Below are 287,727 nucleotides of genomic sequence, written 5' to 3'. Positions count from 1 at the left end.
GGGTGAGTGGGGAGTGCGGAGGGAGGTATTTGTCTCAGGTGCGAAATGTAAGGGGATCAAATGTGCAGATCAATATTACTTGAACGCAGTATGTTTTAAATATTAAAGTAAATGGGGGAAAAATATGGTCCGGGAAGATGGCTCGGCCAATGAAGCACTGGTCTTGCAAGAGTTGAGGGCTGAGTCCCTGGAAGACGAGAGAAAATGCCAGAAGCTGTGCTCGTCTCTAATTCCAGTGCTGAGGACTCGGCGATAAGTGGGTATCTGGGCTTGCTGGCCAGTCTAGGCTAATTGTTGAGCTACAGGTCAAGGAGAGAGCCTATCTTAAAGGAAGTGGATGACATCCCAGGAGCACACCCACACTGGTACACACATGCGCACACACAAGTATATATACACACATTCAAAATAACTATAATAACAAAATATAACTACAATTATATAAGCTAATATAACTATACATAACGAATCCGCCACAAAAATTCTCCAACTTAAAAAGACACACTGTTACTACTTGTATCAAGCTATCCCATTTGTGACTGGAACGCCTCTCAGCTCTTCCTTAACCCTGTAATATACAAAATAAATTCAAGACTACCCAGTACAGGCCAAGGACAGAGCCAGATTAAAAAAAAAAAAACCTGACTCACTAAACAAATACAGAAACATAGTTTTAACGGTCAAAACTACTAAGATTACAGCCACCAGAACAAGATTAACAATTCCCCTGCCCCACCTCACGCTAAAAACCACAAGGACAGACAAAATGAGAGTCACCCTCTACAAACCAACCAATGTCCAAAAAGGTTATTGGTCACACCAATTAAAATAAGCCAGACTACCCTGGTGCCTATATCTGGCTCTTACAAAGGTATAAAAAGCGTGTTCTCTCCTTGTTCTGAGTCTCTCCTCTGGCCTGCGTGCTGACAGGGGGTTCCCTAACATGTGGGATAAGTAATAAAATCCTCATGCGATTTGCAATGATGGTGGTCTCTGTGGTCTTTGTGAGAGAGGGTCTTTTGACAAGCTACAACAGCCCTCCCTGTCCATTTGCTTCACGATGCAGGAGTCGACTCCGATGAGAACCTGCACAAGAGTTCATATTTTCCTTTGCCTCACTCAGACGCCAATGTCCCCTGCCATGTCAGAGAAATCACCGAGGAAGGAGAGTCCTAAGTGACGGTGAGAGGTCAGCGAGAGGATTTTGACCCAGGAGAAGCCAGAAACACATCTAGGGCTGAAATGAGCAAGGGCAGAAACAGCACAGAAGGAAGCTCCAACTTGGCTCAGGGTGAGCAGAATTTGTTTCTACCCAAGGAAGTCACAAAAGGCTCCAGGGACAAAGAGCCCATTCTCCTGTTCCTTCGCATCACTCTGTTCCCCATTCAATAAGTTCCTAGCTAATTAAGTGGAAAGGCAGAGCTCAAATCCATAGCAACACACACACACACACACACACACACACACACACACACACACACACACACGGAAAGAGCCTGGTGCTCTCTCCAAACAGCAGGGTGCACTAATGAATATTCAAAGTCCCAACCATTAGCAATGACTAAGAATCCCAAAGTCTAATAAGTTATTTTAGTGACACACTTCTGTCATTTTTCCCTCATCCTCTTTTGCATTCGTGTTCAGCTCTCCAGTCTAGCAGTTATATAGCAGACTAAAAGAGAGGCTGGCAACGCTTGCTTCCGTCTGCCTGACCCAACTGAACCAAGGAGCCGCCTTCCGGGTTGCAGGCGCTAATCTTCACTGGCTACCCGTGTCCCTTGCGCAGTCCCACTCTGCTAACTTCCAGTCTCCCAGGATAGGGACCCGACCCGAACTCCTCTGTGGATGCTGTGAACGACAGCACAGTAAGGGATGGCGCTGGTGAATCATCAGGTGTGGAAAATGCATTCCAGAGAGAGAAGACTTTAGCAAGTGGAAACCTGCAGGCCCTGGCATCTAGACAGAAAGCTATGCTCCTCTAAACAGCGGAAGTACAGCAATGGTTAACTACGGCCCTACCCAGGCCCAGGAAAGAGGCTCTGACTACACAGGAAATCAGTTACTGCAGCTGAACGGAAGTAGGTGTGTTCACAGCGGGGGAGGAAGAGCTAGCCTCTGATACAACCTATGAAGCCTCGATACTGTTTATCTTGATTGTTGAGGTTTTCAGCAAACAGTTAAGTCTTTTACCCAGAGATAAAAACCTCCTTTGGGTTCCCCTTAAAGGCACAGGCAGCCAGCCCGTGGTCACCTGTGTAAAGTCAATAGATATAGATTATTTGCATTTTCTTCCCACTTGCCTCAGAAGTGGCCCATTCAAACTTAATACCTACTTGGGCTCGAGAGATGGCTCAGCAGTTAAGAGCACACACAGCTCTTGCAGGTCCCTTGTCTGGTTCCCAGCATCCTCCTTGAGTGGCTGACAACCACTCCTAACTCCAGCTCCAAGGAATCTGATGCCCTCTTCTGGCTTCCATGGGCATCTGATGTTGCATGAACATACCCACAAGCATACACATAATCGCTCAACCGAAACAGCAAGCACTTCAGCTGAAGGATCTTCCTACCCCTACTTTACTGTTTGGGACAAGCACTGGCTATGACACCCAGGCTGGCCTCGAACACTTGATACCCTGGATGCTGGGATGACAAGCATGAATACCGATTTGTTTGATTTTTTACTGGCTATTCATCGCTATTATCTCTTTCTTTACTCAACACTGGATGATTTATACACAAGCAAGAGATTCTAGGATCAACACTTCAGATTGTCCTCTGACCTTTACACACACACACACACACACACACACACACACACCAATCAATCAGTCAGCCATTCAGTTAATATCCTAGGGGCAAGACACACACCTGGAATCCCAGCAGTCTGAAAGTAGAGACAGGAGACTGAGAGTTGCATACTAGCCTAAAGTATATAGCAAGATCCTGTCTTAAAAATTAATATAAAGTAAAAATTAATCATTGTATATACACACACACATATACACACACATACATACCACGTGGTACACCATAAATACATATGGAGCTTTTAATTTGCCTATGAAGAAGTGAATGAAATGTGAAGGAGTGATGTCATATGTCCTTTGCCCAAATGGGAGACCATATTCATTTTTATGAGACCTTAGCTTCCTTAATTATCTGCCTCACAGAATGGTCTCTGAGACCTACAACATATGTAAAATCCAGCAACTGCTAGGAACCAAAGCTGTGGCTGCCCCTGGTAGCCAGGGAGAGAGGAGTCATCCTTTGGTCTCTAAACCTTTGCTTCTGCACGTGTGGCCACGTAACAGCCGTGCCCACAGCAAACACAGCTGCTTTCAATCCTGTCCCGGGTTGCTTTATTAACTAAATAGACTGCTTGATTTTTAAAAATCAACACTAAGAGGCTCATCAATTACCCAGGAGAAGAACCATGACAGAACCTGATACCTTTTATGTATTCATTAAAATGTTGAATGTAAGAGCTGGAGAGATGGCTCAGCAGTTAAAAGCACTTGCCGCTCTTGGCAGAAGACCCTGGTTCTGTTTCCACCCTCTAACCTCAGGATTGTGAGCAGGAGCGTCTTAGGTTCAAAACCAGCCCAAGACTTGGGAGACTGAGTCAGGGGGATTGCTAAAGTTCAAGTACAGCCTAGGTTATAGAATAAGACCCTGTTTCAAAATTTTAAAACAACAACAACAACAACAAAGCTGGACTAGGGATGCATCTCAGTTGGCAGGGTATTTACTTAGCAAGCACCAAGATCTAGCACCACCTATACTAGGTCTGTTGGCTCCTGTCAGAAGTTCAGGGGCAGCCTGGGCTACATAGGGAGTTCAAGTCCAGCCTGGGCTAAAGGGACTCAGTCTCAAAAAGTAAGGGTAAGCCTTACTTTGTTGTGGTGCACCTTTAATCCTGTCACTCGGGAGGCAGAAGCAGAGGCAGGTGGATCTCCGTGAGTTTGAGGCTAGCCTGGTCTATAAAACAAGTCTACAACAGCCAGGGTTACACAGAGAAACCCTGTATCAAAAACAACAACAAGAAGTAAGAGTAGCAAAGAACGTTTAGATATTGTTGGGTAAGTCATAATAGTCTTCTTACAACATAAAGGAAATATACAACCCTGCAAGAATCCCTATCAATACAACAATACGAGATGAAATATTTTTAAAAAATACCACAGATATTGAAAATACTACTTGGGAAACACAGACCTAAAAAACATTCACTGGGCATATTAGATATGTTTTGATCACACAGTATAAACTAACTAACTCTGAGCCTCTTCAGCTTACAGAGAGCTGTGTCCTGACGATACACAGGAGCCTGGTCTCCAGACTAACTGGGAGCTAGCTGGCCATCGACTGGTTACCCATCATCGAAATGGAGTATCTGACCACAAAGTTCTAGCCAGGAAAATGCCAATTCCAAAGACTGCACCGCTGTGAAGTAGGGAAAGCCCAAGTCGCTGCCTGACATGACAGATTGTACACTGTGTACACTGTCCTTTGGCCTTGATTTCAATTAGAAAAAAAAAAAAAAAAAAAACAATCTGTACCTATTGCACGTCTAAGCCCGACCAGAACCTCATGTGACCAAGACAAAAGGCCAGACTTCCTGAGAGATGGATGCCCAACAGGGTGCACCAGAATTTTGCAGAGCAGTTCAACAGTTTAATTAAAACAAAGTGCTTGATCGAAATCCCAAATGCTTTCACAGAGCAAGCCTGGAGAAATCTATCCACGGAGGGTGGGCCTCTGCCAGGACTGCAATACAATTCCATTCCTGCAGCCCAGAGTCTCCCCTCCCCTGGAGTACTCGGAAAGAGCAGCCAGCAGCTGCTAAGGCCCCAGGAAGACTATTCTGTGTGGCAGGCCGGGGATGAAGCTTCTTGGTGACCTGGTCTTCTAAGTGGACCTAATAACATTTTAAAGGGATGTGGAAAGCAGGATGCTTGTAAGACAAGCCTGAATTCAAGACCAGCCAGGCCAGCCAGGGCCACACAGTAACACCGCGACTTTTTGGTTTTTTGTTTTAAGATTTATCTTATGTATATGAGGACACTGTAGCTGTCTTCAGACACACCAAAAGAGGGCATCGGATTCCATTACAGATGGTTGTGAGCCACCATGTGCTGGGAATTGAACTCAGGACCTCTGGAAGAGCAGTCAGTGCTCTTAACTACTGAGCCATCTCTCCAGCCCAAGACCTTGACTTAAAACAGAGCAGGGAGAGAGGACTGAGAAAGTGACTCAATGGGTAAGAGGACCTGAGTTCAAATCCCCAGCACCTATGTAAAAGCAGATCATGGCAACCTGTCCTGGAATCCAGTGCTAGAGCTCAAGGTTGGGATGGGAGGTGAGGTTGGGATGGGAGGTGAGGTTGGGATGGGAGGTGAGGATGGGATGGGACGTGGTTGGATCCTGGAGACTTGCTGAGCAGCCAGTCTGGCTGAAACAGTGAGAGTTCAATGATGTACTTGCTGTGCAGTGGTGAGAGTTCAATGAGAGACTATGTCTCAAAATTATAATAACTCAGGGAAAGCGAGAGAAGATACCTGATGTCCTGCTCTGGCCTCACCATTGACACTACACACACACACACACACACACACACACACACACACACACACACAGGTCCATGAGTGAGTTTGAACCATTACTATGTATGTGTCTAGACACATTTGTGTCACAAAGTGACCATACTCAAAAATAGCAACTGAATGAGTCTAACAAGCACCTCCCCGCCCCACCCCCCCATACCCCGGAGAGCAGTACCAGACACTGAACCCACAGACATTGACAGGAGCCTAGGGAGAAATCAAAATGCAGCTGGGATGGGGGGACACCCCTGAAACTCACCAGCTGGGAGGTGAAAACAGGGGATCAGTGGTTCCAGGCCTGCCTAGGCTACGTAGAAACTTCAAAGTCAGCCTGGGCTACACAGAAGGTCAGCCTGGGCTACATACTACCTGATTTCAAAGCGTAGGTGAGGGGAAGGAAGGAGAAGAATAAAGAAAGAGGAGATAAAGAAATAAATCAAGAACAAAAATGAAACCTAGTTTGTTTTTTTTAAAGATGTATTTATTATTATATGTAAGTACACTGTAGCTGTCTTCAGACACACTAGAAGAGGGTGTCAGATCTCATTATAGGTGGTTGTGAGCCACCATGTGGTTGCTGGGATTTGAACTCAGGACCTTTGGAAGAGCAGTCAGTGCTCTTAACAGCCGAGCCATCTCTCCAGCCCCGAAACCTAGTTTTTAAAGTACACTTTATTTATTGTGTATGTAGGCCCTAGGGATTGACAGCCTGTCGTGTCAGGCTTGCCAGCAAGTGCCCATCCATACCCACTGAGCCATCTTGTAACCCTAAATGCCTTTGGAGGCTGGGGGATTAAAAGAGGATTTCTCTGTGTAGCCCTGGTTATCCTAGCACTTATTCCATTTACCAGGCTATCCTCAAACTCAAGAGATCCCCCTGCCTCTGCTTCCTGAGTGCTGCACACCACTGTACAGCAAGTACATCATTTTATACAACTAATTTATACTGGTAGGGTCAGGAGTGGAGGTATGTACCTACAATCCCAGCATGACGTAGGCAAACTCAGAAGGACAGGGAGAATAGACTAGCTTTAGCTCTATACTGAATTATGGTCCAGCCTGAGCTACATGAGATCCTACTCAAACACCCATGGGAATTAAAAAAAAAAAAAGAAAGAAAATAAAAGAAAAAGATCAAGATGGGAGAGGTTGTTCAGTTATTTACAATCATAGGAAATAATGTTCTTAAAGCCTGTAATGAAGTTTCTAGAACAAGCTCACAAAAATATCAGCTTGTATTCTAGAAAATACACTAGAGACCTTCCTTTCTCAGGAACACCCTGCTGGCTTCCTGAGTACAGCAGATAGACACTTTCCGGGGAGGGCTAATCCTCCTCTGGGTGGGTGTGGTGATGCTTGCTAAAACCCAAGCTAAAACCCATCCAGGCTGAGGGAAAGAGACCTATGTGCCTGGCAGTGGTGGCGCACGCCTTTGATCCCAGCACTTGGGAGGCAAAGACAGGTGAATTTCTGAGCCTGGTCTACAGAGTGCTTTCCAGAACAGCCAGGGTTATATAGAGAAACCCTGTCTGGAGAGAGAGAGAGAGAGAGAGAGAGAGCGAGAGAGAGAGAGAGAGAGAGAGAGAGAGAGAGAGCTATGTAATAACACCTGAAATAAACAGTCGTTAGCAAGGAAGCCAGGAACTGAATACCAAGGAAGAAGAGTTTGTTACTACGGTGGTGATACTTACTTAGGACACTGTCCTCACTGACACAGGTGTGAGGCTGCATCTGCATGCTTGCAAGTCTATGGTATGCAGTGCTGAGGAACCCATGGGTTTTAGTCCAGGGGACAGGGATGCATCCGTTTCTGAGGGCTGAGATGCAGCTCGGCAGCAGCCTGCCTGCTTAGCATGCCCCACACCCTGGGTTGGACACTCGTGTTTTACAAATTACCCTGTAACTAAACAGAAGCACGTGAGGTCTATTTTAAGAGGATTCTTTCCGTATTCTCGGCCTGCTGCTCCGGGCCCGAGTCTTCATTAGTATCTCTCGCCAAAACCACAATTTGAAAACTGCAAGCTCACTGCTGCAAACTTACTGGATGATCAAGGAATATTTTCTAGAGCCAAATCACCATGCAAGCGAGGACCCTGTCATGAATAAGGGTCAGCAGAGGCTGATGGGATAGAAAAGGATGGGGGGATGGGCACAGGGGGGACACAGATAGAAAAGCTGGAGATATGATTCCACAGAACCCTGACAGAAATCTCCATGGAGCCAGACATGGTGGCACACACCTGTGAAGCACCTGAAAGGTTAAGATGGGAGACTCAGTTGAAGATCAGCCTTGGTTACAGAGGGTTCAAGTCGACCCTGAGCCATAAGAGACCTCAAAAACTTACAACCCTCCCCAGCCCCCCACAAAACCAACCCAACAAAACATCATTAAAGGGATAGCATAAAACAGAAGTACAAAATGAACTTCTTCCAACAGTAAATCTTGTCTCACAATGCACTAGACAGAGTTAATGATCCAGAAAGAAAAAGTCACCACTGATGAAATTCCTTGCATACTGAAGTCTTTTATAAGCTTGACTGCTGTGCCTCTGAAGGGTGGCTCTTTTTTGGATGGATAAAATGAAGGGCAGAAGGGCAGTGAGAGGGCTCTGGGGGTAAAGGCACTTGCTACCAAGCCCAAGGGACTGAGTTTGATCCTGGGGCCCCAAATGCTGGAAGATAACTGACCCCTGAAAATTGTCCTCTGATCGTCACATGTTAGAACTTGTGCGTGTGCACGCACATAGACATACATACTATGTATGCACACACAGGCACACATACGCACATACACACATGCATACATGCACACACATGTGTACACACACACCAAAAAATGTAAATTTAAAAACGACTTGTTGAGGGCTAAGGACAGAGTTCAGTGGGTAGAGTGCATGAAGCTGGAATTCCTCCCCCGCATCCCTCCCCCAGCACCAAATAAGCCAGACCATCTGGTAACGACTGGAGTTCAAAGTCATCCTTGACTATGTAAAGTTAGACCCAAGCCTGGGCTATGAGAGCTACTGTCACAAAGCACCAAACCAACAACTGACAATCAGTTTCTGTACTTGTGGGTTTTTTGACAATGATACTGATTGATAAACAAACATTTATTTATCAAACCCAAGAAAATGACAAAGAAAAAGGGGCTGGAGAGATGGCTCAGCAGTTAAGAGCATTGACTGCTCGTCCAGAGGTCCTGAGTTCAATTCCCAGCAACAACATGTTGGCTCACAACCATCTGTAATGGGATCTGACACCCTCTTCTGCTGTGTCAAGACAGCTAGAGTGTACTTACATATAATAATAAATAAATCTTTTAATACATACATATGTGTGTGTGTGTGTGTATATATATATATATATATATATATATATATATATATATATATATATATCAGCTATGATCCACTCCGAGACTGTGTAAGACATGGTCTCACTAGCTGTATGCACTGCATATCCCTGGATCCTCTAACACAGACGGACACACTATCTAAAGGGAATGCTGACTGTCCCAGACACTGTGTCACAGGGAGGGAAACTATCCAAAGCCTGGATGAACAAGTGTCATATCAGACGCCCAAGCATCCGTCAGGCGCTCTTGATTACGAAGACGGGTGAATTGATTTCCTCCCGTCCGCCTTGCTCACACAAACGAAGGAATCAATCCTCCCTCCCTCGTCTTCAAGACAAGCCTTTGATTCTGCCATTAACATTTTCCACAAAGCCTCAATCAAATCAGATTATATATTTGCCTGGAATTTTGCTGCCGAGTGTTAAATATGATTTATTTTTAGCTGTGTGGGTGATGGGATTTGTGTTAACAGGCCCCGGTGAGAATAATCAGTTCGCAGCCAAGCCTGAGGTGCAGCCCATATTCGCATGGAAGGAAGACTGGGGAAGATGGCAGACAGCTTCACATCCCCTTGGAAGGAGTAATACTAAAGAAGTGTGTGGCTGCACAGCAGAGAAATAAAGCAAACAGTCTCGAAAAGCTGGACCTCGAGGATTTATATCAATCAGCAAGCCCCAGTCCAGGGCAAGCCATGTTGTCTCTTTTGGGGTAAGGGATGGGATGACATCCCCAAATACACAGGATTCAAGGCCCTTCGGTTTGCTACAAGCTTGGAACTCATAACCTGTGGGAAAAAATAAATTTAGAAGAGAAAGAATGTGAGTAGAGGCATAGGCGGTATACAGTAGGTTTATATACACTCAGTAGGTTTAGAGCGAGAACCAGCTAGTCAGTAGACTGCTTACCTAATACGCGAGGTGCCCTGGATTCCAGCCCCAGCATGAGTCACCTGGCAAACCAAATGTAGCTGCTAACACTAACACCTGTAACCCCAGCAAGGTGGAAGCAGGAAAAATACAAGTTCAAAGTTATCCTCTGCTGCACAGGCAGTTTGAGGGTCACTCTGGGATGCACGAGACACATCTCAGAATTTTTTTTTCCTGGTTTTTCGAGACAGGGTTTCTCTGTGTAGCCCTGGCTGTCCTGGAACTCACTCTGTAGACCAGGCTGGCCTCAAACTCAGAAATTCGCCTGCCTCTGCCTCCCAAGTGCTGGGATTAAAGGCGTGCGCCACCACCGCCCGGCTCAGAAATTTTTTTTTTTTTAAAGATTTATTTATTATATGTAAGTATACTGTAGCTGTCTTCAGACACTCCAGAAGAGGGAGTCAGATCTTGTTAAGGATGGTTGTGAGCCACCATGTGGTTGCTGGGATTTGAACTCCTGACCTTCGGAAGAGCAGTCGGGTGCTCTTACCCACTGAGCCATCTCACCAGCCCCAGAAATATTTTTAAGAGAGAGAAATGGTTGAGGAGGTAAAGAGACTCACCACTGAGCCTGATGACCGGAACCCACATGGTGGGAGAGAACTGACATATGGAAGTTGTCTGACCTCTGACCTCCGCACATGAGCTGAGGCTCCAGAGTGGAGAAGAGGAGAACTCAATTCACTATCAGGGAATTCATCTCAACACCGATTTATGAAGAAATATGTGCCACTTCTGTGCAAATCAGGTAGGTCTGTTTGTTTTATGACAGGGTCCCAAGTAGCCTAGGCTAATCTCATACTCGCTGTGTTATAGTTTGGGGTTAAATTCTTGACCATCCTGTGTCCACTTCCCAAATGTTGAGGTTACAGGCCTGCATCACTACGCCTGGATCAAATTAAGTTTTAGGAAGGCATTGTCCTATGTAGAACCGGGGACTTCTTTTCCCTATGCAAATAGGATATATATTCAAATGCTCTTGTCACCCCAATGTGCAATTTTCATAAAGGCGGACGAGATTTCTGGTAGTTTGGGTAGGCATCATTTAGCTATATGGAGTGCAACTTATAGTCTAGAGCTTCCAATGTAGACAGGACAGCCTCAGACTCACAGGGACCCCCACCCCCACCCCGCCGCTGTCTCCAAAGCGCTGGGATTAAAGAAAGGCGTAGTGATCCATGTGTTCTTGTGACATGTGTCAACCATGATACAACCCTGGGAAGACGGACTCAACCAGGCGCTACCTGCAATGGGTTGGCCTGTGGACAAACCTATGGGAGAGATTGTCCAGGTGCAGGAGGATAGGGGTGGGAGCCGGGGTGGGGGTGGGGAAATGGAGCTGAGCACCAGCGAGGCAGCATGCACTTCTCTATGCTCTCGGCTGGGGATGTGCTAGGAGCCGTTCTTTGTAGCTCCTGCCCTGACTTCTCCACAATAGTGAGCTATAATCTGTATTTATAAAAACACATCCTTTCTCCTCTAAATTGCTTTCTGTCCAGGTAGTTTATCACAACAGAAATAAAACTAGAAAAGCCACCTTATGGGAGGCAATCAGACAGACAGAGAGCTCACAGGGCTACAAGAAATCCACTCAAAGCTCTTCTATGTGATATTAAAACCCAAAGGAGGACCAGGATACCCCAGAGGAGCGCAGCATCTGCCCACATGGCTACCCCGTCCTAGCTGAATGACAGGGAATCTGAGCCCGTTTTGAAAGAGCCAAAGAAACTCTCTTCCTTCTTTTAGCAACTGTCATTGTCCCTGTCCATCAAACCACTGAATGGTAAACCCACGCAGACATGCCTGGGTGCTCACACACTCTCACTCAAAACACAGGTAAACCTGGTGGGTTAGAGGTATTAGCAATCACAGTTCACCTTTCTACAAGAAACCTAAGTCCTGTACCTGCTGGGTCACCTCCCCAGGATCAAGGTCACACCTGGAGACACAGAGGAAGGGGATGCTCTTAATCTAAGGGATCAAATCTACAGATTCAGCCAATCAAGGGGGGGGGGCAGGGAGATGGCTTAGCTGATAAACCAGACACTCCATGTAAAAGGCCAGAAGAGGGGCTGGAGAGATGGCTCAGCAGTTAAGAGCACTGACCGGTCTTATGAAAGTCCTGAGTTCAAATCCCACAGCCACATGGTGACTCACAACCATCTGTAATGACATCTGACTCCCTCTACTAGTGTGTCTGAAGACAGCTACAGTGGACTTACATATAAATAATAAATAAATCTTTAAAAAAAAAAAAAAAAGAGGCCAAAAGAGGCAGTGCACCAAGGATCCTAGCACCCCAGTTGCTAGAAGGGAGGGGGAAATAGGAGACCCATGTTGGCCTGGAGTGTGCAAAGCTGCATTAACAAACAAGATATCTCAACAAGGCAGGAGAGCGGGCTGTCAGAGATAGGCTGCTCTTCCAAAGGTCTCGAGTTCAAACCACATGGTGGTTAACAACCACCCGTTGAGTCTGAGAGAGCTACAGTGTACTTATTTATAAAAATAATAAATCTTTGGGCCTGATGGAGCAGAGGTTCTAAAAATTCAATCCCCAACAATCACATGAAGGCTTACAATCATCTGTACAGCTACAGTGTACTCATACACATAAAATTAAATAAGTAAATAATTTTTTTAAAAGGCAGGAGAGAGCCCACTCACTCCCCACTCCTGAGCTGCCTCTGACCTCAGAGTACTGTGTACTGTGGCGCACACACAAAACTTAATAATAATAAATAGTGTCAAGGCTAAAGAAATGATGGAGCAGGGAAAATGGTCTTCATATAAGCAGGACCAGAATTAGGATGTAACACATCTGCCTGAACAGATTAAGGGAGCCGCGCTCACAGGTCTGGACAGGTGCTTACCGAGGACCTGGGTTTGGTTCCCAGCACCTATAGAAGGCAGCTCACAACAACCTGTAATTCCAGTTCCAGAGGATCTAACGCCCTCCAGCCTCTAAGGGCATCAGCATGTAACTCATGCAGGCACACACACACACACACACACACACACACACACACACACACGGAAATAATAAACAGGGCGCTGGAGAGGTGACTCAGCATTTGACGCTTTTGCAGAGGACCTGGGTTCAGTTCCCAGCGTCTACGTGATGCCTCACAATCTATCTGTATGTAACTCAAGGTCCTGAAGATCCACTCGACTCTGGCCTCTGCAGGCACTGGGTATACAAACAGTCACTCACACACACACACACACACACACACACACACACACACACACTCACTCTCTCTCACACAGAGAAAAAATTTTTAATTAAATTTTTAAATTTTTATTCAAAAAAAAAAATCACTCAGTCTGTCTCCATCGTCCTCCAATGCTATCTATGCACTGGCAATTACACAATGCCCAAGTACATGACCTGTTCTTGCTGGGACAAGCTTGGGACGTGGTATTTGGTTTTCTCTCTGCCGATCCCTTTATACTTTGGTAGTGGATGTTGGCACATGTTTTCTTCAGATGACTTGGTTGAAGCCTTCCTGGTGACACTCAGGATTGAGTCATACTTCCTGCAAGTTACACCAGCTCACCTTGCCTGAGTTCTGCGGGTTCACAGATCCTTGGCTCATCTCACACTGTGAGTCTTAACCTGAGGTCATTTCCTGTTGGCCTTGTGTATCGCCTACTTGTACAATTGGACTCTAGCTATTATTTCTGGAAGACTTCTAATTTGTCTTGGCCCGATCAGACTCTACACCCATTAAGGAATGATCTGCTGGCTCACTCACCGCTGTATTCCCAGAACCTGATCAATATTCATGAGGGGGATGGATATTCCATTTCAAGGCACAGCAAAATTAAGGTAAATTCCCTAATACCATAAGGTGGGGCTTTATGTATTTCCTATAAAGCAATTTGTAGTCTGGGCAGGAGTATCCATCTGGTGGTACAACTTGGCTTTTCCCCAAAAACCACATAGGGGAAAAAAAAAAGAGACTGACATTATCTGGGCATAGTAGAACATGATTTTAACCCAAGCACTGGGGAGGCAGACACAGGTAGATCTCTGAGAGTTGAGGCCAGCCTGGTCTCTACATTGTAAGTTCCAGGACAGCCAGAGCGACATAGTGAGTGAGACCTTGTCTTTTTTTTTTTTTTTTTTTTTTTTTTTGGTTTTGTGAGACAGGGTTCCTCTGAATAGCCCTGGCTGTCCTAGAACTCACTTTGTAGACTAGGCTGGCCTTGAACTCAGAAATCCGCCTGCCTCTGCCTCCCAAGTGCTGGGATCAAAGATGTGTGCCACCACGCCCGGTCGAGACCTTGTCTTAGAAAGGGAAATTACCATTCTCTCTCCCTGAGTCCCTAGCATTAGGGCAGCCTCCTGTCCATGGGCCACGGGAGGGAAGAAATCAGAGACATGGTGGGTGAGAAAATAAACAGAACTTGCTCTACTTGGTCTCTTCTCCTGGGACCCTTCAAGAAGGAGGCTTGCTCTCAGTGTACCTGGGTAGGAGGAAGACAAGCCAGGGTGTACAGATGTCTCCTCAAGTGTTAGCTTCCCTCAGGAGGGCCAGTAGGACCCTCTTGAGTCCCCAGAATAGATTTGCATCCAATATCTCCCCATTAACACTGTAGATGGTGTGTTAGTCATGGCTGGTGAAGGCCTTAGCGGCTTCGAAATGAATTAGGAACCATATCAAGCATTTGATTCTCCTGCTGTATATGGAAGGATAAGGAAAGGACTGCTGATTGGATCCGAGAAAATGCTGGAAATAAGCCTGGCTGCCAAGACACTAAGTGCTTCTTTGATGAGGTATACTTAAAGCCAGCAAATAAGACACAAATATGAGTGGAGAGAGATGTCTAAGTAGTTAAAAGCACTGGCTGCTCTTACAGAAGACCAGAGTTCAAGTCCCTCTTATGATCTCCTAAGGCACCAGGCATGCAGATAGTAGACATGTAGAAGATATGTACACATGTAGTACACATAGTACACCTCTGACCACCACGTGTATTGTAAGAGTCAATTGTTCCTGCACACACAGACACACACAGGGACAGACAGACAGGCAGGCAGGCAGGCAAGCAGGCAGATGTAAAATTGAAAACTGGACTGCCTAGTTTCTATGCACCCGTGAGGATCTGGCCATGTGTAGCCTTTTGCTTAAGGCTATATTTAGTCCTGATACCAGGTGGGAGATTCGCTGCTGTGAATCTTCAAATCACGTTACCCATAAAGTCTGACATAAAAAGACTCACTAAGCACATCTTTAATCCCAGCACTTGGGAGGCAGAGGCAGGCAGATCTCAGAGTTCAAGGCCAGCCTGGTCTACGGAGTTCCAAGACAGCCAGGGCTACACACACCCATACAAAAAAGTCTCAAAACAGCAACAAAGACTCTTGCTAACCACTGACTGAGAAAACACATTCCCCTGCATGGAATGTTCCCTTCCTTTTAGCTGAAACACATTACTATTTTGGTCACCTTCAGAGAATCAAAGGCAGCCTAGAGTTAGAAGGAAAGAACTGGAAGCCACGGGTTTTCCATCTCTGCGTGTCAGATGGCCAGGTGTGAGTGGTTCCAGACCCAAAGGTTTTGTTTCAGTGATTTGATAGAGGGTTTATTTTAGTGAGGGGGGGAAGACAGCATCCCTCCCTTAGGACTTTCCAGATACAAGATTTAAAGCCTAGAGTTCAAAGAATGCCAAGCAGCCTTCTAGTGACTAGCTGGCACTCCTGTCTGTGGTGCAAACTCCACTTAAAGCAAAGACAGGAGGAGCCATGTGATTGCCACAGCCATTTGAGATGATGGTTGCAGAATAAGAAACATGCAGGCCAGGATGTGCACCGCATCTGTGCTGCCCCATCCCAGAAACAGGGAACCCCTAGGTCCTGTGCCAGGAAGATGGACTGATGGTGCTCAGGGACAGGCTGCTCCTCCACCCCATCAACTGTGTTCCCATTACCATCAGTTTCCCCAACTTCCTTGCTATGCTTTTGTTACCCCCACCCCACCCACCCGCCTGCCCACCCATAAGCATGCTTTTACAGTGGAGGACGGCTGTAGTTTCTTACTGTCAATTCCAGTCCTATGAAGCATTTTATTTATTTTTTTTTAAGCTTTATTTATCTATTGTATGAGTGCATTGTCGCTGTCTTCAGACACACCAGGAGAGGGTATTGAATCCCATTATAGATGGTTGTGAGCCACCATCGTAGTTGCTGGGAATTGAACTTAGGACCTCTAGGAAGAGCAGTCAGTGCTCTTAACCACTGAGCCATCTCTCCAGTCCAACTTATTCATTCCTATTTTATGTGCTTTGGTGTTTTGCCTGCATGTCTGTCTGTCTGTCTGTCTGTCTGTCTGTGTGAGGATGTTGAATCCCCTAGAACATAAATTACAGACAGCTTTGAGTTGCCATGTGAATGTTGGGAATTGAACCCTGGTCCTCCCAGAGAGCAGCTGAGCCATCTCTCCAGCCCCTGAATTTTTCTCTCCCTAAGGACAGAGTCTCATGTGTTCGAGGTTGGCCTCAAAGTCACTATTAGCCAAGGCTAGCCTCAAACGCCTGCCCTTCTCCAGTTCTGAGGCTATGGGCATATATCAATATGTTGGTTAGTTTTAGTTTGGTTTTTGTTCTGGCACAGGCCAGGGTCGTCTGAGAAGAAATTTCAGTTGAAAAAAAATGTCTCCATCAAATTAGTCTGTAGACAGGTCTGTGGGGGCGTTTTCTGGATTAATGTTTGATGTGGAAGGGGCCAATGCACTGTTGGTATTGCCACCCATGGGCGAGTGATCCTGGGTTGTATGAGAATCAGGCTGAGCAAGCCATGACTAACAAAGGCAGTAAGCAGCAGCCTTGCTCCATGGCCTCTGCTCCAGTCCCTGGCCCCAGTTCCTCCTACCTTGAGTTCCTGCCCTGACTTCCCTTCAAGATGGACAAGTAGGCACGCACCTTAATCCCAGCACTCGGGAGACAGAGGCAAGCAGATCTCCGAGAGTTCAAGGCCACCCTCAGGTACAGACCCTGTCTTTAAAAACAAACAAACTTAAAAAAGCAAACTGGGGTAACCAACATGCCCGATGGCTGCAGTGCTGAAATCAACCCCAGGTGTTGTGCTTAAAGGCAGGGTTTCTCCCAGCTGTCAGACATCCCCAGCCCTCTCGCCTCTCTGGCAACCTTGCTTAACAGTGGCTGGTTACTGTGTAATGCGGGAGACCTCTGAGAACAACCCAAGGCACTTGCAGCATCCAGTCTCTCAGTCTCTGTCCAGGGCACTCCTCCACATCAGGGCTTTATCAAGCAAAATTCCCAAGATAGCCCTTTCCTTGGTTGTTGCCTTTTTCCCTCCCTTTTCTGCCTCTTCCCCAAGGCTTCTTAAACGATAGGGAAAATCTGCTTACCTACCCCAAAGAATAAAAAACTGCAATTCTCCCAAGATAGGAACTTTTTGCATAAAACAGTGAAACTCGATTTCCCTGCATCACAATTTTTAGGTCAGTCCTTACTCAGCAGACTTAGAATTTTCTGCTTAGATACAGAAATGTCTTCCCCCATGACAGGCAGAGCAATGCCACTGTGAACAGGCAGACAGACAAGGGAGAAATCGAGTCTTCAGTGGAAACAGGCATTGAGGGATTCATGCAGTTGACTAGGCAAATCAATCTACCTCAGATAATCAAGGTAGCACTAATCTATCACCTGATCATTATCTGGTAATAAGGAAGTCTTGTCTCTGGGAGCCACAAGACCCAAATCATCAACTGAGAAGACTCATATTGCACATACACTGCTCATACTCATGCTTCCCATACGCTGCTTCGGGCAATCGGAGGTCCCTTGTCTAAGGAAGATGTGTTGGTGTTTTTTTACTGCAGAGGTGTGTTACCACTTGAGGGTGATGGGTGGTGGGGTGGCTTAAGTGAGAAAATGCTTGCCTTGCAAGCATAAGGTCCTGAGTTTGGCACCCCCACCCCCAAAAAAGCTGGACATGATGGCTTGTGCTTATTACCCCAGGGCTGAGGAAGCAGACACAAGAGGATCCGAGGGGCTTGCTGGACAGACAGCCTAGTTAGTATAAGTAGTGAGCCTAAGGTCCCAGTCAGCAAGCCTGCCTCAGAAACGAGGCTGGGGCAGCAGAGATGGCTCAGCAGTTAAGAGCACCTGCTGCTCTTTCAAAGGACCTGGATGTGATTCTCAGGACCAATAAGGTGGTTTGCAATATGCCAACACCCCCTCCCTGGATCCAGGGAAACCTGACTCTACTGGCCTCTATGGACACTGCACACATGCAAGGCGTGCACACACACATACACACACACACACACTAAATATGCAAAGACAAGGCTTTATGTAAGCACAAAGAAACATACACACACACTCGCAACAAACACAAAAAGATGTGCTATAGTCAGAATCATTGACGAAGAAGGAACTTTTAAAAGTGTACATCAAATACGCTGGCATTGGGCCACTGGTGGTGGGCATTGATTAGCGGCAAAGCACAGGGACCTGCAACTCTCAGTTCTTTCCCTAGCATGAGAAGAAGCAAGGGGGTGGGGGATGGAGGGGACAGTAAGTGTTCAAATACAAAACAAATCCACAGCAGAGGGAATCCAGAAATTCATGGAGCTGGGAAAGTAGCTTCGGGGCACAGTCCTTAGCCACCACATGCAAGGCCCTGGATTCCCTCTTCTGCATCAAGGCAGAGTGGAGCAGATGTTCATCCAGGGCTATAAACACCATACATTTGCCACACAGAGGGCTTTGAGAGACCCAGGAAGGAGTCATGCTCAGGGAAGACATGTTGTCCTGGCTTCCTTTGCACTGTCCTCAAAAGCCAGGCAGGTTCCGGAGAGGTGACGAGGATGTCCTTTCTAGGGTATAGACTGGTGCTGCCAGTCACTTGCCAATGGGGGTGATGCAGGTGTCTAGTTGAACCCGGGACTGATACAGGATAAACTGAATGTCTCAGGACGCATCAGCATCCTTTTACCTGGGAACCACGACAGCAAGATGGCCTCTGGGCCCAGCTGCTCAAAACTACTTTGTTTCTCCTAGATTTATGTATACTTCCGTAAAAGCATTATATCTTTATACAAAAAGCAAATTATGCAAAACCTCATAAAATGGAATTCTATGCCAAGTCATCTGTTGCTAGAGTAAAATGGCAGAGCCTGAAAAACTTATAAAGGCCGCAAGTTGATTCGGTGCATGTTCCAGAAGCCAGAAAGTCCGAGAACAGGGTGCCTGATTCTGCTTATCTACCAGGAATCGGAGAATTGGCAATCCTCCTGCCTCAGCCTCAGTGCTAAGATTACAGCCAGGGCTATACAGAGAAACCCTGTCTCGAAAAACCAAAAAAAAAAAAAAAAACAAAACAAAACAAAAAAAAAACAAAACAAAAAAGATTACAGATGCAAACCATCACACCCACCTCACTTAATCCTAGTTACCTTCAAAATAATTAATGCCGGGCATTGTTGGCGCATGCCTTTAATCCCAGCACTTGGAAGGCAGAGGCAGGTGGATTTCTGAGTTCAAGACCAGCCTGGTCTACAGAGTGAGTTCCAGGACAGCCAGGGCTATACAGAGAAACCCTGTCTCAAAAAACCAAAAAAAAAAAAAAAAAAAAAAGCATTAATATGTAGATTTGAAGATTAAGTTGCCCAAAGAATGAGCAGAGGTCCTGAATTCAAATTCCCCAAAACCACATGATGGCTCACAACCATCAGTACAGCTACAGTGTACTCATATACATAAAAAATAGATATAAATATTTAAAAACAAACTAACAAACAAAAAACCTCGTAGTGCCATGAATTCCAATGCACACTTCCCGGCATGCAGAGGTACATGCAAACAAAAGCATCTTTATACATAAGTAAATACTCTTGAAAAAAATTTGTAAGGTGAAGGGCTAGAGGGATGGCTTTGAGAGCTAAGAGCACTTACTGCTCTTCTAGGGGACCCAGGTTCAGTCCTCAGTAACTATATGGCAGCTCACAGCCATCTGCAGCTCAGTTCCACTCCATCTTTGGAGGTGGACATCAGGGCTTACAGGCATATGTGCAGGTAACACACACACAAAGTAAATAAATCTTTTTAAAAACAGGTGAAGAGAGAGTAAGAAGACTGGATTTCAGCCTCTGTCCTTCCCCCATGCCCACTTCATTTACACTCATGTACACACACACACACACACACACACACACACACCTTTAGTTCCAGCACTCCGGAGGCAGAGGCAATTGGATCTCTGAGTTTGAGGCCAGCCTGGTCTACAGAGCAAGTTTCAGGTCAGCCTGGGCTTCACAGAGAAACCTTGTCTCAGCATGTAAAAACAGAATATTCGCAGTGCATTTTCCAGTATATAACAAACATCATCTCTTCAAATTTGTTTTCCAGGTAAATCAGGTGTGATGGTTTGTATATGCTTGGCCCAGGGACTGGCACTATTAGAGGGTATGGCCCTGCTGGAATAGGTGTGTCACTGTGGTTGTGGGCTTTAAGACCCTCATCCTAACTGCTTGGAAGTCAGTATTCTGCTAGCAGCTTTCAGATGAAGATGTAGAACTCTCAGCTCCTCTTCTACCATGCCTGCCTGGATGCTGCCATGCTCCTGCTTCGATGATAATGGACTGAACCTCTGAACCTGTAAGCCAGCCCCAATTACTCATTGTCCTTATAAGACTTGCCTTGGTCACGGTGTCTGTTCACAGCAGTAAACCCTAACTAAGACATAGGGTTTGTGTGTTCGTTTAAATCAATACTTTCGTTCTGAAAGACGTGCCTATTGCTGCATACTTATTGTGTCTAGCTTTATCACTCTTGACCAAATCCTTCCAGAAGAGAGTACAGCATGATCCTCAGAAAATACACTGGAGCTTCAGACACCCTGAGTCAGAAGGAGTTTCTGGGTTCAAGAAGACAGAACAATTTAGATCTCATTTATTAAGGACGCTGTGGAACCATTACATAAGCAGCCGTGTGATTGTAATAGCCGACGTTTCATTAGCTCTGATTGTCTTTTGAGAGAAGCAAACAATAAAATACAGAGATATTAAAAGTTAACTGTGTCATGTGTTGGTAACTGTAATTGGTTGTGACTTGGGCAGAAGCACTAAGTACCAGGAAAGAAGACAAGAGTCTGGGGCTAGCCGGACTTTTAAAGGTCACACAAAAGAACTTTTGACATGCATTGTAAGATGCTGTGTTGGAGGAGTGGGGTCTGAAAGTCTGGTTTACATTAAGATGGGACAGAATGAAAACAGGCCAAGAGAGCAGGAAGGGAGGGGCCCCACCCACCTGCCCACCAGGAGCTAGTCTGTGTCTTCTTAGTTGACCTTGGCCTGGCCTAGGCTTATGGAGTTTTCTCCATAAGCCTCCCTCTCATGAAGAGCAATAGATTTGCCCCACCCAGAGAACATCTCCATCTCCTCCCAGGTTCTGGGCATTAGGTACTGAACCCATCGTCTGCCACGCCTACCCTGTGCTAGCACAGAATGAGATCACTAAACACAACAGGGTTACACATCACTGGGATTCATCTTGGCATCACACCACGTAGGTACCAAGGAAGGGATGCAACCCCACGCCTCCACACTGGGTTGCTGTTCTGCTGCACTGTAATATACTTGCCTCCGGCCCTAGAGAAGTTGGAAGGTGGCTGATAGGATGTTGACTTAATTAGCACATAGGTTCATCTCCCCCGGCCTCCCTTGTTCAAAACTCCAGTGGATGCCTGAAAGGGCAGTAAATGCCCCGTCCTCTATATCTGGTCTATATATTTCTCATATTTTGAGACCATTATTGAGAAAAATGAAGAGTTCCTTGAACACTGGGTTGCAATCTGATCACTGAGGAGCTACTAAGTGACTGACAGGCAAACAGCATAAACAATGAGAATGAATACCTTGTACACAGGGATGGATATCACGCATCCCAAGAAGAAGAATGAGAGGTCATGAGATTTCATTGCTCTAAGAATAATAGCAGTTTAACACTTATGAACTGTCTATTTCTAGACCTTTCCGTATAATATTTTCAGACTATGTTCAGCCTCAAGGAAATAAAGTCACACAGACAGCAAACCTTTGATTAAGAGGGACTGCTATATGGTTAGCAAAACTCTCCACTGTATCAGCCAGCCAAAAACATGGTTATGCTACATGCTAATATCTATACACTTAAGGAGATATTGATCACATACTGGAGTCTCCAGCGACTTGCCTTTTGTTTGTTTAACATAATACTTGCTAACAGCAACATACCAGAAGCCTAAAATGCAAATTTCAGATGCAAATACCACATCCTTTTAGTAATGACTTTCTTCCCCATCCAGACACAAAAAAACAAACAGAATCCTCAAGTTTCCCCAAATGTAATTTTCATACATTGCCCACAGCAGCATAAATATTATAATCACTAAAGGAACCATGTTTGTACATTCCACTCCTAGGCATATGCCATAGAGAGCGACTCTCACACACAAGAAGCCAGAGACAATCGGAATGTGTTCCTGACAACCAGGTTCCCGACAGCAAGTTCTGTGAATCACTCAAGGCATAGAAAACAAAGAGGTATATAAGGCAGATTCCTATGAAGGGTGTTAAAGAACAAAAAAAAGAAAAGATAAAAAATTTGTGATCATTTGCATCAATCACTAGATACCATGCTCTGTGACTGGCTAAGGAGCAGGCTCAGTTGGTAGTGAGCTTACCATGTGAGTACAGAGTACAAAATGTGTGCTCAGAACCTGACACCTGGAGGCTGAAGAGCCAGCTTAATTGTTATGAGCCTATACTGCACTTCCAGAGGACCTGAGTTCAGTTTCCCAGCATCCATGTGGGCAGCTCCCAACTCCAGCTTCAGGGGATTCGATGTCCTTCTTCAGTCCTCACCTTGCATTGGCGTTCAAGTACAAACGCACACACAAAGACACACACACGTGCACATAAATAAAAACCTTCAACAGATAGTCTAGCACCCAACACACACACCACACACACCACACACAAACACACACACACCACACACTCACTCACATACATACACTTTCAACACTTTTTTTTTTAATGTAAGCCAATTAAAAGCCAGACAAAGGATTAGAAGTTTCCTCAAAGATGATTAAAAAAAAAATGCCAATAGGCACGAGAAAAGATGTCCAACATTGTAAGCCATTAGGGAAATGCAAATTCAAACCACTTCACACCCTCCAGGGTGGTTAGAAGAAAAAAGAAAATGAGGAGCATTGGCAAATTGGAGTCCTCACACTCTGCCAGAGGGAAGGTACAGTGGGAAACAGTTGGCAGCTCTTCAACCCACTTGAGCATAGGAATTTCACATGACCCTGCAGCAACCCCACCCTGGGGAATAGCGCTAAAAGAATTGAAAACAAATGTCAGGACAGCCAGGACTACACAGAGAAACACTGTCTCAAAACAAACAAACAAACAAACAACAGAGAGAACTAAATGAAAACAAAACAAAACAAAAAAATAATGTCTGGTTGGATGTTCTCACCACCAGGGGTCATTACCAGAGAAGAACCCAGGAGTCCATCAACTGGTAGGCACAATGCCAATACAATAAAAATAAAACAAACAAAAGCTACAAAGAGGAATGGAGAAGTGTTTCGTGCTGCAATGTTGACTCTGACGATCAATATGCTAAGCAAAAACAGATGCAATAGTTTGGCTCCTTACTGCTGTGATAAAACGCTGGCCAAAAGCAACTCGGGGAGGAAAGGGCTAATTTGGCTTAGAAGTTATTCTCCATCATCTTGGAAGCCAAGGCAGGAACTCAAGACAGGAGCTTACATCAGGAAAGCCAGAGGAACTCTGCTTACTAGCTTGCTGCCCAGGGCTTGCCCATGTACCTTCTTACACACCCATCTGACTAGGGAATGGTACCACCCACAGTGGGCTGGGCCTTCCCACAGCCATCATCAATCTAGAAAATATCCCACAGGCCAGTTTGATAGAGGTAATTTCTCAACTGGGCACCCCCTTCCCAGGTGTGTCTGGTAGACAATGACAGCTATGCCAAAAGCCAAACACAAAAGGCCGCATATTTATTGTATGATTAGAAAGTAGACTTGAACCGGGCGTGGTGGCGCACTCCTTTATTCCCAGCACTCGGGAGGCAGAGACAGGCGGATTTCTGAGTTTGAGGCCAGCCTGGTCTACAAAGTGAGTTCCAGGACAGCCAGGGCTAAACAGAGAAACCCTGTCTCGAAAAACCAAGAAAGAAAGAAAGAAAGGAAAGAAAGAAAGAAAGAAAGAAAGAAAGAAAGGAAGGAAGGAAGGAAGGAAGGAAGGAAGGAAGGAAGGAAGGAAGGAAGGAAGGAAAGGAAGGAAGAAAGAAACAAAGAAAGAAACAAAGAAAGAAACAAAGAAAGAAACAAAGAAAGAAAGAAAGTAGACTTGAGCCTTGGCGTGATTCTGTCCTGTGCGTCTGTTCTGTGGAACGGGAGGCAGTTGTTTTCCATCCAGCTTCTCCCACACCGAAGTGCGCCCCTCCACCTCATGGAAGACTCGATGGATATGGCATGAGTCCTCTTAGGCCTCAGAACTACCTTTTCGGCTGTGAACTAAAGGCTGACAAAGACTATCACTTTAAAGTGGATGGTGATGAAAATGAGCACCAGCTGTCATTAAGAACGGTCAGTTTAGGAGCAGGGGCAAAAGATGAGTTACACATCACAGAGGCAGAAGCAATGAACTATGAAGACAGTCCAATTAAAGTCACACTGGCAACTTTGAAAATTTCTGTACAGCCAACAGTTTCCCTTGGGGGCTTCAAAATTACACCACCTGTGGTCTTAGGGTTGAAGTGTGGTTCAGGGCCTGTGCACATTAGTGGACAGCACCTAGTAGCTGTAGGGGAAGATGCAGAGTCTGAAGATGAAGATGAGGAGGACGTAAAACTCTTAGGCATGTCTGGAAAGCGATCTGCTCCTTGAGGTGGTAACATGATTGCACAGAAAAAAGTAAAACTTGATGAAGATGATGAGGACGATGCTGAGGATGAGGAGGAGGAGGAGGATTTTGATGAAGAGGAAACTGAAGAGAGGTCCCAGTGAAGAAATCTGTACGAGATACCCCAGCCAAAAATGCACCAAAATCAAACCAAAATGGAAAAGACTTAAAACCATCAACACCAAGATCAAAGGGTCAAGAGTCCTTCAAAAAACAGGAAAAGACTCCTAAAACACCAAAAGGACCTAGTTCTGTGGAAGACAGTAAGGCACAAATGCAAGCAAGTCTAGAAAAAGGCGGTTCTCTTCCCAAAGTGGAAGCCAAGTTCATTAATTATGTGAAGAATTGTTTCCGGATGACTGACCAGGAGGCTATTCAAGATCTCTGGCAGTGGAGGAAGTCTCTTTAAGAAAAGGGTTTAAACAGTTTGAAATATTCTGTCTTCATTTCTGTAATAGTTGATATCTGGCTGTCCTTTTTATAATGCAAAGTGAGAACTTTCCCTACTGTGTTTGATAAATGTTGTCCAGGTTCAATTGCCAAGAATGTGTTGTCTAAAATGCCTGTTTAGTTTTCAAGGATGGAACTCCACCCTTTACTTGGTTTTAAGTATGTATGGAATGTTATGATAGGACATAGTAATAGTAGTGGTCAGATGTGGAAATGGTAGGGAGACAAATATACATGTGAAATAAACTCAGTATTTTAATAAAGTAAAAAGAAAGAAAGAAAGAAAGAAAGAAAGAAAGAAAGAAAGAAAGAAAGTAGACTTGAGGTTGCCTGAGGCTGGGGAGTGACTACCAACTGGCACAGGGGTTTATTTTGGAAACTTAACTGTTTCTCGTAGTCAACTGAGGGTGGCCCAACCTTGGGAATATACAAAAACTTCTAAGCCTTGTAACCGGCTAAAGAGTGAAACTTCAAAAACAAAACAAAAAACAAAAAAGGTGTTGAGCATCATGGCACACACCTTTAATCCCAGCACTTGAGTGGATCACCACTGGGGCTACTGAGTAAAAAGTCCTCCAAAATAAACAAGTGAAACTCAAGCTGGGGAAAATAGCTCATACCCAGAGTCATGGTGCTGGGGAGACAGCAGCAATAGAATCAAGCAATTCTGCAACTACATACTGAGTTTCATGGCAGCCAGGCAAAGGAAGGGAGGAAGGAGAAGAGTGGAGGGCAGAAGGGGGCAGGGAGAGAGAGGAGAGGGAGGGAAGGAAGAGAGGGATAGAGGGAGGGAGAGAAGGAAGGAAGAAGGAGAGAGAGGGAAGGAAGGAAAGAAGAGAGGGATGGAGGGTGAGATAAAAGGAAGGAAAGAGAGGGGGAGAGGCAGAGAAGAAAAAAAGACAGTGAAATCCTCTGTAGTATGAAAATTATAGCTCAGGGAAACAACACACAGCCACAAGCAGATGGGGGCTTGGGATGCGGATAAGCTAAAGAAGATGGCTCCCTGATCTTGGGCCTCTCCACTCCTGAAACTGGGCAATGTGAACAGAACCCCAAATCCAATGTGTAAAGAAGCCCAAACAATATATATCCCTGCCCCTAGCACTATAAACCAGAAGATCCAGAAGCCAATCTTATCTAAGCAACCACCTAGGACGAAGCTCTGTAGAAGCTGGGGGTGGAAGTGGGGGTATTCAGGAGGTAGAAATAAGGTAGCGATGGGCTGAGGATGTGGCTCAGGCGTTAGAAGGTTGCTGAGAATGAGTGTGAGGCTGGGTTTCACCCCAGCACCGCAGGGAGGAGGGGCAAGGCCATAGCAGCCAGCACAATCTTCCAGAGTTCTTACCTAAACCCTGAGTGGTCTCCAGCCCCAGAGAGTCCTGCACTGTCACTCAGCAAAGGAGTCCAGTTCCAGTAACCACTTGCAAAGGTTCAAAAATATTGAAAACAGGTTTCATCTAATAGTGACTATTTCTGAGATAGGATCTCTGGTAGCCCAGGCTGTCCCTGTATTCAACGTGTAACTGCGGAGGAGATTAAACTCCTGATCCTCCTGAATTCTAGAACGTCAGGTGTATGCCACTGTGCCCAGCTGCCTGTGGTGCTGGGGACTGAACCCAGGGCTGTGGGCACACTAGGCACGCTATGTTCCTAGCCCTCACTGCTCTTTTATAGGACCTTTTTAAGGATTATGGATATGCGGGACTATATAACATGCTTAGTGATTTGGGGTTTTGAGACAAGGTTTCACTCTGTAGACCAGGCTGGCCTCAAACTCAGAGATCCACCTGCCTCTGCCTCTTGAACGCTGGGATTAAAAGTGTATGCCACCACATTCAGCTGCTGGGTGAATTGTAAAGGACTTTTTTCTCACTTTAAGTCATGTGTTTTTACTATTATTGATTGTTGTTATTTTATCATTATTATTGCAAGTGTGTTATTATTAATTATTATTATTATTATTATTACAGAGGTGTATGATGTGTGAGTGGAAATTGAGTCTCTCCTTCCAACATGTAAGCTCTGGGGGATAGAACCTAGGTTGTCAGCTGCTGAACCACCTTTCTGGCTCTAAATTATATATATATAAAGATTTATTTACTTATTATACATAAGTACACTGTAGCTGTCTTCAGACACACCAGAAGAGAGCATCAGATCTCATTACAGATGGTTGTGAGCCACTATGTTGTTGCTGGGATTTGAACTCAGGACCTCTGGAAGAGCAGTCAGTGCTCTTAACCGCTGAGCCATCTCTCCAGCCCCTAAATCATATATTTTCAAAGCCTTGACTTAAGTGATCTCTTAAGTGGTCATAGCTTCTCACCTAGACTCTACTGCATCTGAATATTCATGTAATTACATACCAAAAGTACCTTTCTGCAAGATACAACCTAGATAGAGACACTTTCCAAAAACAAAGTTTCCCTCGGGATTTAAAATAGCTGGAAGGTAATCTAAAATTGGATCTAAGCTTCCTCTCTTACCAGAGAATGGCAAACGAAGGCGGTATTGACTCCCAACTAAGGTCAAAAATTTTGATTTTCATAATTCCTGGGCTATCTGTTCCAGAAATGTGTCGTTCCAGTAAGCACTTCAGAATCTTTATTTCTACAATAATCCTAGTCACTAAGTAATAAGCCCATGTCCACTTCCCTTTGGCTGTGGGAAACACAGATGGTTCTGGAGGAAGCAAGTGACCTGACCTTTGACCCCCCTCAGCCTCCCTGACACAGAGGACGTGACTATCCTCGGAACATCAATTAGCTACACATGCAAATGAAGATAACAGGCACCACCCTCAAAGGAGAACCCTAGGGAAGAAATGAGACACTTGGCTGAGAATGGGAAGTCCCAGTCCATTACTGCAAAAAGGTCAAGGCCAGAACCCAAAGCAACTAGTCACATCCACAGTCAAGAACAGAGAGGATAGATGGATGGATGGATGGATGGATGGATGGATGGATGGATGGATGGATGAGTGGGTAGATGGGTGGGTGGGTAGGTGGATGGATGGATGGATGGATGACACGCACATACTGCTCAGCTCACTTTCTTCCCTTAAAAAAAAAAGATTTATTGCTGAGTAGTGGCAGTGTTGCCTTTAATACCAGCAGAGGCAGGAGTATAGCTGTAAATTCAAGAACAGCCTAGCCTACAGAGCTAGTTCCAGAACAGCCAAGGCTACACAGAGAAACCCTATCTCAAAAAAATAGATATAAAAATAAAAAAGATGTATTTGTTTTTATTTATTTATGTGTGTGTATATATATGTATACACATAGGGATGTTGTATACACCTAGGGATGATGCAGGCTTATTAATGTAATTGATGGTTCCGTCTCTATAGCCAGTCCTCACTGGCTTCTGCAACAACAGCGAGCGGTAGTGACTGATATTTTAGGACTGTGTGTGTATATGTATATATACACACACACACATATATGTTTTCTTTTTGAGACAGGGTCTCTCTATGTAGCCTTGACTGTCCTGGAACTCATTTATGTAGACCAGGCTGGCCTCAAATATCAGATATCTGCCTGCCTCTGCCACCACACCAGGTTCTATTTTTATCTTTTAGTTATTTATATTTGTGTGTGTTTGTGTGTGGGTTGATACACTTGAATGCAAGTGCCCACAAAAGCCAGAAAAGGGATGCTGGCCCTCCCTAGCACTTGAGTCACAGTTAGAAGCCACCCTACCTAGGTCCTCTGCAGTGCATACACTTAACCGGGCCATATTCCCTGCCCTGCTGTCCTCTTTTACACGGTCCAGGACCCAAACCTAGGAAAATGTGCCACTCCCTTTTAGGCTGTGTCTTCCCATATTAATTGACACAATTACAGAATCCTACCACAGACATGCCCATAACCCAGCCTGATCCAACTCCTCACTGAGACCCTTCCTAGGGGACTTCAGACTGCACCAAGATGACCAGTCAAAAGCCCAATACAACTGTATTTGGTACTTTTCTGTGGCTGTGATCAAACATCAGAAAGAAGCGTTTATTTGGCTGGGCTTATTGGTCCAGAGGGATAAGAGTCCATCTTCATCATGGATGGGAAGTACAGCAGGAGGCCTCTGGAACAGCTGAGAACTCGCATATCAAACCACAGGGGAAGCAGAGAGCAAACTGGGAATGATGGCGTATGGTTTGAAACCGCAACACCCACCCCGTGACATATGTCCTTCAGCAAGGCCACACCTCCTAACTGCCCCAACAGGACCACTACTTGGGGACCACATCTTCCAACGTCTGGGCCTACATCTCACTGAAACCATGATTAACAATGATGAACACCATGAATCGGTCGTGTTAGAGTGGACAGTGGCTGTTGGGCCTCCTGTGTTTTCCCTTTGCAAAACCAAAAGCAAAGTAAATGTCCACATACCCAAATGTATCATTTCAATTAAATGTCTGTACACTTGGAAATAAGTTGGCTTCAAATCTTGCTCAACTTTCTCCTCTGCATGCTAAATCATAATCGTCTCTAAACTGTCTCGCAAAAAAATATCTAGTTAAGAAACTCATTTCAAAAATTAAAACTAATGAAGAGGGAGGGATGATGCAGGCTTATTAATGTAATTGATGGTTCCGTCTCTATAGCCAGTCCTCACTGGCTTCTGCAACAACAGCGAGCGGTAGTGACTGATATTTTAGGACTGAGGTTTCTGTAAAGTTAGTGGACTGAAGAAAGGCAGATGTTCTTGTTCCTCACCCCCACCAACAAGCTTAGAGGAGTGGGAAATGTAACCAACCAGTAAGGGAGGCAAAAAGCAGAAATGACTGGATGCATTAGAAATCAATGCCGTCTTTCGTGTATCACATGAAAGTTTTGGAGTCCCGGGGTTATGGCTGGTGTTGAGTGGGTGTTTACAGCCAATAGTTCTCTGTCATACACATGACAGAGGACCCTTGGCTTTGCTGGGATATCCCTTAGCTTTCTCACTGTTGTGATAAAATAGCTGACATAAAGGACTTACAGTTTCAGGGGTTCTTGCATGGTTTGTAGGCCCCCAGGCCTTCCGTTTCAGGTTTTTTTTTTTTTTTTTGCATGGTTTGTTGGCTCCCGGAACTATGGTTTCAGGGGTTCTTGCACTGTTTGCTGACCCCCAGACAGTGAGAATATGAGATGGAGGAGGTTAACCGCCTCCTGCTAGTCAGAAATCAAGATGAGAAAAGGGGACTAGGGACCAGGTATGATCTTTAAAGACATCCCCCCAGTGACTTACTTCCTCCAGCAAGGCCCTACCTAAATAAAGTTTCCAGAACTTTTTACAAGAGCAGATGAAGAACATTCTGTTTTGCAAGCATAGCAAAGGCCTACATATGTAGATGGCTGCGTCTTCAGGTGCAGTTAGTGTGGTGATGCCTCTCTGACAGTGATGCTGAGGCAGAGCGTAGCACAAGCTGCTGATGGCACTTCCTGGGCTGGACACCCATCCTACAGGACCTCCCTTGAACAAGGGTCAGAAAACCCTTGGCCACAGACCCATGGGTCAAATCGAATCTTCCACCAGCTGTTGTCAGTCTATGAGTCACAAATGAACTCAACTTTTTTTTTTAAAGCTTGGATGGGGGGAGAGGGGAGGGAAGAGGCTGAAGGTGTCACTCATAGACAGAAGGCTTGCCTGATATCCATGAAGCCCTGGGTTCCATTTCCAGCACCACATAAACCTGGTATGGTGGCTCACACCTGGAAGCTGAGCAACCCGGAAGCAGAGGTGGGGAGATCGGAAGATGATTCCAGATATGTGTGTGGCGTTTGAGGGCAGCATAAGCTACCGGAGACCCTACCTCAGGAAAAGGAAATTAGTAAAAGGGATCACATAGACTGGCATGTAAAAATTCAAGTGTCAAACCAATGTCACCTTTCATTCATGTATAGTCTGTGTCTGTTCCATGCCACAAAGTTGATTGTAGAAAACAGAGATACTTCATAGCCTACAAGTCTAATATGATTCTAGACCTTTACAGGAAAAGCTGGCTGATTTCTGTCAGAGTGTCCTGTTCAAGATATTTCTTCTTGTTATTATCCTTTCTTTTTTTAAAGATTTATTTATTTTTATTAGTATGAGTACACTGAAGCTATCTTCAGACACACACTAGAAGAGGGCATCCCATCCCATTACAGATGGCTGTGAGCCACTAATGTGGTTGCTGGGAATTGAACTCAGGATCTCTGGAAAAGCAAGCAATTAGTGCTCTTAACCACTGAGCCATATCGCAAGCCAGCCCTTGTTCTTATTCCTGACTTTTTGTAACTTGTTCGGTTTGTTTTTGAGAAGGTGGCTCACTCTGTTGCGAGGATGGCCTAGAACTTACGATGTAGCCCAGATGGACTTTGAACTTGACACTACTTTCTCCCTTAGCCTATAGGCCTAAAAAGACAAATAATCTCTCTTTCTCCATCTACAACCGAGCTATGGCCACAGACGCATCTTTAAAAAAAAAAAAAAAAAAAGTGAAGATAAGAGTATTACTATGTAGACTAGGCTAGTCTCAAACTAATAACCAGGTCTTTGCCTCTGAGTGTCAGGATTTTAGCCATGTGCCACCACACATTCAATATTTTTTTACACAAGATATTATTTTTAAAAACGTTTTTTGACAGGGTTTCACTATGTTGCCCTGGATGGTATGGAACTCAATATATAGACTAGACTGGCATCAGACTTACAGTAATTCTCCTGCCTCTGCCTCCCTGGTACTGAGATTAAGGACATGCACCATCATGAACGTTTGAAGGTGCCACAGATGAATGGTATCTTCCTCTATTGGCTATCTTGAGACAAGGCTGCTCACTAAACCCACACCTCACTATTAGGCTAGACTGACTGGCCAGCAAGCTCTCAAGCTCCTCTTGCCTCCAGTCCCCGACCCCAATGCTAAGCTTACAGGCATGCGTGGCCATGCCTGCCTGGCTTTCTCCATAGTTGAGGAGGGAATTGAACTTAGGTCCTCAATCTTGCACAGCAAGCTCTCTTACTCCCTTACCTACTGAGCCATTTCCCTGGACCCTTCAATAGTTTTTGAAGGGTGATTACCCAGAAGGACCAGAGGAACTGGGAGGGAGAGGAGACTGTTTAGTAAGTTGTCTCTGTCTCTGTCTCTGTCTCCTGCTGTGAATCAGATGTTAAGCTCTCAACTACTGCCCAAGTGCCATGCCTGACTGGCTGCTGCCACACTCCCAACCATGAGAGCCGTGGCCTCATCCTCTGGACATGTGAGCCCCTACAAGTTCTTCCTTTCTTTTATAATCCCTTTGGTTATGGTGTCTCCTTACAGCAATAGAAAAGTAACCAAGGCAGTCATTCTCACCTAAGTAGTGAGTTCTAGGCCAGCCTGAGCTACATAAGACACTATCTAAAGGAGGAAAGGGGGTGGGGTGGGGGCTGGAGAATTGACTCAATGGGTAAGAACACTTGTTCTTGCAGAGGACCTGGCTGGATTCCCAGAACCCACATGGTGGCTCACAACCATCTGTATCTCCTGTCCCAGGGAATCCAGTGACCTCTTCTGACCTCCGTGAGCACCAGGCATGCATGTAGTGCACACATATACATGCAAACAAAACACTCGTATACAAAAATAATAAAATTAATAAATCTAAAACGGATCTGTAAAGGCAAGAGAAAAGGAGGCTATGGCTCTGTGGTAAGACTCAAAGTCCAGGCCCAGGAAGGGGGGGCAGCAAATGATTGTAATTGGCAAGTGAATTTATAATGAACAATGTCTACCATAGTCAGTAAGAACCAAAGGCGGAGCAATGGTGGTGCACACCTTTAATCCCAGCACTTGGGAGGCAGAGGCAGGCAGATTTCTGAGTTTGAGGCCAGCCTGGTCTACAAAGTGAGTTCCAGGACAGCCAGGGTTATGCACAGAAAGCCTGTGTCAAAAAAGAAAGAAAGAAAGAAAGAAAGAAAGAAAGAAAGAAAGAAAGAAAGAAAGGAAGGAAGGAAGGAAGGAAGGAAGGAAGGAAGGAAGGAAGGAAGGAAGGAAGGGAGGGAGGAAGGAAGGAAAAAGAACCAAAGAACTTACAGAGAAATTAGTGTGTGTGTATATATATATAACTAATGTGTATATTATTACATACACACATACATATACGTATATATAACTTGTATTTTACTGTATAGTTGTGATATATTGTGTGTATACATACATGTATATTATATGTGTGAGAGTGTGTGTGTATACACACACACACACACACACACACACACACACACATATATATATATATATATATATATATATATATATATATAGAGAGAGAGAGAGAGAGAGAGAGAGGCATGCTAAAAGAGGTCTTCTCTGTAAATAAAGGATACATCAGCTATAACAAGAATCCTATTAGGACCAGCAAGGTTATTTTTAGGAGGAGGACTCTGGTTACACAAAATAAGGAAAGGGCACCTCCTGCTAAATAAAGCAAGCTGAACTCTTTCCTCACATAACTGCTGGAAATAGGCATAGCAGGGCTTAAAGAAGAGGAAAAGTCTATAAATAAAAATAGAAAGGGGGAAAGATTACCACCCAAAACAAGGAAAACAGACTAAGCTCAGCATGTGCACACGGGGACACATAGGCAGGCATGGGCAGGAACACACAAACAGGCACTAGAGCACGCAGCTACAGAGTACCTGCCGGGCGTGCAGGAGGCTCTGCCTTGTGTGATGCGCTTCCATGGAACTCCTTAGCCAAGAAGTTTAACGAGCTACTTCACAAGGCCCAGCCACCTGTTACATTGTTATTTTGGCCCATCTATTTTCAAAGGCAACCTTGACACCAAAGCCAGAGACACACCACCATAGCAACAAAGGCAGCAGGGTGCTGGAGGATGAATTTTAAAGGAGTGACTTATAGCCCCTGCAGGGCTAGAAATAAACAAATCCTTAGTGTCCGTTTCTGTGACACTGTGACACACATTACCACCCGGCACACTAGGACTCAGGTCTCCCACCCACCACTTGGACATCAGATGCTCCAATATGTCAACCGCTGCACCACAGGATCCCCCAGGAGAAATTTTAACTAATATATTTGTGTGTGTACACGTGTATAGTATGTGTGGTATATGTTTGTGTGTACATATGCACATGTGTGTCCGTGTGTGTGTCCGTGTGTGTGTGTAAGCCAAAAGTTGACACCAGATGTTTTTCTTGCTTACTTTTTGCAGCTGTTTCTCACCGGAGCTCACAGGGTTAGCCATTCTAGCTGCCAGGAAGTCCCGGTGATCCTAACTCCATCTCCTCAGTGCTAACTAGCGCTATCAAACTTAGGGACCACACTCTGTACCCCAAGTCAGGCCTAACCAGCCATCTAAAGAGCCAAAGAAACACGAAAAGCAGCAAAAGGGGGTGGGTGGATGGGTATCCTATGTGCTCAAGTTAGAAAGAGGCTGGCTCTTTTCCTTGGCTAACATGGATTAGTGGCAGGGACTGAGGTGGGGTGCAGCCTGTAATGTCCAAGTTCCAGAATACTGGGATTACAAGTGACGGCTGCCAGGGCTGAAGACATGGCAGGGGTTCGGTTCCCAGCACCCACATGATGGCTCACAATCCATAACTTCAGGTCCAGAAAATCTGATGCCCTCTTCTGACTTCTGAAAGTGCCAGGCACAGGGTATCATACACACAGGCAACACTCTCATAGACATAAAATAAAATGGGTAGCGGGGAGGGCTACACCAACGTCCAGAATTTTCCTTGAGTGTTAGGGATGCAAACTCAAGTCCTCGTGGTTTTACGGCAAGCTCCTTTACCTGAGCCATCTTCTAAAACAAGACAGTTTCCAAGGTGAGTCATATACTCCAAAGAGGAAACAGAGTCTAGTAAGGCATTTAAAAGCGGGAGACTGGCATTTCACAATGCCTTCGTCACTGGCTGTCCCCCACAACGGAACGATGGCTTTCCTCCCTTACGTTTGATCAGCTCTCCTTCAAGTGACCAGTGCCTTAGACAGGCAGAAAAGAAGGGAGCTTTTTGTCTTTGTTTAGTTGTATTGCTTTGGGACAGTGAAGAGGAACCCTGACATGCAGGATCACACACACACACACTAGACAAGGTCTTGCTGAGTTAAATCTGAGAGTCTAGACTCAGGTAAGTGGAGCCTTTGTAAATGAAATCAGAGATGGCACAAGTCGAAGACTCAGGTCTACTAGTCAGTCACCTGTCTACTTTGCACTTTGAGGTTGGGTTTCAGACCCCGGACAAGCAGCTGAGTTGCATATTTAACATACCAAAGTGGACCTGGCCTCCAGGTTCTCCCAGCATCCCTCAGCTCTGACCTGTTACAGGACATGGCTGGCATACCCCTCTCCCAGGTCTTCCCTAAATAATCCAGACATTTTGGTCTCTCTCTGCCTCTCTCTTCTCTTATTTCCCTTTGCACTGCAATTTCACTGACCACCCCCCCCTCCTGTGTAGCTGGTGAACTCCCATGAGAGCTGCCCCCAATAAACCTGCCATTTTACTTTAATTTGACTTGAATTGGCTCATTTCACCTGCGGAGATAACTTCTTGCCTAGTACAACCTAAACTGAAAGTCCCTGCTAAGGAGAGCTTAGCTGGCTCAGGGTGTTTAGTGGAAGAAGACAACAAGAACAGAAGAAACCAAACTTTTAGGAATAATGATGAGTCTCTTCTGGGGTGATTCTTTCTGTGGGAGGAGGCAATTAGCAGGACTCTCAGTGTCAGCATTGCAAGGTGTGGCTGATTAGCCATCCAAAAAGCGCCAACAAAAGCAGAAAGCAAGAGATTACCCTGCTGGAGATGAGCCGCACCCACAGGCCTGTCTCCGGCAGGGCTTCCAGTCTGTAGCTGGGGTGGACAAGTCCTACCCCTACCCGGATCCCAAGAAACACCCAGGGCAGATCTGAGCCTAGCTTGGAGCAACACAGCTCCTGCCCCAAAGCTGCAGTTGATGAGCCCAGGAGAGCACCCCCTCCACCCCACTCCGCCCTGCTGTATCTTTTTACTTTGTACTCAGTTTAAAAGGAAAGGCCTAGAAGGCCCTTGGGGTAAACTCTTCCTCGGCCCACGTCTCCAGCGGAGACTGTAGGCCAGGACAACCCTGAGGAGAAAGCCACTCTACAGATGAAAAATAGATGAATATGTGAAGCATATTCACCGATTTGGCTGCTTTTGATCTCAGAACCTTGCAAGGACCTCTTATCTTTAAAAAATAAAATGGCTGGGTCAGAGAGATGACTCGGCAGTCAAGAACAGTTGCAGCTCTTGCAGGGAAGCTAGGTTCAGTTCCCAGCACCTGCTTATAGATGTCTGTAACTCCAGTTCGAGAGCTAGCAACATCTCCACTGAATTGAATGCCAGCCTGGGCTATAGAGAGAGTTCAGGGTTAACCCGGGCAACATATAGAGATCCTGTCTCATATGCCCACCAAAAAAATAAAATAAAATAAAATAAAAACTAAAATAAATGAATAAAAATAAACACTGATTCTGACAGACAGAATCAACACCAAGAGGGAGAGATGGGGGCAGGGGGAGAAAAGAGGAGGGAGGGGAGAGACACAAACTCCAGAGGGAGTGTGAGAAAGAGGCCGAACCACTGTAAGTAATGGCTAATTTTAAATACACTCACCCATCTCAGAAGTGTTTTTCTTGAGGACCCAAAGGGGGATTACTCCATTTAGACAACTAATAGCCTAATTATTATTTTTTTAAACAGAAAAAGCAACTAGCAAGCTCTTTTTCAGCCAGATCTTGGCGAGAAAACACATCTACGTACAACCATATCTACAGACCGTAAGTCATCCTGTCCAAAACCGTAAAGACACTGGGCTATGTCCAAATTTCCGTCACACACAATCCAAAAGAGATGAACAACTGAATCGTGACTCTGTGCACTTTCACTTGGACACTGTGCCTTTATAAGAGAGGGAAAACAACCTAACCAAAAACAATAGGCTTTCAAGCCAGGTGTGCTAGGTCACCCCTGTAACCCCAGCACTCAGGGGCTCGGAGACTGGAGGACTGCAGGAAGAGTGAGGCCAGCCTGGGTGACAAAGTTCTAGACCAAGGTGGGCTACAGAGCAAGAAACCAAACCAAACCAAAACAAACCAAACAAACAAACAAATAACCCACTGGTGGGTGGTAGAAGCGGCTCAGCAGTTCAGAGCACTTGTGATTCTTACAGAGGACCCAGGTTCAATGTCTAGGACCCAGATGGAGGCCCACAACGGTCTGTAACTTCATTGCCAGCTGATCCAATGCCCTCTTCTGACCTCCATAGGTAGCAGCCACCAAAGCGGTGCACAAACACATATTCAGGCAAAATACTCGTATCCATAAGAAACCCTGTCTCGAAAACAAAAACAAAAACAAAAAGCTCAGGGGGGGAATAAAAAAGGATTTGCCCCCATCTTCAATAGACTGGGGCTAAGTCTCCAGCTTGCAAGGTGTAACTCACGCCCCAGTAACCAAAAGCAACTCAAGTTGCCAAGCTTTCTGCCCGTGGGAGGGTTAGATAACCACTTCCTTATCTCTCACCCATGTCATTAAGCTAAAGGGCTATTTTCGAAGCGTGCTTTGAGTACTGAGAAAACCACACTCAGCAAATGGGGATCGTGAAAGAAGGTGGTGTGCATGTCTGTGGTCATTTCAGAACAGGGCAAACTCAGCAAAACCTTCCTGAAAGAGAACCACCGACCCCAGCGAATCACACGTTCCAGGAGACATGCCCAGTGGGAGCTGGCTCAAGCACAAGGTTCTCATCTGGCAACTGCAGTCTTCAGGAAAACCAGCGGTCCAAGCAATAAAACAACAGTGGCCACCAGATGGACGAAAGGACAACTCCATGTGTGTGACCCATACATATCACCTGTAGTCCTGGCTACTTGGGAGGCTAGGGAGGACAGCTCATAAGCCCTGGAGCTCAAGAGCAGCCTGAACACACGCTGGTGTACACCTTTAATCCCAGGAGGCAGGGATGGGCAGATCTCAATGAGTTTGAGGTCAGCAGGGTCTACACGGCAAATTCCAGACCAGCCAAGGTCCGCACAGACAAAACCAGCCCGAATAGCAAAGTTAGGCTCTGTGTCACAAAAATAAAGAAGGGGAGGAGCCGGAAGAGGGTTGGCAAAATGGCTGGGCTGCTTGGTGAGTAAGCGCCCCTACCACCAAGCACGGCAACCTAAATCCAATCGTGGGGACCCACAAGCTGGAAGAGGAGAACCAGGTCCTGCAAGTTGTCCTCTGATCCTCAAACACATACATACAATAAAGTAACTACAGTAAGATGTAATGAAAATTGTAATATCTAATGAGGGGCTCCGGGTGTGGCTCAGTGGTGGGTACAAGTCTCTGGATTCAACCCTCAATACCGACAAAATAGATGATGCTGGTGCTGATGCTGAAGATGGTGATGGAGAAGATAGTAAAGCTGGGAAAGGGAAACACCCTGTTTTCTCCATGGAGTGTCACTGGATATGTCCCTCACACTCCAGGGCAGGCCCCACGCCCACGCCCAGGACTAGTTGCCCACACAAAAGAGATTCCACTTTTTTTTGTAGTGGTGTGGTTTTTTTTTTTTGGTTTTTTGTTTTTTGTTTTTTTTTTTTGGTTTTTTAAATATTTATTTATTTATTATATGTAAGTACACTGCAGCTGTCTTCAGACACACCAGTCAGATCTCCTTAAGGATGGTTGTGAGCCACCATGTGGTTGCTGGGACTTGAACTCAGGACCTTCAGAAGAGCAGTCGGGTGCTCTTACCCGCTGAGCCATCTCACCAGCCCCTTTTTTTTGGTTTTCGAGACAGGGTTTCTCTGTGTAGCCTTGGCTGTCCTGGAACTCACTCTGTAGACCAGGCTGGCCTCGAACTCAGAAATCCGCCTGCCTCTGCCTACCGAGTGCTGGGATTAAAGGCGTGCACCACCACGCCCGGCGTAGTGGTGTGTTTTATCTTACTGGGTTTTTTGTTTTTTGTTTTTTTTATTGTTGCTGGTGTTGGTTTTGATTTTCTCTTTCGTTTTCTCTTGTTTTTTTGTTTTGAAAGAGAGAAAGGGAGAGGAAACTTGAAGTTGGGTGGGTGGGGAGGTGAGGAGGAGCCGGGAGGAACTGGGGGAGGGAAAGGAGCATGATGGAGATACCGTTTGAAGGAAGATATCAAATCAAATAAAAACCTAGCGAGCTTCGATGGGTGGAGAGTGAACCAAGAGCCCGATCTGTAGACATCATTAAGAATGACAAGAAGGAAAATGTTACAATGTTCATGTATTAATAAGCCATTATACTGACTTGAATTACTTTTTTTCTCCTGGGTTAAACATTTATAAAATTCTAAGAAAATAAGGTAACATTTTAACCGTACTTCCTCACTGAGAAAAGGAGTCCAATTAAAGTCTGTTTCTACCTTGTACAGGAATAAAGCACTACCTCTAATCAAATATTCTGCCCGCCACTTTAGCAGTAACAACTCCGCTTGTCTGAAATGTGTCAAAAATTCATGGGATTTTTTTTTTGTCTTAGTTAAGTGTTTTAAAGCCAATACAATTTTTTTTTTCCTATGTGAGGATCATATAGCAGTTTCTCTGAATTGAAACAGTAGCGTTTTGGCAAAGGTCACTAACTGGGGGGCTGGAGAGATGGCTCCACAGTCAAGAACACATACTTCTCTTCCCATGGAGCCAAAATAAACTTTTCTGCCTTTTAAGATGGTTGCCTCAAGCATTTTGTTATAGTGGCACATGATTGCTGTCCACCCATGCCACTAAAAACAATCAAGATAGCTAAGCACGGTGGTACATGACTCCAGTCTGGATGGGAGAGGCAGGGAGAGCTCTGTAGGTTTGAGGCCAGTCTGTTGTAGTGCATTCCAGACAAACTCAAAAAAAAAAAAAAAAAAAAGGTTAAAAAGAAAACGTCCAGGGATACTTGGTTTGGCTATCAGCACTACTGAAATAAATTTCTTTCTTTCTTTCTTTTTTTTTTTTTTTGGTTTTTCGAGACAGGGTTTCTCTGTGTAGTCCTGGCTGTCCTGGCACTCACTTTGTAGACCAGGCTGGCCTCGAACTCAGAAATCCGCCTGCCTCTGCCTCCCGAGTGCTGGGATTAAAGGCGTGCGCCACCACGCCCGGCTTGAAATAAATTTCTTAACATAAAATGAGGTACACAATCCTTAGCTGTAAGTGTAAACCCTGGGTATTTGTGGGGGGACGGGTGTAAGCACTCGGGTATGTGAGGATGCGTGTACCCATGAATCACCCGAGCAGAGAGAGGCCTGAGGAAGATGTCAGGTGTCCTGCTCCATCAATCTTCATCTCTTTCATTCATTCCATTCATTCCCCTGAGACAGAGTCTCTCACTGAACCTGGATTTGTGCTGGAGGCCAGCAAGCCCGGGAATCCTCCCGCCTCCACCACTGCCTCCCCCCCCCCCATACCCCAATACACACAGTGGCATGCCCCAGGTATTTGTTTGTTGATTTTGCTTTGAGACAGGGTTTCTTTCTCTGTGTAGCCCTGGCTCTCCTGGAAATCACTCTGTAGACCTCAGGACTCAGAAATTCAAATCCACTTGCCTCTGCCTCCCAAGTGCTGGGATTAAAGGCGTGTGCCACGCCACCACTGCCTGGCGGTTGTAAACTGTTTTAGGAGGCAATGCTAAGAACTATGAGTCAAGGCTGGAGCTGGAGCTCGGTGGTAGTGTGTACATCAGCCATATCTATATAGATCCAGCCTTGTACACATGAGGTTGTAGGTTCAATCCCCGGTACTGGAAGAGGGGTGGCACATGCCTGAAACTTGCTGAACGTCACCTCTGGGGCGGTAAACACGAACTTCCGAGCGATACATTGTGATCCCCTCTGAGCCCTCAGACCTCCCAGTCTGCTTGCTTGCAGGTGAAGGGTCTGACGTTTCCAGAAGCCTGGCGTGGCCTGTCTCTTCCCAGCACTATTTTCAGCAGCAGCTAATTTCCATCAAGACACAGGTGCTCCGGAGTTCCCAGCCCCGCAGATGATACCTCTGAAAGCCAAAGGCTTCTGCTGCCATTAAAAGGAATGATTCCCAGGAGCGTAGGGGTGGTTCTCTTACAAAAGAACAAATGACAAAAGTTCTTTTCAAAAAGAGTACGATTCATTATTAAAGTTGTTCAGGAGGAAAAGCTTAAAGCTCATGTTAAGTGGCTCTGTCTCCCCCTTTATGGGACCAAATCTTGCTCTGTAGTCCAGGCGGGCCTTGAAAAAAAAAAAAACATCAAAATTCTTTTTTTAAATTGCTTTTATTTTATGTACACTGATGTATGTCTGTGAGGGTGTCGATCTTGGAGTTAGACACAGTTGCGAGCTGCCATGTGGGTGCTGGGAATCGAACCCAGGTCCTCTGGAAGAACAGTCAGTGCTCTCAACTGCTGAGCCATCTCTCCGGTCCCAAAATACTTGTGGGTGGTGGTGGAGGTTTGTTTTTGTTTTTTGAGACACGGTTTCACTGTGTAGCGCTGGCTGTCCTGGAGTTCTCTCTCTGTAGACCTGGCTGGCCTGGAACTCAGAGATCCTCTTGCCCCATCTGGCTGTCTGGTTTGGGAAGTGGGGGTTGGAAGAGATCAGAACAAGGGCCCCGAGTATATCTGTAAATCACTCAGTTTCCAACAGAGTCTCCCGTGCTGCCTCTGTGAAGCATCTACCCCACAAACATACAGACAGAACTATTGTCAGGTCAGCAACAAAGAACATACTCGATCAGAGAGCTAGCTGAGAGCAGGTGAACCTGTGAGAATGGTGGGAGAGGGGCCCATATGGAGCTCCCTGAGGAGTTTCGGGTTGTTGCTGAGGGAAGAGAGTCACAGTCATCCCGGGCGGGCGCAGCCACTGGTAATGTGCCCTACTTAGTTCAGGTAAATAACCCTCCATCCTTGCTCCTGCAGGCATTAGGAAAAAGGCTTAGAAGTCGGGGGGGGGGGGGGGGGGAGGAGGAGGAGGGGACTTGCTGGCAAGAGGCTCAATGGGATGGGGAAGGAGAATAATAGTGGGCGGAGCGAACTCAAAATACACTACAGGTGTGTAGGAGATTGCAGAAGATAAAAAAAAAACTATTTAAGTAAACTACAAGCAAGCCACACCCCACCAAGCCCTCCTGCCACAGGCTAGTTCCTTCCTGGGAGTTGACAGCCAGGAGACAGAGCTTACACAATGTATATGTCAGACAGGAAAACGGAGATGGCGGAGATAAACAGAGGGTGTGCAGCCCCAGGCTCTCTAGGGACTGTACAGTCCTACATGAGACTTTCTAGGAAGCTTGGGTACAAGACTCAATCACGGGCTATATTACAATCTATAAACTGTCTGTGTGGGTCGTACAAAGTTACAAACCCTTTGCCAGAGACAAAGAGATAGTGAGACTTTGCCATCCTAAGCATCCATTAACGGCCAGGTGCAGAGGTGGAGTCCCTGCACCAGGGTGGCTCAAACTGGAGGACAGAAATGTCAAGGTCAGCCTGGAAATACATAGCACACATTCCCAAGTTCCAGTCTCAAAAAAATTAACGAGGGGGGTGAGGACTGGAACTGAGTGTAGCCCTCTGTGGTGGAGAGCTTGCCCCAGCAGAGGAGAAAGGAAAAGTCTTTATAATTTTTAATTATATAATTATTAATGTAATTACAGTTTAATTATAAATTTAAACTGGAAAATTCAGGAGAGATGCCAGGAAATATAAAGAATCCAGAATATAAGACCCAGTGATGGACCTGGTCCAGCGCTTAGAAGGCAGAGGCAGGAGGATCTCAGTGAGTTGAAGGCCACCCTGGTCTACATAGTGAGCCCTAGGTTAGCCAGCCAGATATCCATCCTGTCTCAAAAACTGAAAAATAAATAAAGACCCAGTGAAGGTTTAAACTATTTAATTGTAGTAAAACTTAAGTTAAAGCTGGACAGTGGTGGCGCATGCCTTTAATCCCAGCACTTGGGAGGCAGAGGCAGGTGGATTTCTGAGTTGGAGGCCAACCTGGTCTACAGGGTGAGTTCCAGGACAGCCAGGGCTATAGAGAGAAACCCTGTCTTGAAAACAAAACAAAAAACAACCAAAACAACAACAACAACAAAAAACCAACTTAAGTTAAAAGTGATTTTCCACTCTTCCGTTGATTCATTTCTTTTAAATAAGCATGAAGATAGCCTGGCAGTAGCGCCACACATGCCTTGGGAAGCAGAAGCAGGAGGAGCTCTGAGTTTGAGGACAGTCTGGTCTACAAAGAGTTCTAGAAGAACCAGGGCTACTCTGAGAAACCCTGTCTTGAGGGGGAAAAGCAAACAAATTAAAACCAAAGCATCAAGATTAGTGCTTTTCCCAGTGCAAAAATACAAAGACTTAGAAACTTCAGAACGAGGCCTTCCTATAACACAATCCTAGAATACAATCCTATCCCACATTCCTATAATACAATCAGAGCAGAATGGTATCTGTGTGAGTGTGTGTATTTGTCTCTGTGTGCATGGTGGGTGTGAATGTGTATGTCTCTGTATGTATGTGCGTGAAGTGTGGGCCTGTGTGCTTCTCATTTGTGTCTGTGTATGAACATATGTGTGAACATGTATGTAAAAACTATGTTATTCACCTGAAGTAATTTCCATCTCCGAGGCTTACTAGTGCTGGGAGCTTCTAGTCTTCGTACAATCTAACCTAGGCCTAGTACATTTTCAGCTTCTGAGTCTGTTGAATAAGCTCACCGTTTCTTGTTCGTTCTGAACCCTGGATGGCTGGTCACCCGAGCTCTTCTGGCTCAAAACTCTTCACCCTAGCTGATTCGATCTGGCTTCTCTTGGCGTCTCCTGAACTGCTCTGCTTGGCCTCATACTAACTTTGGCAATCTGTTCTAATCTTCTGGCTCCTTCTCTCTCTCTCTCTGGCTTGTTCTGCCTTCACTTGTGCCTAGCTTGTTCTCTCTTCAACCTGTCTCCATAAAACCATCCTGGTAAAAGCTGCTTCCTTCTCTTTTCTCTGCCTGTATAGCTCCTTTTCCTCTTCCTCTTCCTCTCTCTTCTCATGAGAGTCGGACACATCCCATTCTGTGAAATCTTTCCCTGGCTTATCACTTTGTCTGCCACTCAATTAGACATCACTTTCAAACCTGGGTGCTTCCTTCTACAAACTAATTTCACCTTTATTGTTTGGGATTAAAGGTGTGCACTAAGGGTGTGTCTATCAGCAAGGCTGAGTCACACCATAATGGGAAGCAATTTTTCAGTAAATAACACAATCTCAGGGTCCACAGTGAGATAGATAAAATGTCCTGCAACATATGTCTGTGTGCCTCCAAATATGCGTCTGTGTGTTTGAGTGAGTATGCCTCTGTGTCTATTAGCATTACATGCCTGTATAAGTGAATGTGTGTATGGGTCTCTGTGTATGTATGTGTGTCTATGTGTGTCTGAAAGAGAGAGACAGAGAAATAGAGAGAATGAATGTGGGGCCAGGGAGCAGTCTTTGGAGATTAGCTACTTAGGTTAAGTGCTTAAATAACATTATTATAGGGTGTCATCAAATTACATTTGTTTGGGCACTCTTAGGCAGGGTGATTCAGCCCGGCGATAGCAACACCACCCTAAGATGGTCAGATAGAATGCTTGGGGGATCAAAGGAGCTGATGATTTTGCTGTGCTTGGGAACAACTGGAATTCTAAACAGTCATGCTTCAGCTGAACTTAAAAGGGGGAGGGAATAATAAAGAAAAGAAAAACAGGGCTGAGGACATAAGTTCGAATCTCCAGCACCCGTGTAAAGCGCCAACCCAGCGGATCTGCCTGCCACCTCAGAACCACCTGCATGGATGGAGATGAGTGGGTTTTGCTGGCTATCAGACTAGCTCCAGATTGAGTGTGAGACTGTCTCAAGGGAATAAGGGAGAGAGTGATGAAGGACACCAATGTCCTCCTCTACTCTACCCCCCACACACACACACACACACACACACCCGGCCGTGATGATTCAGCCTGCCATCCCAACACTTAGGAGGCTAAAGCAAGAGGATAGTGGGTTCAAGGCCAATCTAGGGAAACCCAATCCATCAATCAATAGTTAAGAGAATTGGAGTGAGTCATGAGATGATGATCTAATGAGAACGTACGCTGGCTACCCGTTTAGAGGTAGGCCTCTCCACTCCCGCTCGTCTTAAGAGGCATTTCTAAGGGCAGGCTCTTGTATTGGGTGCTAAGAAATGACAGTGAGTCACTTTAACACTCGCTGTTAAGGAGCCTTGGTAAGCTCTGACTTCATCTTTCTAAGTCAACAAAATGCATTGCATGATGCTGCTGTTCAGGCAGCCAGCCAGGAAGTGGTGGGTGACCCCAGACTCCTTCCTTTATCATTATCATGTATATAGCCCACAGCCAAGACAGAACATTCTGGCCTTCCGCCCTCCCCATGTGTTCTTAGTGATGTGCCTAGTCTAGCCCGAGGGGATTCTGCCGTCCTAGAGAGAAGATGAAGGGCCCAGACATTACTGCCACCAAAAATTGGCTTTCTTAGTGAGCCCAACTTCTGAGCAGCATGGCTGGGTTCACTACACCTGACATTCTTGGCAAAGGAGTCATATCAAAGAAAGTCCCAGGGTTCCAAGTGCTGTTACTTTCAACCCTCACAAGGGTCTCCAGTCCCTCCGAGGGACTGACTGGGGTGGTCCCTGTGAAGTAGAACCTCAAAGATCTGCAGTGTCCTGCAGCCCTGTGGCCAGCTCTGGGTCCACTTCTCAGCAATAAATGTATTTCTCTCCCTAGCTCTGACCTAAGTCACAGCCACTTGGTTCAAACCTGGCACATACACTTTTTTCCCACACTGTGTCAGAAGAGGACATGATTCTCTGGAAAGCTGTCTAGACCTGAGACAGCTATAGCCACTTCCTGGAGGGCGGGAGTTATAACTCATAATTCCCAGTTCAGACCTTTCTGCTGGTGCCGTTCTCCGAAGTTGGTGCTCAAATACCTCTATGTACCTTCTTAACGTTTTTCCCACCCTCTGGGTGTGTCTGTATTGTGTGCACGCGTGTGTAAATGCTGGTGCACACCAGCCACCACAGATCTTAGGACACCAGAGGGCACACCCCACCTTCTATCCTGTTTGAACCAGGGAGCTTCTATTGATTTTCTGTGGCATAGACCAAATAAGCTGCCTCCAGAAAGCCTCCTGGCTGCCTCCAGACACTTGTTCTGTGTCCAGCTTTTATTCATTCATTCATTCATTCATTCATTCAAAATAGAGTTTCTCTGTGTAGCCCTGGCTGTCCTGGAACTCACTCTAGACCAGGCTGGCCTTGAACTTACAGAGATCTACCTGCCTCTGCCTCCTAATTGCTGGGATTTAAAGTGTGAGCCACAGGCCTGTCCAGCTTGAGCTTCAAATTCAGGTCCTCATGCTTGTGCACAAAGTGCTTTTACCCATTGAGTCATGCCCTGAGTCTGTCTGTCTGTCTGTCTCTGTCTCTCTCTCTCTCTCTCTTTTCGAGACAGGGTTTCTCTGTATATCCCTGGCTGTCTTGGAACTCACTCTGTAGACCAGGCTAGCCTTGAACTCAGAAATCAGCCTGCCTCTGCCTCCCAAGTGCTGGGATCAGAGGCGTGCGCAGCCACCACGCCCAGCTGAGACCGTCTCTAGAACCATTATTTTAAAAGCTTTACTGATTTGTATTTTCCATGGCAATCCAATTGTTCCTCCGCTGTTTCTGTCGCAGGATCCTGTTCACGTTAAGCAAGAACTCCATGCTTAACCTACATCCCCAGTTCTGGTTTCTAAATGCTAGCGAACTCCTCCAGTATGTCCTGTTTCCCAAATGGGAGTGGTTGTGTCTGCCTTGCTTGCAGCACAGTTCCCAAGCACTGGGCACCCAGCAGGAGGCCAAGAATGTATCTGTGAAATGAATACTTTCATTTAAGGTCCAAATACCGACCTGCAACTTTGCATAACTAAATTTAATTAGCACGCAGCTCTTTCTCTCCTCCAAAGGGGTCTTTCAATCAAGTCCATTGCCATGCTAGGCAGAATGGCCCCACTCCGTATTGTATGATCCTCTGCCCTTGAATACCGTGGGCCCGGATCAAGCAGCGGGTTTCTTTGCAAAGAGTCCCAGAAGTCAGAGATAAAAACACCGAGAGATTAAAACTTGAAGCAGACACTCACCATTGATTTGAAAGAACCAACTGCCATGTGGAAAATGTGTGACATGGCAGGAGATGGAAAGTGGCCTCTAGGGGTGGGTCTTTATTCGAAAGCCATGCAGAAAGTAGGGACCTTAATCCCCCAACTTCAAAGGACTTTATTTTGTCACAACCACCCGAGCATTCCAGAAAGAAGGGAGCCAAGACATCTTGAGCTTCAACCTCCCAAGACCCTGAGCATTGAACCAACCAAGTCACACCCTGACTTGTATTTAGACACATTTTTGTACTTCGACGCTTAGACTTGTATTTGAACGTATTTGATAACCTTCCCCAGCTGTCTGCCAGGATTCTTATTTAGTTTGTACATGTTCCTGTAAGATTTGCTTTATATATGTGAGTACACTGTCAACGTCTTCAGATGTACCAGAAGAGGGCATTGGATCCCATTACAGATGGTTGTGAGCCAACATGTGGTTGCTGGGATTTGAACTCAGGACCTCAGGAAGAACAGTCAGTGCTCTTAACCACTGAGCCATCTCTCAAGCCCCAACCCAGGTGTCTTAAGCTATTGAATTTCTGATAATTCTTTTTGGGAAAAAAAAATGGGGCAGGGACACAATTTGAGACAGGTTCACTATATAACTCTGGCTGTCCTGAAATTCACTATGTAGACCAGGCTGTCCTGAAACTAACGGACATCTATCTGCCTGCCTCTGTGGATGCTGGGACATGTGCCACTACACCCTGCTATTTTTTTTCTAACTTTTGAAGATTATTTTTCGAGGTAGAGGGGCACACGCCTTTATCCCAGTACTTGAGAGGCAGAGGAAGGTAGATCTGTGAGTTAGAAGCTAGCTGTCTCTACAAAGTGATTCTAGGCCAGCCAGGCCAAAAAGGGTAATCCTGTCTCTAATATTGTTTGGTGGTGTTAGGGTTTGTTTGTTTGTTTGTCGGTTGTTGTTTTGTTTTTCTTCATAGATATGTGTCTGTGTGAGTGTATGTGTCCTGTGTGTGCTCAAGGGCCCGAAGTGGGCTCCAATCTTCTATGATAGGAGTTACACATATTGGTGTCTCTCCTCCACTCCCATGTGGGGTGCTAGGTGTTGGTCTCAGGACCTCTGAAATCAGTGACACCACACCTAGGTGACAACACGACCAGCACACCTGTTGCCAAGGCAACAGCTACCATATTCCCAGAAACCACTTGGCTCACCTCCCACCTTTACTTGTGGCTACGTCACCATCCATATATAAAAGGAAGACCCCTCTGAATTCTCCCCCCAGCCCCCCCGCTTCTCTTTTCCCTACCACCTTGCCCTTCTCCCTTAATAAACCTCAAGTGGAACTGTTTGGCCTGGTGTGGTCTTTCTGGTGCCACCCAAAGATCACAACAGTAGGAACAGAACCCCAGTCATTCTTTTTTTAAGAATAGCAAGTGCGCTGGGCGTGGTGAGCCATCTCTCCAGGCTCAAGCTTCTTTTAATATAAAAAGTACTTTGCACTCTAGGCAAATACCCTCCCTACCTCACCGTATCCCCAGCCTGAGAGGGCTGGCTTATATCTTCGATGGGATGACCAGGAACCAAAGGGTTGGCCGCAGGCCCATCCTAAGGCTCATTTTCACTGAGCTCTGTTACAAATGCCAGCCGTGCTGGGGCCCTCTTTGTGAGAGCTATATTTTCCATAATTTAAAAATTTTCAAACGACTTTCTATTTTCCAGATGACCAACTCTGCAGCTCATAGTATGAATGACACACTTGAGTTTCCTCTGCATAAGAACCTACAAAAAAAAATTAAAAAATAAAAAATCTCCACTGGGAATCCCACAAAATTCCCAGTTTCCAAGAGGGAGTCTAGGAGGCCCTGGAGATGTAATATAAAATTTCCCTTTTCATCTCCCATGGGCTGGAATTCGTTACACCCACAGCCTGCTGGGCTTCTCATGTCAGTTAGGTGAGGTCCGGAACTCACCCTTTTTTATCAAGAGAGGGGCAAAGCTATTATCGATTTTTCAAAGGTTTTAGAGTTGCCTAAACTATCCAGACCTCTAGCTAACAGAAAACAGGACCTCCAGGCCTGCCAGGCAGGGAACCTGGCCTTCTCTCGTCCAACTGAGGAGGCTGGAGAGATACTCAAGGGAAGAGCAAGAGCTTTAGTTCCCAGCATCTCCCCGAAAGCTCACAACCAGCTGGAAATGCCAGTCCTAGGAGACCTGGCAACCTCTGCTGGCGTGGTCAGTGCCGTCATATGTCACACATAGGTTCAGGCAGGAAAACATTTACACAAATAAAATAAAAATAACTTTTTTTTAAAGAGCCTTAGGCCGGGTGGTGATGGCTCACGCCTTTAATCCCAGCACTTGGGAGGCAGAGGCAGGCAGATTTCTGAGTTTGAGGCCAGCCTGGTCTACAAAGTGAGTTCCAGAGAAACACTGTCTCGAAAAACCAAACCAAAGAAGAGCCTTAGAGCTGAGGACAAAAATACCTGGTCTAGCAGCTCAAGTCCTTGAGTTTGAGACCCCAACAACAATCTCCAACTACCAGCTTACTATCTTTCTATTCATTGTGAAAGTGAATAATTAGGGCTGACTGCTCTTCCAAAGGTCTGGAGTTCAAATTCCAGCAACCGCATGGTGGCTCACAACCGCCCATAATGAGATCTGACACCCTCTTCTGGTGTGTCTGAGGACAGCTACAGTGTACTTATGTATAATAATAAATCTTTGGGCAGAGCAAACGGGGACTGAGGAGCAGGGCCAACTGAAGCGAGCAGGGTTAACCCGAGTGAGCAGAGATCTTAAAAGTTCAATCCCCAACAACCACATGAAGAAAAAAAAAAAGAAAAAAGAAAGAAAGTGAACAATTAAACTACCACATCCAACTAGCTTTTGTTAAGAAAAGTATGCTTCACCCCGCCCGGCCCGCTCCCCCTCCAAGGCCAGGAATCTGCTCCACATGACAGGTGTCCCCTTAAATGACTGGGGAAGGGCAGCGTCCTTTCCCGCACAGAGTCAACTTCCTGGCCCCAGCCAGAAGGCCTGCGTCTGTTCCTTGTCTAGTTCATTAGTGGTGAAAGCTTGCAGTCATCCATTAACAGTCCATGGCACTCAGGAGCAAGGCTCTCTGCACGCTAGAGAGCAGGGTAGCTTCGTGAACACCGTTCACCGCCTGTGAGCGATCCTGGCACAGGGAGCTACTGAGATCAGGAAGATCAAACTCATGGTCCTGGCCTTGGCTCCTCTCAACTAGGAACAGTCAAAAAATTAAAAAGGAGTCTTTAGCCTTCATAGTCAAGGGCTCCTTCCACTTTATACAATACACAGCTATTAAGACGTCTTCCTAGACTTTTAATCTCAGCACTCAGGAGGCACAGGCAGGTGGGTCTCTGTGAGTTCCATGGTGGCCTAGTCCACAGAGCAAGTTCCAGGACAGCCAAGGCTACAAAGAGAAACCCTGTCTCAAAAAAACCAAACCAAACAACAGCAAAAAAAAAAACCTTCTTTCCTTCAAGGTCTGCAGGTGCTTGCAGAAACACTCCATCAGTTTCCAGTGGAGAGGGAGGAGAGATGGGAAAATGATCCCCGCCCTAGCATCTTCATCCCCACCCTTCCAGAGTGGCCTACCCAGCTCCCGTGATTCTCAGAAACATGGGCAGGGGAACTCTCCTGGGGCCAGAGGCTCCTGGGTAGAGTGCTGGCTCTCCACCAGAGCAGAGCACGCAATGACATCCTGTGTCCTCGGCTGTCACTCTTCCTTTTCTTCAATCCTTGAGGAGGAGGCAATGTTTCTGTTTTTCTTCATCCTGCAGCAAATCCCTGGAGACTGCAAATAAATCCCTACCTGAACGCACATTAATATGAGGGCAGTCCAAAATTTTTGTTTTTTAAAGATAAGTTTTGTTTTTTAAATAAAAACTAAAATTCCTACCTTGCATTCTCTTTCGGATGGGCTTTAGTCTCTTTATTAATTCATTTATTTATTTAGACAGAGTCTAAGTAGCCCAGGCTGGCTTTAAACTTATATATATTTATTTATATGTACAGAGGGTTTTGCTTTTGCTTTGCATGCCTGTGTGTCTGCTGCCCTCGGAGATGAGAGGAAGGCACTGGAGTCCCTGGAACTGGAATCATGGATGGTAATAAAAAAACAACAGGGATGCTGGAAACCGAACCCAAGTCCTCTGCAAGAACAAGTGTTCTTCACTAAAGAGCCTTGAACTCTTAATTCTCCAGTCTCAGCCTGCCTGGTACAGGGTTATAGGTATGGGTCATCACACCCAGGTAATAATGTTTGTTTGTTTGTTTGTTTGTTTGTTTGTTTGTGTTAGGTGCTAGAGACTTATCCCTGGGCTTCGTAAATATTAAGTGGACATTCATTCACCCTAGACACTCCCAGTAGGCTCTAACAGGGACTATACTTCAGTGTCCCCTGGGTAGATACAAGGTCTAAGTCTCCAAGCTACCTTCAACTAGGGGAGACCCAGTACACACACTGTACACCTACACGAGGCTTAGGGATAATAACATCTGCTACCAACAGAGATCACAGAGAAACTGTAGCCCTCACAGCACCCATGAAACAGGGTTCACACCAGACATCAGAAGCCCTGTTCCAGCCCAGCCTCTACGCTAGCTATTGGGCAAGAAAAAGAATGTGCCCTCTACAGGCCTGGAGCCCTCTAGAAAACAAGACATCAAGACTACAGACACGCCTTTAATCCCAGCACTCGGGAGGCAGAGGCAGGCGGATTTCTGAGTTCGAGGCCAGCCTGGTCTACAAAGTGAGTTCCAGGACAGCCAGAGCTACACAGAGAAACCCTGTCTCGAAAAAAAAACCACACAAAAAAAAATTATTAAAAATTAAAAAAAAAAAAGACTACAGACAATTTAACTAGCTCTTCCAAGTCTAAAATTCTAGAATCCAGATGCCCCCCCCCGGCTCCCCCCACCCCCACCCCACCCCACCCCTGCTTTAACAACTTCCCCACAGGCTTTCACTTGACTCAAAGATGATGACTGTATTTAACACCAGTGATGTTTTCTATCTGTTTTGTTAGCTTGTCATTGTTCTTAATTAAAGTTAATCCATGAAGGGCTAAGGAAAGTCTCATACAACGCTACTTTGCCACCAAGCCAGGTGATCTGAACTCTATCCTCAGGACCCACTTGCAATAAGGAGAAACCCTACTCCTATAAGTTATCTGGACCTCCACATACATGGCAAACACACACACACAAATAAATGCAATTTTCTTTGATCATAGAAGGCCTGAGAGAGTTCTGCCAGCAATGTGGTGATTGGGCTGAGTTCCAGCCCCAGAGCCTTGTGGGGAAAAAACAGAGGAGGAAGAAGAGGAGGAGGAGGAGGAGGAAGAAGAGGAGGTGGAAAAAAGTATGGTGACTCCCCAGCACAGAGGAAGAAACAGGCAGATCTCTGGGGCTCACCAGTCAACCAGCCTAGCTGACTTGGCAAATAGTCCCAGGCCTGTGTAAGGCCTCATGTCGGGGGGGCGGGGGGGGGGGATGTGATCTGAGAAAGGACACCCAAGGTTGTTCTCTGGCTTTGGCTTCAACATATACACCAGCATATATAATCTCAACTAATCCATGGAATGTTACTTTTTAAATTCCTTATTCAGAAACTCTCAATCCCCGCCTCTCCTCTCGCACTGTGTGTGTGTGTGTGTGTGTGTGTGTTGCAAACCCGGGGCTTCAATCTTGCTCTGCAAGCTTTCTTCCACTGAAGCACCTACAAGCATACCATTAACACCCTGCTCTAGAGAGAAGCTCCACTTTATTTGCTCCGTCTCTCGGAGCTGTTCTCTTTCCTGGAACTGGGGAACATTTTATGTGTTAAAATAAGACTGGAGAGAGAGAGAGTAGAAGTCAATGCTATCTGTAACAATTCAAGGGACCCTGGGTTTTTTATTTCGATGACAGTGCTGATTATATCTGCTTTCAAGAAATGATTTTCCTTTTCCTGGATCAAACACTGTGGAGCTCAGGGAAAGGAAAAACAAACAAAAGCATTACCAGCACGCTCCTCCTGGCTTGGCTATTAACTAGTTGCGCAGCCTGGAATACAGCATTTAACCTTGTTTTGTGGGGGAGGGGAGCGCAACCAAAAAAGTTTCATGGCTGACTTCAAACTTACTTTATAGCTGAGGATGACCTTAAAGTTTCCAAAATCTCTCCAGCCTCCAATTCCCAAGAGCTGGGATTATTAGCATTTATCAGTGGAACAGCCATTACACCCATCCCCAGAGACTAGAGGCCAGAGGCCATGTAGAGTCAGGGGAGAAGGAAAAGGGACAGAGACCAGACACCGACTCTCCAAATCTCGGGCATTTACTTCCTTGGCAAAACCCAGTGAGTGCTACTAATTAGCGTCCAAAGTTAATCAGAAGCAAGCCCCAGAAGGTCCACACAGGTTACACCAAGTCCAAAGGGAGCCAGAAGCTGAAGTCAAAGTTGAGCTACCAGAGACCACTTAATGTGCAGGAACCACCTTCTGCTACCGAACACTTCAGTTACTCCCCAGCACTGAGTATTAAGGCCAGCTAGCAGGGCACCACCGTGGGATGGGAGAAGCTCTGGGGTAAGCTACAGTTTAAAAATTCAGATAGAATTTTTTTCTATCTGAGACCTCCAATCTAAACTGACAAAACAGAGAACAATTTCACAATAAGACCTCAGGCTGGGGATGTAGCTCAGAGGCAGAAGGTTGTTTCCCCTGCTCAAGGCCACGTTCAACCCCCAGAACCTCAAGTAGCATATAATAAAACAAAGTAAAAATAAAAGTTAAGGGCTGGTGAGATGGCTCAGTGGGTAAGAGCACCCGACTGCTCTTCCGAAGGTCCAGAGTTCAAATCCCAGCAACCACATGGTGGCTCACAACCATCTGTAACAAGATCTGGCGCCACTCTTCTGGAGTGTCTGAAGACATCTACAGTGTACTTACATATAATAAATAAATAAATCTTAAAAAAAAATAAAAATAAAATAAAACTTAAACATCAGAATATGACCTCATAGAAATGGAATCATACTTACTTTAGTCTAAACAGGTTTCACGTTCAGGATTTATAATTATCCTATAGGTAGAGCCTGGCTTCCTTGGCTGACTAAGAAAGGTCATTCTAGACAGGGGTGGCAGTGTACGCCTTTAAACCCAGCACGTGAGAGGCAGCAGAGTCAGGTGGATCTCTGAGTTTGAGGCTGGTCAAGGCTATAGAGAAATCCTGTAGAAAGAAAGAGAAAGAGAGAAAGAGGAAGAGAGAAAGAGAGAAAGAAAGAGGGAGGGAAGGAAAAGAGAAAAGAAAGGAAAAACCATCCGCCTAAACCATTCAAATGCACTTACTACCCTGAATACTTAAAACAAAGTCGGGGGAAATGCTCTGCCCGGTGCTTAATAAAGTATCTGAAGGAAACCAAGCAGGATAAAGAACAGATGCTAGCAGGGAAGAAAGAACGGCTGAGCCAGGTGACACATACTTAAGTCCAGCAGACAGATCTCCGTGAGTTTGAAGCCAGTCCGGGCTACATAGTGAGTTCTAGGACAGTCAGGACTACATAGAGAGAACCTGCCTCAATATTTGACTGAGTCCCATCGGTGCCCTAGGATGGCACAGTCCTATCTATTAACCACAGTCAAAGCAGGAAATGGAGTGGAAGCATAAGGACACCTCCAGGTTGCCCTGGTCCTGCTCAGCAGTCCCAGAGGTGGGGAGACAGCATGTCCACAAAGCACCAGGGAGGGGTGTGTGTGCACGTCCAATCCCATTCATTTGCCTTTCTTCATTCTCCACAAAACTGTATGCTGCTTCCCCATTGATAAGGTTAACTAACAGGCACCTAACTACCATTTAAGACCTAGTTCAAAATGCTGCCACCCCAGATGCTGCCAACACGGTGCGCGTTGATAAGCCTGGGGGTGAAGAGAGGGGCATGGCTAAGCTATCCCTCTCGGTCTTTGGCAGCCAGTGTAGAGTGTCAAGTGTTTTGTAAACTTCAGGCTACTTTGATCCTGCCTTGGATTGTCCTAGGGTCTCACCTTAACACTGGCGCCAGATGCAGAAGGAAGATTGCCACCACCACCACCCTGGGAGGTGGGGGGCAGGGAGCCAGCCATAGTCTGAGTAACACAAAAGCACAAGGCCCCTTTCACAAAGTAGTGAGTAGATCACAGGTCTGATAGATTAAATGCACCGGGTTTTAAATACAAATACGTCGCGGATCGCTGATTTCATTTGTTGCCACATCAAACCACAGGAGTCTTTCCCAAATTGCCTTGATTGGCTTCATGTTCTGGCTGTGTGTCCCTGGACAGTCGCAAAGCACTTATGAAATATCCAAAGAGGTGGGGAGAAAGGGGAACGAAAAGGAAGCCCGGGCCGGAGTGACCCTCACTGAGTCACTGTTTCCTCAATGGCGGAGCTCGCTGATGGGGAGAACGGGGGGCGGAGGAGGAATCGGAAGAATGCAAGCTGACCTGCGCGTGGAGGCCGAGCCCTTGAGCGGGGAGCCCCCCACCCTGCAGCCCCGATACTCAGAGCCAGGAGGGCCGGGCCCGACGGCCTGGAGCGCCCTCCGGTGGCCGCGCCGCAGGCCCCACCACTGGGGCTCTTCCTAAGACCACGCTCCCTACCGCGGAAGGAACGAGACACGCAGAAAGTTTCCGAGCCAGGCGGTCAGCAGAGGACAATCCAGATCGAGGAGGGAGCCTGGATGCTCGGCTGGGCAGGAGCCAGCGCCTAGACCGGAGGCGACAAGAAGTCGGGTTCTAAACGGACCCTCTCCAGGCCTCCCACATGCCCCCAAGGCGGGACTCTGGTCTGCAGATCCCACCCGCGCGTAATTTGTCCCTGCAAGCCCACCTTGTAAAGAGGACATGGGGACAGTGGCTACCACCACGGCCGGTTACCCCGATACTCCGGCTGCAGAGCATGCTTGGGCTCTTGTACTCTGTGCATTTGCTTAATTGGAGGGAGGGGGCGCAACAGCTCCCTGTGACGCATTGTGGTCCCCAGTAATCTGATTCTAGATGTCCCCGACGAGCTCACCTGGACTCCCCCGCCCCACCCCCACGCCGCCTTTCCTCTGCTGGGGTGAGGAGTGGGAACAGCGAATCCCCTGCCTCCTCCCCCTCCAGGCTCCAGGTTTGGGCGCCAGGGTTTCCCCGCCGCACGCAGTGGACCCGCCGGCCGAGTGGTGGCGGCTGGGGACCCGGGAGCGGGCGAGGCCGGGCGCTGTGCCTACCTCGTCCACGGTGAGCGGCATGCAGATTCGGTACTCCTTGAGCAGCATGTTCCTGCCGGCCTCAGACCTCGGGAAAGAAGGGGGCGTCCCAACAGATGAGCAAGGCTGGAGCCCAGAGGAGGGCAAAGACGCTGGGAACCGGCAAGCGAAGCAGCCCCGGTGGTGCGCTCAGCTCCTAACTGCCTCCGGTCCGCCCCGGAGCATGTCAAGCTTCGGGTCCCGGTGTCTGTGACTCCCCCGCCTCCTTCCTCGCAGAGATCAGCCCTCTCGGTATTGCAAAGTCAGGCACTGAGGGAGGGAGACCCGCGGGAGACAGCTCGGATCAGCAGCCCCGGGCTGGTAGGCGCGGCCACCAGATCAGGACATGCCCGGCGGCGGGCAAGAGAGGCAAAAAAGGAGGAGGAAAAGGGGTTTCCACAAATTCAAACAAACGCACGAAAGTCTCCTCTGGATCCTCCTCCGAAAGCAGAGCTAAACCTGGCGAGCCCCCTTTTTCTCCTACCCGTCTACCGTGGGTTAATGTCACCAGGAACACATTGCCGCGGGAGCAGGCGATGCTGACTTTCCAAACAAAGGCTCGATGGGCTCCTCTCCCCGGGCGGTAAACAAGATTTCCTGCTCTTTTTTAGGGCCAGTCCCCGAGTGTCTCCGGAGCTCAGCTGAGAGAGAAAAGGGAAGCCACAGCCGCCAAGGCTCTGCCCTGCTCTGGGCCCCGGGTGTCTTCAACCTAGGTGGTTGGCTGCCAGCGGCTTGCGCGCGTCCCCTCCCCCGAGTGCCTCGGCTCTGAGAGCGCCGTGCGTGCCCGTGAGTTTGCAGCCACCTCGCCGCGACTGGAGAGTCCGCGCCGAGCTGCAGTGTGCCTGGGGCAGGGAGGTGGGTGCGGGAGGAGCGAGAGCGACGAGGCTGACATCAGCAGCGGCCGCGGCGGGGAGGGTAGCCCCATCCGGCCAATGGGGAAATGGCAAAGAATGTGGAGGATTTAAACAAAACAGCATGTCTCTCCCCGTCTGCTGCCAGACGCCAGGGCTGTCCCAGAACCTAGAACAGCTAACGCCGAGGAGAATCGCAAAGAGGCTATCCTGGACTCTTACAACGTTGGATCTGTTTTCAAATGTAACCTGGGTGCCATAGGGCTCTCTACTTAGTCGCTTTGGAAACCGTTTCCAAAGTGCACTAGTGCCCCTTGACTTTGGGGCTGGGGGCGTGTTTACAAATGCTCACAGCGAACATTTTTTTCTCTCTGATGGAGTAAGCAAGGCCAGAGCAAGAGAAGTGATGTTTTTAGAGTGTGTTTTTCTAACATGCTCTCAAGGCGGAATTCTGCAGCAATGTTGGTGAAAACAGAGTAAAAATGCGTGCGCGCTCGCAACCACACACACAGAGAGAGAGAGAAAGAGAGACAGACAGAGACAGAGAGAGAGAGAGAGAGAGAGAGAGAGAGAGAGAGAAGCATTGCCTGTTACCTCTTTCTCCCTGGCTCTCTGCAATCCCACTGCAGGCTTCCCAGAGCAGAAAGAATAGGTTTTCGTGTCAGCACTCCTAAGTTCAAAAAGTCACAGTGAAATGTCAATAAAAATGCCCGGGGTGTTGGTATTTCATCCATATTAAACAGATCTCTCATTTTAACCACAAGAAGCACATTCTTTAGTTACTCAGGAAGCGGCATGTAACTGCTGAAGTCTGGTTTTCATTTGTCTGGCATTCGGTTGGGTTTTTTTTTTTTTTTAAGCTTGTTTTCCTAAAAATGGAGAAAAAAAAAATGCATCCACTGCCTATAGGAGGATAATGTGTAAACATCACTGGCTCTCAAACACAGATGCATATGTTCACACATACGTGTGTGTGTGTGTGTGTGTGTGCATTTGTGAGTTCTGGAGACCCACATCCACCCATAGAGCTTGCATTGGGCAATGCAGACTCTGCAGGCCTCAATGGTATAGTACGTTAAAATGATGCTCAATAAGTCAGTAATCAACACAATGAGGGTGGGCTCTGGCTAACGTTGTCCCGATGACCCAAGTTTAGAGCACAGGGAACATGATCCAGCCTGCTAGGAAAATGACACCCTAAACATAGCTTATATTCTGGTTGAAAGAAAGGAAGAAAGAAAGAAAGAAAGAAAGAAAGAAAGAAAGAAAGAAAGAAAGAAAGAAAGAGACAAAGAAAGAAAACTATTTTCTAGATAAATGCTTCCCAAAGTTGGCTCCGAAATATTTACAGCAGCTAATTAAAGCTAAACCAAACACCCTGAGAAATTTTGTTTTGTTTTGTTTTTGAGACAGGGTTTCTCTGTGTAGCCCTGGTTGTCCTAGAACTCACTTGAAGTCCAAACTGGCCTTGAACTCAGAGACCTACCTACCTACCTGCCTTTGCCTCCCAAGTGCTGGAATTAAAGGTGTAGGCTACCACCGTCCTTCGTCCTTCAAGGTAGATTTATTAAATTTGACTTGATACTGTTGAATTGGAAGCTTGTGAGACAAAAAGAACCCAAACTGATTTTTTTTTTCTTTTTTTCCTTTTAGCAGAATGGCACTTAAATCACCTTCACAGTGGCTTCCTACTGTGTATTTCCAATTATCTCTAGACTGCTAATACTATCTAATGTAATGTGCATGGCATGTGGATAGTTGTTCTACTGCATTGTTCAGAGAATAAGGACATCTGCCATGTGTTCAGGACAGTACTGCTTTCTGAATATGTTCTGATCCGTGGGACAGTGGATGCACTGACAGGGAACCCACAGACACTGCTGGCTGACTGTACTTTTCTTCCACCTCACATTACAAGGTGACTTTCCCCAGTAGATTCTTTTCCTTTCTACTCGGCTTCCTTATTTCCCAGTCTCACTAATAGTGTGCAAGCACAGCTTTAACCATAGCAACTTGAAAGCCTTTGGGTGACAACAGGAGGCTCCAGGCTCTAAGACCTTCTCTCCCACTTTAGTTCACACCAATGGCCTCAGAAAACCTTCACTTCTCAGCTTTGATCCTTCTGCTCATCCCATTATTGCCTTCTTGGAGAATCCTTCATGCTATCCACGGCCTCATGACATTACTTTAAAGCCAAGCATTGACTATCCATCCCATCTGTTATGGAAAGTAACACCGATAGCAATATGCTGAATTGGTTAGGATATAATACTAGAGGTGTCTGTGTTAACATTAATACTACAGGGAACATATGGGAACATGTAGAGCAGATGGAATGAGGAAGAGAGGAGGTATAAAAAACGATCTGGGCGGGAATTAGGGGCGGCTAGTATTCATTACTATGGTTCTTGGTCTGGGGTTAGGGAGAGTTCATTCATAACTCATTTAGTCTTGGGGAAGAGGCTGCCATCTACTGGTCAAAGTGATTGCTTGCAAGTGTTTCAAGTCCTGCTTTCAGGAGCCACAAGTGAACGACAAGAATTTTACCTCCCTCCCTTCCTTCCTTCCTCCCTCCTTCTTTCCTTCCTTTCATTTGTTTTTCTATTGTTTATTTGTTTTGGTGGCTTTTTTTTTTTTTTTGGACACAAAGAGTTTCTGGAGTCTGGAGAGATGGCTCAGAGGTTAAGAGCACTGTCTGCTCTTCCAGAGGTCATAAGTTCAATTCTCATCAACCACATCTCCTCTCTGTAATGAGATCTGGTGCCCTCTTCTGGCCTGCAGGCATACATGCTGTATACAAATAATCTTTAAAAATCAAGAGAGAGGCCGTTTAATCCCAGCCCTTGGGAGGCAGAGGCAGGTGGATTTCTGAGTTTGAGGCCAGCCTGGTCTACAGAGTGAGTTCTAGGACAGCCAGAGCTATACAGAGAAACAAAAAAACAACAACAACAAAAAATCAAGAAAGAGTTTCTGTGTAGCTCTGGCTGTGCACGTGCCACCAGCCATACCCTTGTTTCTTTTAAGCCAATGAAGGTCGATGCTATCACGATAATGGTTGATAAGAGGTTCCATTAACGATGGAAAATCTGCAGTTATCTGTCATCCAATGTAAAAATGAGGGTGGAGCACAGAGAAAGCAAAGGTGTCACAGGACGGATGGCACGTATTTACATGAGTCACTGAAGGGTAAGAGCAGAATTCTTGGTCTCACTGATTAAATGCATCCATCTTCCACCATCCAGCATTTGGCTGTGTTGAGGAGGGAGCGACAGGGAATCAGTGTAAGATTCATCGATCCTATGCAAATGTCTAGTTACTCCGATCTCGGTATAGACAGCTTGTCCAAAAGGGTTATATTGGGTGGGAGGGGGGCTGGAAAGCTCTCATCCTACTCAAAGACCTGGGCTCATCTAGCTCTGCAGTGGAAAGGAGAAAGGGTTGAAAGAGGATGATTTAAAAAGAAAATATAGCCCTTAGGAGCTGGAGAGATGGCTCCATGGCTGGGCACATTTGCTCTTGTAGAGAGTACCAGTTCTGCTCTTAGCGCCCACATCGAGTGGCTCCCAACTGCCTGTATCTCCAGTTTGGGGCCTCTAACATCCTCTTCTAGCCTCCGAAGGCCACCAATACATGTGGAAAATTCACATTTAGGCACACCTATAATAACTTTAGGGCTGGAAAGATGGCTCAGTGGTTAAGAGCACTGACTGCTTGCTTTTCCAGAGGTCCTGAGTTCAATTCCCAGCACCCACATGGTGGCTCATGACCATCTGTAATGGGATCTGATGTCCTCTTCTGGTGTGTCTTGATGACAGTGACAATGTATTCATATAAATAAAATAAATAAATCTTTTTTTAAGATTTATTTATTAATTATATGTAAGTACACTCTGTCTTCAAACTCTCCAGAAGAGGGCATCAGATCTCATTACGGATGTTTGTGAGCCACCATGTGGGTGCTGGGAATTGAACTCAGGACCTTTGGAAGAGCAGTCGGTGCTCTTAACCGCTGAGCTATCTCTCTAGCCCTAAATAAATCTTTTTTAAAAATATTTATTTATTAGTATATCTAAGTACACCAGAAGAGGGCGTCAGATCTCATTACAGATGGTTGTGAGCCACCATGTGGTTGCTGGGTTTTGAACTCAGGACATTCAAAAGAGCAATCAGTGCTCTTAACTGCTGAGCCATCTCTCCAGCCCAAAATAAATAAATCTTTTAAAAAAGATTTTTATTTATTTATTATATATAAGTACACTGTAGCTGTCCTCAGACACACCAGAAGAGGGTGTCAGATCTCATTACAGATGGTTGTGAGCCACCATGTGGTTGCTGATATTTGAACTCATGACCTCTGGAAGAGCAGTCAGTACTCTTAACTGCTGAGCCATCTCTCCAGCCCCAATAAATAAATCTTTAAACAACAATAATAATAATAGCAATAATAATTTTTTTAAAAAATTCTTTCCTTGAGTAATGGTGCACACCTTTAATCCCAGCACTCAGGAGGCAGAAGCAGGTAGATCGGGAGGCCTTTGTCTATATAGTGAGGTCCAGGTCAGCATGAGATATACATTGAAACCCTGTCTTTCTAAAGGAAGAAAAAGGATAATGCCTATTGCCATTCCTGTTCTATTTTATATTACCAAAGTATATAAAGGGCCTTAATAAAGGCCCCTCTTTGCCTATTCTGACCTCACCCTTTATCACTTAGCTAAGGTGGTATCTGCCAGGCCAGCTCATGCTGAAGAGTGCATGAAAGACCTATCTCTTCACAGAGAGAGTATTCCCATCTACTGTGTGTAGCTGCCTGTCTGGAGTGGGAGGAGATGCGTGTAGACACATGCTCACACACGAGGAGACCAGTAGCCTTCATCCACCTAGCATTTTGAGGCACTCTCTCACTGGGACCTATTGCCCATCAGCGAGGCCATTTTAGACTAAGCTGGCCAACCAGAGAGCTCCAAAGATCTGCTGGTCTCTACTGAGATTACAAACCCGAGCTACCACGCCAGCACATGGGTTCTGAGGATCAAACTCAGGCCCTCAAGCTTTCTCAGCAAACACTTTGCTAAATTTGCTGTCTCCCAGCTCCTTTCTGATTTATTTATTCATTCCCCCCCCCCTTCAGTGCTGAGGACTGAACCCTGGGCCTTACAAGGCAAGTGCTTTATCACTGACCTAGGACCCCATCCCAAACATTCAACTATTTTTAAGATAAGGAGCTTAAAAAAAAAAGAAAAAAAAAGATTTATTTTTATTTTATGTGTATGAGCATCGCCTGCAAGTAGGTTTGTGTGTACCATGTGTGTGCCTGATGCCCATGAAGGCCAGGAGAGGGTGTCCTATCCTCTGGAACTTGAGTTACAGATTGTAAGCTCCCATGTGAATGCAGGGAACCAAACTTGGGCTCTTTGCAAGAGCAGTCAGTGTTCTTTTTGTGGTTTCTTAGGACAGGGTCTCTCTGTGTAGCTTTGACTGTCTTGGAACTCACTCTATGGACCAGGCTGGCCTCGAACTTAGAGATCCACCTGCCTCTGCCTCCCAGTGTTGGGATTAAAGGCGTGTGCTACCACGCCCGGCTATTAAAATTTTTTTTTATCTGTATGAGAATTTGACCTTCATTTATGTCTATGTATCACATGGGTACCTGGTGACCAACCCAAGGAATCTAGAAGAGGGTATCAGTTCCCCTGAGCCCGAAGCAACAGAAGATTGTGAGCTACCATGTGGGTGCTGGGAATTGACCCAGGTCATCTGGAAGAGCAGCCAGTGCTTTTAACTGTAGAGCCATCTTTTTATCTCCTTACCGGGGGTTTTGATATAAATTATTGTTATTGTTAAAAAAAATAATGTTTAAATTTTAAAAAATTAAATGGGGGCTGGAGAGATGGCTCAGCGGTTAAGAGCGCAGACTGCTCTTCTAAAGGTTGTTGAGTTCAAATCCCAGCACCCACATGGTGGCTCACAGCCATCTGTAATGAGATCCGATGCCCTCTTCTGATGTGTCTGAAGACAGCTACAGTGTACTTACATCTAATAAATAAATAAATAAATCTTTTTAAAAAATTAAATGACTGTGATAAACCCAACACTGGCCTCCAAAGATATCAAGTTCCAGCTCTGAGAACCTGAAAATGTTGCCTTATACGGGATCTTTGGAGATGTGACCAAATTAAGGATTTTGAAATGAAGTAGTCATCTTAGATGCGACCTAAAAAGTGTATGCAATAGAGAGAGCTAGCTATTTCTTTCTTTCTTTCTTTTTTCTTTTTTTCTTTTTTTCTTTTCTTTTCTTTCTTTCTTTCTTTTTTTTTTTTTTTTTTTTCTTTTCGAGGCAGGGTTTCTCTGTTTCTCTGTGTAGCCCTAGCTGTCCTGGAACTCACTCTGTAGACCAGCCTGGCCTCGAACTCAGAAATTCACCTGCCTCTGCCTCCCAAGTGCTGGGATTAAAGGCATGCCCCACCACACCCGGCTCATTGCTATTTCATAACTGTAAATCTGCTACTGTTATGAATTGTAATGTAAATGATATGCAGGATATCTGACATGCCACCCCCAAAGAGGTCATGACCCACTAGTTAAGAACTACTGAGCTAGAAAGAGATTGTATACCCACAAAAAGGAGAAGAGAGGCTGGGGAGAAAGCCCAATCTCTTTTCTCTGGTACCCAGTTTCCCTCTTGCTCTCTATAGCAGATACACAGATTCATGTGTGTGTGTATGTTTGTATACACACACATTACTTTTTAAAAACCCAACAGTTTCTCTAATTGCCTTAAAAGTAGGCAATCTACAGAAACAAGTATTTTACACAGGTACATTTCTAAAAAGATTTATTTATTTTTATTTATATGAGTGCACTGTTGCTGTCTTCAGACACACCAGAAGAGGGCATAGGATCCTGTTACAGACGGTTGTGAGCCACCATGTGGTTGATGGGAATTAAACTCAAGACCTCTGGAAGAGCAGTCAGTGCTCTTAATTGCTAAGCCATCTCTCCAGCCCTGTTTTGTAGTTTTTAGACAGGGTCTCACTATGTAGCTTTGGCTGGCCTGTAACTTACTACATAGACCAGGATGGCCTCAAATTCACAGAAATCTACCTACTTCTGCCTCTCGAGTGAGGACTGGGGTTAAATAGACATGGATCACCAAGCCTGGCTCTCTTAAAGGTTTTTGTTTTTTGTTTTGTTTTGTTTTTTTATGATTTCTATGCTATGTCATAGCAATTCAGAGGGTATAGATGATCAAACTTATACAGGCCTTTAAAATAGCAATTTTCGGGGCTGGTGAGATGGCTCAGTGGGTAAGAGCACCCGACTGCTCTTCCGAAGGTCCAGAGTTCAACTCCCAGCAACCACATGGTGGCTCACAACCATCCGTAATGAGATCTGGCGCCCTCTTCTGGAGTGTCTGAAGACAGCTACAGTGTACTTACATATAATAAATAAATAAATCTTTAAAAAAAAATAAAAATAAAATAGCAATTTTCAGGCCATGGTGATGGCTTAGCTGGTAGAGGTGCCTGCTGCCAATCCTGAAGACCTGAGTTCAATCTCCAGTCTCTCTCTCTCTCACATGGTGAAAGGCAAGACTGATTCCTAGACCCTGTCCCCTGACCTCCACATGCGTGCAGAAATGATAATGGTAAAGAATTGCTATTTTCTCAGAGACGCGATCTGAGTTGTCTTGTTATCGGCACGGCAGATTGTGTGAAAACATAAAAACACTGATTGTTATATTACTGAGCTGCGCTGTCTGCCACACACACACCCTTTATTTTTTTAGGAGCAATTAAAAAATCAATCTCATAGATAATGCAGAGAAAACCTTATAACTTTTTTTTCTTAAGGGTCAGTTTTAGCCTCCTCATATAAAAATGGGAACACCGAGGACCAAGAAAAAGCAAGTGGCTCACCGACGGTTCTGGTAAATGGGTTTTCGAAGTAGAAGAGGTTAAAAAAAAAAAAAAAAAATACGTGAGATGTTCTGCTGTGTCACATTCGCTTCTCTCAGACAAGGGCTTGGGCGAGGAGACTGGAGTCCCCCAAAAGCCCCGCCCTCACAAACCCCGCCCATTCTTGGGCCTGCCCCTGCGCCATACGCCCCACCTCCAGGGCTGTCTGCAGCACTGCCTGACTGGCGACCAGTGCAGAGGGCCTCACGGGGTCCTTCCCGCGGGTTTCCGACGCACTGCCTGAGTGGATGAGCGGGCGACTTCCGGTGCGAGTGACGAGTGGTGGCCGAAACTGGGGTACAGCAGGGGACTCTTAGGCAGGGACCATGGCGGACGGTGGCTCGGAGCGGGCCGATGGGCGCATTGTGAAGATGGAAGTGGACTACAGCGCCACGGTGGACCAGCGCCTGCCTGAGTGCGAGAAGCTGGCCAAGGTGAGGGGAGGACGGCCGGCTGTTGGCGGGCGCCAGGGGCTGAGTCACGGCGTGGAGCCTGTCTAGGCCTCAGGGGTACTGCGGGCTGGAGCGCGCATCCTTGGTGTCTTCCTAGCCGGGGTTGGACCTGCTTGAGTGGGAGACCCCGGGTCTATCTTCCCGGGAGTCGCCGCAACCCGAAGCTCCCCAAGCCCTAGATAAATAAATGGTCATCTCTTTCCCATCGAGCTTGACGTCTGGACTTAGTGCTTGCTCTTTCTTGGGACGCTAAGGAAGGTTTGGTTTAGTCCGTTCTCAGCTGCAGGCTGCATCAGAGAGTTTGGTTCTAATATTACTGTGGCCCGATCAGCTAATGCCCTTTAAGTGTATGTAAGTCATGGCAGTGACTGGTCTTTGGTCAGTAGGACCAGGAAAGTGATAATACGCACGCAATGAATGCGGGACCCTTTGCATCTTGGTGAGCTATCCAAGTGAACGTGTTATTGGAACACGGAAGGAAGCTGATTGTTCCTACGGGAGAGAAGCTGACATTAGTAGCTTAGATTTAAGTAGGCTGAAGTAAAGTTGAGATGGTTACTTCTAGAGAGGACAGTATAGGCAAGACAAATTTAAAAGTGCGGAGCCTGAGATGGCAGATAATGAACAATGGGGGTTTGTGGTGCTAGGGATCAAACTCAGGGTCGCGCACACTCTAAGCAAATGCTCTACCATTGAACTAGAGAACACCATCCATCAAGCCTTTACTATGGAATAAGAGCATACATACCTTGACCCAAACATTTCCACACTCTATGCCATGTGTCTGGCAACTTTTTAATATCATTTTGTACTTAAAGAAGCCAAGGCTGAAAGCATTTTGCCCGAGGAGGTTATAGTTAGTAATAGCCAAGGATTCAAAACTAGATTTGCTCATTGCCTAGCCAATGTTGTTGGTTATTGATAATGATTGCACTCAGACCTCTTTAAATCCCTACAGTTCAGTCTCAGAAGTCACCTAGGATACATTCACTAAGGATTGATTGTTTAGTCTTACGAGAACAAGTACAGAGGGTAGAATATTCACAACTATCAGCTGAGTGACACTGCTGATTTGAATGGGAAACCAGGAGTATAAAATTTTTTTAAATTATTTTATGTGTACCTTTAGGTAATGCCATCTCCTGACCATCCCCTTTGAAATGAATACAAGTGTGGTGCTCACAGCAGGTAGAAACATCATTTGCCTTAGAAAGTACAACTACACCAGCAGAGGTAGCGCATACTTGTAATCTCAGCATGTGGGAGGTTCAGGCAGGAAGAGGATTGTAGACAAAGTGATGTCCAAGAAAAGGCCAGGCCTGTTCTGTATGGCACAGTTCCACTCAAGGGCCAGATGCTTTCCTGAGCGGATGATGAGGAATGGATGTTTCAAAACAAAGACTGTTTGGGCCTTTAAAGTGGTTAAAAATGGAGACATTTGGGTTGTGGGGGCTTTGTGTGTTGCTTTTGAAGACTGTATGCTTGTGAAGCTAAGCAAGGGATGTGTATGTGTGAGTTTATTACACTTGTTTATGGGTCAGAAAAGAAGACTGGGAAGCAGGTGGGATTCTTTTCCCCCTGAAACACAGGACAATAGTTTTTGTTTGTTTGGTTGGTTGGTTTTGGTTTTGGTTTTTTGGTTTTTTGAGACAGGGTTTCTCTGTGTAACTCTGACTGTCCTGGAACTCACTTTGTAGACCAGGCTGGCCTCAAACTCAGAAATCCAACTGCCTCTGCCTCCCGAGTACTGGGATTAAAGGCGTGCACCACCGCCGCCTGGCTAGGACAATAGTTTTAATTTTCAGATTTTCTCATAATCCTGGTTAATTTTTTAGATTTCTTTAATTAGTTTTGCTTTATTTATTTTTAAAAACACCTGGGCTAACTCTGGGGGAGGGTGAGCAGTGCTAGAAATTGAACTTAGGATATGGTGGGCCAGCACTCTACTGAGCTATAACCTCCAGTGCTTTTAATGTTTCTAACATGGCTTTCCCTCCCCAGCCCTTTCCAGACTGGAGATTAGGCAAGTGCTCTTGCCGCTGAGTCCTTAACATTACAATTCTACTTTAGAGAATTGTATGAACATTTTAATGTACACTGTTTTATTTTTATTTTGAGCTCATTAGTAACGATGAAGAAAGTTTTGTTCTTTTCTTCGTTTGTGAGAAGACTTAAAGTTCAATGGTTTATCCTTGGGTAATCATGCTCAGGTTCCTAGCAACAAGAAATCAGTTTTTGCTATATCTCATTTCCTGTTTAAAGGGTCATCTGCACTTAATTTCCCTTCGGACGTTGTTTGTTTCAAATGTGAAAGAAAATTTGAAGGTAAAATTGTCGGTGCAGACACTTAATATGCATGTGTCAGGTGTAGGGCTCAGCAGTTAGGAGCTTTTGCTGCTCTTCAGAATTCCTGAAATCAGTTTCCAGTACTCTGGTCAGTGGCTCATTCTGGCCTTCAGAACATTTATGGTAACTTTGTATTAGTTCCTCCTTGGGGTTGTTTGTTGACAGATTAACAGATTGCATCTCTTAGTGGTTAATAGAGGCAGACTTAGAGATCCTGAAGATGCCTGGCACTTATGGACATTGAACAGATTCTGTAGACATTACCTCATCTGTAGAGATTTTCCAAGTGAGGAAAATGAGTCACACAAGTTACATTTTCTGGCACTCTGGTTTTAGATGGCTGTTACCATCTTACTCCCTTTGAGTTGAAAGGCTGCCTGGAGGAGGTGGCATTTTGGGAGCTGTGAAGAGACAGGAAGGAAGATGATGCATAGTCATTGGGTTAAACGTAGAAAAGTGGGAGGGAGAAGTGAGATGGTTTAGAACTACTTGTATTTAATGAAGATGATGATGGTAATGTCCCTCAGACGGAACTAACATAATAACTTGTCACATCCTCTTTATTGTGACAGCCAAGACTAGTAAGCCAGTTAAGATCATCTGAATAGTTTTTTTTTTTTTTTTTGGTTGAATGGATGGATGGTATTTTTATTGAAAGATTTCTGTAAAGAGCTAAACATTAAAATATTTGGAAAAATGAGCACAGAATCACATTTTTTTTAATTAGGTATTTTCCTCAATTACATTTCCAATGCTATCCAAAAAGTCCCCAATACACTCCCCCCCCCCCCCATTCCCCTACCCACCCACCCCCACCCCTTGGCCCTGGCATTCCCCTGTACTGGGGCATATAAAGTTGGCAAGTCCAATGGGCCTCTCTTTCCAGTGATGGCCAACTAGGCCATCTTTTGATACAAATGCAGCTAGAGTCAAGAGCTCTGGGGTACTGGTTAGTTCATAATAATGTTCCACCTATGGGGTTGCAGTTCCCTTTAGCTCCTTGGGTACTTTCTCTAGCTCCTCCATTGGGGGCCCTGTGATCCATCCAATAGCTGAAATCTGAATAGTTTAACATATGTTGTGTTCAAGTTGGTATGAGGGAAGCTACAAGTAAACAAGGGTTCAGGCCTAAGGAACTCACAGACCACTTGGTAGACCACTATTATATAAGGTATGAAAATTTACCTTCAAGCTAGATGTGGTGGTTTGAATAAGACTGGCCCCCATTGCTGGGCAGTGGGAGGCAGAGGCAGGGGGATTTCTGAGTTCGAGGCCAGCCTGGTCTATAGAGTGAGTTTCAGGACAGCCAAAGTTATACAGAGAAACCCTCGCCTGCCTCTGCCTCCCAAGTGCTGGGATCAACGGTGTGCGCCACCACGGGCCAGCGAGGTTTGAGGTTTTAAAAAGCCCACTCCAAACCCAGAGTGTCAGTGTCTGACTGTGTGTCTTTCTCTGCCTCACCCCTGCCTGTGGATCCGGATGTAGCTCTCACTACTGCTCCAGCACCTGCCTGCCTGTGCACCGCCTGCTCCCCACCATTATTATAATGTACCAAACCTCTGAAGCTGTAAGCAAGTCCTAGTTAAATGCTTTCTCTTAGGAGAGTTGCCTTGGTCATGGTGTCTTTTCATAGCAGTAGAACATGGATTAAGACATAAAGCATGAGACATCTCTCATCTGTGAGCTTGGCATACAGTAAACCACACCAGGATGGCCATTGTAGGTCTGAGGACAGCCTGGGTGTCAGAGTGAGACCCTGTCTCAAAAGAACAAAGGTACCTGTAGAAGCAATAGTATGTGTTTGGCTAATGAAGCTTCACATTGAGCTATCAAGATAAACAGCAGTTTCAGAGTTTACATTTTACTGAGTTACAAAGTAAATATTAGAGTATAGTTCAGGGTCATGGCAAAGTAGAGCCTGTATTAAATGAGGTGCTGAGTGACAGTTTCAGTTCAGAGAGCACTAGCCAAGAGCTCCTTTCTAAGAAGATGGCTTTGGATGTGGTGTGATCCTGCAGTACATGGACTTGAGCACTGTGACTCCCTTCCGTGTAGGGTGCAGTTCCTTAGTGTCTGCTTCTGAGTTAGTGTGCCGTGATGCCTCTACACTCCACCTGACCACAGAGACAGCAACCAAGGCAGCTGCTAGCTTAGTGAGTAAAGGGTGGTTAACATCTATCTATCTATCTATCTATCTATCTATCTATCTATCTATCTATCTACCTATCTACCTTTCTTTCTTTCTTTCTCCCCTATTCCTTTCATATACTAACTATTTTCTATAGAGATTACTTTGCCCAGAGTACGGTCATTCTCAGGGAGCGATCATGCTGCAATGGTGGGGTTGGAGGACTGCGATGGGAGGAGCCTGGACTCTGGTTCTGCTGGTGCTTCTGTGGCTGATCAAGTCCCTTAAACTGTCAGCTGGAGTCTGTAGAATGGGGTGACAGTCAAATTTGCAGCAGACTTCCTAACACTGTTTTTTTGTCTTTTGTGATTTACTAGCCTTCTAGATTTGTCCATTGTTCTCCTGGAGGTGAGCATTCAGCTAATGCTATGCATGGATCTACAGGGCTAGCCTCAGACTTGCAGACCTCTCTACGATGTGCCCTTCTCTGCTCTCACCTCTCCTACTCACCTGCTCTCATCGCCCAGCAGGGTGTATTTAGTTTGCAGCAGCCGCTCCTTAAAAACATGATTTTCTGGCTAGCTTGTGGGTGTTTTCTTCAAATCATTTCTTCTTCTATTTGTACTTTTCAGAGCCCTACCAGTTAGGAGTTCTGGATAGAACAAGATAAACAGGTATCACCACTCTGAGTTGATAAATTAGAATCTAAAACAAAGACTCAGTGTTTTCTCAGAGGGAACCTCACTGTAGTTACAGGTTGAGTTTTTCTGAGGTTGTTGGGGCAGGCTGTGGTGGCACACACGGTTAATCCCAGCACTTGGGAGGAGGAGGAGGCAGTTGGATCTTTAAGTTGGAGACCAGTCTGGCCTTCTAGGACAGCCAGGGCTACACTGAGAAACCCTATCTCAAAACAAACAAACAAAAAATTTGTAGATCTGGGGGTGTAGCTCGGTAGAGTGCATGACTCCCATGCAGAGGCTCTTGGTTCTACCCCTAGTATCGTACAAACCAGATGTGGTCATAGACACCCGTGACTATGGAAGCAAGCAAGTAGAAATTCCAAGTCATACTTGGCTACAGCCTGGACTCCATGAGACCTGCTGGTGAATGAATGAATGAGTGAGTGAGTGACTGAGTGAATGAATGAATGAACAAATGAATGAAAAAGAAAGAAGTGAGGGGAGGGGACAAAAAAAGAAAAACTTGTAGACTGCTGGAAATGAGGCACAGTGGTAGAGCACTCACACACAGGAGAAAAGAAGCGCAGCATGTGTGGGTCCTTAGGAGGAAAGGCCTAACCTAAAGACTGCCTCGGAGGAGCAAGCTTTTCACAGATGGAGAGTTACAGACAAGAGCAGTAATGGCGGACATGTTTCCTATAGAGCGGATATGGCTTTAACTTTCCCAGACGCTTCAGTCAGTGCTGGGTCTGTTGGTGATACTTATGTTCATTGTTTCTCTCGTTTCAGGAAGGGCGGCTTCAAGAAGTCATCGAAACCCTTCTCTCTCTAGAAAAGCAGACCCGGACTGTAAGTACTGGGTGAGCGGTGCAGACTGCACTCGCAGTGGTTGATGCAGTGGTTGATTGGTGCGGCCCGTTCACTTACATGCATTTTCATCTTTGCAGGCCTCTGACATGGTGTCCACGTCCCGCATCTTGGTTGCAGTAGTGAAAATGTGCTATGAGGCCAAAGAATGGGACTTACTTAATGAAAATATTATGCTTCTGTCAAAACGGCGGAGTCAGTTAAAACAAGTGAGTTCCTGATTGCTTTAGAAACACAAAAAACTGGGACTAGACAGGTGGCTCAGTGGGTAAAGGTTCCTGCTGCCAAGCCTGACAGCCTGAGTTCACAAGGTAGAAGGAGGCGCTGACTCCTGCAAGGTATCTTCTGACCTCCTCATGTGGGCTAAGGCACGCAAGCTCACACACTTAATAGATAACTACAGATTACAATGTTTCAGCTGTATGTTCGCATTTAAATAAGGACCTTCCGGAACCTAAGCTCTGAAAGTCATTGAAAATTTGTTTAACTTCAAATTTTCTAATTGTGTTCTAGAGGTGATTTGAAATTCTACTGGAATATATCTATGGGATTCCCCTCCCCCAGGCTGGGTATACTGAGCATTCCTTAATCCCAGCATTAGGTAGGGATGCAAAGGCAGGTGGCTGTCTGGGAATATGTGGCTAGCCTGGTATCCATAGAGAGTTCCAGACCAGCCAGAACTCCACAGAGAGATCCTTTCTCAAAACAAACAAAACTATTTAGTTTCTTTCTGATTGAAGAATGAATTTCACTTATGAGTGGTTTATCATATTTTGTTAGGCAGTTGCGAAAATGGTTCAGCAGTGCTGTACTTACGTGGAGGAGATCACAGACTTGCCAGTCAAGCTGCGATTGATTGATACTCTGCGGATGGTTACAGAAGGAAAGGTGAGTTTTCTGCAGGCATGACTTCTTACTGCAGGCTGTGAGGGTCAAGTGCTTCTGTATTGCATGTACATATATTGTGGTTTTTGTTAGTTTGTTTGACCGACTGGATGTCTATGCAGCCCCAAATGACCTCAGACTCACTGTGTAGACCATGCTGGCCTCAAACCCCAAGAGATCTGCCTGCCTTTCCTCCCAGGTTCTGAAATGAAAGGTATGTGCCACTATACCCAGCATGCACCACCACACCTGGCTCAGAATTAAGTGATTTTAATCCTAAAATGGATGTGATAGAGCTTTTTGAGAGAAAGAGATGGGAGCCTGGAACCACTTGGTAGGGATTTTGCCTTGGTTCTCTTGGTTAACTTACTGGGTTATATGACTTTTGTAAAAATTTATCTACTTAGGTTTTTGGTTTTTTTTTTTTTTTTTTTTTTTTTTTTGGTTTTTCGAGACAGGGTTTCTCTGTATAGCCCTGGCTGTCCTGGCACTCACTTTGTAGACCAGGCTGGCCTCAAACTCAGAAATCCGCCTGCCTCTGCCTCCCGAGTACTGGGATTAAAGGCATGCGCCAGCACTCCCGGCTTTAGGTATTTTTTTAAATGTAGGAGTGATCTGTCTGTATATATACCCGCATGTGAGAATAGAGCATCAGATCCCTTTATAGATGTTCATGAGCCACAACATGGTTGCTGGGAATTGAACTTAGGACCTTTGAAAGGGCAGCCAATGTTCTTAACAACTGAGCAATCTCACTAGCCCAGTCATGTGACTTATTAAAATGAGTCAAAAATCTATATGGCCCAAGACATTGTAGATATGAGGAAATTTATAGATAGATAGATAGATAGATAGATAGATACATGGATGGATGGATGGATGGATATTTTGGTGGACTTGCAACATGGCCCAGTGGGTTATTAGATGTTTCCTCCCAAGCCAGACAGCTTTCCATTGATCGCTGGGACTCACAGGTTCTCTGATTTTAATTCCATGTGTACTTTGTTAGCATTCATGCATGAATACACATGCAAAAAAATGTGTGTGAATAAAGAAAAAGATAATGAAGTATTTCAAAAGTTGATGTTACTGGAAATTCAAGTTTGGGGCTGGGTGAGGAAGGGTTACTGCATAGCATGAATGTTTATTTCTCAGACTCTTTAGAGGTTAAACTTAGATTTTTGGTGTTTGATTTATTAAAAATTAATCTGGGGCTGGTGAGATGGCTCAGCAGTTAAGAGCACTGACTGCTCTTCCAGAGGTCCTGAGTTCAAATCCCACAACCACATGGTGGCTCACAACCATCCTTAATGAGATTTAAAGACAGCTACAGTGTACTTACATATAATAAATCTTATAAATAAATATAAAAAACATATAAATAAAATCTTTAAAAAAAATCTACTAGGCCAGGCGTGGTGGTACATGCCTTTAATCCCAGCACTTGGGAGGCAGAGGCAGGAGGATTTCTGAGTTTGAGTCCAGCCTGGTCTACAAAGTGAATTCCAGGCCAGCCAGGGCTATACAGAGAAACCCTGTCTCGAAAAAAACAAACAAAACAAAAAAAAGAGAGAGAGAGAGAGAGAAGAGGCTAGTAAATTGTTAGTAAGATGAAATTGGAGAGAAGGGTTAAAAATAGAATAGATAGTCTTTTGTGGCTCATGCTAGCTTCATACTGCAGGCCCTGCTTCAGCCAGCTTCCTGAGTACTAGAGATGCAAGCATGCTCCTTACCTGGCCTCAGATAGTTTTTAAAATTGTATTTAATATAAATTGGGCTGGTGTGTGTCTTAGTGACCATGGACATGCTTAGAGACGATGCAGATCTGAGTTCAGGCCACAGCATCCAGAACAAAAGATGAATCTGGTTTTGAACCTTAGAAGTAGAGATTTTGAGCCCTGCATATCCTTGTTGCAAATCTTTTAAAGCCACTTTCTGTTTTCTGTGCCATTAATAAAGCTTGTAGTCCTGTTACTTGGGTCTTTTTGCTGTGTTGTGGGTTGTAGTGGGTTTTGCGGGGCAGGGGTTTACGTTATTTTACTTTATTTATATATGTTGGGAGTTGATATCCACAGGGCCCAGAAATGAGCATTGAATCCCTGGAGCTGAGATTGCAGGAATTTGTGAGCCACCAGATGTGGGTGCTAGGATCCAAGTTGCAGTCCTGGTACAGCAGTGGACTGAGCTGGTGAGCTGTGTCTCCAGCCCTGGAGAATGTGTTTAAAAGATACTTGTTGCCGGGCGTGGTGGCGCACGCCTTTAATCCCAGCACTCGGGAGGCAGAGGCAGGCGGATTTCTGAGTTCGAGGCCAGCCTGGTCTACAAAGTGAGCTCCAGGACAGACAGAGCTATAAAGAGAAACCCTGTCTCGAAAAAACCAAAAAAAAAAAAAAAAAGATACTTGTTTTTGCATTCTCGTTCTAAGTGTGAAGTGAGAGATGTCTCACAGTGTGTGTGTGTGTGTGTGTGTGTGATGAATTGTGCCGTATGATGAAGCTGTTAGACCTAATAGTGTAACTCTGCCCTTTAAATGTTAACACGTTTCTGCAAGTGTTTTAATACCATCACTTTTTCTTTATAGATTTATGTTGAAATTGAGCGTGCTCGGCTGACTAAAACCTTAGCAACTATTAAAGAGCAAAATGGCGATGTGAAAGAGGCTGCCTCCATCCTTCAAGAGTTACAGGTAAGATGTTTAGGGACAACTGAATGCTGACTTGTTAGTATTCCCCGTGGAAGTAGATTATTTTGACACCTCACTGCTTGTACTTGCTACGTTAACAGGAGGGAGCATGTACACAGCACGGTGTGTTCTTGGAGCCCGGAAAACTGACTTAGCCTGCTAAACAAAGTTTGGAGAAATACTAGCATCAAAAGATTGACCTTAGTTTTTGTAGAATTATTTTTTGAACATTTGTGTTCTGTTTAGATTTTGAGGTTTTTTTGTTTTTTTTAGTTCTTTGGTTGGTTGGTTTTGGTTTTTTGAGACAAGGTTTCTCTGTATAACCCTGGCTGACCTGGAATTCATACAGATCCACCTGCCTCTGCCTCCCGAGTACTGAGATTAAGACATGCACCACCACACCTGGCCTCTGTTTAGAATTCAAATAAGTAAATGCATTATTTGCTGCTTTTAAATTATTGGCTTTATTCTTAGTGAATCGTTGATTAAAGGTAAATTTCTAGACCAAAATGGTTTGACAAAGAAAAATTGCCAGAGTTGGGACTCTAAGAACTCAGTAATAATTGTTTCCCTTGTCTGCAGAACCCTGGGTTTAATGCTGTAGTCACCAGGACACTCTAAAAGCACAAACTTACAGAATGGATCTGTGTGTTTTCCCTTTACATAGCTAAGCATTCTGAGAAAAGCCAGGGATGTCACCGGGAAATAGTACATTTTCTGTGCTCAAAGTGTCAAGTCATGATAGTGACCTCACAGTGCCTGGACCCCATCAGAGGCTGGCCACTAGGCTAACTAAATAGGTTACTCTGACATTCCGTCAAGTTCCTTTTCGACTTGGGTTAAGGAAGGAAAGAAATGACTTTATTCAGAGGGTCTAGTGCCCTGCATTGTCTTCATTCTCTGATTGTTTGTTTGTTTGTTTGTTTGTTGTTTTGTGTTTTTCGAGACAGGGTTTCTCTGTGTAGCCCTGGCTGTCCTGGAACTCACTCTGTAGACCAGGCTGGCCTTGAACTTAGAAATCTGCTTGCCTCTGCCTCCCAAGTGCTGGGATTAAAAGCATGCACCACCACGCCTGACCTTTTTTTTTTTTTTTTTTTTTTTAAGATTTATTTATTATTATATGTAAGTACACTGTATCTGTCTTTAGACACACCAGAAGAGGGCATCAGATCTCTTTAGGATCTGCCTGCCTCTGCCTCCCGAGTGCTGAGATTAAAGGCATGCACCACCACGCCCGGCTTAGTCATTCCTTATTCCTGCACAAACATCATGAACAAGAAACAAGTTGGGGAGAAAGGGTTTATTCAGCTTACATTTTCCACATTGCTGTTCATCACCAAAGGAAATCAGGATTGGAACTCACACAGGGCAGGAAGCAGGACCTGACGCAGAGGCCATGGAGGGATGTTACTTACTGGCTTGCTCGGTTTGCTTGCTTATAGAACCCAAGACTACCAACCCCAGGAATGGCACCACCTACAATGGGCCCTCCCCCCTTGATCACTAATTGAAAAAATGCCTTATGGTTTGGTCTCATGGAGGCATTTCCTCACCTGAAGCTCCTTTCTCTGTGATAACTCCAGCTTGTGTCAAGTTGACACACAAAACCAGCCAGTATAACATGTATATATACGTGTTTAGATGTGTGCGTGTGTGAGTGTGGCTTTGGATTTTTGAGACAGGGTTTTTCTCTGTAGCCCTGACTGTCCTGGAATTCACTCCATAGGCTGTCCTCAAAATCAGGGAGCTCTACCTGCCCCTGTCTCTCAAGTGCTAAGACACACACATGTAAAATAGATAAACACACATGTGTGTGACTCATATGCATATGCCCTCATGTGTAAGAGAAAGGTGTGTCTCTACACACAGGGGCCCATGGAGACTAGATGAGGGTATTGAATCTCCTGGAGCTGGGGTTTGAAGGGGTTGTGAGGCGCCTGACACGGTGCTGGGTACAGAAGAACTGGGTTCTGTGGAAGAGCAGCAAGCACTTGTATTGCTGACCGACATCTTTAGCCCCATAACTTACTTTTTGTATACTCGCCAACACTATACAAATACAAAGAATTAATACTGTGATCTGACTGACTGTTTCAGTATCCGTTGAGTAATTTAAGCTTACGTGAGGAATTGCTCTGCTAGGTGGAAACCTATGGGTCCATGGAGAAGAAGGAGCGAGTGGAATTCATTCTGGAGCAGATGAGACTCTGCCTAGCTGTGAAGGATTATATTCGCACACAGATCATTAGCAAGAAAATTAATACCAAATTCTTCCAAGAAGAAAACACAGAGGTGAGCATGTCTCTGCACAGCCTGGTCACAGTCGGGGGGGGGGGGGGGGTTGGCTGGAAACCTCAAGCCCAACTTACTTTGTGAACCTTTTTCAGAACTTGAAGTTGAAGTACTATAACTTAATGATTCAGCTGGATCAGCACGAGGGGTCCTATCTGTCCATCTGCAAGCACTACAGAGCCATCTATGACACTCCCTGCATTCAGGCAGAAAGTGACAAGTGGCAGCAGGTAAGGAGACATGTGGTGACAGAAGGCTAGGGCAGCCTCAGGGCAGGGTGCAGCTCAGTCTAGAACCCTCACCTGGCTGGCACTGGGCCCTCAGTATGATTCCTAGCATGAGGAAGAAAAGGGGGAAGATGACTTGGCATTTTTGCCTGTTTTTATATCACTGTAACTGCCATAATGATGCACTCCATGGTGCTGCTTTCTGTTCATTCTGCCTGGCTAAATGGGACTATTTTGCAAGACAAAAATCTGATTAACATGCTGAGTAGGTTACAGATATCAATAACTTTGGGAACTTATTCTATTTTTGTTTAAAAGGCTCTTTTTTCCCATTGTTGTTTTGTTTTGAGTCAGTCTCATATATCCCAGGCTAGCCTCAAATTCTGTATTCAAAGCTAGCCTTCAACTCCAGGTGGTTTTACTTTTCTCCCACTCCTGGAACTAAAAGTATATGCCACCAGAGCTGCTATCAAAACTGCTTTAAGGACTGGACAGATGGCTCAGTGTTTAAGAGCACTGACTGCTCTTCTAGAGGTCCTGAGTTCAATTACCAGCAACCATGTGGTAGCTCAAAACTATCTGTAATGGAGTCCAGTCCCCTCTTCTGGTGTGTCTGAAGACAGATACAGTATATTCACATACTATCAACCAACCTATCATCAATCAATCTTTTTTTTTTTTTTTTAAAGAGTATTTATTTTATATATAAGTACACTGCAGCTGTCTTCAGACACTCCAGAAGAGGGCGCCAGATCTCGTTACAGATGGTTGTGAGCCACCATGTGGTTGCTGGGATTTAAACTCTGGACCTTCGGAAGAGCAGTCGGGTGCTCTTACCCACTGAGCCATCTCACCAGCCCCAATCAATCTTAAAAACAAAACAAAAACAAAAAATTTGCTTTAAAAGATGAGAGGATCACAGCAAGTTTGGGCCAACCCATTGTGCACAGTGAGTTCTGTGCCAGCCACAGCTACATATTGAGGCCCTGCTTTAAAAAGTAAAGAAGAAAGGACACGTGTGGCTATGTGCAGTTTAAGCTCACTAACAGCAAGGATTGTCCTTGATATATTTGCCCCCCAAAATTGTTTGCTTGCTTGTTTGTTTATGGGTTTGGATTTTGTTTTTTTTTTTCTGTGTATTCCTGTCCTGGAACTCAGTCTGTAGACCAGGTTGACCTCAAATTCAGAGATCCACCTGCCTCTGCCTCCTGAGTGCTAGGATTAAGGAAAACAAAGTCTAAAACTTGCTATGTAGAGCAGGCTGACCTAAAACTCATAGGTTCCCCTGCCTCTGCCTTCAAGTACTAGGATTAAGGCACATGCCTGCCCCCTTCTATGACTATTTGAGTTAAAATAAAACATACAACTATTTCACTCTTTTACTTTTTACTTAGTCCATTGTATTTCCAGTTACAAATGTGCTACTGTTTACAACTTCCTTAGGCTCTGAAAAGTGTTGTTCTCTATGTTATCCTGGCTCCTTTTGACAACGAGCAGTCAGATTTGGTTCACCGGATAAGTAGTGACAAGAAGCTGGAAGAAATTCCCAAATACAAGTAAGTGCACCTGTCTGTCACAGTGGAAATCCACTCCAGATCGCTCCTTTCACCTGTGCCCGTGCCTACTTCCTGATTGGAGTGGAGAAGAAGTCACTGTGACAAAGTCGAGTTAGTGCTGCCACAGACATTGACATAGTGCGTTAGAGCTTGCCTGATGCTCAGCTCCTCCTGAGAACACTGGGAGTTCTGTCAGATGTTGCTTAGCAAAAGCCGCCAATAATAATAATCTGTTGTCAGCGGGTTTATCACCAGTGCCCGGACACCATGTTCTTCTTCAGGAGCCTGTCCATCTGAAGTGTGTCAACCTTCACAACAAACACGTTTCTTCCCAAGTGACTGACTTTTGTTTTAATAGTTGTTTTTCTTCCTGTTTGACGCTTATAGCTGTTTCAGACTGGCAGGGACAGTAAGGAGAACATTTTTGATAGAGGGGAATCTCTTCAAATTGTAGGAAATGACAGTAATTGACCAGAGTCAAGCTTGTTATGCTCTACTAAGTAAGAGTGGCAAGAGTTTGATTTGTTTGTTTGCTTGATTTTAATTTGTTGTTGATTAAGCTGAGACTCTCTGACGTGAAATGCTTGACATGAGATGTTTTTCACATTTTGAAATCTTTGCATGTACACAGTAACCATGTTGTGTTGGGCTGGGGCCCAAGCCTGAAGTTGATGCGTGTTTCATCTATACCTTATAGTCAGAAGATAATCTCACGCAATATTGTTACTTTCAGATGAGCCATCAGGAGGTAGAGGTGTGGTTCTCTCCCCATGTTCTAGTTCTGAACCATGATGCTTCCAGTGAGAACTCATTGCCTTACACTCGGTCACAAGTTTAACATTCAAACCCATGAAGTCCTGTGGACTTTTCCACTGTGGCATCATGTCGCACAGGCCACAAGCTGCATAGTGAGCAAAGGTGCATAAGCCTGGCAGCCTCGGCCACTCAGAACCCACGAGGTGGGACGAGAACCAACTCTCACAAATTGTCTGTGCACCCACACACATGCACGCACGCACACGTCAGTTTCCGGTTAGGAAGCACTTTGTATCTGGGGCTTGGGGTTGGCCACAGTGACCTTGCTGGGTGGATCTCGGACACTAGTTGCATTCACAGGGCTCTGCTGAAGCTTTTTACCACCATGGAGCTGATGCGCTGGTCCACTCTTGTTGAGGACTATGGGGTGGAGCTGCGAAAAGGCTCCCCGGAGACCCCAGCAACTGACGTTTTCAGCTCTACAGAAGAAGGGGAAAAGAGGTGGAAAGACTTGAAGAACAGAGTCGTGGAGCACGTAAGAACCGGGCAGTCTGCTGGCTCACACTGTACCTCTCAGATTGTCTCTTAAAACTAAGAGTGGGTGATTTGAGCATAAGCTACTTCCCTTTTCTGGTGAAGGGGGCATGGGGACAAGCTCGCTCTCGTTATGAAGCTCTGAAAAGCCTGCAATTCACTATGTGGGCCAGGCTGGCCCTGCACTGCCTCTGCTGCCTCTGCCCCCAGGTACTGGGATTACAAGGGCAAGCCACAGCTGAAAACCGTTTTGTTGTCAATAATTTTATATGTTTGCCTGCGTGGGTACTAAGTGCATGCAGTGCCTGTGAAGGCCAGAGAGGGCATCAGACCCTGTACTTTTAATTCATTCGTTCTGTCTGTTTTTCTCTCTCTCTCTCTCTCTCACACACACACACACACACAGACACACCTACCTTCGTGCACTTGGGCACTTTCTCAATAAATAAATGAATGAGACTGTCTCAATAAATAAAGAAATGACCAGTCAATAAAATACTAAGTTCAAAAGGGACTGGATTAAAGAGGTTGCTTAGTGGTTAAGAGCACTGGCTGCTCTTCCAGAAGACCCAGGTTCAGTTCATAACACCTATGTGGCAGCTCACTAATGTCTGTCAGTAACTCCAGTTTCAGGGGATCTGACACCCTCGCACAAACAAAACACCACTGAACATGAAAATAAAATACTAAGTTCACAAATAACTGCAAAAGCCAGTCTTTATACCTCAGGGGTTAGTTTTTCTTTTGAGATTTAAACCCAGCTTCTTTCTAATGGAGCTACAGAGAAGCACAGTCCTGCATCTGTGGTGCATATGTGAATGCTACAGAACTGACAGCTGTTTTGTGTGTCCCCTGACAGAACATCAGAATTATGGCCAAGTACTACACTCGGATAACAATGAAAAGGATGGCACAACTTCTGGATCTCTCTGTGGATGTAAGTTTTGAGTGTGCTGTCATGGTATGTCATGTTGTGTGTCAGTGGCCTTGTGAAAAGGGTGTGAGAAAATTGTTTCACTAACTGTCGGTTTGTGTGCTCAGACAGAAGGTCTCACGTCAGACTGGCTTCCTCTAACTTCCTGTATTCTCTCTCCATCTTCCCACTTCTATCTCCCAAGTGCTCCCCTTGGCTTTTATTATTTAAATTTAAAATTTAGATAATTTAAAAAGTCCCAAGCTATCTTGAATATTCCCCCAAGCCAAAATTAGTAAGTTTATAGTTACATTAATATTGTTTGTGCTAACTAGACCTTCACTGAACGTTCTGAGGGTCTAATTCCCAGTAACCCCAAGACTACATTTGCATTGATTGGTTTAAGTTCATAGTGTATATGATAAAAATGTTGGAAGAACCATAGAAACATGCTGTGTCTCTGTGTGTTGTCAGTGACAGTACACAAAGATGTGGGAGGTAGCACTGCCTGTAATCCTAGGGAACAGGGGGATCTTATATTGAATGCCCCCGTCCCATAGTTAGTTTAAAGCCAATCTAGTATACATGAGACCCTGCTCTCTTTTCTTTCTTTCTTTCTTTTTTTTTTTTTTTTTCTCCAGACAGTTTCTCTGTGTAGCCCTAGCTGTCCTGAAATTCACTCTGTAGACCAGGCTGGCCTTGAACTCAGAAATCTGCCTGCCTCTGTCTCCCAAGTGGTGTAATTAAAGGTATGCGCCACCACTGCCCAGCTGGGACCCTGCTTTCAGAAAACAGGTCCTGAGTTCAAATCCCAGCAACCACATGGTGGCTCACAACCATCCGTAATGAGATCTAATGCCCTCTTCTGTTGTGTCTGAAGGCAGCTATAATGTACTTATATATAATAATAAATAAATCTTTGGGCCAGAGGTCCTGAGTTCAATTCCCAGCAACCACATGATGGCTTACAACGATTGCTACAGCTACAGTGTACTCATATACTTACTTAACTAATTAATTAATTAATTGATTAATTTTTAAACGATTTCTTTAAAAAAAATGAATGTAGGAGTTGATAGCCATTTCTGTCATGGCAAGAAACTGCTGTAACAGTTCATCTGAAAGAATCACCACACATCCGAGTTGAATGGCTTCCCTCTTGATTAGCTGGTTAGTTCTTGTAGAAGAGGACACACCAGAGTAGCATGATTTATCTGTGGCCTTGTAGTTGCCTAGTGACAAAGCATGTGTTCCCTACCCAGCATTTCTGGAAACAGCCATACCATAATGCCTTTAAGAGGTAACTGGGTTAGGAATTCTGCTCAGTGGCAAGTGCATGCCTAGCCTGTGCAGCTAGAGTTAGACCCCCAGCACTGCAGAGAAGAAAGGAGGGAGGAGTATAAAAATGAGGGAGCAGTTCATGCCGCTAGCCCTGTTTCTCAGTGCCACCAGGGGTCTAAATCTATAGGGTTACACTTAGACTCAGACCTGGTTATGGAGACACGCAGATGTTGTGTTGGTTGGTTTCCTTGTTAACTCTGCATTTACAGTCGGTGCAGAAAGGAACCATGTTCCCGTTGTCTGAATATGTAGCCCAGGGTCCCACCAAGTCCTGGTCTTGCCTGCACCTCCTCTGTGCTGGGAGCTGTCACAGCACTTGACAGGAGACGCATTAGTTGATCATCCAGTGTTGTATCTTCATCATCATGGTCAGCGGTTGGCAAGGAGTTGTCAGTGCTTCAGCTTGTGTATTCATGGGTAGAGAATTTTAGAATGTTTAGTTATCCATCTTAATCCAATCTGTCTGTCTCTCACAGGAGTCAGAGGCTTTCCTCTCGAATCTAGTCGTGAACAAGACCATCTTTGCTAAAGTAGACAGGTTGGCTGGAGTCATCAACTTCCAGAGACCCAAGGATCCGAATAACTTATTAAATGACTGGTCCCAGAAACTGAACTCGCTCATGTCCCTGGTTAACAAAACGACACACCTCATAGCCAAAGAGGAGATGATACATAATCTACAATGAGGCTCTGGGTGCTTTTAGAAGACACAAAATTGGAGGTCATTAAAAAACAAAGACTGTTTTCATGGTGTATATGTTGTTTTTTTCTTACTCTCGACCTTTTTTTCTAAAATTTTAAGATAGTAAATGTGTTTAAGCCCCCTCTGCCTTTCCTGCTCTCTGATTTCATGATAACTGCAAAACATTTTTTCAGTCTGAAGACAGAAAGGTTTGTGTCTCGGCTTCCCTTGAGTGTGTTCATACTATTTGTTTTTATTCACCTGACAGCCATGTGACAGTAGTAAAACAGGACATGTGTAGCTCCTGAAGTTGCCAGGGTGGCGATTAACAAGTGTTTATAAATGATTGTGTCATAAAGCTATTGATGACTTACAGAATAAAACAACAAAAAAAAACATAGACCATGCAAGGATCTTGTGCGTGGAGTTTGCTTTGTGTTTTGACACTGACAGGAAGGCTCTGGCCTGAATGCATTTGGAATGCTCTCATGGAATATGAGCGTTCTTTCTCTCACATTGCACTGTGCAGTGGAGGACAGTTGGGATTGAGCACTGGGCTTTGTACAACGCTAAGCAAGCCCTAAACCAGCTCAGCTACACCTGCAACCCCATAAGCAAACTTCAGTTACAGTAGTTTGATGATGTTGGGCCCCTTGCTCTTCTCTGACGTCCTGTTTGTTTTGAGGTGGTCTTCCGTAGCCTCGGCTGACCTGAAGTTTGCTGTGTTGTGGAGCCTCCCCTTTCCAGAAGCTAGGCTTCAGGTGTGCACTCCCAAGCCCAGTTTAGCTGGTAGTTAACTAAGTCAGATGATGTTGTTACAAGCTGCTTTCTGTTAAATTCTGTTACAGGAGTCACGACTGATGGTTGGTATTGTGGTTTGGCTTTGGGGGCTGTTCACCACTTCTCCCACATCCTTTGTATAAACTTATGCCTGACACCTAAGGTTTTTTGTTTATGGGAAGTCCAGCCTAGAGCTTCAGATATGAGAGCTTGTCCATGAACTATAAACCTGGCCTTACATTTTTACTTTTTGTTTTTTGGCAGGGTTTCACTAAGTTGCTCAGGCTAGCTTTGAGCTCACCCTAACCCAGTAGGCCTTGAACTTGGAATACTGCATAAACTGGCAGAGTATCTAGGATGACAGACCTGTGTCACTTGGCATGGCTCCTCAAGTGTCACTCATATAGGGCTCCTTCCAGGCTTCAGGTCTAGTTATGCCCATAACAGGCCAAGTTCATTATCTCTATAGGATCTCCAGTTCCACAACCTGGTTCTAGGTAAACTAATTACTTTTTATTACTTTAAAAATGACTGAAAGGGACTGGAGTGATGTCTCTGTGGTTAAGAGCGCTGACTGCTCTTCCAGAGGTCCTGAGTTCAAATCCCAGCAACCACATGGTGACTCACAATCATCTGTAATGGGGATCTGACGCCCTCTTTTGGTGTGGCTGAAGACAGCCACAGTGTACTCATATGCATGAAATAAATAATTTTTTTAAAAAAATGACTGAAAAGCTTAAGGCCATCTTCATAGTAAATGTCATGGTTTAGTTTTTCTATTTCATAGCATTGAAACAGGTGCTTTTATGTCAGCCTCTGAGATAATCAGTATAAGCAAGTTTTGTAAGATGGTGGGTGGTTTGTTTGTTATTTCTGAGAAAATAGATTGAAATGTTAAAAAATTAAAGGTCTTTTATTTTAAGTGAAGGAGGTATGGTATGTGTTCTTTGAAAAAATACCACAGAGGTCCCACAATTGTCCCAAATTGTGGGATCATGAAATAGGACAATTTGGTGGCCTTTAAGTGGGATATGAGAATAGGTATTCATGAATGGGGAAGAGTGTTTGGTTTAGCCAGGCGTGGTGGTGCATGCCTTTAGTCCCAGCACTGGTGAGGCAGAGACAGGCAGGCAGGCTGGCCTCTTGAGTTTGAGGCCAACCCCGCCATTTGCACCTAACCTTTGTTTTATTTTTCTTTAAAACATATATTTCATTTGTTTATTGTATTTTACATATATAAATGTTTTGACTACATGTATGTATGTGGACCACTTGCATGCCTGGTGTTCACAGAGGCTAGAGGATGGCAGGTGTTCTGGATCTGTAGTTACAGCTCTATGTGAGCCAACGTGTGGATGCTGGGAACCAATCCCAGGTCCTCTGCAAGGGCAACAAGTTCCCTTAACTGCTGAGCCATCGATTGTTTGTTTGTTTAGACCCTTGGTCCTGTGAAGGCTTGATGCCCCCATCCATATAGGGGAATGCCAGGACCAGGAAGCTGGAGTGGGTGGGTTGGTGAGCAGTGGGAGAAGGACTGGCATGGGGTTTTCAGAAGGGAAACCAGGAAAGGGGATAACATTTGAAATGTAAATAAAGGAAATACTTTTTTTTTTTTAAATGGAGGGGAAAAAAAAAAACCGATCTTCAGCCTGATGGATGCTTGTCTGCTCACCAGCTTCAGTCCTGAAGTTGACAGCCTGCAGTTTCAGGTCCTTTAAGTCGCCGGGATCCACCATTGGAAAATATTTCTCAGGCCTCCCAAGTCTTTGCTAATCTGCCTCTGGCTAAGCCCTCTCGGGTTTTTACCATCTCTGTAATTTTGTCTTTGCGGACATGACTCAATGGTAGAGCACTTGCCTAGCATGCACAAAGCCTGTCCTCAGTCCCCAACAACACAAATTCCAGTGTGACCTCTTTGCAGGAGGTCACATGGTTGAAATAGAAAGGCTAACACCTCTGCCGCTTCTTTTACTTGGTGCTATGATTTATGTTCACCACCCCCACCCCCACCCCAGCCTTTTAATTATTCATTTGTCGTTAATTTTTTGGTTGTTTTTTTTCCCCACTTTGGTTTGGTTTTTTTTGGGGGGGTGGGGGGGAGGGTTGAGACAGGGTTTCTCTGAGTAGCCCTGGCTGTCCTGGAACTCACTTTGTAGACCAGTCTGGCCTCTGCCTCCCTAGAGCTGGGATCAAAGGTGTGTGCCATCACTGGCCTGCAGACAGCTTCAGGTTTTACCACGTCCTGGGGCCAGTGGGTTGGCTAAGGGTGTTTGCTGGACACTCGTGTGGCAGTGACAGGCCAACCTCATTCAGCACTTGCTTTCCTTCTCGCTGGAGACTTACTGCTATATAACCAGACCTACTGGCTGGTGAACTTGTGGGGATTCAGGTCTGTCTTTGCTGGAAGAACAACTAGGATCCAGATGCATTTTGGACACTGAACTCAGGTCCTCAGGCTTGTGAGGCCAGTTGTTTATCCACTGAGCCATCTCAGTGGATTGAAATTCTTTTCTTTTAGGTGTGTGTGGGTGTTTGCTGAGGTTGTGTGTTTGGTGCCAAGGAGGCCAGAACAGGGTGTCAAATCCCCTGTAACTGGATCTGCAGATGGTTGTGAGTCCTAGGAATTGAACTCAGGCCCTGTGGGAGAGCTGCTAGTGTCATAATAGCTAAGATAGCTCTCCAGTCTTCCCAGCATTCACCTGCAAGAGCTATCTATAGTGTATGTGCAGAGACCAAAAGATAATTTGTGGAAGAGAGTTCTCATGTTATCCTCTGACCTCCTCGTACACACCATGCATGGTATGAGCGCTGGCACACATACACATGAAATAAATCTTTTAACGAAGCTATGACGAATCTGTGTCAACATAACATGTTGGAGTTGTGTGGATTTTGAAGTAGTGGGAACATAGCCTGCACAATTGTTTGCAGAGGTAGCTGGTTGGCTGGAGATGCAGCTTGGCACACTGGAAACCCATCACATCCTATGAGGGAACAACTGCATGAGGCTGTTGGCCCAGTGTGGCACTGGGCCTACAGTGGACTGTTGTCCACTGCCAGGTTTTCAAGCTTGTAACTGCTTCGGAGACATGTTTGCATTCTTCAAGAATCTATAAAACTGTCCTTAACTTGGAGCCTAGTATTAATTATAATGAAAGAATGATTTTTTCCCCCCAAGGTTACAAATTTTGTTAGTTTTCTCTTTCTCCCCTAACAAGGTTGGAGACACACAAGAAGTGTTGGTACACTCTATGAGCCCAGCAGTGGGAAGAAAGGTTTGACAACAGGACCACAATTTCAGAAGCCCCCATCTCGTGCTGGGATTGTGGCTCAGTTCGGTTGCCAGCATTTGAGAAGTGGAAGCAGAAGGTCGAAGACATAAGAGTCTGTGGTTGTAGGGAGTTGGAGACCAGCTGAACTACAGGAGCCCTTGTCTCACAAAACAGTTGGCATCTATGTTAATTCATTTTAAAACTTATATTCATTTATTTATTATGAAGGTCAGAGGACCACTTGTCTGAGTATATTCCAATTGCCAAGTGTATCTCAGATCCAACCCAGGTCCTCAGGCTTGGCAGCAAGCATCTTTACCAGCTGAGCCATCTTGCCCAAACCCCCCCCCCCCCCCCCCCCGGGACTGTGTAGCCTTTACCATTGGTGGGAATCCCAGTGCTGAGTCACCTGACCTGCTCATCCCCGCCCCCCTTAACCCTTCCTGCCCATGCCTCTCTGCCATCCTTTTCCATCCTCACTTGCAATTTCTTTTTCTTTTTCAAAAAAACAACAACAAAAAAGAGCTGTTTGCCCTCTCCTTGCTCTCTTGGTCTCTTGCCTTCTTGCTCCCACTCTGTCCCCTCACCCCTCCCCCCCCTCCATTCCCTTCCTCCCCTCTCTCTCCACTGCTCAGGGCCAGCTCTACTCTACTTCTCTACTCAGTCTCTCTTTGTCTTTCTCTGCCTCTACTACCCTCTTAACTCCCCTCCTCATGCCCTGAATACACTTGTGGCTGGTCCCTCAGGGGGAAGGGATGCCTTGGCATAGGCCTGCAGAGGCACCCCCTGACCCCCATACCTCATCACACCTCCATAGAACACATCTCCCCCTCTATCTTTTTTGTTTGTTTGTTGGTTGGTTGGTTTTTTTCGAGACAGGGTTTCTCTGTGTAGCCAGGGCTGACCTGGAATGCACTCTGTAGACCAGGCTGGCCTCAAACTCAGAAATCTGCCTACCTCTGCCTCCTGAGTGCTGGGATTAAGGCCTGCTCCACCACGCCCGGCTCTTCCCCTCTATCTTTTTATAAACACATCACCTATTACACTGCACTGGGGATCTAAATAAGGGTCAAGCCTTATTTATTCAAGCAAGGTTCCAACCTTAGCCTGGATTTGTTTGTTTTGCTCCTTGTTTTGTTTTTGTTTTCTTATGTTTTGGGGCTTTTGTTTTTCCATTAGGTCTTGCTATGTAGACCATGTCAGTTCTGTACTTGGAGCTGAAGCAATCTTCCTGCCTCTGCCTTCTTGGTGCAAAGATTACAAGGGTGCCCTGGCACCATTCCCAAGCCTGAATAACCTCTTTAAAAGCCTTACCTCGGGGTGGAGAGATGGCTCAGTGGTTAAGAGCGCTGACTGCTCTTCTGAAGGTCCCGAGTTCAAATCCCAGCAACCACATGGTGGCTCACAACCATCTGTAACGAAATCTGATGCCCTCTTCTGGAGTATCTGAGGACAGCTACAGTGTACTTACATATAATAAATAAATCTTAAAAAAACAAAACAAACAAACAAACAAAAAACAACCTTACCTCAAATAATGTTAGGTGCTAAGGTTCTGGGGTTAGGACTGCAAAAAATGTTTCCTAAGGTGATATAACACACATATCTACTCCAGATAGGGAGCCCACAACAGACCACAGTACAGATACCACTGAAGTCCAGCTTGGTGAACCAATACGTTTTATTGGGATTATACACAGGACCAAAAGTGACTTGGACAAATGCATGAGGAAAGCTCACTCCAGCATGGTTACAGCTCACAAAAGCTGGGCACCAGGAGCACACTGCACAGCACAACCTATAGGCAGTTCCACAGGCTAGTGAGTGTCCTTTCCAACGGCCACAGGTCCAGACTTCTTCCAGGCAGCTAGCCTGAACACACGAATCTTCTTTACAGCTCTGCTCAGTCTGAGTGTGACTCAACTATCAGGCTTACCCTGGCAGGGAGGGACTAGTGAATCTGGTCAGTTTCAGGGACTTCCTGAAACTATTTTTTTGAGTTGTTTACCTTAAAAGACCTCCCGGGCAAGATGAAATGTTTCAATTCCAAAGGAAACTGTTACACATCATGGGCTCTGTTCTCTCCACTGTTTTCTTGTTTTTTGTTTTTTTTTTTTTTTTTTCGAGACAGGGTTTCTCTGTGTAGCCCTGGCTGACCTGGAACTCACTTTGTAGACCAGGCTGGCCTCGAACTCAGAAATCCACCTGCCTCTGCCTCCCGAGTGCTAGGATTAAAGGCGTGCAACTGAAACCATGGTTTTCAAATTGGCCATCAGATGATGGGGGAGGGGAGGGAGGTCAGGGCGGTACACTCCAGGAAGCAAAGAGATGTCAGGGTAGGGATGGAGCATCTGTGTAGTGCAAGTGATGTGAGGGGTGGGTGGTATGAGTCCCACCAAGCTTCCTGTACCTGTGACCTCCTGTGAGAGAGCTGGACTAGGGGCTCTTTTGGGTGCAGTATGGGAGAGGGAACTACAGGAAGTAACTACGTGCTCCCTCAAGTGGAGCCTACTTCCTCTGCTTGATGAGGATGGAGCCATCTGGGGCTGGGAAACTGCTCTAGGGCAAATTTACTGGCCCCAGGGATTGAGGCCAGGGGAGTTACTATGGGACATGTGTGTTTGCAAGCTTGAGTATATGTGTGTGTGCCCACCCAGTGAGAAAGAGAGAAAAAGAGAGCGCTCTGGTGCATAAAATATTTGAAATATATAGAGAGGAGCCTCTGGGGGAAGGGCAGCCCAGCCCTGGGCTGCAAATTCAGGATTGGGGGCAGGGGGTGCCAGGTGGAACTGAGGACTGCTGGGAGGACCTGGACACCAGGTCGGCTTCGATATGTAAAATATACACCTCAGTCCCTTGTCTGAAACCAAACAGTGAAGAGCATACATACTCTGCTCTTGCAGAGAAGACCCACTCAATGCCTCTGGCTTCCAGGGGTACCAGCACTCACGTGCACATACCAGCACACGCACACACATACACATAAATAAAACCAAATAAATCTTAAAAAAAAAAAAAAGAAGTTAAAGGTTATCCTTGGTGACAAAGGGGAATTTGGAGCCAGCCTGGGCTACATGAGACACTACTTCACTCAGTCACTCAAGGCCCTAACTCTAAGGCAGTGGGGAGCCAGGATCCTCCCTGTCCTTCTCTGTTCTCCTTTTGCTGTTGTTCCACCTCAAAAAGTCACAGCAGTAGGGCAACATCCTCCTTGTTGGTCAGAGATACCATCTCTTCAATCAGCTAACTCCCAAGTTCCCTTCTGAAGCGGTCGGTGGCTCTTTAGTGGTGGCCAATTCCGACCTTCCCTCCCTCAGCTTCAGACTTCCCTAGATCTCCTCCCTGAAGTGGCCAGAACACAATGCTTGCTCCGCCCCCGGGCTCAGGCTGGCCCTCCCAAGCCCCCGGGAGAGCTTACGAGGAAGCCCACCTAGGCATGGGGGGTTTCTTGTGGCATTTATGTGAGAAAGTGCAAAACTTTGAGAGCCCTAAGCCTACAGAAATCCTGTAATTTTTCTCTCAGTCCAGTAAGCAGATTCCTGCGGAATCCAGACTCTGCTGTATCGCCCCTAGCTCATCCCTTTCTCAAGATGAGCTCAGTTTTTCCTCTGGAGGAGAAGCCAAAGGTTCCTGAAGGACTGCCTCGGTCTGTCTATGTCATTATTTGCTGCAAGGCTGGTGTTAGGCACGTGGTCCCAGCATGGCTAAGGAGCCAGCCGGGAGGCTTAAGCAACCCAGAGCAGAGCCCCGCCCAGGCCCTAGGGGGGTTGAGACCCAGAGGTCCTGTGACAAACGCATATCAAAGGCTTTCATCAGGTGAGGGGATGGAGGGCAGGGAGCAGAAGCCAGAGGCTGGCTCTTTGTGCTTTGAACTTTTCTTGGGAAAAGAACATCTGCTACTGCGTTGCTTGCGAAACAGGCAAGGTGAGAGGGGAATCGGAGTAGCTTTGAGGAAACTCTGAGGCAGAGAGACACAGGGGGTGGACCTTCCAGAAGCTTCTCCGACCCACAGGCTGCGGGCTGAAACCAACAGATATTTCGGAATCACGTTCCCCATCGGTTTTTATTTCTCCCCCACGGCCCCCACCTTTCCCCAGGCAGGACCGATGCAGGGTGGGGTGATGTCTGCTGTTACAGAAGGTGTTTATGGCGATCACTGAACAGTCCCTGGCACTGGGGAAATTAAAAAATACAGACACAAGAGATGAGTTGTTATTTTTTTTTTAAGTCCTGTTTTCCCAAATACTGATAATATTATACTACATTAACTTCCATTCTTGATCAGTCCGTGCTTTTTAAAAAGTGGGAGGGAGCCAGGCGTGGTGGCGCATGCCTTTAATCCCAGCACTTGGGAGGCAGAGACAGGCGGATTTCTGAGTTTGAGGCCAGCCTGGTCTACAAAGTGAGTTCCAGGTCAGCCAGGGCTACACAGAGAAACCCTGTCTCAAAAAAAAAAAAAAAAAAAAAAAAAGTGGTAGGGAAGCATAGCGGTGGAGTGCATGCGTAGCCTATACAAGACCCTGAGTTCACACTACTCTCCCCCTCACCTCCCAAAAAGGGAAAAATTTTAAAACATTGATTGATTGATGGATTGATTGTGTGTTTTCACCTCAGTGTGTGTGTGTAAGTCAGAGGACAGCATTTGGGAACCTGCTCTCTCCCTCCGTCATAAAGGTCCCAGGAACTAAGGTTTTCGACTTGGCTGCAAAGCCATCTCACAAGACCAAAATAAGATTTATTTTATTTTAGCATGAGTGGTCTCCAGGCATGTACACCTGTGCACCAGCAGAGGGCACGAGATCCCAGTATAGATGGCTGTGAGCCACCATGTGATTGCTGGTTATCAACTTCTGGAAGAACAGACAGTGCTTTTTTTTTTTTTTTTTGGTTTTGGTTTTTCGAGACAGGTTTTCTCTGTGTAGCCCTGGCTGTCCTGGAACTCACTTTGTAGACCAGGCTGGCCTCGAACTCGGAAATCTGCCTGCCTCTGCCTCCTGAGTGCTGGGATTAAAGGGTGCGCCACCACGCCCGCAGTGCTCTTAACCGCAGAGCCATTTCTCCATACCCAAGAGTTTTTCTTACATAGAAATTATATAGGTAAAGTTTGTGTGTTGACTTTTCCATTTATTGCATCATGAAGCGGGGGTGTGTGTGGAGATGTAGCTCAGTGGGTACTTGCCTAAATGCCCAAGGCCCTCGTTTCAGACCCCCACACCCAACCCCCACCATCTACACAAGAGAGGTTTGTGGCACAGGCAATTCTAGCACTCAGGAAGTAGGGTTAGAAAGATTAGAAGTTCAAGGTCATCCTGGGCTACAGATTGAGTTTGAGGTTAGCCTGGGTTACATTAAAGCCTGTCTCAAACAAACCAGCAAACCAGCAAACCAGCTGGTAGGATGTGTAAGGTGCTTCCTGCCAGGCCTGATGACCTGAGTTTATTCCCCAGGAACTACATGGAAGAAAAAAAGTTGTCCTCTGACCTCCATTTGCCAGACCCCACCCTCAGTCAATCAGTGTAATAAAAATCAACTGAACAAAATGGATGTCATGAGCATTTTTCCATTGGCGATATTCCCTGTAAGAGAACTCTGGCTCCAGGCACAGTCATCGGGCAGCCCATGCCTCTCCTGCCATGCTGAGAGATACAGGCTGCTCGCTGCCCAGGCCAAGCCCTGCCTGGAGCTTCCCCCAGCCCGCTGCTGCCTTGCTTCCAGGTTCAGGCAGAGTTGCCCATGCCAAGCTTCCTCCCATGGGCCCTTGTGAAGCTTTCCACAGCTTCAGCATCAACGGCACTTTTGTCTGCTCCACTTGGGGGAAGAGGACGGGATAATCTGTTTTTTGTGTCCTTGATGGATCTAGCCCAAGTTCCATGGATCTATGGACTTGCTCAGTTTCCCTAGATGGCCTCGAGCCAAGAGCAGCTCAGAAGCCAAAGAAACCCAAATCCTTGCCTTGGCAGCCAAGACGTTTCCTGTTACTGTGTGTGTGTGTGTGTGTGTGTGTGTGTGCGCGCGCCCGCGCGCGCATGTAAGAGACATCTCACTGTTTTCCTTCAGCTGTCATGAAATGAGGAGCTAGCCCTTTCTAGCACACAGACTGAGAGGTAAAGAGCGGCTGTGAGTGCAGATAGCCTTTGAGCCTGGACCCGATCATCAGCTGCCCAGAAAGGGTCTGATGACAGGAATGGGATCCCAAGAGACTACTGAACAGTCCTTGTGCAGAGTCTCTTGTGGTGGAAGTCTTGGACCCTGGGCTGGCATTACTTTAAGTAGTGTGAGGTTTGAGAGAATTTATGGTGCTTTGCACAGGTAAAACGACGATCACTGTGAGTTTAAGGTCAGCCTGGTGTATATAGGGAGTTCCAGGCTAGGTTTGACTTTGTTGAGGAAGAAAAAGAAGAGAGAGGGAGAGACAGAGAGAAGGGACGGGAGGCTGGGGGAGGAGGAGAAGGGTGAGGAGGAGGAGGAGGAGGAAGAGAAGAAGAGGAAGAAGAAGAAGAGAGGAGGAGGAAGAAGAAAACAAACAACAAATGCAGAGGACTGTGGGACTCTGGACTCCCTCTGGCTTTCTATATAAGATATGACCATTGGTTTTCACATTGTTTGTGTTATTTTGTGACAAGTTCTTTCCACGTGGCCCCAGCTGTCCTGGAACTCCCTACTAGAACAGGCTGTCCTTGAAATCACTGAGATATGGCTGCCTCTGCCTCCCAACCTCTGTTCCTGTTCTGGAACTTACTGTGTAGACCAGGCTGACCTTGAACTGACAAAGATGAGGAGGCAGCCTCTGGGATTAAGAGCATGGCTGGCTCACCAAGTGTCTTATAATTTAGGCATGAGTTCCTCTTGTTTATCCCCACCTTGGAAGTTAATTTCTCTAGAGCAGTTTGAGATTCATGGCAAACTTGACAGTGGGGCATGAAGATGTCCCATTTGCCTCCTATCCTGGTAGACAAACACCTGTGAACAGCATGTTGCCCAAAGTGGAATACTGGTTACAAGTGAGGCTCCCACGTGGATACCTCAGGGTCCCACAGACCCCAGTGCACAGGAATGTTCAGTCTTTGTGGCATTCACTCCATGGGTTTGAATGGCTGGATAACCACTTCAACCCTGATGTCAAACAGTGTTCTTTTCTGACCTAAGAATCCTTTGACCTTGTCTTATTTGTCTAGGCCTTGCTATTTTGCTGAGAAAGCCTGCCTGGCCAACTCTTCCTTGGACCCTGGACTTGTATCGTTCTTTTCTCATAGGCTAAGGTGGAAATCCAGTCACCACACGTGCTAGGGAGAGAAGTCCAGAAAGAGACAAAGCAAGCTAAGCTAATGGTTCACACACTTGGTCTGCGGGATTTCTCATTAATGGTCTTCTCTCTCTCTCTCTCTCTCTCTCTCTCTCTCTCTCTCTCTCTCTCCTTCCTTCTTTCTTTTTCTCTCTTCCTCTTTTTTTCTTTCTTCCTTCTTTTTTAAAAAAAAATTATTTATTATTATATCTAAGCACAATGTAGCTGTCTTCAAACACACCAGAAGAGGGCGTCAGATCTCATTACAGATGGTTGTGAGTCACCATGTGGTGCTGGGAATTGAACTCAGGACCTTTGTAAGAGGAGTCTGTGCTCTTACCTACTGAGCCATCTCCCCAGCCCCATCTTTCTTTTCCTTCCTTCCTTCCTTCCTTCCTTCCTTCCTTCCTTCCTTCCTTCCTTCCTTCCTTCCTCCCTCCCTCCCTCCCTCCCTCCCTCCCTCCCTCTCTCTCTCTCTTTCTTTCTTTCTTTCTTTTTTTTTTTGTTTTTTTTTTTTTGGTTTTTGAGACAGGGTTTCTCTGTGTAGCCCTGGCTGTCCTGGAACTCACTCTGTAGACAAGGCTGGCCTCGAACTCAGAAATCCGCCTGCCTCTGCCTCCCCGAGTGCTGGGATTAAAGGCGTGTGCCACCACGCCCGGCCTCTTTCTTATTAAACAACTGCATTTATTTGTTTCCTTATTTATTATGTATTTGTATGTATTTCTGAGCCATGGCATGCATGTTGGGGTGAGAAGACAATTTTTGGGTATTGTTAGGGATTGAATTTGCCTTTAGGCTTGCAAGACAAGAAAGCAATCCAGGACCTGCTAAGCCCAGCCCAGAAATAGAAACAAATCTTTAAAAAAGAAAATAAAAAAAAGTGGGCTGTCAGCATTCTGTAATGGATGGGGGAGGAGCTTGGGAGGCCACACCCTCCCTGATAGCTATTGGTCGTTAATGGTTATAGGCGGGAAGTCTATTCCCTGGTGGGCTTGCCATTGGTTAATTGATTGTCTGTGCTCAAGGAAATAACTACTGCCACCTATGCTTGTGCAGGTGACTCTAAGTGAAAGCAGCAGGCCACACAACAACAACAACAACCAGACATACATAGAACAACAACCACCGTAAAAGCTGGGTATGATAGCATATGCCTGTTATCTCAGCACCTGGGAAGCAGAGGCTCAGCCAAGCTGAGCTATGTGAGATCCATGTCAATTAAAGATCATTTTGTGGTGGCGTATGTCTTTTATCCAAGCACTGGGGTAGCAGAGGCAGGTGGATCTCTGAGTTTGAGGCCAGCCTGGTCTACAGAGTGAGTTCCAGGATAGCCAGGGCTACAAAGAGAAACCCTGTCTCAAAAAACAACAACAACAAATCAAACAAACAAAATATGATTTTTTTTTTTTTTTTTTTTTTTTTTTTTTTTTTTTTTTGGTTTTTCGAGACAGGGTTTCTCTTTATAGCTCTGGCTGTCCTGGAGCTCACTTTGTAGACCAGGCTGGCCTCGAACTCAGAAATCCGCCTGCCTCTGCCTCCCGAGTGCTGGGATTAAAGGCGTGCGCCACCACGCCCGGCTGATTTTTTTTTTTTTTTTGGAAAAAAAAATGCAATTAGGAGGGGATCTGTCAGGAAGGAGAAGGGGTTCAGTGGAAGGGGGGGAGATAAAAGAAGGGGCTGGGACATTGGATGTGTGCTCTAACCACCAAGCCTTGGTATGCAAAAGACCCTAGCTCACTTTCTAACACACACATCAGACAGTTCATAACAAGAAAAAAAACAAAAGAGTCAGGCATGGTGGCACGTGCTTTAATCCTAGCATTTGGGAGACAGGAAGGTGGATCTCTATGAGTTCAATACCAGCCTGGTCTACATACTGAATTCCAGGACAGCCAGGCTACATAGAGAGACCCTGCTTCAAAAAAAAAAAAAAAAAAAAAAAAAAGCAAAAGAAGAAAATGGAGACTTTTTGGGTGTGGCTGCGTTGTGACCAGGGACAAGTGCGGGAGAGATGAAGTCACAAGCAAGGCCTCTGCATAAGGTAAGGAGGCAATCCTCCTGCAAAGTCTCAGCTCCCCTGAAAACTGCAAGGTCACCAACAAGGTGACAACGGTTTTCCCCCCAGGACAGGAGTGGCGCCCAAGGCTTGAGCCTTTTCTTTTCTCCGCAGGAGCCTCCAGGGGGAAATTCTAATTCTTTCAATTGTCTGACAGCCACAGGAGGAATACACCATTTCTTTAGAAGGTCTCCATTTCTGCTACTCAGGCCTGTTACAGTTTCCCGCGACCTTGAGCTTGCTCCACACCCCCACCCCACCCCCATCCCCAGTTTTGGGGTATTTGTTCTGAATATTCTTCCCATCCCTTTAGATTAGATAAATCCTTACTATTCTTCTAGAGCCTGCCTCTGGCCGCAGGATAGAGAGAGCTGTGAAACGCTTTTGCAGCAACTCTCCTCAGTCTCTTTGCCCTTACATTGATTTTTTTTTCTTAAAAACTTATTTATCTTATGTTTATGAATACACTGTAGCTGTCTTCAGACACACCAGAAGAGGTCGTCAGATCCGATTACAGATGGTTGTGAGCCACAATATGGCTGCTGGGATTTGAACTTAGGACCTCTGGAAGAGCACTCAGTGCTCTTAACCACTGAGCCATGTCTTCATCTGAGCCATCTCTTCTTGCCCTTACATTGTTTTGTTTTTTTTTGTTTGTTTGTTTGGTTGGTTGGTTTTTGTTTGTTTGTTTTTGTTTTGTTTTGTTTTGTTTTGTTTTTTCTTCTTTTGGGTTTTTGAGACAAGGTTTCTCTGTACAGCCTAGGCTGTCCTGGAACTTACTCTGTAGACCAGGCTGGCCTCGAACTCAGAAATCCACCTGCCTCTGCCTCCCAAGTGCTGGGATTAAAGGCGTGCGCCACCACTGCCCGGTGCCCTTACATTGTTAAGCAGCTGCTCTTGCTAACCATTCCATCCAGGAAACAGCCTATGAATCAATGGTTCTCAACGTGTGGGTCACAACCCCCCCCCCACGATCATCAGAAAACATAGTTCTCCCCTTAAAATTCGTTAACAGTGGCAAAATTATAGTTATGTAGTAGCAATGAAAAAATTTGATGGCTGGGGGTTACCACAACATGAAGAACTGTATGAAAGGGTCACAGAGGTAGGAAGGTTGAGAGCCACTGGCGTAAAAATCTTAAGATGGTGCCCCAGTTTCTAGAAATTAGCAAACTTCACTTCCCGGGGCTTTCCCAGCCTGGGTGGGGCATGCAGGCTGGAAGGAACATCAAAATTGTCATTAGCTTTGTTGAGCTGGACTTTCACTCCACACCAACTGAAAGGGTGGGCAAGTTCCCAGCTGGGGGTATACCTCAGTGCTAGCAAACTGTTCGAGCTGGGGGTGGGGGGAACTTCTGTAGCAATCTGGACTTTTCAGAGAACACTGCAGGTCAAGGTAAGGCTGTGAGGGAGGTAGACCTTCCAGTTTACAGCAAGCAGAGTCAAAGCCATGCGGATAACAAGAATATATGCCTCTCTGTTGTCCAGACAGGACAGTTTGCAAAGAAAACGAACTGAGGCAAAGTACATTTGATCCTAACATTCTAGGGCAAATACGCCCAACCCCTAGGAATGCCCCTGTACCTTGAGACATCTCCCTATCTTGGAAACATGAGCAACCACCTTTGACTTCAGAGTCTTGGGAAATCTGCGGGACACAGAGAGGATGAAAATAGAGGGTTGCCTATGTCTGTGCGGTAAGGGTGGTCACTGGGGAAGGAGTTGACAAGGGAGGAAGTTTAAGGGTTGGGGGAGACCTGGGCATGGTGTTGCAGGCCTTTAATCTCAGCACTTGGGAGGCAGAGGCTGGCAGATATCTGAGTTCGAGGACAGCCTGGTCTACAAAGTGAGTTCCAGGACAGCCAGGGCTATATAGAGAAACCCTGTCTCAAAAATAAATAAATAAATAAATAAATAAATAAATAAATAAATAAGCAAGCACAAATTGATGTGCATGTAGAAAAGGTAGAACCCGAAATCTCTGTTGGAACGTAAAAGTTGTGTAATCACCGCAGAGAATAGTTGGGCAATTTCTCTAATTGTTAAAGATAAATTGCCACACTATCCAGCCCTTCCACTCCCAGAGAACTGAATCTGCGTGTTCATAGCAGCCTTGTGGAGGCTGTTCACACCACCACAGCCAGAGAGGAACAGCCAGCCATCAACTGGAAGTGGACAAACACGTGTCACTCCTCTACAAGGGTGCACTGTTCCGTGAGGGGTGCTACAACATAGGTGGACCATAGTGACTGGAGTCTTGGGTGGGGGTGCCTATCATGTGAGAGGTTCTGGGCTAGCCCTGCCATCATCACAGACCAACAAATGAAATGTTAGGCTCAGAGAAAGGAGCTGCTCACTGAAGACACACATTCTAGGATTTGTTCAGGAAGGGGAGCAGAGACAGAAAGCAAGCAAGGGTGCAGGATAGACCACAGAGGTGGCTGGCCGCCCAGTCTTCCCAAGGCCTTGGGTTGATCCAAGCACACTGGAAGATTAGTGGTTGTCAGGTGACACAGAAAGAATGGAAGTGACTTTAAACAGGCACGAGGTTTCTTTTGAATATACTAGTATCAGTAGTGCTTTATATTTACTATATTTATGTGAGTATGTGTATATGCACATATGTGTATGTGTGAGTTTGAGCATGTGAGTGTCAGAGAGAGAGAGAGAGAAAGAGAGAGAGAGAAGGCACACATATTCCACAGCACATGGGTGCTACATTACACATGTGGAGGGGTCAGAGGACAACTTGTGGGAGTCAGGAGTCAGTTCTCGCATACCCAGTGGGCCACAGGAATTGAACTCAGGTCGTCGACAGCAAGCACCCTTATCCACAGAACTATCTCACTTCCCTACCATTTTTTTCTGTTTTTTTTGTTTGTTTGTTTTTGTTTTTGTTTTTTTTTAAAGATTTATTTATTTATTATATGTAAGTACACTATAGCTGTCTTCAGACACTCCAGAAGAGGGCGCCAGATCTTGTTGCGGATGGTTGTGAGCCACCATGTGGTTGCTGGGATTTGAACTCTGGACCTTTGGAAGAGCAGTCGGGTGCTCTTACCCACTGAGCCATCTCACCAGCCCTTGTTTTTGTTTTTTAAACACGAGATCTTAATTGCTAGGTCAGGATGACTTGAAATTCCCTATGACGCCGCAGGCTGGTATTAGACTCACGTCATTAGGTTTGCTTGCAAGTACCTTTACCCACTGGGCCATCTCACTGGCCCGAATTGAGTACTTTAAAGGGCTGGATATGAATTCAGTATAACACTCAGTGTGTCTTCTTTATCTGTCTTTGGAAAAGGAGGTCTGATTAGCTAAAAAACATTTGTCTCTGAGATAAAGTAAGTGAAACTGTTTGCAACTTAAAGACTGGGGACATTAGAGATTGCTGAGCTTTGCAGAAGCATACAGAAAGCTTTTAAGTTTGAGGCCTCAAAAGGTGGACTTGGAGTTGATCTGTAACTGCTTCTATAGTAAACAGGATACCTGCCAGTATTCTGATGGATGATGCATACAAAAATACACACACACACACACACACACACACACACACACACACGCCATGTGCCACCACGCCTTTAATCCCAGCACTCGGGAGGCAGAGGCAGACAGATTTCTGAGTTCGAGGCCAGCCTGGTCTACAAAGTGAGTTCCAGGACAGCCAGGGCTATACAGAGCAACCTTGTCTCGAAAAACCAAAAAAAAACCAAAAAACAAAAAAACAAAAAAAAACCACACACTTACACACCTATATATATGTGTATATATGAGGAGTTGTATTTTCACAGAGCCAGGGGCTGATTCTCATCACCTGCCCTGTTGGAAACAGTCTCTCTTGCTGTTTACTGCTGTACACCAGGCTAGCTGGCCCTCAGGTCCCATCCCTCAGCAGGGTATCTTGTGATTACAAGACCTTGCATTAATGCCTCTAGCTTTCTAGGGCTCCGGGAATCCAAGTCAGGGCCTTAGGCTTCCATGGTACACACTTGATCTATTGAACCCTCTCCTTGGTCGATCACTGTTTAATACCTTTTCATTTCCTTGCTTGTTTTGGAGAGAGAGTCTCACTATGTAGCCCTGTCAGGTCTGGAACTCGCAGACATCCACTTGCCTCTGCATCTGATTGGTGGGATTAAAGCAGTGGTTATCAACCTTCCTAAGGTTTTGACTCTAATAAAACAGTTCCTCTCTCTCTCTCTCTCTCTTTCCTTCTCTCTCTTTTTAAACATTTACTTATTTACTATATGTAAGTACACTGTAGCTGTCTTCAGACACCCTAGAAGAGGGCATCAGATCTCATTACGGATGGCTGTGAGCCACCATGCGTTTGCATGGATTTGAACTCAGGACCTTCAGAAGAGCAGTCAGTGCTCTTAACCACTGAGCCATCCATCACTCCACCTCCAATAATACAGTTTCTTATGTTGAAGTGATTCTCAACCATACAATTGTTTCCTTAGTACTTCATAACTGTAACTTTGCTACTGTTATGACTCATAATGCAAATATCTGACACACAGGATATCTGATATGTGATCCTAAAGGGGTAGTGGACCCATAGGTTGAGAACCACTTGATTAAAGCGTTAACCCACTAAGCCCGGCTATGTTTATGTGTCCTTAGTTCCTCCTCCTTTAGGTTTATTTATTGTATTTTATGTGGGTGAATATTCTACCTGCATGTATGTATTGTGTACCTGGTCTCTGTGGAGGTCAGAAAGGGCACCAGATCCCCTGGATCTGGAATCACAAGTGGTTGTGAGCTGCCACATGGGAGTAGGAATCCAAATACTCGGGTTCTCTGCAATGTGTTTTCTTTTTTTCTTTTTTTATTTCAAGACAGGGTTTCTCTGTATAACCCTGGCTGTCCTGGAACTCACTTTGTAGACCAGGCTGGCCTCGAACTCAGAAATCCGCCTGCCTCTGCCTCCCGAGTGCTGGGATGAAAGGCGTGCGCCACCACGCCTGGTTTGTGGTTACATTTTTATTTCCCTTTCTTTTCATCATGCCAGGAATTGAACCCAGGGCCTCAGGCTTGCTGGGCTAGCATCCTAACCAAATTGCATCCCTAACCATTTAATTTTACAGAGAGAAAAACAGCAACTTTGCAGCAGGAAAATAAAAAGCGAGCAGACACCTTCGTGACCATGATCAAAGTTCCCACGGGACAAACTGACAGAGGCTGCCTCCTCCTAGGATGCCTGGAGATTGGCTTGGTGTTCCTTAGGGAGTACCCCTGTCCCCAACGCACAGACCCAAGGTAATCAGGACAGAAGTATCAGCTGTTCCTAATGGAAACAAAAGAAACAGAAATCTCAAGGCTGGGAATGGGAGGAATAGAAGCCTTCTAGATGGGGGGTGGGGGGGAGGGGTGGGGAGGCGACACAGGAGGAGAGGGAGGGGCAACATAGGAGAGCCTGGAGTCTGAGTGAGAGACCTCACCTACATGCACAAGCCTGGGGTCTGATCTTCAGAAACACAAACAGGACAGCTGAACGGACGACCAATCACAGCAAAGGATATTGATGCTAAGACAGCAACCGGCAAATTCTGAAACCCACCTATGAGTGAGTGAACTGGAATGAACAGGATTCATTTCCTGATTTTAAGACTTCATTGTGATGAGGGCTTTGGGGGTCTTCGGCAGTAGAGGCAGGTGGATTGTCGTGAGTTCTAGGTCAACTTGGAATACATGGTGAATGCCAGGCTGGACAGGGATACATAGCTGAAACCCTGTCTTTAAAAAAAAAAATTAAAGTCCTCAGAATTTCCTACCTTAGCCAGGCATGGTGGCTCTCTCATTACCACAGCCACTCAGGAAGATGGGATTAATCGTAAGAATAGCCTGTTCTACCCAGTTAGTTCCACGCCAGCAAGGCTGCACAGTGGGACCCGGTATTGAGAAACAAGCAGCCGGGCGTGGTGGCACACGCCTTTAATCCCAGCACTCGGGAGGCAGAGGCAGGCGGATTTCTGAGTTTGAGGCCAGCCTGGTCTACAAAGTGAGTTCCAGGACAGCCCGGGCTATACAGAGAAACCCTGTCTCGAAAAACCAAAAAAAAAAAAAAAAAAAAAAAAAAAGAGAAACAAGCAAAGAAATGGAAAACAAAAAAATTCCTACTTTATTTCTGTCTTCCCTACCAAACCATCCTGGGTCTTATGGATTTGGGTTAGGTAAATTTTATATGTATTTGAAATGATTTTTATAAATTCCATATTTGAGAATGTATATCTGGCTGCAGAGGTGTTTTGTCTCCCTCTTTAATTAGCTGCATGCATTTCACAAATAATAATGTAATAGCTTGATCGCTTGATCTTTTTTCTTTCTTTTTCTTTTCCTTCCTTCCTTCCTTCCTTTTTTTTTTTTTAAGATAAGCTCTAATGTAGCCTAGGCAGCCTCACACATGGCTTTGTAAGTAAACTCATCCTCTGCCTCCAGGTTTCAGTGCTGGTGTCCTAAGCATGGGCCACCTCATCTAGTTACACCTGCTTTTATGAGGGGGGACTGGAAGCCAGGCTTTCAGCAAGCCAGATGAGCACTCCTGCCACTCACTTGCACCCCTCCCTGCCCCCACACTACCTTTTGTAACAACTCTCTGTTCTAGGGCATTTTATTTCCTACTCCAAACCTGTGGCCTGAATTCTAGCTGAAAAACAGGAAGAGAATGGATATTGAGGTGCTTAACAAACTTGGGTTGTAATGCCAATTAAATTAGGGTAATCTGTGTGTATGGTCTTCCTGTCTGTCTACAGATGTGTGTGTGTGTGTGTGTGTGTGTGTGTGTGTGTGTGTAGGCCAGAAGTCAGGTGTCATTGCCCAGATGTGTGTGTGTGTGTGTGTGTGTGTAGGCCAGAAGTCAGGTGTCATTGCCCAGTGTCGTCTTCAATCAATTTCTACCTTTTCTGTTTTTAAACATTTGTTTCCTTTTTTATGGGGTAGGGCCTTACAATTCCGTGCAACCTAGAGGTCAGGGAGCAAGTTAATGGAATTAGTTCTCTTCTTCCCCCTGGGATAGAACTTAAATTGTCGGCTCTGGCTCCAGGTGCCCTTACCCACTGAGTCATCTTGATAGTCCCACCTTACTGTTATTTTTATTTTATTTCTGTAAGTGTTTTGCTAGCACCCTGTATATTTGTGCACCCTGTGTGTACCTGGTGCTGGTGGAAACCAGAAAAGGCATCAGCTCTTCTGGGACTGGAGTTGCAGGTGGTTGTGAACTGTCCTGTAGATACTGCAAATGGAACCTGGGTCCTTTCGTCTTTTTTTTTTTTCCCCCAGACAGGGTTTCTCTGTGTAGTCCTGGCTATCCTGGAATTCTCTCTCTGTAGACCAGGCTGGCCTCAAACTTGCAGAACTCCATCTCCTTCTGCCTACTGAGTGTTGCGATCAAACGTGTTGGCTACCATTCCCTGGTTTCTGGGTCTAATTTTTGAGACTTTCTCTCACTGAACCTGGAGCTTGCGCTCTGGTCTGAGTGACTGACTAGTAAGCGCCTGGGTTCTGCTTGACTCTACCTCTGAATACCCCAAAGGTTACGGGCATCAGCTTCCACCCACAGCTTATCTCCTGGGTGCCAGGGATCAAGTCTCCAGGCTTGCACAGTTGGGCTGTCCCAGAGCCCTTTCATTGGGACAGTCTCAGTTGTGACCTAAGTGACAGTATGGGGACCATCTGATGGCATAAAGGATGTTAAGTCTGGGGCTGGAGAGCCTGGGAGACGAGAGATGTATTCAGGGGGCTTGGTGAGGTGGTTCAGTGGTTAAGAGCACTGACTGCTCTTCCAAGGTCCTGAGTTCAAATCCCAGCAACACATGGTGGCTCACAACCATCTGTAACAAGATCTGATGCCCTCTTCTGGTGTGTCTGAAGACAACTACAGTGTATTTACATGTAATAAATAAATAAATCTTAAAAAAAAAAAAGAGGTGTGTTCAGCGAGGAGGAGGAAATGGGGCTCTGGAAAGTAGGAATGAGAGATAAGAATCTTGGGTAAAGGTTGGTGATACATACCTGTCTTAGTTAGGGTTTTACTGCTGTGAACAGACACCATGACCAAGGCAAGTCTTATAAAAAACAACATTTAATTGGGGCTGGCTTACAGGTTCAGAGGTTCAGTCCATTATCATCAAGGTGGGAGCATGGCAGTATCCAGGCAGGCATGGCACAGGAGGAGCTGAGAGTTCTATGTCTTCATCCAAAGGCTGCTAGTGGAAGACTGACTTCCAGGCAACTAGGGTGAGGATCTTATATCCACACCTACAGTGACACACCCATTCCAACCAGGTCACACCTATTCCATCAAGGCCACACCTTCAGATGGTGCCACTCCCTGATCCAAGGATATACAAACCATCACATTCCACTCCCTGGTCCCCATAGACTTGTTCAAAAACATGAGTCTATGGGGGCCATACTTAAACATAGCATAATGCAAAATGCATTTAGTGCAACTTTCAAAGTCCTCATAGTCTATAGCAGTTGCAACAATGTTAAAAGTCCAAAGTTCAAGGTCTCTTCTGAGATTCATTCAACTTAATTAACTGTAATCCCCAAAGCAAGGCAGGAAACCAGCTGGGCAAACTCCAACTCTGCATCTCCATGGCTGATGTCAAAGTGGTTCAGATCTCCACTCCTTTTTCATCTTTTTTGACTGCAACAAACTGCTTCCTCCTGGGCTGGTTCCACTCCCTGTTAGCAGCTTTCCTCAGCATGTATCCCATGGTTCTGGCATCTTTAACATCTTTGAGTCTCCAAGGCAATTTCAATGTTACAGCTTCTTCTTTCAGTGTCTGGGATTCCACTTGATCTTTTGGACTCCTCCTAAGGGCTGGCATCACTTTTCCATCTCTGTCCTCTGTAGCACTCTATGCTCAGGTTGATCCACTCCATTATGGCTGCTGTTCTTGGTGATCATCCCATGGTACTGACATCTCCAATACACTGGGGTGTTCCACTCCAACTAGGCTTCACCAATAGCCTCTCATAGGCTCTCTTCAGGGTGCCAAGCCTCAAATCCTTTGCATGACGCCTTCAATCCTGGGCCATCAACTATAGCTGAGGCTTCACCTTCTCCAATGGGCTTCCCTGGCCTTTCACAGTGCTAAGCCTCAGCTTCTCTCCATGATCCCTTCATTCATTCACAAGCAGTACCACCTGAGTGACTCGTACACATTATCAAGTCCAGCAGCAGCATGAGGTACAACCGTGGGTATCTCTGGAACACAGCTTCTTTGTGCTCCCAGAAAACAATTTCCAGAAGATTTCACCTCAACGATGCTGGTCTCTTCTTAATCACCGCTAATTCCTTAGCTCCAGCTAACCAGCATCAATTTTCCCAGTAGTTCCTTCCATTCTTAACTCTAGAGCCAGAGGCACATGGCTGAAGCTGCCGAGTTCTGCTGCTTACAGGAACTAGAACATGATCCCCTTGTATTATTACATTATCACTAGCTTTATGTTTTCTAAATCCTTCACTGCCTAAGCTTGGCTATCCTGGTTCTTGCTCTGTAGATTGACCTTGAATGTAGAAATCAGCATGCTTGTCTCATGGGATTAAAGGTGTGTACCACCATGCCTGGATCTAATTTAGCTGGGTAGGATCTTGCCCCAAGGTCCCACTCCCTTAATCTTTATCTCCTAGAACACAAGATTTTGCTCCATTTCACTTCCTGGTACTCCTTTAATACTCAAACCATATATTTTATATTTTTCCTTTCTAAGCTTGCTATGCTTGTTCAAACTTCTCTTCATAAGACTTAACCAGAGAACAAAGTCTCTGCTGGGCTTTTTTGAAACTTCTTTTGTCAATGCAATTAATCCAAGTCTCTTCACCTTAGCCTCAGGCAAACTTTTCAGACAAGGGCAAAAAGTAGCCACATTCTTCACCAAAATACCAGAAAACCAGTCTTTATGCCACATTCTGAAATTCTTCTCCTTTGAAATCTCTTGGGCCAGGTCAACACAGTTCAAATTACTCACAGCAACAAAGTCTTCCATATTCCTACTAGGATGACCCATAAAGCCCCATTTAAAGCATTCCACTGCTTTCCAAATCCAAAGTCCCAAAATCCACATTCTTTCAAATAAAAGCATGGTCAGGCCTATCACAGCAATACCCCACTTCTGGTACCAACTTCTGTCTTAGTTAGGGTTTTACTGCTGTGAACAGACACCATGACCAAGGCAAGTCTTATAAAAAACAACATTTAATTGGGGCTGGCTTACAGGTTCAGAGGTTCAGTCCATTATCATCAAGGTGGGAGCATGGCAGTATCCAGGCAGGCATGGCACAGGAGGAGCTGAGAGTTCTATGTCTTCATCCAAAGGCTGCTAGTGGAAGACTGACTTCCAGGCAACTAGGGTGAGGATCTTATATCCACACCTACAGTGACACACCCATTCCAACCAGGTCACACCTATTCCATCAAGGCCACACCTTCAGATGGTGCCACTCCCTGATCCAAGGATATACAAACCATCACAATACCTCTAACTCCAGTCCTCAGGATCATGGGTGGGAGGCAGCCTGAGGCACCTAGTGAGAACAAAAATTAATATTAATTAATAATAATTAATAGTTCATACTCACCAATAAATATCATTAACAAATGTCAATCGATTAACGTTAATATGATTTAATTTATCAATGTTAAAAAATAAAACAATATGTAAGAACAGGGTTGGTTTTTTTCCCCCAAGTTCTTGAAACTCTCCGAGAAAAGCGTTAAGGGAAGTAAACAGACGTCACTAAGAGACGGGTGTGGTGGTGCATGCCTGTAATCCCAGCACTCCAGGCGGATTTCTGAGTTCGAGGCCAGTCTAGTCTATAAAAGTGAGTTCCAGGACAGCCAACCCTGTCTCGAAAAAAAGAAAAAAAAGTCACTAAGAGAAAGAAGTTTCATTGCTGTTGCTATGACAACAATACTCCCAACAAGAAGCAAGTTCTGGGAGAAAGACAAACCCCAAACCCCAGGCTCCATCCAGCCCATCACTGAAGGGATGCGAGCGGAGGCGGGAGGAACTTCAGTGGCAGCCACCGGACATCCTCAGCCAGAATCAGAGAGAAAATGAATGTGCGCATGCTTAGTGCTCAGCTAGCTCTCTACTCTACAGTCCAGGAGCCAAAACCAGGCACTGGTGCTGCCCACTGGCAGGTTGGGCCTTCTCCCATCTATTAATCCTCCCAGATACATCCACAGTCCAACCTCATCTTGATAGCTCCTCATGGAGGCTTCCTTTCTGCCTAATTCTAGGCTGTGTAAAGTCTAACCATCCTAGGGGCCATGTGTGGGGGAGGGGATGGGGGATGTGTGTTGGGGGGGGGGGTTGGGGTGTGTGAGTGTGTGGTGGGGGGCAGACCAGAAATGCCAGGAGAAGCAGGAAGGCTTAAGGGCTGCTCTGGTTCGCTCTGTGCCGGTCCGGATCCCCGGGCCGGATCCTCTTCCTCATCTCTAAGAGTTCTGGCAAGGGCAGCTTTATTTGATGCAAAAGAAAAAAGAAGAATACCATCCACTCCTCATTGTTATTTGCAGGGTTAGGAACTCTTGAGAGTTCAAATAAAGCCTTCATATAACTCAATCAGGCAGCCGGGCGTGGTGGCGCATGCCTTTAATCCCAGCACTCGGGAGGCAGAGGCAGGCGGATTTCTGAGTTCGAGGCCAGCCTGGTCTACAAAGTGAGTTCCAGGACAGCCAGGGCTACACAGAGAAACCCTGTCTCGAAAAATCAAAAAAAAAAAAAAAAAAAAAAACCTCAATCAGGCTCGTGAACACACTTCAAGGGCTGGGCGTTGGGGGTGGGGGAAGGCTGGACTGAGAAGAAAACTAATTGTGGGCAAGGAGGAATGTTAATAACTACTGATAAATCAGCCAGCGGTTCTAGTCTGTCGTCTGATGCAGGAGGATTCACTCTTACATGGCCTATTGTTATGGTGCAGAGGAGGTCTGGCGACCCGCTGTGCAAACTGGTCACAAGGCTTTTGTGTCACTAATTTTGTTTGCATTTGTTTCTTTTTTTTCTTCTTCTTTTTCTTTTCTTTTCAAAATTTTTTGGTCTGGGAGACAAAAATTTTACCCAAGACTCCTTGTGTAAAGCATTTGTGGCATATTTGTGAGGACCTGGGTTCAGATCTCCAGTGCCCACCTATAAAGTCGAACATGGCTGTCCTCTGAAATCTCACATCTGAGGAAGATTCCTGGAGCTTTCTGGTCACCTACTTTAGCTGAATTAGTACATTTAGGGTTTAGGGAGAAACCTTATTGCCAAAAGTAACTAGAGGGCAATAGAGGAAGGCCCTGAGCATCAGCCTCCGCCTCCCCCTCCCAAGGCTCTCATCCATGTGTGTCCTACATGAACACACCCACACAAACAGGTTAACACCCCACCCACCCACTCTCACACGAACTGATTATTTGTGTTGTTGTTGTTGTTGTTTTAATATCCTGCTTTGCCAACTTGGTCTACATAGACCTACATGGTCCAGAACATCCAGGACTACAGAGAGAGTTTTATCTCAAAAATGCTGGGCTAGGGTGAGATCTTTTAAGAACAGGGGTGAGGGGTAGAGAGATGGTTCATTGTATAGTCCACTGGCTGCTCTTACAGAGGACCTGGGTTCAGTTCCCAGCACCCACATGGTGTCTTACAACCAAATATAACTCCAATACCTGCAGGACATCTGATGTCTTTTTCCTGGCCTTCTCTGACAATGAGGCATGTACCTGGCCCTCACACATACATGCAGCTAAACACCCATACACATTAGAAAACTAAACATAAAGCCTGGCATGGTGGCGCACACCTTTAATCCCAGCACTTGGGAGGCAGAGGCAGGTAGATTTCTGAGTTCGAGGCCAGCCTGGTCTACAGAGTGAGTTCCAGGACAGCCAGGGCTATACAGAGAAACCCTGTCTCGAAAAACCAAAGGAAAAAAAAAAAAAAAAACCCAACAACAAACAAACAAAAAACCCTCAAAAACATAAACAAGGACAGGCGAGATAGTGAGATGGCACTGGGTAAGGGCACTTGTTACAAAGTGTGACAACATGAGTTTGATTCCTGGGTCCCATGAGAATCAACTCCCAAAGACTGACCTGCACACACATACACATGCTGTAGGACACATGTACACACACACACACACACACACACATACAAGGCATACAGGATGTCGTTTGTATTCTTGAATTTTTTGAAACCAGGTCCCACCATGTAACCCCGGTTTGCTTTGAACTTGCTGTCAGACTGGCCTGGAACTCACAGGGCTTGGCTTTGTTTGCTTCTGCCTTCTTCAGAGAGAGAGAGCTGGGATTAAAGGTATGTGCCACCACACCTGGACAGTGTTTTTGTTGTTGTTTTTAAAGACTTTGAATGCCACAACAATTGAGGGAAAGGCTGTTTTATTATTTCTGCCTCGCGGGGAGGAAACTACAGCTGAAAAGCTGAGGACTGACCTTGGGGAGTGTCGCTCAGATCTGCGGGGACAGCACAAAGCAGAGGCTATGCTTCTGTTTCTGATGCCAAGGTTTCAGGTCCCAGGTCTGGAAACCTGCTCCAGACTTGTTCTGGGAGGGATGGATGGCGCCTTGGAGTCAGCTGCGTCCTATCTGACAGTTCTGCGGCCTCCATTTCCTTCCTGTGCTGCTGATTCAAGACCCCAGGAAGGCTGGCTTCCTGTCAGGGACAGCTAGAGGGCAGGCTGCAGAGATGCCGACTCAGCAGTGCAGGGTTGTGGGAGCAAAAGCCTGCAGAGGGTTGGAGGCAGCTGTGTGCACATATGCACCACACATGTGCTGTGCACACATACACTGCGACACACCCACATACTAAGCACATACACCTATACAGTGAGCACCCTGGGCATGGGTATGCAATGCTTCATAAACAAGTACACAAGAAATACATATAGGTACACAGACAGACAGACAGACAGATACACACCTGAGTCACAGAGAGAAGGGCGTAATAGACACAAAGAAGAACCTGAAAGCAAGAAACGGGAACCGTGGGTAGGTTTAGGCACAGCAAAAATTCTGTAAATTCTTGCTTCATGATTTCTGTCTCAGTGGGCAAAGAGAAAAATCTTTTTGTTTTTGAAACCTATCTTCTGAGTTTAAAAATGTTTAAATTGAGCTGGGCAGTGGTGGTGCACGCCTTTAATCCCAGCACTTGGGAGGCAGAGCCAGATGGATTTCTCAATTCGAGGCCAGCCTGGTCTACAGAGACGGCTAGGGCTACACAGAGAAACCCTGTCTTGAAAACTTGAAAAGAGAGAGAGAGAGAGAGAGAGAGAGAGAGAGAGAGAGAGAGAGAGAGAGAGAGAGAAGTCCAGCTTTTATCGTTGCAGGTTTTGTTTGTTTGTTTTGAGCCCAGACTGGTCTCGAACTCCCGAACCTCCTGCCTTCATCTTTGAAGTGCCAGAATGTGCAAGGCATGTGCTAGGAAGACTCAAAATGAGGAATTTCACTTAACTAAGGTAATGTACAGTTGGTGGAGATATTTTTCCCATTCTTAGGATACTGTGTTGATCTCCTGATGCTGTCCTCTGCCTTCCCAAGGATTTTCAGATTCATGATGTCTCACTTATTAACTGTTGATCTTAGCACCTGAGCTATGGATGCTCTGTTCAGGAAGTGATCACCTTTTACAATGAATTCAAGAGCCCTGACATTATTAATGATATTCTGCAAACAGGAGCCTAGCATAACTGACCTTTGAGAGGTTTCACCCAGCCACCAATAAAAACAGATGCAGAGACCCACAGCCAAATACTAGATAGAGTTAGTAGCAAAGAGAAAATCCTTTTGTTTCTTAAACATATCTTCTGAGTTTAAAAATGTTTAAATTGAGATAAAATTTCAGCTTTTATTGTTGCATGTTTTGTTTTTGTTTTGTTTTGCGCCCAGGCTGGTCTTGAACTCCCAATCCTCCTGCCTTCATCTTTGAAGTGCCAGAATGTGTGCCAGGCATGTGCTATTACCAAGACTCAAATTTAGGAATTTCACTTAATTAACTAAGGCATGTACTACCTGACAAAAAATTAGGAATTTCACTTAACTAACCAAGTAATCTCTTGTAATGCTAGGGGTTGAACCTGGCTATTTTTAGGCTGGGCACATGATATTGAAGAGGGAAATAGAGGCAGGCCGGCTAGTGAGTTCAAGGCCAGCCTGGTCTACATAGTGAGTTCCAGTCCAGCCAGTGTTACAGGTAAAGACTCTGTCTTGAAACAAGAACACTTAGCTACTGTTAATGTTGCAGCTCAGAAGTATTTCGGGCACATCCACAGTTATCAGAATACAACCATCACCCTATCTAATTCTAAAACACTCTTATCACCGAAGGGAAGGTCCTGTTCCCAGCCAGCAGGGCTGCCTCCTCCCTGCCCCAGCCCCTGATACCACAGTGATTTTTTTTTTTTTCTGGATATTTTCTTTCTTTTTTTTTTTTTTTCGAGACAGGGTTTCTCTGTGTAGCCCTGGCTGTCCTGGAACTTACTTTGTAGACCAGGCTGGCCTCGAACTCAGAAATCCGCCTGCCTCTGCCTCCCGAGTGCTGGGATTAAAGGCGTGCGCCACCACGCCCGGCTATGATGACGCGCTTTTAATCATTTAAATTTTATTATTTAGTTAGAATAGTAATCTTGGAAAAGAGGAAAGAGGTTTTCACTTCAGAATGCACAGCAGGGATCCAGGAATATTTTGTTAGGATGTAACAAAGTTAAAAATCACACCAGAACCAAACACTGGTCACAGCTTAACCTGTGTCCAGGTGGGAGACACAGTGACTGGAAACTGGCTTCACTCAGTACACTGGCCTAGCTCCAGAGTCTTCATGGCTTCCTTTAGCTTCAGCATTCATTCCTCTTTGCTGGTGCAGGCGGTACCTCTCAGCCATGGACTGAAACATCCATTTAGCCCGAACCTTGTTGTTTTGAGAGCCATAAATTAAGACCTGGGCAAGTTCTTTGGAAGATTCCAGATTCTTCAGCTCAAATATGGCTTGGCTCACCTGCTTGATGTGAGGCATTCGAGATCCCTGTGGGCCAAACAGAGATTTTAGCACTGGCGACTGGACCTGGACTTCTGGATCTTTCAGGTCTTCAGGAACTTTCACCCACGGGGTGGGGGTGGGGGGGTCTTTATGGGTTACGAGGGTTCCCATCATAATTTCTGACAAGGAGCCAGACTTCAGGGAAGGCTAGATCAGGCTTTACCCTCCATGGCCTACAGCTCCAGGTTCAGGAAGTTTAGCACCTGTCCCACAGTAACTTCTTAAGATGACAGCCCCTCCTGACTGCTCTGGGGCTGGCTCCTTACAAACTGCTTCTTTCACTCCAGGAGGTGCCCTCCTGGTGAGAGGCAAGAGAGAGCAGACCTTGCTCACAGTAGGTCTTTTACTGCAGTAGGCAGGTATCTCATCTCACAGATCATCACCCCCCACCCCCCCACCCCCAGAACAGTAATCTGTTAGGAAAGCAGTAAGTCAGCCACAAACCTCCCTGCAGTACCTTTCCAAATCCACAAAGATAACCTGTGTCAAAGCATGAGCTTGGTAATGGTTCTGTATGATCACAGATGGGGAAACTATGTGACTCTGCCCACACTGAGTCCAGCGTTTTAACCCCCCCCCCTTTTTTTTTTTTGTTATTTGAGACAGGGTTTCTCTGTGTAGCCCTAGCTGTCCTGGAACTCGCTCTGTATATCAGGCTGGTCTCGAACTCTGAGACCCACCTACTTTTACCTCCCTAGTGCTGGCATTAAAGGCATACGCTGCCATGCTCAGCTCCACTTTAAACCTTTTCTACTGTGAAATCCAATCTCTTAATAAAAAGTGTGGGAGACACAGCGCGCTGTTTTATTACAAAGTAGAGAGCCACGCTACAAAACTTCTGTTCGAGAACAACACCATCACCGAGTGTGGAGGAGGTACAAGCCAATTATCTCAGACCCTGGGAGGCTAAGATGGGAGGGTCTCAAGACCAGCCTGGATAATCTAGATAGATCTTGTCTCAAAAACAAAAACAAAACAAAACCCTAAAGGAAAAAACTAGAATAAACAAACAAAAGAAAACAAAACAAGAGCTTGGTGTCAGAAACAAGATACTTGCAAGGATGAAGATTCCTTACCCATCCCCTGACTTGTCCTGGGGGCAGCCATGACCTTGGTTTTTGCAACACTGTCTTTTTGCTAAGCACGTGCCATCTACTGCTGTTGTAATTTGGTTTTGGTCGCATTCTGAACTTTCTCTAAAAGGACTTACTGTCTGGATTCCAGTGTTGTATTTGCCTCAACTGTTTGGGAACGTCTTTCATGTTTGCTGAATGTGAACTGACCTCTCATGCTTTCCTAAGGCTGCATGGTATGTGTTTGGCCATTTACGAAGTCCGCTCCTGATGTGTATGTCTGTTATTCCTTCAACTTGGCACCTGTGCCCAAGCCTGAGGACTTGAGTTGGATCCCTGGGACCCACCTGGTAGAAGGAGATACAAATAACACTGCTGTGGACATTTGTAAATATCTTTTTTGCTTGTTTGTTTTTTTAGACAGGGTTTCTCTGTGTAGCCCTGGCTGTCCTGGAACACACTCTGTAGACCAGGCTGGCCACGAACTCAGAAATCCACCTGCCTCTGCCTCCCGAGTGCTGGGATTAAAGGGGTACACCACCACTGCCCGGCTGTGAATATCTTTTTTTTTTTTTAATTTCAAAAAGAGTGTATGTGTGTGTGTACATGCTCTGTTGTGTGCATATAGAAGTCAGAGGACAGCTTCCGGGAATTGGTTCTTAGTCTACCATGTGGGTCACAGGGATAGAACCCAGGTCCTCAGGCTTGGCAGCGGTTAATTTTTTAGCAGCTGGCCTCTGTAAATACCTTTTCTCTTTCTAAAATAAATAAGTAAATTAATTAATAATAAAATTGTGCCGGGCATGGTGGCGCAGCACAGGTCTTTAATCCCAGTACTCGGGAGGCAGAGGCAGGTGGATATCTGAGTTTTGAGGCCAGCCTGGTCTACAAAGTGAATTCCAGAGAAACCCTGTCTCGAAAAAACAAAAAAACAAAAAAAAAGAAAAACCAAAATAAATAAATAAATAAATAAATAAATAAATAAAATTGTGTGTGTGTGTGTGTGTGTGTGTGAGACAACTTGGATAAAACAGTTTTTTCTTCTGCCATGTGATTTCTTGGGAAGAAACTCAGGTCATTGTGGTGGCCAGTGCCTCTACTCAGTGAGCCAACTTGATGGGTAATTTTCCTCTTTTTCTCTGTTGATGCTGGGAAACCTCTCCCAAAGCCTCACCCATTCTGGGTAAGGGGTCCACTAGTGAGGAGCAGGGCTCCAGGCTTAAACATGTCTGTCTTGTGACGCACAGGGTTGGTGTGTCTTTCCAATGGGCACCCCTCTAGGTTTGTGTTACCTTTAGAAGACACTGAGCCGGGCGTGGTGGCGCACGCCTTTTAAACCCAGCACTGGGGAGGCAGAGGCAGGCAGATTTCTGAGTTCGAGGCCAGCCTGGTCTACAGAATGAGTGCCAGGACAGCCAGGGCTACACAGAGAAACCCTGTCTCGAAAAAACCAAAAAAAAAAAAAAAAAAAAAGAAGACACTGGCCAATGGTTTGCTAAAGTCCCTTCACCCATTTCTGCTCTCACCGGTTAGATCTGAAAGATTCCTTGTTTTACTTTCCCAGTACCACTCAGTTTGGGACTGACTGTCCAGGCAGGAGCAAAGTTATTCTGGAAATGTGCATTCCCCTCTCTCTGGCTATCAGATAAGTTAAAGGCCCTCAAGGAATTAGGATCCCATGCTGGGTGAAGAAGGCTCCTGCTGCCAGCCAGAGGGAAACTTGCCTCCCAGGAAGATTTCTAAATTTTAACATCATCAGACCACCTGTAGGAGGTGGGTCCACACCTTGACCAAGACTGCTTGGTCATGCATGCCTTTTATCCTCTATTGAAACCTAAGCCTTCTGTCAAGACTCTGAAGAAGGACTGGGGGTCAGTGGGCTCCTTTGTGTGTGGCTCTTCCCACACTCAGCACACCCCCTCTCTCTGCTGTTCACACTGTCGAGGGGGTGGGGGGAGGTTGAGTCTGGCTCTTAGGGCTCTGACCCAAACACCTCCAGTTACAGCTAGACAAGAGCCAGTCTTTTACATTCTAGACCTTGTGTGTGTGGGTGCAGTATGGCTGGTGACGACTTTAGGTTTTTCTGTGGCTGATTTGTGAAGTTGAACACTCAAACAGCTACTGGTCATTCTGCTTATCTTTCTGATAAATTGCCTGTTAAAGACTTTTACCTATTTTTCTTCCCTCTTCATTGATCGGTAGAATTCCCCTCCCCCCCCTTTGTTTTTTTCAAGACAGGGTTTCTTTTTTTTTTTTAAAAGATGGTATTTTTTTTTTTAAAGATTTATTTATTTATTATATGTAAGTACACTGTAGCTGTCTTCAGACGGCACCAGATCTCATTACGGATGGTTGTGAGCCACCATGTGGTTGCTGGGATTTGAACTCTGGACCTTTGGAAGAACAGTCGGGTGCTCTTACCCACTGAGCCATCTCACCAGCCCAAGACAGGGTTTCTTTGTGTAACCTCCCTGGCTGGCCTTGAACTTGCAGAGTTCTTCTTGCCTCTGCCTCTCCCCACTGCACCACCACCACGTGGCATATAGCATTTCTCTACGTTCTAAATCTGAGCTTTTATTTATTTATTTATTTTTTAGTATTTAAAAATGTATGTATTTTGAGCTGTGTGGTGGTGGTGCATGCCTTTAATCCCAGCACTTGGGAGGCAGAGGCAGGCGGATTTCTGAGTTCAAGGCCAACCTGGTCTACAAAGTGAGTTCCAAGACAGCCAGGGCTATACAGAGAAAACCTGTCTCAGGAAAAAACAAAACAAAACAAAACATGTGTGTATATATTCTATTTTGTGCATGTGCAGGGGTTGGAGAAATGGGTGACCCAAGCAAGTGAAAGTCAGAGGACAACTTGTGGGGGTTGGTTCCCATCTTTCTCATGATTTTGGCATGAACGTTTAGCATGTTCATGAACATGCTAGGGCCTGGGCTTTTGAACAGGTTTAAGGCAGCAGGCATGAACTGCCAGCAGTGGCTCATGCTACAGACTTAGTCAGGCACTAGTTGGTTATCCCCACAAGGACATGCCAGTCTTTCATGTGTGGGCACATACTCAACTGTCAAGTTCTTAGGGTCCATTGCTGGGTGAGACGACGAGTCATTTTTCTCACCTACTGCATTACATGGTGGTTTGTGGCCCCACACTATAAAAAACGAATCATTGGGGAAGAAGCTTCCAGCTCAGTTCTAGCTTGAATTTTGTATGTTGTCCTTAAGTGTGTTCTTAACCAACAGGGTCTTACAATCTAGTTCTAGAGGACAACCAAGACCAATAATGATAGTGTGTGTATTGCATTGTAGTGTGTGTGTGTGTGTGTGTGTGTGTGTGTATAAGAGGGGCTTGTAGGCTTTCCTGACAAGCAAATCATAGGGCACTATCCCAGGCATAGCATGAATAACCTAAGCAGTCACAGTTTTGTTTGTTTTTTCTTTTTTTTTTTTTCTTTTTTTTTTTTTTTTGGTTTTTCGAGGCAGGATTTCTCTGTGTAGCCCTGGCTGTCCTGGCACTCACTTTGTAGACCAGGCTGGCCTCGAACTCAGAAATCCGCCTGCCTCTGCCTCCCAAGTGCTGGGATTAAAGGCGTGCGCCACCACGCCCCGGCTTGTTTGTTTTTTCGAGTCAGGGTTTCTCTGTATAGCCCTGGCTGTCCTGGAACTCACTTTGTAGACCAGGCTGGCCAGGAACTCAGAAATCCTCCTGTCTCTGCCTCCAGAGTGCTGGGATTAAAGGTTTGCACCACCACGGGTCCATAGTTTTAATTCAATGGGACCCTTTTTTGTTGTTGTTTGTGTGTGTGTGTGCATGTGTGTGTATTTTGTCTTGTGGGTTTTTTCTGTTTGTTTTTGTTTTTTGAGATAGGGTCTCGCTGTGTACCCTTGGGTTTCCTGGACTCTGCTCTGTAGACCAGGCTGGCCTCGAACTCAAAGAGATCTACCTGCCTATGCTTCCCATGTAGTAGGATTAAAGCCATGTACCCACCTACCTCTACCTGGCTCAATGGGACTCTTTTTATGTCCCCTGGGAACAGTATATACCCTGTGGGAACAAGAATCTCTAAGAATTTTACCTGGCTGGCTGGCTTTCTTCCTTCCATCCTTCCTTTCTTTCTTCTTCTTCTTTTTTTTTAATGTTTTTAAGGTGTTTATTGTCATAGCAGGAAGGGGAGGTAAGAGGGTAGTAGAGGCAGAGAAAGACAGAGAGAGAGAGGAAGGGAAGGGAAAGAAAGGGAAGGGAAGGGAAGTAGAGGCCAGCCATGGCCATGTGGAGAGAGGGGAGAAGGGAATAGGGAGAGGGGGAGCAAGAGGGCAAGAGAGAGAGAGGCAAGAGTAAGAGAGTAAGATTAAGTGCCTGGCATTTCTTTCTACTACTTACATTTGCAACAGCTTAGATGCAGGTTACAGTATAGTGGTTTATCTTCCCAGCATCCCCTGATCACTGGGCCCTAACATCTTCCTGAGTGGCCGCAGAGATGGCTCAGTGGCTAAGAGGGTACACTGCACCAGGCATGGGTCATAGATACCTTTAATTCCAGCACTCATAAAGCAAGGCAGGTGAATGAATCTCTGAGTTTGAGGCCAGCCTGGTCTACAGAGAGACTGGTGGGCCAGTCAGGGTTCCATAGTGAGAGCCTCTCCTCTTCTCTCTCTTGCACATAAGTGCATATTCAGGGTGGGGAGGGAGGAGGCAGGGAAATGGAGAGGGAGACAAAGCAAGCATTGCTCTTTGAGAGGATCCAAGTTTTGTTCTCAACATCCATGACAGGATCACATAACTGCCTGTAATTCCAGCTCCGGTGTCTCTGTGGGCACACACACACACACACACACAGGGCATACACTTATATATACACATATAAATAAAAATAACCATTAAAAAAAGCTCTGTGGCCGGGCGTGATGGCGCACGCCTTTAATCCCAGCACTTGGGAGGCAGAGGCAGGCGGATTTCTGAGTTCGAGGCCAGCCTGGTCTACAAAGTGAGTTCCAGGACAGCCAGGGCTACACAGAGAAACCCTGTCTCAAAAAACCAAAAAAAAAAAAAAAAAAAAGCTCTGTGGAAAAACGTATGTGTTTGTGTTGTTTGTGTCCATGCATCCATGTGTGTATGTGTGGGGATTAGTGCACTTGTGTGTGCACATACAAATGCCAGTGTCTTCCTCTGTCACTCTCCACCTTATTATTATTATTTACTTACTTACTTATTATTTATTTATTTATTTATTTTTCGAGACAGGGTTTCTCTGTGTAGTCCTGGCTGTTCTGGAACTCACTCTGTAGACCAGGCTGGCCTCTCAAAAAATCCGCTGTTTTGTCTGTTATTGAACAAGGTCTCCCTTGAACTCAGAAATCTGCCTGCCTCTGCCTCTGCCTCCCAAATTCTAGGATTAAAGACCTAAGCCACCACACCCAGCTCCACCTTTTTTTTTTGACACAGGGTTTCTCCTGGAACCTGAAGCTCACTATTTGAGCTAGGCAGGCTCCAAGGGCCTGCCTGTCTCTGCCTCTAAATGCTAAGGGCATGCATGCCCATGCCTTGTTTTTATGTGGCTGCTAGACCTTCAAACCCAAATCCTCTTGCTTCCATACCAAGCACTCTTACTCCTGAGCCAGTTCCCAGCCCCAGAATGTTCATTAGTAACTGTGCTTTAGGAAGCGCTGAAGGTCAAAGGTACCACAAGAAATACTTGTTTTCTAGTACATTGCTTTCACTTTCAAATGTATTGCAGTCATACTCACCCCTACTCTAGGTGGAGGGGCGTGGTTTAAGACAGGGTTTCTCTGTGTAGTCCTGGCTGTCCTGAAACTTACTATGTAGACCAAGCTAGCCTCAAATTCAGAGATCCATCTGCCTCTGCTTCCCAAGTGCTGGGATTAAAGGCATGCGCCACCACTGCCTGGCAAAATGTGAACTCTTAACTCATTACCTATTCAAAAAATTGAAAAGGAGCTTTGATATGTAGCTAGGGGTAGAGGATTTTGCCTCGAATGTGTGTGGCACTGGGTTTGGTTGCCAGCACTGAAAAAACAAAACAAAACCCCAAAACCCAAAAAACAAAAAACAAACCAAATTCTACTGAAGCTACATCTCAACTTTAGGATGTCATATTTCATGTATGATTGACTGTGGTCCAAGGGATGCAGCCACGCCTTGTACATTCAAGATGAGTGTCCTACCACTGATCTACCTTGATGTAATATTTACATTTTAAAAGATTTATTCGCTGGGCGTGGTGGTGCACAGTTTAATTCCAGGACTCCTGGAGGCAGAGGCAGGCGAATTTCTGAGTTTGAGGCCAGCCTGGTCTACAGAGTGAGTTCCAGGTCAGCCAGGGCTGCACACAGGGCTGTCTCGAAAAACCAAAAAACAAACAAACAAACCAACCAACCAACCAACCAAAAAAACCCAAAAACAAAACCAAAACAAACAAATAAACAAACAAAAAACCCCCCAAAAGATTTATTCATTCTTTTTATTTTATTTGTATGGATATTTTGCCTGGTGTTCATGAAGGGCAGACAGAAGAGGGAATCAAATGCCCTGTAACTGGAGTTAAAAACAGTTGTAAGTTGCCATGTGGTGGCTTGGAATCAAACCTGGTCCTCTGGAAAAGCAGTCGGAACTACAGTTACTAAGCCATTTCTCCAGCTGTCCTGTTTTCATTAACTTGCTATTTTTTAAAAAATTGTGTTACTTAAAATTATGCACAGCTTTTGCCTCTTTTTTTTTGTCAATTTGACACAAGTGAGAGTTATTTGAGACGAGAAATACCTCCATCGCAGTTGCCTGCAAGACATTTTCTCTTCCTTTCCTTTCCTTTCCTTTCCTTTCCTTTCCTTTCCTTTCCTTTCCTTTCCTTTCCTTTCCTTTCCTTTCCTTTCCTTTCCTTTCCTTTCCTTTTTTTCGTGGTGAGGATAGGATCCCACTATGTAGCCCTGGCTGTTTCTGGAACTTAACTATGCAGAGGAGGTTGGCCTCAAACTCATAGACATCAGCCTGCCTCTGCCTACCCAGTGTTGAGTTAAAGGTGTGTGCTACCATGCCTGGCTTGTAGGGCTTTTTTAGAGATTATGGTTAATATGGGAAGACCCAGGGCACAGTGGGAGGTACCATTTCTAGGCTGGTAGGTGATCCTGGATTGTATAAGCAAGCAGGGTGAGCAAGCTATAAAGATCAAGCCAGTAAGCAGCATTCCGACTATGGCTTCTCCTTCAGGTTTCTCTCTGCCTTACTGTCTCTCAATTGACTGAAGATAAGCATAAGCTAAAGAAACCCTTTCCTCTCCAAGTTGTTTTTGGTCATAGTGTTTTATCACAGAGAGCAAACTAGGACCCAGATATTTTCTATTTACATCTCTAAAAATTCTTATTTTCTGCCTGGGTTGCATCATTGTCTGAGAATGTACTCTATTTGAATCGTTTGAAATTTGTTGGGACTTGTTCTATCTGTAGCATTTCAGAGACATTCCGTGTGTACTTGAGAAGAACGCGTGAGCTGCAGTGGCGGGTACCCTGTCCTATGTATGTCCAGTTGGCCGAAGCGTGCTGGTCCTTATGTTTACGCTTCTTTCTCATTAATTTTGTCCTAATAGTTAAGGATAAAGATAACTTCTATCCTAACTGCAGATTTTTCAGTATCTCCTCACAGTTCTATACTCTTCGTTGATGTATTTGAGGTTATCTGTAGAAGTGCACAAAACTTGGAATTGTTATATGTTAGAATTGAGTATATTATCATCCTTACAGTTTCACATTCTTTTTTGGGGGGGCAGGGTCTCCTGTATCCCAGGCTGGCTTCACCTCCCAAGTGCTGGTAACCACCACATCTGTTTCTGAGGTACTGGCAATGGAACTTGGTGTGAATCCTCCTAAAGCTCACCCGGAGCCCTGAGCCACACCCCAGGAGCCTGAGCCACACCCCAGGAGCCTGAGCCACACTCCAGCCTGTTGTTATTCTTTTGTCCCTTTTCTTCCTCCCTCCCTCTCTTTCTTTCTTTCTCTCTTTCTTTCTTTCTTTCTTTCTTTCTTTCTTTCTTTCTTTCTTTCTTCCTTCCTTCCTTCCTTCCTTCCTTCCTTCCTTCCTTCCTTCCTTCCTTTCTTCAGGAGCCTGAGCCACACTCCAGCCTGTTGTTATTCTTTTGTCCCTTTTCTTCCTCTTTCTTTCTTTCTTTCTTTCTTTCTTTCTTTCTTTCTTTCTTTCTTTCTTTCTTTCTTTCTTTCTTTTCAGAGACAGGGTTTCTCTGTATAGCCCTAGCTGTCCTGGAACTCACTCTATAGACCAGGTTGGCCTCGAACTCAGAAATCTGCCTGCCTCTGCCTCCGAAGTGCTGGGATTAAAGGCGTGCACCACCACCGCCCGATCTCTTTCTTTTTTTTTTTTTTTTTTTGTTCTATCTTCCTCCCTTTCTCTCCCCCTCTCTCCCTCCCTCCCTCCCTTCTTCCTTCCCTCTCTTTCTCTCTCTCCCTCTCCTCCTCCTCCTTCTTCTTCTTTTTTTTTTTTTAAGGACAGGGTTTCTCTGTGTAGCCCTGGCTGTCCTGGAACTCACTCTGTAGATCAGACTGGCCTTGAACTCGGAAATCTACCTGCCTCTGCCTCTAGAGTGTTGCGAGTAAAGGTGCATACCATCATGCAGGGTTGCTTTTCTTTGTGTGTGTGCATGTGTGCATGTGTGTGGTGTATGTATGAGTGTATGTGTGTGTGTGCACATGTGCACACTTATTGCATGTGGAGACCAGAGGTCACTATCTGGTGTCTTTGCTCAGTGACTCTCCTGCCTATTTTTTTTGACAAAAGGAACTCACTGATTGACTACTCTGGCTTAAGTAGAGAAACTGTTAATGCCATTTAGTTTAAATCCTACTTATTTTATCGTGTGTGTGTGTGTGTGTGTGTGTGTGTGTGTGTATGTTTGAAACAGGGTCTCTCTATGAAGCCTTGGCTGTCCTGGAACTCTACCTGTAGACCAGTCTGGCCTGGAATGTATAGAGATCCACCTGCCTCTGTTACCTGAACACTGGGATTAAAGATGTGTGCCAACCTTGCCTGGATTATCTGGGTTTTTTTTTTTTGTTTGTTTGTTTGTTTGTTGTTTGCTTTTTTGTTTTTTTTTTTGAGACAGGGTTTCTCTGTGTAGCCCTGGCTGTCCTGGAACTCACTCTGTAGATCAGGCTGGCTTCAAACTTAGAAATCCGCCTGCCTCTGCCTCCCAAGTGCTGGGATCAAAGGTATGTGCCACCATCATGTTGGCTTTATTATTTCTTCATACTTGTCCTGTCTCTACCTTCTGAGGCCACCATTCCTACTGGGCATTTTCTAAGTTCCTGGGGATCTGAACCCCATTCTCCATGCTTGCTTTAACTGCTGAGCCATCTCAGTCTCTATTTGCAGATTAGGGCTATAATGATGTTATCTTCCACTGCAGGTGTAAGCAAAGGCCAATTATGTTAGGTGAAAAGGCTTTGTTAAACAAAACAAAACAGAGAAAGAGGACTGGTGAGATGGCTCAGCAGGTAAGAGCACCGACTTCTGTTTTTTTTTTTTTTTTTTTTTTCCCGAGACAGGGTTTCTCTGTGTAGCCCTGGCTGTCCTGGAGCTCACTTTGTAGACCAGGCTGGCCTCGAACTCAGAAATCCGCCTGCCTCTGCCTCCCGAGTGCTGGGATTAAAGGCGTGCACCACCACGCCCGGCTCTGACTGCTCTTCTGAAGGTCCTGAGTTCAATTCTCAGCAACCACATGGTGGCTCACAATCACTCATAATGAGACCTGACACCCTCTTCTGGTGTGTCTGAGGACAGCTACAGTGTACTTATGTATAAAAAAAAAAAAAAAAAAAAAAAAAAAAACAGAAAAAGAAATATGGCTTATGTGTAAGAATCCTGCAATTTAAAATAAGACAGAGAGACAGCAGCAACTCCCTGGAGTTGTTAGCAAAATGGGAATGACTGTCAGAAGCAAGTGGAGAATCCAAACTGCTGGAGACAAAGTCGTCGTGAGCCATGTAGATTCTCAAAAACAGAGACTGAAGAGCTGAGAGAGAGAGAGAGAGAGAGAGAGAGAGAGAGAGAGAGAGAGAGAGAGAGAGAGAGATTTAGGCCAACCTGACAAAAGAGGGCTGGCAAGATGGCTCAGTGGGTAAAGGTGCCTGAGGTGTGCTTATAACCCTGTCATTGGAGAGCAGAGACATGCAGATTCTGAAAGCTTCCTCTCCAGCCAGTCTAACTGAAACAGAGACCTAAAGGGTCCCCAAGAGAGTATGACAGCTGATACCCTCCTCTGGCCCCTAATCACATGTATGTACAGATGTGCACACACACATATACCACACATACAAATCAAGACACATACACACAAGCTGGGCGTGGTGGCGCACGCCTTTTATCCCAGCACTTGGGAGGCAGAGGCAGGCGGATTCCTGAGTTCGAGGTCAGCCTGGTCTACAAAGTGAGTTCCAGGACACCAGGGCTATAAAGAGAAACCCTGTCTCAACGCCCCCCCCCCACCCCCCAAACACACACACACACACTAAGAAACAAACCAAAAAACCAAAGCCAGGGGCTGGTGCGATGGCTCAGCAGGTAAGAGCACCCGACTGCTCTTCCGAAGGTCCTAAGTTCAAATCCCAGCAACCACATGGTGGCTCACAACCATCTGTAACGAGATCTGACTCCCTCTTCTGGTGTGTCTGAAGACAGCTACACTGTACTTACATATAATAAATAAATAAATCTTAAAAAAAAAAAAAAACCAAACAAACAAAACCAAAAAAACCCCAACTGAACTGTATGTAGTCAGGGGACTACTTGTAATCTCGCCACTTGGGAGGCAGAGGCAGAAAGGTCAGGAGTCAGGGTTATTATTGGCTACATAGCAAGCTTCTGGCCTTCCTGTTATAAGAACATTAGGTTTGAAGTGTCTATGAGAGATACAAGGAAGTTTCACACTCAGGAGGAAGCATGAGAACAGTACAATACACTCAGGAATCCCTTTCTGACAGGAACACTTAAATCCAGGAAAGATGTGACTAGACAGTATACCTGAAGAACAGAGACCTAGAGTCCAAGTCCTGGCAGTCTTCAAACTAAGAAGGTGTGGTCATGGGTGATGGGAGAGAGAGAAGATGGGGAAGGAAGAGGGAATCAGGGCTGCTGGTGTCTATCAGCTCAGAAGCAGAACAGAGCCAAGTTAACAGCAGCTGAGTTGTCCCTAGCTGAATGTGATCAGAGCCATCTGAAAAGATGGTTAGTCCCCTTCAGCCATCAGTACCTTCTCCTTACCCCCTTGTACTGATAAAAGCTTGCCAGCAAACATCTGCTAAGCATCTATGGGAGTGGGGCAGACGATAAGAGGATTTCTAATAATGGTAGCAGGATCAAGTGGCCTGTTCCTTTTTTTTCTTTTTTCCTTCCTTCCTTCCTTCCTTCCTTCCTTCCTTCCTTCCTTCCTTCCTTCCTTCCTTCCTTCCTTCCTTCTTTCTTTCTTTCTTTCTTTCTTTCTTTCTTTTTTTGGTTTTTCAAGACAGGGTTTCTCTGTATAGCCCTGGCTGTCCTGGAACTCACTTTGTAGACCAGACTGGCCTCCAACTTAGAAATCCTCCTGCCTCTGCCTCCCGAGTGCTGAGACTAAAGGCGTGTGCCACTAAGCCCGTTGGCCTGTTTCATTTTAGGGGATGGCAGATGTCCTTCTGGAGGAGTGACACAAACAGAGACCTGGATGATGAGCTGATGACTGGCAGATAGATCAAGGGAAATATTTTTCTCAGGGGAAGATCGTGGGGTGATGTAGGGAAGAGGGAGGCCACACTGGACTCATTATGGAGGAAGGGAAGATGGGGCAATCTCATATTGATCTTGTAGGCTATGACTGGGAACTTAGGCTCATCTCAATTGTGATGTGAAGGCGTCAGATGTGTATTTCACAAATGTGAACTACGACTGTCTTGGTCAGAATGGAAGGGCAGGCCTGGAGCGGGAGTACCTCCCGGAGGAGGTTCTTTTAGCACAGGTAACAGGTGGCATCTAGGACAAGAACCTGCCAGAACACACACCAGAGGCAGTGACATAAATGGAGCCTGTCTTTGGGCCAAAGCTTTTCTAAAGCAAAGAAAGGCTACCTACCAAAGAGGCAGCTTGGCAGGCATAGCCCGTGTGCTTCGGTTGATTACTTACTTACAAGGAAGCTCAGATCGCCCACTTGAAGTTGCCAATCATTAAATTAGTGCATCCTAGTGGCTAAAGAAATGCAGGAACTGGAGGAGGAACAACTAGGATACCCTGAAAACAAGACGTGGGAGCTTTCCTCAGCAGGGAGAGCAAAGGTACCGGTAGTGGACACCTTGACCACCTGAGAGGTGCCCAGAGCTCTCTTCTCCTACCCAACTGGAGCCTCTCAGAAGCTCTGAAAAGTGGTGACTCAGGGGAGGTTCCTCCCTGGAAAGCCTCTTCCTAGTCCGTTGGAATGACTCACCTGCTCCCTCCCTCAAGAGTGACCCCGGGGCCAATCCCTTAATGAGTCCACACCTCACCCGTCTCTTCAGTCAGAGACAATAGAATGGTGGAGCTTTTGGCTCCCTGAGGGCAGAGGTTGTCAGCAATCACCCAGGTAGCTAAAGAGGGCTCTGGTGGGATCCAGAGGTGACTAAAAAAGGTAGATCTAAGACCCTTGCACCGAAAAGAGTGTGTGTTTGCGCGATAATGCCTGTTGCCTCAGTATCTTTGAATTTACAGAACCATTTAACAGCAAGCTTTGGTGTATTGGAGATTTATTACTGGGGATTAAACCCTCGCTAAAGCTAAATAACAGGATCTACCCGGAAGTCTCGGAGCATTTTCTTTTGGACACAAATCTTGCTCCGGGGAGGCGAGCATCTAGAGGTCCTCAAACTCAGCAGTGCTGACACTGGAGGAAGAGAACGTATAGGGTGGGGGTGGGGAGTTAATGAACAGACCTACATTTCTGGCAGGACTAGGGCTGCAAGGAGCTGGTACTTCAGGGAGCAAAGGGGGTGGTCACCTGAGCTAGGTGTCGCTCGCCTGAAGCAACGCGGGAGGGGCGGGGAAAGCGCTGGGCTTGTCTTGCAACCAGAAAGCAGATGCCCGCGGGATGCTCGCAAAGGTCTGTTGCCGGCGCACGGTCGCCTCCTACTTCCTGCGTCCTGGTCGCCTTCAAGCCACTCTGGACATCCCCCTCCTCTCTCTGCCCAGAGCCAGCGTGGCGCCCGCCCTCTACCTTGTCCCGCCGCCTGGGGTCGCCGCCTTGTGGGAACAGGACAGTTGAAACGCGGTAGGCACTGCCCCCCAACCCACCCGGGGGACCCCCTCCCGGCCCAGGCGCGCATCCACGCCCCACCCGGACTCTGCAGCCGGGTTCTCTTGAGTTACCTGCATGGGGAAGTCACAGTCCACAATTTGGACTCTAACCCGGCTGAATTCTAAAGCCACATTCCTAGGGGAGGGGTCCTCCGACCTAGAGGGTCGCAGATCACGTTACCGGCCGAGAGGAGGGGACCGCGCGAGTAAACTGGGGTAAAAGTTGCATTTAGCTTAACCTTTCCAGATCCCAATTGGGCTTTGCGGGCGGATTGACTCGGCGTTTCACCGAGTTCCTGGGATCCTAGGGCTCCAGAGTAGCTTCTTAGGATACCGACACCGTCCCCGCGCGCGGGTGCGACATGCCTGGCGGATGCCCCGGGGCGGGAAGCGCGAGCGGTAGCAAGGACCTGGAGCTGGGGGGACCGCTCGCAGGCGTGCGCATTCATGCGCTCATGCATCCCTGCATACATCTATGCATCCGCTAGCCGGCTCGCACACCACCCGCGTCCGGGACACGCCGATTGAATGCAAGAGTAGGGTATCTGGCTACTAGGGCAGGATCGCGGCGGGGCAGACAGCAGCTCGCGTAAGGAATGGGGGAGATAGGAACGGGGGTGGGGGGAAGAGAGAGCACCCCAAAGGCACAGTTGGAAAACTGGGTGTGTGAGTAGGGGTGTTCCTTGAGAAGTCCCGCCGGCGCTGAAGGGGGCCGGGCGGGCCTCTGGGGCCAACTTTCCGGAGGGAGGTGCAGCCGGAGGGGGCGGCGCCGGCGGCGGGAGGCGGGAGTCGGGGGCCGAGGGGGGGGGAGTCACTTTAAAGGCTCTTTCTTACCCATAATGCTTTGTGGGGACGTTGACAAGTGGATCCAAGATGGCGTAGAAAGTAATGACAGGTAAGTCCTGACTTCCCCGTTCTCCGCTGCCCGGGTCGCTTCAGGAGCCTCCAGAGCCATCCGGGGAGAGGCCCGGACTCTCCTCCGGTGCTCCGGGTCCGGGACAGCGCGGCCCCGGGGACAGCGGGGGATCCCGCCGGCCGCCGGCAGGGCCTGGGGAGCGGGGCTCTCTCAGAGGCGAGGCCCGGACGCTGGAGCTGTTTACTGCTTCTTCCCCTCCTCAATCTCCTTTTCCCTCCGCTGGGGGGCTGAGGTGCCAGGGACCCAGGCGGTGGCCCGAGGGTCCTTGCACACGCCCGAGGTTCGGGGGGACCCGGGAGCCCGCGCGAGGCTGCTCCGGCACGGGCCGACCCTGGGGTCCCCGCACGCCCCGCGCCCCAGGGTCGCGGCTTAGGGTGGGGAGCGGGCGGCCTCCCACGCCGCGCGCGGTGCAGCCCTCCGGGTTAGCATTTCCACCCTGGGTGGGGCGGCGACCCCAGGGCAGGGGACAGCACGAAAAGTGGGTCAGGGGGCGCCCCTCCCCAGCAAAGGGCTCTGCCCAAGATTCACTGTGGTCCCCCTCTCCCCGCCCCCCCTCCCTGGGACATGCGTGGCCCGTGAGCACATCTACAAAAACAAATGCACAGTCTCTTCCTGGAGGTGTCTCCAAAGGCCCCTTTCTTTCCTTCTCTCTCTCTTTTACCCTCAAGGGCTCAGACACATAGTCCTAAGTAGGAACTGATTTCTCGCCCTAAAATGAATTGAGTCTTCTGCCCCCTGGCCTTTGCCGAGGGTCCTCTCAGACAGGGCTGGAAGCCAAAAGCCTTCAGATTCCTTTTGGGTTGGGAACCTTGTAAGTTTTTTTTTTTGTTGTTGTTGAGCTCCGAAATTGGCATCCTTTCTCCCATGCAAAGTTACACTTTTTAGGCAAGCCATTAGTATAATCAAAAGTGTAACTCCAGAGATAGTGGATGCTGGGAGCAGCCGGGGGAAGAGGGAGACGTTATCTGGCCTAGTTTGTTCTTGATTTTCCTCTCTCTTCACTCATATGAATAGCTTTTTTACACCCCTCCTTGATTTTTTTTTTCTTCCTTCTTTGATTTTTGAAAGTAAAACTTATCAGTGTAGAATAGATGAGTTTATTATGTTTAAGGTTGAAGACTATTTTCTAATCTGTTGCTGAAAGAAAATATTTTCAATTTTAGGTAAAAGAAGCAAATTTTTTCCCTCCTCCAAAGCTTCATCCTGTAACTTTTTTTTTTTTTTAATAACTTTTTCCACTTGAAGTGTATCCATATTCTTTTACTAAAGGACTATAAAATGCTTGTAACTGGTAACAGCTCCAACTGGTGTTGCATACCATATTCTTTTTCTGTTTGTTCCAGGAATTGGATGAAGTCATTGATCACTAAAGAACTACAGAGCCGGTGAGATGTGCAAGGTGAGACTGAAGTTCAATATTACACCCTGTTTCCCCTCTTTCTTGTATCCAACTCAAGGGTCAGGGAAAGCTACTTTCCAAATAGATCAGTCAGCCAACTGGGATACAGGTAAGGCGAGATTTAGGAAAGACATACCATCCTTCTGAGTGGCTCCAACTTATTCGTACGGAGTGAAGCTTTTCTAGCGCCGAATGTTAGTTGTGGCTACACTCGATCAACGTCTTTCCCAGGAGTAACTATAGTTTGCCTCTTCGCATTTCCTTGTGTAACTTTAACGGGATGGTCTGGATTGGATCTGCTTTCACGTCCATTGCTTGCCCTACACTGAGTATAAGAAATTGGGTAGATGAAGTTTGCACACCCACACTTTCTGGGATGTATATGAAGTATATTCTTTTCCATTACGAATAATATTTTCCAGCAAGCAATCGCCTCTATTTTTATTTTTCTTAGTTTTTGGTTTTGTGGTGCTGGTATGTTTAAGACCTAATGGCCTCACACATCCTAGGGAAAGTGCAGAACCATTGAGCCACATCCTTAGTCCCTTCTAGTTTTCTTTTTCTTTCTTTTTTTTTTTTTTGGTTTTTTTCAAGACAGGGTTTCTCTGTGTAGCTCTGGCTGTCCTGGAACTCACTCTGTAGACCAGGCTGGCCTGCCTCTGCCTCCTAAGTGCTGGGATTAAAGGCGTGCGCCACCACGCCCGGCTCTTTTTTTTTTTTTTAAAGACTTATTTATTAATTATATGTAAGTACACGGTAGCTGTCTTCAGACACTCCAGAGGAGAGCATCAGATCCTCATTATGGATGGTTGTGAGCCATCATGTGGTTGCTGGGATTTGAACTCACGACCTTTGGAAGGGCAATCAGTGTTCTTAACTGCTGAGCCATCTCTCCAGCCCCCTTCTATTTTTCCAAAGCCGAATAGTAAATGCCTGATAGTACTTTAGAACAAAAATGATAGTGCTAAGTTCTGTGTTGCTCGGGATATGACTACTCTGTCATCACTTCCCATCATATATGGTGTGTAAATTTAGATTATTGTTTTATTTATCCCATGTAATACTTTGGATTTGTGTGTGTGCCTGAGAGAGACAGAGACAGAGAGACAGAGTGGGGGGGTGGTGGCAGGAAGGGTATCACTATAGTTTCTTTGGCTGGCTAAGTAGGCAAGGCTGGCCTTGAACTCCTGATTGCTGTGATTAAACTTAAGTCTGGTGTAATGCCTTGGATTTAAAGGATTTTTTTTGTATTGTTTTTGTTTTTGTTTTTTTTGAGACAGGGTTTCTCTGTGTAGCCCTGGCAGTCCTGGAACTCACTCTGTAGACCAGGCTGGCCTCGAACTCAGAACTCTGCCTGCCTCTACCTCCCAAGTGCTAGGATTAAAGGCTTGCGCCACCACTGCCCCGCTAAAGGACATTTATTATTTGTGAACAGTTTGTGCTGTGTACCAGGGAGAGAGAAACTTGTTATGGTTTTCAACCATTTTCTCAACTTAATGATACTTTATTGTGGTTGCTTTAGAGAAATATAAGTAATTATGGTCAATTGGCTTATTGTATATTTATTTACCCCCAACACATTTGGGCATTTAGATTTTGAAGTTCTCATCAGCTTTTCGTATCTAGTACATCTTTTTCAGAATAAACTATACTCCCCAGCCCTTCACGCGTGAAATATACAGTGGCCACTTTGCCCTTAAAATACAATAAGGAGGTGGGAACTTGGGAAAGGGAGGTGGACAGAGCTCCAGTCTTCTGACACACAGCACTTCCACTTGGGTTGAAACTCAGCAGTGCCTATTTTAATTTTAATTTTTGGCAGAGCAAATATAGAGTTTTAAATTTGTTTGCAGCGTGTGGATGGAGGCATATTCTTGTCTCAGACCTCTCAGTTTGAACTCTCCTCTTGTTCGAAACAAATAGGTAGCTCTGTGGGTCGGAGCCACAGATCTGTCTGTTTTCTGCCCCAGAAGTGTTTACTTGTAGTTTAAAACGCGAGTCTTACAGAGTAGGTGATCTTGTGGGGCTACTGTTCCTCAGCCTGAATCGGGTGGAGACATTTTTTCCACAGTCTCCACACATGCAGACAAGTATTATTGTTCAAAGTGAAGCTGCTGGTTGGCCACCAAGCAGCTCGGCACACGAAGTATTCTAAAATGGGAAATACCACGGGCTCGAAGGTTACTATAGAGGAGAAGACTGTCTTTGAGCCGAGTGAAGACATGGCTTTTTTGGCTGTCTTTTGGCTGATAAGCTTGGGTTCTATTTTTAGGTAAGGTTGTATTGTGGAGGAGTCAGTTAATACAGTCTGGTAGCTCTCTATTGGCTATTACCTTTTGCCATTGTTAGTAAGAAATTTCATCTTCAGATAGCTTGAATGAATTCAGTCATCACTGTCTTTAAAGCCTGCACATATATCCAGACTGTCCAGTTTCAGTGCCTTGGGGAACAATGCTAAAGACCATGCGAAGCCAATCCTGCTTGTGGAGGGCCTTGGGAAACTCTAAAGTCGGCAGCACACGTGCTGGAGAGCTGGTTCAGTGGTTAAAATATCCTGCAGAGGACCTGGGTTCAGGTCTCAGCATCTACATGGCCACTTAGAGTCATCTGTTCCAGGGGATCCAACACTCTCTTCTGACTTCTGGTCACTAGGCATGTATGTGACACACAGACATATACTCCTACACATAAAATAAAAAAGTCTACAAAATTTATTTTATTTATTTATTTATTTATTTATTTATTTATTTATTTATTTATTTTGAGATAGGGTTTCTCTGTATAGCCCTGGCTGTCCTGGAACTCACTCTGTAGACCAGGCTGGCCTCCAACTCAGAAATTCGCCTGCCTCTGCCTCCCAAGTGCTGGGATTAAAGGCGTGCGCCACCACCGCCCGGCTTAGAAAATTTTTTTTAAGCTACAGTGTTTTCATGAAAAGCTGAGACGAGCACACAGGAATTCTCAGGGAAGTTGTCTAAGTTTTATAAATGCACCTGTGTTCTCTGTTTAGGTAGATTTGACATTAATCCTGAATGCAAATCAGCCTGTAATTATCTGCCACTCAAATCCAAATGCAGGCCCAGTGCAAGAAATAAGATTCATAGAGTTGTCTATTTTCATAAACTTAGGTAAACATACTTGCAAATGTAATTAGATTGCTAAGTCGTATTTTGAAATGTTTTCTGGAAGAGAAGTGTAATGTGGAGAGAGTGGCCACACGAGCTTGCTGGTCCCTTCAGTGTGTGGGTGCGTCCCGATGGCTTCCGGATCATGAGCTCCCCGCAGCGCAGCACAATTCCCTGCTCTGGCCACTGCCACCGCAGGGCTGCCTGAGATAAGAATCGGAATCTGATGATCACTGTTCTTTTTGACTACCACTGGTATAGCTTGAAGACTGCTTGCATATATGTTACATTCATGTTGTATGATATACGTACATATATGTAAACACTTACGTTATATTTTTCTATATATATTTGTTATGCTTTCAGTTACCTGAAAGAAATTGCAAGTTTCCAATTTAAATCAAAAGCCTTATCAACTTGTTCATGCTTGTAGACATACTGGATTCCTTTCTCTAAGATCAGGAAGTCTGGTGAAACAGAAATTTGTCTTGCTTTTGAATAAAAAAACCTGATTCATTACACACACACACACACACACACACACACACACACACACATCACACACATGTATATCTAACTAAAAGTTTTAAGTGTGTGTATGCATGTGCATGTGCAGAGGTCAAAGGACACCTTTGTGGAAGTTGACTCTCTTGTTCTACCTTTGCGTGGGCCCTGCAGAGCGACCTCAGGCCGGCAGGCCTGTGCAGTGAGTACAGTTACCCACTGAGCCCTCTCCCGCCTTCATCGTCTCTTACACTGACCCTGCCCTGAAGTGTGAATGGCTGAGTTTATCTCTGTGCCACACTTTCGGTTGTGTTATCACATCTGAATTGGCCTTTTCACTTTTCACCCTGCTTTGTGGAAATACACCTTATGGTGGAAGTGTTCTTGTAAACACAGCCTGTCAGGTGTATTTATAAATGATACATTTTAAAAAATCACGCATGCATATGGTAAGTTAAATTGAGCAACACTTGAGTGTGTGTGTGTGTATGTATATATACATATACATATATATCTGTGTGTGTGTATATTTATATATGGCTAGCTGGCTCAGTGGTTAAGCGCATTTGTTTCTCTCCAGGAGGACCTGAGTTTGGTACCTAGCTCCCACATTGGGTGGCGCACAGCCTAGAGAACAGCTTCTGTGGGTAACTGCACACGTGTGGCAGGCATTTACACAGACAAATTACATGTGCCATTTAGTTTTGGAAGGCCTCTGATCCTAAAGTGTAAGTAGAAATGGAGGGGGGAGTTCAGCAGGCACAGCAGGTGAAGTAGATTTTGGACACCTGTTCTGCTCTGCAGTGACCAGAAGCATTAGTGACAAGCTACTGTCCAACTGTAGATTAGCAGTCTTAGACATTAGTCTTAGTCTTTTTTTTTTTAAAGGTTTATGGTTTTTTATTTATTTATTTAATTATTTATTTATTATATGTAAGTACAATGTAGCTGTCCTCACACACTCCAGAAAAGGGAGTCAGATCTCGTTAGGGATGGTTGTGAGCCACCATGTGATTGCTGGGATTTGAACTCTGGACCTTCGGAAGAGCAGTCGGTTGCTCTTACCCACTGAGCCATCTCACCAGCCCAGGTTTATGTATTTTATGTATATGAGTACATTGTATGTAGCTGTCTTCAGACACACCAGAAGAGGGCATCGAATCCCATTAACAGATAGATGGTTGTGAACCACCATGTGGTTGCTGGGAATTGAACTGAGGACCTCTGAAAGAGCAGTCAGTGCTCTTAAAACCTCTAAGCCATCTCTCCACCCCCCAGACGTTTAGTCTTATGGTCAGGCTGGAGAAAGTTTTGGTTTGTTGTTTTCTTTTTTTTTTTTTTTTGGTTTTTCGAGACAGCGTTTCTCTGTATAGCCCTGGCTGTCCTGGAACTCACTCTGTAGACCAGGCTGGCCTCGAACTCAGTAATCCGCCTGCCTCTGCCTCCCAAGTGCTGGGATTAAAGGCGTGCGCCACCACGCCCGGCTTTAACTTTTTTTTTTTTGGTTTTCTTTTTTTAAATATTATTTATTTATTTTATTTTATTTTTTTATTTTTTTTGGTTTTTCGAGACAGGGTTTCTCTGTGTAGCCCTGGCTGTCCTGGCACTCACTTTGTAGACCAGGCTGGCCTCGAACTCAGAAATCTGCCTGCCTCTGCCTCCCGAGTGCTGGGATTAAAGGCGTGCGCCACCACGCCCGGCTATATTATTTATTTTTATTTATACGAGTACACTGTAGCTATCTTCAGACACACACCAGAAGAGGGCATCAGATGATATTACAAAGGGTTGTGAACCACCATGTGGTTGCTGGGAATTGAACTCAGGACCTCTGGAAGAGCAGACAGTGCTCTTAACCACTCAGCCATCTCTCCAGCCCCAGTTTGCTGATCTTTTATTTTATGTTTTGTTTATTTATTGTGTGTGTGTTTGAGACACGGTTTCTCTGTGTGGCTCTGGCTGTCCTGGAGCTCACTTTGTAGACCAGGCTAGCCTCGTACTCAACAGAAAACTGCCTGTCTCTGCTTCTTCTGGGGTCTGAGGTGTGCGTTACTACTGCTTGGCTAAACTTTGCTCTTTTATCTCTGGTTAGTTTTATTTTCTCATTTTCTTTTTCTTTCCTTATTTTTGAGACAGAATTTCATGTAATCTAGGCTGGCTTTGAACTGTAGCTGCGGGAAACCTTGAACTTTTTTTTTTTTTTTTTTGAGGCAGGGCTTTTCTATGTAGTCCTGGCTATCCTTGAACTCACAGAAAACCACCAGACTGTCTGCTTCTGAGGTTGGGGTCATAGGCATGTGCCGCTGCCTAGAGAACAGGTTGACTTAGATTTATTTTGTCTTATGTATGTGACTGTTTTATCTGTCTGTGCACTGCATGCATGTCTGACGCTTTTGGAGACAGAGGAGGTCTCTGGATCCCTGGAGTTGGAGTTACAGATGGTGTGAGCTGCTGTGTGTGTTGGGAGCCCCATCCTCTGCAGGGGCATTGAATGCTGAATCATCTCTCCATCCCTAGCCTTGAACCTTTGATCCTCCTGCCTCTGCTTCTTGGGTACTGGAGTTACAGACATGTGTCTCCATGTCGGTTCTAGGTATTGAACTCAGGCCTTGATGAATGCCAGGCAGGCACTCTACTCCCAAGTTTCCCATTTCCCAGATGAGGAAGTGTAGGCCTGGAGAAACTGCCTCGCCCCAGGTTCTGTGACTCAGTGGTAGTGTGAAAGCCTTAGTCTCCAGAGGCTCCGGTCAGGCCATGTGGTCTATGGCTCTGTCTGATTGAGTTACCAGATGCTGTGAATAGGACTCAGACACTTCTGCAGTGATATAGCAATTGCTAATTTGTTCTTGTGATTTTGTTTGTCATGTATGTTTTGGAGACAGGGTAGTGATGTATGGCCCAGATCAAATCGGGCCTTAAGTCAGAGTGCCTCCGTCACTCGAGGGGGGTTACAGGTGTGTGCCAGGCAGCACAGCTGGCAATCTGTGATATTTAAAAGCTGTTCTCTCTCTTTCAGAAATTATAAAGAGCTCTGATGGGCTATTTGGGTGTTACCCAGTGCAGTGAACTGCAGGTGAGTAGAGATGGCTTAGGAGAGCATTCCCGAGAGACGAGGCTCAGCGCTGCCTGAGGAAGGGATGCGGGAGAGGCGCTTAGCTCATCTTTTCCTTTTGTTCATTTTTAATGTACAAAGGGATGGGTTTCATGGTGACATTGTTTTCCTTTTTCTTTTCCTTTTCTTTTTTTTTTTTTTTATGGTTTTAGAGTTTTATTGTAGAAAGGCAGGGAAGAGAAGGAGAGAAGGTAGAAAGAGAGAGGCCGGCAATGGCCACGTGGAGAGAAGGGGGGGAAGTGAGAGAGAGAAGGAGGGCTAGAGATGAGAGTATAAGGTGAAAGCTTAAAAAGCTCATGGTGACATTTTTTTTGACATTTTTTTATACCTATGTGTCATTGTACCTTGGCCATGTTTGGAGACTTGATAAGAGTGTCTGGCTAGAAAGATGGCATGGGGCAAGGTGGAGCGATGCACAACTGGGTCAGACAGATGACCTGGGGTTGGAGGGCCTAATGGACCTGGCTGCTTCAGAATAGATTGGACAGAGCCAGCTCTTGCCGCTCTGTCAGTGTTGTGTGGCGACGGCAAGGAATGGGGTTCTTGGACTTGTATTCTGAATGAGTTATGGCCCAGAGGCTCAGTTTTGTCTCGTGATCAGAACCGGAGAGATGTACCAGCTTCTATGTCAGCGTTCTTTTTTTTTTTTTTTTTGGTTTTTTGAGACAGGGTTTCTCTGTGTAGCCCTGGCTGTCCTGGAACTCACTTTGTAGACCAGGCTGGCCTCGAACTCAGAAATCCGCCTGCCTCTGCCTCCCAAGTGCTGGGATTAAAGGCGTGCGCCACCACGCCCGGCATATGTCAGCGTTCTTAAGTGCTAACTGCCCCGTGTTCTGAAGGCCAAATATTGAATTGCTTTCTCTTTATGTTGGATCATGACTGTGTGCATATACACCCATACATATACACACTTGTATACAATGCATAATATATATTCTGTACATGCTCAGTCTGGAGGATTTAGATACTGAGAATATACCAAAAGAAACAAAAGGTGGGGCTAGAGATGGCTCAGAGGTTAAGAGCACTGACTGCTCTTCCAGAGGTTCTGAGTTCAATTCCTAGCAACCACATGGTAGCTTACAACCATCTGTAATGGGGTCTGAAGAGAGCAGTGGTGTACTCATATACATAAAATAAACAAATCTTAAAAAAAAAGTTTAAAAAATATTAAAAAAAGAAAGAAAAGGTGGGACTTTTCTTCCTAAATGTTACACTGTTTTTTTTTTTTTTTTTTTTTTTTTTTTTTTTTTGGTTTTTCGAGACAGGGTTTCTCTGTGTAGCCCTGGCTGTCCTGGAACTCACTTTGTAGACCAGGCTGGCCTCGAACTCAGAAATCCGCCTGCCTCTGCCTCCCGAGTGCTGGGACTAAAGGCGTGCGCCACCACGCCCGGCTGTTTTTTTTTTTTAAAAGAGAAACCCTGTCTATTATATCTAAGTACACTGTAGCTGTCTTCAGACACACCAGAAGAGGGCGTCAGATCTCATTAAGGATGGTTGTGAGCCACCATGTGGTTGCTAGGATTTGAACTCAGGACCTTCAGAAGAGCAGTCAGTGCTCTTAACCACTGAGCCATTTCTCTAGCTCCGCCTTTTTTTTGTTTTTTCAAGACAGGGTTTCTCTGTATAGTCCTGGCTGTCCTGGAGCTCACTCTGTAGGACAGGCTGGCCTTGAACTCAAAAATCCGCCTGCCTCTGTCTTCCAGTTGCTGGGATTAAAGGCGTGCGCCACCACACCCGGCTTACACTTTTTATGGTACTATCAGCCTTTCAAATTATTTATGTTTTGCTGAAATGACTATTTCTTAAAGACAGTTGGACAATTTTTTTGGGTCTATTATCTTGGTCTTTGATGTTAAAATAGGAATGCTACAGAGCCAGGTATATATCTTATTTACCTATGTATTTATTGATTGATTGATTGATTGATTGTCTATGAGTGCTCTAACTACATGTATGCCAGCATGTCAAAAGAGGGTGTCAGATCCCATTACAGATGGTTGTGAGCCACCATGTGGTTGCTGGGAATTGAACTCAGGACCTCTGGAAGAGCAGTTAGTGCTCTTAACTGCTGAGTTATCTCCCCAGACCCTGGTTTATATCTTAATGTCAACAATCAGGAGGTTGAGGCAGGAGGGTGGGAATTCAAGGCTAGCTTTGACTGTATAGCAAGTTCTAAGCTAGTGTAGGCTATATGAAACTCCATTTCAAAAATCTCCAAATCTATATATCTTTATATCTCTGTGCCACTGTTGCGTTTCCTTTTTTTCTCATGCATTGCTGGGGATTAAACGCAAGCCTTGTGCATGCCCATCAAGGGCTTTACTGTAACTGTACCTCTAGCTCCTGTGTTCTCCAGGAGGTCACTAGCACTATGGACTTTGATTTTGGCTTTGGGATGTTCTTGGGCTGTGAGCACACAGGACTCATCTCTGTCACTGGGCGCTGAACTTACTTTTCATGGCTTTTCTTTCTTTCTTTTTCATGGCTTTTCAACAGTCGTCTTCTGGTAGGCAGAAGCTTGAGGGGTTTTTAGTTTTGTTTTAAGAGAGACTTTTGCAGTAAAGCCCAGGCTGCCTTCAGACTGCGGCCCCTCCTCCTCTACCTCTCCTGAGTATTACTGGGATTACAGAGCGCTCTGCTACACTGGCTTTTTCTCTCTGTGTCATTGTCCTCAGGCTTCCTGGCCCTTGGTTCTCCGATGTGTTCCCATGTCTGTCCTTTACCTTCAGCAGTCCACCACTGAGTCAGAACAGTGTTCTCCTGACTCCTGGAGACATGAACACAGCGTGGATACTTGTGAAGTTTACAGTAACGTGTGGCATTAACACATAGTTGTCTTGAGTATGTGTGCATTTAGTGTGGTTTCTCTGCTGTGGAGATGGTTGGAAGTCTATGTGGCATGAATTATTGGCCATTGAAGAACTATGGTAGCCAGGCAGTGGTGACATCTGACTTAATCCTAGCACTCAGAGCCAGGAGCAGGGGGATCTCTGTGAGTTTGAGGCAGGCCTGGTTTACAAAGCAACCGCCAAGTCAACACAGAGAAAACCTATCTCAAAAAACTAAAAAAACAAAACAACACAACTTAAGAAAAAAAAGAAAGACAGACAGACTAAGATGGAGAAGGGCACGGAGGTCCTGACCATAACCTTGGGATTTGGGGAGACTAGAGTGTTAATAGAGTAACTAGAGTTACTAGAGTAGAGTAACTAGAGTAACTAGAGTTAACTAGAGTAGAGTTACTAGAGTAACTAGAGTAACTAGAGTAACTAGAGTTACTAGAGTAGAGAAACTAGAGTAACTAGAGTTACTAGAGTTAGAGTAGAGTAACTAGAGTTAACTAGTGTAGAGTTACTAGAGTAACTAGTTACTAGAGTAGAGTTACTAGAGTAACTAGTTACTAGAGTAGAGTAACTAGAGTAACTAGAGTTACTAGAGTTAGAGTAACTAGAGTAACTAGAGTTAACTAGAGTAGAGTAACTAGAGTTAACTAGAGTAGAGAGTTATTAGCTGAAGCCCCTTGAGCTGTCAATGGAATCTCGAGCTACCCTGAGATGCTGTTTCATAATCTAATAAAAAGCTGCCACTAGAAAGGCTGAGGCAGGAGGATTGACCCTGTTTTAAAAACAGGAAAAATGGAAAACTGAGGTGGAGGTAGTCGTGGTGATCTCGACCAGGAGAGCACACAAGCTCTGGGTGAGCGCACAGCAGGGGAGCGGACAGCTCTGCTCTTGTGGCTGCCTGGCTCTCACTCAGGCCCTTGTTTCCTGGGGGGACTGCAGCTGGCTTTTTCTTTTACATTTAGAGTGTGTGTGTGTGTGTGTGTGTGAGAGAGAGAGAGAGAGAGACAGATCCTCTTTAGCTGGAGTTGCAGGTCCTTGTCAGCTACCTGACATTGGTGCTGGGATTAGAACTCTGGTCGTCTGCAAGCAGAGCATGCTCTGAACTTCTGAGCCATCTTTCCAGCCCCCGGAGCTTTCTTAGTGTTGAAATTGTTCAGTGTTTGGGTTTATTACCCATAAATAGTTGTTTTTCTTCTTGACATTCTGTTTCGAAATGTTCATACTTTAAATTAATTGTTATTTAATATTGTATTAATATGTAATAATTTGATGCTTTGAAAACTTACTGGGTGTTGATGAACATTTCATGTTATAAATTTCATAATTTTAAGCTGAGTGTGTTGGCACACGCCTTTAATCCCAGCACTTGGGAGGCAGAGGCAGGAAGATTTCTGAGTTTGAGGCCAGCCTGGTCAGAGTGAGCTCCAGGACAGCCAGGACTATACAGAGAAACCCTGTCTCAAAAAACCAAACCAAACCATCCAACCAACCAACAACAACAACAAATTATATTAATGAGTGTTTTATAGATTTTGATGTATATTGTTTTACAGTAACACCAAGGGTGTCATGCCAGTTTATATAGTTAGCAAATACAGACTTTCCAGTGGCAGTGTAAGTTTGATAGAAGCCCAGGGTCTTGTAACTGTGTTTTCTGGTAGTAGTATAGAAGGGCTCTTGGAGCTCAGTGACCTTTACTGTTGTGTTTACCTATTCGAGTCATCTTTGTCCTGTTCTGTTGCATTGTTACACAATCAAAATTGATGTGGCTTTGCTTGGAAAGGCAAGTATAACCAGCTAGTAGATGATTGTTGGGAGGATAGCCAGGCTGAGCTGAGTGAAAAAGCTTGTAATGAGGATACAGCCTGAGTTCGTGAGAGGTAGTGGGGATTGTGGTCGGAGGGGATGGTCGGTGATTCCAAGATTCAGCTACAAGCACTTACTGGACACATGTATGCAGACTTCAGCTATCCTGGAGGCATGCGTGGGGGTGGGGTGGGTGGTGCCTGAGGGTAGGGTGGCTGAAGCAGGAGGGCTTGAGCTTCTGATGCCCCTTGTGGCTGAGGAGAGCACTGTGGTGGGACATCCCTAACTCATCTATGAGGTGCTGGCCTGTGCCTCAGCGTACTCTGAGTCCTGCTGGAAGGAACTAACCGTCTTGTTAAGAGGATACGAGCGCCAAGGAATGAAAGGATGGATGAGGTGGGGCTTCCAGTGGGACATTGGGTGAACTGCTTGGGGACTTGGTGCAGCCTTCTTGGGATACTGGGGGACATTCCAGCCTGAGGGGGTCATATGTAAGTCATATGCAGCCGGAGAGAAACAGAAAGAGGAAGGTGTGGAAGGAAGCCTGGTAGAGTGGGAATGGGGTGGCTTGGGATGCATAGCCTAATCGCATGCATTGTGGGATAGAAATGGAGCGGAGTGATAAGTGATGCTGTCCGTGGTTGGGATTGGGCGATGGACTGGAAGGGGGAGGAGGAGGGCATTAGAGACTAGTTGGATTCGTGGCAGTTGAAGGAGGCTGATGAGGGCTTGGATTAAGTCGGTGGTTTTGGAAAGTAGCGGTGTAAAGAAGTGTTTTGGAGACTGATGGAGGAGAGAGAGGTGACTGGTAGGTGGGGGAGGGAAGGCGGTCCAGTAGGTCCTAAGTCAGGTGACACTGGTTATGTTGGGAGCCTCAAGAAGTAGACATGGGCATAGATTCCATGGAACATTTCCTTCTCTTCCTCACCCTAAAAATGCAGAAGGCCCTCAACCCAGTGTCGGTGCGTGGGGGGCTGGTGGTGACACGGTGCAGAGAGAATGATGGGTTTTTAATCTCCACATTCTTTTTTTTTTTGGTTTTTCGAGACAGGGTTTCTCTGTGTAGCCCTGGCTGTCCTGGAACTCACTCTGTAGACCAGGCTGGCCTCGAACTCAGATATCCGCCTGCCTCTGCCTCTCAAGTGCTAGGATTAAAGGCGTGTGCCACCACGCCTGGCTTCGACATTCTTATTATGTAAAGCTGTGGACATAGAGATGTGGGGAGAGGAGTGCATGAGTGCCCAGCTCTTCAATCTTTGCTTCTCTGTCACCCACAGTAAGCCATGCGCTGGAAGTGATTCCATGGCCCCAGACTACACACACACACACAGGCACACGCACATGCACATGCACACACACACACACACATACACACACACACAGAGTTTATTTACTTTATGTGTCTAGTGTTTTGATTGCATTTATATCTGTGTACCACGTGTGTGCTTGGTGCCCACAGAGGTCAGAAGAGGGCATCAGGTCCCCCGGAACTGGAGTTATAGAGGTTTTGAGCCACTATGAGGGTGCTAGGGACTGAACTCAGGTCTTCTGCAAGTTCTCTTAACCACTGGGCTATCACTGCAGCCCCGGTCTTAGATGTATTAAGTGCAAGTGAGAGAGCACCTGAGTAGAGGCGCTACAGAGGGGAGGAACCTGGGTGCAGGCCAGGAGAAGACACACAGAATTCCTGGTTGCTTCAGCTTTGTCTTGAGCCAAGTCTCTCGAGACTCCAGGCCCTTTTATTTTTGCCACAATAAAACTTGTTCCTTGTTGAAAAGTATAAAGGATAGATGAATTGAGAGAAACTACAATAGTACCACCCAGAGCTTCCCATTTTTTTACGTTTAATAAACATTTGGAGTAATTTCATACTTACAGAGGAGGGGCAGATGTAGAGCACAGTTCTCTTGTAAGCTTCACTAACATATCCCCCCCCCCCCCCCCCCCCCCCGTGAATGGCTCCAGTTTCCACGGCACCTTTGTCAGACCTGAGGAAAGTTGCTTCCATTTCCATTCAGCAGTTTCCCCTCCCCTCCCCTCCCCTCTCCTCCCCTCCCCTTCTTCCCTTCTCTTCCCTTCCCTTCCTCCCTTCCTTCCTCCCTTCCCTCCCCTTCCCTCCCCTTCCTTCCCTCCCATTCCTTCCCTTCCCTTCTTCCTTTCCCTTCTCCTCTCCCCTCACCTTTTTCTTTCTTTCTTTCTTTCTTTCTTTCTTTCTTTCTTTCTTTCTTTCTTTCTTTCTTTCTTTCTTTCTTTTTTTGACAGGGTCTTTTCATGTGTCCCTGGCTGACCTGAAATTCACTATATAAACTAGACTGGCTCTAAATTCACAGATCCTCCTGTCTTTGCCTCTCAAGTGCTGGCATTAAAGGTGCATACCACCACATCCATCCCAATGCACTATTCCTTCTTCTTTTTTTTTTTTTTAAAGATTTATTTATTTATTATATGTAAGTACACTGTAGCTGTCTTCAGACACTCCAGAAGAGGGAGTCAGATCTCATTAAGGATGGTTGTGAGCCACCATGTGGTTGCTGGGATTTGAACTCCGGACCTTCGGAAGAACAGTCGGGTGCTCTTACCCACTGAGCCATCTCACCAGCCTGCACTATTCCTTCTTAATTGAAGGTTTATTTATTTTTATTTTATGTGACTAGGTGTTTTGCCTGCACGTATGTCTGTGCATCATGTACGTATAATGCTCACATAGCCAGAGGAGAGAATTGGGTCCCTTAGAAATGAAGTTAACTGCCAGATGTGCCACTGTGTGGGTCTGAGAATAGAACCTGGGACCGAGAATAGAACCTGGGACCTCTGGGAGAGCACCTCTCGCTCTTAACCACTGAGCTGTCACTCCTGCCTCCAATACACTCTTCTTGTTTGTTTGTGAGATAAGAGTCTTGATATGCCACTGTGGCTGGCCTGGAATTCTGTGTAGACCAGACTGGCCTGCAACTCAGAGATCTGCCTGCCTTTGCCTCCTGAGTGCTGGGATTAATGTGTGCTCCACAATGCCTGCCAGCATTCTTGTTTTAATGAGGAAGTTGGCTCTTTCATTTTGCTTTGGTGTTTAAGAAGCTCAGCTACTTTGGACTACCTTAGTTGCATGCCTATATGGATAATCTGAAAGGAAAAACTTCAAAGGAATGGGTTTTATAACAGTAAAATGCAGAAATACTAGGTAATGCTATAGAAAGGGGTTTAGTGAGAAATCCCGGGTTGGCCTCCCACCCATGATCTCCTTGGCAATTGTCTGCTGGTGTGGCCTACCATAGCCAGCCAGAAAAGTTTGTGTTACTGTAAAAATGTCATTGAGGTAGGTTAGTACACCCCAGTAATTCCAGCTCTCAGGAGCCTAAGGCAGGATTATCTGGAATTTGGAGCTAGCCTGGGTGACATAGTAAGTTCCAGGTTATCCTGGGCTACAGACCCCATCAGAAAAGTAGCCATCTTTGCTAGAGTTCATTCTTTAAATGTGTGTGTGGGTGCTTGTGTTGTGCTGAGCGGAGGTGAAAGGACAACTTTGCCTTTGGTTTCCTCTCCACATTTATGTGGAATCAAATTGGTGCTACCAGGCCTTCAGCGTCCATCTTGCTAGCCCGAGAGCTCCTTGTTGAGCTTTCTTGCTTCTCAGTATGGGTGTGTTTTTATTCACCAACAGCCATGTTACGTGGTTTCGGAGGAGACTCAGACTCTTTAGGAAATAATTTGGAATTACTGAAACAAGGTTATCTTTAAAGGTGCTAGAAATTTTGAAAATTGAGCTAAGGAAAAGTCAGTGATGGGTAGAAAAAAGAATCTCAGTTTTAGCTCGCAAATAAACCCAATCCTTACCAGAACAGATCAGAGAAGGGCCTTCGGGTTTCTTTCCTATATGTAAAAGATTTTTTGTGGTCCTGATGTTGTGGTTTATGCCTGTAATCAAGAGGCTAAGACAGGAAGATTGCTGTGAGAGTATATTATCCTGTGCTACACAATGAGTTCTTGGCTAGCCTGAGCTATGGCATATGAGAGCCTATCTTTAAAATAAATGAAACACACAAAAAATAAAACGTATATTTTAAAAGATTTATTTTATGTAAATGAGTCCTCTATCTATATGCCAGAAGAGAGCATCAGATCCCAGGATAGATGCTTGTGAGCCACAATGTGGCTGCTGGGAATTTAACTCAAGACCTCTGGAAGAGCAGGCAGTACTCTAACGGCTGAGCCATCTCTCCAGCCCTAAAGTAGTTTTCTTTGCTGTACTTAATCCATTTGGAGTTTACGAGCATTATCTCTGTGAAAGAAGGAGTTTAAACTAGAATGTGGTTGATAAACTTGATTTCTTCTAATACTCTCCCAGAGGCTTAATCTCTCCCAGTGCCTCTTGTATGGTTAGCAGCTAAAAAATTCTTTTTATATTAATTATTGTGCGTACATGTGAGTTTGTGTGCATGCACAAACACACATAATCAATGGACAATTTGCTGAGAACTTATTCTGCCATGTGGATCCAGGGGATAGAACTCAGATCATCAGGACTGAGCTATCACTGGTCCTTGCATTTTCTTTGTTTTTTTTTTCCCTTTCTTCTTCCCTTCCTCTCCTTCTCTCTCCTCCCTCCTCCCTCCTTCCTTCTTTCTTTCCTTCCATGTATGTGTATGTGTGCTCAGTGATTTTTATGTTTTAGAGAAAAATGCAAGCCTAGTTGAATAGTAAGTATATTACTGTAAATAAAATTTTGTTTTGCCCGTGTATTCCATAAAACCATTACAGATTCCAGTCTGGGCAAAACAGATGATAGAGAAGCTGATACTGCAGTCCTTCTTAGGGCTGGCATTCTAGTGACAACTGAATGCAAACACGACAGTGCTGGGAATGCCTGGTATTTTAGTTACTCTAGGTCATTTCTTTCGACAGTTCAACTAAAGTTCTTTTTCTTTTTCCTTTTCTTTCTTTTTTTTTTTTTTTAAGATTTATTTATTATACATAAGTACACTATAGATGTCTTCAGACACACCAGAAGAGGACATCGGATCTCATTACAGATGGTTGTGTGAACCACCATGTGGTTGCTGGGATTTGAACTCAGGACCTTCGGAAGAGCACTCGGTGCTCTTAACCGCTGAGCCATCTCTCCAGCCCCCTCAACTAAAGTTCTTACTGAATAGTTTTAGTGAATGTGGTGGTTATTCTGGAGATAAAAATGGCAGAAACACGACACCTATTTATATACATAAGAGGTGTATTGGGCATTTAAGTATTTTACATATAATCCAAGGTAATAGATACCAGAGGCAGGCTGGTTTGAGGTGGTCACTGAAAGCAGGGCTGGTTATCGATAGGTCGAGAGAGAAGCTGGGGAGGATGCTGTGGGTAGGACAGTGGTGTTGCCGAGGCCTGACTGTGTTTGGGGTCTGTGTGTTGTGTGTGGGGTTGAGAATGTTAAGGTTGTGCCAGATTGTGAGTGACTCAGGTGCCGAGGAGTGAGCTTGGACATTACTAGGTGGACATCTTAGAATCTTGTGCCCCCCTGGGCGCGGGCAATGCTCTTAATTTTTTTCTCTCAGAGGAATTGTGACAGTTGCACTCTGTAGTGAGTTCCAGGACAGGGTTGCCCCAGTGCATTGTGTCTTTGGCAGACCTGATGCTTCCTGCTGTGTCTGCTGGGCCCTGCGGGAGGGTGAGAGGTCATGTGGGTCAGTCTGATTTCTTCCTGTGCTCATAGCACACTGACTGACTTTGTAGTATAGCCTTATTGTAGGGTAATAGTGGAAATCCTATGGGCAAAATAGAGCCACATGGCTAGCTTAAAAGATGTGGATTTCAAATTTTTCCAGTAGTTCTTCTCTTTAAAATGTTTATATTCTTCGTTTTGTAAAGAAACTTAAACATATTTAATATGACCAAACCTATTAAACTTTTATTTACTCTGACCAAAGTCCAACTATTAATAGGTTTCTTACATTTATTGTTTATGTGTGTGTATGTATATATGTGTGAGTGGACATGCCTGTATGCATGTATGTGGGAACATGCAGGCCATGGCATGCACATGGAGGCCAGAGGACAACTTGGAGGAGGTAGTTCTCTCTCTTCACCATGTGAGGCCCAGAGTTTGAACTCACGTCTTAGGTTTGGCAGCAAACGCTGTTGAGCCAGCCTTACCAGCCCTACTTGGGACTGGATGGTCTTGAATTCTGCTCTGCAGCTGAGAGTGTGTTTGAACTTCTCATCTTCCTGCCTCTCCCTCCTGAGTGCTGGGATTACAGGTGTGTGTTATCTTGCCCAGTTTGTATGATGTTGGAAATCAAACCCATGAATGCTAGGCAGGTCACCGAGTTACATCCATCAGCTAGCTCTAAGAACTTTGTATAGAACTTAGTCTTTTAAGTTCTTCTATGACTTCATTGTTTATGTCTACATAGGATGTATAGTCCAAAAGGAAGATGTCTCGGGGGTTCTGATCAAGGATCAGTTATAGGTCTGGGATACAGCTCATGGATAGAGTGCTTTTCTGGCATATGTGTGGCCCTGGGTTCAACTCCCAGTACTGACATGACACTCCTGTCCCCCAACGAAGAAAAAAGACTCAGTGAGGGCTGTTAGTAATTTCAGTGAAAGAAGAGAGGAGATTGAATACGGCTATTAGTCTTCTAAACCTTTGCAAATGCATATGGGTCCTTTATGTTAATTGTGAAGTAGGCAGTTTTGTGTTGATAGAGATGTGGAGTCGTCCTGACTTTCGAGTGATGACTTTTGGTGATTACTGTTGCCCCTGAGATTTGATCCCAGTCGCTGTTTTTTGCTCTTTAAATCCTAGAGGTTTTGAGATGAAAGAGCACTGGCCACACTGACAGCAGAGGTTAGTGTAAGGAATGCAACCGGTTGGTGGTGTGTGTGTGTGTGTGTGTGTGTGTGTGTGTGTGTGTGTGCACATGTGTGAAGGCAGAGGCTGCTGTTGGAGCCCCTCCTTAGTTGCTTTCTACATTTTTTTTCTGAGACAAAGTCTCACAGACCTGGAACTCACGAATACAGCTGCCTATCAATGTGCGTAAGTTTTACATGAATGCCGGGCACTCGGGTCTTCACACTTGTGTTTCAAATGCAAGAATGAGCAGAATGAGCACTCTCCTTTGCCCCCCTCTTGGGTTGAGTTGTTTTCGGAGACGGCTCTGGACTTGTGGCATCTTTCTGCTTCAGTCTCCTAAATTCTGGGATTACTAGAATTATGCTACCACACCTAGTAATGTTTTCGTTTTCAAATAAAAACAGGCTGGGCATGGGGGCGCATGGCTTTAATCCCACCAGGCAGGTCTCTGTGATTGGAGGCCAACCTGGTCAACAGAGCAGCAAGTTCCAAGGATTCTCAAAGAAACAAGAGTGGATTTCAGGACTTGATTTAAGGTGGTCACAGACAGAGGTGCTTGGTTGCAGCCAGTCTGCCTACCGCCCTCTGCTACACCATTGAGTTCATTTTCTCCAGCATTTACTTTGGACCCAGACCAGCCGTCTGTCCAGCTATGATGGCATTCTTCAAAAGCAACCTATGTTTTGTGCCAGATGACCTCCAACAGTTGGCTTATTGGAAATTGCTCCTTCTGAGGCTGTGTGCTTGCTTTTCAGCCTAAGGAGGAGGAAGGGAAATGCAAGCATTTTTGTTTACTAATAACCCACTTATTTTGCATCTATTTTTTCCACTTTCATTCTTTTTTTGTTTTTTGTTTTGTTTTTGTCTTTGTTTGTTTGTTTGTTTTTCCGAGATAGGGTTTCTCTGTGTAGCCCTGGCTGTCCTGGAACTGTCTGTAGACCAGGCTGGCCTTGAACTGCAGAGGTCCACCTGTCTCTGCCTCCCGAGTGCTGGATTAAAGGCATGCGGCATCATACCTGCTCTTCTTGTTATATATTTAATTGTTTGTGTATGTATGTGCTCACATGTGTGTTTGTGCATGTAAGTATGGTATGGTGTCCATGGAAGCTGTGACTGCTCACACAGTCATTACTGTTTACTGAGATGAAATCATTCCTTTGTCAAGTAGGTGAAGTTGTCACATAGAGTGGTATTTCATTTTCTTTAACAATAGTACTGAGGGCTGGTGAGATGGTTCAGTGGTTAAGAGCGCCGACTGCTCTTCCAAAGGTCCTGAGTTCAAATCCCAGCAACCACATGGTGGCTCACAACCATCTGTAATGAAATCTGATGCCCTCTTCTGGCGTACCTGAAGACAGCTACAGTGTACTTACATACAATAGATAAATATTAAAAAAAAACAATAGTACTGAATTTATTTTATATTATTGGGTGTTGGTTTGTTTGCGACAGTAGTTCTGGCTTGCCTTGAACTCATAAAAGTCCACCTGCCTCTGCCTTTCAAGTGATGAAAATCTGAATTTCTATTTTGTTTTTTAAAAATATTTTATTTTTTATTTCATGTGCATTGGTGTTTTGCCTGCATGTATGTCTATGTGAGATCATCGGATCTTGGAATTATAAACAGTAGTGAACTGCCATGTGGGTGCTGGGAATTGAACCTGGGTCCTCAGAAAGATCAGTCGTCCTCTTAACCGCTGAGCCATCTCTCTAGCCCCTGAATTTCTTTTTAAAGATATATTTATTTTAGCATGTGAGTGTTTTGCCAGCATGTAGTAGAGTTATGCACGGTTATAAACTGCCATGTGGGCACTGGGACACTGAACCTGGGTGCTCTTAACCTCTGAACCAGTTCCAGCTGGAAAGTACTGAGTGTTAAGTGATTTCCACTTTACATAAGTGAAAATTTGCAAGTTTAGGGGAGTTACCACTGCCAAGTATCATTTTAAGCTCCTCACAGAGTAACCAAAGGAGGGAAGTATTAGCGGTCTTACTGTCCATTTCCAGATGGTAAATTGAGAAACTCAGGTTAAGTCACTTGCTCCAGGCCACAGAGCTGGCGAGTGCCAAGCTGGTGAGCTTTCAAGGTGGGGCCTCTGCCTTAGTCTGTGCTCTGCCTCAGGACACTGTATTACTTCCCGAGGACACATAGTTTGAGCAGTACTAGTTTGTTTTTATTGCTACTTGTGTTTATAGTATTTGTCTAGCTAGGTACAGGCTGTGAGTTTTGTGGGATGCTTGGCGTTTTGGTACCTGATTTGTCTTTTCTTTCCTGTGGCTTTTGGAGTTTATTCTAGGACTTTATTAAGGGCACTGGGTGTAACCCAACCCTCTTGTTCTTTAAACCTTTGTTTTTAATACATACACAGGTACACACACAATTAAAAAAATAAAATAAATCTTTAAAAAAAGGGGTGGGGTGGAGAGATGGCTCTTGAGTTTAAGCCAGATTCTGTCTCAAGCCTAAAAACTGGGGCTGAGAGCTGGCTCGGTGGTGAAGAGCTTCTGCCGCGCTTCCAGAAGACCTGAGTTCAGTTCCTGGAACCTCCATTGGGCATCTATCTCGCTGCTTCCTGTAACTGACCTCTGGCCTCCAAGGGCGCCTGCGCTCATGTGTGCACATGATCGATCCTTATATATGCACATAATTAGAAGGACACCTGCACTCATGTGTGCACATGATCGATCCTCACATATGCACATAATTAGAAGTAAAAGTGGTACTTGTTAGAGACAGCTCACTGTGGGGCCCAGCCTTGCCTCAAGCATCTTTACCTCTGAGCCGGCTTGGTGGACTCTTAATTATTTGGGACAGGGTCTTTGGTTCTGTCCAGGCTGTCCTTGAACTTGCTTCTTAGCCCAGGCAGGCTGTGAGTGTGGGATCTTCCTGGTAGCTGGACCTGCCATAGGGTGCCTTTGTTATTTACGTTCTTATCTATCAGTTCCTGACTGAGGCTCATTTTGTTAATGCCTAGAGACGGTTTTCATTATTACAAACTGGCAGACGAGCTGCGGTGTCTAGGAGGTAGAGGCCAGGCTGCTGTTCAACAGACTACTACTGTACACAGGACAGCTCTCTACAGCACAGAGGGATCTCGTCCCAAGCGTTTCTGGGGATATCTGTGGCGTGTGCCGTGAAGTAGTGATTGTTTGTCGTGACGTTCTTTTTTTTTTTTTTTTTAAAGGTTTAGTTTTAAATTTTTCATGCTTATAGGTGTTTTACCTGCATGTGTGTGTGTGTGTGTGTGTGTCATAGGCGCACAGTGCTCATGGAGATCCAGCCAGGGCATTGGATCCTGGGAACTAGAGGACTGTGAGCCACCATGGCTGTGCTGGGAACTGAACCCCAGTCCTCTGGGAGAGCAGCAAAGTGCTCTTAAGAGCTGAGCTGTCACCCCAGCCCCTTATGCTGGTCTTAGGTGTGGTGGCAGAGTCACTGCAGAATCCAGAAATGAGGAGTGTTTTCATTTTTGTTTGATAATTGATTTTACCAAGTCAATACATGTTTATATTAAGGACATAAATTCAAACCATAAATGAAATGTTTAAACTCTTTTGAAACCTGACTGGGAGTTAGTTATACAGCATGCGAAGGTGAAGCTGAGGGAGTTTAAAAAAGAAATGAACTGAAGAGATGTTGTCTATTTGTTGAATTATCTAGTTAGTTAATAACACAGTTCTTATTTTTTTATGTTAAATTATTAATTTGTTTAAAAAAAAGAAAATTAAAACAAAGAAACATGCCTTTAATCCTAGCACTTGAGAGGCAGAGGCAGGCGCCTGGTCTAACAGAGTAAGTTCTAATACAGCCAGGGATACACAGGGAAATCTTGTCTTGAAAAACTAAAAAAAAAACCAAAAAAGTTAAAAAGTCTTAACACTTAACATGGTAAGTATAAACATTTTAAGCCATATTTTGTTTTTAGTTAAACATTCCCGGAGCTGGGGGAAGCAGCTCCATTGGTAAGGCCCGAGGGAGGTCATTTAGCCTGAGGGTGGTTCTGAGTTCACATGGTGGCATCCAAGGAGAAGCCAGTTATGGTATTGATACTTGTTATCCAGTGTTGGGAAAACAGACAGGCAGATCCTCGGAGGTTTTAGGCAGCCAGCCTCACCAAATTGATAAACTCCAGATTCAGTAAGAGACCTTAGCTTAAAAAAAAAAAACAAGGAACCTGGATGTAGTGAGGCATAGCTTTGTGTACAGGGCCTTATGGTGTACCAGGCATTGTCATAGGTCAAGTTGCCCTCGAACTCAGATCCACTTCGTTTTGCCTCTTGGGTGCTGGGATTGAAGCATGTGGCACCAGGCTGCTCTGGTGCATGCTTTTAGTCCCACCATTTAAGAGGGAGAGGTAGGGGCTGGTGTGATGGCGGTGAGGCTGCTTTCCCAGAGGACCCTGGTTTGATCCCCAGCACCCACATAGTGGTCAAAACTGTAACTCCAGTCCCAGGGAGCAGATGTTCTCTTTTGGCCTTTGTGGACACCAGGTTTAGGAGAAACTCCCATAAGCCTATAATAATAATAATAATAAAAATAAAATAGGCAGATGGATCTCTTAAATTCAACAGAGGTGAGTTTAAGGCCAGCCTGGTTTACATGGTGAGATACTGTCTCAAGGTTGAGAGTGATTGAGGAAGATGCTTGTGTTGGCCTTTAGCCTTCATGTGCTTTTGTGTATACACACACACACACACACACACACACACACACACCCCTGTCTCCGTCTCTGTGTGTCTCTTTCTCCATATTGAGAAAGTTAGAGAATACTGTATTGCATCTCATATACTTCTTGTATTTGCTAACTGCTGACGTACAGTGATGCTGTGTCCCTTTCGACCCCTCTTGTCCTGTTCCTTCAGGGTGTCTGTGTCTTCTGCAGTATCAACAGTATGGGAAGCTGAAGGGCTGTGCTCAATCCTGATGCCTCTCATCCTGCACTGCAGTTTATGGCAGCAGAACAGCTTAGTGAGGGCAGAGCTAGGGATGTCAAGCAAGGCTGGAGCCGGGGATGTCAGCCAAGAGCATTCTTGTAGGCCAGTGCTTCTCCACCTTCCTAATGCTGTGACCCTTTCATACAGTACCTCATGTGGGTGACCCCCAACCATGAAATTATTTTTGTTGCTACTTCATAACTGTAATTATGCTTCTGAATCATAATGCAAGTGTCTGGGTCTCCTGATGGTCTTAGGCAGTCCCTGTGAAAGGGTCATTCAACCCCAAAGGGGCTGCGACCCACAGGTTGGAAACTGCCTCTGTAGGCTGAGGAGGTGGCGGGACAGATGACTTCCATAAGGCCAGCAGGGAGCATGGAGGTTGTTAGGGCAGAAGAAAGACTAAGAGAATTAATTGACCAAGCGAAGCAGGCCTTGATGCAGGTGGGGAGGAGGGTTGGTAAGAGCTGGCCCTGAAGCAGTACCGAAGCTGTCACTTCTTACAGCCCGGTCGTCTCTGCCAGGCTCTGTTCCCAGTAAAGGTATGGGGAGAAGCAGGCTTGAATTTCTGCAGTCTGTTTTAATGATTATTACACCAGTGTGAGCACATGACGCAGAGCGTGTATGTGTGTGTATGTGTATATATATGTGTGTGTGTGTGTGTGTGTGTGGTCAGATGGTGCTCCTTCCACTGGGATATGTGAGTCAAACAAGCTGGGGGCCTCTTCCAGGAAGCACCTTTACTGCGCCATCTTGGGGGCTGGGCCCTCTTATTGTCTCCTTGAACTCTTTGACTGGGGTTTCTCTCTCTGATAGAGTGAACTAGTATGCATGGATTTATTAGAGTGGCTTACAGGATGTGGCTGTCTCCATGGAAATGTGAGGGGTCCAGTAGGTGTTCCATGCAGTCCCAGTCAGTCCTAGTCTTGAGAGCTGCCTGTCTTCCATCTGTTGGAATCCTGGAGAAGTAGGGTCTAACACTGGCAAAGGAATACTTCAGCAACAGGACAGCTGAACCCTCCTGTGTGAGTGGGGGCAAGCCGGCAAAGAGCAAAGCAGCCTTCTCCCCTGTCCCTTTATGTAGGCCATCACCAGGAAGTGTGGACCACAGTACGCTTGCTCTGACTTCACACCATCCAGATTTAGTGTGGGTCTCCCTCCTCAGATAATCCAGCCCAGAAAAAGCCCTCACAGCTGTGCCCGTCTGCTTGGGTTTTAGTTACTATCAAAGATGCATTTTGAAAAAGTCTTTACTTTTGTGTGAATGAAGGTGTTGCACACCTGCCACAGAGCACACATGTGGTCAGACAAGTTGGTTCGCTCCTACTGTGTGGTTCCCTGGGATCCGCTCCAGTTGCCAGTTTGGCAGCAGCATCTCTCTCCCCAAGCCGGCTCGCTGGCTCTAGTGTGCCCTTAGTGATCAGAGCTGCCATTCCCGCCTACTGACCCTCCTCCCTTCGGAGGGCTGGCATTGATAGATTACCTCTTCTTCCCTCCCCTTTCATAGCCCTGGGAGCCAGACTCAACCCTGTGCATGCAGGCCAGGGCTCTACCACTTAGACGTTGTTTACAGCCTGTCTGTCCTTCCTGTGCTGTTACTGGTGGGAAGAGCCTCTTTTTCTCATGGCATTTGACCCATAGTTCTCCCTACCATACCCTACTGCTTTTTGGCATCTTGAGTTTAACGTGTGGTTCATCTCCTCTTGCTGAGTTCAGCTGAACATTGATTTCCTTTTTTACACATTTTTAGGTGTCCTTGTGTGTCCGTGTGTGGGCGCATGTGTAGAGGTCAGAGGAAAACTTGCAGGAGTTGCTTCTTCCACCTCGTGCTTGTCAGGGATCAGCGGGCTGCCAGGCTGGGTGGCCAGCACCTTTACCCACCTTGCCCTGTAGTGCAGCTGAACTCTTGGCTCTGCAAAGCTGGCCTTTGTTCCCGCTTTGGTCTGTATGGTGAACTCTCGTTCACCTCTTGAGCCAGCTCACGCCTCCGATGGAATGAGTCTTTCTGGTTATTGGGAGCCTGTGCTTTGGCTCCTCTGCTAACCTCTGAGATCCTGGAAAGCAGTGACCTCATGTGCTATCTCTGTGAGGCTGCTCGCACATGGCCTGGCCTTCTGGGAATGTGGGCGGAGTTGAAGTAATGCCCAGCTCGGACTTTGGCTAGCTTTTTTTAAGGGTGTGAGGAAAAAGTCCTACACGATGAGGATTTTGATTTTCTTTTTTTTTTTTTTTTTTTTTTTTTTTTTTTGGTTTTTCGAGACAGGGTTTCTCTGTGTAGCCTTGGCTGTCCTGGAACTCACTTTGTAGACTGGGCTGGCCTCGAACTCAGAAATCCGCCTGCCTCTGCCTCCCGAGTGCTGGGATTAAAGGCGTGCGCCACCACGCCCGGCTTGATTTTCTTTTTTTTCTTTTTTTAGATTTTTATTTTCACAATGACAGCAGAAGTGTAAGACTAAAGAGAGGCTGAAACTTAAAGGTTTAGACAGGAAAACTTTCTTTTGCTCCTTTGGTCAAAAAAGTGGAATCTTGTCTTAATCTGTACTTTGTAGCATTCATTTATGTTTCACTTATGAAGAATTCAATCCTGGTGGCTATGGTGAGTAGTTTAGCATGGATCTTTGTTAGATCTTACACTGTGGCGGCCGCAGCAGCCAGGGTGCCTGTTGGAGGAGGCCCTCAACAAGGACGTTCAGCTGCTGGGGTGGGCATGGGGATGGAGTTTATAAGTGTATCTGTCTATCTGTGTCTCATTTTTAAAAAACAAATACCCTTAAGATCTTTCATTATTTGAAAACAATTTTTGCCTGTGTGTGCCTCCCAGTGTATGTTCACTGTATGCATGCAGGTACCTAGGAGGCCATCAGATCCTCTGGAACTGGCATTCGAGTTGGCTGTGAGTAGCCAGGAGCTGAACCTGGGTCCCTAATCTGGGTTCTCTACAAGAGCAGCAAGTGCTCTTAGCTGCTGAGCCATGTCTCCAGCCCTGTGCTGAGTCTTTGAGTCACATCATTCTTTTCTCATGTTTAGGATTTTTGTCCCTGAGTCATGGAAGACAGAAGAGCTGAAAGGTCATGTGAACAAGCGTGCGCGTCACTGCAGAGGCAGGACTATGACATGGCCCTCCAGCACTGCACAGACGCCCTGCTCTCTCTTGGCCAGTACGCCATGGCAGACTTCACAGGGCCGTGCCCAGTGGAGGTTGAGCGCATCAGAATCGAGAGTCTTCTTTACAGAATCGCCTCATTCTTGCAGTTGGTGAGTGAATGCTGTTGGTAAACCAGTGATGTGCTGTTGGTGGACCAGGAATTACAAGGACTGTATGCTGGACACCTTCTATACAAAGGAGCTAGCCTGGGCCTGAACAGATACGAGGGAAATACCTGGTGATTGCTGAATATTCTCAGCTGCAAACAACTATATTTTAAAACTTTACAAACTCTGTTATGGCACTCACTCACTCAAGACGTGTTTATCGAGCACATCTGTCTGATAGACACTGTTCTAGGACCTTCCCACGTACACTGGTAAGAGAGAGAGGCCTTCTTCCTGTCACAGTCTAGTAAGGGAAGAGATAGAAGCAGTGGCTGCTGCAGGTGGCTGCACACTAGGTTGACAGCATGCTGAAAGGAGAGAGCCCAGGAAGCAGGGAGCAGCTGTGCTGGAGATGGGCATTTACCCAGGCTGCTCGGGGCCAGCCAGTGAGAAGGTGCTAGGAAGGGGTAATGAGGGTGAGCCTTCGGAGATCTGGAGGAAAGGAAACAGGCAGCCAGTGCAGAGACCCTGAGGCAGAGGCATCATGGTCAAATGTGAGCAATAGCTGGGCCGGTGTGACCAGGGCAGAGTGAGTGAGGGGAAAGGGAAAAGGTAAGGGTAGAGCAGTGTGGTCTGTCAGGCCTTCTGAGGCATTCACAGGAATGGTTGGGGCTGCTACAGCTGGGGCACAGCAAGGAGGGGTGAGATTTGATTCACCAGGAACCCTTAGACTGGTTTTCAAAATAGTCTATTTAAAAGCCCAGTGGTGGTAGCACACACCTTTGATCCCAGCAGTTGAGGCCAGCCTGGACTACAGAGAGGGTTTCAGGATAGCCAGGGCTACACAGAATAACCCTGTCCCCCCAAAAAAATGAAAAAAGAAAAATAAGAGTGGTGGGTATAGTAGAGCATGCCTAGCACTCAGGAGGCAGAGGTAGGAGGATCTCTGAGATCGAGGGCAGCGAAGGCTATGCAGAGAGACCTTGTCTCAAAAAAGAAACGAAACAGACTATAAAGGGATATGATGTATGTAAGGGGACCATTGGGGACTGTGGGGATGACCCCAAACTCAATGTTCAGTTTATAAATGGCCGTGCAGCCTGTTCTGTGTAGGAACAGATTTCCTGACAGCAGGTGTGGGTAATGGGGGGGCTCTGTGGTGTGAAGTCACTTACCCTGTGTTTTTTCGGCTGAGTGCTTAGAAGAATGTGGTTTGCTGGAGCTGGGGTGAGGAAGTCCTATGTAGGGAGCATGGCTGTGAGTTTAGCTTTGTGCCTTCAGATCTGATGCCTCATTGAGCATTGACTGGTGACGAGGAGCGGGCGCAGGGAGGGGCTTTGGAGAGAGATTAGGATGTTAGTTAGCATCCAGGGCTTGGTTCAGGTCACCAGGGAGAAGCAGCAGGCTGCAGACCTGGTGTGATGGTGGGACTGGTTGGGGAGAAGGAGCCGAGAGCATCGAGGACTAGTAAAAGGAAGGTGAGAGAGCCCTAGGCCATGCACGGTGTGCAGAAGATGATGTCATTCACTCGGGTCACTGGGTCACTGGGTCACTGGCTGCCTCTGGGGACGGGGCAGGTGTGGCTCACACTGGATGCAGTGTGAGTCGCTGTTGGCCATGATGGGAGTAACTTCCTTAAACAGTCTGACTGAAAGAGAACCCCAGAGAGTCAACGCAGGAGCTCTTTTTTTTTTCTTCCTTCAGACAGTCTCACTGTGTAGCCCTGGCTGGTCTGAGCCTCCCTGTGTAGAACAGGCTGCTCTCCAGTTGGTGATCCCCCGCTTCTGCCTCTGGGATGACGGTTTACAAGCTTGCAGAGCCAACTCTGTGAGTTCTGCCACAAGCACCAAAAAAGGAGCACGTGGAAAATATAGAGAAGTAAAGTCACAAGTTTAGTTTTAATTTTAATTTTATTTTTTGAAATCATAGTTATTTTTACTTTATGTGCATTGATATTTTGCCTGCATTTGTATCTGTGTGAGGGCATCAGATCATCTGGAACTAGAGTTACAGACAGTTGTCAGCCACCATGTGGGTGCTGGGAATTGAACCTAGGTCCTCTGGAAGAGTAGCCAGTGCTCTTAACCACTGAGCCATCTCTGTTAAGTTCCCCCTTCCCCTTGCAAGACAGGGTTTAGGGTTTCTCTGTGTATCCCTGGCTGTTTTGGGATTTGCTCTGTAGACCAGGCTGGCCTCGAACTCAGAGATCTGCCTGTCTCTACTTGCATGCTGGGACTAAAGGTGTGCGCCACCACTCCTGGCTCAGTCAGAATGTTGTTTAAGTTGGGAAAAATAATAGCATGTTTGTTTAGGAATGAAGCAGTGGAGAGGAGCCATGAAACGGTGTGGTAGAGCCGAAGAAGCTCGGAAGTGGGTGGTTGGTCGGTTTAGAAAGGAGTAGGTGTGAGGAGAGGCTTCTGGGAAGGAGATAGACACAGCCGGGGACAGTGGGGATTCTCAGTCATTGGCCTGGCCAGGTGTGGGAGGAGGTTGTGTTAGCTCGGAAGCTGGAGGAGGTGAGAATGCTGTGGGGGTGGGAGCAGGGCAAGCGCACTGTGGTGTGGAGGAGGTGACCCTCAGAGAGCATGGGCCATCCCTGTGAGTGGTAGACAGACGCCACTCGCTGTTCTCCTCTGTGCTGCCGGGTCTTAAAAGCAGCCTTTAAGCATGCCAGTTTACCTGTGTCTTTTCTTTTCTTTTTGTAGAAAAACTACGGGCAAGCTGATGAAGATTGTAGGCATGGTATGTTTAAAAAATGGGACCCTTTTCTGATTTGAAGATTTTTAAAAATTATTAAAGTGAACAAAGTTTAAGGTTTGGCTTTTTAAAAAAACATCTTCATCTGCCAATTTCAAAAGCAATTATAATGTTAAAAATCCTATCTTACTGACGTGCCTAGTGAGGAATTGGGTTGCTGTCTTTCCTGCTGTGTGACAGGCGTACCAGGCGAGCATGTGAGCATGACTGTTGACAATTCTGTCTCACATGCCCCTTCATTCCCTCAAGGAGCTTTTAGAGTGAGTTCTTTAAGCTCTAGCAAACAGTTATAGCCTGTAAGTGCCATGTTTAAGCAATGTGTCATCACATGTTGGTAATCGTGCTAAACTTAAAACGTTGAAAATATCTGTCCGTCCTTTCTTTTAAAGGAGTCAGACTATGTGCCTTAGTAGTATGTCTGGAATGTTTTGGAGTTCTCTTTCCTGTTTTCTTGTGGCCGGAAGTAGAGAGCAATAAGATCCACATTCTCTGAGTGCTCGCTCATTGTGTGGAAGTCCTTTTCCCGGCCATTGCTGCATCTCAGTGGCGGGTCCAGGGTCCTGAGGGTGAAGGGTTCAGTGTGCCTTCCCACGCTCTCCTGCTGGGCTCTTCACACAGCTCAGTGGCTTGGATAATGTAAGTCATGTTTCATTTATCCAGAACTGGGGTTCAGGCTGAGGGAATTTGACACTAGTTTTTTTTTTTTTTCCCTTTGTTTGTTTGTTTTTTTGCCTCCTCCTTTCTTTGTGTCAAAACTTTTAAAAGAATTAAATATTTATTTTATACCTTACCAAGCCTTGCTACATATTTCTGTGGTACATGGGGCATATTTTAGACATTAGTTATTAATGGTCAATTGCCTCTCTGTGAACCTTGCAATAGAATTATAGTGGTTTGGGACTTAAATTAGAATTAGAGATATTCCTGTCATCTTTGGACATTGAAAAAACGTTCACTAAGCAGATACAGTGCCATCTAGAGAAATGTGATGTCTCTCTCTCATCTGGAGAAATGGTGTGCTTAGTAAGCCTGCCTTTTACTGGTCTGAGAAACACAGATGCTTATTATTATTTATACGAGTACACCGTAGCTGTCTTCAAACACACACCAGAAGAGGGCATCGGATCCCTCTTGGCTGTGAGCCACCATGTGATTGTTGGGAATTGAACTCGGGACCTCGAGAAGAGCAGTCAGTGCTCTGAACCGCTGAGCCATCTCTCCAGCCCTCACAGACACTTATAATACATAAATTGTTTTTTTTTTTTCCACCCGTTAGCAAACAGTTTTAAAGTGGGGCTGGAGAGATGGCTTAGCAGCTATGAGAACACTTGTCCTTGGAGAGGATCCAGGTTCGATTCCAGCCCAGCACTTAACGTGGTGGCTCACAAACTTCTGTGACTCCAGTCCTAGGGGATCCAATCACTTCTTCTGATGTCTGTGCCACCAGGCACAAGCATGGTTCATACACATACACGTAGGCAAAGCACTCTACACACATAAAATAACATTTAAAAGCATTAAAAAACAAAACAAGACCTTGAACATGCTTATCACAGCGTTGCTTGCCACACTGTGGCATGGCTGTCTTTCCAGTGTTAATGCAGTGCCTGCATTCATGATGTGCAGTCCCTTGAGCCCGTCATTTCCGAAACTGATGAGCCTCCAGCAGGTTCTGGTTGGTCCTCTACAAGCCACCTGATGATAAACACATTCTTGTTTATTGTTGCCATTGTTTCGTACCTAGTCTTGAGCCTCACTTTCTGGGCTGATTTCGTACTGGTAGTGTTTTTATAGATGCCGGCCGAGTATAGTGTGACATGTTCTTGCCCTCTGCAATATGTACAGATGTTCCTTGCACTCCTGATGCCAAAACCCGGAAGTTTTGAAACTTTGCCTATCTCATGTAAAAGAATTGGCCCTGTCTCTTTAATTTTCACTTTCCTGAGTGCTTGAGAAGTTGATACAGTCATCTCATTTGGGGAATGTGCATAAAGATGTCCCAGGAGATTATAAGAGTTGTGAAAAGTCATTGAAGAATAAATGTTGGTGAGGGGAAATTTTCATTTTTCTGTTTTATTTAGTTTTTTTTTTCTTATTTTAATATAAAGACAGCGTCTCGCTCTACATAGCTCTGGCTCTCCTGGGACTCACTATGTAGAGCAGGCTTGCTCAACTACTTAGCATTTTAAATTACACACATTTTAAAACAAATGAATTCAATAGCCAGGCATAGTAGCACACACCTTTAATCCCGGCACTCTGGAGGCAGAGGCAGGCGGATCTCTGTGTTCACTACCAGCCTGGTTTATAGAATAGAGTTCTAGGACAGCCAGAGCTACATAGGGAGACCTTGTTCAAAAACAGACAAAACAAAACAAAACCCAGATGAATTACCAGGATAAAAATTTAACTATTGCAAAGAGGAAGCTGTTGTGACACATGATGGCAGTGGAGTGCAGGTTGGACATTCATTCTGACCCCGATCCTCTAATCTCATGTCTAGGATCCTCTCCCAAGGAAATAATACAAATGAAGGGGGAAATTGTATCCACACTGGAGTTCACTCTGGTGCTTGCTGTGTGTTAAAGTGAGAGGTAGTTGGCTCTCAACAAGGAAGAGCTTCATTTATTATAGTCTTCGTGTTCCCTACTTCTTTTAGGTGACACCAAGGAACTCGGAAGTGGTCTTTTTTTTTTTTTTTGAGACAAGGTTTTTCTGCCTAACAGCCCTGGCTGTCCTGGAACTTACTCTGTGGAGCAGGCTGGCCTCCGAGAGCCACTCTGTATCCCACGTGTTAGTTAGTATTAAAGGCAGTGCACCACCACTGCCTGCTGGAAGTGGTCCTTTTGTATGTGCAAGTGTGTGTGAGCATCATGCATGGGGCCAGAGGTTGATAACGGGTGGCCTCTGCCTTTCTCTAACTTTTCTTATTTAGGGGACACGGTATTTCACTGGACCTGGAGCTCCTTGCTTGGTGAGGCTGACGCCAACAGGCTCCTGAGAGTCTCCTGTCTGTGCTTCCCTTGTCCCCCAGCACTGGGGGTACAGACTTGTACTGCTGTGCCCTGCTTCTACATGTATGTTGGGGATCTTGGCTCAGCTTCTCATGTTTGTGCACCCACTCTTAACCACATTATCTAGAAAGAGTCGTCTTCCTACCCCCGTTACAAAGTCTGCACAAAGGCATCTCTACGGTGTTGATCAGTTCAAGTAGACATCAGACACTGTTGCCTACAGTACTCATGCAGTTGTAGAATTCTGATTTCACATATAATTTTTTCAGTACTCAGTAATGATGTTATTTCTGTGTAATGTAACTGGTATGGCTAGACCAGTCAGTTGGCTAACAAGCAGGAGAAAGCTCTTGCTGGGTTCCTGTTAATCTGTTACACAGCATAGTTACACAGAGATGCTCTGAGGACAGGCCTGGAGAGCTATCACGAGTGCCCCAGACAGTGCCTTCTTGTGTATATTTTATAGAGTCTGACGCTCACTTTTCTATTGTGGGGTCAGTTTGCATTTTCTTGTATATGTATGTGTGTGCCATTTTAAAAGTAAACAGCTCATTAGCCAAACCACATTGATTTTGATACATTATGTTGCATTAAATACCAGTGCCAAGAAGCAGGTGATGGTGACCTTCAAATTTAATTCCTACTTTCTTGAAACATCACAGAATATCACTAAATCAAAAAACAATTCTATGTATGTATGTATGTATGTATGTATGTATGTATGTATCTATCTATCTATCTATCTATCTATCTATCTATCTGAGTTAGTCTCTGGCTGGCCTGGAGCGTCCTATGTAGACCAGGCTGACTTGGAACTCATGGGGATCTGAGGGCTGGGATTAGGTGTGTGCCACTATGCCTGGCCCTTCTTAAATAATTCTTAGATATATGTATACATATAAAATTGAAAGCTTATTATAATTTATTTTATTTAATATCTAGGAAGTTTGCCTCCATCAGCAGTTCTAATGCAATTTCAAGAGCAACCGGGAATTAGTTACGCTCTGTGAGGTTGTTAGTGTAGTGTACCTGTAGGTAAATACTTCCCTAGCACGTGCGGAAGGATCTCTCTAAGATTGCTTTCATTCTCAGCAAACTCATGCTAGCGTGTGTTCTCTTTTTAGAGTAACTTGATGCCCCTCAGAAGATACTAATTTGGCATCTGTGGTGTCAGGGCCTTCACAGTTGCTTTGGGTTTTTCCTCCCAATCCATATGTTCTTCTGAAATTCTGTTTGATCCCATGGGAGCTGTAGAATAGGTATCTTTTGCGTGGGCCCACAGTCCATTAGTAACTGGCATCTGGAGGAAGTGCAGAATGTTCTTTCCTGAAACAAGTCTTAATATATTTATAATACATTTATTATATTTTTTCTCTCATTCTCTTATGGGGGATGTGGGACTGAGTGAACTCAGGTCATCAGGCTCAGCTGCAAGCACCTTTACCTGTTGAGCAGTCTTCCTGGCCTTGTGTTTTGAAATGTTTTAAAGTAACTATAGACAAGGAGAAAAGGACCTCTAGGTGTTTCAGCATGTATCTTTAAAACACAGAGGCCATTGTGCATAAACACAATATTTTGTATTAGACAGTGGTTTTTAAAAATATTATGAGACCCAGTCCATAATCTGTTTTACTTGGTTGCTCTTACTATATTTTTATAGCTGACTTTAATTGAAACTCAACAAAGAATTATAAAGTTTTGAAGGTGGAATTCAACTTTAGAAAATAGCTGTCAATTCCTTATAAAGATGGGTATGTAATATGTCTTGGGTAGAACATAAAGTACAAGGACTTGAGCTTATGGCTTTTAGAAACAGACTCAGGGTGCTGTTGGGTTCCGGTTTTGATGTTGGTGACCACTGGTTAAGTGATGTGCTTAAATCAGTTTTCATTATTTGAGTATAAAACAGGGTAGGAACACGTAATTAAACGATTCTAATGCTTTTGAAATTTTCATTATACAGGAAACTTAGAATTGTGTTAAATGTGTTTGTTTATTTATTCCTGTGTGTGTGTTTGTGTGTGTGTGCACACTTGTACATGTAGGTATATGGGTGCTACTGTGTGTGTGTGTGTATGTATGTGTGTGTGTGTATGTGTGTGTGTGTGTATATATGTATGTGTATATGTGTAATGTGGGTATATGGGTGCTCCTGTGTGTGGTAGGGCCTGTCAAAGGACAACTTAGTAGGGCTTGTTCTTCCACCATGTGAGTTTTAGGTATGGAGCCCAGATGACCAGGTTTGGCATTAAGTACTTTGATCCACAGAGTCAGTCACCTTGCTAGTACCGTAGGACTTTGTATACTCACAAATTCAATGAATTCGTGATTTGTGATGTTTTAGATGAACCTTGATTATTATAAACATTGTGAGGTGTACAGTTCTGAAACCCTAGCCAAGAGTTTTGTCAAGTTAAAAAGTCATCGCCACCCTTTAATCCCAGCACTTGGGAGGCAGAGGCAGGCGAATTTCTGAGTTCGAGGCCAGCCTGGTCTACAGAGTGAGTTCCAGGACAGCCAGGGCTACACGAGAAACCCTGTCTCAAAAACCAAAAAAAAAAAAAAAGCCATCGCCACAAGTTCATGTTAGTGAGACTTGACCTGTGAAGCACGCGATGGTGCAGCCAGCAACCCTTGTTAGGAATTGGCAGGTTACTGAATGAGCCTTGGGTGGTTTTCCTAAGGGAGGTGCTGACATCTTTAATGACCTTTCTTCTCAGTACAATTTAGATTAGATATAGGTACATAACCCTGGAGTTAAAATGATCCTTTTATGATGTTTTGGTGTTATGGTTGTGAAAAGCAGTAAGCTTTGATTTTGGCCTTTTTGGGGGCTACTGAAGTGTGATTTGATGCTCTCTAATCATACTGGGCAGCTACAGTGAGTTACAGATCCCAGTTAGCTCCAGGATCAAGAGGCCAAATAACCAGTCCCCTGCAGCAAGTGCATTATGTTGCTAGCATTGCTAGTTGGGGTATTTGGGAAAATTGGGGCTTTTATTTTATTTAATTTTTTGGTTGTGGTGGCAGACTACCTCCCCAGGGCCGAGTGTTAGGCAGGCATTTTTAAGCTGAGCTTTATTCCAGCTCCTAAAGGCACTTAAAATATTAATTTTATTTCTAATTATGTGTATATGTATGTGTCTGTGTGTGGGTCTGTGAGTTGAGTGCAGGTGTCTGCTGAACCTGGAAGGGGGTCTCAACTCCCCTGGAACGGGAACTGCAGGAGGTGGTGAGCTGCCTAACCCAGGGCTGGTAACTGAACTCAGGTGCCTCAGACAAGCAGTGTGTGCTCGTGACACCCGAGCCCTCTCTCCAGTCTTTAAATGTACTTCAGAAGACGTGTTGTATTAGCATCTATTAACCACACAAAGTAATGGCTTTCATCATGGCATCCTCACATGTACCTGATGTATTCTGATCGTATTAACCCCATTACACTCTTGTCTTCTCCCAGCTGATCCTTTCCATTTGACTGACTACGTTCCCTTCCACGCTCCTGCTATTTCCCTTTTCCTTTCGGTTGACTCAGTGAGTTTAATTAGGGTGCACAGAAGCACGGGCAATTTACCAGAGTGGAGAAAAGTTAAATGCACTTTGGTTTACATTATTTGCAGTTTGCACTGAGTTTATCAGGCTGGGACAACATTGTAAGTCAAGGAGAATCTGTAGTTTTTACAGTAATTAAAAGGCTTTGTTGGAAATATATTTAGTTGATAGGATAATAGTGTTTAGTCACAATATCTCAGGTCAGGGCCTCTGAAATCCATTGTTTTATTTAATCCTGTTGTCTTCTCAGTTTTCTAGATGTGGAAACAGGCTGTGTGCGTCAGCTTGTTGAAGGCACAGCGCAGTTGTGAGCAGCACTGTGGCTTTGATGTGAGACTGGTGGGAAGCCATGCTGCTGTGGAGCCACATCTGTTATGTTCTCTACTTCAGGGCTTTACATTCTGAACAACCAGGAAAAGAACACAGAGAAAGAAAAGCCAGTCTTTTATTCTAGAAATAAGCTGGAGGCTCTATTATTATTATTATTTTTTGATATATATTTTGTTATCTTCAGTTATGTTTGTCTTGGTCAGTGTTCTGTTGCTGTGAAGAGACATCCTGACCAAGGCTCCTATTAGAAAAGAAAGCATTTAATTGAGGACTTGCTTATAGTTTCAGAGGTTAGACTTCATTATTGTCGAGGTGCTGTGGCACACAGACAGAAATAGTACAGGAGAAGTAACCGAGAGCTGCACCCTGATTTGCTGGCTCAGAAAGAGATTCTGTGCTAGGCGTGCCCACCCCCAGTGGCACGCTTCCTCCAGTACTTTCTAATCTTGCAAGTAGTGCCACTCCCTGGTGACCAAGCATTCAAATCTATGAACCTATGGGGGCCATTCTTCCTCAGATGACTACAGTGTTTATGTGCTTGTATGTGGGTATGTTACCTGAATGCTGATCTCATGCATGTCGTGGAGGCCTGAAATGCTAGATCCCCTGGTTCTATAGTTGCAGGCAGTTATCTGCTTGCCTGACAACATGTTGGGAACCAAATTTGGGTCCTCTGCACGCACAGCAAGTGAAGAACAAGTGTCCTTAACCCTGGAGCCAGCTCCCTGACTGCACCTCGCTGTTTGGCTAGTCTGTCCTGCTGCTGAGGTCCTGGGATTTTCTTTCTTCTGCCTCAGCCGCAGGGTTACTGGCATGTGTAGCCCTGTCTGGCTTTTATGTGGGTGCTGGGGATTCAACCTCAGGTCCTCTTGTTGTCACATCAAGTGTGTTTTTTTTGTTTTGTTTTGTTTTTCGAGATAGGGTTTATCTGTGTAGCCCTGGCTGTCCTGGAACTCACTTTGTAGAGCAGGCTGGCTTCGAACTCAGAAATCCACCTGCCTCTGCCTCCCGAGTGCTGGGATTAAAGGGGTGCGCCACCACGCCCGGCCCTGCCTGGCTTTTATGTGGGTGCTGGGGATTCAACCTCAGGTCCTCTTGCTGTCACATTAAGTGTGGTTTGCCTGTTTTTTGTTTGTTTATTTTTTTTTTTCGAGACAGGGCTTCTCTGTATAGCCCTGGCTGTCCTGGAACTCACTTTGTAGAGCACGCTGGCTTCGAACTCAGAAATGTGGAGTGCTGGGATTAAAGGCGTGCGCCACCACGCCCGGCTGCCATCAGGTGTTCTTATCTGCTGTCCTACTTCTCCAGCTGTCTTTTAAAAAAGACGTTTTTTAGACACAGCTTTTTTTTTCTTCTCTCCAGTAGGGGTTTAGAATTTGAGTTGTTCTAGTTTGAAACAGTTACAGGTTGGTAAGTTGTAAGGAGAGGTCACATGTGTGCTTTGAATCCTTTTCCATGATGGTTTTGACTTCTGTTACTCTAGTACTGTGTCAAACCCAATAAATTAGTGTTAGTACGAGTGTGGATAGCATGTGCCACTTGGGTTGATTTGTGTAGCCACCAACAACCTCAGCACAGTGTTCTGTTACCATAAGACCTCACCGTGCTGTCTGTCCCACACCCAACGCTTGCTACCATTCCGGACCCCTGCCAACCACAAGCCACTGTCATCCGTCACGTGTCACCTTGTAGCTGCTGTCCAAGCAGAGATGTAGCATGTTTGACCTGAAATGGTTGTGTTCATTCACTCAGTGCCCATGAGATCGGTCCAAGCTGGGACAATCAGAAGTTCAGCTTTGATCTCTTAATATAATAGGAATTGAAGGCTTTACGGAATTGGATTTTGACTTTCAGTCTGATTTCCCTCAAATGTTTATTTACACTTGTACATAAAGCTCATTTTAAAAGTTCTGTTCCATTTATCTGTATTTGTTTTGTGTGTGCACGTATAGTGTGTGTGTGTGTGTGTATGGCAGAGAATAACTTGTGGGATGTGGTTTTCTCCTTCCATCCTGAGGGTCAGACTCAGGCTGTCAGGCTCGGTGACAGCTCCTTTCCCCACTGAGCCACCTCCACAGCCTGATGTATAGGACTTGTGTTTAAATTATGAATACATGAAAGCTTAGTGTTTAAAATTGCGGGTCTTTTGTTGTTGCTTAGTGTGAATTGATGTAGAGGAAATGAACTGTGAACCAGGGTGAACTCAGTTGTAGGATTCTCGTTTGTAGTGACTATTCTCAGAGGATTTACTAATTAAACAACTGTAATGCCGGGCGTGATGGCACACGCCTTTAATCCCAGCACTCGGGAGGCTGAGGCAGGCAGATTTCTGAGTTCGAGGCCAGCCTGGTCTACAAAGTGAGTTCCAGGACAGCCAGGGCTACACAGAGAAACCCTGTCTCAAAACAAACAAACAAACAAAAAAAACAAAAATAAAAAAACCAACTGTAGTTGTACATAAATCTTCAGCTTTATTTTTGGAGAGAAGTTCTTGCCAAGCTGCCCAGGTTGGCATTAAATTTGCTGTCTTGCCAAGGAAGGCCTTGAACTCTATCTAGGGTGCACTGTGGATGCAGTTACAGGTCTGAGCCACTTGTGCTTAGTTAGGAGGGATGCTGTCAAAGAAATGTCATGTCCGCGCTGACTGGGTACTTACTAGTACTAACCCTGTATTACTTGAGCGTGAGTATAACCAGGGCCTGGTGCATGTTGCTCTTGACTGTGGGCTATAGCCTCAGACCTGAAATTGTATTTGTACATAAGCAGAGATTTAAGATAAGCAGAGTATATACCTTGCCTTGTGAAATCTCAGTAAGTCTTGTGCCACAGTGACAAGAGAAAGAAAGTACCTGTTAGCACTTGAAACAGAACTTTCTGTCATAGGGCAGACAGAGAAGAGTGTAACTTTAGTCATTTCAAACCTTATTTTTAATGATGGTTCTTAACTGCTTTAACCTCCCTTGTAGCCCACCACCCACCAGAGGTAGGGAGGAAGAAAGGATGTGGGGGTAGGGGTGCTGGTGGGGGGAGGCAAGTGGACCTGTTTAGAAAGGCTCCTTGGAGAAACTTCCATCTGTGTTGTCTGGAAACCAGCAGCTCAGTTCACAGGTTAACAGCGGTAGCTTGAGCCACTCGAGCAGAATAGCCTCTCTCCTGTGTCTGCTTCAGCTAAAAGTTCTTTACAAGTCTGCCTTCGTTTTACACCTGTGTCCACTGTAGGAAAACACTCCTTTACGTGTTTGCCCCAGCAAAACACCATCCAACTGCCAAAGAACCTTTTAAGTTTCCACTTCCAAAGAGAGGCAGGGTGTCTGCAGTCTTCTTTGGTGAGCCAGCTAGTAAGAACAGTAAAAGGCTTGCAACAGAGATCTCAAGATTCTGACTTCTGAAACTGAGGAGGAGAGAAGGGAGTTTCAGGATAGAAAAAGCCCCTTTTAAACTCAGCTTTTCTTCAGAGTGTTTTCATTTGGTAAGTCGTCACTAACTGTCACAATTTTGCTGTGGTCATATGGCAGGTGCATCTCTGGAAGTTTAGGGTCTTTAATGAAGAGGGAGTTGAAGACACTAAAAGCAATGGAGTTGTTTCCTGTCCTGTGCACATACACAAGCTTGTTTGTTTGTTTGTTTGTTTGTTTTTGTTTTTTCCAGACAAGATTTCTCTGTGTAGCCCTGGCAGTTCTGGAACTTGCTCTATAGACAGGCTGTCCTGGAACTCATGGAGATCCGCCTGCCTCTGCTTCCCAAGTGCTGTGATTAAAGGCGTGCGTGCGCCACCACAGTCCAGCTTACGCACATATATTTTTAACCGTGCACATACAGTTTTTTGCACATAAAGTTTTAACCATGCTAAGAGTAAAAGCTTTATTCAAGCACGTATGAATGTGTAGCATGTATGAATGTGTAGCACGTATGAATGTGTAGCACGTATGAATGTGTAGCACGTATGAATGTGTAGCACGTATGAATGTGTAGCACGTATGAATGTGTAGCACGTATGAATGTGTAGCACGTATGAATGTGTAGCACGTATGAATGTGTAGCACGTATGAATGTGTAGCACGTATGAATGTGTAGCATGTGCATGCCTAGTGCTCACTAAGTCAGAAGGCGGATCAGAGTCCCTGGAACTGGAGTTAGACATGGCTGTGAACCACCATTGGCTCATGGGAACGGAACCCTGGTCCTTTGGAAGAGCAAACAGTGATGTTACCTGATGACCAGTGTCTCTGGGAAACCCTTCAGTTGTCATTTATTTATTTATTTATTTATCTTACTTGTAGCCTTAGCCAGACTAGTACTTATTATATAGACAAGGCTGGGCCTTAAACATAGAGACCTGCGTGCCTCTGCCTCCCAAATGTTGGCATTAAAGGCATTCAAATGCCAGCTGAATTTGTGTTTTTTTAAAATTAATTTTTATGTGTGTGTGTGTGTGTGTGTACCTGTGCAAGTTTATGTACACTACGTGTGTGCAGGATCCCACCGAGGCCAGAAAAAGGTAGTGGATCCACTGAAACTGAAATTATACACGGTTGTGAGCTGCCATGTGGCTTCTGGGAAGCATACCTGGTCCTGGGTCCTCTGTGGAAACGGTCAGTCCTTCAGACCGAGGAGCCATCTCGCCCGCACCCTGCATCTGTTTCTATACACTGTCCTTTTCACAAGTCTCTGTGAGTTGTGTGGCAAGTGAATTGTCCAAACCTAAATGACTAAATGACTGATATTTAGGAAGAGTCTTATGATTATTTATTTGATTTATTTTGAGGCAGGGCTTCAATATGTAGCCCTGGCTGGCCTAGAACGTACCATGTAGAGCAGGCTGACCTTGAACTGTAGATAAAGTGATTGCCGTGGCATTGTGTGGAGGTAGAAATCAGAGGACAACAGGCAGGACTTGCTTTTCCCTTTTCACAATGTGGTTCCAGGGCATAAAACAGTTGTCAGGCTCGGTGACAAGTAAGCTCGGTGACCTGCTAAGCCATCTTTGCAGCCCTTGGTAGAGCGCTCAGAACATAATAAACACACACATGCATGTTTAGAATAGCTTAGTATTTTTTTAAAAAGATTTATTTATTTTATGTTTGTGAGTATACTGTCACTCTCTTCAGATGCACCAGAAGAGGGCATCAGATCCCTTTATAGATGGCTGTGAGCCACCATGGATGCTGGGAATTGAACTCAGGACCTCTGGAAGAGCAGTCAGTGCTCTTAACTGCTGAGCCATCTCTCCAGCCCTGTTTAATATTTTTGAGACATAGTAGGTCTTGTCTTGCAGCATGACTAGTACTTACTGTGTAGTTTATACTGGCCTCAAGATTATTATAATTCTCCTGCCTCAGCTTCCTGAGTGCTCAAATTACAGATCTGGGCCACTATGCTGGACTTAGAACTAAAAAGTTTATTGCTGTGCCTGTGTAGGATCGATGCGTGTGGGCATGTTCTACGGTGCTCTGTGGAAGTCAGGGGACAGCTTGTGAAGTTTTTTCCCTACACCTTAGCGTGTTCCAAGTCAAACTGCGGTTTCCAGGCAGTTGTGTAGCTAGAGATTTTCCCCAGCTGATCCATCTTGCCTTCCTTAGGATTTTAAAATTTTTTTTTTTTTTAAGATTTATTTATTTATTATATATAAGTACACTTTAGCTGTCTTCAGACACTCCAGAAGAGGGCGCCAGATCTCGTTACGGATGGTTGTGAGCCACCATGTGGTTGCCGGGAGTTGAACTCTGGACCTTCAGAAGAGCAGTCGGGTGCTCTTACCCACTGAGCCATCTCACCAGCCCTTAAAAATTTTTTGACTCCTGTCCTTGAAGCAGTGATTCTAAAGTGGTTGTATCTAGATTTATAAATAAAATAATGTACAGATTATTTTATTAATTTAGCTTTTTTGGCATTTTTATTTTTCTAAAGAATTTTTAGGTCAGTGCTTTTATTAGGCCAAGCTCCTTATTAATAAAAGAAATTAATTAAGGAAATAATTATTTCTTATTTTATTTTATTATTTTTATTTATTTTATTATTAATAAAAGAAATTAATTAAGGAAATAATTATTTCTTTTGTCAAAAATTATTATTATCCTGTTGCAGAAAAAGTCCAACTTTTATTGTCCCTTAAGCTTCAGATAATGTTTCTCTTTGCAGGTGACTCTTGCAGGGGAGTCCAGTGTCCTTGTGAACAGTTGAAGGCTGCCAGCCCTAACATGACTGTTCTTGTTGAAAGGGAAATGGGTGTTCCTTTAGAATTACCCAGTTTCCAGTCCAGAGCATCCCCTGTATCTGGAAGGATTTGAGAGCAACCCAGGGCTCTGACAGAAAGGGGCTAGGAGCTTGGTTGGCTGTTGGCCGAGGTGAGGTGTGCAGCAGCCTGCCCCTTCCTGTTCAGCAGGGGCGGCGTGCTCTGTGCCTCACCCGGAGTTGGTGGGAAAAGAATTTATCTACATGGAATTTTAACTCAAAAGATTTTTTTTTTATAATCCCAAAGATTATATATATTCAGAGAGCCAAGGTAAACCTGCTGGCAGCACCACAGTTTGGCGGTGTTACAGGGCACAGAAGCAGCGCTCTGTGCTATCGGCTTTTCTCTTTGTTTCGGCCCTCATTATGTCTTAGCAGACAGAAACTAAATTGCATTTAGGATAAACAGTAGGAAGAAAAGCTGGTACAGCTACTTGTCTGCATGATGGAAGGAAGGAAACGTGATTTTGATAAATTCTGAGACATTCACACACTAATGCAATGGAAGGGTCTTAGGAAGTAAGAGTTGCAAGTTTGTGCAAGCTCTGAGATCCACAAGAGGCACTCAGTAGGCAGCAGTTCAGCCTCATAAAATATTTTGTGGTGGCACATGCCTTTAATCCCAGCCTCTTGTATGTTTATTGGCATCTCTTTCTTTAGGTTAGGTAAGTTTTCTTCTATAATTTTGTTGAAGATATTTTCTGGCCCTTTAAGTTGGGAATCTCTGCTCTTTTCTATACATATTATCCTTAGGCTTGGTCTTCTCATTGTGTTCTGGATTTCCTGGATGTTTTGGGTTAGGAGCTTTTTGCATTTTGCATTTTCTTTGACTGTTGTGTCAATGTTTTCTGTGATATTTCAGCCCCTGAGATTCTCTCTTCTATCTCTTGTAGTCTGTTGGTGATGCTTGCATCTATGACTCCTGATCTCTTTCTTAGGTTTTCTAACTCCAGGGTTGTCTCCCTTTGTGATTTCTTTATTGTTTCTATTTCCATTTTTAGACCCTGGATGGTTTTATTTAAATCCTTCTCCTTTTTGGTTGTGTTTTCCTTTAATACTTTAAGGGATTTTTGTGTTTCCTCTTTAAGGGCTTCTAGCTGTTCACCTGTGTTTTCCTGTATTTCTTTAAGGGAGTAATTTATGTCCATCTTAAAGTCCTCTATCATCATCATCATGAGATGTGACTTAAAATCAGAGTCTTGCTTTCCTGGTGTGTTGTGGTATCTAGGGCTTACTGTGGTGGGAGAACTGGGTTCTGATGATGCCAAGTAACCTTGGTTTCTGTTGCTTCTGTTCTTATGCTTGACTCCTGCCATCTGATTATCTCAAGTGCTTGCTGCCCTCAATATATCCTATTTGCTCAGCCTCTTGCTTAACTGGATATAGGTGTGCACTGCCATCCCCTACTAGAGCCCTTTAAAACACATCGACTACTTGTTTTCTCCCTGCTTAATTGACAGTTCACCCGTGTGTGAATGGTTTTCTGAGGCTGTGGAGAGTGTAGTGATCAGGGTGGCTGGAAAACCACCTGGATCCTCTCTACTCTCTGTTTTGAAGTCCACAAAGTTTTCCTGCTGGCCACAGAACTTGACAAGTTTTTACCCAGCTGCCCACTGGAGAGCTTTAGAGGGCATCTCCCTAGGTTTTGATGCCGGAAGCTGTAGTAGGGCCCACCCATTCTTTGCCGTGTTCCTTCTTGTCCCTGCGTGTATGACTTAGAAAGTGCCTACTGCTTTTTCCTTCTGTCTGGAGTTACTGTTTTAGCATGTATAAAGGCACACTTAGGATGTCTTTCTATTATAAGCAAGAAAATTGTGTCTGCGTGTCCTGTGGCTAATGATGTGTTTCTTCCTTGGCAGTGCTGGGGGAAGGACTGGCCAAGGGAGAGCGTGCCTTCCGGGCAGTGCTGTGCTGCATGCAGCTGAAAGGGAAGCTCCAGCTTGTGTCCTCCATCCTTGCCAAGTCACTGTCAGGGGAGTCTCTGGTACGTTGATGAGCCTGGGTTGAGCGCTTGCGAATGCTCACGTCTGACTCCTCAGGAGAGTAGGAGGAACAGAGTGTGTAGTGTACAATGTCTAAGTTCATGAAAATCCCAAGATTTTTGGTTTTTTGAGACAGGGTTTCTTTGTGTAGCCCCGACTGTCTTGGAACTCACTCTGTAGACCAGGCTGGTTTTGAACTCATAGAGATCCACTTGCCTCTGCCTCCTGACTGAGTACTGGGATTAAAATTGTGTGCCACCACTACCACCGATCCAAATGGTTTCTTAAAAGGTATGTTGAGCAGAGGCTGAAACCATCTTTGGGTTTAAAATGTTGATATGTGGGGGCTGGTGAGATGGCTCAGCAGGTAAGAGCATTAACTGCTCTTCCGAAGGTCCTGAGTTCAATTCCCAGCAACCACATGGTGGCTCACAACCACTCATAATGAGAACTGTCACCCTTTTCGGGTGTGTCTGAGGACAGCTACAGTGTACTTATGTATAATAATAAATAAAATCGTAAAAAAATGTTTATGTATTTATTTCTTACAGGGTTCTTATTGTTGGTCTTATGTTTTCGAGACTAGATCTTAATAAGTAGCCCAGGCTGGCCCCAAGCTCGGAGTGATCCTACTGCCTCAACCCTAAGAATGCTGGGATTGCAAATGTGAGCCACCACACCTGGCTTCTTAGTTTTCGTTTTTTTGAGACTTGGTCTCATTATGGCCCAGGCTGGCCTTGAACTCTCAATCCTCTTGCCTCAGCCCTCCTAGTGTTGAGAATGTGTGCTGCTATACCTAGCCAGCATTTGTAACTTCAACTACTTATTTTATAACATGTCTAAGTATGCTTAAACTGAGTAATAATTACTTTAGAATATGAAAATGTTTGTGTGTTACTATGTTTATTTTGTACAACTATCTAGTTAAATTTAGATTTGATTTTTTTAAAATACATACATTTTCTATTTTTTTTTTTTTTTTTTTGCTATAATGAAGTCTTCCTTTTTGCAGCGTCATAGAGTTGATAATTTATAGGAATTTGGAAGAAAGAACTTTCCCACCAGTTGGTAGCTGCTACAACTTTCTTAGTATTTTCAGGCATCAAAATGAAAACAGAGAAGGAAGAAAGTATATAGTTACCAAGCAGTGTAAATTCTCTGCCAATTATGCTTTAAATCGGTAGGGATTTTGAAAGCCAAGAGCACGGCTGGTGACAATACAGAAATAGGAACGTATTCGGTGTGTTAGGAAGTATACTATTACTGACCCACCATGGGGTGAGTGAACTCGGGGGGTAATTCCCGTGAACTGAACTACTTCCGGAATTTGGTGATGTCTCTGATTTCACAAGATTTACACATGTGGGCACAGCAGAGCAGTACAGCTAGGTCTAAACAGCTGTCAAGATGTAGTTGTGTATTCTTTCCTTCTTTTGTTGCGGGGTCTCAGTTTAGCCTAGACCCTGAGACAGACTTTATGCTGTATGCTTTTCTGAGTGCTGGGATCACAGTTGCAAGAGAAAAGTGCTTTCTGAGACAAAGTGTCTCTGTATATATAACCCGGGCTGGCCTTGGTCTTGGGTCCTCCCAGACCTTTCAAGAACAGTAGTTACAGGTATGCCCAGCCTTAAGCCTTAAAAGGTGTTTTTCTTTGTAAGTTAATTATATTACTATTTACCTGTTGGGCTTTTAAATTTAAAACCAGTGAAGAGTAACTTGCTTTTAATTTTCAAATTTTCTGAAATTTGAATATCAAAAATTAAAACCTGAATCTATAGGCATTATACTGGTTTTCTGTTTCTTCTAACTTGTGGATAGCCAGTGAATTCAGTATTTTGCATATACAGACAATCCATCAGGACCAACCGAGAAGGGTAATAATAGGTTTGCTTTTCTAGTGTTTTATTTTGGCAATCATTTTATGGAACTTTAAAAAATATTTTTTGAGACAAGGTCTCATTTATGTAGCTCTGGCTGGTCTGAACTCACTGAGTAGGCCAGGCTGGCCTCAGACTGAGATCTGCCTGCCTCAGTCTTCCCAGTGTTGAGATTGTTTTAAGCTGGTACATCAGGGATTGCCGAGTGTGTGCTTAGCAGAAGCGACAACTGAGTCTTTGTTCCTGCTGGGCCTTTCCCTTTCCCAGCTGCATGCAGCTCCTTAGTGACAGAGTGGCAGTGTGGAGGCAGGGACAGGAGAGCTGTGGTGAGCTCAGCTGAGCTGAGCTGTGAAGAGTAAGGCTGACACTGATAGTTTCCTGTCTTCACTTCACCCTTGCAGAATGGGATGGTAACGAAAGATTTGACAAGACTAAAGACACTTCTCACAGAAACAGAGGTGAGTCCATTTCGAGGATCTCTTTGGGCCCATCAAACCCCGTGAGTCAGTGAGCATTCCGTGCTGTGTGTCAGCCAGTATGCAAGGTGACAAGGGGACCTTCTGTGCAACTGGTTGGACCCCACCCTTAGAACAGGGTTTTCCAGGTGTCTGTATCCCAGGTCTTTTGTTTTGTCTATAATTTCCTTCTTCTTCCTCCTCATCCTCCTCATGTATACATGTGTGTGGTTTGTGTATTCATACATGTGTGGGCAACCCATGGTCATGAGTGTATACGTGTACACATTCATGTGAAGGTCTCAGGTTTATGTGAGATATCTTCTTTGATTATTCTCTATTTATTGCTGAACCTGGAGCATGCCAGCCAATTCTGGCTAGTCAGCTAGCCAGGTGTCTCTGGGATCCTTCGTTTCTGCCTCCTGAGTGCTGGGATTATAGGAGGTCACAGTGCTTCCCTGGGCTTTTACTTGGGTTCTGGGTTCCTTCACATTTGCATAGCATGCTCTTCATACATGGAGTCTCATTTCTCAGACTCCCATCCCTGTTATTATTTATGTCCCCAAAAGAAAGTACTTGGGAAATTTTAATTTTTTATTTTCCTGGTCAGTTACAAACCACAAACCTGAAAATTCAAACAAGATAGTCTTTAAATCGTCCATGTCTTTTTAAGTGACAGGGAAGTCTGTGACTTAAAGATTTTTATTTTTATTTTTTTGAAAATGAAAAGTATCAAGGTTAACAGGGACAGAAGTGCTTTGGGGAAACACTTGCAGGACAAGGTAGACAGGCCACAGTGCATAAGGATGCACAGCTCATTCAGGGCCACAGTGCATAAGGATGCACAGCTCATTCAGGGCCACAGTGCATGTAAGGATGCACAGCTCATTCAGGGCCACAGTGCATAAGGATGCACAGCTCATTCAGGGCCACAGTGCATAAGGATGCACAGCTCATTCAGGGCCACAGTGCATAAGGATGCACAGCTCATTCAGGGCCACAGTGCATGTAAGGATGCACAGCTCATTCAGGGCCACAGTGCATAAGGATGCACAGCTCACCCAGGGCCACAGTGCATAAGGATGCACAGCTCACCCAGGGCCACAGTGCATAAGGATGCACAGCTCATTCAGGGCCGCAGTGCATAAGGATGCACAGCTCATTCAGGGCCACAGTGCATAAGGATGCACAGCTCATTCAGGGCCGCAGTGCATAAGGATGCACAGCTCACCCAGGGCCACAGTGCATAAGGATGCACAGCTCATTCAGGGCCACAGTGCATAAGGATGCACAGCTCATTCAGGGCCACAGTGCATAAGGATGCACAGCTCACCCAGGGCCACAGTGCATAAGGATGCACAGCTCATTCAGGGCCACAGTGCATAAGGATGCACAGCTCATTCAGGGCCACAGTGCATAAGGATGCACAGCTCATTCAGGGCCACAGTGCATAAGGATGCACAGCTCATTCAGGGCCACAGTGCATAAGGATGCACAGCTCATTCAGGGCCGCAGTGCATAAGGATGCACAGCTCATTCAGGGCCACAGTGCATAAGGATGCACAGCTCATTCAGGGCCACAGTGCATAAGGATGCACAGCTCATTCAGGGCCACAGTGCATAAGGATGCACAGCTCATTCAGGGCCGCAGTGCATAAGGATGCACAGCTCATTCAGGGCCACAGTGCATAAGGATGCACAGCTCATTCAGGGCCACAGTGCATAAGGATGCACAGCTCATTCAGGGCCGCAGTGCATAAGGATGCACAGCTCATTCAGGGCCGCAGTGCATAAGGATGCACAGCTCATTCAGGGCCACAGTGCATGTAAGGATGCACAGCTCATTCAGGGCCACAGTGCATAAGGATGCACAGCTCACCCAGGGCCACAGTGCATAAGGATGCACAGCTCATTCAGGGCCGCAGTGCATAAGGATGCACAGCTCATTCAGGGCCGCAGTGCATAAGGATGCACAGCTCATTCAGGGCCACAGTGCATGTAAGGATGCACAGCTCACCCAGGGCCACAGTGTGTGTAAAAACGCATAGCTCATCCAGGTAGATAGGAAGGTTTTTATTTTGATTTCCTATTTTATGTATTTATTTACATATTTTGGGACATTTATTTTTGAAGTTAAAATATAATAATATAATTTTCTCCCTTCCTTTTCCTTCTTCCAACTGTTTCTAAGTACCTGCCAGGGGTCTCTCTCAAACTTAGGGCCTGTATTGCTAGTGTCTGTTTCAGTTATTTGTGTGTATGATTTCAGGTGCTGGGTAACCGGCTTGTGGGCTCCTCCCCAGGAAAGGCTAATTCTCTCACTCCTGCACTCCTCGGCTGTCTGTAGCTGGGTCTACATCTAGAGTTGAGGCACCATGAGATCTCCTCCTTGTTGACATAGCTGGAGGTGTCCCTTGAGTTCAGATATTATTTCTGTGCTTATGCTGTGTAGACCTTGATCATGGAACTTTTGTGAAAGCTCGAGTGCTTGTGGCATAAGTAATCCTCCTGGTGTGTTTGTTTCTCTATACTTACTATTAACTTACTATAGTCAATTCATTTTACCAATGTCTGGGCTAGGTTTTGTTTGTTTGTTTTTGTTTTTTTTCTGAGACAGGGTTTCTCTGTGTAGCCCTGGCTGTCCCGGAACTCACTCTGTAGACCAGTCTGAGCCTTGAACTCAGAAATCCGCCTGCCTCTGCCTCCCAAGTGCTGCGATTAAAAGCACGTGCCACCACTGCCAGGCCTGGGTTAGCTTTTAAAAACACGCCCATTAGTAGCCTCATAATGACAGACACTCTGTAGAAACTGGTGATTTTGATCCAACCCCATCTGCAGAGTTCATTTTGTCAGTCCTAGGCAGTGTGGCGACAGTGTTATTTTCGACATACTCAGCACTACCACCATTCTTTCTGTGGTATACGACATTCCAAATTTCATCTTACTATGAGGCTTCTTCCTTTGGAGTTTGAAAGGCTGAGGTTTGGCTAACAAGAAGCCTGGTGGGCCAGTCGGAGAAGCAAGTAGGTCAAGTGTACCAGGGCAGGCCTTGGTTAGTTAGTAGTGACAGAAGCCCAGGCAGGGAGAGGAGGGGTTGGATAATACTGCAGAGAAGCCTGGAGGCCAGAGTGTTGGAGCCGGGACAGAGGACACTTACACACATACAAAACAAAGAAAACGTAGTAAAAAGTATTGAGAAACAAGATTTCAGCACGTGGCTATCTTCAGGGGACTCCCTTTCTTTGAGGTTCAGATTTGCGGTGAAGTTGATGAATTTTGTTTTGGTCATACTGTGGAACACTTATGTGATCCTCTGTTTGCTTGTCCTGTGAGAGCTCCTCTGGGGTGTGCGTGTGTGTGTTGATGGGAATTTGAAGGTCAGCGGTGTGCTGCTAGAGGCAGATCTTCCGATCGCCAGCCCTGAGCCATCAGGTATGATACTTCAGGCTTGCTAACTGCTGTAGGCACTGGCTCATCCAGACCTGACTGTGTGGAGCCCAAGAGGAAGCCAGAGCTAAGTCTGTTTGAGCTATTTGTCTTAGGAAGATAGAGAGAGGAGACCCCAGTCTTGCAGCCCATTATAGAAGGAAGACCTGTCCCAGACAGAGGAGGACATGGCCTCAAGTTTCCAGGAAGGCCCCAGTTGCTAACACACCATTACCTGCAGAAGTGGAGGAGCCCTCTTTTTTTTTTTTTTTTAAATTAGGTATTTTCTTCATTTACATTTCCAATGCTACCCCAAAAGTTCCCCAAACTCTCTGGCCCCCCCCCCCCCCCCCACTTCTTGGCCCTGGCTTTTGGAAGGAGCCCTCTTGCTGGTTGTTTCCCAGGTGTGTTAGGTTGAAGAGTGAGGCCATGTGGATGGTGTGTGCCAGTTGAAGGGGTTCAGAGTTTAGACCTTTCTTCAGCTAGCAGGTTGCTTTTACATTGCAGGGAAGGTATCTGGCAAGTACTTCCTTTTCATGCTTTTATGGTGAAACAGAAAGAACAAAAAATTACTATCTAAAACTTCCAAGTAGACAGATTTTTCTTTATTATTTTTTAATATTTTGAATATTTGTTTTATTTTTATTTTATCTTTATGTATGTGTGTGAACCATGTTCTAGCAGTGGGCTGGAGAGATGGCTCAGCCGTTAAAGGCTAGGCTCACAACCATGTTTTAGCAGTGACCACAGAGTCAAACCCTGATCCTCTGTAAGAGCGGAAAGTGCTCTTTATAGTTGAGCCATCTCTCCAGCCATCTTCTTTTATTTTTAAGGTTGAAAATGCCCAAATTTAAACCAGCATCAGTCAGGTTTTTAAAAAATCTTATATCTCTCTTATTTGAAAACTTGCAGACAGCAACGAGTAATGTCCTGTCTGGATGTCACGTAGAAGACTTAGATGAAGGTAAGCACTAAATGTTGTCATAACTTCAGGCATTTCTTAGTCCCGCCCTTGCTGCTTTTTTGAAGAATTGCTGGGAGATACAGTCCCTCTAATTGGAAATGTGGAGAAGGATATAAGCATTTACAAGTAAGTGCGAGGAAGCAGATCTTTCTCTGGGACCTTTCCCTAAGATAGCTGAGGAATAACAACTGCCCGGTAACTCCTCCTCTGCCTCTGTTTCTGAGTGTTTGGATCACAGGTGTGTACAGTGAGCCTGCTCCCCAGCTTTCCCTGACGTGCCCATTCCATGGGTAGTGACTCTCATAGAACACACACTGGCTTCTCAGGCTGTGTCTTCATCCTTATAGTCAGGGTTAGAGGGAATATTTATTACGGCTCAGTAGTTTTCCTGTAGTGGCTGAAGCACAACTTTTAAGCTTAGCCTGGCAGAATCTTTTCCATCCCCTGAGGAGAGGTTGAAAGAATAGAAAATGGCTGCTTACCCTTTCTTTTCTAGGCCTTATTTTCCTGGGCTTATTTGGAACGTCATCTAAATGATTCAGGTCATTTGTACTCAGAAATATATGCACTTAGCTCCTACATATGCATAACTGCTTGCACTTCATTTCTGTTATGAAGTGTTCAGAGGTGATGTGCCCCAAACAGATCGTAAGAGCTTCTCAGCGTCACGGGTAGAGTTTGTACACAAGACCTCCTGCCTGGACGGTCAGTTTTCATTTGGGAAGGAGTTCTTCATAGACGTGCATCCGAGCTTGAGAATGACATGTGCCAGCTTCCCTCCTGAGTTCTCAGAGAAGAGACTGCCCTGGGAGGAAGCCCACCCCCTGCCAGATGAGATCAGGCCAGCAGCCTGACTTAGCTGCTGGCTAATGGCCTCTGTCAACAGAGAATTTAGCTGGTGGGTAGAGGCACCTTTGCCATGCCTTTCTCATGCCATCGGGGATGATGCATGTAGAGATGTGATTCTTAGTCGGAAGATGTTGGAATGACGTGGTAGCCTCACGTGATGTGATTAAGTCCACATTCCTCCTCTGTAGGGTCTTGTAATGGTTGGCATTTCCGCCCACCGCCCAGGGGGATCACCAGCAGCGAGGAGTACACCTTGTGTAAGAGGTAAGGTAAAGAATTGTTTTGAAACAAATTACATGGCTCTTGTGAAGAGGAAGATAATTTTTCTCCACTTTTGAAGGCAGTGATTTAAATTCAAAGAAGATAATATGTGAAGAAAGAAAAAGGATAATGTTCAAGGGAAATGGCTTATTTCCTATTTGCAGCAGAAGCTGCGCAGGTCAACATCAAACCCATGGTATTAAAGAGCGGCTGTGAACATGTAGCCTGCTAAGACTATGTTCAGAAGTCTTTTATGCTGGCTGAACTTAATTGCCGCTCTTTTTAGTGTGGAATTTACTTAGATGTGGTAATTGGAGATGAAATTAGTTCCTATAAACTGAAAGAGAGCGCAGAACCAGCCATATTCAACCATTTCAATAACTTTTCTTAAAAAGTGCTGCCATGTAATTCTTACAAATGGAATTTATGAGTACCTTATATTTGAAGCATTTTCAGAATTAATTATATAATTCATTATTAATAATTAATTATTTCTAAAAATGTAGACAGTAAACCAAAGCCTTATTTTCTTTTTTTTTTTTTTTTTTAATGTTTAACCCTTCTGAGGCTTTGTTTTTTTTTTTTTTTTTTTTTTTAAGATTTTATTTATTTATTATATGTAAGTACACTGTAGCTGTCTTCGGACACTCCAGAAGAGGGCACCAGATCTCGTTGCGGATGGTTGTGAGCCACCATGTGGTTGCTGGGATTTGAACTCTGGACCTTCGGAAGAGCAGTCGGGTGCTCTTACCCACTGAGCCATCTCACCAGCCCCCTTATTTTCAAAGATGGGCTTTTCAACAGGGTCTGACACGTGCTCTGATGAGACAGCGACAGGACAGCCGCTTGGTTCTGTAGTGGAAATAAGGAGCTGAAATAGTAAACACTGCAGGTCTTGGTGGTACCGAGTTATTGGAGAGAGAACATGACCCTTTGGAAAAGAGACCTGAGAACTAGAGTCCAGATGTGACTAGAACCCGAGAACTAGAGTCCAGATGTGACTAGAACCCGAGAACTAGAGTCCAGATGTGACTAGAACCCCTTTTTGAAGAGGGAAAGAATTTTGTAAAATTGATTTTTATATGTGAGTGTTTTGCCTACATGTTTGTCTGTGGACCGCGTGTGCGCCTGTTTTCACAGAGTCCTTAAGACAGATTCTCTCCTTGGACAGCAGTTATAGGCAGTTCTAAGCTGTCATTCCAGGCTTGCGAATTGAATCTGGGTCCTTTGGAAAAACAGCCAATGCTCTTTATGGCTAAGAAGTTAAATAATTTAGCAATGTTGAACAACACATTCCTGTAACATGAAGATAGAGTGTATACACAACAGGCAAATACTTTATTTTGCACTTTTTTCTTTGAAGCAAATGAGAATTTAACCAGCAACATTATTGTAGATTCACGTGTTTCATGGTCAGAAGGAGCCATTAGCTCTGTGTCCTTGGACGTCAACATTTCTGTATTTACCCCTTGAAAAGAACAGAGTAAACGTTACATGAATTTGTGACTCTTAACTATAAGACTTTTATCCTAAATGTTTTTGAAACTTAGCATTAGTTCGTAGTTTCAGTGAAGCAATACAGAAAGAGAAAAAGCATTCTATTGGAAAGTAAAGGTAAAGCGCTCCCAGCCCTGCCGTGCAGTGTGTCCCTCCCATGCAGTGTGTCCCTCCCATGCAGTGTGTGCAGGCAGTTTCGGGAAGCAGATCATGGCTGTGTGAACATAGCCCACTGGATGTCAGTGTTGCTTCAGGAAGATCCTGCACTGAAAGGAGCTGTCTAACAGAACACAGGGAGCATGCATTCTTCTGGTCTCAATATACTATGTTTCTGAGAACAAAGTCAGTGGGTAATTATGAAAAATTAGAAGTCACAATTATGATTAATTATGGGTTACAGATTGATGCTTTGACTGTCATGAATGTTGGTCTGTCACCCTCTACACCCTTCATTGGACTTGACAGTGATAAATCCTGCCTCTCAGAAGATGTTTGTCTTCGTTTTGAGGAGGCAGAAGGCAAATGGTAGAAGTATACGAAAACAGTCTTTCCCGTTCTTCTTAGGTTTTTAGAGCAAGGGATCTGTAGGTACGGTGCCCAGTGTACTTCAGCACATTCCCAGGAAGAGCTAGCAGAGTGGCAGAAAAGATACGCCTCCCGACTGATCAAACTGAAGCAGCAAAGTGAGAATAAACAACTCTCAGGCAGCTACATGGAGACCTTGATAGAGAAGTGGATGAGTTCACTGTCTCCTGAAAAAGTGGTAAGTGCAGACGACCTCTGGTCTGCCTCTAAACAGCTCGCTGGCCTCTGTTCTGCGTTCTCGTGTGCTAAAGTGCAGCGTATTTCTTTAGTTGACTAGAATGTGTGCCTAGTAACCAAAGCTGGACCATTTGTTAAGATGCAGGGCAGAAGCGAACATTTGTCTGGAGGATTGCAGCTCCTGCGGTAATAACCTTTGTTCAGGGAGGTTTTGGTTCTCAGTCTGTAGCTAAGTTTCTTCTCTATCTTGTTTAACTGCATCTCACACATATCACTCCTGTAAGAGTGACCAGAAGGGAATGTGTGACATCCCTTGGTCAGTGAGTGTGTTGTCTGTGCTCATAGCTGATACGTGCTACGTTGCTGGGTTCTCACTGATGGTCCTACCCTCAGACCATAACAGGAATTGCTTTTGCTTTCAGCTTAGCGAATGCATAGAGGGAGTTCAGGTGGAGCACAGCCCTGACCTGTCGGTCACCGTCAACACCAAAAAATCCCACCAGACGTGGACCTTTGCTCTGACCTGTAAGGTATGATGCCCATGCTAATTAAAGACTCAGTTTGGCTCAGTTTCCTGGACTTTTAAATGTCTGCTAAGAGAGTGTTGAAAGTGGCTCGTTCTGAGTACAGTTTTATAGGTTCTGCATTGTGTCAAAGTGGGTTTCCGTATGACAGTCAGTAAATACACCTTTTCCACTTTGAAGTAAGATCCGTTTAACTATATAATATAGAACATTTTCTTAGTTACTTGGTAAAGAAGTCTGACATATATTACATTCTAAACATGGAACATAGGATGGGGTTCATGGCTTACAATAAACTATTTGATAATTTAATTATTCAATCTGGCAGTTCTAAGATTTTTTTCAACAAAAACTTGTTTTTGTATTTCATTTGATTAAGTCACAAATTCTGTAATAGTGTGTCTTTATTCTGTCTTATTTTTATTTTTTGTTTCATTGGCCTTGCCCATGCTAGGCACATGTTCTACCACTGAGCTGTGTCCCCAGCCCTCGAGAGGGGTTCTGAAGTGCTTCTCCTCTTAAATTAGCATGTACGGTCTAAGACCTGAGTAGAGTCAACCTTTCAGTGAGCCTGTTTGGTGAAGAAGTCTTGTGTTCTTTTTGGTGGTATTTCTTCCTGGGACCATCTGGATTGTGAGATGGAGAGTCTAAGAATGTTTAGCTTTAGCCCTGAACCTGATCCCATGCTCTCAAGGGTAACTGTCCTCGAGGCTCTGTAAGCATACTGAGAAATTGACCTAAGGTGGCAGATTTTGCCACAGGCAAAGACGGTCCAGGGAGGCAGTTGATAGAGCATGCATGTATCATTCTGGAAACTTCGCTTTAGTCATTCTCTTTTGTCTTTGTTTTTATTTTTCCTTTTTTTTTTCCTTAAATAGCTTGTGAGCATAGCTTGTTGTGCAGCATAGTACCTTAGGAACATGGCGTGTAGCAGGCCCTTCCGGGAATATTTTCATCGAAGAGCCCAATTACAATTGAATTTTCACCCCGTGTACTCAATGAACTATTTTGACTTCCTTGTAGCCTGCAAGAATGCTGTATCGGGTAGCCTTGCTTTATGACGCTCATCGTCCTCATTTCAGTATCATTGCCATATCTGCCGGAGATAGTACTACCCAGGTGTCACAAGAAGTCCCCGAGAACTGCCAAGAATGGATAGGAGGAAAGATGGCCCAAAATGGATTAGATCATTACGTGTATAAAGTCGGGATAGCATTTAACACAGAAATATTTGGAACTTTTCGCCAAACCATAGTGTTCGACTTTGGACTGGAGCCAGTACTCATGCAGAGGGTGATGATTGACGCGGCTTCTACAGAAGGTAACACTCACACCTGTTCCTCCCATACAGGGAGTAAAAGGCAAGATTAAAGGATATGCATTCAGCCGGGATCTATAATCAGATCACAACTACATTTAAAACAGTGAGCACTGAGCTGGGCATGGTGGCGCACGCCTTTAATCCCAGCACTTGGGAGGCAGAGGCAGGCGGATTTCTGAGTTCGAGGCCAGCCTGGTCTACAAAGTGAGTTCCAGGACAGTCAGGGCTATAAAGAGAAACCCTGTCTCGGGGAAAAAAAAAAAAAAAAAAAAAAAAGATATGTATTGACCCTAAATATTCCACAGAGAGATAGGGAGTAAAAGAGAAAAGTTCCCATGGTAACTGACATGTTCACTGTGTAATGGCCACAAAACGGGTCAGGTTGTGCCTTGGTCTCTTCAGTCAGTGGCCAGGTAAATCTCACCTTGAGACCCCTGAACTTAATTTACATGAGCTGGTAAATTTGGTTTGTTTTGATGTAGCAATTTCATGTTCGAGTAAGATGATTTTAGCATAGGCAAACCTTTTAGTATTTGACTAGAATGTCTTTCTACTGGCAATGATGTATATACCTACAGTGTCTGTTTCCATTTTCTTCTGAGTGTTCTGTTAGGTCTGCTGATGTTAGTCCATTATCTGCAAAGGGAAGCCTCAGCCTTAAGTCAGCCTTAAGTCAGCGTGCGCCTTCACTGCTGTTAAGGAGGGCAGGGTATCTTACCAGGATCTGCTTGGTGCTTGGGAAGTGTCCCTGGTTCAGCACAGAAGCACCTGTATGCTTGACACTCCAGCTAATTTGCTTTGTATATTGTTGCCTGTACCTGCATTTGATGCCTGTAGCCAGAAGAGAGGGTAGTTAGCCCACACTTACTTCTGTGGCGCTACGTGCTTTAATTTATTGAACACATGATTGAGGATTTCCTTAATAACTGTGTAGTGAGCTGTATGACATTTGCTGCTCTGCTGACTGGAACTAACCGTAATGTGGAGGATGCCTATCAGGTACCACCGGGACCCACTCATTAGAACCTGGAGTAGTTCTCTTCTCATGAGCTCACACTAGGATGTTAAATGGTTTGGGTGTGGGGACCAGGTGGTGGAATTGGTTTATCTTTTGCTTTTGTTTTTTTAAGTCAAGGTTAACAGATTTATTTATTTATTTATCTATCTACACATTCATTCATTTATTATTTTTTTTCTGGAACAGGGTCTCACTAAGTAGCTCAGGCTGGCCTCAAATTCACCAGTCTCCTGCCTCAGTCTCCCCAGTGCTGGAATTACAAGTGTGTGTGACCCTGCCTGGCCTTCCCTGGTGTTAATTCGTGCCAGGCTTTTGCAGTTAGGCGGTGTCTTCTTTGTGTGTGTTAACATAACCTGGACTCCATTTTATCTCATTTTCTGCCTTGTTTGGTTCCATTTACATTTTATTTGCTTATATATAATTTTGTCATTTTCTCAGTAGGAACAAAAATGTTAATTTCCATAGCCAAATAGACATGTCAGTAGATAAAAATAAAAGCACAGGGTGTAGCAGATCTTTTTTTTATGAAGGACTAACTAGATGGTAAATATTTTCGGTGTTGTGAGAAATGGATCCTAGGCAGTTGTTGAGGACCGGGTCTGACTGCACACACAGCTTCAGAGCTGCACTGATTTACGTTAGGAGGTGACGTTGTAGGAAGAAAAGAGACTGAGCTCCTCTCTGGCCTCCAGATGGAGTTTGTTTTAGAAGTTTCTTTTCAGAGTAGTGGCTTAAACTGATGAGGAAGGGAAGGGGCACTTTGACGGCTGTAAGTGTACTTCACGTCTGGAAGAAGAGCGGTGGTGACGTCACCCCGAGCTAGTTGGGAAATCTGGTTTTCTCCTGTCTCTTTGGCTCTGGGTAGAGGTCTGAACACCTCTCCTTGATGGGCAGCCTTTAGAGAGTGGAGTAGTGAACCTTCCTTAGGAGCTGAGGACCAGAAGTAAGAGGTGCGTATTAATCGTAGCGGGCATTCAGAACAGCAGTTTTCAGGCTGGTGAGATGGCTCAGCAGGTAAAGGCACCGCCTCCACGCAGATTGGGGAGTGTGCACATTGCCATGGGACACTTGTGGAGGGCAGTTTTCAAGAGTCAGTTTCCTTCTACCTTGTGATCCCAGGGCTCACACTCAGACTGTCAGGCTTGGTGGAAGTGCCTTTATCACTGAGCCATCCTGCCAGCCCGGACTCTACTATGATAATGTTATCCTTTTTCATTATTATTAGTTATTGTTGTTATTAGTGTGTGTATGTATGTGTGTATATGTATGTGCTCACGTGCCATGGGTATGAGGGTAGCCCTGGCTGTCCTAGAACTCACTCATAAAGATTTCCCTACTCTGCTTCATGTGTGCTAGATTTAAAGGTGTGCACCACTCCACCCAGCTTAGTTTTCTTATCTTATACTTGGTATCATTGACGATGGTCCTCCTCCTTTGTTCCAGTGTCTTTTACTGTATAGATGTATTTGTTTCCATACGACGTGAGTTTTATCAGGATACTTGAGTAACAAAAGCAGACAGTCATAGCATAATACTTGTTTCCTTTTTCAGTGGCTTTTAAATTTTTTCAAACTTCTTCTTCTTTTTCTTTTTGTGTCTGAATCTTTTGCCTGAATGCCTATCTGTCACATGCATGACTGGTGCCCACAGAGGCCAGGAGAGGGTATTGGATTCTCTAGGACTGGAGTTACAACTGGTTATGAGCTGTCATGTGGGTGCTGGAAGAGTAGTTAGTGCTTCTAACTACTTCTTTGCAGCCCCTTAAATATATATTCAGTGTTTTACACTGTTAGTACAGAGTTCTTATCAGCAAAGGCTTTGAGGCAAGGGCTTGGTGGAAGCTGAGCTAGCGTTCGTTCTCTACACTCCTCGTAGCCGCAAGAAGTGATGCAGCCATACTGTGTATTCTCTCATGTCTTGGAATGCTTGTGTGGACAGCATCCAGAAACACAGGAGCAAGATAAGCAGTCGCCTTGCTGAGCTGGTGTCAGGGTCATAGCCTGGTCCTTTTTACTTCATGCTCAGCATGTTCATCATTGGGACATTGATAAATAAAGTGTTCCAGTTACAGGTCTGAGGATATGCTTGGGAACTGATGCAGCTCTGGGTTCTGTCTTGTGTTTGAAATATTATAAATTACAATATAACTTGATCTTTGCATGCAGAGAAATTTAGTGATGGAGAGAAATTGGGATTTGAATGGGACGAGTCTTTGTCTTTACTGTGTGCCTCTTCCACTTGATTGGCAACTTACTGGTGTCTTCATTAGGGTTTATATTTCTGTGAAAACATACCACGGTTAAAAGCAACTTGGGGAAGAAAGGGTTAACTCATCTTACAGCTTGGGGAAAAAAGGGCGGAACCTCAAGGCTGGACCCCTGAAGACAGGAACTGGTATGAAGACCACCTCTTACTGGCTTGCTCTCAGCATTGTTTTTTTTTTTTTTTTTTTTTTTTTTTTTTTTTTAGTTTTTGAGACAGGGTTTCTCTGTGTAACCCTGGCTGTCCTGGAACTCACGTTGTAGACCAGGCTGGCCTCGAACTCAGAAATCCGCCTTCCTCTGCCTCCCGAGTGCTGGGATTAAAGGCGTGCGCCACCACGCCCAGCTCAGCATTGTTTTCTAAGTTCCCACAAAACAGCCCATGAGGTCTGAGCACTCAGTGGCTTTTCCAGCCCCAAAGTTCCAAAATCTCTTTACAATCCTCCTCAGCACATGGCCAAGTCTATCACAGCAACACCCCTCCTCCTGGTACCATTTCTACCTGAGCTTGCTCTTGCTGTGTTAAACACCTTGACCAAAAGCAGCCTGGGGAGGAAAGAATTTATTTCTTTTAAACTTCCCGTCCACCACTCATTATTGAAGTTAGTCATGGTGGAAATTCAAACAGGGCAGGAACCTGGAGACGGGAGCTGATGGAGAGACCATGGAGGAGTGCTTACTGTTGTGATCTCTATGGCTTGCTCAGTCTGCTTTCTTATAGAAACCAGGACTACCAATCCAGCTCGGGCACAGGGGTACCACCCATAATGGGCTGAGCCCTCCCACCCCAATCCCTAATTAAGAAAATGTACTACAGACACGCTAAATCACGGAGGCATTTTCTCACTGAGAATCCCTCTTCCCAAATGACTCTAGCTTGCATCAAGGTGACATAAACTAGCCAGCATAATTGCTAAATAAGTTTTATATGCAAAGCATGCTGACAATGTCCACGCTCCTTCTAAAGTTAAACATTTGGCCCTATTGGGCCATCTGTTCTTGCTGTGCTTACCCGACATTCTGCCGACCTCATGGGGTAAGGAATGCCACCCATTCTCCTTGAGTCCTAGTGGGCCTCAGCCACCAAAGGCTGTTGCCTTTCATTCACACTTATTGATGATGGTATTTCATTGCATTAGTGTGACTCAGGGAGACTCACAGTAGAGTTACATTTTCCCAATTCATTATTCATTATTGAGCTAAAACCCTTCCTTAGTTAATTTGGCTTTTGAGTGGAATTAAAAACATAGCTCCATAGATTCCTCTCCCCCACACGATTGTTGTTATCTGCAGCATCCAAAACCTTTTTATTTATGGGCCAAGAGGGAATTAGGGGATATCTTTCCTCTAATAGCTATATTGTGATCTTTAAACTGTTGAAGAAATGTGTGTGACTTAAATTGTGCTTTCTTTTTAAAATTCAGTTGTTTTCCTGGTTGGTGAGACACTGGGGTTTAGAAGAATACACTAAGTGTTAAATTGTCTTTGGGTAAACGCGAAGGCTAGCGGTCAGAATGTGTGGTAGACGGCACCCGTGACGGGAGGAGGAGCTTTCCGTGCGTGCTACACACCCACTCCACTCATGGCAAAGTTTGGAATTGGGTTTTGGCTGTCTGGAAGCAGCATAATTAAAATTTGTCTTAGGTTTTAGTCTGGAAGCATGATATTTATTTCTTTGCTGTGACTCTAGGAAGACATGATAACACCAGCCCAAATTTAGTTCACCGTAGAAGTTATTGCCAGTTGGCCAAAGTTGATGGCAAATGAAGGACACATACCTTCTAGTTCTATGACCCTGTGTGGCCAGCAAAGCTTTAGAAACAGGGTTTTAAAGTTAGTCACGCAGGTCAGTGTACGCTAATAAAAGCGCGTGGGGAAGCTGCTTGCTGCCTTCACTGTTTGAGTCTGTTTATGTGTGTTTAAGGAATACATTCGGTTTTGTTTTTAGTATTTATTAATGTGTACTTTGACAGTTTCATACTTTTTAATTTTTTTTTTTTGAGACAGAGTCTCTATGTAGCCCTGAATGGCCTCAAATTTACAGAGATCTGCCTGCCTCTGCCTTCAGATGCTGGGACTAGAGGTGTATGCCATCACATCTGGCACAGTTTTGTGTGCTTAGGGAGTGTTTCTCTGTCTGCGCATGCACGTACACGTGCGTGTTTCAGCTTTCTATTAGCCTCTTAAATAGAGAAAAGAGGGACCAGTGGTTGCCTTAGTGAGGAAGGCTTGCTGTTGCCTCTGGGTAGCTGTGTGGGAGAGGAAGGGTAGTGGAATGGAAGCCAAGGCGCCAGTTGGGAAGTTACTGTGCGCTTGTGTTGATTTGTAATGTGAACGGCCAAAACTGTAAAACCAGAGACCAAAACTTTGGTCTTCTAAGGAAGGGTGTGGCGTGTGATTTTGAAATTAGGAAGCATTTTATCTCACGTTTAGTTAATAGAGCTGCTTTTAATAAGTTGCGTTTATTGAATGCGTCTGGGCCATCTCTGCTTTTGTTTCCCCTCATTGCCTTTTTGTGCAGTCTCCAGGCCCCATTAAAAGTACTATTTAAATTGGATGCATTTCATATTTCAAAGCGAAGCTTTCCTTTGGATACTATATCCTAATGGATAGTAGATGTGTGGCTGAAATGTGAGCAGGCTCTTGAAGTCTTCACATCATAGAGGCCAAGGACATTGGCAAGCATCTCTTGTGTCACATTAGCTGTTCTGGTTGAGTTGGTTATTTTTGTAAAAAATAGATTTATTTTTATTACTTTAAAGCTATATGTAGGTTTGCTTGTCTACATGGGAGTGTGTACAGGGGGAATGGAGGTGTCCTCAGAGACAGCAGCATCGGTTCCCTGGAGCTGGAGTTACAATTGTGAGCTGCTGAGTGTCGGTGCTGGGAACTGACCTCTGGTCTTCTGGAAGAGCAGCAAGAGCTCTTAACTGCTGAGCCAGCTCTTGTAGCCCCGAGTTGGTTACTTTAAGAGTGGCGTCTCAGCCGGGCGTGGTGGCGCACGCCTTTAATCCCAGCACTCGGGAGGCAGAGGCAGGCGGATTTCTGAGTTCGAGACCAGCTTGGTCTACAAAGTGAGTTCCAGGACAGCCAGAGCTACACAGAGAAACCCTGTCTCGAAAAACCACAAAAAAAAAAAAAAAAAAAAAAAAGAGTGGCATCTCTTTCATGGTGTAGCTAAGTATATAAGTATATCCTGTTTGTTAGGTCTTTGGTTCTGCTGTAGATTCAGTGTAGGCTCTCACTCATGGTAGGTAAGTGCTGTACCACTGTGGGTATAGTCTACTTTAACTTCTAGTGGACTTCTCTCTCTCTCTCTATTATTTTAAAGATTTATTTATTTATTATATGTGAGTACACTGTAGCTGTCTTCAGACATTCCAGAAGAGGGCGTCAGATCTCATTACAGATGGTTTTGAGCCACCATGTGGTTGGTGGGAATTGAACTCAGGTCCTTTGGAAGAGCAGTCTGTGCTCTTAACCGCTTAGCCATCTCTCCAGCCCCCTAGTGGACTTCTCTTAAATGTATTTACAGTTTCTGCCTACTTTCCACATCTCAGGGTATGCATAGTTCCATGGGTTTGTAATTCCTCTCAGCCTTCTTTGGAGATTATTGTTACAAGGGTTAATAAGGAATGCCCATAAGTACTATTAATAAGCACTGTTTGCTAATAAGTGCTGTCGGGCTCTCCTAAGTGTTGTGAATGCTGGCCCATGCCTGTTCAGTTTTTGTCTTTCCAGAGTGTGGTTCATTTGAGATGGTGTAGTGGGGGGAGCATACATGCCATGGTGAGCTGACTCAGCAGTCCTAAGATTACCTAAGTCTGGGGATCACAGCAGTGGAGCTACAGTGGGAGATGAGCACCCCAAGGATCATATCTGCTCCCCATCCTCATGGGCGAGGGGGCCTTACCTTCTTTTCCATAAGTGTCACTCAAGACCTTTAAGCACTGTAAGTTAGGTGGTGGCTCGTTACACAGTTTAACAAAGGTGGGTGTTTTGTTTTGTTTTGTTTTGAGGTAAGAGGACTGGAGCAGGATTTGGTGGCTCACACATCTTATCCCAGTAGTCAAGAATAATCAAGAAGCTGAGGCAGGGGGATAACTGCAAATTCTAGGCCATAGAGCTATAAAGGAAGACTCTCTCTCTAAAACATTCCCCCAGCCTCCCCCAAAATCACCCAACTTCAAAAACAAGAGAGAAGAAAAAACTCGAGTAAGAGGAATGAAGAACAGAGGCAGAAGCTGCCTGAGGTTCCTGTGAGAATTAGCTCTGTGAAGCCTCTCCTTAGGAGCCTCCAGCCGCTCACACACCCCATCTTCTGGGGCTGCACACGGCAGCTGTCTTCAGGCCCTCGCTTTATGGCCACAGCTTCCCCCTCCTTCATGGTCATTAATAGAGCGTTGTGTGTGGTGGCTCATAACCTAGTCCCTGGGCTTGGAAGGTTGGGGCTGAGGAGAAACGTGAGTTCTGGGCTAGCTTAGCCTACACAGTGAAATTCTCCCCCTCCTCTCCCAAAAAAGAAACGAAGTAAGAAGTAACATTGTTTGAAAACTTTGTGGTGCCACTTGCTCTAATAATTTCTTAAAACCAAAGTACGAAATATGACATTATCTACATAAAATGTCAAAAGATATGCCTATACCATGTTCCTAAAATCTGAATACTTCCAGTCAGAAGTAGAGAAGTTGAGTTTCTGTATAATTTGTGTAGATTTTTAACCTAACAACAGTGGTGTTCTTGGAAGACCATTTTAGGTCTGTTGTCCCAGCACCTTAAGGAACACAGGAATAGTCAGTGACTTAAATGACACAGAATGTGTTGCATTAAGTAGTCTGACTTCACTTAAAGAAAAATATAGCCGGGCGGTGGTGGTGTGCACCTTTAATCCCTGCACTTGGGAGGCAGAGGCAGGTGGATTTCTGAGTTCGAGGCCAGCCTGGTTCTACAGAGTGAGTTCCAGGACAGCCAGAGCTACACAGAGAAACCGGTTTCTGTCTCGGGGAAAAAAAAACAACAACCAAAAAGCAAACAAAAACAAAAGAAAAAAAAGAAAAATGTAATTATGAAATGTAAATTTCCAACGTTATACTAGAAGTTTGACATCCTTCTGCCCTTCTACAAAGTATTTTTCTTTCTTAGTACAGGGACTTATTTTATAGCCCTGACTGCCCTGGATCTTGCTCTTATCTACCAGGCTGGCCTTGAACTCACAAATTTGCCTGTCTCCTAAATGCTGAGATTAAAGATGTGTGCCTCCAAGCCTAAATGCCTAACCCAGTGAAGAGCATTTCTTTACTTAAATCTTTCTGTCTCTGTCTCTCTCTGTCTCTTTGTCTCTGTCTGTCTGTCTGTCTGTCTCTCTCTCTCTCTGTACACTTATGGATGTCGGAAGAGGGTGTCTGGAACTGGAGTTATGGGTAGCTATGAGCCAGTGTCATGGGCTCTGGAAGTCATACTCTGGTCCTCTGAGTAGAGGCAGTAAGTTGCTGCCTCCTCTTAGCTGCTGAGCCATCTCTCCAGCCCCCAGAGTAGTCTGAAGTGTAAGTTTAATGGGCATCTTCGCTGTTGTGATCATTGTACTTGTGCTGCCATTTGAGAAATAGCAACACTCTTAGAAAATGCTTTCACAAGGACCAAATGTTAGAAATTAGGACCTTTATATATTCTTATTAAGATGTTAGGATATTCGCTACTGTTGTGAATTTCTTTGTGAGTGACTGGGTGCTTATGTGCCTATGTGGCATCTAGAGAGTGCAGCGTCAGAGCTTGGGGTGTAGTTCAGTGGTAGATATGTTGGGCTCTGGGTTTCATCTCCAGCATTACAAAATAAGAAACACATACCAAAGCACTAAGTGGATGAGCGGTTGCAGTCACGCCTGTCCGAATTCAGACATAGCTTAGTGTGACTTTTCCTGCGCTCTCTCTGTCTGAAGTAGGGAAGGAAGCCTTTCCTCTTATACTAAAACTGAATCTTGGCTTAATGAGTCTGTTAAATAACTTTTCACCTTTTGTCTAATTCTCGATTTCTCACTGTGGCTTTCTTTCTTTCTTTCTTTTTTTTTTTTTTTTTTGAGACAGGATTGGCTGTCCTGGAACTCACTTTGTAGACCAGGCTGGCCTCGAACTCAGAAATCCCCCTGCCTCTGCCTCCCGAGTGCTGGGATTAAAGGCGCACTGTGGCTTTCTTTCATCCTTGCTAGTTTATGTTACATCTCTTTAAGTTCCTGATTTTGATATCGAACCCTGCTTAACGTGTAATTTTGCACAGTTTAACATGGACTTTTCAGAAGTGACATTTAAGTGGCTTCCAGTCACATGTTCCCAGGAGACAATGGTGTTGTACGTCTGATCTTCTCACAGATTGGTGCGGGTAGCAAAGTGATGTCCACACAACCAAAGCCCAGAACTCTGTGGACTTTTGTTCTTCTCTGTGTTTTTGGGGCAGGTCCTGGTAGGGTGCGGAGGAAAGGGACTGTTTTGGCTCCCGTAGTACAGTCTGTCACACAGGATAATCAGTTCTTCCTCCTGCACATCACATAGTTCTGAATGTTTCCCCAAATAGCTCTCTGTGGTATAACCTAACCTAATGTATAAAAAGGTGTTCTTAAATGGGTTCCTAATAATGTATGATGTTAAGAAAGTCAAAATATGTCTGGCATGGGGAAAGTACTGTCAGTGAGTTTTGTGCTGTTTATTTCTAAGGGTTTTATCTTTAGTATAAGAAGCTGTTACAGAAGCGAGCACTTGCACATCTGAGAGTTTGATGTCATGTTCTTTCATGAATGTGTTCCATGTTTTTGTGTAGATCTTGAATACCTGATGCATGCAAAGCGGCAGCTGGTAACCACAGCCAAGCGCTGGGACTCCTCGTCTAAGACTATTGTAGATTTTGAACCTAACGAAACTACTGACCTGGAGAAGAGCCTTTTGATCAGATACCAAATCCCTCTTTCTGCCGACCAGCTGTTTACACAGTCCGTCTTAGACAAGTCCCTGACCAAGACTAACTATCAGTCGCGGCTGCACGACCTGCTTTATATTGAGGAGATAGCCCAGTATAAAGAAGTCAGCAGGTATGTTCTCTGAGCACCTCTTCCCGCCGCTCTGCTCTGCTCTGCTCTCCCCACCCCTCCTCCCTCTTTCCACCTGTGGCCCCTGTCCACTCCTTTCCTTTCTTTCCCCTTTACAGTGTTGATTTTAACTTTACAATGGACATGCTTGAGTGAGGATGGGTGTTAAATAACTGTTTTTCACTAGCTGTGTTTTTCATTTAACTAATTACCTAATTTAGAAACAGGGTCTTATGTGACATCCTGGCTGGCCTAGAACTTACTATGCAGGCCTTGAACTCTCATGAGTCTTTCTGCCTCTGCCTCTTGAATGTTAGGGGTACAGACATGGGCCAGCACCAGTGCCTTGGTGCTCTGGATTCTATCTTTAACAGAAGTGCATGTAAGACTTGTGTTTAGTGTGTGTGTGTTTAGTGTGTGTGTGTGTGTTTAGTGTGTGTGTGTTTAGTGTGTGTGTGTATTGTATGTTTGTCATAAAACCTTACTGAGCCTCTGCTCTGGGATCAGCTCTGCTCACTTTGGGAGTATAAAACTGGTCCCTGCTCTTGAGAAGTTTTACAGTGAGTACGGGCCGTGCTATGGTATGCACCTAACGGGTATTTGTGGAGTCAAAGGACAAACACAGAAGCAAGCCACATCTTCTGAAAGCTTTTTGAAGAGTGAGATGGTTTAGATAGAGGAAAATCATTTGATGATGACATGTCATTATGTCCATCTATAAGTGCTCCACCTTCTTATGCCTTAGTCACAGGCACACACCAAGAGCTGAAACCAAAGATTGTCAGTTTAAGAGAAGTAGTCTGAAATGAAAGTGGGAGCGAGTGAAACGATTAACAAGGCCATTTTTATTTGAAAGTACTTTTCTTCTGTTTAGGTAAAATAGGATGAATCTTCAAAATTGAACCTCAGTGAGATGAGATTACATTTTTATAACAATTTTTCCTTTTAACTATAGTCTAGCCAATACATTTTTTTCCTTCAAACTGACTTATTAATAACGGATTCAGAAACTCTTATCCGAAAAGGAAAGGTAAACCTCAAAAATGCCTTGTGCTGCTCTGCAGGTCTGATGGGGTGGAACCTGTCAGAGCATCTACTTATGTTCAGTATGCAAAGGGAGTGTAATGTATTTCATTATGCTGGGACTGTGTCTTGGCCCTTTTGGGCTGTGCTCTTCTCTCCCTCTCTCTGGAATCTGACTGTAGAGCCTAGGCTGGTCTTGAACTTGTCAGCCTTTTGCCCTTTCCTCTTGAGTGCTCATATTACAGGTATGTGCTGGCCCATTTATACAAGTCTTTGTTTTGAAGATTTTATTTAGTGTGTGTCTGTGTGAGTGTGGACTCATAAGCGCCCAAGTGCTCCTCTCCTCCCACCCTGGTTTTGAGGCAGGGTTTCTCTTGTTTTGCTGCCATACTGTATGTGCGTGCTTCTGGTCAACTCTCCTGTCTCTGGCCCTCACTGAGACCACAGGCATTGGCTACTGCATCTGGTCTCTTGAGTGGGTTGTGGGGATTAAACTCAGCTCAGGCACCTAGCACTTTTACCTGCTGAGCTGTCACCTCCCATTTGTGTAAATCTTAAAAGGCTTGAATTTATTGTGCTTGTAGTCTGAGCTGAAGAAATCATATTTTATTAACACACGAACATGCTCGTGTGTTGTTCCCATTATCATTTTTTTTCTTAAGAAAAATACTGTGTGAGTATTGGGATGAGTAGCAGTGACCAGATGCCTGGCATGATGACACATACGGTTAATCTCAGCATTTGGCCGCTTGAGCTGCAGAAGGAGATGGGGCTTAGTGAATCCCAGGACAGCCAGGGCTGAGTAGCAAGATCCTATTTCAAAATTTAAAAAAAGCACAACTTACCAGAGAGTTGGGCCTAGTGCTACACACCTTTAATCCTAGCACAAAGGAAACAAAACCAAGAGGATCATGAGTTCAAGGCCAGCCAGCGGTTTCTGAGCTAGAGCCCAGCCACACCGTGAGACTTGTTTATAAAGCTTCAGTGTGCAGGAGCTAAGGGCAGTGCGCTTGGGCTCATTGAATTATGAGAGGCTCTCAGGGTCTCCAAGGTCTATTTCTCCCCTAAAAGGAAACAACTTTAGCCATATGTTGATGTGCATTCCGTGATCCTACCTCAGAGGAATTCCATCCAATTCTGAGAGAAATAGGATTTAGGGCTGGAGAGATGGTTCTGAGGCGCTACTTTCTGTTCCCAGCACCCACATCAAGTGGCTCACAACTGCCCTTAACTCCAGCTCCAGGGATCCCACACTTTGGCCTCTGGGAGCCCCTGACATACACATTTATATCCCCCATAAACAGAATTTTAAAAATAATAAGTATAAATCTTAAAATCAAAGAAAGAGCCATTAGCTGAAACTCTGCTTTCCATGAACTTGCGCAGTGCAAGCCTAATTGGCCTGGCTACTCAGTCCACCTGCCCACAGGCCTACAGTGGATGTGGGCTGTGTGTGTCACCCTCTGTGGGTTACCTTGCTTCTCCCTCTGCTGCAGTAGACCAGGCCTTCTCTTGTTACTGGCCTGATTCTTGTTCATGTAGTCGGAAAAAAATCTCATGAAACCAAACTTACTGTATAGCTCTGGCATTTGAAAATTGAAATATCACTTCAGAGATAATGAGCTAACAAATGCTGGCATTGGTCCCTCCATGTTTCTTAGGAGCTAGACACGTGGTTTTACAGTAGTTGGAAATTTTGTTGGCTGTTATTCTGCCTCCTGGGAAGGCTGAGATTACATAGACTTCAAGATTGATTCAGAATGTGGTGTGCAACAGTGGAAAGGATTGCCTTTGTTCATTCACGGTGTGCTTTATATTTAAAGTGTTTGAATTTCAAAGGGCTGTTCTTGAAAGGATTTATCTTATTTTAAATTCTGTGTCTGTCTTGGTGTGCATGTGCAAGGATTTGCACGTAAGTGCAGGTGCCCGAGAAGGCCAGAGGGGAGGGGAGGGGAGGGGCAGAGCCTCTGGAGCAGGGTGTCATTACAGTTACACAGCGCCTCCAGAATCAGGGCTTTGTGACAGTATTGTAGAGGAATATCAGTTGGTGAGAGAAGCACCGTCAGTGCAACTCAGCTTTTAGCATGGACACATGGAATGGTGGAGCCTTTTTTTTTTTTTTTGGTTTTTGTTTTTTGTTTTTCGAGACAGGGTTTCTCTGTGTAGTCCTGCTGTCCTGGAACTCACTCTGTAGACCAGGCTGGCCTCGAACTCAGAAATCCGCCTGTCTCCGCTTCCCAAGTGCTGAGATTAAAGTCGTGCACCATCACTGCCCGGCTGGTGGAGCCTTTTTGCATAATGCAGGCAAGCGTTCGTTTGGAGACACACACAGGAGGGGTCAGGGGTTATTTGGTGCTACATGTCTGGGCATGGAGAATGCAGGAACAAAGGCATCCATTAGGGAGTAAGATGAGGGCACACTGGGCTTTGAGAAGGTATCCGAGTTTGGATGGAAATGGAGGAATAGAGGACAGGCCGCAGAAAGTCCCTGGACGTTTTCGGAGGAGGGAGTTTAAAGAGCAGGGTTGCTGCAAATACAAGGGAGGTGATTTGAAGTTTGGACATCACTGTTAGCTATAGAGAGCTCCTGTCAGTCAGCAGTGTATTAGAGACAGTGCTGTCTCCCAACCCTGAACGAGTTTTAATTACCCCAGGTCCTTCTCAGTGTATGGAAGGCAGCTCTATTTAAAGAAAGAAGCTTTATTTAAAGAATCATTCATGACACAAGATTCTATGTGAATATTTATTTATGGTTTTTTGAGGCTGGGTTTCTCTGTCTATCCCTAACTATCCTGGACTAGCTTTGTAGAGCAGACTGGCCTTGAGCTCACAGAGATCCTCCTGTCTTTGCTCTCCTAGTGCTGGGATCAAAGGGATGCACTGCCCTGACCCCACGCCCCTGCTGTGACTGCTTTAACTGTGTAAGCTAGTCTTGAGTCTCTGCGGTGCCTTCAGGTGCATAGTCTCTCATAGTCACGTGCATGTGTGGGTGCCGGAGGGTCCCGATGGCTGTCAGTAAAATAGGCTTGGCCCCCCCCCCCCCCCCATGATTCCTGCACAAGAGTCAGTTCCTTATACTAACAAACTTTTATTTCGGTAATGTTATTTGTTAGTATTACTGAAAGAGAATGTTCCGTCTGGATTCTTTGGGAAAGACTTACCTGGCAGGCACTCACCTGAAAGTCCACTGTAGCTTTAGTTCAGTGTCTTTCCTCCTAGGTTAGGTGCTGTTAAAGTCTTAAGTATCTCAACTATGTTCTAGCAGGGTTTCCTATTAATGTATTCCACTTTATTACTTATAAAGTAATCACCCAGAGTTTACTCAGACTTACAAGAATTATTTATTTGTGCTTGTGCATATGTGTGTATGAGAGGCAGGGCTTACATACAGGGGTGAGAGGAGTTAGTTTGCGTCTTCCACCACGTGGCTTCTAGAATGGAACTCAGGATATCAGGCTTGGCACAAGGCACTTTTACCCACTGAGCCCTATCCGGGGCCCCATGCAGTCTTTTAAAAATGCATACCTTTAATGCAACTAATGCTTATGTAACTTGTCTTCAGGTTGGATTAAAGGCAGAAAGATATCATCTATAGAATTGCTAACTCGTACAGTGTGGAGTTTCACATTCCTTATGTTTATACTTGAATTTCTGTGTTGTGTGTTTCTAGTTCTTACAGTTTTGATGAGAAGTACTCAAATTAGTTTTCTGCTTTTGATTTAGGTTCAACCTTAAAGTGCAATTGCAGATTTTAGCAAGCTTCATGCTCACTGGAGTTTCTGGGGGTGCAAAGTATGCTCAGAACGGACAACTTTTTGGTCGTTTCAAGCTCACTGAAACCCTCTCTGAAGACACTTTGGCTGGACGGCTGGTGATGACCAGGGTCAATGCTGTTTATTTATTACCAGTCCCTAAGGAGAAGCCTGTTCAGTCCCAGGGAACCAAAGAGAAGGTTTATGAAGCTACTATTGAAGAAAAAACAAAAGACTATGTATTTTTAAGGATATCCAGGGAATGCTGTGAGGAGCTTAGTCTGCGACCTGACTGTGACATCCAGGTATGTTTGCAGGCAGTGCCTTCCTTCTCCCAGGAGTGTGTCACCTATGCCAGCGGTCGCCCTGGAACAGAATGCATGTGACTTTGAAGTCTCATCCTGGCTGGTTGGAACTACAGCTTCAGTCACCTTTTGAGTTTAAGGAGCGTGTAGTATGTTCCAGTCTTGTAGAAGCTCTAGACTTTGACATCAGCAGTGGAAGAGCAGATGTTTTGGAAACTGCAGCATCCAGAGCCATGAGATGAGCATGTGCCCACTTCCCTTCTCTTTGGATTAATGGTGTTGGAAACCTATGCTCAGTTTGCCATATTTAACTGGAAAGCTAGCCCGTCTTTTTAAAATAGGAAACTTAGGGACCATTATTCATAGTCAGTCTGTACAGTGTTATAAGGTTGATTATCATTCATCATGTGATATCACACACTTGTTTCGATGCTATCAAATGTATTTTCTATGGGCATGGTGGATTCAGATACCCTTTATCTGGTGTTTGTAAGATTTCAGTTCTTAGTATGTAAAATGAGGTTAATAATAGCATGTATACTGTTAGTATGATCACACAAGGTCATCCATGGCAGCTGCTTATTACAGTGCCTAACACATGCAGTCAGTGTTTTCCGTACTAATTGCTCATACTAATTCCATAGTTTGAAAGAAAGTCTAAACTTGTCCTGCAAAAGGTTGTCTCCATGAAGTATTTAATGGTACTCCTGATATCCATGTTGGTGCAAAAGTCTTTTGTAAAAATGTCCATTTTGTATTTCAGGTTGAGCTTCAGTTTCAGTTGAACCGATTACCCCTCTGTGAAATGCATTATGCACTAGACAGGATTAAGGACAATGCTGTTTTGTTTCCAGACATCAGTATGACTCCTACCATACCTTGGAGTCCCAACAGGTATGAAAAGAGATTTCTTAGAAAAGGAAGACTGTTGATATTAAATTGAATGACTATATCAGTTGACACATACTTCATTGATTTAATGATTGCTGGTCTCCCCTCCACCCTTTAAGACAAGGTCTCTTACAGTAACCTGGCTGGACTGGATCTTATTATATAGCTTAAGCTAACCTGGGGCTTGTGGCAATCCTTCCTTCTGCCTTACCCTCTCTAATACTGGGGTACAAGCCAGTACACTGAGCTCAAGCCTGTGTTTGTCAGAACATGAATGCAGTGTTTGGCCTTTAGATTACAAATTACTTCTGTGGCTTCTCTCATCGGTTACAGTTTAATAGAACACTGAGCAGTTTGTGGATGTTCCCAGACTGACTTGACTGTGACGATCATGACCTTTTTACAGTGGGTCACATATCTATTAAGTAGCTCTGGGATGTACGTGATACTGTGATCTCACAAACTGAGGGAATGGATAGACTGTTCCTCAGAAACTGCTGACAAGCTAGGAGGTGCGCAGCTATTGCTCTGTTTACCTCTGTCACCTCCATGCGCAGTTAAGGCTGGTTTGTCCCAAGAACATGTAGCTGCGTTCTGTTCATCTTTGTCACTGGCTACTGTCCCACTAACCTCTGCCTTCCTAGCTCACTTGATGTTAATCTAAGTGGCTTTCCACAACACAGAGAAGGTTGTGTGGCCAGGCAGGGTGGCGGCCCTGGTGTCTTTACTGATGGATCTCCAGGATCCCCTGCGTGTTGACAAGTGAAGAGTGAACACAGAGGCCCGGGCGCTTTCTTCCCTGCTGTAGTCAGGCCTAGAAATGCATATACAGATCCACTCAGCATTCCATTGCCACTGCTCCTAAAGACAGAACAATATGATATGATACGCTCCCAGCACAAGCTTCCTTACTGCCTCACCCTACTTCTTTTTATTGCCAAATTTCTCAGTGGGCACCAGTTTACATGTTTCCAGAACTTTCTATTCCCTGATGCTTTAGTGCTCACTGTCTTTTTTTTTTTTCTTTTTTTTCCCTTTTTTCTTTTTTTGGTTTTTGAGACAGGGTTTCTCTGTATAGTCCTGGCTGTCCTGGAACTCACTTTGTAGACCAGGCTGGCCTCGAACTCAGAAATCTGCCTGCCTCTGCCTCCCGAGTGCTGGGATTAAAGGCGTGCGCCACCACGCCCAGCTCAGTGCTCACTGTTTTAAATGTAGTTGTGATCTGATTATAGAGACCCAGGGCATCCCAGCCCTCACTTGGCTCCACTTCTTTGCGTCCATCTTTCTTCCCATTCTTACAACTGGTGCTGAAGCTAATATATGTGTGGCATTCTGTTGCTCATCCATCCAGCTGTCTGTATTTCTGTTGTCTGGTCCAACCTGAACACCTTTTCCAGAGTTAGTTTTCTAAAATAACCATGGCATTTCATCATGCACACGTCTCTCGCTGAGGTCTGGTGTGGTCTGCACTCTGTCAGAGGGTCTCGCTGCCTTCCAGTGTATCTTCTTCCTTTCTTGGCCTCTGTAATCTAGCTGGGGGCTACGAAATGCCAATTGCTTCGACATTTATTTAGGCCTTCCTGGACTGATTTGGCTCTTATGTTTCTCTTATTCCTTTGAAAACTTTTAAACGTTGTGGTAAAATCCATGCAAAAAATCCTCTGTTCTTAGCCATTTTAAGAATCTAGTGTGTAAACTTTAAATACATTGATGTGTGAGATCCTCAGACCTTTCCAGTATGACCCTGATTCTGTCACTCACTGTGTCTCCGCCTCTTCACCTTTGTGTGGCTTTCTCTGCCAAGCAGGCTTTGCCCAGGACCAGCTTTTTGTAGACCTTTGGTCCTTCGGGGTCATATCAGCGTAGGTATTCACTCTCGAAGGCAGATGAGGATGCTTCCCTTTCAGTTTGGAGCACGTTTCCTGAGCCATGCTGCAGCAGAGCTGTGCTCTTCAGTATGACTTCTCTCTGCATTCATTTGTGTCAGTTGTGTACATTTCAACCTTCCCCTGGACTCAGAGCTCTGTAAAGTATGAGGCTATGTCTCATTTATTTTGAATATCAAGAGGATCTTGTACATTGACTGACATTAATATTCATTTGAAGTTTAAGAGGAAGCGTAGTTTGAAATGTGAGGACCCTTGTGCAGCTTTTGGCATTGTGACTTGATTTCTCATTGCATTTAAGAATACAGTTAACTGCCCAAGTGCCAGGAAACCATCGCACAGCAGATGCTTTAAAGCAGGACCAGACTTGCACCACTGCAGTGTGCACAGTAGTGGAAGGTCACGTGTCTGGGGATACACCGAGGTACCGGTAGCCATTTAAACTCTTTTCTGGAATCAGGGAGTGTAGACAGAAAGTGTGATTGCAAGGGTATTCTTGACCATGTAGCCTGCACACTAATAGCAGGGTACATTTAATAATAAAATAAGCTAATTTGGTGTTGGAAGGAAAATAATTTTTCCTCAGTTTAAAAAATTTTGCCAGTGGTCGTGGCGGCACACACCTTTAATGCCAGCACTTGGGAGGCAGGGGCAGGGGCAGGGGCAGGGGCAGAGGCAAAGGGGATCTCTTGAGTTTAAGGCTAGCCAAGGCTACGCAGAGAAAAAAGCCCTGTCTTGAAACAAAACTCTGCCAATAAATAAATCAAAACACAAAGCAAAGAAAAAAAGAAAAAAACTCAAAACAATTTCTTTACAGTGAGATGAGACTTGTAGAGGGTTTATATTTTTAGCTGTTGAGACTGAATATCATAGCGAGCATGTTTAAGTCTCTTTTTCTAAATGCTGACACACTGATGATAGTTTGTTTCAGTGTTTGGCTTTCTTTACATAATCAGTATTCATTGCCTGAAATTATAGAGGTGAATGACATGAATAAAGTCTCTGATCTGCTCTGGCCTCACCACACTGAAACAGTTGATAGCAGAATCCATTCCATAATTAAGTAAAGAGATATAGACTAGTTACAGAATTGATCCTGTAAGTTTGTCAGTAATTATAGTTAATGTATGGAGTCTTATGTCTTCAGTATTCTTTAACTCATCCGTGCTCCAAGATGGGAGTGGTTAGTGTGTGCTGTGTTCTTTTTAATGGATATTACTCTACCAATCTTTTCCTAAAATCATCAGAAAAGACAGAAATAGAAGGTAACGTGGACTGCACTTTTGTTGCTCAGTTATATTTCCAAATAACTCTACATGAATATTTTAGTTCATAGGCTTTAAGACAGCCATTGAATGCTGCGAGTGCTGGTGTGTCTGTAGACAGGTGAAGGGATGTGGAAGGCAGGGCATCTTGGGACTGCCTGAGTCAGGTATGGGTGTGAGAAACTTCTCTGAACTGACCTGCTGTTGTAAGTTAGGTTGAGTTATAGAAGCCCAGCGGCTGGTAACCCAGGGCTAGGCCAGGGCCAGGAGTACTGTCAGCCACACCTCCTTACTTCCTGGCCTGGATCAACATGCTGGATTTTTGTTTATTTGCTGGGTTTTTCTGATGCTTCTTGTTGGTTATGTGATGGCCACTTTGGATTTATTTGCCATGTGTTGTTTGCCGTCAGAGGAGAACTCATATAAGATGGGCTTTTTCGGCTTAAAACCAAAAAACTAGTAAGGTGTATATGTATATATGTGCATGTGTATTTGTGTATATGTGCATGTGTATATATGTGTCTTTATGTATATATATAAAATGAGAGATAGAGACAGTGACACACACACGAGAGAGAGAGAGAGACAGAGACAGAGAGAGACAGAGAGAGACAGACAGAGAGGCAGAGAGAGGCAGAGAGAGAGACAGAGAGATGGGCTGGTTTGAGAAACTTCCTCCCATGTCAGATTGGCCACAGTTGGGTCTCCAGCAAAAGCAGCGGGAAAGCAGAGTGTCGTGGTTAGCTAGGTTCTGTGGAGCAGGAAGGCAGAGGAAAAGGGTGCTGGGGATGATTTTGGGGGTAACCATGGCAGTGTCTGTCTCATGTCAGGTCTGGGCATGGTAGTCCCCTAGAGCTCAGGACGCATTGCCAGTCTGGGAAGAATTGTGACAAGGAAGCTGGCTCCTGCACAGCAATATGTATAGAGTTCCTTTTTTCTTTCAGTGCTGAAATGCCAAATTCAGAAAACTAAGTAGTGGCATGTTTTTATCTTCAAAGTTTGTTTTCTGAGATGTTTTAGATTTAAAGAACATCTTTGGTTTGAGTTTAACACACTGTAACAGTTGTAACTTTTCAACAGCTCAGACTGTTAGAGCATTTTTCAAGTGTAAGTCGTTTCTGGTCTATGTAGAGTTCGGCCTCACTGAGGACTTCTGGTCTCACGTCTGTGCTCTTGTCTGTGGGTCGTTCTGCAGACACTTGGCCGTACTTTCTTCACATTCTTCCTGTTTCTGTTCGTACTTTCACCATTTTACTGTAATTGTCGTTGTAGTTAGTACTTTGGTTGGAGTTGTGACGAAGACTACTGTTGACCCTTGACTTAGTTTGATTTGTCCCGGCATCTGGTGTCCATTTAAATCTTCAAATCATATGCACGTCATGGGAGGGGCCCTCGGGGGGGAGAGAGCGCATGCAGCCCAGGTGCTCCTCACCCCTACAGCAGGAGCCCTGTGGAGGCTCTGTGTGGCTGGTACTCGAAAATACTCTGTTTGTCTGGTTTGATACCTTTTATAAACCTCTGCTTAATGAATCAAGATTTATAAAACTTTGATATTTCTCAACTAGGGAGATACAGATTTTTTTTTCCCTTCCTTTGTGATCTAAGCCTGTCTGGAGACCTTAAAGTAAGTTAGCAGTAGAAACTTAGTTGGGGTTTTGTATTCTATTTGCTGTGGAGGAAATGGCAGCTTCCTCACTATGGGAAATAGTTTTCTGCATTTTCGAAATATCACCAGCAAATAGACTACAAAAGTTTGGTTTCTTTAGATTGGAATCTAACTTGGGTTAGTTTTGACTTCATGGCAGAACACCTTCCTTTGACTCTGATTTGTCTGGAAAGGTTTGGGAGTAAACGTGGGTTATTGTCGATGCTGTGCGCTCAGGGAGAGTTAGTGTCGTGAAACGGACACTGCTGAGATGTGTGTTTAAAACAGCAGGTTTGTATTTTCTACAGACAGTGGGACGAGCAGTTGGATCCTCGACTAAATGCAAAACAGAAAGAAGCTGTTCTGGCCATCACCACTCCACTCTCCATCCAGTTGCCTCCTGTCCTCATCATTGGACCCTACGGGACAGGCAAAACCTTCACTCTGGCTCAGGCCGCCAAGCACATACTGCAGCAGCAGGAGACCAGGTGAGCGGAGGGAGGCATGCCCTGTCTCTTCACCAGGCAGAGCCTCTCTCCTTGCTTTAGAGAGAGAATGAGGGCAGTGAGATAGTTTTCATCCTCTTCCTAGCCTCAAAGCGATGAAGTTTGTAATCTCTTAGAATATGCTGTTGTAAAAGTTGGCAGGCAGTGTAAACTGGGCATAACGGCTTGTGCCTTTAATCCCAGCACTTGGGAGGCAGAGCCAGCTGGATCTCTGAGCTCAAGGCTAGCCTGGTCTATAGTGGGCAGCCAGGGCTACACAGAGAAACCCTGACTCACCCCCCCCACCCCCCAAATAACAAGAACAAGTTGACAGTGTAGACATGGTAGTTTGACATAGCTGTCAAAACTTCAAATCTGTTATACATTATGGGTATATTAAAGCTCTAAGGGCTGGGTTTAAAAATACTTACTATGGACTATGGTTAGATTTAAAAATTATTTGGGGGAGCTACTCTTTAGCTTAGAGTAACATAACTCCCAAAGGCACCGTGGGTCCTGTTGAATGTGAGCGGGGCACGGGAAATGGACGTGTAAGATGGCCACTGCTCTCTTGGTGTTGAACTGCCTGACTAGCTTCTGTTGTGTCATTCTTTTTATTTGCACCATTTATTTCAGCAGGATTCTCATTTGCACCCATTCTAATAGTGCTGCTGACCTCTACATAAAGGATTATTTACATCCATATGTAGAAGCAGGCAATCCCCAGGCAAGACCTCTCAGGTATTTCTAAGGCTTATTATGTATCTGTATTGTACTGTGTTGTTCTTAAGAAAAGGTGTCTGTAAAGATGTCGGGCTCTGAGAGCACCTGAAGCATTAACTCTGCATTGGCATTTGGAAGTTATGTCATTGGAAAAAAAATCTTTTAAATTAAGGCAAAAAATGTAAAAATTGTGTACCATTTCTGAAACATTATGTATACAGAAAGACATCCTTTTTTAAGTTTCTCATGTAAAACTGTTGTTATGGTTGGAGTAGATTTTGGTATGTACATCTAAAAGTGGTTAAAGAAAAGTGATTAGCTTAAATCAAATTGAGTTTGATTAAAATTCTGGCACATTGTGTACAGCCTAGTAGTCATGTGATGACAGCTCTTTATGGGAGTAAAATGTTAACTGTGGTCGTTTCCGGAAGCCGCACGTTAGAGAAGCATGACGCATGGAAACGATCTCTGCGGCACTCCGAGGACGGGTTCCAGGCTTCTTCCTGCCACGTACAAGACAGGGTATCAAAGGATATTTTAGGTTCGGTGACTGTATGTGAACACAAAATGCACTTGTATACAGATTATGGGAAAATAAAAATCCTTTCCTTCAGAAGACACTGAAGAATCACATCATACCACTTGCTTTTGTTACATGAAACAATGTTTAGTTTTGCCATGTTGTAAACTAATATATCATGGCCTGTTGTACAAATGATTTTTAATTATTGCTTAAAAATTAGTTTCTATCTATACTTTGATCCATAATTTATTAACCTCTCACTTGTACTTGAGCCCAGGCATGGAAATAGGAAGTTATGCTATTCAGCTCTTCAGTTCCTGGGACCATAGCCCCCTTTGAAAGTGTTCAGAGCAGTGATGTAGCATGTTAACACAGACACCCATACTGTGTTGTCCTCTCACTCTAGGACACAGCAGAAACCACCACAGTAGAAGATCCAGTTGCATGTAATAATAAAAGACCGTGCTTATTGTTCTCTGAGTGAAGATTTTACTGAAGGATACAGTGACAGGAGGCTAAGGACTCTGACCTCTGACCTCCCAGAGGACGAGGAGGAGCTTGCATTTTACCCTGCCTGTTCTCACTAGTAGTATTTATTGGTAGAACAGGTGCACTCGTGAATGCGTGTGTCTGTGTGTGCGCATGTGCGTGTGCATGTATGTGAGTGTGCATGTTGTATATGAAATGTGGTGGCCTCAGATGTCAAGGTGCTCCTGGCTTAGAAACAGTTGAGGGAAGCCCTTATGGACATAGCATGGGATGTTTGATATTTAAGAGTGTAGACTCTGTTAATTCTCTAGGTATTTCCATGTGGAATTATTTTGGGCTTTGAGGATCCACCATGATGCATCTGCACATGTGTAACAGTAACTGACTTTCCAGTTGAGTGTAGTCAGACTGGCCCACGTGCAGAAACCTGCCCAACCCACAGCAGAGATTTCATTTCTTCTTGACTCTAAGAGTTGTTGAATCCAAGGTAGAAAAATAATTGATTTTCCAGTGCAAGGCTCAGGCTATTTCATGTAGTACACAGGAGAACAGGGAAATGCCTAGCACTCTGAGAGTTTGCTTTATGCAGCCCTGCACATCCACTGTGGCTTTCTCTCCAGGAAAGGTGCTACCCCGAAGCAGAGGCTGAGCGGTAGTCTTGAGTGTTTAGGCCTCACTATAGCATTAGCTCAGATTAACTGATAGTTAAAACTGCGAGAGATTTGAGAGACAGAGAGGACAAGAATGAGTCACTGCTCTGGAAGATCAGCTTTGTCTGCGGGTTTTGGAACCTCACAGCCTGTCTCTGCTAGGCAAGGGCTTGCACCCCTCGCCAGGCAGGAAATCAGCTTTACTGGAATTCCAGAGACAGAACACAAGAGGGCTCCAGATGTCCGCAGATGACTGAGAAGGAACACAGGCCTGTTGCTAGGGAGCAAGGCTGACCACAGACTGGCTTCTTCCCTGCACTCTGGTATAGATGTGGTCCTGGGAGGTAGTTGGAACAGCCATTGAGTAACAACAGTAGCGAATAGGGCAGGCACACTTTTAGGGTTAAAAATCATGCAATTTCTTGTACTTGCCAATTGAGCTGAACCTAAAATATATGGAGTTTTTAGACATTTTAGGTTTGAGTTTCAGTTTTTATTTTATTTAGAATTGGGAGATTTGTACCCCTGTGCCTATACTACACATACATGCAAACCTCCTCCGTCCCCACATGCCATGCACAAACAAAAAGAAATAGAATTGAGTTGTTTTTGTAAGGCACATAAAAAGCTGGATGGGGGCTGCAGGTGACTGTGGTCTGCACTTGTGATGCCAGGCAGATGGACTGTTGCCGATCTGACTGAGGCCAGCCTTGGCTGGGTGAGGAGTTAGCAAGAGCTACAGTGAAAGTTTGTCTCAAAGTTATAAAACAGACAAATGAAAAGAAGGCAAAGCAAGGAGAAGAAGGAGGAGGAAAACAGTTTCCTTTTTGCTAGTGGCTCTGAGGATAAGGTTCTGAGAGTGCCCGGGGCTGGCCATGCCGAGGAAGCCACCGCTGCTCCGCCAGTGGACAGCAGCTGCCGTTTGGGTAGTCTTTAAAGAAACATTTGCTTAAAAAAAATAAATGGGGGTCATCAGTTCTTGACAATTTCTGTTCTAAGTAGTAGCATTTGTAGTTGCTTATTGTATATGAATTTGTTACATGTACAAGACCCCAGCGAACTAAAATTATATATACTAGACCATCTGCTGTTTTAAGGATTAATTTAAGTCATGGAACATGTGGATTGTTTTGTTTTGAGGAAATATGTAAATATGCTGTCACATGTATATTTATGTATGTCTTCTTTCCCCCCTGTGGTGCTGGGAACCCAGGGCTCTGAGCGTATTATATAAGCTTTACCCTGAGTTATATTTATATTCTCAGTTGTATATTTTGGATAATGAACTTAAAGGCATCATCTGCCACTGTTAATACTCTGATTTGAAAACGGCTACATTTGTTTTATTTCTTTCTCCACTTTTGTAAACACTACTGCCATTTGTGCAGTTTCCAAAGCCAGAGGCAGGTGGCTGTAACCCAGCCCTCAGGAGGGAGGGACAGTGGACCAGTAGGGCAGATTGTTCTCTAGCCACTGTGTAGTGAGTTTGAGGCCAGCCTGGCTCAGACTCTGTTTCAGAACAAAACCAAATCATCCATTGCCTTAATTTTTATCACCAGTTCATTTATGAGTATATCTAGTTGCATTCTGTTAACATACCTAGTGAACCCAGTTTGTATATTTCCGCTGCTTCCCAAGCCATCCTCATCTCCTGTCTACCCTGGCACTAACCTGACGTGGCTCCCTGCTGCTTCTGTTCCCTGCAGTCCCCTCTCCCTCCCCCTCCCTCAGGACAGGGTTAGAATCTACCTGTATGAGATTATGAGGGTCCATCATGAGCTCGTCTTTCCATGTTCATGTCTATTGACACTGTGCAGACGCATGGAAGTTGGCCACAGGAGTAGCTTTTGATATCACAGAAGCCAACACATGCTGGAAACCTTACCCCCATCTGTTAAGTGTGCCGCCCTTAAACTCTGCCTAAGTAAATTCTGCCCAGAGATCAGAGAATTTAGTGACATGAGTTATTACAGCTGCCCTGTCCAGTTGATGGCTTTTTATCAAACCCAAAGCAAAGCCAAGGCCGCTGTGGTTGCTCCCGAGCCCTGTGCACTCTGCCTGTGTGCTATAGCATAGTCAGCAGCCAGTAGGTCTGTCATGTAGGTGAGGTGGATGGGAATGGTGGAGGCTGGATGTATGGGTTGTAGCTGTCCATCAGAGTAGTCTATAGTTGAGGCCTGTTCATATTTTCTACTATAGTTACTTGAAAAGATGACATGACTTAAGATTTGCATGTAGAGCTTTTGATTATTCAAATATTTATCTTCAGATTCCAGAAGCCAAGGCAGAGGCCTTTTAAATAATAATTTAAAGATCTTTTCTGAAGTAAAATTATTACAAACTGTTCTAAAGTAAAAATATTCTAAGCATGCAATTCCATGGTTTGTAGTAGCATAAATAATTAAAATCAGAGTCAAATACATTTTAGTAAGACTGTAATTGAAAAAGGTAATTTAAGAATGGAAGGTTTCAAACTTAATTTAAAACCATTGCTCATAAAACATATATTTGTGTGCTAATTCTGTTGCAAGATTAATCTGAATACTTAAAAAGTTAGGTATGTGGTGGCACCTATACTTAATGTTGAAATCTTGTAAAGATATGTGCTAGGGAAGGTCATCACGGCGTATCGTGGCAGCCTTAACCTCGGAGAGGGTTGGAATGATTATGGGATTCATTTGTTAATTTTTGGCACTGTGCTCTTAAATGACAGTGTAGTGTTTCCATCATCAGCGACTATGAACATTCTAACAGGAGGTGCTGTCTTCTCTCTAGGGTGTATTTCCGGAATCGCTGGGTGAAGACTGTCCACCCAGTCGTGCATCAGTACTGTTTGATCTCAAGCACACACTCCACCTTTCAGATGCCCCAGAAGGAAGATATTCTTAAACATCGAGTGGTGGTGGTCACACTGAGCACTTCCCAGTACCTCTGCCAGCTGGACCTGGAACCTGGTATGCCCACTCGCCACAGGTGGCTGTCTCCCAGTGACAGGTTCCTGTGGGCCACATCATTGGAATGCAGCTTCCTGTGTCCTTTCATTAACTTGTTTCTTGTCTGCGGCTGCTTTTATGATGCAGGATCTTCTGCAGGGACAGAAGCTCTTTGGCCTTGACTGAAAAACATTTGTCATCTCACCTGTTCTCTAGTTGGTATCTGTTCACTAGTGAGCAGTTCAAATTTGGACAGTTTTGTGTGTGTGTGTGTGTGTGTGTGTGTGTGTGTGTAATTTTGTTGAGGTTTTTGCTAAGTTGCTTTTGCATCTTGTAATGTAGAAATAGCAATTATGGCACTTGATTAAGGTTTCTTATTTTTAAGGATTTATTTGTGTGTCTGTCTGTCTGTCTATGTGTCTGCATGCACACTTGAGCTAGAGTGTGCCTGTCTGTCTGCATGCACAAGTGAGTGTGCGAGTGTGTGTGGGGTGCGTGCGCATATGCCTGTGTCTGTGTGTCTCCATGCACAGATGACTTCATGCACACACACATGTGTGTGCCTGTGGAAGCCAGAGAGCCCTTTAGGTGTCTCTTCTGTCACTCTCTGACTATCCCTTTGAGGCAGAATCTTCCGTGTATCTAAGGTCATATTTTCCTGGCTAGGCTGGAAGCCAGTGAGCCCGAGGGATGCCCTGCTCACTGTGTGGGCGCTGGAACAGAACTTAGCACCGTGCAGTAAGCACTTGTCACTCTTACCTGCTAGGACTATGTAAAAATCACTCTTCGTTTATTTAAACTTTTTATTTTTGTGGTTTTGAGACAGGCTCTTACTTTATATTTATAATTCATGCTTGCATTGAGCTTGCTATTAGACCAGACTGGCCTTAAGCTCACATTCTTCCGAGTGCTAGACTTCCCAGTGTGTGAGCCAGCATGCCCAGCTCAGTCTGATTTATATGAGCGCACAAATGTAAGCTGGTGAGTTGAGTATGGTAGAACCTGAGCATGAGAAGACCGTCGAATCTCTTTAGCATGCTCTTCAGCAGGGCCGTCCCTGCTCTTCCTGTAATTGCCAACTGCTTATGACTGTCCCATCTCCTTTTGGAATTGCCTTTTAAAGCCACTGACACGATCTACTGCGGGTCTGAGTCCTGGAAGGCACAGGCCGCTCCCTGGCACCTGGCGCCCGGGGCATAGACACCTGGAGCACCCTCCCCACCCCCACCCAATTTAAGATAAAAGGTTACATTTATCTTAAATGAAGGTATTGGCAGCCAACTTTTTCTTTTCCTTATGGAGGCCAGGTTTAATGGTAAAAAGGCTTTGGAATTGATAAGGGCGGTGACTAGCCTGGGTACAAAGGAAGGCCCCCATTGGATGAGACTTCCTCTCCCTGCCTGTAGCACTTGGTTGGCCGTGAGGCAATCCAAGGATGTGTTTCAGAGGTCAGAGCACAGTGGCAGCATCTTTGCAAATGGGGCTCTGTGATGCCCAGCTTGGGAATGCTTACTCTCCCCCTCACTAGATGCTGATACCGGGCATTGTGTCCAGACAGTTGGCTGCTGTAGCTCCGCTTGTGAGAGGGGAGTGGCTGGGAAGGGCTGGGATGGAGCTGTGGTCACTGCTCTCCAGGTGCTGTTACGTTTTATTCCAGTCCATTCTCACTCCAACCCTATGGTGGTTATCTTACAGTCAACAGAACTAAGACTCAAACTAAGTCATTTTAATTAATTAGTTAATTAATGAATTGCCCTTTTCGTTCCTTCCATTTGCTTTCTCATCTTTACTTTTTTCTTTTTTTCTTTTTTGGTTTTTCTAGACAAGGTTCTCTATATAGCCCTGGCTGTTCCCAAAGTTATTCTGTAAACCAGGCTGGCCTCGAACTCAGATATGCCTGCCTCTGCCTCTGCCTCTGAAGTGCCGGGATAAAAGCCAGGCAGTTGCCTTTAGAAAAAAAAGGTGCCTGCTTAAGTAGTAGGCAACAGTTTGATGATTTATGCAGTTCCTGAGAAGATGTTAACAAAAGAAAACACAGTTATTCTTTTTAACGTTTTCTTTTTCTTTTTTTTCTTTTTTTGGTTTTTCGAGACAGGGTTTCTCTGTGTAGCCTTGGCTGTCCTGGAACTCACTCTGTAGACCAGGCTGGCCTCGAACTCAGAAATCTGCCTGCCTCTGCCTCCCAAGTGCTGGGATTAAAGGCGTGCGCCACCATGCCCGGCTTAACCTTTTCTTTTAAATACATTAAAAACATTTATTTTTCATGCGTGTGTGTGTGTGTGTGTGTGCACGTGCACAAAGATGTGTAAGTGAAGTTGCCCACAGCGTCCAGAAGTTGTCACATCTCTGGAGTTAAAGGTGGTTGTGCACCATCCACCATGTATGCTGGGGAGCAAACTCAGGTCCTCTACAAAGAGCAGTACATTGGCTTTTAACCTCTGTGTCATCTCTCCAGCCCCAATCTTTTAAAAAAATCTTATTTTAAGCTGATTGTCTGGATTGAGGTTGGCCTTAGACTATTCATGACTTGGGTTAATGAAACAAACTTTACCTAGCAGCGCAGAAAGCAATTGCTCTGTGACAGTGTTCTCCTGTGTTGCACCTTCTAGGGTTCTTCACGCACGTTCTCTTAGATGAAGCTGCCCAGGCCATGGAGTGTGAGACCATTATGCCTCTAGCCTTAGCTACTAAAAACACACGGATTGTTTTGGCTGGTGATCACATGCAGGTAGGTGTCACCTTAGTCACTGTCTTGTGAGTTACCTTTCGGTGTTCAATGTTCTGTTTTCTAAAACACCAGTTATAATACCTGTGAGTGTCTTAGCCGATGAGCCTTCACTCCAGCTCCTTCAGAGTTAATTGTTATGGTTAGTATGTAGAGTAGTGGGTTTCATTATGGAAGAAAGCCTTGTTGATTATTAATATTAATACTTGCTTGTCATAGTCTATCTATCTATTGATACATTTACTTATTTATTGAGACAAAGTTTTACTATGTAGCCCAGGCTGGCCTCAAAGCATGGCTTCATGTAAGTTCTGTGATTACAGGTGTGTGCTACAACATCCAGTTGAATTTATTATTTTATTTTTTAAGCAAATCCTCTAAATATGTTATTTACCTAGTGTGTATGTGCGCACACATTCATGGTGCACATGCAGAGGTCAGAGGACACCATGCAGCTGGCAGTCTACCACATGCCTTCACAGGGTCAAACTCAGCTCGTCAAGTTTGATGGCAAGCACCTTTACCCACTGAGCCATCTCACCAGCCCCAGTTTATTATAATAGCTTCATATAAATTAGTAATATTGGTTTTGTCATGGCCGTGAAACCCTTTTCAGATCTCTGTGGAAGCAGTTGTGCGGGTTGTGCTCCGTCATCTCCTCTTTCAGGGTTGCCGGCCTTTGGTAGTCAGTGACGAGTTTAGTACTAGCATAAAGCAGTTGATTGGTTTTGGTGACGTAATGATTTATGCTCTTTACATTGGTAAGTCACTATGTGGGAGGGACTCTGCATAACTGTAGACAGTATTGCTGTGCTACACTGAGAAGCGAGAGCTCCAGTCTGGTTCCATGGAATAGTAAAATGGTTTGTAGACAAAATGAGTAGTTGTTTTTTGTTTTTATATTTTGGCTTGTTCCTGCATTTAGCATGTTAAGTTATACATAAGTTTTAGTGTATAAGTAGATTAAAAAAATACTATTTCTATAATCTGGTTAAATTTTCTTTGTCTGTTTCTCTGTTACAGCTCAGTCCTTTTGTTTACAGCGAGTTTGCCAGGGAGAGAAACCTTCATGTTTCGTTACTTGATCGACTCTACGAGCATTACCCTGCTGAGTTTCCATGCAGGATCCTCCTCTGTGAGAACTATCGTTCCCATGAAGCTATCATCAAGTAGGTGTGAGCTGTCCCCTCTGACTCACACTTCCTGTGGGCTGTGGGAGGGAACCCGGCAAGCACATGGCCAGGCACAGGTGATTTATTTGTGGTCTTTTGGGGGTTTCAGACTTTGCCTAACTTGTTGTTTGTAAAAGAATACATGAAAATCCAGAGTTGTGATTCTTCATAAGAAATAAGGCAGTTTGAGTACTAAAACTTAAGGCTTCACGGAGCCTGAAATATTTTTCTATCCATTTTTCTATAGATATATTTTCCTATGAATTAATATGTAATCTATATGAAAAATGGCATACCTTTGTTGTATGTTCTAAGAGAAAGGAAAGGAAATGCAAAGGGAAAACCTCTAACGTTGACTTTTAAAAAGAGTCCTCTTAACTACAGTACACGTGTGAAAGACACATCGACGGGACAGCTGGGTGGCGAGTGGTGTGATCAGCATGCGACTGAAGGAGCTGAGCATTGCCAGAAACAAACCCTGCAAAAGCTTCCTACAGCTAGCGATGCTGGTCTTTGTCATGCCTGTGGAGACCATCTCAGGTTTCCTTGGAAGCAGTTCTGTCATCTTTTGCTGTGACCTTGCTCTTCCATGGTTGCTGGCCATTTGTAGTCAGTGATGTGTTTAGGACTAGACAGTGTGGTTTTTGTTAAGGTTGGAGACTGCAGTTGGTGCGTTGTATCCGATACCATGTGTTTCTGTGTTTGTATGTATAGTCACACATCCCTTATGTATAGGATGGAGTCTGAGGACTGTCACTAGATTTTGTCATTATGTGAACGTCACAGAGTGCCTCTCACTAGTGTAAACAGTGCCACCCGTCTCCTAACTTAGTCTCATGGAAAAAGAAACATGAGACACATGAGGCTGCCTGTGTGCTGTGACAGAGCCCCTTTAGAGGCTGCCTGTGTGCTGTGACAGAGCCCCTTTAGAGGGGTATTTTTACAGGCGGAAGGATACTCTCGCAAACAATAAAATACAGTAAGAACATAGAGCAATTGTGCAGTCATTTGGAGTAGGATATACTGTGCATCCCTGTCCTTTGTGGGTTGGTTTGCTCCAGCATCACCACGGACACAGGGACCTCTTGGTGCTGTGTGCTGGCTGTTCTAGGAGTCTTCAGCTCCAGTGTAAGCCATGGGGTCCATTGTTGACCAGACAGTTGTTAGTGACACTTGAGACTTTATGAGTGAGAGTATGTTAGCTAAGAACATGCAGCTTAGGGGACTTCCTCACAGAGCACAGTGTTCAGCTGGTAGTGGACGTTCCTCATTGCCTTTGTATTCTGGCTTCATTTCTTACAAAATCAATGCATTTAACAATGGTGCCATAGGGACCTTCTCTGTTATCACTGTCAGTGTTGTTAGGAAATCATTGGCGTCATAGGTATTCAGTGTTGGGACAAAATTAATTGTGGGCATAAATTAGTGTTGGAATTGGATAGAGTCTTTGTAGGTGAAGTAGACTTGGCTGACAGATGCTCTGTTCTGCTTCCTCGGCAGCTACACCTCTGAGCTTTTCTATGAGGGGAAGCTGATGGCCAGTGGGAAGCAGCCGGCGCACAAGGACTTCTATCCACTCACGTTCTTTACGGCCCGGGGGGAGGACGTTCAAGAGAAGAACAGCACGGCCTTCTACAACAATGCAGAGGTACTGATTTAATATGTCTGCTCTGATTCTAGTGAGCATTCGCTTTGGATTTAGGGTTGACAGTTTATAGTTTGTTGATTTCTTTTACAAGAAAATTGAGTAAACTATTTATTTATTTATTTATTATATGAATCTACAAGAAGCAAAAAAATTGATTTTCTTTTTGTAGTTAAATGTTAAAACAGAAAATGCAACTCTGTTAAGAAAAGCCAACGTATTCTGTCATAGAGTGTTATTGTCTCAAGACTGATTAAGTTTCTTGCTGGGACAAAAAGGAGGCATCAGTTCTAGTAAGGAAGTGTTGAGTCACAGAGCCCTGCGCTTCAGAGAGACCACACGGTCGCCAGCATTGACCTCACGGCCTCAGCTGAGCCTTCCTGGCTTTCTTTCCCAATCTCTGGTTTCCAGAGAGGATGCGGGTGTCCTGAAGGGTCACTCACAGGAAAGCAGTCTAGGAACCCTGAGGTTAAGATTCTGGCTATCACAGGGCTTTAGGAAAGTGGGGGGAGTGTGTGGCTGTCTTTAGGGACTGAATTTCTAATCTCTGCTCGTGGTGTTTACAGAGAAGTGGCTTTTGTTGCCTAACAGGAACTCCTATATCCCTTTACAAATTGATCGGAGGGTTATAGTTAGAATCCAGTGCAAAAAAGCCATCAGTGCCACTTGCTCAAACCCTAGCCCAAGCCAGGAAGCCTGGCATTTTCACTAGTCTGTACCGTTTAATTTTAGAACAGGTAAACTTTTCCACGTTGGCCTTCGGCTCTCTTTTGTTGTTTTGTCCCCAGGCTGGAAGCCACTGGCCTGGTCATGATAGGTGGGAGGGCTGACACCTAAAGTCCAGAAGGCCCTCATGTGGCACCAGGGATCACACCCACAAGGGATCGGTATTCAGCCAGAAGGGCACTGGGCCCTTTTCCTTCCCATTCTGTTTTCAGGTATTTTCCAAGCTCCGGATGTGTATAGCACAGCTCTCCTGGACTGCCAGTTTTATTCAAAGTATTTTGGAAAAGAATTAATTTTATATTATGAAAATGCAAAGGCAACATTTGTGTGACCTTTAAATATTAGACATGTAACTTTAGAGAAACTTCAAATGACTTTGAACTTAATTAGGACATGGTTGTTCAAGTCTGAGTTACTGCTGTCAAAATTTTGAGGTACATTGCCCAGGGGCTCTTCCATGGACAGAAAACCAGGTTTTGATTTACTGTAGCTGAATCACAAGGGAAAAAAATTAAAGTGTATATTAATTAGGTAATTAATGGTGTTAATTCATTTACATATATAATATATTTTGATCACATTTATATCCCCTGTATTACAGGGTAGACTTTGTTTGTTTCAAAACAGAGTCTCACTATGTATCCCTGACTGGAACTTACTGTATAGGCTAGACTGGCCTTTAATTCAAAGAGATCTGTTTGCCTTTGCCTCCCAAACGCCGGGATTAAAGTCATGCACCACCATGCTGGGCCTTACTTTAATTACATGTACACATGGGTATTTCGTTTCTAATGTATTTATTTATTTTACTACTATTATTTGTAATTTAACTTTTATTCTTAGATTATAATTATATCATTTTCCTCTTCTCTTTCTTCCCTCCAATTCCTCTCCTCCATATATCCCCTCACTGTCTTTGAAATTCCTGACCTCCCTCTTTTTTCCTTAATTGATTGGTGTGTGTGTGTGTCCATCTGTCTATCTCTATCTCTGTCTCTGTTTTTTTTTTTTTTTTTTTTTTTTTGGTTTTTTCGAGACAGGGTTTCTCTGTGTAGCCCTGGCTGTCCTGGAACTCACTTTGTAGACCAGGCTGGCCTCGAACTCAGAAATCCGCCTGCCTCTGCCTCCCGAGTGCTGGGATTAAAGGCGTGCGCCACCACGCCTGGCTTTCTGTCTCTGTTTTTATCCCTAACTATATAAATGCAATTCAGTCTCTATAAACTTCCTTGTCTGTGTGTTTTTAGGACTGACCGTGGGTACTGACCATGAGTACTGACCATGGGTACTGACCATGGGTACTGACCATGGGTGCTGACTGTGGGTGCTGACCATGAGTACTGACCATGGGTACTGACCATGGGTACTGACCATGGGTGCTGACCGTGGGTGCTGACCATGAGTACTGACCATGGGTACTGACCATGGGTGCTGACCGTGGGTGCTGACCATGAGTACTGACCATGGGTACTGACCATGGGTACTGACCGTGGGTACTGACCGTGGGTGCTGACCGTGGGTGCTGACCGTGGGTGCTGACTGTGGGTGCTGACCGTGGGTACTGACCGTGGGTGCTGACCGTGGGTGCTGACCGTGGGTGCTGACCGTGGGTGCTGACCGTGGGTGCTGACCATGGGTGCTGACCATGGGTAAGCAGTTGATGTGCTTTTCCCTGGGGAAGGCTATTTCTCCTGCTCTCAGCAGTTGCCTATGATTCTGTGGTCTAGGATTGAGGCCTAGTGAACTTCCCCCTTCTGTGTTAGCATGTCTGTTGGTGTTATCTTTGTTCAGGTCACGTTTAGGCAGTCATGTTTGGTGACACTTTATGTGTTAGCTTCTTGGATGTTTTTAGGAGACAGATTCTCATAGCAAAGTTTCTATTTCTCTGGCTCTTACAATCTTTCCACTCCTGAGTTGTGTTGTGGACAAGTATTAGTTCAGTACAACTCTGCATTTTGATCAGTTGTGTTTTGTTTTGTTTTGTTTTTTGTAATGGTGAGAGGTTTCTGATTGAGGAGTGCGGGTCACACTTCTGTCTGGCTCTAAGGGTAATTTTAGAATGTAGCTATGAAGGATTACGTTGGTTGTGGTTTCTCCTCCGAGGTCCATGACTTTACTAGTCCTGGGTAGGTGGCTACGTTTCCATTACCAGAAATGATGATTGGATGGGTTGGATAGGTCTTAAGTCTAACTCTAGAGCTGTTGGTTACTGCTAAGGCATGTGTGCCAGTATTGTACCCAGGAGGTTATCATGTCATGCTGCTCATTGTGGTTTGTACCTGGATGGCACCATTGGTTGCTTTCCTTGGGTAGACTGCATGGTGCTTTCTTGTACCATGAAAGCTAGTCTTCAGGGAGGTTTCATCTCTGCTCCAACTGGGTCCTGTGTCCAAAGTAGCTTCAGCAATCGGGGTTATCTTCCACTTCTGGGTAACAGCTGGAGCCTATATATGGTGTTGGGAGTCTTTTAGACAACCTTGACAAGTAACTCAAAAGAGGATTTCTTGTTGCTGGTGCTGGTATTTTGTTAGATAGCCTCTGGTTGGGATCGATATCAGCCCAGATGGGGAAATCTCATTTAAACTATGTAAGTAAGTGTATGAGCAGACATCCGTGCATTATATATTGAGTTGTTTAATGTTGTCTCTAAGGCCAGCAGTATATATCTAACTGGAATCCATTTCAGATATATGTAACTAAATTTCATTGATATGGAGAAACCCCTACATAGCGCCACCCCCCACCCCCAGCTTTTATTTTCATACATACTGTGTCAGTGTTTAATAAATTGTTAAATTGTGTGTGTGTGTTTCTATTTTAAAATTCCAAGAGAAGAAAAGGGACAAACATAGAGAGTTTATTACATCAACACTCCCCGTTTATGGGGAGCTCCATGATGGTGAGCATGCTAGCTGTGTGCCCTGCCACCAAGCTACACACCAGCCTATATAATATCCACGGAGTGCTTGCCATCTCTTCACCTCTCTATGGGTTTGTGTGACCCCCCCCCCCCCGGCATAATTCCCCACCTGACTCTTTTGTGCTTAACTGTCACACACAGTACACCAATACATGTTGTAGCTTGGCAGTCATTATTTCCTACAGTTGCTCTTAGCTCAGGTGGGAGGAGGAGGGAAAGGGACAGCTGTGCCCTGCCTCTGGTGGCCCTCAGGGTCACGCTCCCAGTGGCTCTCTGTGGATGTGCACTGCTGTGTGCTGACATTTGGGTCTAGACTGAAGCATGTTCTTTAGCATTTCTGGCCAGTTATTTTGCTAGTAGGGAATTCTCTCAGGTGTTGTTTTTCTAGAAATGTCTTATTTTGCCCCAGTTTTGAAAGTTTTGCTGGATGTAGGATTTCTGGTCATTTTTTTCTCTCTCCATGCTGAATTCCCCTTCTCTTTTTGGCCTCTGTTTTTTTTTGTTCATTTGTTTGTTTTTGTTTTTTGTTTCTTTTCTGATGAGAAGTTATATCTTTGTCTTAGAGTCCCTTTGTAAATATGGTTGTTTTTAAGATTTCACTTTTGTCTTTGACTTTGAGCCTTTTGACTGTGCTATGTCTGGGTGCACAAGTTCACTATTTCTATTTCTAAATCACATATGAGACAGGTTTCTCTGTGCAGCCCTGGCTATCCTGGTACTCACTATGTAGACCAGGCTAGCCTCAAACTCACAGAGGTCCACCTGCCTCTGCCTCCTGAGTGCTGGGATGAAAGGCGTGTGCGTCCTTGGACAGTTTTATTAGTATGCGTCACTTGTAAAGAGGAGCAGGTTTCATTATGGCATTGTCATGCGTGTATATCAAGTTCTTTGGTGGTGTTTAGTCCTCTCTTCCCCTTTCTTATTCCTGATAACCATCCTCTTTCCTCTCCCCTTACATTGTACCTGTGAGAGATAACATATGCTATTTGTCATGGTGAGGTTGGTTTGTTCCAGACTTACTACGGTGATCTCTAGTTTATCCATTTTCTTGCCATTACCCCACACCCCACAAAAGAAAACCTAGCATATTTTTTTCCTTTTTTGATGGCTGAATAAAACCACACTTTGTGTGTGTGTGTGTGTGTACTTTGTATTATACGTTGTTACTCCATCCAGGGACAGCTGGCTGTGAGCAGTGCAGTGGCAAGGCAGATGTGACAGCATCTCTTGCAAGCTGACTTTGACTAGAACCCAGAAGCAGTGAGGCTGGCTCTTAGGGTTACTCTAATTTTAATTTTTCAGAAGCTTTCCTACCAGTTTTCTTTGAATATATTTAATGCATTTTTTTCCTTTTCTCCCTCTGATCTTCTCTAATATTAGGCACATGTTGGAACTTAATGATGTTCCTTTGGTAATTTTTCTTCTTTAGTTTTTCTTATTCTGGGTTGTGTACCCTGCCCTGCTTCTTGCTTGCCGAGTCCCTCCGTCAGCGGGTACTGTTGGTGCTGCTGGAGGATTTTTTTTCATCTCAGATGTCTTTGAAGTTTTCGAGGCACAAATTGCTCCAATTGTGATCCAGTTGAAGTTGGGTTTCTTGGCAGTGTTGCCAGCTTGTAAGGCTTGCTTTTTGCTGTTAATAATCTGTCTGTCTGTCTATTTATCTATGTACAATTTCAAGACAGGGTTTCTTTGTGTAGCTCTGGCCGCCCTGGAACTTACTTTGTAGACCAGGCTGGCCTTGAACTCAGAACAACGTATCCTCTTGCCTCTGCCTCTAGAATGCTGGGATGAAAAGTGTGCCACTGCCTGTGTGGCAAAGTATAGGTATGTGCGTCTGAGTACAGATGCCTGTGGAGCCCAGAAGGGGTTAGGTGCTCTGCAGCTGGGGCCTCATACAGGTCAGCTGCCCGGCAGGCCTGCTGGGGACCAGATTCAGGGCTTCTGGAGGACGAGAAAGGATTAACGTTAACCGCTGAGCCTTCTCTCCGGCCTCCAGTAGAATCTTCTGCATTTAGACCAAGGAAAGTTGAGGCCATTGTTGCTCACTGGCTGCTGAGTGGACATAGAGTAGGGTTTTTGTCCTAAAAAGGACTTCCCTCTTCTGTGTGTTTGGTTGGTGTGTTTTTGTTTTGTTTTGTTTTTTCCCGAGACAGGGTTTCTCTGTATAGCCCTGGCTGTCTTGGAACTCACTTTGTAGACCAGACTGGCCTTGAACTCAGAAATCCACCTGCCTTTGCCACCCAGGTGCTGGGATTAAAGGCATGCACCACCACTGCCTGGCTGTTTGTTTTTTAAACTTAATGTTTTTATTGATTATTTGGAAATTTCATATAATGCACCCCAATCGCGTTCACTTCCCAGTCCTCCCAGGTCCACTCCACCCTGTGACCTCCCCCAAAACAAAAGGAGAAAAAAACATACCAAGTCCAACTTGTGCTGCCCATATACTCACTGGAGCATGGTCAAACTCCCAGTGGCCAGCCCCTTAAAGAGAACTGAGTGTGACCATCCTCTGCTCGCTCCCACCAGAAGCCATCAGTTGGGGAGAGCTACACTTCAGCCTCCTTATCACAATTTTAAAAGAGCTCTCTTCATATCTTCAATGACTTCTTGTTTAGACTGTTTCTTTGTTGGGGGAGTGGGGTGGGGCAGAAGAGAAGTCACAGAATTCTTACATGTCTCTTGTTTTCAACTGTGTCTGCAGTCATCAGTTTCAGTGCAGAAGAAGCCGGCTTGCCCCTTTGTAGTCAGTGGCAGCATTGATCATGGAATTCCACATGGTTTCTGGCTACAGCACAGGTCACAGACACCATCATGGCCCTTGGTGTTAGCTTGGGCCATGGACATCAACATGTCGTCCACATAGGCAGCAGGGCCGTGGATCCTAGCACGTCATTGGATGTCAGCATGGTCCCTTGGTGGTAGCACACACCACAGACATCCACACAGCCCTTGGCCGCAACATGGTCCATGAATGTTGATGTGGTCTCTGGTGGCAGTATATATCCAATCCAAAGTGATATGGCAGTCCATATCACTTTGCTCCCACTCCCTTCGGCACCTCCCTTGTGCACATGGCTCTGTTCTGCCATCTTTCCTTCCAGTTTTGTGAGTCTACTTTTTAAAAGCATCTTCCCATAGGACCTGCCCTTCTCTAGTTTTCTGGGGACACTGTGAACCTGCAGACTTCTCTGCCACTGCTTTGTCTCCTCTGGGAACTTCCATGGATCTCTCAGGCTCCTCAGAGCTGCTCTGTGGTCCCATGTCGGGTGCCAGATTTGGTCCCAGACTTGCTTCAGGTTTTTATCCTTGATAGTGTTCCTGGGTCTGGTTGTGCAGGCCCCACTCCTTCACACACACACACACACACACACACACACACACACACACACACACACACTCCAGTAGCGTATAGATGGAGTAGATGTTGAGGTGGACCAGCCTGGAACACTGGCTCTAGGCCCAGATGGCAGCTGAGTTGGTCAGTACACACTAGGGTCTTCCATTTTCCCGCGGTCTTGCTCAGATCTCCCCTGTGCCATAGGATGTGGGCACGGGGTGTAGGTTCTACGCAGCTGTTGCCAGCTGCGCAAACTAGCTTTTGCAGTGGTAAACTGTGGGGAATACTGTAGCCTCCCCTCCCCAGCCTGAAACCTGCTCGCTCAGGTTTCACTGTTTACATCGTGGTGGAGCTTGCCGATCAGTCGTTCTGCCATGCCCACTGCTGGAGCCTGCCGCTTTGCTGTTCCGGAGCCATACACGTGGTCACCCTGCTACTGGACCCCAAGATTATTTGGCGGGAATGGGCCCCTTCCCCTCCTTCATAACTTGTGTCAAAATAGTAAAATTGAGCCTTGATCAGAATCTGCTTTGACTTGGCTCCGTTCTTTCTTCCGTCCGTCTAGTTCTTTACTTTCAGCTCGAGCTGCCATCTCAGTCGTACTGTTCCTCGCGAGCCGCTGGCCGGCCCGCAACAGAAGACAGTCTACAATGTTTGCCGGCTGCTAAACCACCTGTAATAGTTCCTCAACACAGGGATCTGAGGGAGATGGAAACTGCTGTTGGAACAGTTCAGGAAGCAGACCCCAGGGTGAACGCCCCAGCTGCTCACTGTTCTTACAGAGTCTGCAGAGCTTGTTAAATAGATGCTTCCTGCTTGCTTGTCAGGTCTTTGATCAGTCTCTAGTGCCTTTGCTGATTTTGACTAGTCTACAACAGATCTGTCAGGAGGCAGTTTTCATTTTGATACCATTTTATGCTACCTAAAATGTAAGAACATGAATGGAGGGAAAGAATAGGCTAGTGGTTAGGGTGTTGCTTCACAGTGAAAATTCTGTTGTGGTTTTATATCTGCCTTTTACTTGACCTGCATATGCCCACTTGGACAAAGACATGCTTTTTATTGCAGTAGGCACTGTGATTTCAAGTAGAAATGATAGTAAATAAACACTATGAGTTAAAAGACATCATTTAAAATTTCCACTTTAGCCACTAGAGTCTTTCTGCCAGAGTCTTTCAGCCAGCCAGCCAGCCAGACAGACAGAAAGTAGATATAGGTAGATAGATAGTAAGTAGATAGATATGTAGGTGGATAGATAGATACATAGACCAGTCTGTTTTCTAAGTAAGAATCTTTTAGGAGTTAATGAACATGTTTTATTAACCTGTGCCAAACATTGAAACTTTTTGATAATTCATTGAGTAAAGTAGATCAATCTATACTAAAAACCCTGTGTAACCCAGGAAGCAGGGTCTAAACAACCTATTTTCTTAATTACTGTAGAAAGTTCATGCAATGGCCTGGCGGAACTTGTATCACAAGTAGGAACAGATCCTGAAAGTCTATTTGAAATTTGTCTAGTCCCTGTAGAGGTTTGTGTCACCTAGCAGCTGTTAGATGGTTGACTTAGTTATATCAGTAGGGGACAGGGTGACAGTACCAGGCCTTGTCCTCCTGGGACTCTGGTGCACTGACTGACTGTAAGAACCTTCTGGTTGGCTGGGTAGTTTCCTTGGCTTGCTCTGGAGAGGACTGAGAACCACCAAGGTGGTGTGGAGTTGTTTTCCTCCTGCCCTGCCTTACTGTGACACTCCATCCCTTTTTACTTTAAGAATAGAGGCGGCGGAAGGTGTGGCCACTTGCCCAGCACATTGTCTTGGTTTCAGTATTTCTACTAGTCACATTGTATTAGGATTTTACTCTTTGAAACGTGACAACAATGTTACCTTCCCTGTTCATATCAGGAATGCGCTACTCCCACTTGTAGATTGGTTTTTAAAAGACATTTGCTAAAATGTGATCCTATATCAGTCTGTTTCGGTTACCATATTCTTTACCCAAACACCAGTGGTAATTTTAACATGTGTGTTTTTTTAAAGGTATTTGAAGTGGTGGAGCGTGTAGAAGAGCTACGACGGAAGTGGCCAGTGGCATGGGGAAAGTTAGATGACGGCAGCATCGGTGTGGTGACGCCATACGCTGACCAGGTGTTTAGAATCCGAGCTGAGCTTCGGAAGAAGAGGCTCTCGGACGTGAATGTGGAAAGGGTGCTCAATGTCCAAGGTCAGTGTCCACTGGGATGAGTCACGCTGTTCAAATGCCTTAAGGCGTGTCCGCAGTGGATTTTTAATTCCTTTAAACAATAGGTCTTTAAGAAATCTAATACTAAGGAAAGAAGGAAATCTCATTACTTGTTTGAGCTGGTAGTGATACAAGTTCTTCAATATTAAATTACATGTTTATAATAAAGGTTCCAATACCCCAATTAGGTAGTATTAACCACCCAAGGAGCTGAAGGTTTTGCATCCTCCTAGGAGGAACAACAATATGAACTAACCAGCATCTCTAGACTAAACCACCAGTCAAAGAAAACACATGGTGGGACTCATGGCTCCAGCATATGTAGTCAGCCATCAATGGGAGGAGAGGCCCTTGGTCCTGTGAAGGCTCTAAGCCCCAGTGTAGGGGAATTCCTGGGCCAGGAAGCGGGAGTGGGTGGGCTGGGGAGCAGGGGGATCGGGGAGAGGATAGGGGATTTTCAGAGGGAAAACTAGAAAAGGGGGTAACATTTGAAATGTAAGTAAAGAAAATAAAAAAATAAAATAGAAAAAAAAGAGAAATTAAAACAAAAGATAGTATTAACAAATTGACTTTATCACCATAGTTATATAATCCCACAAATATCTATATGATACAGCCTTAACAACATATAAATAATACATGCTGCTGTATTGCGTTTGGGGACTAAATTGAAACATGTTATCTGTAGACGTCCTTAAGTGACTAGGTGTCTGCAAACTTGTTTTCACTGTTCATGAAATGAGTTGTTTTAAACTTTGTGCCTTTTAAATATTTGAAGCATGTTGTTATTATTTTATCTTTTTATTGATTCTTTGTGAGTTTCACATCATGTACCCTAGTCCCACTCATCTCTCCATCTCTTCATATCTGCCATTTGTCCTTGCAGTCTCCCCCCCAAAATAAAAAACACACGAATAAACAACAACAAAATAAAGCATAGAAAACATGTCAGCTGTAGTGTGTCACAGTGTGTCTCCCAGTCCACCCCTCTGTCCACGCCTTCACTTGCAGGTACTCTTTGCAGTGAGGCATTGGTCCGGTTCAAGATCTGTGGCCTATGCGACTCCATCATTGGGTCCTCACTGGGACTCCTTCCAGTTATCCTGTTGTTGCCCTGGGTCATTCAGATCCTGCAGCTTTGGAACAGCAGGACTGGCCCTTTCACTTTTCCCAATCACTCTTAGATGGTAGAGATTTTGGGGTGGGTCACCACAGAGTCCTGGGTCTGGAGGTGGTGGCAGAGCTGCTCACTATATTGGCCCTCTCTTATCCGCACCACCAGATAACTTCCCAGCACTGCTCTGGCTAGGGCTCATGTCCTTGGGACAGGCTCACCCACACCATGCCTCCAGAACCAGATGAAGCAGTGTTACAAGGTGAACACCAGAGAAAGTAGAGTTAGGTGCATTATGCAGCAGAGAGAGCAACCCAGTGTCTGGATCATGGGGAGCAAGAATTCCCTTCTGCCCCATCCCAGCCTCACTTCGCTGGGTGCTTCTGTAATGGACACAAATGCTCTGCTTGAAGAGAAGATGTAAATGTAAGAGCATGTAAGATGCTCTATTCTTTATCCACATGGTGGGAACAGGTGAAAATGTAGGGTTGGAGAAGAGAAAACTAGAGACCAAATATTTGGAGCCTTGTGGTACAATGAGGGGATGTTAGATTACTGTAAGAAACAAAAGTTACGAAGCCAGACTCCATAAAGCTTCTTTGTGAAGTCAACTGTGTCTGTTCTGTTTGGCAGAGGACTGAGTGGCCCTGCTTCAAGGAGAAGGCTTCTGTGTTGGATGGCCGCTGGCCTAGATAATCTCACAAATTGACTCCAACAATATGATTAGGAAAAACATCAAGCGAGGCATGGTGATACATCTCTGGGATGTGAGCATTCAGGAGGCCGAGGCAGGAGGATCCCAACACTGGGGGTTGAGGCCAGCCTGCATTGGCAGTTTAGTAAGACATTGTTGGCATGTTTTCAAAAGCAAAACAAAATCATAAAATAACCTCTTTTTATGTGTATGGTAAAATGTGCACAACAAAACTTACCCATTTTGAGCATTTTATGTGCAGTGTGGCCAGTAGAGGATCCTGTGGTGTAGTCTTCACCGCCATCTACCGCAAGAACTGTCCATCTTTCCAAAGGGAGACTCCGTGCCCATTAAATAATACCTGCATTCCCCCCCTGCCCTTGGCTAACTGTGGTCTGCTCTCCTTTCTCTCTGTGGGAGTTTCAGTACTCAATGCCTCTTGTAATTAGATTCAGGCAGTACAGTCTGAGTACCTCTTACCCAGAGTGCTTGGGGTTAGACACGTTGAGATCTCAGGGGTCCAGGTTAGGGCTTTTTTCCTCAACTTACACGTGACCTTTTGTGACTAGGTTTTGTTCACTGAATGAAGTGCCTCTGAGGGTCATTCACATAGTGGCATGTCTCAGCTGGGTCACTCGTGTGTAATCACACTGGAGTGTCTGTGCTCACTGGGTCACATTTCTTGGCATCATGATCAAGGCTTCTGTGAGCCTGGGTGCAGCGACCTCATGGAGACCTTGCTTGCAGTTTGGTGGGATTTGTCTGAAGTGGACTTGCTGGATCAGATGGTCACGGTGGTTCATTTGTGAGGAACTGCCAGAGTTTCAGAGCAGCCATGCACCCAGAGCTGCATATGGTTAAAGATGGAAGATTTACTGTATCAGTGATGGCAGAGTGGTGATCTGTCTTTCTTTCAATGTTTTTCTAGGAAAGCAGTTCAGAGTTCTGTTTCTTAGCACAGTGCGTACACGCCACACTTGCAAGCACAAGCAGACGCCAATTAAAAAGAAAGAGCAACTTCTGGAAGACTCCACCGAGGACTTAGATTATGGTTTTCTATCCAACTACAAACTTCTCAATACGGCCATCACCAGAGCACAGTCCTTGGTTGCTGTGGTGGGTGACCCTGTTGCTCTGTGCTCTATTGGAAGGTGTAGGTAAGTCTGTGTCGCTGAACTGAGAGAATCTAAATAGAAGTATGGAGTAATTTACATGTTTATGCATGTGTTTGTCTGTACCATCACACAGTGAATTAAAGTCTGGCTTACTGTTACCTGATGTCCAGTATTAGTGAGAGATCTGTTATTCAGGTCTGTTGATGGTACATGCATGCTTCATTTCAGTCGGCAAGCAGTCAGCAGTTAGACCTCAGTGTACTTAAGTCTGCGAGCAGTCAGGATGCCCCCGAGTGCGTCTGTACTCTGCGCTGTACTCTCTGCTCCGCACCCTTCCGATCTGGAGATGGTTAGTGAGCAAAACACACAGACATCGCTGTTGTCATGGTGGTTATACTCTACAGGGCAGGAAAGTTGACTGACGACAAACTGAATAAGACCACTGTAGAATTTGACTAAATAAATGAGAGTGGAGGGGGAGGGAGGGAGGGAAGAGGAACACTTAGGGGTAAGAGATGAGGTGAGGTGTTGACTAAAAAGGCTGCACTCAGAGGAGGCCTCCCCAGGAGGCTGACTTTGGAAGTGACAGGGTGAGCTCAGGGGTTACCTGTGGCTAATGTCTCTAGAAGAGGGCAGCTAGCGCCCGAGCCTGAGCCGGGCTCTTCCTGTGTCCTTCAGTCAAGCACGGACTAATGTAAATTGTCTACTGTCTGCTGCCTCTCCCCGTCCTGCTCCTCCCCTTGCTTAAAACTTAATTTATGGTTGCATTTATTTTAAAGGATTTCATGAATGTATATAATATATTCTAGTAATTCTCAGTTCCAAGTTGTGATAAGTTTGTAGTCATTTTCTTTTAAGGTTTCTGCTTGTTTGGTTTGAGACAGGGTCTCTATGTAGCTCTGACTGTCCTAGAACTTTCTATGTAGACCAGACTGGCTTTGAACTCTAAGAGATCCTCCTGCCTCTGCCTCCCAAGGGTTGGGATTAAAGGCAGGTACTTCTTTCTGATGCTAGGATTACTCTTGACTCTATTTTATTTTACAATTAATTTTATTTTGTATTGTGTGTGTGTATATATATTTGTGTGTGGGCATGTGCACATGAGGGCAGGTTTCTAGACTTACAGGTGGTTATGAACCTCTAGGAGAGCAGCAGGTGTCCCTGAGCACTGAGCTGTGGCTCCAGCCTCTCCTCTGTGTGGTTCTAAGGCAGGTCTCTCCATCTGGAGCTCACAGCTGACTGTTCTGGCTGGCTAAGGACCTTGTCCCTACCCAGCTCCTCCTCTGTCCTCTTGTCCCCACTCCTCAGGCCTGGGCCCCCACACTGGCTCCTTCTGTGCAGCCCCATGTTCATAGCATCCTCTACAAGGGAAAGCTGGTAACTATAGAGGCTGTGCTTAGCTTAGGGAAAGAGCTTTTCCTTTACAAAAATAAAAATGAAATAAAGCTCGTAGGTTTCATAGCTCAGCTAGGAGCAGTTCTGCGGTCACATGGTATCAGTCTCAAGTCGGAAAACCGTTGCCGGTTGTTTATAATCACAATGACAAAATCTGGGGAAAGGCATGCATTCCAGGGTACAGAACTCTGCGCACGTGCGTGTGAGAGAGAGATGCATGTGGGTATTAATACCACACAGCCTGTATCTGGATGTCTGCAGGCAACTTTGTGTAGTTGAGCCTCTCCCTCCACCTCATTTTGGCACAGCAGCACTTTCGTCTGCTGGAGCACCTCACCAACCAGGACTAAGTGTATTAGTGGGTCTTCTAACTTCGCTCCTGTCCGGAGAATTTTGTTTTAGTTGCTCAACTGTCTCTCCAAAGTATGTTGGTTAAAGTGTTAGAATGCTGTGGGTTTTGCCATTTGTGTTTATGTTTATGATTAGAAAGACATGGATGCAAACGGCTCTGTGCTGTTAGGGAGGTGCCTGTGCACAGTGGAGGAGTGCTGGGAGCTCTCCTTAGCAGCCTGAGTGTTGGGGAGGTGACTGGGCACAGTGGAGTGTGTAGACACGTTGCTGGGAGCTCTCCTTAGCAGCCTGAGTGTTGCTGAAGAAGTTGTTACCTTTTCTGAAGACAGACCACTGCGAACAGCTGAGGATTAGCAATTTTAGTCTTTTTCTGACTCTACGAAGATAGGTGAAGAATTCCTCCTGTGGCCTGCTGTTGAGTTGGGCAGGGCTAATTTTTAGCTTGAGGCTGGGTCCACCGATGGCTTATTTTCAACTGCATCTTGGATATACAAAGGACTGCAGTTAATTCATGTGCTAAGCAGAGTGCTTGCTGGGGAGTAGTAAACTCTTGAGGGAGGGAGAGATTGCACAATGCGAGTGGTGATTGCCTCTGTCATTTGGATAGTTTAAATCATGGTTCCAGCTCACGGGTTGATAGTGATAAAATCAATAATAACAACTTCACCAACCAACCAGTACAGTTAACAGTACAGGCTGTGTCCAGGAAGGGATGTGACGCCGGGTCCCATCAGAATGATGGGTGAATTCTTAGAATTTGGCTTCTTTGCACCTCCCAGCTTGTATGCTGTTTATTAGAGAGTGATGTGGCATTCTCAGGTGTCACCGGGGTTTCCAGGAGTGATTCCTGGGTATTACACCAGCTTAATCTTGTTCTTTTTGTTATTGTTTTGAACAGAATATGCCTATTAGTCTGAAAAATATATAATGAACTTCTTCCTCCTCTGCTAGCAAATATTAGTGCAGCAGCTGTTCCTGACGACCGTCCGTGCCGGATGCTGCCTGTGTGCTGTGCACACATTGCCCCGTTTAGTCAGACCAACGACCGTCCAGCGTGGCTGTTTATTTTCATTTTAAACAGAGAGCCTGACGCAGTGAAATTTAAGTAAAACTGCTGAAGGCCTTATGTGGTTCACAAGCAGTTGTCGGAGTGACTTCAAAACTAAGGCCTTTCTCATGAAAGAATGGCTGCATGACAAACTGTGGCGAGGCTGGGGAGTGAGAAGTGGCAGGAGCAGGTGGCACAGTGATGTCGTTGTTCCACATCACAGACTTGGGGAAATTCTTCCTTAGAATGGATTTCTTCATTAGCGCATGTCATTAACTTGGTGAATGTAAACATTTAATGCATGTGTAGAATATGACCCAAACATGATAGTATGTTCCAAGGACAGTGAAGGAATACTTACTTTGTGTGTGTTGTGTATGTATGTATGTACATATACATGAAAACAAAACTAATACAAAATCAGGACAAATTTACTTGGACTCGTGCTTTTTAGTTATTACAAGCAGTGTTCAGCTAGAGAAACGGTCAGGAAAGTGCTTGCCTCTGAAGCACAAGGGAGGCAGGGGGAAGCACGGGGGAGGACCTGTTTAATTTTCCTGTTACACTTACAGCACATCCTCCCCCATCTCCCCAGAAATCTTTGTGTGGGGCAGCCTAGCTTGACTTCAGGACGGTGAGAAACCTACCTTCTCTATAAAATCAAAAATCAAACCAAAGCAAGGTTGACTCCTGAAGCTGACCTCTGGCTTCTCTCTACATGCACAGGCTCAACCACACACAGGCACTCACTCACTCACATACACAAAATGAAAAGTAGCGCCATGTTTTCTGAAATATGTGAAATTCCGTTACAGTGTATGGACATAAGTGGCTTTCTAACTAGCATTACTTTAAAACAGTGGTCAGCGTAGTAAGAGATTGCCATTTTAGGGAGCATCCAAGGATGGGAGGCCTTTGAGCACAGTTGTCAATTCTCATCCCCATGAACACGCTTGAAGTTCTCATGCCATCTTCCACTTTCTGTTAGAAAGTCCTCACATGCCTGAGTGAGTGGCTGTCTCGGGGGCTCACTGGGCACCTGGTGCCAGTTTGGCGATCTGAGCTTCATCCTCATCCTTATGGAGGAAGGAGAGAACTGACCTCACAGGTCATCCTCTGACCTCCATTCACACATTATGGCACACATGCACATGTGTGTGCATGTACACATACAAATTTGCACACACTCAGAAACACACAGTCAGAAGTGTAATACACTTGTAAGAGCTTTTATGGAGAAGACAACCTAATTTCTTTTCAGCTTTAAAACTAAAACTTTTGGGATAGGCAAGATGGCTCAGCAGGTAAAGGCCTTTGCCACATAAACCTAGAAGGGGGAACCATTGTCCTCTGGCTTCCACATACGTGTCATAGAATGTGCTCCTCTGAAACAAACAAAACAACAACAACAACCCCAGACTGGTTTTGTAAGAAATAGTGCATGCTTACCTAGGCTGTATGAGACCCTGGGTGCCTCTCCAGCACCCTTCTCTCTATGTTTTTCTCTGAAAGCTTAGAAGAAATTTCATGAGGACTGTAATAAGGAATGTTAGTAATGCTGTCTCCTCCACGCTGTACATGAGGAAGCCAGCACAAGGAGAGACATGACAGATGTCTCTGCACTGCAGCAATGGTCCCAGCCTCAGCCGTTTGCCCTGCAGTACATGCATGCTCTCTCTCTCTCTGAAAGCTAGATTCTTTTTTGTGGTTGACTTGTTTTGCCTACTTTTCAAACTATATTTTACATAATTTATTTAGCTCTTATCACTTAGTTGATGATATAAGTTGTGTTTATGACAAGAATTTCTAAGAGAAAAATATATGAGTAGCTGGTTATTTTTCAGAATTCTCATGCAGATTACTTTCTTCATGACTCCATTTTATATTCTGATTTGGCTTTATTAATCTAGCATATCCAGGTTTGTGTGTGTGTGTGTGTATGCACACGTGTGTGTGCACATGTGTATGCATGTTTGTGGAAGTCTATGAGAAAATACCTTCCTCACTTTCCACCTTATTATTTATGTGTCAATATGTATGTGCCATTTGTATGTGGAGCCTATGGAGGCAAGAAGCCAGGTCCCGGGAGCTGGAGTTGAAAGCCCTTGTGCCATCTGATGTGGGTGTTAGAAGCTAAGGTTGGGTCAAGTGCTCTTCCACCCATCCCACCTTATGTTTTTGAGATGGGTGTCTCTCATTGAACCTGGGGCTCACCAGCTCCACAGACCCTCATGGGTTACAGGCTACACCCCAGCCTTTACTGTATGGGTATTGTAGTTCAGAACTCAAGTCTTCATGCTATGCAGCAAGCATTTTACCAACTGAGTCCTCTCTTTAGCCCCATACAAGGTTCCTTCTAATCTGTAGCTCATAGTAATATGCATATACATTTTAATTCTCTTTGTATGTAGTATATAGATACAGTCCATTTGTTATTTACTGATGAGTTCTGAGAAAGGCAGTTTTGGGTGCTGTCACCATCAAAGCAAATACCAGGAAGGACAGCCATGATACTGTTTGGCAGAAATCATCACTTTATGTATGCAGTGTTATATGACTAATTGTTACGCAGAGTGTCACTGTTTGTAGATGTGTATATGTGCATGTATCATTACAAGTATATATACATGTATGCATATATGTGTGTAAGACTAGAAGTACAGATTTTCTATAACTTGAGCTACTCTCAGTTTTGAAAACCTCATTACATGGTTCATAAATGCATGGTTCTGTATTAGTGTTGTTGAGGCAAAGTTTCTTATGGTCTTGTTGTATATAGTATGCTCCTAGGCTATCTACACTTTTGTCATTGAGAAAGATTCTATCTACACTGTACTTAGATAAATATTAGCCTTAAAGATTTGAGGTAGGATGAAGTGGAAACTTAAAGGGTTCTTTGGAGAGTCAGTTGTGTTGGATGGTGTTTTGTTGGGGCAAACGTGTGAAGGAATGTTGTCCTAAAGTGGTGAAAGACTTAGGTAGAAGGAACATTTTACTGAAGCAGACACAGGTGAAAGGATGTTCTGTTAGAGTATGCATCTGAAAGGACACATGATGAAGGAGTTTTTGTTAATAACATGTATGTATAGGTCTGTCTTACATTGTGTAGTTGAGCTGCATTTGTCTGGATTCCATTAGAGAGAAGCACACCAAAAATCTCCTGTGGTGTGCTGTAGTTTTGTGTCGCTTTTGTGGACTCAAGCTGATTGGCACAGTGATGTCAGTTGAATCAGACACACGTGCTGAGGCAAGACCCATAGGGGACACGGGACGTTTAGAGGGTAGAGATAGGACTTGACAGACAGTGACGGAGACAGAACTAGGTTTACTTAGAGAACTAGCCGTATAACACTTGTGGGTCTCGTGCCTTTGTTGATTTTTGTTTCTATGAGAGAGGCACAGGCAAGAACTTGCCCTGGTGTCCCTCCTGCTGACTCGAGCTGAGGCTGAGGCCTGGCTGTGTCTGCTAGGCTGTGCCTCAGCTGCTGACCCGAGTTTGCTATCCAGACTCTGGCACACTAGACTGCTGGTGTGTCCATAAAGTGTTGGTGAGTAGATAGAGCTGCTACTAACCTGTGAACTCAACTGCCAGTTTTCAGACAACACACATGGGAGTTTCTAAACAGGTCCACTTCCCCCATATCTTTCTTTTCCACTATCTCTGATGGGTGGTGGGCTACAAGGAAGATAAAAATATTTAAGAACCCTCATTAAAAAATAGGTTTTAAAAACAATTAGTTACTGTTGGTATCCAACTTGGGGCAGTGGGCAGGATTTGAAATTATCTTTAGTTACTTCCACTCACCCACTGGTACTTGTAACCTGAATTTCTGAATCTTTCCCGCAGAAAGTTTTGGGAGCGGTTTATTGCCTTGTGTCATGAAAACCACAGCTTGCACGGGATCACGTGGGAACAGATCAAGGCGCAGTTAGAGGCTTTAGAACTGAAGAAGACTTATGTGTTGAATCCACTGGCTCCTGAGTTCATCCCCCGGGCTCTACGACTGCAGCATTCAGGAAACAGCAGCCGACAGCAGCAGTCACCACCCAAGGTAAAGGCCCTGCTTTACACTGGCTTGCTGTTAAAGTACTGGAATTAGAGTCACATTTGGTGGCCACAGCTGTATTTGCAAGGAACTTTCCCGAGACTTGGGTGGTGGGGACCATGCTTACTGTTCAGTCATCTGCTACACCTGTGAGGTGGCTGACAGCCTGCAGTACCTTTGCCTATCCTCCAGCACTCCTCCCTAGATAGGCGCAAGGCTGGCAGCAGATGTGAATACAATCATAGCGTAAAGGGTTACTAAAGATATTTATTAACTTGTGAGTGAGTGAGTGTGTGTGTGTGTGTGTGTGTGTGTGTGTGTGCTCGCGCGCGCGCGTGTGCGCGTGCATGCGTGCATGTAATACATCTGTGCCATGCAGAGATGAAGAAGGAGGTCAGAGGACAACTTGGGGGAGTCAGTTCTGTCTTTGAGCAAATTTCCTTCACCTACTGATTCACCTTACCATCCCTAGCGACACACTTAAAGCATGTTCATACAAGCTCTTATGTACAGGAATTACATTTTAAAATAATTTTTCAATAAAGAAAAGCAACCGTTTCGTTTCAAGTGGTATTTGGACATAGTTGAGACAACTTGCTGGGTTCTTGAAGATAAAATGGTTCTGCAGTCTGGAAGCAGCCTGTTTAGAATGGGTAGAGCTGGGGGTAGGGGGAGGTCAAGGCCATTTTCAGTTTTGAGCTACAGTTATTTTGAGCAAAGACAGCTGGCTTGTTTACTCCGGTGCATGAAAAAAATTCTTGCATTTAACATCCTGAAAAGCAGATTCTGAAACTGGCATGTGTGGGATTCACTGCAGTCTGCTGATGACTTTATTGACTTTATAAAAAAAAAACTAAGCTTACTATCTGAATTTAAAGAGTATATTAGCATTGGTCTTCCAATATCTAACATGTGAGCAATAATGAATGGCTTAATATTGTGAAGATCTTTTTAGTTAAATAGGGGCTAAGCTCAAAAGGAGTGTTAATGCAGTCATATGTTCGTACCTTAATTAAAACACGCTGTTTTGCTTCTGTGATTTGGTGTTGTTGGAGGGTAAAGCATTCTGCACTAATGAGTTCTTCTGCCTGCCACGTGCTGGATGCTAGAAGCATAGACAACCAAGCTAGCATGAGTCCTTTTGAGGCAGATGTTGGATGGATGCTGTCAGGATGGCGGAGCAGGAGCTGGAGTCAGAGACACATCGTGGGCTTCTTGTTGAGGACATTACTGAGTGCATAGAGGCAGGAGGCATGGAGAAACCGTGAACAAAACAAATAAGAACAATGAAGCCCAAGCTAGCTCAACTGGGCTGGGTTTTTCTTTTGTTAGTTATTGCTTGGCTTCTGTGCCTGGAAGCCAGGCAATAACTAACAATTATAATAACAATTATAATTATATAATCAGATACAATAACTATCTGATTATAATAGATGTTTGAAGTACTTTATGGTGATGCATGTGCCTGATATTTTAGTGTTTGTGAGGCAAGAAGCAAGAGGACCAGAAGTTCAAAGTTATTCTTGGCTATGTTATAAATTCAGGCTAGCCTGGGCTACCTGACACCTCATCTGAGAAAAACACATTATTTTTAGGTCAGTAAGAAAGCTCTGCATTATATGACTGTAGTGAGTACCTGGTACCACTGACTTACAAAGTGCTAAGGATATTCTACATGACATACCATCTGAGAAAAGTGCATTTTTTTATAAGCTAGTGAGGAAGCTCTGCATTATGTGACTATAGCAAATGCCGGGTACCACTGACTTACAAAGTGCTGAGGTTATCCTGTCTCACAGTTTAAGAGTCTTCAGTCTGTGACCGGTTGGCCCCTTTGATTGGGTCAGATGCTGCTTGTCCTGCTGGGACCCACCACTTCATGGTTGGGAAGCAAAACTGAACAGGAAGAGGAGGGACCAGGTCCCAACGAGTTCCCCAAGGAACGTCTTCTGCCTTGAAGCTCTCGCACTCAGCCCCTCCTCTTACAGGGCCCCTCACCTGCTGAGGATCAAGTCTTTGCGGGGGACATTTCAGATCCAAACTATAGCAAGCTTTTACAAAGACTATGGGACACAAGAGATCAGGGGACATTTTTGTGGGGGACCACAGGAGCTTAGAGTATGTGAAAGTTCGGAATTCAGGGCTAGCAACAGCTAGAAGCACTTGGCACACCAACATGATGACCTGAGATGGCTTTTCTGGGCTCACGATGGAGGGAAGAGGATAACCCCTCTAAACCCTCTCCCCTCCCCCATAACACACACCTAGACATAATGAGTAATGAAAAAGGACAGAATGAGTGATGAAAAAGGTAAAGACTTAAACAAATGAATGATAGCTGATACAAATTACATTTGTTTATAGATATAAACGATGGGAGCTGTATTTGCTTATAAAGGTCCCACATTAGCACCTTAGCAACGGTGAGCATACATGCTGAGGTTTACTGTCAGACGAAATTAAGAATTATTATAGAGTAACTTATGCACATAGTTGCCCTAGCTGGCTGTTACATTCAGATTTTGACTATAAGACACCAAACTCTATTTTACCCAAACCAAGCAAATCTGCTGCTTATGCTTACAGTTAACCACTAAATCAAAGTATGGTGGGTAGCTGTATTCTTTGAGCTTCATTGAGTGTAGGATTAGACATAAAGACATGACACCTCTGTGTGTGACAGGACCTGGCTTGCTTTTGCCTTTAGTGTATCACATTGCCAGAGTAGTGTCGTTCAGCTAGCAAGCTGCCCACTTTAAAAGGATGAGCCTCAGTTATGGCTACCTTTGTATCAGCTTCCCACTATTGCACAGCACCACCATTAGCGGAGGGACTTAAGAACATGAGCTTGGTTGGAACTGGCTTGCTTCATTTCTCTGTTCTGGGTTCTCAAGGTTGGGACCAGGCTGTTGGCTGACAGAGCTCTTAGATACCTGGAAGGAATCTGCTTCCTCACTGATGCAAATGGTTGGCAGAATCCAGGTCCTCATGGTTTAGGACTGATACCCCGTCTCCTCGGTGACCGTGATCATCCGAGGCAGGCTAATGCGTCACCATACGACTCTGGGGGTCGTTGCTTATTTACTCAAGGCCCCAGTGCTGGGTATTTGGATCTCTTAAGCAACCATCACACATGGATGAGGAACATCTGTGCCCATATCCCTGATTATTTCATTTGGGTAAATCCCTGGAAGTGCAATTGCAGTATCAATATCTCTGTACATCCTTGGTGCTTCTGAACTCTATCGCCAAACTGCCTCCTAGCAATTAACTGAAGTCCCTCGCAAAATCATCAGGGTCTCTTGCTTTTTTTCAGAGAAAATTGAATTCTTTGAGATACTATGAATCATACTAAAGAACAGAAATCACACTGTTAGTGGTTCTCTTCTTTTTGAGTAGAGCACTTGAGATTTCCTTTTTGACAAACAACTTATGTTTTGTCATTTCATTTTTAGAGCAATTTGAGGGATGTTACTATGGAATAGACATAGATTGGAGTTGTAGAGATGATATTTTTCATTGTAGTTTCAGAACTTGGAAGGCTGAGAGGCAGGAGGGTCACTATGAATTTGTGGCCAGCCCATGATATAGCAAGTTTCAGACCAGTCAGGCTACATTAAAGAAAAAAACAAAAAACAAAACCAACCCCAAATTTGTTAATTAAGAGCTTGAGAGGTGGGAATGTAGCTCTGCTGGGAGAGTGCTTGCCTCTCCGCATGCACCAAGTTCCACCCCAGCACTTAGGAGGTAGAGACAGAAGAAGACGACCAAGGTTACCCCTGGCTACCTAACCAGTTTTGAGGCCAGCCTGGGTTACATAAGACCCTGTCTTAACAAAACAGGAGCTAGAGAGATAGCTCAGAGGCTGAAAGAGTCTGCACAGTCACAAGGATGGGAGTTTGCATCCTACCTAGCACCTATGTAATAAGCCTGACATCTCCCAAATCCTGTAAATGAAACGCTGAGAGAGTGAATCCCTCCTCTAACTTCTGTGCCTAAGCACCTGCCTACAACTCTGCTGATGCACACACATGCAGGCTTATACACGAGAGCGCGTGCGCATGCATGTGCATGCGCGCGCACACACACACACAGGTAAATCTTCAAAATACAAAACATAAAAGGATTTTAGATGTCCTTAGTTTTGAAGCAGAAAACTGAAAATGCAGCAACTTTGCCAAAAGGCCTGGATCTAAAGAAAGTGTTTTTGACAGCCTCATACTTTAAAAATATTAATTGTGGGTATTTATATTTCGTTTGTGTATGCTTAGGAAGTACTCGGTTCTCTATTGTTAAAACATGCTTAGATTATTTATCATATATTTGTTTTTGTTTTTAAAGGTGAAAAGCCTCTATCATCCCCAGAGTGATCATTTCCAGAGTGATGGAATTGGTGAGTAGAAAAGCTAACTCCAGAAAAACTTGCTTTTGAAAGACTTAATCAAGAAAAAAACTGCCATGAGAGAGAACGTTCTGTCTGCGTGTCTGTCTCTCCTCTCCCCTTCTCTTCCCACCCTTTACACCCCCTCCCCAGTCTCTCAGGCGTATACAGATACAAGCTTTGTATCCTTAGTGAGTTCTTTATTCTTTCATGACAATGTGTTGATTTCTGAAAAGTGACTGGATTGTAGCAACCAGCATGCATAGCCTTCTACATAACATAAGTGTTCACGAGGTATCTCTGTCCTATAAATGTTTCAAGATAAAGTTTATTAGGATGCTCTTGAGTGCTGTGGTCCTACTGTGTAACCTTCACTCCCCATGTGGCTATGTCCCAAGTCGTATGTGGCAAGTCAGTACCTGATTCTGAGGAACCGTCCGCTCTGGTCTTGAGGCTGCTGTTCAGAGTTGTGCGGTCATGGTTCGCTGTGTTGAAGACTCACCTCCAGCTTCTCACGAGTTAGCACTGCAGGCTTTGCACAGCATCCTTCGCACAGCTGCAACTGATGCTCGAGCGCACTGTGGAGTGGCTGTGGAGGGATTTCATGGTTCATCTGGGACATGTGTTATTGCTATTGGGTGATTAGAGCATTTCTGTCTAGGTCAATGTGTACAGCTATTGAGTCTCCTTTTTGTTTGTTTGTTTTTCAGTTCAGCCCAATCCTTCCGTACTTATTGGCAATCCTATTAGAGCATATACTCCTCCGCCCCCTCTTGGACCGCACCCAAACTTGGGAAAATCTCCAAGCCCCGTTCAGAGAATAGATCCTCACACTGGGACTAGTATTCTTTACGTACCTGCTGTCTATGGAGGGAATGTAGTTATGTCGGTGCCTTTACCTGTAAGTGGATGTTTCAAATACTTTCTCCTAAATCAGTAGCGGCGGTGGCAGTCCCAGTGAGGGTTTACCATCCTTTGCTTTTCTGTGCTGGGCACTGAACCAAGGGTCTCATGTATGCAGCAGTCACTGCTGAGCCACACCCACATGCTTTTATTTTATTTTTGCCTCTCCAGCATCCATAAAGTGACTCACGTTTAATTTTTAAGTTTTGAAATGACCAGAGATGTGGATGACTAAATGTCACTGGTTGGTTTAGCCGAGACTATGAAGAAGTCTGTGGCTCTCCTGTTTTCATTCAGAAGCCTTTGAAATCTTCTAAACTGTTTTCCTCTGAGGAGAGCAATATAATTGATGTTTCTGTTTCGTCTTCTGCATTTTATTCTCAGTCACGAACTGTTGCTAAGCAGCAGGGTTATTGGGAAGCCAGAGACCTTCAGTTCTCTTAGAGACCTTCAGTTCTCTTGGGTCTCAGTTGGTCTGGGTAATCCCACGATGTATGACATATTAGAGCTACACTACGGAATTCTGAGGTTTTTAGAGGGCTTCCATCTGATTCATAAATTCACTTTTATTTCCTTTTTGAAATGTTTGGTGATTTTTTTTTTAACTTGTAGAGACATGAATATTTCTAAATTTAGAAGTTTTAGCCGAAGAAACAATTTATTTGACTGAAGTGAGTTAATTTCAGTGAGAGGTGATCTTGTCAGAGTGCTTTGGCACTCCTGCCTCTGCCCACAAAGAGAATTGCTGAACTGCAAGCATTCTCAGCCTGTGGCAGGTCACAGCCTGGCAGCCAAGCAGAGTATGGTCGGAGGTGAGGGTTTCTTGCCTGTGCCTCAGCAGCTTCTGATTGTAGCTATTTCTTTCTGGACAGCCTGGCAACATGATACATGGTCTGCTTTAAATAGTCTGTCTGTCAGGATTTCTATTTCATTTTACTAGGTCACAGAAGCTTTTAGGATCTAAGATCTCTGAGAGTCTGTGTCCACCAGTTAAAACAGTGACAGCGGCAGTTGTCATTTTCATCCCTGTAATGATCATGCATATCTAGGCAAGCTCTTCTGCCTCTGTGACTGAAGGTAGAGTTGAGTCCATCAGAAGCATTCATTAAAATCATTAAAATAATGATCTGTGTGAGTTTTGCCTGCCATGAGCCTTGAATGATTGTTACTCACGTAAGGTTAGAGTAGCCCGTCTTTGAGTTGGGACTCCTTAGTTTTCTCCTCCAACCTTAGACCCAGTCTGTTAAACTATGGAACTGTGAAGTTTGACTTGAGAAGATCATTTTCATGATGCTCTGTGACGTGTACCACCACGTGGAGGGGGAATGATTCAGGAGTATAAACTGCTTTGATATCTTGGGGAATAAGTACTAGTTTTCAAGTCCTCATTTCCTTGTAACTCTCCATTTGCCCTAACCTGCTAATGACTTTGAGAGCCAGGTTTTGGCCAGTAAGGCCATAATCGCAGTCCTACCCATTGCTACGGTAGAGTGATGAACAGTAGTGGGGTGAAGTGTCATCTCTGTGTAGTTGCTTCTGCTTATCTGCAACACTGTATCCGTTTGTGTTCAGAAACATTACTCAGTTCAATTACTTTGTTTCTCCTAATAATTAGGTGCCATGGACAGGGTACCAGGGTAGGTTTGCAGTTGACCCTCGGATTATCACACACCAGGCAGCAATGGCCTACAATATGAACCTATTACACACGCATGGACGTGGGTCGCCGATCCCTTATGGTCTTGGCCATCACCCACCTGTCAGCCTAGGCCAGCCACAGAATCAGCATGCAGAGAAGGATCAGCAGGAGCAAAACCGAAATGGTAGGTCACAGTCCTGGGGAACCTGTTGTTTCAGCCCTGGTGCCAGGTCCTTGACTTAAGTGTGTGTGTGTGTGTGTGTGTGTGTGTGTGTGTGTTTTGTGAGATGAGGCCTGAGGCACTGATCCTGTAAGTTGGTTTGTTTATGCTGACGTGTCTGTGGTCATTTGCCCCAGGATCGTCTATAGAAAAGTTTGTTCTCTCACCACTGAGCTTCCTCAAAGCTAGAATCAGCTCTTTTTTGGGGGGTAGAGGTGGGGTTGGGGTTTTGAGACAGGGTTTCTCTGTAGCCCTGGGGCTGTAACTCACTTTGTAGACCAGGCTGTCCTCGAACTCAGAAATCCGTCTGCCTCTGCCTCTGCCTCTGCCTCTGCCTCTGCCTCTGCCTCTGCCTCTGCCTCTGCCTCTGCCTCTGCCTCTGCCTCTGCCTCTGCCTCTGCCTCTGCCTCTGCCTCTGCCTCTGCCTCTGCCTCCCGAGTGCTGGGATTAAAGGCATGCGCCACCACGCCCTGCTAATCAGCTCTTTTTCATTGGCACATGTTTGTGTTTATGCTAGACATGCCGCCCTGAGTACTCTAGCATTGTGTGGGGTTTTCCTAAGTGTTCCCGCTTTGTTCTGTCTGTCTTGTCCAGGTTGTTTGCCATACACAGTTCAGAATCAGCTTATCTTAGACAAACCAACCAACCAACCAACCAACCACCAAAACCAACCAACCAAAAAACCCAAGAACTAACCAGCAGAGCTTTTGATTGGAAGGCAGCTCTGCTCACCACCACACCACCAACTTAACGCTGTACCACTGATTTGGGTTACGTTAGGTCTTTATAGCAGTTTTGGAAGACTTGGGAATTTAACCACACTGAGCCTCTGAGTCTATGGACAGAATGCATGTGCCCCTATGTGTTTAGGCCTTAATCTCTCTCGGTTTAAAAGGAATTAAGTGTGAAATCTCTGACGTGCTGTGTGGCAGAAGCTCGATGATTCTTAGCGTAACTGTCTTCCTTGCTAATGCAGTCCAGATTCTGAGATGTTATTGCTCTATTTTTATTTAGTTCAATATACTTTGTAATTTCTCTTAAAATTAAGATAGAGCCATGTACTGGGTGGGAGGTGCTTGCCTGTAATCCCAGCACCGGGAAGACTGAGGCCAGAGGATTATAAAATCCAAGCTAACCTGGGCTACAGTGTAATGAGACCCTGTAGGCTCTGTGTTTCGGCTTTGTTAGTTTCTGCTGTTTTACTCTTTAGCTTGCCTAGTTTTTCTTACACACTGTTTAATCTTCTGGCCGCCCATTGGTCTTTAGCTTGGGTATTACCATCCTCATTTCTTGACATCAGTGGTGAGGCAGCTTTGACGTGATGGTTGCTTTGCCAGGTCCTAGAGCTGCTGCCACGTCATCTCTCAGAACGTGCCTGCATCAGGCCTCTATGAAACCGGGCTGAATTCTCAGAGAGGAAAGCTTTTCCTCTCTGAGAAAGTTAGTCTAGGCTACTACAATCAGGTTTTGAAAACTGTAATTTTGCTTTCTGTGTAATCTGTGGCCTATTTATGCTTAAAATGTTTGCAAACTATAATTTAGATTTCTTTTGGAATATCTTTCTTCACCATGTGCTCACGGTCACTGTGACACAGTACCTGAGATGAACAATCTCTAAAAAGGAAAGATGTGTTTTGACAGATTCAGTCCATACTTGCTTTGTCCCACTGTTGTGGGGCTGTGGCCGCACAGTGCATTATGACGGCATGTGTGTTTGTTCAGTTCATGGGAGTAGGGAAGCAAAAAGCCAAAGAGAGATGGGCAGGAATCCCAGTATCCACTTCTGCCCTGTAGTCTCCATGTCCTAAGGTTTCCTCTTCCCCATAAAGCACAGGCTGGAGAACAAGGCAGTTCACACTTGGGCCTTCAGGGAGCTTTTAGATCCAAACTCTTACTATCAGGTTAGAGTTTGTCAGTAAATTGAGCTGATAAATTATTTAGATTTTTGCTTAATTATATTTGCAACTGAACAAAGTGTTGAACCTTTGTAAACAGGCAGGAATGCCAAGGCCTCTCATGTGTCTGGTTTTTAAAATATGAGACTGTAAATTCCTGGAGAGTGGACCATTTTCTTTTTTATTTGCTCTTTTCACGTTGTTTGCCCTGTCATTTTTCATTTATAACTTCTTCCATTTTGCAGAGAAACTGCAGCTCTGAGAATGGAGGAGTAGAATGCACATAGTAGGGTAAAGCCTTAGCAGTGAGTGCACGATGGCTAAACGACTCTGCTCTGTCTAGTGTTGAACAGTCGCTAGCAATGTCACATTCACTGGAGAAAACTCATGAGGTTTAAAACTATTTTCTTAGGTAAAACTGATACAAATAACCCTGGACCTGAAATTAATAAGATCCGAACACCAGAGAAGAAACCTACAGAGCCCAAGCAGGTATGCTGCTCATGGGAACCGAGGGGGTTCTGGGGTGAGGGAGGGTCTGGCCCAGAGCATCTCCTGGGTCTCTTGAGTCTCTTACGCACTTTCTCTCAGGGTGACTCAGTGGCCTGTGCCCCCTTTCTCCTCTCCCGCTGTCTGCCAGTATGTTATTTCCTTTGCACATGCGTATCTCCTCAGATCCTTTCTTCTTTAAGTTTTAAAGATGTATTAATTTTATATGTATAAGTGTTTTGCCTGTATGTATATACGTGTACCACATGTGTGCCTGTGGAGGTTGGATGAAGCCATCAGAGCTCCTGGAACTGGATGGTTGTGAGCCACCAGGCGGGTGCTGGGAATTAAGCCTGGGCAACCGATGAACCATCATGTCTCCAGTTTGGATTTTCTATTTCAGCAATAGACTTGACTTTATAGACTCCTCATGATAAAGAAGATGTGTCTCACTGACCGTGACCTTAGACAGGGAAGGACTGTGGCAGTGACTTACTTAGTGCCTGGCCTTGTCCTCTCTCTGTAGATCCTTACCTTTGTGTCTGCCCGTTTGTCTGTCATTCATGCTTTTGTGTTGGGGCAGGTTAGAGAGGACCATGTCAGTGGTTGGCTTAGTGCGGCTGGCAGCTCGTGTGCTCGTGTGTCAGCAGGGCTAGGCTCCCACCTTTCTTGTGCAGTGCTCCTCTGTCCATGTTCCTTAGTGATCTTCCCCAGCCTGTTTCCTCCTGATGTAGAGATGACTGCTGTCACCACCACGTGACAACACGTCTCACTTTTTATACATCCTTAAGCCTCTTTGCTTTGTCATCCCAGCCTTAGATGACATACTCTGGAGTTTACAGTCTCCCCTGGTCCCATCACCTCACTGATTCCATGTTCTCACCTTTCTCTGCTGTGCAGACTCTTTTGCCCATCGATCCTCCTCTCACCCTGCTTGCTGCGCAGTTACTCTAGCCCAGGAGGTTCTCAGAAGATGCTTTCTCCTGGGGCTGTAGCTCAGTGGGAGTGGGTGTTGGTCTAGCACACACAAGACCCTGTTTAATGCCCAGCACCACAAAAGCTTAGATAGATAGATAGATAGATAGATAGATAGGTAGGTAGGTAGATACCTTCACCCCTAATGCCTTGTCTTTTGTTTCTCCCTACACTGGCACAGGCTAGACCTAGCTCTCTGCACCTCCCTGCAGCTGTGAGCTCCATGGACTGTCTCCCACAGCTCATAGTTCTGGGGTGTTCAGCATTTGGCTGTTTTACTTCTATTACTTTCTTTAATACAACATCTCTTCTTCCTGCAACTCTGTTACACGGCTTTCTTTCTTTCTTTCTTTCTTTCTTTCTTTCTTTCTTTCTTTCTTTCTTTCTTTCTTTCTTTGTTGTTGTTGTTTGTGTTTTATAAAATGTAGTGTTATTTTTATGTTACTCTGCTGTTACATAGGGCATAACATTTTCACAAGGTGTTTTTGGGACTGTAGTCAATGATTAGCAAACACACAATATAGTGGTCCAGCTCTCTAAAGAACAGTCACTGGACAAACCGGATACCCTCTCCCTTGTGCACAAGTCTGCATGGAAAAGCACTAAAGTCTAGACTTGAACTTGTGGACTTTATTTCTCCTTCCTAGTGTATGAACTTCTGTCTTAAGACGTTCCCATCTCACCTCTCCTCATGACCTGAGGCCTTGAGTTGTGATTTCCCAGAGTTCTGTGTGGTCCCACTTGTCTTTGACGTCTATGGTTGACGGCCATAACCTAGTCTGAGTTGTCTTTAAGTACCCACTTACTGAGAAAGACTTGTAATTTAGATTCTGTCTTCTGCTGGAACAGTGGTTCTCTGTCTCCAGTTACAAGAATCCCAGGAGCATCTCTGAGTGACAAGTGGTAGGAGGGACTGCAGTGTAAGGGAGGCAGCCAAGGGGTGCTCAGGGGAAGCAAGCTAACAGTAGAGTCTGAAGCAGCCTGTATCTACCACCGTCACCCAGCTGCCCCAGGTCTTATGCCTCCTAATACCAAGGCACTGAATTAAACAAAGCTTGGAGTACTTTTTTCATGTTTTTTGGGCCCCAAAGCAAAGCATCAGGATATGAAGGAAATGAAACTTGACTATCAGGTCGCCTTGCTAGATCTATAGCAGAAATGTAAAGACAATGCCATGATTCTAATTTTGATAGCACCTAGAACCATGCTGCCTCCAACTTTGTCTGGTGCTGCTGCTTCCACTTCAGGGTGCTGACATGCGTTTATCTCTCACAACCTTTCCAAACACGGATGCTCGAGAGCACTTCTGTGCAGCCTCTCCCACCACACATCCCCATTTCAAGACCATAGCGTATTGTGGTTATGAGCTTCCTGTGTGTATCAAAGTCACAGGTAATGGGACCAGTTAAAACAGCTACTTACCCATAAACAACCATGACCTGTAACCATGGCGTCATGTTTGCGGTGTGCATGCTAACAGTGTCTTTTTGAGAGAGCTGTGTCCCTAGCTAATGGAGCTTCATCATCCCCAAGACTCTTGAGTGCTATGAGGAAATGTGTACTTATGAAGAGCCTCAGGTAGGTTCTGAGGAGTGAGCAACATGGACAGCAACTGCTCAGGAAGGCCAGGCCTGATTCTCAAGGACCGGAGGGTATAAGTGTTAAGGTGGGGCTGTTCTTGGTGTGTGATTGGCACTGCAGCTAACGGCGGGGATGCCCTGGTCAGTGTTCCTAGCTCTCATCAGAAACCCGGCGCCTCCCCCACTCAGCCTTGTTTTCTTGGGCACCCTGGTTAGCTTTTCAGACTTTAGCAGAGCAAACACCCTGCAGTTCTCACTGACCATTTTAGCACTGAAACTTACAAGGTGACACATAGCAGTTGATGGAGAGGTTTAACAGCTGGAAAAGAAAAGGTGCCACTTTACACACCGTTTTTGGTTTTCACAGCACATACAGTCAGACTTGCATTTCAGGACAGAAGTGCTCTTTAACGTCAAACCTTTTGATAGTGCTTCTCCGAAGCTTAGCGGGATCAGACTCGATGTGTGCTCAGTGCAGAGTCAGTCAGTATAATTGATGTCAAGAGTGGGAAACCACCATGGAAAGAAGTGAAGTTCTAGCTCTGAACACAACATGCGTACCCCACATCTGCTGTGCAGCTGTTGTCTCAGCCTTGGATTAAACAGCTCAGTCTGTTAGAGCATCCTTCTCTCCCTAGAGCAACCAGTCCTTTTGAAATGTTCAGCTCCGAAGCCATTGCTTTTCTGAAGCCTTTACATTTCTTAGTCCTAGTATCTCACACGACCACCCCCTCTTTTCAGTGTCTCGTGTGTCAGCATAGGACCTTGGCTGGACTCTGGGCCAGGGATTAGCAAGCTGTTTTTGGAAAGGGCTGAGCAAGAATGCTTAGACTTCATGTCCGTGTTGCTTTTCAGTCTTCAGAATCAAGCACAATGCACTTAGTAGGCCCTCCACAAATGTTAAAGATAAAGAGTTACAAACTATGACGAAAGTCAGCTGCCATTATGGTTCTATAAAGGTGCCGTGGTACCTGTTTTTCCACTTGAAATTTGCTAGAGACATGGTTTTTATTAATGTTGATTTGTTTGAAGTAGATTAGATATATCAAGACATAAAATCAGTGGAAAAGAGCACATTTTATTGATTTATATCTGAAGGAAATTAATGGTTCTCTTTCTAAGGGAGAAACTGTGAAATTGGAAATAGTGTAGCAGGGGTCAGAGTGGCCATTCTAATAAAATGGTAGCAGCTTTTTATTCAGGTTCACATTTAATATGCTGTGTTTCCTGTCATCTTTTTTAATTTATGAGAATATATGCAGGTAACTGAGTCTGCACCTACAATTCTCATCCTGAAGAAAGAGTGAGCGAGAGAGCTTGTTATATAACCTTCAAGTGGGGTGTGGTTGGGAAAGGATGAAAAGCCACCAAACTTGGGGCTTCTGCAGTTAAAAAAATGTTTCTGTTTTTTTTTTTTTTTTCCTCTAGGTTGATTTGGAATCAAATCCACAGAACAGAAGTCCTGAATCCCGTCCTGGTGTTGTTTATTCCAACACTAAATTTCCTCGAAAAGATAATCTCAACCCAAGACACATAAATCCTCCTCTCCCTGCACCGCACGCTCAGTATGCAATCCCTAGCCGCCATTTTCATCCACTGCCTCAGCTGCCCAGGCCGCCGTTTCCCATTTCCCAGCCACACACCTTGTTAAATCAGCAACATAATAATTTGCCTGAACAACCAAATCAGATGGCACCTCAGCCAAATCAGGTGGCACCCCAGCCAAATCAGGTGGCACCCCAGCCAAATCAGGTGGTCCAGCAGCAGAGCCATGCACCTCCACAGGCCCCACAGCCAGCACCTCAACTCTCTCCTGCATTTCAGGCAGGGCCCACCAATGCATTTTTCAATAATGCAGTTGCTCACCGACCACAGTCTCCTGCTGCAGAGGCTGTGGGTCCTGAGCAGCCGCCCCCTCCCGGGCTGCCCGATGGCCACAGTCCACTGAGAGCCATCACACAGCCTGGCCCCATCCTGGCATCACCATTGAACAACTTCGTTGATGAGAGCTCTCCAGGATTGCCTATAGAAGAAGCTTTGGGTAAGCTTCCCTGTCACAATGTCATATCTGAAGTGTTCCCCGGTCATTTGCTAACCATGATATGTCCTATACGGTATTAGTGTAGGCTAAGATTGACTCATGTCTCCAGATAATGCCAGAAAACCCAACCAGTTAGTATAACAGTTTGACTTCAGGTGTTATGTGTATAATGAGTATCCAGTTGACACCCTTTACACTGTCACAAAGGAGGGAGAGGCAGCACCAAAGCTGTGGGCTATGGGATGTTTACTTTTACCCAGCTAGATTGTAGCTGTTTCTTTGTCTTTGTGGAGAAAATCTGGATGTAAAAGTCTTTGCAGAAATTAAGCTGAAGCTCCAAATGGACAAAATCGACCTTTCCCACCCGCCTCTGCAGATCGAGTGCATGGAAGTGTAGCTCTGGAAACGCTGAGGCAGCAGCAGGCGCGGCTACAGCAGTGGAGTGAGCACCACGCCTACCTGAGCCAGGGCGGCATCCCCTATTCACACCATCACCATCCTCACCTCCCGCATCTTCCCCAGACACCCATTGGCCTCCACCAGCCACCAGTGAGGGCAGAGTGGAAAGTCGCCGGCAGGGCTGACGATGAAACAGAGACAACATTCTCAAGGTATTCCAGCAGGCCAGGGCCAGCCCTGATCACTGCCTGCGTGTCGTCTGCCTCACTGTAGCCTTTTAGCTTCAGGTTAGAAGCCGCTCTCAAGTGGCCCTGGTGTGGGCCTTGGCGGTTGCTACAGTTCTCTTAGTTGACTCTAAAATATGGAGAATTTAGAACGCGCTCTCATTACAATCTGGGCCAAATCTACAACCTTAGCTTTTGCTTTATGATCTGTTATGCAAAAGAAACTGGGTATGGGTATTTTTATTGTTTGTTTGTTTATTTAGTAAATTAAAGGATAATGGGGACAGAAGTCAATTTGTAGTTAAAACTTAAAAACTATGAGTTTCTTACTAACGTTCTATCAAGTAGGCAGATACTTTTCGGGAGCTGTAGGTGTTCTCCGGGTTCATGCCTAACTGACTGTATTTGTGGCCAGCATCATGTGACTTTGTACGAACGGCTTCTTCATCCTTTCTGAACAACGCCCACTGTTACTGTGGCCCTTAAAGGTTTTTTTTAATTCATTTTTGTTTTATTTTGTTTTAACATTTTTTTTCTATTTTTAAAGTATACATTTTTTTTATTTTGATTTTTTTTTTCCTTAAATTTCATGTGTATGAATAATTTGCCTACATGCATGGTCTGAGCACTGTGTGCATGTCTGGTGCCTGAGGAAACCAGAAGTGGGCATTGGATCCCTATAGTTACAGGTGGTCGTGAGCCACCACACGGGTGCTGAGACCTGAACCTGAGTCCTCTGTAAGAGCGCAAGTGTCCTTAACTGGTGAGCTATCTCTCTAGCCTCTTAGTTACTGATTTTTGGGTACTTGTGTGTGTGTGTGTGTGTGTGTGTGTGTGTGTGTGTGTGTGTGTGTGTATGAGTGTGGGGTCAGAAGACAGTCCATGTCCTTTTACAGTGTGTCTTCCAGGGCTCACCTTGTCAGATTTAGTGGCCAGCATCTATATCTGCTGAGCTGTCTCCCTATCCCTTTCCGGTTTTTTTTTTTTTTTTTTTTTTTGGTTTTTTCGAGACAGGGTTTCTCTGTATAGCCCTGGCTGTCCTGGAACTCACTTTGTAGACCAGGCTGGCCTCGAACTCAGAAATCCGCCTGCCTCTGCCTCCCAAGTGCTGGGATTAAAGGCGTGCGCCACCACCGCCCGGCCCCTTTCCGGTTTTTATGTTGAAACAAGAATGGATCTTTTCATGCAAAGGTTAAAAACAACAAAAACAACAACAAAACAAAAATAACCCAACCAAAGAGCAAAACCCAAAAAGCAGTTAGGTAATTGTCTTTCCCAATGGGCTCAGTAACTCTTGAGTGCCAGTTTTGGATTCAGTAACTCTTGAGTGCCAGTTTTGAATTCAGTAACTCTTGAGTGCCAGTTTTGGATTCAGTAACTCTTGAGTGCCAGTTTTGGATTCAGTAACTCTTGGGTGCCAGTTTTGGATTAATTAATGCCAACCCTAACTAGGTCCTGTAATTTGGTTTGCAGAAATGACACTCGAGGTTGACTCTGCTCTCCTTAATGTGGTGGGGACTCTCCACTGCCTTCTTTCATACCCTCTGTCTCCATGTAGGTTTCAAGACTTACTCAGAGAGCTGTCCCATCGGGATCAAGGTGACACTGGAGAACTAGCTGAAATGCCTCCGCCTCAGTCAAGACTTCTGCAGTACAGACAAGTTCAGCCTAGAAGTCCGCCAGCGGCCCCGTCTCCCCCTTCCTCCACAGACCACAGTAGCCACTTTGCTAACTTTAATGACAGCAGCAGAGACATCGAAGTAGCCAACAGCCCAGCATTCCCGCAGCGCCTCCCGCCGCAGCTCTTTGGCTCCCCTTTCTCGTTGCCATCTGAACACCTTGCCCCTCCTCCTCTGAAATACCTGGCTCCGGAAGGAGCATGGAATTTTGCTAACTTGCAGCAGAGTCACTTAATAGGGCCGGGCTTTCCCTGTGGCCTCCCTCCATTGCCTCCCAGGCCACCGCAGAACCCTTTTATACACATCCAGAACCATCAGCACACGGTTGGTCAAGAGCCGTTTCACCCACTGTCAGCTCGAACAGTGTCTGCTTCTTCGCTCCCCAGCCTAGAAGAGGTAACCTTTCTGTGCTCTTCTGTCTCGAGATTAGCTGGCTGTGAGCAGACACTGCCCCTGGGAATCGTGTTTACCCACTTGACAAAAGGATGTTTCACCAGACAGAGTATCTTTAAAAAATAATCTTTTTTGCGAATTATTTTAACATTTATCTTTTTGTGCTGTTCCAGGTTTTATATGCGGTATTGTTGAAACGTGAAGTCACTTAAAAGTATTTTATCACTGTTTTGGCATGTTTTTACATTGGGGGACTCTATATCTGAATAGTGTTGGCCTTTCTAATCTCAGGACATGGGCCTTAGTGGCTTATCTCTTATTAGGTTGATCTTGCTAACTAGTACTTTTTAAAGGTACTGTTATTTCTAGTGAGTGGCAGTTCCAAGCACTGGTTCTCTCTCTGTCTTCCTGAGCTTTTTGTAGGATGATATTTATGAAGGTAGTAGGCACACAGTAAGACCAGTTTCCAAATGCCTGAACATTCAGTCAATTAACATAAGGCCGGCTGCCAAGGGAGTATCGGGAGACAGATGCAGCTTTGACGGTGATAACTCTGATGGAAGCTTCTCTCATCTTCTCTTCTGATGGAAGCTTGTTGTGATTTCAGGGGTTAACTGCCAAGATGGGGCTGGAGAGATGCTCAGCACTGAAGAACTGAGTGCTCTTCCATAGGACCTGGGATCACTTCCCAGCACCTACATGGTGATTCGCAACCTTCTGTAACTCCAGTTCCAAGGGAGCAGTTGCTGCTTCTGGATCCTTTAGAAATCTGCAGGCAAAACATGCATACACACATCAAAACAAGTTTCCCAATTGTATAATGTGTACACTGTTATTGTCTAGCAGTTTCCAGTTAGCTTACAGCACTAAGGGTCAGAGTGTGTAAAGGGATGGTAGGTAATTGTTTTGAGGTGTTTTGTTAAGACAAGGTAAAGTTACACTTTTATTTGGGCTCAGTATGTGGCCTAAACTGGTCTTGTATTCAAGTCCTCTGATCTTGGCCTCTCACCCTTGGATTGCAGGCATACACTCCCATACCAGGCAATTGTGAAATGTGAATTAAACATCTTTCTTTGAGACAGGATCTCAGTGTGAGTTTGAGATGGCCTTGAAGCAGAAATTGTCCTTCTTGAGCTCCGGGATTACAGGCTTGAGCCACCACAGCTGGGTAACAGATGTTCTGATGTAATCTTCCAGTGAGTCGTGAGGGGAGTCAAAGCAAATCCTAGTTCCATGAGGACGAGGCCTCTTCTGCTCCCTGCAGAAAAGAAAGGGCTAACTTTCAAGGCTGCCACAGAGCTGGAGAGCAGAGAATATGACCCTTACCACAGAATTTGTTGTTTTTATGAAATAAATTCTCTGGTTTTTCTTGACTAAATATTCTCATAGAAGCTGCAAGCTTTTAGTTTCTTAGCTCAGAGTGTTGTTTGATGCATTTGAGTGTTTGTTGTTTTTAAGGAGAAGGACTGAGCTGCTTTCCCAGTCCCAAGTGTGGCCTCACCTCTCTTGCTGGGTGCATTCCTAACACCGGTGTGAGGACCACGTCCCAGTTCTCATGGGCGTCAGTCACAGTGTATGCTTTGCAAGTAACTCTTCACACTGAGTAAATCTGCTTGGATCCCTCATCTTCTCAAGTTGTCCATGGTTTTGGAGTTTAAGTTCTTTGTTCTCTCATGTTTTCAGTGATGGTCTCTTTGTGTCACTGTGAGTATATAAATAGGCGTCTTCATTTGTCACTGACTTCTTTCACTTTGCAAAAACACTTGGTCATCTTGCTTCTTACACTGGGTTCGTGAGTGATGACTAAGTTGCAGCAATTGAAGAAATTCTTTGACAGGGAAAACATTATTTTTACCACATTGTGGATTTTTGACATTTTCAATGTATTAGGGTAATTTCTGTGTGTTCAAAGTGATTTTTCATGAATCATCTCCCACAGTGAATGGCATATGCTCTCACTGTTTATTTCCAACCATTTAAAGCAATTTCTTTAACTTTAACAATTCAAAGAAAGTTGCTTTTTTCCCTACTGTGGATTCTTTTGTTGCCAGAAACCTTGGCAGATTAATTTCAGGGGATGAAAACGCTTACCCTAACCGCTTACCTTGAGTGGATTTGTCTTTGTCCCTGCACTAGTTGGAGCTCTACTGCTAACTAGACCTAGCATTCTTGTCAAACAACAGAGTCTTCACCTAGCATTGCCTTGTGTTCCTGTTTCAGTGAAGAGCAAATGCAGTCCGCAGAGCTCCGGTCTTAGCTGGCCGCCTCCAAGGGCTCAGGATGTGGTGACTTTTGGGTGCCGTTGAAAGTTTTCCCAGGCTGGAGACATGGCTAGTGTTAAGGGCACTTACTGCTCTTACAGAGGACCAGGGTCCCAGCACCCACTGTGGCTCACAACTGCCTACAACTCCAGCGCCAGAGGACCAGCCACCCTCCCGGCCTCTGCAGGCTCCTGCATGCACATAGAGCACATGTGTACATGTAGGCTTACACATACATGTACACAGAACGATTGCTCTTGAAGGCTGATTTTGATGTGTGTGAAAATGTTCATTTTGCATGATGACTGATAGTCTCACTCTGAGGAAGCCACTCTCCAGGGTATCCTGGAGTGAAGTCACTTTCTGGACTTGGTGCTTGTTTTTCTCCTGCAGTCTTGTTCTGTACCCGAGTGACACTCTCAATTCAGACGAGGCTTAATGCTGTGACAACACTGTGAACCTGGAGGTAGTGTGACGTCCCTCTTACTCTTCCTGTTTCTATATTGTGTGGAAGAGGAGGCGAGACTGTTTTGAGACTTTCCTACTAGAAGTTTAGAATATCATTGTCAATTCTTTCTCTGCCTTATATACCTCTCAAACCTTTAGATTTCTATTTGAAGTATAGTAAGCGTATAGCTTACATTGGAAGGACTTTTTCCCTGACGTGCTCTGGGTTGCTCCTTTAGGAAACAGCGGGCTCTCCCATGTGTCGCTTGTTCTCCCTCTCTCCGCTCTCGACCGTTCGTTTTGTGTGTTTCTCTTTAAAATCTTCGGTGTTGTCAGTTCTGGTTCCTTGGGATGCTGTTTTGTCTCACGCTCTGCTCATTGTTGTAGTGCAAGCTTCTCCCATTATACCTCCCAGGCGTTTCATTGTGAAAACAAATCCTCATTCTCCTAAAGTGGCTGTAGATTTGTCAAGTTAAGAGCTTCCGTTTCCCGCAGCCCCGCAGTGCTGACACTGGCACAAAGCACCCTTCTCCGACTCAGATGCGCTTCACTCTGAAATAGTCTGATTAAAGAAATAAATGGAGAAAATGAAAAATCCTCTTCAGATTGTCACTGTACCAATAAGAACTGGTTTCTGAAATTGCACATTTTTGTTTGCAGTGATGATATTATCATAGCAGCCTCCTTAGAGAATTGGCTCCCTCCCGGCTAGGGGTGTGGCTGGTAGTGGAGAGACTGCTCAGGCTTCTGGCTCTGGTGGGAGTGGGTGGCACAGTGGTGCTCCCGGCTGCTCATTCTGGTCGGTGGTCAGTCAGTCAGCGTTAAAGAGGACTGTGCCTCTGTTGTGGCCCTGCCTTGGAATACTTCCTGTTTTAGGTCCCGGCTTTTGAACAGTTTGCTTATTTTCATGTTTCTCTCTAGCACCTGTGGTTTCGGCATTAGTTAGTTTGGATTTCACTGTGTTCTCCAGCCATGCTTGCTCCTGAGTTCCCCTTTAGAGCCAAGTGCTTTGCTGGGGGGCTGTCGTCCTGACGAAGGGCTGGGAGATTTCACCTCTCCTCGCTGTAGATGTACATATTGATGGCTTGTGATTTGTGTTGTGTAACCAGCTGGAGATATTGTTGTCTTCTTGCCTCAGTAAGGGTGGTGTCTGATAAACCTCCTAGAACAAGACATAGTCATCAACAGGCCATTAAGCCAGACCGCTCTTCGTGCCTAATTGTCAAAGCTAATCACTGAGATGAGCCATTGGGCCTTAACTAAAGCTCCTGGCACCATAAGGTGAGCTGGGATCCCTCTAGAGCACTCAGTCTCACCTTGGTGATTGGCCTTGGGGCATAACTTATAAATATTAGAAGTTTTTATTAATATGCTAACCTTTCCTCCAGTCATTTATTTATATGCATTCATGTGAAAGAATTTGCTAACCTTAACATTACAGATAGGTCTTAGTAAAGTAGTAAGCAAGCTGGGAATTTTACTTAAATTGCCAACTATATTAATATAAATTTGTACACAAATTTAGTAACTTTCTTACGTATAGTTCATATATTAACTATAGCTCATAATTCATGTTTTTGAAATATTAGTATTACAGCTCAGTATTTATAAAGAAATACTAGCCGTAAAATTTTAGAGTAACAATCATATGTTTGGTGACATAATGATGTCATAGTTCAACAGGGAGAATTTTTTAAAAAGTGTTTTTATTTTGTGTTTGTGAATGGTTGCCTCTGTGTGTGTGTGTGTGTGTGTGTGTGTGCACCACGTGTGTGCCTAGTGCCTAAGGAAGCCACGAGAGGGTGTTGGTTCCCTGGAACTGGAGCTGTGAATAGTTGTGAGCTGCAGTGTGGGTGCCAGGAACTGAACCCTGTTCTGGAACAGGGTTCCCTGAGAGCACTTATTTTAACTCCTTGTTTACCGTCATCATTATTGAGTATTAGGGATTAAAGGTAGACCCTCATGCATACTAGACCAAGCGCTGCTTCCTGAGCTATAGCTCAGCTGTGTTTTCACTTTAAGATAGAGTCTCACCAAGTCATGCAGGCCAGCCACGGGCTTGGTGACCATAGCCAAGTTGGACTTGAACTTTCCATCCTCCTGCCTCAGCCTCATGAATAACTGGGGTAACAGACTTGTGCCTGACAGACCTGGCAATTCATTCTTTTCTTTTAAAAAAAATTTTTTTTATTGCATGTATTTTATTTGTGTGTGTTTGTGTGGGGGTATGGGGGTGAAAGAGAGATTTTAGGTCAGAGGAGAGCCCGCTGGAGTCATCCTCTGTGTTGTCAGGCTGGCCAGCAAGCTTTACACTGAGCCATCTCACCAGCTCCTGGGAACTTAGTTTTAAAGGAGACTGAGGCACAAAGATGTTGATCCTATCTGGGGTCGTCATTAATGAAGTGGAGGCTCGCGCTTGGCAGGAAAGTGTAGGGGACAAGGAATAACTACAGCTCTCATGATGCTGGGGAAAGCACATGTTCCTGGGACAAAGAGTTATTACATTTTTAGCCATCTAAAATTTCCCCTTGTTGTGGGAGTAGAAGGAGCAATTCTTCCATTCTGGAAATCTATCTCATTCTAACTGCTGAATGTTTGGATTTTTAGATGACGAACTCTGAGCCCTCAAATCTCCGAAATTAACAATAAGCAATTCATTTTCCAGTACTAAGAGCTGAGCGAAAGTTCTTGGATGCTCTTCTTTTGAAAAGCTGAAAATCTTAATTGTGGTCATTTTGATCCTTCAGAGAGAAAGCTCATTGCTCCAAGTTGAAGGTCCTTCCGAACTGTTTGATATCCTGCTCAAACTGGCTTTGTCTTCTTGTAAGAGGTGGCTGGATGGTCCAACTGTCCACACCAAGGATGAGTTAAGAAGTTGAGGCAGCCCAGAGTGCCACAGTAATGCAGACAGACTTCTCTCAGCTGTAGTGTCGCCTTGGTTCTAGTGTCTGCTCCATGACTCACTGTTTGGGTGTAGGAAAACACGGTGGGCAGATTCCCAAGTGTCCTTTCCTGAGAGGGGCTTCTCGCACGGCGGGTCTCTTCATGTGGAGCAGAGCTGACGAGTGCTCTGGTCGGAGGCACAGCTGTGTATCTCCCTGACCTGCCTGCAGGTCATGGAGACACAACATCCGAGGTCGGAGACAGCCCTCGGCCACCTGAGGTCATCCCATCCTTTGGTAATCATCATCCTGATCTTTCCTTGTCTTTCCTTCTGAGACTTCTGTCAGTAAGATGCTGGATGTCTAGGATTCTCCAGGTCTCTTTTTTCCCTTGTCATATTTTAAAATGCTATTTCCTAGGTGGGGGAATTATTTCTTTTTCAAGTTTGTTTGTCTCTCTATTGTATTTTACATTGGAATTTTTTGGTGAGAGAGGCTCAGTGAATGGAATGAAGCTTTTCCATCATTAAGAAAAAAATTAAGCAGTTATTTTCATCACCATCCTCCCACCCCCACCCCAATCCCGGGCTGACCATTGCACCAGGGCTTTGTACATAGCATGCAGGCACTTTACCTCCTATCCAGACCATTACCCATAGACCTTTGTTTTTTTGTCTACAATTGTAATACCTAGTCTATGGATACTCCTAGGGCTTGTTTTTTTATTTTGCTTTATATTTGAAATAAAACTAAGTTAAAGCTGGGTGTGGTGGCGTACACCTTTAATCCCAGCACTGGGGAGGCAGAGGCAGGCAGATCTCTGAGTTCAAGGCCAGCCTGGTCTACAAGAGTGAGTTCCAGGGCACCAGGGCTACACAGAGAAACCCTGTCTTGTAAAACCAAACCAAACCAAACCAAACCAAACCAAACCAAACCAATCCAAACCAAACCAAACCAAACCAAAAAACAAAAAAACCCAAAAAACCAAAACAAAACTAAGTTAATATTTTGAGAAGCACTTTGGGTATCAGTTTTCACTTGACTCAGCCCTTGTCTGTCACACTGTAATCCCTTCATCCTGCTTTCTTTTTTTAGATGTCTTTGTACCACACTGTAGGTATGCTACTTCCACTGTAAGATTATAAGCTTGTGGGGATTTAAATTAAAATGTTAGTGGAGCTCGAGAGTGTTCCATAGCTGGAAGTTTCTTCAAATGGTGAGAAAATGAAAAAGATTCATTTAAATAAATAATCAGTTATTACCAGAACCTGACAAATACAGAGGCGGATGCTCACAGTCAACCATTGGCCTGAGCATGGGGTCCCCAATGGAGGAGTTAGAGAAAGGACTGGAGAAGCTGAAGGGGTTTGCAACCCCATAGGAAGAACAACAATGTTGTCAACCAACCAGAGCCCCCAGAGCTCCCAAGGACTAAACCACCAACCAAAGAGAATACATGGAGGGACCCATGGCTCTAGCCTCATGTAGAAGAAGATGGCTTTGTTGGGCATCAGTGGGAGGAGAGGCCCTTGGTCCTGTGAAGTCTTGATGCCCCAGTGTAGGGGAATGCCAGGGTGAGGAGGTGGGAATGGATGGGTGGGTGGGAGAGCACCCTTATAGAAGCAGGGGGTTGGGGATGAGATAGGGGGTTTCTGGAGGGTAAACTGGGAAAGGGGATAACATTTGAAATATAAAGAAAATATCCAGTAAAAAAAGAAAAATAATAACCAGTTATTAAATATGATATTCTAACAGTTTTCATGATACAGAAAGACATCTATGACTTTTTAAAAAGATTTATTTTTATTTTATGTGCATTAGTGTTTTGCTTGCATGCATGTAAGTGTGCTTGTCTGGTACCCACAGAGGCCAGAGAGACTGCCAGATCCCTTGGCCCCCAGTCACGGGTGAGGGTCAGCTACCTTGTGTTGTGGTGCTGGGAACTTAAGCCAGGTTCTTTGCAAGAGCATTGCACGTTCTAACTGCTGGGTCATTTCTTCAGCCACTGTCTATGAGATGTTAATAAGAAATTTCCAAGCCAAATATAGTACAGTTTGTTTTCAGTGAATGTGCATATTCAAGTGCAAGTGGAAGAAGGTGCACGGGATGTGTGGTTTCTCATACTGGGGATGGTAACTTGGGCTGAGGTGAGGTGCCAGGTACCAGTCTGACCCACTGCTTGTAGTAGTTCTCAGCAAACTTCCTGCATAGCAGCTGTTGATGGCTGTGGCTTTAGTCTTTTGTTTCAGTAGAGATGCCAAATAGTACTTCTAAAGTTTAAAAATTTTTATTCTGCATTTTTTTCTTATGAAGGAGAACATTGAATGTGATAAAATACTAAATACTAAAATACAGTCTATATGGAAAAGGCAGATAATTTATTGTCCTGTATTCATTCTTAGGCTAGTAATTCAGTGTGTTAGCAAGATTCAAGGATGACTGTTGAGGCTTTTTTCTTCTTGTTTTCACTTTGAATGTCATTCTGAATCAAGCATCATTATGTATTTGAATTTTCAACGTATTGTAGTTACACTTTTTGCTATCTTATTCTGTATCTGGACCCTAATCTTTTACGAATCCCATTCTGGCTCCTGTTTTCCAGATGTCTGTGTATAATGCAGATCAATGCTTATTGTGTGTTAGAAAGTAAGAATGCAGCAGTTTGAATTCATGTATCGCTGCCACAGCAACATCAGAGTGAATGTGTAATGCTTAAAGTAGAAAGGAAACAAGATGTCAATCCTAAGCCTCCACCTTCAGAAATTATACAAGGAAGAGCAAGATAAACTCCAGGAAGTGAGACTGATGAAGAGAATCGGTACTGCAGAGAATACTAGAGAAGAAAGAGTCGGTGAAACCCATAGTTGGTTCTTTGTAAAGGGAAAGTAGATAGCATTTAGCAAGACTAGCAAGGGTCTAACTTCTGCATGCCCCTTTTTCTGTCTCACTCTGCCCGCTTAATACCTAGATGTCATTATGGAACCTCGTGCATGCCGCTGGTTAGTGCTGAAACTCTTCTCTGCTTTGAATCCCGAGAATCCATGAGTTGAAGGCCGTAAAGGTCTGGGGGACTCCTAAGGTGCTTCCGGTGGGAAGCTGTGCCCCATCTCTGTCTCCCCAAATGCTGATATCTTGAGGTCTTGTCTGGAATCTGTCTGAAGCATGGTTGATTCACTTGAAATGATGCTATTCCAGTGTCTGTGCTCAGACTGTATGTATCATGTCTCCATGTTAGTGTAGACAGGTTAGAGCTTTGGTCCTTGAGTAGATAAGGTCAATGACTCTGTTTAATTGTAGGAATTATAGAAAATGAGATACTAGCCTTCTGTGACCCTAAGACTGAGGATCCAGAGTCTCAGGGATAATTGAGGCAGCATAGAAAGATGGAAAATCAAGGGGGGAATGAGGGAAAGGAGTCCTTCTGCTGACTGCTAATCACAGACTCCCTCGGTGTCCCGCTCTAGGAGGGAGGGGCAGGTGCAAAGCTGGAACTGTTTCTTCCCATTGGAAAACAGTGAGCTGTGACCCATGCTTTCAGCCTTGTCTGTTCTTCTGAGTGCCCCCATCTCTCTCAACCCTTGTACTTCAGTCTCTGTTTAAGTATTATTAATGCCTCTCCCACCCCGGAAAGCTTGACCAGAGGAAATAGCCAGGACACTGGCTACTGACAGGGACAAAAGGAAGGATGTCCCCACAGTTGAGGTGCTTTGGAAGGATAGCAATAGGAAGCTTGCAAATCGTCCTCAACAGCATCGGTAAGACGGGCCACTTCCCCAAAGCCACAAACGTCCAAAACTCACCAACAATGAAATAAAAATCAGGAGTGATCCTATAACTGTTAAACATTGAATTTATGGGTTTTTTTTTTTTTTTTTTTTTTTAAGAGAGAACTAACTCTCTGGGCCAGAGCTGTTTCACTACTGAATTTCTCTAAATATGTAAAGAAGAAAATCTACCAATTACAGTCATCGCCAGAGAATAGAAGGGAAAGTCTGCCAATATATTTGCATGAAGCCACCATTACTGTGTCCAAAGCAAGACAGAGACAGTACAAAAAAGAAAAATATAGGCTGATTTCTATGACGAGAACTATCCTCAACAGAACAGCAAATTGAATTCAGCCAGGCGTAAACAGAACAATGCACCATGACCCCGTGCAGCTTATCTGGCTGGTGCAGTATTTGAAAGTAAATCAGTATAGAACCTACCATGTTAACTGTCTGCGGGGAAATCACATGCTCATATCAGTAGATCTCTCCCCCCTCTGGAAACAGACAACCCACTACCCTCCTTACCACCAGCCCACACGCATTCATACAAAGTAGAAAGAAATGTGCAACTTCTGAAAGGCATCTGCAAACATCCAGCAGCCACTGCTGTAGGCAGCGGGAGGAGACTTGGAGCCTCAGAGAGAGAGGTTAAGGCAGTCCTGCCACAGTGGTGCTTGCCTGGGCCTAAGTGGTCAGGACAAGCATGGACCGGCTAAAGATGGGGAAGAAAAGGGCAGGGGTGGGGATTGACAGCAAGGCAAAGAACAAAAGAGGAAAGGAAAGAGGGGAGGGAGGGAGGAGAAAGAAAAAGGCAGCAGGGCGGAGTGGCTGATGGAGGCTGCAGGCAGGCAGTGGTACGAGGAAGAAAAGGTTAGGAATTGAGGCTGAAAGAAGCAGCAGCCTTAGTTTTATTTGGTGTATAAACCATCCTCGGTTGCTGTCTGCTGCTTTGCCCACATCCACCTGATCTTTGAGGATCCACGGATGGAGATGGCTTTTCCGCACGTTCACCTCTGTGTATTCAACAGTTGTACCTATAGACCCCCCCCCCCCCCCACTTTTATTCTATTTATGTAACTTTCTGATTTTTCTTTTCTCTCATTGAAGCTCCGAGGTTCCTGTGTCTGCCATTGTCTATATTACTGTTGTAGCTGCCCATTAAAGACAGGGCTTATGAAGTCCCTGGCTGAGGTCTGTATGACCTTATGCAGGGTTCTATGTCACAGAGCTCTTTTGAGGCCCTTGCCAACATTAGTGCATTAGTGTTCACACATAAAGGCTCAAGAGTGTGATCCCCCCTACAGACAGCGACAAGGCAGAATTCCCAGTATGACAATTAAAAAACACTTGATCTTTGTTTCAAGAGCTAATTGTCTTTGTTACAATCGCTCGGTCACTGGAGGGTTGTCTGGCCCGGAGACCACACGCTCTGCTCAGGGACAGTTGGCTCTCCTGCCGAGCACCTTTTACTGTGCTGCTGGAATTCAACACAAAACAGCAGAGTCTCCACCCACAGTCAACTTCAGAAAGATCTTGACCCCTGGGGAAGAATTTCCTCTAAAGAATAAAATTAAAAGTGAAGGTAAATGTTCCAATGAGAAACAGGACCTAAATGAGATACATATGGGAAAGGGAACTGGCTAGGTGGCAGTGACCGCTTCTTTTCCTAAGTTTGAGCATGGCCTGGCCTCATAGCTCTCTGGAGACAGAAAGGCTCTCCCCCACCCATTCCCGCCCCTGCCATGTCCCCTCCTTGATTTCTGTCCTTGGACTGAAATACTGGGGCCCTGCAGTGCTTCCTGGTGGCTCTGCCCTGTGTTATCCAACACATACTTATAATGGTGAAAGATGTGTCTGAATCCTAATTGAACCCAAGCTGAATAGCGGGTTTTACGATTACTGGGGCAATTAAAAGCCATTATGTCCTTGTGATCAGATGTAGGTCTTTTAATTTACAGTAAAACAATGATATCACAGTTGGTTCTTAATATTAACCAGCAATCAGCATAAACACCCTACATTCCTAGCATATTCCGTTCTCTCTACAATCCCAAGAGGACGTGAGCATCGCGAGGTAACCCACCGAGTTTAGGCCAGTTTCCCAAGGTAATGTTGGCAGGTATAAGGCAAGGCCTGATGTCTAGTGCCACTGGCTAGGCTCTAGGTGGGCTGGTCTGCACAGTGATTCTGTACTGCCTGCTGTTGGAGCTGATACCAAATAGCCTTTGTCAGGAGGGCAAGAGAATTTTGCTTGTATAATTTTAGGGAATTTAGAAAGAAGATATGTTAATTATGTTTTAAACATAAGAAAATAGTATTTTGGAGAACGTAATGAGTATTGTGTGTCGACTGATCAACGGGGAGAAGAAATATGGCCCAGTCAGGAAGGCTTATGCAAGATGGGAGGAAGCAGGTCTTGCCAGCAGGAGTGAAGCTGGGAAGGTCCAGATGAGTCTCGGTGGCTCTGTTCTGAAGCTCTGAGGTTCAGCTGGCTTGCCCTCCAACTCATATATATGCACGCTGCCGTTTTCTAGAATAACCGTATGACTGGATAACTAAAGACAACTGGTTTATACAGAAGCCCACAGGCTGGCGTGTGTTACCACGGAACCTCATAGAGATGAATTTCAGGCCCAGCTTTCTTGACACCATGTTGTAGTGTCTGCCGCATTTTATTTAAATGGGAGAGAGTGAAGAGGAGGGAATATGCACAAGAAAATTTCCTTAAGAATCTGTCTCTTTTTTGTGAGGTTAGATCATCACCATGGCTCTGAAGGTGGTGTTGGATGTGGGAGTAGGAGGCCTGACTTACCAAACATCCTTTTCTTTGTGTAGTATGAGCCCAGAGGACCTGGTCGGCCCTTGTACCAAAGAAGAATCTCAGCTAGCCCAGCCCAGCCTTGTGTGGAAGAGGCAAGCACTCCCCAAGACAGCCTGGCTCAGGGCAAAGAATCGCAGGGCCACAGCAACCCACCTGCCTTCAACTTCCCGGCCCCCGAGTCCTGGGCCAACACCACCTCATCTGCCCCCTACCAGAACATTCCGTGCAATGGATCCAGCAGGACGAGTCAGCCCAGAGAGTTGATAGGTAAGATGAATGGGTGAGTTTCCAGAAAGCTGTGATTTTTTATTTATTTATTTTTTATACTCCTCAGCACCTGACTGCATATGGGGCGGTTTCCCATCAGCCCCTCCCACGTTCGAATTACTCAAAAGTCACTGTCTGTTCTTGTAATGGTATGTGGGTGTGCTCGTTCTTTCTCTCTCTCTCTCTCTCTCTCTCTCTCTCTCTCTCTCTCTCTCTCTCTCAGAATGCAGTGTTATTTACATTTCAGAAGGTTGCAAACAAGCGAAGTGTTAATCGATGATTCACTGGACCAAGTTTTAAAGACCTTGAAAGTCAGGTGGTAGAAAATGTGATGTTTAGCTCTGTTTCTCCCCTCTCATTAATCCATGCTCACGTAGAATATGAGAGCTAGGTGTGTTGGTGCACATCTGCACTCCCAGAACAGGGCAGGCTGAGGAGGAGGTTCAAGAGTTCAAAACCAGCCTGAGCTACATAGCAAGATCTTCTTGGAAAATGTGTTACAAGAAGGGAGAGTGGCTGTAACAAGTGGACCCTGGTACCACTGGGCCAGATGTGAGAGTAGAGCGTACAGCACATTACTGCAGATACAGGCATGTTCTGGCTTACAGAAACCCAACCGCAGCCGCCCAGACCATTCCCTGTGTGTTTCTTCAAGAGGGGGGTTTAAAGTGTGCTGTGATGAAGTTGTGTATGCTTGAACTAAACTGCCTTTGTGCTTATGCTCCTGGAGATGGAGGAGCTCGTGGAGGAGTCCGTAAGCGCATGTGCAGGATGTACCTGTGGTTAAACCTGTCGCTCTTCTCTGCTTGTAGCTCCACCCAAGACTGTCAAACCCCCTGAGGATCAGCTGAAGCCCGAGAGCGGGGAGGTTTCCAGTTCCTTCAACTACTCGATGCTGCAGCACCTTGGCCAGTTCCCACCCCTCATGCCCAACAAGCAGATCGCAGAGTCTGCCAACAGCAGCAGCCAGCAGAGCCCGGCAGGGAGCAAGCCCGCCATGTCCTACGCCAGTGCGCTGCGGGCCCCGCCCAAGCCCAGGCCGCCACCCGAGCAGGCCAAGAAGGGCAGCGACCCGCTGTCCCTGTTCCAGGAGCTCAGTCTGGGCAGCAGTCCGGGCAGCAATGGCTTCTACTCCTACTTCAAGTGACCCCGCTCTCGCTGTCCTCAGAGAATATGCGCTTCCTGTCCAGTCTGCAGGATGGAGGTGGCGGCTCTGTGTGCGTGCAGCCCTCCATTACGTTCACTGCGCTCTCAGCCCCCTTGCTGCTAGACCTGCGCCTACGTTTAAAAGTATATTCCATTATTTTGCATTTTTGATGTGAGTCAGAATTTTGACAGCTTTTATGTAGAATAAAAATATTTTTAAATTTGTGTATTGTTACATATGTTTGCATCAAGCTAGCAGCTAAGAGGTTAACTGTGCAACTATAAAAAAAAAAGAAAAAAAAAGTTTGTCTAAAATGTATTTAAAAAGAAAAAAATTGTTAAGTAGCATTTACATTTATTCAATAATATTACCACATGCTGGGTTTCTGTACCAGAAATGGCCAGTTGATGTACAAATGTATGTTATTTTTGCTTAAATTCAGTTAAAAAATTTTTAAAAAAACAAAGGGGCAGCATCTTCTAAGACCCCCCACCCCCTTTTTGTGATCACAGGATGCTGCGTTCTAAAACTTTCTGAGTTTTAGACTATCTGTGACATGCTCTTCTCTCCATCAGCATAGGGGAGAGGCCAAGGCCTCTGCATGCCACCACTGGGTTTTGAAATGTGAAAAGGAAAAAAAAAAAAAAAAAAAGCAAACCCTGGTGGCATAGTCAGGTTTTTTTGTTTTGTTTTTGACAAGCAAGATTTCCAGCTTGTCTTTAACATTGAGGTGAGAGGGTTTGTTTTTGTTTTTTTTTGTTTTTTGTTTTTTTTTTTTTAAACAAATGGGGAAGCTGAAGCATTTTTAGGATTGTTGGTGCTTAGTAGACTTGATAACTATTTTAAAACTGCGTGAATTTAGTGAAAAATCTCTTTTCTCACTCTGCATGTGTAAGTGTTCGTAGCCTGGCTCCCTCCTCCAGGGCAGAAAGACCTGTGCCAACTAAAGGTTTGGGTTTCTTTTCCTGTGTTAACAATGTTGGTACCTTATTTGATGTTTACATTAAGATAGGACCTACACAGAGCAATTCTGAGAGCTTTCTAATTGTTTGAGGGATATCATTTAAAGGAAAAAAAACATTGTCAAAAATTGATGAAAATCTAGGGTATGGTTCAGATCCTTTGAATCATCTGAAATCCCCCCCTTGAACTCATTAGAAATATGAAATTTAAGCACCTGTCTGCAGAGATCCACAGCCTGCCAGTTGTTTTGAATGAATGTTGAAGGAAGAGGCTGTCCTCATGCGTTAATACATCCGAAACAATGAATGTCCTTTGTCATTTCCTGATCCCGTCCGTCGCTCTAATTTTGTATTTCTGAGAAATCTTGAGACTACAATCTATCTTTTTTTTTTTTTTTTTTTTTCCTTTTCTTTTTAAACTAAGATGAGGCCAGGGGGATATTTCAAGAGGCCGACTTTCCTGCCGATCACTCAAGCATACTTTTCTGGAAGACTTTTGATAGAACATTTTAAGATGGGTTGGATGTGGCAAGGGGGCAGCAGAATTAGTCTGTGTGACTAGAGGTTAGTCTATTGCAGCCAGCCACAGACCCCTGTGTGGGCTACACAGGCTGCGATTAAAGGCTACATTGGTTAAGGGGCAGCAAACTCTGGGACTGACGATACAGCCTCTCAGATTCAGTTCTGCCTCTGCTCAGGGCTGAGCTACTGGAACCTGGCTTCCTGTTGTTCCTGTCTTGGGCTACATGCCTCTTCTGCGCTGCCAGGTGTGGACCCACAGACTAAAGTGGTGTTCACAGATAGTACAGATCCCAGCAGGCACGGGGATCCACTAAGTCAGGACACCACATTCTGCATGACATGACATCATCACATGCTGGCGTGACTCAGGCAGAATGAGACAACTTTTGCCACAGGTCTCTGTTTTCTAGCTCTGTGCCCAAGTAGGACTCACCCATGATAGGGCTGTCTGTGTCCCATAGGTGAGCGCTCCCACGCCCACACATGCAGACACACAGGACAACAGTACATGCCGGGCAAGAGTTCAGAGCCATCCTGCTAATTCAGACAGAATTATACTGTCAGTTTTCGGGTCACCTCTCGCCAGGAGATCATTGCCTACTTTTTTGTTTTTCATACTTGAACCTTTAAAAATATATCAGTTTTTTAAATTATTTATATTTAGTTTAAGTCACGTGTGCACCCTATCATCTTATATAAGCCACTGATGGTGGGACCCTCGGGATGGGGAACCCGTCAGGTTGCGGTGACATTCTCAACGTGGTTATGTCTAAGAAATGACACTAGCTACTTACTTACTTGACTGCGCTGTTGCGAGTGTCGGTGCGTTCCCATCTCTCTCCTGCTTCTGCAGCTAGTTGAGGGTTTCCTTCCGTCGCTTCACGTTCTGGTTAGAGTACTTATCCCTCCTTCCCAGTGTTACTCTTGTTTTCCCGTCCAGGCTCTAAGGAGCCTGTTTCTTACGCCCAGCATCTCGTAACAGTCAACAGCAGACCTTACCAGAAGAGCCATTGCAAGCTCTCGCTTGGGGCTCTTTGCAGACACCCCGGTAGCATTAGCAGGGTTAGTCAGCCTCCAGGAAATAGCTTGCTTCTTTCATTCAACTTTAGAGTTCAGATGGAACATGTGTACATACGTGTGTGTGTGTGTATGTGTTTGTTTACATACATAAGCACACATTTATTATTTTTTTAAGGAAAACTTGATAGGTCTGCCATGCCCTTTCTTCTCCTGAGTTTCCTTTATGGTTTCTTCTCTTTTCATTCTTTCCCGTCGGAGGCGTTTCCTTGTCCTTGCCAGTACTGGTTTTAGCCATTGCAGTACAAACTTGAGGTGTTTCTTTCTTCCCTTTCTGTCCCTCTTTCCTTCATCTTTCTCTTCCAGTTCTTTTAGGTGATAATTCAGAGTATTCGAGCTAAGTTTGCCCCCCCCCCCTCTTGATCTAAAAATAAATTCCTGATGAGAATTGACAAAGCTCATTTACTGTATCATGGTTATTTTCTGGTGTGTTTTTTTCAAAGAAGTCTGTTGTGGCCCCACCCTTGCTAGTCAGTTGTTAGTTATTGATCATGGAGACTTAAGGATCTCTGTCTTTCTGTCGTCACACAGACATGCTCGCTGTCTGGGTCATCTTGTGTGAGGAGAACAAAATTGTCTGCTGTGGGTTATTTTTCTTTTGTCTTGTTTCTAATCAAGATCCTAGGATGAGTTCAGGTTTGATGTAAGGATCAACTGGTCCTTTCTGTTGAGAGAGCTTCAGGGTAAGGGAAATAAGTGGAAGTCTCACAGAGTAAGCATTCCCCAGCTAAACATGGCGGTCTCTGGAGCCTATGTATTGGAGAGGTTTTCCTCTTTCTGAAGGCTTGAAGTCCTGAGGAAACTGTCTTTTTAATCTTGAGCTCATATGCTGTGTTATGTTGCTGTAGTGTAGTTAATGGTTCTAAGTTTGGTATGTTTCATTTTGAGAGCAAAGCTGAAAACATAAAAGAATGTATCTCTCTAGCCACCGCGACTTCGAGTCAGGGTGTCGAGAGCAATTTTAGGCTAAACCTGAACATTCCCACGATTGTCATGGGAAAAGTTAGATTTCCTGAACTAGGTGATTTTTTTTTGTTTTGTTTTGTTTTGTTTTTTTAAGGAGATGCTCATGAGCAAAAGAATCATTGCATAGTGGAGAGTTTTATTAATAGAAAAATTATATAAAAACTTAAGTTTAAAACTTCCCATATAGTAAAACATACACATTACTGCTTTAAAATATTACCTAGGCTGTCCATCCCTCCCCAGCCACCTCCCCACCTCCTCACAGTTAAACTCGCCTTTTCTCAGTGAGTAGATCCTGGTTTGTTTGTTTGTTTTTCTTGCCTTTTCCGTAAAGTTTGACAACCCTGCTCCCAACCGCCCCATGTGTCCTGCTCGCATCTGGGCGCAGGTGTCATCTGATCAGTATTCACACTGCTCCCAACCGCCCCATGTGTCCTGCTCGCATCTGGGCGCAGGTGTCATCTGATCAGTACTCACACTGCCCCAACCGCCCCATGTGTCCTGCTCGCATCTGGGCGCAGGTGTCATCTGATCAGTATTCACACTGCCCAGAAGTTAGAGAAGAGGCTGGTGATGCTTCAGCGAGCATCGCTGGGTGTGTCCCTTGTAGCCTGGTACCCAGAGTACCCGTCATACCGGCCCTCAGAGCATCCACTGCATCAAGCCTCCACATTTCCCTCTGCGACTGGGTTCACACTGGCCAGTTTTATCTCTCGTTTAACTAGCAATTCCAAGACCACAAAAGGAGGAGATTTTTACTAAAGTTTAGCATCCCAATAAAACATCAGAAAGTGGCATTATATCATCAACTCTAAGCTAGAATATCAGGTCAAACAATTTTTATGTTTAAAGTTTTAGTGTAACATTCAGATATTTCGAACCTACTGAAAATACCTACTTTAGAGTACTCTTTAACAAAACGTGCATTGTTTAAAAAAAGAAAAAGAAAAAGAAAAAACTTTATGTCAGGAGGTACATAATAGAAGACTCTAGACTTAGACTTGTGAGCTGTGGTTCTAATCCAGCCCATTTGTCCAGTGGTAAGCTTGAAGCTTCTGAAATGAGTTTCAAGAGAGCCCACAAGTCTTATAGTTTCAGTCATCAGAGTGGTAGACCAGACTTTACTTGCAATTTGTTCAACAGAGAGATTTTTATTTTGATACAAATATTAAACATAATGCATAGTAAGTTTTATATAATTCTATGAGTTCATTAAACAATATTATGAGATTTTCAGTATTTTTGGGGGGGTCTTTTTGGCTATTTCTACCTCATCTGAGGTCTTTATTTAGTATACTAGCATGTGCTTGCCTGCCTTAGAATGATGTACGGGAGGGGAAATCAATATTACCTTTTAAGAAAAATTTTGATTTTTATGGAATAATTGTTTTAATATTTTAATGTTTGAAACTGAGGGGGGTAAGGGTGGCAGATAACATACAGTGGTAACTATTTACAAACCTATCATATTTTAAGATTTTAGAATTGTGAGCAAGATCAAGAAAAATAAAGGAAAAAAAAAGTGATTATGAAGCTGAAGCTGGCCTCAGTTTTCCCTGGACGGGTTGTTGAGATTGCTGGGCCCACTGCCAGGGTGGCCGTCACAGCCGTCCAGGAAGCGCACTTTGAGAGTCAGGAGGGGTTTATCTCTTTACTCGTGGGCCATTTTAATCATCCTGGCACCTCAAGTGGCTCGTTCGTGGGAAGAGCTCTCTCTCTCCCTTTGGGGTCTCTGCTACTCTTCATTAGGGTGCAGGGATGCTTTCATTTCTAGAGTGAGTTTGTTGTTAGCGACGCAGCTGCCTGGCTGTTGTTCGAAAGCTGTGCGTTTGTGGGATGTGCTTAGAGTCGACCTCGATCCCTCCACATGGAGACATAATTGTGGAAAGAAGCCATCGGATGCCCTGAGAGTGTGCTTGCACTTGCCCAGGCTCTCAGTGCAGGAGTCCCAGTCCTACGGTGGCAGTGACTTGGGGCATCAGAAACATTAGATAGTCCCCAATTAATGGAGCCTATAGTTTTTAATCTCCCCCCCCCTTTCTTCTTTTGTATGTGTGTTGGGGTGAGGGCAAAGGATTTACCTTCGTGTTATATGTTTCTCAGGTTAACAAAGTTATTTTGGGTTCTCTGCCATGCCTGCAGGTGTTAGGGAGAGCCTAGGTGTTGTATGTGGCAGGAAAGAAGCTTAGACTCCTTAGCTACCTTGAAGACCTCTGTATGTTTGCCGAAGAGTTGAGGGAACACACCACCCCCACAGCATGAGTGACTCCTAAGTCATAGCAGACATGGGCGAGCACGTTAGTTTTGAGAAAGAAACTGCCTACAACGTCATCAACCTGACAGGTCTTTGGCTAGTTTTACATTTGTGTGTTGTGTTTAATGTTCTGCCTGGGCTGCAGCTTGGCGGGTATTGGGTTCTGCTTTCTGGTTTCTAGTCTGGCTTTGAATTTACTGGGTTGCTAGCAAGAAAACAAATCTATTTTTAAGGTAATAGAATGTAGAACGGCGTAGGCGTAGACGTATAATACACAGTGACCATCATAGATTGCACAGCTTTAGAGTTCTTAGCCCCCAGGACTTCCTACATAAAAGGCCCCGGGAAGCTCTAGCTGCGGGTTGCTGGTGTGCTCAGCACAGCTTTCCTCTATGCACTCCCAGCTTATAAGGGACTTTGGTTTATTTGCGATTTGCCTTGCATGATACCACTTTGTATCTTTCAGGAGGTCAGAGGACTCTTTTGTCCAGGTTGAAGTCCCAAAGTGTCAGTTGTACCTAAGATTGTTTCTCAACGACAACCCCCCACCTTCCCCCCACCCCGCCGAAGGGTCCCTGATTTCCGTGTATCAGGACAGTGACTGCTTCTATCTATCCATGTATATGACATTATGCACATCAAGTACTGTATCCGATTTCTGTGCCAGCCATCTGACCTGATTCTTTGAGACCCATCGAGGTACTGGTTCTCTGTCATAGTTGCATCCTGGGAGAATAGAGTGGTCCAAACACTTTCTCTGAATTATAAAGCTAATGGGGTTTGCGTTTTAGTAAAGAGTCCTGATGGTCAGTGATACAGGATCTTTCTTTTTAATGATTTTTTTTAAAAAAATACAATTCTCTAAATGTGGTCAGTAATGTATAGGATCAGTCACATAGTAGATTCACTCTGGGTCTTCTATTGGGAAAGCCTTCATAAGGGAGGCCGTATGTAAAACCACCCTGGTCCGTTACCTTACAAGCACCACTTAGGCAGCATCTGAGTCAGCATAAATCTATGGCAAAATCTAACAGTGACTCGGTTCCTTTGCGGTAGACCATGCCTCGTCGGAGAGGCTCTAATACCGGAAGAGTCTATTCTTAAAAGTAAAGATGGTTTTGTATCATAAGATAACCCCCAAAGCTAGCCACCAAGGCTTCCTTTCTCTGTTCTTCCTCTTTCCTAACTTGGGTTTTGGAGTCTCCTTAGCTTATGCTACTTTCTTAGGACATTTTTTTTTTTTTTTTTTTTTTTTGAGCCCAGGAGTCTACGGTGTGACCCTTGTCAGTGAATGAAGTTCTTTTGTTTTAAAAGATTCATGGTAACACAAAATGTATTTTACTGCTACAACTAAAATGTATTTATAATAAAAAATGCCTTTTTAATAATTTGGAGAGTGTTTCTTTTGTGTGGACGCTCGTTCTTGGCTCCCTTTCCCCTCAAAACTTAAAGGTGTTGAAGATGCTGGCGCAACGTTTGATTAAGTTCATCCCAGACATGGTGACGCCCAGGGGAGAGAGAGCCCAGTGTAAAAAGGAAAGTTGTGACTTGACAGAGATCTGGGACATGAATCACCAACCACCACCAGCAGTAGCCAAGGCACAAATGTCACCTGGCAGGTGACAGGCAACGTAAGGAGAAAATGAGCTCTCTTGAAGGTCTCATTCTCCAGGTCTGAATTTATTTATTTGTTTTTAGCCAATGTTTTGAATTTCTCTCCACAAGTCTTGTAGTCATTAATACTAGGCTTGGGTGACTCAGAATTTGAGAGCTCATTAATAATCTAGTATACAACTGATATATTAAAGTAGGGCTAGTACTGCACCCCACAATTACACAGGATTGCCTGGAATCCATCAGGTTTCGATTGGAGAAGCGTTTGCATCTGTGATGCTGCTGCTCTGAGAAGCACTAGCGGGTTTAGACAGCCTCCTGTGCCATATTTTATATTTAACGGACCATTAGTATGACACCATTAGTCCAGCTTGAATACACCGCGTGTAGGGTTGCTGTTGTGAGTGAGATGAGGTAGTCGGCCTTCCCCAGTGACCACAGCCAATATGTGTTCATTATTTTTTAAACTACTTTTGTGTTGTGGGTGTTCTGATATGTGTATGTCTGTGCACTAGTATATCCCTGGTGCCTGAGGAAGTCAGAAGAGGGTATCAGATCCCCTGGAACTGCTGTTATGAATGGCTGTGAGCCCTGACATGGGTGCTGGGATCTGATCCCAGCTCCTCTGCAAGAGCAGCCAGTGCTCTAACCACTGAATAGCTTCCTCTGCTGCAGGTAGACCTTTGGCTTTGTGCTGCCTGGACAGGATGGGCGCCTGCATCTGGATTTTAAAAAGAAAAACAGTTTCTCCCATGTAAGTGTGGGTTCAGAGGCCCCTCGAACTGTGTGCTCTCTGCTTTGCAGAGGTAATCCCTGAAGAAGCACAAGGCTGACTCTTAGGAGCTTGTAACTGATTAATCAGAAGAGCAAGGTGGAAAATCCCCCGGAGCGCAGTTGGAAGGCTGGGCTGGCAGCACGGGACTGGGGAGTGCTGCTGCCCTTGGTAAGTCTAGAGTACTCAAGGAGCCTTTAGCCCATTCCCAACTACACTGCTTGAATTACATGGCTTTGTCTTATCCAGTCATCCTCCACCAGATGAAAAAACCTTAGGACTTGAAGAACTGACCATTGCATGACCTTATTTCATGTCTGTCCCACCAAATGCCTGCGCCATTCTCTGAAGACCCATGGTGATTCCCCAACACCATCACGGCCACCTTTCTCTTCTCCCCTCTCCTCCCCTCCCCTCCCCTCCTTTCTCTTCTCCCCTCTCCTCCCCTCCCCTCCCCTCCCCTCCTCTCCCCTCCTACTCTTCCTCTTCTTCTTCCTCCTTCTTCTTCCCCTCCTCTCTCCCCTGCCTCCCTCCCTCCCCTTCCTCCCTTCTTCCTTTCTTTTTTGAGACAAGGTTTCACTATGTAATACTGTCTGGCTTGAGACTCACTACCTACCAGGCTGGCTTCGAAGTGCAGGGATTAAAGGCGTGTACCACTACATCTGCCATCACAGATGTGGTTTTAAATCTCTCTCTTTCTCTGCTTATGAGACAAAGAGCACACGTGTGTGAGAGTATAAGTGTGTTTGGGTTTGAGTGTGTATGTGTTTGTGAATGTGTGTGTGTGCATGAGAGCACGCTGCCTCACATGTGCAGCTCAGAGGACAACCTCAGCTGTCTGTCCTCACTTTCCAACTTGTTGGAGAAAGACTTACGCTCCCCACATCACATGCCAAATTAAACTTGCAGGACTCCTGCTGTCTCTACTTCTCGTCTCATCCTAGAAGGACCGGGGTTACAGATGCGTAGCATCCAGCTTTAAATGGGTGCTGGGATCTGAATCCAGGTCCTCATTCTTCATGAGAAGTGTTTTACCCACTGAATTATGTCCTCAGCCTTAAGATATATTTTTTTCTTTCTGGTACTGGGGGTCTCACCCAGGGATTGAGAATGCTATGAAAGCCCTCTACCAACCGACTCCCTATGGTCAGCTCCCAAGTCTCGTTCTGAGGTAGAAAGCACCCCCAGGCTAGTTCCAGACTGACTTAGTTCACTACTTGGTCTTGGACCCTGCCTTTTCAGCCCTGAAACCCCAGCCCTCAAGGCTACTCTGGAATGTTCTACTTAGTAATTAAGACTAGGTAAATTCCACTCCCTATACTCCCCAGCTTGAACCACAGTCCCTTTCTCAGTGGTTTCAGTGAAGTCTTGTCATTCTTTGTATTACAGTTAGGAGTGCATGAGCTCTGGGTGGCAGATGCCTTCAGGAGTGTTGGCTGAGCCGGGTGTCAAACAAGCTGTGTGGGAAAAATAATTTAATGACGCTCTCCCACTTCACTGACTACAGTGTGGCCAGATGACAGTCTCAAGAGGGACGCCTGGCAGTGAAGAAAATAGAGTATGATGTCCCTACTCACGCCACGTAGCTTCCAGGGGAGATAGCAGGAGCTCCCCAAGTTATTTTCTGTCATATTGGGTGTCCCAGAACGTTTTCTTTCAGTGACACTGTGGTGACGTCAATTCTGATGGCTGCTCCCTCCTTTAGCGTGGCCTGGCCTATGGGTACATGGTATATACCTATCAAGATCATGTAGCGTTCTGGAAATGTGATAAACTCCCCCTTTTCTTTTTCTTTCTTTCTTTTTTTTTTTTTTTTTTTTTGGTTTTTCGAGACAGGGTTTCTCTGTGTAGCCCTGGCTGTCCTGGAACTCACTCTGTAGACCAGGCTGGCCTCGAACTCAGAAATCCACCTGCCTCTGCCTCCCGAGTGCTGGGATTAAAGGCGTGCGCCACCACGCCCGGCTAAACTCCCTCTTTTCTAAAGCTCTGGCTGATGTGAAATCCACAGAGGGAGATCATTAACTTGGCTGGAAGCTGCAGATTATAAGACTTGTGTTCTAAGCCCACCCTCGGCTCATTAAACCTGATGCTCCGCCAATGGATTTAAACGGTTTCAGGAGACCTCTGCTAGTCCCCCAGTACAAAGTGGCACTGGCTGGTTGTGGGTAGATGGTCCAGAGGAGCCGGTGATGGACTCTGTACTGGCTAGTTTTATGTGTTAACTTGACACAGGCTGGAGTTATCACAGAGAAAGGAGCTTCCGTTGAGGAAATGCCTCCATGAGATCCAACTGTAAGGCATTTTCTCAATTAGTGATCAAGGGGGAAAGGCCCCTTGAGGGTGGTGTCATCTCTGGGCTGGTAGTCTTGGGTTCTATAAGAGAGGAGGCTGAGCAAGCCAGGGGAGGCAAGCCAGTAAAGAACATCCCTCCATGGCCTCTGCATCAGCTCCTGCTTCCTGACCTGCTTGAGTTCCAGTCCTGACTTCTTTCAGTGATGAACAGCAATGTGGAAATGTAAGCTGAATAAACCCTTTCCTCCCCAACTTACTTCTTGGTCATGATCTTTGTGCAGGAAGAGAAACCCTGACTAAGGTAGACTCTGAGGGTGGATGTGGCTGGCTGGGTACTCATAGGAAACCAGGGGAGAAGACAACTTGTGTGGTGTTTGCTCCCTAATTAAACAGGATGAGAAGCTGTGGATGTGGGTAGGTGCCTAAGGGTATGGACCATAGACCTGGCAGAGCAAATTCTAGGAATGTTCCAATTAGTACAGCAATCTCTCTCTCTCTCTCCCCCCCACCCCCAACAATGGTCTTGCTATTGTAGCTCAGGCTAGCCCTCAAACTCATGTAATCCTCCTGGCTCAGCCTCCTAGATGCTGGGGTTATGCACATGCGTCACGATGCCTAGCAAGTTTTGTTTTCAATACATAGAGTCAGGGGACTCAAAGAGAAACGGAGGCAGAGGACTGGGGGTTTGTCGGGGTTCCTGATGTTTCATAAAGCTAACCAGAAGTGATTGCTCTAGCCCATGGGCTTTCCCAAGAGATGGTGTCATCGATTCAGTCTCCGTAGTTCTGTGGCCAAATTTAAAGCAAGTTTCATAGCCTGGAACAAAGTGACAGATACGGTGATTAGCAGTAGACTTTAGCTTGTGGGAATACATGTGTTCCTTAAGGTCTGGACAAGTGTGTCCCATAGACCCACGGGCTAAAGGCACAGTCCCAAGCCTATGGTGCAATGGAAGGGGTGGGCCCTTTAAGAGATGAGGCCTAGTTTGAGGTCCTTAGGTCATTGGGAGCACAACACTGAAGTGGATTATGGGATGGCTGAGAAGCTAAATCTGCCCTAATGTGTTGTGCCATTCCAAGTCCAAAGTGAAGGCGATAATCAGTCATGTGAAGCCTCTAAGACTGTGGGCCAAAGTACTTCCTTCTTTATAAGTTGATTTGCCCAAGATATTTGTTACAGTTATGGAAAGCTGACCAATGCAAGGTGAGCCTGTATGGAATCTAGTACCAAACCTGAGGGATTGGCTTACGAACAGGGTGGAGGATCAACTGTTTAGGAAAAAAACAAAACAAAACAACAGTTCATGATCTAGTGTAATTAAAGGTGACTTTGTACCTTTCTCCAAGCTTGGAGAGATCTGTCTGGCCCAAAGGCTTCCATTGGTGTGCTCTAGCTTAGAAAATCATTTCCTCTTGTGTCTACGGAGCCCTGAGCTCCGCTGAAGAGGGTGCAGTGGCTCAGTGTTACTAATCTGAGTCAAGCTGTGTGTGTGGAGAATCCATTCCTGTGACAGAGACTGGGGAGCTGACCACGGGAGCCCTGTCACACCCCTTTCTTGCTGCAAAGGCCTCTGGGCTCTGTTGCTTCTCCTCATGACATCCTTGCAGGACGTGTGCCTTGCCCGTTCTCCCTCAGGGACACCACCTTGTTCACGGACAACACTAGCGCATGAGCTCACCTCACAGCCTGTCCTGAGGCTTTGTGAATTGGACACTGTGCAGGTCTTAGGGAAAGGATCAGTGCGGTGAAGGTTCTAGCTGCTACGATGATTCTGAAGAAAGCATGGGCCTTACCTTCAAAGATCTTAGAAGCAGGAAGGTCAGTGGACTGTGCCAAGGTGGGCTGAGTACAGGAAATATGAACAGGGCACCGAGAACTCGAGGAGAGAGGCTTGTCACACAAGGGACTGGAGAATATGTCACCTCCACAGGTGCCAACCTCATGACCTTCTGAGGGTCCACTGAGTGTTCTCAATTCTCAGAGAATTTAGTCCTCACTTAAAGCCACTCAGCACTGAAGGATGAGAAAATAACTTCTCCATCATTGTGTCCCGGCTCACACAGTATCTAACATAGCACACAGCCTTGACCACCGTGGTGGTAGACAATGAGCCTTTTGAGATGCTTCAATCCTGACCCTAAAACCTGTGTGTAGGTGTGTGTGCCCATCCGTGTGTGTGTCGATGTGTATCCATGTGTCCATGTGTGTCCGTGTATGTGTGTGTGTGTGTGTGCGCAGGCGCATACACATATGCTAAGCTCCAAGATCTCTTTGTTCTATTACAGGGAAAGAAGGACTTTGAGGGCAGATTATGTGAAGGACACACAGGTGGGGAGACTCTCTAGGGCCCTCACAGGGCCCTTCCAAGAAATTGTCTGTTGGATGAAATTACAGGCCTGCCTTCCTTTGCTGTGAGTCTAGATGGCCATAACCTTTTGTCTGTTTGTTTTGTTTTTTAATTTTTGTAATTGTATTTTAATTACAGCATCTCCCCTTTCCTCTTCCTCCCTCCAGCCCCTCGCATACACCCAGCTCCCCTTCATATGTATGTTTCTCAATAGTTGTTATTGCATACATATGTGTGTTTGTATATACGTATATATTCCCAAATATAACTCGCAGAGTCTATGGAATGCCACTTGAATGCAGGCTTCCAAGGCTGACGGTTTGGGATTGGACAATCAAATTGTGTGCTCTTCCCTGAAAATGGCTGCAGCTTCTGCTCCAAGCTTTACTCCCAGCTTGGATTCTTTGTGTAGGGGTGAGGCCAAGTAGACTTTCCCTCATGCAGTTTGACCTGACCATTGGTCTCCTCCTTGTTTAGCTCATGCTTGGAGGGTTATGTGGGTGAGCCTTTCAAGGTGTAGCCACTGATGCTACTCCGAGACACAAACTCACAACAAAATCTCTCCATCTTCTGGCTCTTACAGTCTTTCCTCTTCCTGTTCTGCAATGTTCCCTGAGACTTATGTATGGGAGTGTTTCGTAGATGTAACCATTGGTACTGAGCTCCACAGCGCTGAATATTGAGCGGTTGTGACTTTGTCTGTTGCAAACAGAAGGATGGGAACTACACTTACCAGGATAGACCCTGCAAGAGGACATAGAAAGTCTGGGTATGGAGTGTGTGGGGGTGGGGGTGGGGGGTTGCAGAGAGTCCTAGGGCTGGATGCCAGTAGGGTGGGTCCTGGTGAGAGCTTAAGGGTTTCACTTCTGCATTCTCTTTCACTTGGAGCAGATTTTCTCTCAGACTCAATGGAAGCCTCTTTGGAGTGGTTTCCTGCCATTGGCTGAGTGGACTAGGCAGCAGGGGCAGCTGCCACTGCATCGCCCACGTTTCTACATGGGCAGCATGCGCTTTGGATTCATGGATCCTGTTTGCCCATTCTCTTTTATCTCTCTCTCTCTCTCTCTCTCTCTCTCTCTCTCTCTCTCTCTCTCTCTCTCTCTCTCTCTCTCTCCATGTATGCACAAGGGGAAGCCAGAGGCGGATGCCAGGACTCTTTCTCTAACTCTCCACATTACTCCTTTGAGACAGGGTCCTTCGCTCTTCCTGGAGCTAGACAGTTTGGCTAGACTGAAGTCCCCATGAGGCACCTGTCTCTGCCTACCCGGTGCTCATAGATATGCCCACTTTTAAGTGGTTGTGTGGGATCAAACACAGGTCCTCGTGCTTGTTTGGCAGGCTCTTTACCCACTGAACCATGTCCCTAGACCCTCTCTATTTAGATGTCCTAACTAAGGGACAGACTGTCCACTCAGTCCAACCCCAAAGAAGGAGGAACTGTGCTGTCCATCCTCAACTCCTCAGCTAAGCTCCAGACAAGACCAATGACCAACTCCTGAGATGTTAGAGAAGAGTCTATAATTAGCCACTATCCAGTTGTCTCCAGACCTCCATGTCTTCCTTCTAGATTATTCTTCTAGAATGAACACATGTCCTTTACTTCTTCTGTATCATTTTCAGATGAGTTGGGGGATAATGACCCCCCGAGATGGCCAAAATGTATTTCGTGTGATAAAGTTATGAATCCTCGGAGATTAGGGAAGCGTGCTAGGATTTAGATGTGAAACGTGTTCCCAAGAGCTTATAAGGTTACGGCTTGGTCCACAGTGTGGCAACATTCAGCAGTGAGGCTTTGGGAGGTGACTGGATCTCAACCATGGATCAGTGCACCTATAGATATAGAGCTATTGGGATGGTAGACACTTCATGAGGTGGGGTTCAGTCAAAGGACCTTGGGGAAGTGTCATAAAAGATGTATCCTGTCCCTGCTCCCTTCCCTCTGTTTTCTGGCTGCCTTGGGGTGAGCAGCTTTACTTCAAGGTGTGTTCTCTCCCACGATGTTCCATCTTCCCACAAGGCAAGAAGCAAGAGAGTCAGGTGACTGGTACAAGGCCTTTGAAACTGAGCTCAAAATCAGTCCTTCCTCTTTTAGGCCATCTCAGGTGTTTTAGTAGTGACAGAAGCTAATGTAGGGGTCAGCAAATTTTTTTCCAAGAAGGACCTGAAAGGGGAAAACCAATGTTGGGGGCGATGGCTCAGTGGGTAAGAACACTCGCTGAGCGTGCATGAGGACCCGAGTCCAGCATCTATGTGCGGCTGGGCATGGCTACATGCACCTGTAACCTCTGAACTGTTGTGTGTGAGGCAGGAGAGCCTCTGAGGTGTGCTGGCTATCAGCTCAGCTCTGGGGTCATTAAAGGACTCCCTGTGATGGCAAGAGTGAGCACAGTTTCCCTCATGTTCAAGTTAAGCGCTTGCTCTCTGGTTGGTAGGACTCTTTGGGAAGTTTTAAAGTTCACTCTTTAGAACCTTTAAGAGGTGTAGCCTTGCTGGAGACAGTATGTCCCTCGGGATGGGCTCTGGGAGGTTTATAGCATTGCTCCACTTCCACTTTGTTCTTTCTGATTTGTGATTGCGGTTGAAAGTGTGATCGCTCCACCTCCCACTCTAGCTACCATTCCTGACTGTGGCCTCTCCTGCCATGTTGGGCTTTCTCTGGAAGCAGAAGCCAAAAGAAACTCCTGCCACCATGCCCAACATGAAAAGACATTTTGCTTTGCAGGGTAAAATATTTCTCTTGTGAAGAAAGCAGCCACATTGAACACCCCTTGGAACAGGTGTGGCTGTGTGCCGATAGAACTTCATTTATAGTCACCGGAGTTTGAATCGCATATAATTTTCACATCATGAGATATTCTTCATATTCACGACAGGTTCTTCTGATGTCTCTCAAGCGATAAAAACTACTCTATATTGCAGGCTGCATAAGAAGAGGTGGGCCAGGTCATTTCCACAGGTGGGGATGTTTCCCTGCCCAAATGTGCTAGAATGAGCTCCATGGGAATCCAGTATTCTCTGCAAGGACCACAAAGGGTCCTCACTGTCTGACAGTTAAGTCTGACTTCTGTTTCTGGAGGTTAAGTTCAGTACAGTAAGAGTCTGAGGAGACAGCTGTGTTTAGTGCTAAGTGTCTGTGAACAACTTCTTCTTCTTCTTTCTTCTTCTTCTTCTTCTTCTTCTTCTTCTTCTTCTTCTTCTTCTTCTTCTTCTTCTTCTCCTTCTCCTTCTCCTTCTCCTTCTCCTTCTCCTTCTCCTTCTCCTTCTCCTTCTCCTTCTCCTTCTCCTTCTCCTTCTTCTCCTTCTCTTTCTCCTTCTCCTCCTCCTCCTCTTTCTCTTCCTCCCCCTCCTTATTCCCCTCCTCCTCCCCCTCTCCCTTCCTCCTCCCCTTCTTCTCCCTCTCCCTCTCCCTCCCCCTCTTCCCTCTCCTCCTCTCCCCTCCACCTCTTCTACTCAACAAGAATCTGGCACCAGAATCTGGGCGGAGACCATGGGGCTTCAGAGCTGAGAGGGGCTGGGTGACTCTAGAAATAACCCCTCCTATTTTTAACACCCTTGCCCAAGCCACAAGGTTTCTAGTTTCATTCCAAACAATTCCAGGGCTCAGACATTCAAGTTGGAATTCAGAACCTCTAAGCTAACCCTGCCTCTTCTCTAAAAGTCTTCAATACCCAGAACCACTGGGTTCTCAACCTTCCTAATGCTGTGACCCTTTAATACAGTTCCTCACATTGTGGTGACCCCCCCCCCCAGTCATAACACTACTTTCATTGCTACTTCATAACTGTAATTTTGCTACTGTTATGAATTATAATGTAACTCTCTGATATGCAAACCCTGTGAAAGGGGTCACAATGCACAGGTTGAAAACCACTACCCCAGAGGACACACCTTCCTTTCTTTCTCCAGGGTTTAGGGTGCTGGGCAGTTTATGGCCAGGAATACAGCAATTGCTGTGCAAGGCATATGGAAAAGAAAGAAAACTTTTCCTAGATCTTTTATTTCAAACCACAGATCCTATCCAGTCAAAAATGTTTCTTGGGAATCCTGGAAGCCAAGGAGGGATGTTCAGATCACAGAGGAGGGGTTCGTATCATGGCGGAGAAGAGTGGGGGAGGAGCTGACTTAGGACACCCGTGATGCTCAGAACCGCAGAATGAGAACAGGCTGTTCCTGGAAGCTTTCTAAAGATGACCAGACCAGATCAGGCATGGTGGGCAAGCCCAGAGGAGGGCCCTTTCATATACCTGCCGGCCTGCTGGCCTGCTTCCTCTGACCCTGGGCAGGTCTGCGTTTGTGTCCATGTGCACTGTTTGTAGAGGAGCTCAGAGGGAGAGACACATGATAGACAAGAGGTCAGGGCAGAGGTGAAACTCCTTCCTCATCTCGAAAGACTCTGGTTTGATCTAGTGCTCTGGCTCAGCGTCCATGCAGGATTCCCAGGGGTTCTGGGGCATCCGAGGCAGGGAGAAGAGCAGGAGGAACAGCCCACCGAGGAAGAGCAAGATGAACGCGGCACATGCACAGGCGAAAGACCACGAATAGTAGTACTCTATCCAGACCGTGTCCTCGCTGTCAATCATACGCTTCACCGACTGCCTCATGACCTCCACAGAGACGATGAGGCAAAGCCCTGGGGACAAAGCCAAGAGATCCAGTGACTGCTGGTGCTCCTGCTGCCACCTCAGTCCTCCCCCAACCTCTGTTCCCTGCCTCTGATCTGGCCCTGAGAGGGAACTGCCTCTAGACTGTTCTAAGCAGGAATCTACAAAAGTGATCCACGCCTACCACTTCCCAATGTGCAGTTCCCACCTCCTGCAGGAGGTTAGTCAGAGACCCGCCACATCTCCTTCCTTCTCTTGTTAATCACTGGGAAGGGTTGGTCAGTGTCCTTCCCAAGGGAAGTGTCACTGGGGGAAAAATGAACAAAGCAAGCTTTCTCCCTCCCAGCCTTCCTGGGGTCACCGGGGTTCTGACTGAATTTGTTCCTGTGTGGAACCTGAGTCCTCTTCCCACTCAGACACTGCCGGACCCCACGCTACCTGCGAAGGCATAAAACATGGATGCTGGCCTCAGCAGGTAATCACGCTTATTCCCGAAGGACAGAAATGCGCAGATGGAACCCACAATGATGAAGCCGAGGCTGAAGATGGCAATGGCTGCTGCTGAGATGCTGTACTCTGCAAAAGAGAGGGAGCCTCAGAGCGAGAGCCTCTCCAGGCACTTCCTACTGTCAGCGTTCTCAGTGAGGAGGTTCGAGGTTCTGGGCATCCAGGATTCCCATTTTACACCTGAGCGAGCGAGGCTTACTCGCTCAAAGTCTACATTCTAGGGCAGAGTGGGGCCAGGTGCTATCGATGAACTCATCCGTATCTTCCCTAGGCATTAAAGTGTAGGGTTCTCTGAAAAAAGGGCCTCAGGAGGAGGTGGGACACCACGTGGCTGGAGATGTTCTTAGAGCCAAAGGCCTCCTGAGTGACAGGCAGAGGAGGTACTGAGCTGTAGGTGGTCTGTCTCAGATTGACAAGGGGACTCTGGAAGATTGACAGTGTGTGGGTGTGGATGTGTGTGGGCTGCCTAAGAATCCATCAGAGTATGTGCCTCTGTGTCTGCATGTGAGAATTTGTATGAGTGTGTGTGTGTGTGTGAAAGAGAGAGAGAGAGAGAGAGAGAGAGAGAGAGAGAGAGAGAGAGAGAGAGAGAGAGAGAGAGAATCTGTCAGTATATGTGGGCACACTTGTATGTACCTCATATATGAAGATCTCTGTGTGTGTATGCGTGGTGTGTGTGTGTGTGTATGTGTGTATAAGTGTTCCCTTTATTAGGCTTTCAGTGTGTATACATTCTCCATGTGTGAGGGTCTGCTGGTGTATGCATGCATGCATGAGTGTTCCCTGCATTAAGACTCTTAGTGTGTATGTGTGCCCCATGTGTGAGGTTCTGTTGGCATGTGTATGCGTGCATACAAGTATGTGTGTTTCCTGCTTTGTGCATGAGGACCCGTCCTTGTGTGCATGTGCGGACGTGAGGGTCTGTAGCACATGCATGAGTGTGTCTGAGTCAGCTCTTACACGCTGTGGGGCGGCTCATTCCCCCAGAGGCCAGGCTGTACCTGCTAATGAGGTCTCAGAGTTCTATGGATGAAGGATGGGATTATCATGTTTCCTCAACTCAGGGAGCTATTAGTTAAGTGTGGCCAGGACTCCCACGTCCCCACAGAGGCTCTCACCCATCCATTCATCCACCCCAGAATCCTGCTCCAGCACTGTAGGTCCTGGAACCCTTCAAAGCTCCCTGCCCTGGACTCTGCTGGAATACGTTCCAGCTGCAACTTGCAGCCTTCTGGCAGGTCTTCTTCACCCACCGTCCCTAACACCAACAAATGTGTTCTGCAACCTGGGCCGGGAACCGCCCCTTGTGTGTAGGGATGTGACAGGGCACAGCCTTCAGCTACTTCTCATCCTGAGCAGGAGTCAGCAGGTTTCTGCCAAGTGACTCCCAGCGGCTCAGCAGCCTGTGACAGAAATTGCTTCCCACCGCCCCTGCTTCCAAGGGCCTCACCCTTCTGAGTGGTGAATTCAAAGATTTCCGAGCTCTCTCCTGGGTTGAAGTGCCTGAAGTAGGAGCAGTTCTTTTCTGTAAAGGAACAGACAGTCTGTGAGCCGGTAGAAAGGGCAGGTGTTTCGCCACAGGGCACAGAGGGGCCCTCTGGCTCTGGCTACCTGTTTCCGCCCACATTCTGAATCTGGGCCAAACAGTTCCCTGACTTTTAGCACAGCATTTCAGCAGATAAGGAAAGCCTCGAAAAAGAGGCTGAGATGGCCTCAGGGAGTAAAGGGTGATGGAATCTCAGGGCAGACGGT

The 287,727-nt window shown here is 45.2% G+C and overlaps 4 protein-coding genes and 2 pseudogenes across 7 annotated transcripts in view; 3 read left to right on the top strand and 3 right to left on the bottom strand.

The window, feature by feature from the left end:
* Pitpnc1 (phosphatidylinositol transfer protein cytoplasmic 1) overlaps positions 1–57,533 on the bottom strand; it is a 265,819-nt gene extending 208,286 nt beyond the window's left edge. Inside the window, exon 1 of the mRNA XM_029483564.2 lies at positions 56,655–57,533. Coding sequence (XP_029339424.1) covers positions 56,655–56,702 — 48 coding nt within the window. The 5' untranslated portion in view covers positions 56,703–57,533. The remainder of the gene's footprint in view (positions 1–56,654) is intronic.
* Positions 24,368–25,503, top strand: LOC110306221 (nucleophosmin pseudogene; annotated as a pseudogene).
* An 8,163-nt stretch (positions 57,534–65,696) lies between the features above and the next one.
* On the top strand, positions 65,697–83,885 carry Psmd12 (proteasome 26S subunit, non-ATPase 12). The gene is made up of 11 exons (XM_021177463.3): positions 65,697–65,915; positions 71,877–71,936; positions 72,035–72,163; positions 72,735–72,842; positions 75,421–75,525; positions 77,665–77,814; positions 77,910–78,044; positions 79,485–79,597; positions 80,714–80,888; positions 81,747–81,824; positions 83,618–83,885. Exons 1-11 carry the CDS (start codon positions 65,808–65,810, stop codon positions 83,825–83,827), a joined length of 1,371 nt encoding a protein of 456 aa, XP_021033122.1. The 5' UTR covers positions 65,697–65,807; the 3' UTR covers positions 83,828–83,885.
* A 29,028-nt stretch (positions 83,886–112,913) lies between these two features.
* LOC110305096 (developmental pluripotency-associated protein 5A pseudogene) lies at positions 112,914–113,380 on the bottom strand (annotated as a pseudogene).
* A 15,118-nt stretch (positions 113,381–128,498) lies between these two features.
* Positions 128,499–271,344, top strand: Helz (helicase with zinc finger). 4 transcript variants are annotated; one of them, XM_021176882.3, is made up of 33 exons: positions 128,499–128,548; positions 129,913–129,968; positions 136,614–136,670; positions 156,174–156,401; positions 159,104–159,140; positions 174,139–174,263; positions 176,540–176,596; positions 180,932–180,983; positions 182,021–182,096; positions 184,155–184,353; positions 184,775–184,882; positions 185,900–186,197; positions 196,285–196,552; positions 201,296–201,629; positions 202,393–202,523; positions 207,625–207,804; positions 208,441–208,542; positions 212,962–213,140; positions 215,729–215,847; positions 216,868–217,013; positions 218,517–218,664; positions 227,684–227,867; positions 230,622–230,850; positions 237,450–237,654; positions 241,990–242,041; positions 242,740–242,930; positions 244,548–244,755; positions 247,099–247,178; positions 251,159–251,771; positions 252,148–252,382; positions 253,953–254,469; positions 266,662–266,914; positions 267,727–271,344. In XM_021176882.3, exons 4-33 carry the CDS (start codon positions 156,192–156,194, stop codon positions 268,059–268,061), a joined length of 5,871 nt encoding a protein of 1,956 aa, XP_021032541.1. In that variant the 5' UTR covers positions 128,499–128,548; positions 129,913–129,968; positions 136,614–136,670; positions 156,174–156,191; the 3' UTR covers positions 268,062–271,344. The 4 variants fall into 4 exon arrangements, with proteins under 4 accessions (XP_021032541.1, XP_021032540.1, XP_021032539.1 ...); XM_021176881.3 differs by having other exon boundaries at positions 208,438–208,542; XM_021176880.3 differs by lacking the exon at positions 136,614–136,670 and having other exon boundaries at positions 208,438–208,542.
* Positions 271,345–285,270: 13,926 nt separating this feature from the next.
* The window catches only part of Cacng1 (calcium voltage-gated channel auxiliary subunit gamma 1), a 12,700-nt gene continuing 10,243 nt past the window's right edge, over positions 285,271–287,727 (bottom strand). The window contains exons 2-4 of the mRNA XM_021178448.2: positions 287,426–287,500; positions 285,907–286,044; positions 285,271–285,497 (exon numbers count right to left, since the gene is read on the bottom strand). Coding sequence (XP_021034107.1) covers positions 285,271–285,497; positions 285,907–286,044; positions 287,426–287,500 — 440 coding nt within the window. The remainder of the gene's footprint in view (positions 285,498–285,906; positions 286,045–287,425; positions 287,501–287,727) is intronic.

The sequence above is a fragment of the Mus caroli genome, unplaced genomic scaffold, assembly GCF_978045245.1.
Source record: "Mus caroli unplaced genomic scaffold, Mus_caroli_1 scaffold_13, whole genome shotgun sequence".
Lineage (NCBI taxonomy): Eukaryota > Metazoa > Chordata > Mammalia > Rodentia > Muridae > Mus > Mus caroli.
The sequence above is the reverse complement of the archived record's forward strand: the minus strand, read 5'-3'. Positions and strand labels throughout refer to the sequence as shown.

Coding starts and splice junctions, on each gene's coding strand:
- Psmd12 (XM_021177463.3), top strand. CDS start 65,808: ATGGCGGACGGTGGCTCGGAGCGGGCCGATGGGCGCATTGTGAAGATG. Junction 75,526..77,664: donor CCATCCTTCAAGAGTTACAG/GTAAGATGTTTA, acceptor TTGCTCTGCTAG/GTGGAAACCTATGGGTCCAT. Junction 78,045..79,484: donor AAAGTGACAAGTGGCAGCAG/GTAAGGAGACAT, acceptor CAACTTCCTTAG/GCTCTGAAAAGTGTTGTTCT.
- Helz (XM_021176880.3), top strand. CDS start 156,192: ATGGAAGACAGAAGAGCTGAAAGGTCATGTGAACAAGCGTGCGCGTCA. Junction 184,883..185,899: donor CCTTTGCTCTGACCTGTAAG/GTATGATGCCCA, acceptor ACTTCCTTGTAG/CCTGCAAGAATGCTGTATCG. Junction 230,851..237,449: donor TGCTCTATTGGAAGGTGTAG/GTAAGTCTGTGT, acceptor TCTTTCCCGCAG/AAAGTTTTGGGAGCGGTTTA.